Below are 286,248 nucleotides of genomic sequence, written 5' to 3'. Positions count from 1 at the left end.
ATTTCAAAATCAGCTGGCTTGTAGCAGTAGTGGTGGTGGCACTGTCACTGGCAGCCCTGTCCCCCTCCAAGGCATCCCTCACTATTAGGTGCAGCCTGTGTGCTAAAGCTGGCATCATGGACAGCCCTCACCATATTGGCCCTGTTGTCAGTGACCATGAATCCACAGGTGAGTTCAGCCTGCCCAGTGACCCACCCCTGCACCATGCAGTTCATGGCCCCCATGATCTCACTTGCCATGTGGGTCTCATCCAGCACCTTGGCTCACAGTAGAGCCCACCGACAGCCTGACTGATTGCACCAGTGTCCTGTGAGGGAGAGGTGGGCATGATCGCCACCCTGGCTGCTCCAGATGTCCGAGGTGAAGTGCAAGGCTACCTGTGGCCCTGCCTTGTGCAGCTCCTCCCTCAAGTACTCCCTGCATGCCTCATACAGGGAGGGCACCACCATTCTGCTAAAGGTGGTGCATGGAGGCACTTTGTAAGATGGGGCCAGAAGTGCTATGAACTTCCTGAACCCTGGCCGCTCAACTAGGAAGAAGGGGTGGCTATCCAGAGCAAGCATCTCCCCAGTGCTCTGGATGATCTTGGTCACCATGGAAATGTGCTCCCCGTTTTGTCCACCTTTCCAACACTGATCCAGCATGGCTTTGGGGGCCAGGGGGCTTTGGAGGGAGCAGGGGACTTCCCTTTTGGCACTCTTGCACTGGTGCCAGGTTGAGCAGGAAGAAGGGCAAGGGAATGCTGTCTCCTCAGATGCAGCAGCATCGCTGTGGTGGAAAAGTAACTCATATCCTTGCCATGGCTCACGTGCCTTCAGCAGTGTTGGCAGATGGCAAACCTGGGATCATCTGCCAGCTCAAAATGCTCCCACACTACACTACTCCCCTGCTTCTGGGTTAACGGTGAGGATCCTGCCTTATCCCACCCCTCAGCAGGCTGAGGGTCAACAGCAGGAGGAAATGCCTCAGCTGAGCCACTTGGCTCCACAACTTCAGTCTCCTCTGAGGTGCTGCTTTCAAGAGGAGAGCTGGGTCTAGGGGAAATTTGAGGGGTGTGGAGCACAAACTCTGATTCCCCCTCAGTCCCCAGAATTGCTTGAGGCAGCGCACTCAGCATCCCAGTTCCAGCTCCTTCTCTGGCAGTGGGAGGCTCATGCTGATAGAGGACATTGGGGTGGAAGAGGCAGTGATCCCACTGCTGGTGCCTACTTCTGGACTGAGGGCAGGTGGTGCAGGTGCAAGGACATCAGGTGCAGACACTGCGCCCACCGCCTGGCTTCCAGTGGCAGCACTGATGTCACGGCTGCTCGGGAACCCTGTGTTTGGGTGGGGGGATTGGTGGGGGAGACTTGCAGCTCTAGCTCTTCCCCTACCTGCTCTCCCTCCCCTGCTAGAAGACCTGGCACCTGCCTTTCCAGCACACTTAATATTAATCTTTCCTGTGCTGCAAAAGGTCTTTCTGTGTGTGTCACTCCTTTTGTGTTGTATGTTTTATTCCCTCTGTTGCATACGTGTACTGGACTCTTCTTTGATTGTTTGTTTCAGTTAAGAGTTATATAAAAATTGTGTGCTGTCTGTCTTCTTCTCCTATGAATATCTGATTTACCTTCTTTATATTGTGTGTGTATGTGCGTGCGTATGTGTCCAATCTGTGTGCCTCCCTGCACAGTGATGGATCACGCTGGCAGGGAAAACACAGCTTTCTTACTTCAAAGTTTGCAAACCCCCCCCCCCAAAATGCAAATATAAATTGAAAGAAATGAATTGAATAGTACTAAGAGATGCTACACTAATCTAAGCTAAGCTAAATCCTACCCAGTCCTTTCTAACAACAAAAAGGAGCAGGCAAATTCAACTACTGAGTAAAGCAGCCAAGCTGAGATGACTGAGTCTGAGTGTAGCTTTCTCACACAGTTCCTGAGAGGGAACAAGCTTGCAAAAGACACAGCACACCTCCAGACAGCGGCTTTTATGCTGTTTCTGGGTCCCTCCCCCCAGACACTGTCACTGGAAAGGCAGCCAGAGAGAAATCCTTCTCACTGGCCACCTACATGTTAGTCTCCTCTCCACCCCACATTCCCCTGCCCTCTTCTAACTTTCACTTTCAGCATCTGAAGCATCCGAAGCTTTTCCAAACCACTTCAGACAGCTTGAATGAGCCAGTGCTTCTCTCCAGGCATGCTGCTTCAGATGCTGAAGAGTCCAAAGCAGCCCCAGAGCTGAAGTGCAAGCCAAAGCCTCGCACAACCTCAGTGTATAGATCATGTGCTTCAGCGGGTTTTTTGGCACTTTTATCTAATAGCTGATTTAATAGCTGATTCAATCAGCTATTAGATAAAAGTACCAAAAAGCCCCACTGAAGTGCCCTATCTATACAGTTTGACCTGGCGGGGGGGGGTCAAACTCATGCCCTTCCCTAAGTACTGTGTTGGTTTTTTTTCCACATCTGTCAGTGGCCATTCTGCTCTGTTGTGATCTTCCTGAGTCCTTTGCAACAGGAAAATTATTCTAGTATTTTTCCATAGTCAAAACATGAGTGAAAACTAAGAGCTGGCATTTTTTGAGGGGTGCCTTGAGTCTAGGGAGGGGTGCCTTCAATCTAAAAATGTTCAGAACCACTGATCTAAGACAGCCAAGAGGCTCAGGGCTACCTCCCCATCCTACAGCTTGATTTTATACTAACAATAACTGCTTGGAAAAGTACAGTAATATTAACAATACTGGTCAGTCCATGTAGCTGAACCTATGTAAACATACCCTGTGAGAGGCAAGGGGCAGCAGGCTATACTGCTGTAAGCAGGGAAAAGACAAAATAATGCTGTATTTAAGTTTCTAACAGTATTGTTGTAACTCAGCCCATGGACTGTTTGTGAGGAAAGAAGAAGGATGCTGGCTATGGGGAACTGTCCCTGAACTAGCTGCAACCTTGGGTAAGTACTAAGTTCCTACTCCGTGTGCATTTCTCCTCTTTTCCTACTTTTCAGAATAGCCAATTTACACGTTCAGAGAGGCCTCAGCTTTATGGACCAGTGAGTGATTGGAAGCAAGCCCTGGCCACTCCCCGCTGAGATGTGTCGTGCGTTGCACGGTCAGAACCTGAGGCACTGTGAGGAGGTTCGTTTTGCTTTTAAGGGAGGGAGTAAGGTTTTCTCTAGCTACGGGTTACGGAGTCTGTTGACCGCAGACTAGGGTACAAGATTTATGAGTTGCAGTAAAGAAGCTTTTATTTTTGTTTACTTACACGCTGATGATTGAGAGCATAGGCATAGCAGCTTGATTTAAACACTTTCTGTTTCAACTATCTGAGTTACAAAGCAGACTGCTAATTCTCTCTTCGTTGATGGATCGTAAATTGGGTCGATGCGCAGGGGAGGGGTTACGCCGGGAGATTAGGTGGTGGAGAAGCAATATCGCGGTTGGCCGGACCACGGCAGACAGGACTGATTGATTGAGTCCTAAAATGGCTTCTGCCGTCATTTGGGATGGGCGCGGTTTTTAAAGGTTTCACCTTTTCTCTCCCCCCCGTCACTGTTGACGTCAGATAGTATGTTGTTTTTTCGCGCCCCTTTCTAGTAAGGGGGGTGACTGGGTGAGAGACTTTGTGCTTACGGCACTACAGTCGGGTGGAGTACAAGACAAGATGGTCAAGTCTAATGTGAATGAACTGTAATAAAAATGGCACAAGTCTGATTTTTCCAATGTAAATTGTATAGAACTCCAGTGGCACAAATGGAATTACCCCAGCAGGATGAGAAGAGACCCAGGATCCACATAACAGGTTTTGTTCAGGTATTTAGGTACCTAAAGATGCATGTAGGCCCTTTCCAAAGCACCTCAATGCCTAACTCTCGTTTTAAATGAAAGCAAATTAGGTGCCTTGGCACTTTGGAAATCCAAGTGGGTGCTTCTTTGCATCTTTACAAGCTTTAAAAGTCTGTACAGCAGGAGGATGAAAGTTGAATACTTCAGTAACAGCTGTCTCAGTGAACCTCCAGTTACAGCTGAGATGTTCTCAGTCCTATCTCATCTTGATTTCTGGAAATAGCTTGGCCTTTCTAAGAGTCTTTGTTGAGAAATCAACCGCAAAAGATGTATTTTTTAATAACATTAAGATCTTGATGGAGAATAAATCCAACACCGCTGAACATTCCTCTGTATCACCCCTGGCCTCTGCTATCAGCAGTAACTTGAAGAATCTGTTTGATCATATTTCTATCCACATCCGGAGAGCTGCTGACATTTTTTTCTTATTGTCCTGTTCAGCCTGAGCTTTCTTTGAATAACAGTTCATCATTATTTGTTTAATGTCAGGTTCTATGGAAATGGACCATCCATAAACTTGAGCCATGCAAAAGTAATTTTCACTTTAGGTTTCTCCAGCACACAAATAGTCCTGATTCTAGAATTGTTTATAATTTAGTTCTTTGCTGCAACAAATATTTTGGCCACTTTTTCTTTTCCTTCTGCACCATCCGCTTCAAAACCCCAACAGTGTTCAGGGCTGGCTGCCTACTATCATATATATCAGTGGGAGCCAATTCTTCAGTAGGCATACCACAAGGTAAGGTCCGTCCCCTCCCCAAGTGCCATTTCTATCCCCTTCTCCTGCCCAGTCTGTTGATCTGCTCTGAGACTGCCAGTCGCTGGGTGAGAGAGAAAACTTGGCCCAGAGTGGAACTAAGGGAAGCCCCACAGACATACACATACCTAAGGGGTAGCTGACTATCAGCTGGCGAAGAAGCCAGCAGATTGCCTGCCAGGAGCACCAGTGGGGAGACATGCAGCTGTGGAAACTGGAAGGAGGAGAAGAAAAAAAGTGAAGCTGCCAGGCCGCAACACTCCCTGATGGGGGTAAGAGGAGCATAAAAAGCTCCTGGGGGTTTTGTGTTTACTTCTGTTGTAATACCAGTGAATTGCAGAGGGAGTGTAGGTGTGGGGGAGCTTCCAAACAATGGGGCTTTGCTCAGACTCACCGAGCCAGCAAGCCTTGCCATCCCTTAAAGGGACAGGCCCTAATATTGAACTGTGTTTTGGGCTGTAACTATCATATGAGTGTAAATCCTGCCTATAAAGGGATTATATATCATCATGGTGAGCTGCCTCCTGTTTTGTAGATCTCAAACTCAAGAACAAGTCATGGCAGGCAAGTAGGTACTAGAGGCAGTAACACCCCCAGGTGAATTTCAATATGGGGCGTATACAGTCAAGGGCACTTTCCCCAACTCTGCCACATTTGATCTTCCTTCTATTTCTTCCATTGTCTTCATTGGCAATTCCACCCCCCACCTGCCAAAGGCCCTACAAGGGCTTTCTGGGCAGCTCTGAAAGGAGTGTAAAGGCAAAGCTGATGCTGAAGCAGCTTTATACCTAATAGCTACCCCTGATTTAAGGCTGGATAGGGAATGACTTGGTCCTCGGTCAAAGTTAGAACATCCTAAAGGCTGCTATAACTTGCAGTAGCTTGTAATGAACCATGTGAACCATTATGCTTGTGAGGGTCAACAGTATGCAGTGTGGTCTGGCTTGACGCACTCCAAGACCCCTTCTCACTCTTGATATGTCCCCTAATGGGTGAAGGGAAGGACACAGAATGCATGACATTAATTGAACTTTCCTCTACTTTTGGCTGTCTAGTTATGGCAGCTTTACTGTCAGTTCTTTGGTGCTGTTCCTGTGCTGTAGAATAAGATAAGTGAAAGCTAAGCTCTGACTCCTTATTTTTATATCCTCTCACCGTGAGTCATTTCCAGTAGTGTAACTGGTGTGGGGAACCAGGGCAGCAGACCTGTTCGCTGTCTTTGTGGTGGGGCTGCTTTTGCAAGTTTACTTTCTTGTATCACTTCTGCAACATAGGAAGCATGACCAAAAATGAACTCTCTCTAAAAGTCAAGTTTCTGGACAGCTGGGTACATTTGTGAATTCCAATTTTCAAACCTTTCAAAAGAGGGTAAGACAAATATTATAAATAAGACATATTATAAATAATTTTCCTCTTTAGGGAAAAATAAACCAACAAGAAGGCTCTGTTTGGCAGATCTTTAGTGAAAGAATATAAATAAATAAGCTCATAGAGTAAACTTCTTTATCTGAGGAGCTGAGCAGAATGGGCAGTGAAGTTAATCATTTAGAAAAATAAGCTACTCTGTTGTGCTTTGTTTCAATAGCAGGCCAGGAACAGGCTAAAGAAAACAAGCTGGTGTAGCACTTTAACCTTGGATTTTATGCTGCAGGTTCCCACAACCAGAGAGATCCTTTTGATCAGACTGAAGTTACACCAAGTTTTCCAGGAATATGCCTGTCTCTGTTTGTTGTGTGTACTAGCAGCCAAAGTTGGGCTTCATTTCCTTTGGAATTGTTTCTTTGCACAGCACAGCGCCTTTTCTAGCAGAGCAGAAGTAGAGGCTGTGCATTCTTGTCTGCCTTCCTGAAGAGGAGATCTGCTGTGAGATTTTAAACCCGCTATAGAAGTCTATCTTGTCTGCACTGTTATTAAAGTGTGTGGAGCTTTTTCTGATCTCACAGTGATGTAAGTCATAGTTAAATCTATTGATCAGTATAAAGCTAAGAAAAAGGTGCAGAAATGAACCATCCTGATGTGCAGGAAGACTAGCAAGTATGGCAGAAAACCAGCTTGACTTAGCAGGGAAACCTTCAATAAGCTAAAACACACAAAACAAAGCTTACAAGAAATAGAAACTTGGACAAACCAGTAGGGAGGTGTATAAGAGTATTTCTGGGGCATGCAGGGATGAAATCAGGAAGGCCAAAGTGCAACTGGAGTTGCAGCTAGCAAGGGATGTGAAGGGTAACAAGAATGGGTTTTACTAGTATGTCAGCAACAACAGGAAGATCAGGGAAAGTGTGGGTCCCTTAAAGAATGGGGAAGGCAACCTAGTGACAGATGATGAAGAAAAGGCTGAGATATCAATGCCTTTTTTACCTCAGGCTTCACAGGCAAGGTCAGCTCCTGGACTACTGCATCTGGCAATACAGTTTGGGGAGACGGTGAGCAGCTGATAGTGGAGAAAGAACAGGTTAGGAACTATTTAGAAAAGCTGGATGGGTATAAGTCCATGGGGATAGATATGATACACCCAAGGGTGCAGAGGGAGCTGACCAATGTGATTGCAGAGCCACTGGTCATTCTCTTTAAAAACTTGCGGTGATTGGGATAATTGGTAAAGGGCAAATAAAGTGCCCAACTTTAAGAAAGGGAAGATGGAGGATCTGGGGAACTACAGACCAGAAAGCCTCACCTCAGTCCCTGGAAAAATCATGGAGCAGGTCCCTAAGGAATCCATTTCTAAGTATTTGGAAGAGTCGGTGATTAGGAACAGTCAGCATGGATTCACCAAAGGTAAGTCATGCCTGACCAACCTGATTGCCTTCTATGATGAGATGACTGGCTCTGTGGATGTGGGAAGAACAGTGTTTGTGATATACCTTGACTTCAGCACAACTTTTGATACCATCTCCCACAAAGTCCTCGCAAGTAAGCTAAGTAAGTCTGGATTGGATGAATGGCCTGCAAGGTGGATAGAAAACTGGCTGGATGGTCAGGCTCAGGGTAGTAATCAATGGCTCAACGTCTGCTTGGCAGCTGGTATCATGTGCAGTGCCCCAGGGTTGGGTCCTGGGGCTGGTTTTGTTCAATATCTTTATCAACAACCTGGAAGATGGGATGCAGTGCACCTTAAGCAAGTTTGCAGATGACACCAAGCTGGGGAAGTAATGGATATGCTGGAGGATAGGGTTAGCATTCAGAGGGTGCATTTACACGTGCTACTAATGTGATGCAATAAGCTCCAGAGTACTTTGAGCATCTACATGTGTGCCCAGGACCACAGCAATTTTAGTCAGCCCTGGGCTGGCATGGGGTATGGGAGGTCAGCCCCAGGCTTACTGACTTACAGCAGAGTTAATTAGTTTACTGTGCCCTAATACCAGTACACGTGTAAATGGTGATGTTTTACTGCAGAGCTAATTAGTCAACTCCACAGTAAAGCACACATGTAGATTTACCCAGAGTCACCTAGACAAATGGGAGGATTGGACCAAGAGAAATCTCATGAATTTAAACAAGGACAAGTAAGAAGTCCTGCACTTAGGATGGAGCAATCCCATGCATCAGTACAGGTTGGGGACTGATGGACTAAGCAGCAGCTCTGCAGGAAAGGACCTGGGAGTTACAATGGACATTAAGCTGAATAAGAGCCAACAGTGTGCTCTTGTTTCCAAGAAAGCTGACAGCATACTGGACTGCATTAGTAGGAGTGTTGCCAGCAGATGGAGGGAAGCGATTATTCCCTTCTATTCGATCCTGGTAAGGCCACATCTGGAGAACTATGTCCAGTTTTGGCCTCCCCATTCAGAAGGGATGTGGACAAATTGGAGAGAGCCCAGTGGAGGGCACCATAAATGGTTAGGGGGCTGGGCCACATAGCTTCTGAGAAGAGGTAGAGAGAACTGGGCTTACTTAGTCTGAAGAATAGAAGGCTGAGGGGGAATTTAATAACAACCTTGAAGTACTTGAGTGGTGATTTCAAAGAGGATGGAGCTAGCCTGTTCTCAGTGGTGGCAGATGACAGAACAAGAAGCAATGGTCTCAAGTTGCAGCAGGCTAAGTTTAGGTTAGATATTAGGAAAACATTTCTCAGTAGGAGAAAGCATTAGAATAGGTTACCCAGAGAGGTTGTTGAATCTCCATTCTTGGAGGTTTTTAAGACCTGGGTAGACAAAGCCTTGTCTGGGATGATATAGATGGGGATGATCCTGCTCTGAGCAGGGGGTTGGACGAGATGATCTCCTGAGGTCCCTTTCAACCCTAATTTTCTCTATGATTCTATGATAAAGGGCATGTTTCTGATTGCAGCTACTCTAATTTCATTGGCTTCAAGTAAGTTTTAATTTACATTGGCATAACTGAGATCAAAATCTGAGTTCATGAGCCAAATGCAAAACTGGTATGAAGTGTTGTGTACATCACATACCTTGATTTGCACAGGGCAGCGTGGCATAGTGGAATTTATTATAATGGATTAGTTTGGTACATGAGGAATGATGGGTTCCCACCTTCATTTTAATGGCTGACCTTGAGAACATTGTTAATATGTAAATTCCATAGAACTAATCTTTCCTCCCTCTCCAGTTTCATGCAACAGTCTGGAAACCTACAGCCTGAAGGACTGCTTCTGTCACTTGTACATGTGATGCCATTAATATGTCCATGTGATGAAAATGTCACTTTATGTGGCTTAATGAAATCACAGTGTACACGTGCAAGACTTGCGGGGTTTAAGTGACTTTGCATTGTTGCTAACTACAGATGTAGTTTAGTTTGCAACTTTGCAACTTGCAACAATGCAGCTGTTAGGCATCTGGTGAAGGCAGAAGCAGCAAGGGGCCTGATTCTTTTTTTCTGTGAAGTCTACTCACCTCTCCTGCAGCTGGGGGGTGAGCTGCAGGGTGCCCCAGTCCCTTCTCTCTGTCGCAGTAGTGCCCCATGGGGTTGCCCCGGTGGGCTGCTGGCAGGTCAAGTGCTGCCCCAGCTCAAAGGCAGCAACCAGGCAGATCCAAATCTTCCCCAAGCCCGCTGGAGCTTCCAGCACCCAGTGCACAGTCCCTGCTGCTTTCCTGCTCCCTGGCACCACCCAGGAACCAGCTGGCTTGCTCCTGGGCTAGTGTGGAAAGGTGGTAAGAGGTCAGCTGGGTGTCCTGGCAGCTGGTGAAGGCAGCAGGGACAGTGCATGGGGCCCTGGAAGCCTGGGCAGGCTCAGGAAAGATTGGGCTCAGCAGGGCTTCTAGCACCCTGTGCACTGTTCCTGCCAACTTCTCCAGCCACCAGCACACCCAGCTGCCCTCCTGCCACCTCCCTACACTACCCTAGGGGCAAGTTGGCCTGTTTTCAGGTGGTTCTAGGCAGCAAGAAGCTGGCAGGGACAGCACATGACAGTGCTAGAAGCCCTAGCAGGGCCAGGGAAGAGTTGGATCTGGCTGGGCGCTGCCTCCAAGCTGGGACAGTATTCGGTGCACTAGCAGCCTGCATGGGTGGCCCTAAGGGGTGCCACCACTGCACAGGGAAGGACCGTGGCCTCCTGCAGCTCAGGGGCTGCTTGGCCTACCAGCAGCTCACCCGACAGCCATGAGCAGGCTCTGGTTCCAACAAAAAGAAAAAAAAAAGGATTGGGCCCCTTGCTGTAACATGACAGAAAAATTGAAACACTTTAGTCCTCTGGGTTTTATTCTATGCCTCACCCTGTCAATTTAGGGGGCATAGAATAAAACCTTGGGGATTAAACCCCTGTCACGTGTACAAGTGCCCCAGGACAAGACCTTCAGAAATGCAGACAAAGCTTTGTCAGCACAGCGTCTCTGCTGTGAAACAGGAAAGTAGGATGAATTTGTGCCTTGTCTCATGTCCATTTCCATAAATCCTTTGTTCAGTAGAGCTGCTTCTTCTGTTCCTTTGCCACAGATGTTTTCTCTGATGAACAGCTATATATGGAATGCAACTACACCAGAGCAGCCAAGGATGCAATCCCAACTGAATGCAGCTCTACTTGAACCATGATATTCAGTGCCCAAATATCAGTGATTGATATCATACTTCAGGAGAATGTGTTGTTTTGCAGCCTAAATTGACCTGATGCCCTTGAGTTGCCTGTAAACCATGGTCTCACATATTTGTCTCTATTTCACTATGTTAGTATTTCAGGAATAATTTAAAATCAGGAACATCGTGGAGGCTTTTCTTAAGGGAAAACTTCTAACAATAACAGGGACAGAATATGTTCTTGTTGAAGTATCATGACAAAGATGCTTCAATTGAAACATTCCAGCAGTGACTGGAATGAAACAAAGTGACATGGATCTGACAAGAGCATTTGTCCACATAAGAAGAAAAAGAAAAGCACACTTTCTCAGACTCTGACAGCTGGGGACACTTCCATAGTTGAAGTGAAAAGGTTCACTGAAGCCTTTGTGCAACAAAGGCTTCAGTCTGGTGCAAGGTAGCACTGTCTAGAGGCTTCATTTGTATGGGGTGGAGCCCACAATATTTTATTCTTGGGTTCTGTGCCACTGACTTGCTAAATGACCTTCAGCAATCTCTTAGTGTCTCAGTTTAATCTAAATGCAAATTGTCTATAATGGTATTTGCCTTCTTTGCATTGTGAGAAGTAATTAATATTTCTAAGGTACTCTGAGATGTTTACATGAAAGGCACTATGTATAAATATGAATGATTCTAAAACAATATGGCTTGAAAGGTTCATTTAGCTGATAGTCAGTCACAGTTATTGCATTTTAGCACATGTGGCATTCATGAACTTCATACAAAGACTAGCAAAGGAAATATCAAACCAGATGTACAATATGATTCATACTTTGTAAAAAGCTAAAACACTATTATTGACTTCCATTGCCTACTCATTGTGCAAACTTAGTTGAATATTTCTTCCCACTTCCTTTGGACAACTTTTGAAATTTAACATACTCATCACATTTTAAAAATAGCCTGCCTGTGTGATGACTTAGCTTACATTATTATTAAAGGAACTGATATATAACAGTATAATTACTAGCAACTGCAGTATAAGAATTAAATGTCATACCCCTGAACATAGGAAACCACAATGCAGAACCTACTATGGTTCTTCTTTGGTTCCATCTCCAAGTCTGACTACCTACAAACTTCAAGACAATATTTAACTAATGAATATTAAGGTACTGAGTCCAATTTCATGCCTAGTAGAGCTCTATTAACTTCATTGAATTTCTACCATGGATGGCTTTCTCAGTGTAAAAATTCACAGTACATGTTAGTCCTTTAATCTTTTCAAATATCATGGTATAGACCAAACTGCATTGAAATGATTAGAGTGTATGTGTGTGGCTGCATCTACACACATGCTTTATGGTAGAGTAGACTAATTAGCCACAGAGTAAAGCATCACTGTTTACACATGCGATGATATCAGGGCACAGTAAACTAATTTATACCAGCATAATATAGTACTGTCGGGGACAGTATTATCTTATGTTGGGATAATTTACTGTGATTAAACATATGTAGATGCTAAGCATAGACATAAAATGTGCCCAGTCAGTCCAGCCAGCCAGGGGCCAGACTCCACCTGCCACCTAGTCACACAGTTCTGCACTTTCAGCACCCTCATGCCTCAGCCATGCACATTCATCTGCCACCCAGCGCTGACACCTGGAGCCCAGGGATGACCCCCTTATGCCCCTGCTAGCCCAGGCCTACTCTGTTCTGCCTCAAATTGCTGCTGTCCTGTGCACACGTGTAGACACTGTGCCTGGGAATAGTTTACTCGAGCTCAAATGGCTCTAGAGTTCATTGCTTCACATTAGTTGCATGTGTAGATACCTCCTGTTTGTATATAGGATTCCAGTTTTGTTTTTGTTTAATTGTAAATTAAAATGAGTTAATAACAAGTAAAGATAGCAAACACTTAATACTTGCTTTATTGCTGCTTTATTTACTGGTGTATAAAACAAGGTGTTATCAAAGTTATAAGTATTGTTGCTATTTTATTAGAATACCCCAGATCAGGTATCAGAAAAAAATGAAACCAATTTTTGGTTTTAGGTGCTCCAGCTCAGCTAACCCACTCAGGTCCTACTACTTGCTGAAGGGAGATAAAGTCTCTTAAGATGACTGTTGCAGTGGGTTTTTCCAGGAACATACAGAATAGTCCTAGTCCTCAGTAGTGACCAAGCTGCTGAGCAATTCAGAAGCAAGGGTGAGAATGTGGCTTTAAATTATCTTTATGCTCCCCTTTTCCAAGTGTAGAGAGACTGAAGTGACTCTTCTGAGCAACAGGGGAGTATAGACAGATCGTAAATGAAATGCAGAGACAAATTAAGTACATCACTGACTGCTGACTTAAAAGATACAATGCAAATATGACAGAAGTCCTCATTCATTCATCTTGTGCTGGTTCATTAAAGATTTTATTTTTTTACACATGTAAATCCATTAAATTTCCTAACGTTGTAGCAGGAAATAAGTCAGCCAATGATGAAATTGTCTTCACTTCGTGAGAGAGGTTGGGGGTAAGAGTTCAACCAATTCATTTCAAATGACCACTTCTTTATGCAGGACCATTAAAAAGGAGATATTGTTGCCCTGTGGGGTCAGGCCAACTCTCAGGATTTCAATGTTGTGCTGTTAGACAGGACAGTGTGACACAATTTCACATATACTAACACATAAATCAATGAGGTGCATACACACACACACACACTACCAACTCAGGCACATATACATCCAAACCAGCCTAGGCACATGCATACCTATCACCAATTCAAGAACATACACACAAAAAATTAGACAACAATCAGTTATCAATACCCACACACTCCATACACATATCACTAATTCATATATCACACACATGATGACATATATATTCACCAGTTCACACGCATACCACCCACCCACATACACACATACACACAGGTGAGTTCCTAACTTGGATGGTACAGTGTGTGTATGTGTGTACTTGGGATACCTAAGGGAAGGTGAAGGTGGGAGAAGAGAAAGTGCAAGGAGTGAAAGTTGCTAGAACCAGGATTAGAACTGGTAGACTAGAGAGAAGCTGGGCTGAGGAACTGAGGCTTGGGGTTACTTAAGGACAGGTGGCTCCAGGGTTACTCGAGGTCACTGGTGCAAGGGAAAAAACCTGGTAGCAAAGAGGAGACAGCCATGAAAGAAACTGAGGCAGAAACCTGGGAGCTTGAGGATGGAAACTGAGGCAGACAGCTGGGAGTTTGGGGGACAGTTAAGCGGTGCCAAGGAAGAAACAGTCAGAAAACAGACAAAAACCCAACTTGGGTTTATTAAACAGACAACACACTACACAGCCCCATGAAGTTATTGGCACACACACATACAATGGCAGCAGGAGAAAGAGACTCAGAGGAAAGGTTGGAGTCCAGGTAGGGAAGACAAACAGGGTCCAAGTCCTTGGTTGAAGAGGGGGTCCAGGTGATAGCTACCTATCCAGGCCAGAAAGGGGTCTTTGTCCAGCAGGTGTTGTCCAGAGGGGGGTTGCCGGCAGGGCCTCTGGGTGGATAGGTAGTGTGGCATGGTGCTGGTCCAGATGGAGAGGGCTTCCCAAGGAGTCAGTCTTCACTACCCCCTTTTATGGGGCCGACTACCTCTGATCGCCTATGGGGAGGGCCTGTCCAAGCAAGGTCAGTTCTGTTCCAGAGGGTTCCAGGTGTTCATACTGAGCATGTGCAGCCTTGGCACAATGGTGGGTTGCCTCATCTTTTGTTTCTTGAATGCTGAGGGTGGTTCCAATGGCTGGGTTATTGGTCCAGGTATTGGTGTTGATGGTTTGGTCATTCAGAGGGAGCTATTTTTAGATCTACTTCCATTGTCTCTCAAGCACCCTCATTCATCCCCATTCATTCAAGAACCAAGTTACATAGGAGGGGTAGGTATGAGTCATAGGTTACACAACAGGGCATGGAGACAAGATGGAGACTTGACAAACAAAATGGAAACTTGACATGACTTATGCTAACTTACGTATGTAGGCCTAAATCATATAGTACCAGTAAAACAGTAATATAGAACAGTAAAAATCAATATAAACATAATAATTACACAATATAAAGAAGGAGAAAAAACCAAAACAAATACAACATGCTACCAAAATAAAATGCTGAAGCTTATCCTATGTCTTAGCTCACTTATACTTATCTATAGGGAATAAAGAGGGAAAGAAAAAGTCATAAATGGTTTGGAGAAGGGAAGGAAATGCATTTAAAAAAGAAAAAAAAGAAAAACTGGGGTTTTTGCTACAGTATGATATCACTGGAACATGATTCAAAATGTGAGGCATTGCCATGTCACCAACAAGCAGGCCCGGCCATTATCACACACTATATATTGTCCATGTAAATCATAGGCCCCACAAGACTAATAGTTATTGGGAGTTATTCTTTCAGATGACAAAAACAGTGTCTGTATCTTTATCTTTCATTCAGAAACCACACTGAGCTAGCTCTGCACGTGCTATCTCTGGAACTGGAAGCAGTATAGCTGCTGTAGCAGGTAAACACTGCTAATTGTTCAGGTCTTGCATAATGCCAATGCAGCTATGCTGGTTCTGTATCCTGGCTATCTCTGTACAGCACTGTTTTGTGCCACATAGACATGTGATCAATTCTCCAGTCCAGGAGGAGGATTTGGTTCCTGAAAACTAAGGTATGTCTTCTGTGATTAACTGTTCATTTTATTGTGACATTTCTATTTTAAATATGTTCATATTGCTACAGTATTGCAGACCTCAGTTTCCTTAGAGAGTTGCCTCATGTGGGGAAGACAAGATAAATTTCTATAGCATCAGCAGAGACATGGACAGTTTTGTAGACACATCAACAAAGGTGGCATTGCCAGTGCCACCTAGGAGGCTTCAGGAAAGCTGAATGACCTGAGCATGACATTGGACAAGGCTAGGTGAACCAGTTAAGTTCCTGGTTATGGGGGAGAGTCTGAAGACAGGAGCAGAGCAGCTTTGGGGGCTTGGAGTGGGGCAGAATAGAAAGGGGACACCTGTGTAACTCCAGGATGTGGTCTAGATTGGGGACAGAGCTTGCTTAATGCTTTGAATGGGACATAGAGTCTCTGGATGGGTGACACAAACACCTTTATTCAAGAGAATCTATCTGCTTTGCTGCTGGAATTTTGTATTGTGCTTATTCTCTCCAACAAGAGGTAAAATCCATTTTTGATGAGCAGAACTAGGATTTAGTTCCTTGAATCAGGGCCATGGAAAACCAAGGAGGGTGAGGGACCAAAAAGCCAGGGTCTCAGAGTGGGCAAGACCAAGGGTTCTACCCTCTCCTTTAGAAGCCATGCCTAGGCTGGCTGCAAAGGGCACTCTCCGGGTGTTTTTACATGTGCTTAGGGGATGGGGTAGAGGGTGGAGGCACTTTAATTAGACAGGCTCTGTGGTGGGCCAGTAGGGGACGCTCCTGCGTTGAGCCGCCCACCTCCCTGTGCCCGACCACCTCCCAGGCTCCGAATGCCTCCCTAGGGGCGCCTTATGCTTGGCTGACCCCTCTCCCAGAGCACATTCGCTAGTCTGGGGGTAATGTAGCCGCCACCACCCCGAGAAGGGACTGTCTCGGCCCTGTGTCCTCGGGAAAACACAGGCCTAATAGTCCGACGGGTACTTGACCCGGTACAGGCACTTGGGGCACTTCCCCAAGTCAGGGGGAAAAAAGTAAAGTCTCTCTTAGTCCGCAGACCCAAGGGGTCTCTTAGGCATAATTTAGACCCACCCCTCAATAAGTCTCCCACACCAGTCAAAAAGGAGAACTTTATTGATTATGAGGGGTAGGGTAAACTAGGGTACAGAATTGAGCAATATGTTAGAAATCCTAAAGAGCAAACAGTCTGGCTGAGGTAGCCTTTTGATCATGCATCTGAGTTACTGCCAGCTAAATATCTAATCAGATCTCAAGTAGCTTACTCACAAGCATCTTCCAGAGGCTGGTGAAGTTCCCCTCTGTAAGCAGGCGGTTTCTAGCTCGTGAGTTTGGGGGAGAGAGCCAACTTTAGATGATAAAGCTTCTCTGTGTCCCCCGCATGGCTGCTGCTTCACCTCATGGCCGAAGAGAGAGTGCCTCCTAGCCCGTCCTAACTTATTTAGCGCCCGTGACCTCATTCACCTGGTCCAGTGGAGGTCAGCCCCAGTTGTCTGTCAGCCAACCAATTTGAAATACATCACCTGTTACTGGGCAGATTCCAGCTCCCCAGGTACAAACCCCTTACCCAGGTAATTGATGCAAGTCCCATAGGCAGAGGGAGCAGGTTTCCCCCCTCCCTCAGGAATGCAGCCAGCTCAAGTTACCCAAAGAGAGAGGCTGAGGGTGCGGTCCCCTGTGTGCAGGGCCCACCCTAATCAAATGGTTGCAGCCCAGAGATTTTAGTCACAGTGTCACAGGGCAGAGATTTTTGGGGAGAAACCAAGGTGGCTTTCTGCCACAGGCTCCAAGAGCTATTTAATGAAAGCACCTGGAGCATCTCATGTGTCAGTAACCCCACACTTAAAAATGACAGCAGGGGCACTTTATCTAAAGCTTGTCAAATGAGATTTAGTTCAAATAACCCCTGCTGCCATTTTGAAGCATGGGGATGCTGATACGTGACATGTGGAGACTGGCTGGAGTGTGGTAATTTCCATGCTTCACCAGACTCAATTAATCAAGTTTGCCCCAATGTGCTGTAATTAGGCTTGATCACACTAAGCAATAATACAAAAGATAGATGCCCATCTCTGCTTTGTGAGGAGCATAAACCTGGTGGTAGGTGTTAGGTGTGTTCAGAACACACCTACTGGATTGAGCCTTTCAGTGCCTGTTGGTGCTGCTTCACCCTAGTTTGTGAATCCCTGAGCATGTCTAAACATGCAATTAATACTATATGGGTTTACTGTGCAATAGGGCTGTGTGAAGCTTTGGTCCCTGATTTGATTCAGCAGAGATTAGGCCCAATTCAGTGGCCAAATCTCCAAATCCAAATTGAATCAGAGGACCCTTTAATTTCTCCAAATCCAATAGGAACCCTCTGAATTGATTTGGAGAGATTCAGAATGATTCGGAGATTCAGACATAGACACAGCTTTAAATGTTTTTTCTACATATCTCTAGGTAGCAGAGGCTCATGAATGCTGAGTTGCTGTGGGGGATGGAGTGTCCCACAGAAGCAAATGGGGGGCTCCCCAGCACATTTGGCAGCAGACCCAGAAGTGGACCAGAAGCAATTCCAGTCCACTTCCGGGTCTGCCGGAGAGCATGCTGGGGCCTCCCTGCAGCCCCTGGTTCAGCGGCTGGTGCCTTCTGGGTCTGGGGGGCACCTGGGGTCTCCCTGCAGCTGATTGCCGAGTCAGGGAGGCACAGTGGGGGGGGTCCCAGACCGCTCCCCGGCAGACCTGGAAATGGACCGGAAATACTTCTGGTCCACTTCCTGGTTCACCGCTGAGCACGTGCAGGGCCCCTTCCCTCCTGTGGGATACTCCATGTGCCCCATCATTGCAGTGATCACAAGCCATGCCTGCTACCTCAAGGTATGTAGGAAAAACTTTTAAAGCTGTGTCTATGTCCAAATCACTGATTCTCCAAATCAGCATTGAATCTTCAGATTCGGATTCAGCTGAATCAAATCAGGGACAGTGATCCGAATCAACAAATCAAATCCATGTCCCTGATTCAGGTCAAATCCGGCCAACTGGGATGTGGAGTTGGTGGCACCTCTGCCCTTCCCCACAGGGACCTCCCTGGAGAGGTGGTCTGTGTTGGAGCCGAGCACCCTGGTGTCATGGTGGGGCCGAGTACGGATCGAACAGATGGGATTAGCGGTGAGGAGTCAGAGCGGGCAGACAAGCGTGTGGTTTCAAAACAGAATGCTTTTATTGTTTACTTACACCACTGAGATGGTAATGTAGCGTAGGTCAAGTCAATTTGGTTACAGTGATACGATAATATGATAACAGTGAACAAGAAATGATGCCGAGTCAGTAACAGGAACGAAGTCGATGAACCGGAACGAGTCAAAATAACAAGTTGATCAAAAACGTAGAACGAGAAAACAAGGACGGAACGTGGTAAACGAGTAACGAGAAACAGATGGATAATTGAGAACGAGTGGCCGAAACGAGTCAAAGATAACCGGAATGTGAATGAGTAAACGATGATCGGTAACGAATGATCAAGACGAGATAAACGCTTTCTAGGAAGGGGTATGCTGGGATACGACGGTGGTGGGGAGACCAGTGGAACTCTGGGAAGTGAACCAGGGTTCTAAGAGGTGCTCCTGAGGCAGTCTCTGCTGTAGCAGTCTCTGCTCAGGGTGGGTCTGGTCTCCACTGGGGGTGGAGAGTCACTGGCCTTAAATATGTTTTGAGTGGCCAATCAGATAGCTCCCCTTTTGGAAAGTTCTAGTCCATTCTGGTGCATGTCTAGGCATGCACATAGTGTCAATTCAGATTACCTCATTGAACTTTTATGATGGACAAGTGTGGGGTCAAGCATGGGGCATGTGCTGGGCATGCTCACTAGCCCTCTGGGGATTTTCCACTTACTTGTCCATACATGTCTGTGCTTAACATTGTGTTATCCAGCACCTCTTTTAAATTTGGTTCTGACAGTCTGTGGCAGGACCTCCACCCAGCACATGTCCTACACCCTGAGTGTGCCCCTGGCAAGTGTGTCCTGGGTGCACCATAGTGAGCTGTTTGCGCAGACTGAGGGGTGCCCAACCCACTGTATCCTACTGTTGTTGACTGCTATGGTGCCTCAGGTGCACCCGAGAACCTGGTGTGGGACTGTGAGGTCTGCAGTCTCATCCTGGGACCAGTTAGGTCCCTGGGAGATGACACCAGCGTTGGTCCCTTGATGGTGCTTAAGGGCTGTGGCTGAGAGTCTGGGTTTGCCAGGCCTGAGAAGGTGCCTGAAGTGCACAGAGCAGGGGCACAGCATGGGACAAATAGGCAAGCAGTGGGGCTGGGCTGGTGGCCAGCACCAGGGTCTGGGCAGGCTCCTGTGACTGGCCTGGGGTCACTGCTGGGGGAATCAGTGGCCAAAGGCAGGCAGCAGGTGGCACAGGCCCCTGGGGTCACTACAGAGTTTTAAAGACCAGGCTGCAGGAGGCAAAGAGCCACCCCAGTGCCAGGGTTGGAGAAGCTCCAAGCCCTGTGGCCCTGAGGATAACCTGAGGGTGACTTCCCTGATAGTGGGGCTGACGGGTAGCAAATTTGCTCCTGGTTGGTGTCTACATGTTTGCTACTGTCCAATAACTACCTTGAAGTTAATTTGCTACCTGCATTTGAAAATGCAGGTAGTAAATTAACTGTGGAGTAGACAAATTTACAATGCAGTAAGTGCCTGCACGTGTTAAACGGTGATGTTTTACTGCACAGTCAATTAGTTTACTGTGTGGTAAAGCATCTTTTGTAGGTGTGCCCCTGTGTAGTTTAGGTGGGACTTAGGTACCAATCTGTTCAGGCCAGGGAAGTTCTGCACATGTACAGACCTTTTATTATGGGCACTTAGAGCCAAACAAGAAAGTGTTTGCTGAACTGTAGATGCTTTTAGGGCAAGAAAGTAATTAATTAGAAGGACTTGGGGTTTAAGTGCCTAAAATTGGCTTAAGTCTTTTTTAAGGCTCCTACATCTGCTTTTGGATCTGGGCCTACATGTTTGTTGGTGCATGAAGCTCGGATATTCTCTTCAGTCCATTAACTGGGAATTTCCACTTGGCCTAGATATTCCCTTCTCATATGCTCAGACACGATAGGAATAGCTTGGATGACTATCCCTTTTAATGTTCAGTCTGAGAAGGAGCAGTAGAGTGCTGACTAATAGACAGAAAATGAATCATCTTTTTCCTGCCAGTGGGTCTTTTTCATCTCACGTAAAATGGAGTTGTTGGTGAAGCTGCTGTCCACCTGCTCTGCATTGTTGAGTCACAGGTACGTGAAATGAAGTCAGAGGTGTGTATGAGCATTTTGTTTTTCTGTCTGCTATAGATCTGATTAGTGACTTCGTAGCAAACCCCACAGCTTTTTCTTTTTTTTTTTTAACTTAAAAATGCATTCCCTCCCCTCCCCCAGCCATTTCTGACTTTCTCTCTGCCTTCTCTTTCCTTTGTAAATGATTACAAGTAGTACTAAGTAAGCTAAGGTCAAATAGTCCCTTATAGTAACAAGCCCCTTTTATATTGTAAATATTGTTCTATTATGTTTGTATTGATTTTTACTGTTTTATATTGAATTTATATGATTTAGGCCTATATCTGTAAAGTAAGGTCAAGTAACGTCAAGTTCCATTTTGTATGTCAAGCCTCCATCTTGTGTTCTCTGTCCAGGTATAACCTATGTTGTAACTGTGACTCATGACTAACCAGTCTCATGTAAATTGGTTCCTGAATGAATGGGAATAAATGAGGGTGCTTGGGGTACAGTGGTAGCAGGATCTACTGAATGATTAATTCAATGACTGGACCATCAACTCAATGACCAGACCATTGCCTTGTATTGACTCACCCAGGAACCATGGACCTCACCCATGAACAGAACAGAAACCCAGCATTTGAAAGACAATGCTACAGAAACAAGTAACCCCACTGTCCTGGGATGCAAAGATACTTACCGGCAACTCCTGAGCCGGTGAATGGAGGACAGGAGGCAAAACCTGCGTGGCTCATCAGCCGCTTGTTTATTCAGCTGCGGCCGGCCAGTGACGTAAGCGTGGAGTGCCGGCCGGCACAAATAAAAATGGCGGCACGCGCCGCAGGAGAGAGGGAGAAGGGGGAGATGCTGCTCCCAACGCCCTCGCCCCTCGGGCAGGCAGGAGCAGCAGAACACGAGGGGAGAAACACCCCGCACGGGGGTGAGAAGAGGCAGGGACGCCGCGGGAGCAATGTTGCAGGCGCAACTGGTAGGGAGACCTGGGATTGCCCCTGTGTTGCCACAGAGGATTTCCCAGTCGAAGGCAGCCAGAGGAGGAGAGCCTATGGGGAAGCCCAGGGAGAGGTGCCTCCGGAGAACATGCCGCCGCTGGACTGTGAGGTGCCGGGGAATGGGCAAGGATTGAATGCCTAGGCATGAAGCAGATGCGGCTACTGTAAGGTGTGTGTGGGGCAATTAAAGGGGCGGTACGCCCAATTTGTGTTGAGCCTTTTTTTCATGTTTCGTGTTAGGCTTGTCCTATCCCAGAGTTCTAGGGGAGAACAGGGGGCATTAGACCAGCAGTAGGCATAGTCTCGGTTGCAGGGAGGGAAGTTGGCACTCCAATTTTAGTAATAATCCAAAAGCAAGGCGACCAACAGCTTGGCAACACCGTAAGGAGGTGTGAGGCCGGGGTGTAGGGGTGGCGGAGCCCCGAGAGTGGCCGCTGGGGAACCCTGAGCCACGGGCACTCACGAGAACCGACCCCAAACACTGGTAACATCAAGTCGTGGCAGGCGGGAACGGGGTCAAGGAGTCGGGCAGAGAACATCCACTCGGCCAACGGCGGGAACGCCAGCAAGGGACAATACCAATCCCATAGGGAAGAGCAGCCCAAGAACAGCTAGTCACATCCCGGTGGCGACACCCACCATTGTGTCCTATGAAACAATGAGGACTCCTGGATCTGTACATAGGCATCTGAGTATGACTGTCCTTGCCTGGACATGTCCCTCCCAGAGGGAAGACAGGTAGCCCACCCCTGTAAAAGGGGTGGTAGAGTGTGACCTTCTTGGGATGCCCTTTCCATCTGGACCAGCACTATGGCATGCCACCTATCCACCCGGAGGCCCTGCCAGCGACACCCCCTCTGGAGAACACCTTGGCCATCGAGGATCAACTCTCAGCCTTGGATAGGTAGCTATCAACCACCTTCTTCCACCAAGCAAGGGGCCTGAACTCTGTCTCTACATTCCTGAACCTCAAATCCCTCCACTAAGCTTTTCCTCTCCTGCTACCATTGTGTGTGTGTGTGAGTGTGTGTGTGTGGGAACCAATAACTTTGTGGGGCTGTGTAGTATGTTGTCTGTTTAATAAAACTGTTATTTTGGAACCCGGAGTTGGGTTTTTATCTTACTGACCTCCTGGTCCTGCTCCAATCTCTACTCTCTGCCCCTCTGACCTTCTTTCTGTCTGTCTGTCTGTCCCTCTCTCTCTCTCTCTCATCTCGGCTCCCTCTCTGCCACCTCCAAAACCGTGGCTTTTTCCTTTACTTCCACCCCAGCACAGGTGACCCCAAGTAACCCCAGCACCATGAACCCGAGTAACCCCGAGCCCAAGTTATCCCAAATGCTCCCTAGTGTTAACACACACCCATGGAAGTGCATGTTTGTGTATGTGCATGTGTGTATGAATCCACAGAGTGTTTGCAGCTTGTGTGTGTGTATATAAATTTGTATCTCGCCCTCATGTCTAACAGTGCAATATTGAGATCCTGAGTGTTGATCTGCTGCGTTTCAAGTAAACAGCTTCATACAGCATGTTTTTGGGGGTCAGATTTTTGGAAGAAGCTTCCACAAAATGAATTTTTTACTTTGCCAGTAGAGGTTTGGATAATTCCACAGTCTAAAAAGTCCTGCAGAAGGTTTTCCTAAACCTTTAAACCTTAAATTTTAAGATCTATTAATATGCCTTGTGAACATGGAGGCAGGAAGATATGAGTATGGGTAGGATTGAAGGGTTTCTTTTAAAATCCTTATAGGTAGCAGAGACGTTTCACATTCAGCATGACCCTCAGCTGTCTGACCAGAAATGTGGTGAGTGTAGGCTGTTCTTTATGGTTATCTGAGGCTTGTATATATCACTGGGTATGTCTACACATTCATTAATGCACTGTAATTACAGCACATTAAGTTTAGTACCTGTAATTACAGCGTTGTATCTTAATGAGTTGTAGTTGGTGGTACTGCATATTCGTGCCAGCACACATTTTTTTTGGTGACACTAATGCGCAGTAGAATTACTCTACTTTGCATTAACATGGGTTTTGCCTGCTGCACTAATTCATAGTAGAATAAGTCTACTGTGCCTGAAGCATCTTGTGTAGATGTGCCCACTGGTAAGGACAGAGCCTGTGATGGGACTTTGTCATGGAATGGGCTTTGAGGTCTAATCAACGATGCAAGTGCAACCTGTGGTTCATTGCAGGGCTGTGAAAAATTATTAGCTTGGAAAAGGCTATTTGTTAGTTATGCTATATAAGTTTTTCTATGCCAGGGGCACTCAACCTCCAGCCTGTGGACCAAATGCAGCCCACAGAGCTTTGGCATTGAGCCTGAAGGGCTCGCCACAGGTAGAAAAATTTGGCAGCAGGGAACAGTGGCAGCTAATTGCCACCTCTCCCCACAGCCAAATTCCCAAGCCCCATGCAACAAATTGGAGCTAAGCTGTGTCCCCTTCACCCTCATGGCTAGATTCAGGCTGGGCCAGGCCATGCCCACTCCCCCATGTGGGGCTGGATCAGTGGCAGACCATGCTCCCCCTTCCCACACTCTAGGATCAGGACCAGGCTACACCCCCCTCCTCAGCATGACTGGATCAGGACTGGGCTATGCCCCCTTCCCTTTTGCAGGGTCAGGTTGGAGCTGGGCCATGCCCTTTTCCACCATTTGGCTAGATTGGAGCCAGGCTGCCCCCTGCCCCACTCTGCACAGCTGGATGTGCCTGCCCTGGGTGCCAGATCAGGACTACCAAATGGGTCTGGCCAGGGGACTGATGGGGTGCTGTCCATCTGACCTGCTTGGCAAAAAAGTTGGGCAGCATTGCTCTGTCACCAACGCAGAACAGAATGTTGTCCCATGACAAATGTGGTTCTGTCATTTGAAGAATTTAACCAGACAAAAATGATCATTTTGAAAAATAATGGTTCATACACAGGCTGCAGCTTCCCTAACTGTTTGTTCATATATAATATGCATATTTAATAATAATATTAGGTAACATCATCATATCAATTATAGATGCATACTATAGTAATAATAAATAACATCACTAGTATTGTAATGGTAACATATCTAACAATGATTTTAATTGTTTTCCCTTATGCTGCACAGAGTCAGTCTCGCATATAAAAATTGATTGAAGACTACAAATAAGGAAGACCTGAGTTGACACATTGGTCTATAACTTTCATTTTACTTTTATCTTGTCATGCATTTTACATTTAAATTGTTTTACATTTAGAAGATGGTGACTGGTAACTTTATCTCAGCTACTCAGCATGGTGCTTTCCTGCCCCCAAAACACAGATTACAAAAAATTGGATAAGGATGAAGTGTGGAGAGGATTTTTAAGCACTAAATTAGGTGTACAATTTATCAATTTTGCCTCCATCTTTCACCAATGCCCATTTCATTTCCATAGACAGAATGTTTGATGATTCCACTGAGATGGCACAACTTCTGATAGCTTTGAAGAGTTATTATTTTTTAATATGTGTGAGATTTAAAATTGGGTGGTAAGCTAGCAGTTACGAGATGCATGTTAGCTTTAAATCAAAATGCCTCAAGGCTGTCATTTACTTACTTTGAGATATGTGCTGTTGAAATTTGAAAGGTTACATTTGAAATAGATTATCGGGTTATTTAGATAGTAAATACTGTAACACTTTGATGGCATTTTTAGGTTCATAAAATACACTACAAAATTCCTGCACAAATTGGGTATTTCCTACTTTTGATGCAGACTATAAGACTCATTTACCAAGGAAAAAAAACAACTTATCTCTCATTAAAGCTACTGCCAGATACTGAAATGGCACCAGGGTTTCTTGTATTAATGTCACCCAGATTTTTTTTTTCAAGGAGGCCTCAATTTTGCATGAAAAATATTCACTCTCTCAACAGTGGTGATGCCCTGAAGAAGGGCCAAAAATCTAAACTGGCAGAAATAATGTCAGACTTGAAATGAATATCTAAGCATTCTGTGATCTGTACTGTTTATTCAAACAACCTTAGCCTTGGCATTTCTCAAAATTTATTGTCTCTTCTTTCTTGAGTGGGATGTCAGTGATTTACATCCTTTGTCCCCAAAGTTCACTGTCAGAGTTGCAAGTTATGAATGTGGTTTCCCGAATACAATATCCTGTTGTAACATTTAGGAACGGCATTATTCTTAGCATACAAATATATCTATTTTTGTTACACATCAAGCAGAAAGGTATACAACTCTACTGCGAGGTAAGCCATTGAGGAAAAGAGCTTGACATTTAGGAATAGCAATAGCATTTCTTCACATAGCAATTTTTAGGCATATTTCTTAAAGAAACAAATCCAACTATTTCCTCAAAGCAGATGAGTAGTTTTCAATATCCTTAGATAATCTGTTGAGTAGAAACTGTTCTGCTATGGAATCAAACAAAAGCTACAGATTAGTATTTTTAGCTTGACCAAGTGATAGTATTGTTCTTGAATTCAACATGCACAATGCATTGATTCCGCCATACCTGACCTAGCAAAGCACTTATCTTGAGCTTAGCTGGGGCAATGACTTCAGGAGAAGTACTCATCTGCTGAAAGTTAAGTATATACTTAACTGCTTAGCTGGATCAGAGCCTTAGTGCTCAGCTGCTTGAGGGTTTGAAATCCGTCAGTCATACCAGTGGGTATTTTGTAATATATTTTCATTCTCTCAATGGCAGAAATAGTCCCCTTATATTGTTGTAATCTTCATCCCTGAATTGTGAAAACTAGGCAAGATCTACTATGGACTGTTGATAACATGGTTTCAACAATAGAATCCCAGCGTCGGCTATTGTTTCAATGTGCTGGGAGGACACTTTGTTCTTAAGACATAAACTCGGACATCATGCTAATTAATTGGCATTCCTACATCCTTAATGATCTGCAAATGCCTATTTGCAAGATAATCAGCTCAAACCATGTTTAGAGCTCATCCAGAAAAGAAAGCTTGGGAACCAGTGCAAAGACAAGGTATTAGAATATAAGCAAAAGCACCACATCTAAAGCATTTTTTTAAAGCTGGCAAGCAGCCTTTACTGTCACAGGGCTTGGTCTATGACATTTACTCCTCCTTGACAGCTATCCCATTCCTTCTCTTTACACATTAAAACAGAAAAACCTATAGAACTTACGTTTTCCACAGTTGTAAATATGTTCTTTACAGGTTGCCACTAGTGGGTCCCATGTACAATAAGTTCCCTCTCCTTCTCCATCTTCAATTTGAGTTCTTTTCTTTGCTTTGATATATTTGAACATTTAGAGCAGAGGTGCCAAATTCAAATGAGTCAGTGAGCTGGATCCAGAATACAAGGCTTGCTTATGGGCATGAATAATTCATTTCTAGATCTAGCCCACTGGACTTCTCACTGTAGCTCCCAGAGCTACTCCATCAATGCCAGCTATGAAGGAGTTAACAGTGTTACCACTTAGCCCCAGTCACCCCAGCTGTCAGAGTGATAGTCTTAGCACAGACAGCAAATAGTGAACTGCTTACCCAGGTAGTCCATTTCCTATCACTAGCTGTTGCCAGTCTTAATCATCAGTGGTGACTGAAAACACTAAATTCAGAGCTGGCATTCACCCCTAGTGATGGGGTAGAGCAGCAGTGGCATTAACCCCTTCACTGCTGGTTCTGATACAGTGGCTTTGGCAGCTATGTTAACAAGTCCCACAGGCTGGATGACCCTTCCCTCCACCTGTGGGCCATGTGTTTGACACTCCTGATTTAGAGTATTGATTTTTATTCATAGTTAAGTTGATTAGGGTGGCAAGTGAGGTAGCATGTCCCAAAAAAATCCTTGTTTGTATTGTATTCCTTATTGCCCAGCTTGTCTCAGTTCTCTTTCATTCCATGTTTCTACCTTTCAGTTCCTAAATGTTCTTCTTCTAACTATGGCAGGATCTTTTCACAGTTTACGTTCATGATTTTGAATTAGTTCTGTGCCACATTGTTCTGAGTGCCCAACAATGGAACTTTCCAAGTCTTGGGCCAAGCTAAGGAAGTCAGCAAAATGCAAGTCAGCAAAAATACTTAGACATCCTGTAACGGAAAACTCATTTTGTTTGAAACACGTGAATGCATCTGAAATATGAAAGATGGCCTTCAATGCACTTCCTATTTTCATACACAACTCATATTTTATAGAAGTTGTGAAACCTGGTTTACAGCTCTTCCAGTTTTTTCTTCTAGAATCTATGTCCTGAAAACATTGCTGATACTATGTGTCTACATGTGCAATTAATGTGACTGACTAAATTCCAGCACAGTTTGTACCAGAGTAAACTAATCTGAGCACAGCATTTACACATGTGCTGGGTGACAGGCACAAACTGAGCACAGATGGAGCAGTTTTGACTAGGGATGCTCCTGGCCTGCTCTGACCTTCTGCTGCATCCAGGAAGAGCTCCAGCCCCAGCCACCTCACCAGCCCCATGCTTTAAAATGCTGCCCCCTGCTGTGTTTTCTGGCCACATACTTCTCTGGCCCCAAGCAGTCTGCAGCCTGCTGACAGAGGCCTTCAGGTTGCTGTCCCAAGAATCTGTGCCCAGCATGCCATGGACACTCCTTGCCCTTCCCCTGGCAGTGATGACCAGCACCGTGGCCTTCTGCTTGCTGCCATGCCCCACACCTGTGTTGACTGCTGTCTGGGCCTGGTGGACTTAGTCCCCATCTGCTGCACCCTGGCACACAGCCCTGTGCTCAGGCCTATGTCCCATGCTGTGCCTTGCTTCCTGTGCCTTGCCATGGGCTACTAGCCACTGGGCTACCTCCTGGATGCCGGCAGCAATGCCAATGACACCCACATGGACACCATTGCAGCTGGTATCCATGAGCTTATGGTGCTCTGGAACCACCATTTCTGGGCCTCCCCTGTCAGCACCACATTGTCGTGCGTGCCTGGGATAATGACCAGCAGTTGGACTCATTCTGCATGACCCGGACCACATTCTGCTGTGATGACTGCTGGGGAGGTCATCCTTAAGGTCTGTGGCTCCCTCCAGGATGTGCTTGGCAACACTGTTGTCCAGGCCACCGCCCTCCCCCACACCCTCAGAGGTTGTGGGCTTCTAAGCTTTGGCTTCTTCTAGTGCATGGAGGCCCTCAACAGGACATGATTCCCCATCACCTGACTACCCTAGGAGGATCTCCCCTACTTTTTCTAGCTTCCCCATCCCTGTGGATTAAGGAGGGATCAGTGTAAGTGGTCTGGGCCCACCTGGGCAACTTACTATGGTTCCTAGGCACCTGTGTGCGCACAACCCCTGAACTGAGGGTGGATGGCACACATCCCCTCTGTACAGTGCATGTTATCTCTGAAATATTGCAAACCCTCACAAGGAGCCTCTCTTTCCCTGCTCTGCAGAATCAGCTGCTGGATACAGAGGGACCCACCTACCGTTACTGGAGATGAGGCCACAAGGACAGCACCATCCTCTGCAGGTGAGCTCTGCATGTTGGGCCTGGTACCACAAATTCTGCAAGATGGACCAGGTGGACCACAAGAACTGCAGAGTGTACCTCACTCTCCTGCAGAGGCAGGTAGAATCCCAGAAGGAGGCACGTGCCATGGTGTGATGGGCGGTGAAGGCCACCGAGGATGACTGATGCATCTTTGGCATGATGCTGGCCCTGGAGGTGTTTTTTGTCCCACCCAGCCTCCAGGCACCAACTGGCCCCTGGCAGCTGTCTACGGGCCTGCCACAGGCCCCTTGGGGTGTGAGAGGATGTGCAGCACCGCCTGCCATGGCTAGGTTCCCCAAACCCTGCTCCAGTTCCTGGCCCCCCAGCAGCCTGGCTTCCTGCCTCACCCACTGCCCACCACTCTCCCCATCTTCATTCAGCCCTTGAAGTGCATGCAGGAGGCGGTGCTGGCCCTGGCCCTGGCCCTGGCCCTGGCCCTGGCCCCGGCCCTGGCCCCGGCCCTGGCCCCATGGAAAGAGATTCTGGCCAGAGAAGCTAGAAAGCAGTCACAAGAAATGAAGAACAAAATTCATGAATAAGAATAATAGATCAAAACTTAGAGCTTCAACCTTGATAGGTCAATTAGTCCAAACTCCTGCTCTAAGCTTGGCTAGAGGGTATAGGAGCCTGGCCACAGGCACCCCTTATCTTTAGTATTCTGCTCTGTTTTCTGCCGTTGACCTTCTGTCTGAAGAACAGAATGATGGACTTTAAAAAGTATAAAATGGAAAGTGAGAGCCTTCCTCCATTCTGCTTAGGCCCCTGGTAGATATTACATTTATCACACAATTAATATATTACTTGTGTGATAGGGTGTAGCACATCGCATATCCAAACAATATATCATGCCATAAAATAATGAGCCAGCCACAGGGATGTTCCAGATTTTAATTTTAAAGGTTTTATCGTGTGATTTTTGGGATCCAGGGTGACTGAATTAATGCCTACCAAATTTGTCAGATCCTAACTGGATGATTGACTCAATGCCTAACAAGAGCCTTTTTCTGCTGACTTTTACATAGTGCACTGCTCTTTTCTCAAGACCCAGTGGCATAATTAGGGTGGGGCAAATGGGGCAACTGCCTAGGGTGCTGACTTGGCAAAGGGAAGGGTAAAGAAAAGCAGCTGTTGATGGCAGCTGTGCAATTATAGTCATGATCACAGCAGCACCTGGAAGTCCTTGCCATCCCTGTGCCCCTGGCATCTGCTCACATCCCTCCACTGCTGCTATGACTCCTTATATCCATGACTACCACAAAATCAAACTCCTCTAGTTTTCTCTAGAAAATTCCTCCATTGTTGTCCCCTCATCTCCTGTTCTCTCCATCAGGATGTCTGTGTTCTGCATTTTATCACTTCATCCCTTTTTTCCTCCCTGCTCCTCCTGAAATACTTAATCCTTCCATATCACACCTATCAGATGGATGTTGCTAAATGCCAAATTCCCTCACTGGCCTGCCCTGCCCTGCCCTTTCCTCTTCATTCTCATATCTGGCACTCCCTTTTTACTTTCCAGCAATATATCCAGCTAACAATCCAAACTCCTCATGTCTAAAACAAAACAACTTAATTTACTCCCTAGCTCTCCTCTTTTTAGTGTTTCCCTCACCGGTACAGAACACCATATTCTTTGCCCTCAGATCTTCAATAATTTTCTCTCTCATGCCTCTCATCCAGTCTATTGGCAACTTCTGTGGGCTTTTTCCTTAAAGCAAAGGTAGAAATCGTTTACATCTTTCTATCTCCATATCTCTACACTATGGTTAAAACTAAGGCTGATCAGAAAAATGGGGGTGGGGGACAGAACATAACAGTACTGACTCAAGTACCTTCATTCCAGACTGTGAGCAGAACCTGACCCATGTCTTGTTATGCATAGTTTTGATCGATCTGTATTTCATTTCATAGATTTCAAAGGATTTCATAGATTTCATAGACATTAGGGCTGGAAGGGACCTTGGAAGATCATCAAGTCCAGCCCCCTGCCCAAAGGGCAGGAAGTCAGCTGGGGTCATAGGATCCCAGCAAGATAAGCATCCAATTTATTTTGAAGGTGTTCAATGTAGGTGCTTGAACCACCTCTGCTGGCAGACTGTTCCAGACCTTGGGGGCTTGGACAGTAAAGAAATTCTTCCTTATGTCCATCCTGAAAAGGTCTTGCAGTAGTTTATGACCATTTGACCTCATCATCCCTTGGGGCGCTCTGGTGAACAAACGTTCTGCCAGATCCTCGTGGTCACCCCTAATAAACTTATAGGTGGCCATCAGATTACCCCTGAGCCTGCGCTTTTCCAGGCTAAAGAGTCCCATGGCTCTCAGTGTGTCATCGTAAGGTCTGTTTTCCTGACCTTGGATCATGCATTTGGCTCTCCTCTGGACTCTCTCAAGCTTCTCCACATCCTTTTTGAATTGTGGAGCCCAAAACTGGATGCAGTACTCCAGCTGCAGCCTCACCAAGGCCGCGTACAAGGGGAGAATGACGTCCTGGGATTTGCTTGAGAAGCATCTATGGATGCTAGCCAGTGTTTTGGTCACTTTACTAGCTGCAGCATCACATTGCAGGCTGATGTTCATCTTGTGGTCAATGATGACCCCAAAGTCTCTTTCTTCTGTAGTGCTAGCCAGCGTAGCACTGCCAAACCTATAAGGATGCTGCAGGTTTTTCTTCCCAAGGTGGAGAACCTTGTATTTTTTGGTGTTAAACACCACCAGGTTCTTGTCCGCCCATTTGCTGAGCCTGTCCAGATCAGCCTGGATCACCCGCCTTTCATCTGGCGTGGATGCTTTGCCCCAAAGTTTGGTGTCATCGGCAAACTTGGCCAGTCTGTTTCTGACTCCAATGTCCACATCATTAATGAAGATGCTGAACAATATGGGTCCAAGGACAGAGCCTTGAGGGACCCCACTGGTCACAGGACACCATGATGAGTGACTGCCATCAATTACAACCCTCTGGATCCAAACACGGAGCCAATTTCCCAGCCAGCAGATCGTGGTGGACCCAAGGCCACAATTTGCCAGTTTTGCCAAGAGGTGATCATGGGATACCAGATTGAAGGCTTTTTTGAAGTCAAGATATATGACATCAATCTCATGTCCTTTTTCCTGGTTGTAGAAGGAAATGAGATTGGTCAAGTAAGACCTATCTACAACAAACCTGTGCTGGCTATCCCTTAGGATGTTGGCCTCGGCCAGTCCATTAAGGATGGCCTCTTTAATAAATTTTTCTAAGATCTTCCCCAGGATAGAAGTCAGGCTGATGGGCCTATAGTTAGCCGGATCTGCTTTCCTCCCTTTCTTGAAGATAGGCACCACATTGGCCTTCTTCCAGTCTTTGGGAACTACACCAGAGCACCAGGAGTTTTTAAAGATCCATGCCAGAGGCTGGGCTATGACGCTCGCCAGCTTCTTGAGTACCCTGGGGTGTAGATTGTCAGGGCCAGCTGACCTGAAGGTATCCAGCTTCTCAAGATGTTCCTTCACGAGGTCAGCATTTTTGGAGGGCAGGGGATCCTCCCACCCGGACCTCCCTGTCCCGTAGCGGGCATGGGCATCTGATGGGACTGTTGAAAGACTGATGCAAAGTACCCATTTAATAGGTTGGCTTTTTCCTGGGTGTCAGTTGCCCCATCAGGTTCAGCAGGGGTCCAGTGTTGCCCTTGCTTTTCCTCCGGCTCCCCACATATATCTGAAAAAGTACTTTTTGTTGTCCTTGATGCTCAAAGCTAGTTGGAGTTCAGTTGCAGCCTTGGTTTTCCTGGTTTGCTCCCTGCAGGACTGGACCAGTGCAGAATAATCCTCCTTGGAGATTAATCCCATCCTTCATCCTTTGTATGCTTTTCTTTTCAGCCTTAGGAGGCCTGCTTGATCCCTGGAGAGCCAGGGGCGCTGCTGTGCCCTCTTGCTGCCTTGCCTTCAAGATGGAATAGACTTAGGTTGTGCATTGAAGATCGCTCCCTTGAGGACCAACCACTCTTCTTGAACTCCCCTCTCCCTGGGGTCATGGTCCCTGAGGGCCTCACTGACAAGCCTCCTGAGCTTGTCAAAGTCGGCTTTTCTGAAGTCAAGGACTTCTGTGTTGCTGACTGACTTGCCAGCTTTATGGTGGCTGGTGAAGGTGATCAGCTCGTGGTCACTGTCACCCAGCTTCCCATTGATCACTAGGTTGCCGATTAGGTCGTCCCCTGTAGCCAGTACCAGGTCGAGCAGTGCTTTGCCTCTCATTGGCCCATAGACATCTTGAGTCAGGTAGAGGTCATCCACACACAAGAGGAAGCTTTGCAACAGCTCGGATTTTGCTGAGTGATCCTCCCACGAGATGTCCGGGTAATTGAAGTCACCCATGACAACCATGGTCCTGAAGCATGCGGCCTCAGCCAGCTCCCGGGTGAACTCCTGGTCAAGCTCAGGACTTTGGGTGGGAGGTTTGTAGTAGACTCCCACCATTGTGTCCCCTGTGCCATGTTCCCCATGAATTTTAACCCAGAGGGTCTCTAGCTGTCCACCCTGGTCACCAATATCAGCTTGCAGGGACATGTAGCTTTCCTTAACATAGAGAGCTACACCCCTGCCCTTTTATCTACACAATCCCTCCTGTACAGGATATAGCAATCTATACCCGTGGTCCAGTCATGGGTGGAGTCCCACCAGATTTCTGTTATCCCAGTGACATCATAATTCTTTGCATTGAGCAGGAGGATGAGCTCCTCCTGCTTGTTCCCCAAGCTCCTGGCATTTGTGTACAGGCAGGCAAGTGTCCCCTTGGATAAAGGCCTTGGTCTTCTCAGTTACACTGATGTAACTCTATTGACTACAGTGGAATTACTCCTGATTTATACTGTTATAACCGAGAGGAGAACTGAATATAAGATCTTCTTGGCCTTTTATTAGCATACATTGTTCTTTAATAAACTGCTGGAACCTATTACATTGACCCATCCAAATTCTTTAAAAGATGATATATATTTGTTGGCACACCACCACTTTGTGCATAACTTATTATTGCTTATATTGCTTATTATAAGCTTATTATTGCTTATATTGCAGTCAGTAGCATAACTAGGAGTAGGCAAGTGAGGCACCAGCCCCAGGTGATGACTTGGGAGGAGTGCAAGAATCATCCTGACACCTCTGTGGAGTCCATGACCAGGCATCAAAAGCAGTTCCACAGTGTTGTTTTTGCACCTGCAGCTGGGTGCACTGACACTGCTGCTGCTCTAAGACCAATAGCTGGGGCAGGCAGACCTTGCTATGGTGGTGGTGACAACAGCAGTGTCACCAGCAGCAGCTGCAGTAGCAGTAGCTGGGGACTGTTTTTGCGTCCCTGGCACAGGTAAGAGTCCCTGGCATAGGTCTCTCCAACCCTGCACTTGGAACCCACACCCATCCAGTGCTGTCCCTGCCCATCCCCCACAAGCCCCATCCCCTCCCCACTGTCACCTTTCCCTCTCCCCCCACTTCCTCTGCTTTCCACAGGGTTTTATCAGGGTTCAAACTCTGCTTGTTATGCCTCTATTGCAGTAGTACCCAGCTTACTTATCTATACCATGGCTGCACTGTGTCCCAGGACTGGCAGGCATTAGCATGTCCCTCTCCAGAGCCAGGAGTTCACCAGCAAAACTGCCCTGGTCTCATCCCCAGTGCCCACTCTCAAACCTTCATTTTCTAGTGGGCCTGGAAATGGTTGCCAGGATAAGCCTGGAGCAGCCCCACAGTGAACCTTGGAGTCTGGCATATGCCTGAGAGTTTGGAGGGCAGGGCAAGGGCAATGAATGCTCAGGCCATCCAGTGCTGGGACACATTGCTATCATGGTATAGACAAGTCCCATATAGTTTAATTCTTGAAGTAGGAAGGGATCTTAAAGATCATCTAGTCTAGCCTCCTGTGGTGACCCCTCTTCATCCTCTTTTTGGAAACCTCCAGTGAAGGAGTTTCTGTAACTTCCTTAGTTATTCAGCAAGTTTATAGGAAGAGACATGTTCCAGAGGCTCCCAAGAGAATGTTCCAGAGGCTCCCATTTTAAAAAGACAGTAATCACATGAAAGGCAGGAGGGAAAAAGGAAGATAATGTACCATGCAAGCAAACTACTTGCATCTTGTTAGTTTCCTGGGTTGGTTTATTTAACCTAGTTTACAAATTTAGCCAGCTTTGAAAGGTTATTTTATATAGCAGGAGAACAAAAGTCCCTCCCTCCTCCCCCCCGTTACAACTCATGAATGCAGGGCAATCGTTTCAGCAGAATGCATAATCATAAATGTAAACAATTTTGGCAGAGGCAGTCACCTGGTTACTAAAAGTAACACTGGCAAAGACCTCATGGACAAATGAACAAACAGGACCTCACTGTATTCTATAAACCAGTTTATACGCTGGGTGAGAGAGCACAGTATCAGAAGCTAAATTATTCCAGTTCTCTGGGACAGTTCTGCATCAAATTCACAAGTCATTAACAGTGCATTGCTTCAATTCTATAACGAGCACTATTTCCATTTGAAGACATGTGTAATGTAGACAATAGGCCAGCTTCACTGCTGGAGTAAATGGGTTCTACGCCACTGACATCAGTGGAATTGTATGTACTTACAACTGCTATAGATTTGGCCCAGTGTACCCAAATCATCAGAACTAAAAGACAGACAAAAGTGTTCTTTTTCACATAAAGCTCAGCTATTACACTTTGGGGATTTTACAGTAAGTAGGTATCTAAGTAACGTTCTCTTTCAGTTTATCAAAAGAAAATATTAAAAGGAAATGCAGAATCTTTGGAGAAACCAGGCCTTTGTATTGTTAGCATTTGAATAAAAATTCCCAGCAGTTCAATGGCTGGTCTTTCACAGAGATCTTTGTTATGAAGGCATAGGCAATTCTTGAGCAAGGGATATAGATCCAGAGCCTGCTTTTCTGAGGACCAACAACCTACACTTAGATGACAGGGGAATTTCAGAGCTCCTGGTCAGGGCTGGATTAATGCATAGGCAAACTAGGCACATGCCTAGGGCCCTGATTTGTAGGGATGGGCGGGGAGGAGTGAGGTGTCAGGGTGCCCTGATCCTTTCCACCATGGCGGCGGTGCAAATGGCTTCATCTGTCTCCCTTCTCTTCCCTTCTCCCCTTCGCTGGCCTCGTCACAGCAGTAGCTGTTTCCTAGTGGCAGCTCTGCACCCCAGTCGCCACGGGCAGCACTACCAGGGTGGGGAGGAGGGTCTCAACTGGCCCAGAGCCCATGCGTTTGTTTGCATAGGGCCCACTAAAGGGTTAATCTGGCCCTGCTTCTGCTTGGCTGCCTTGTGACTTTCTAGGTTCCTAAGGACATGTCTAAAATGTCCCTGTGTGGGGTGGCCATCACAGAGGACAGTCCAGTTGTCCTCTGACCTCTATTGATATAAAACTGGAGGCCTTGCCCTCCTCTTGAAGAGAAAAATAGAGGACATCAAGGCATCCGTTTTTGTATCAAGAGAGGACAGAGTAGCAAAAGACCATTATGTCCTCTATGATTGCCACCCTATCCCTGTAATGAGCCCAAGAGCCCTGGTAAGCAGCACATCCTGTTTGCTTGGTCCTGTTTAGCATGCATGAAAACCTGGAAATTAGGTAGCGTAGCCTGTTTAGTACAGCCATGAATATGTGGCCAGAGCAGCTTTCAGGCTGTCTGTCAGATGTGCTTCTCACCACACTTGGGGCTCCCAGGTTGGCATGTACTGAGTGGGAGTGAGGAGACAATGTTTGCTCCTTAGTGGTGTTCCTGGGCTTGCCATGGAGGCAGTATAGAAATGATGCCAGAAGTCCTCTAGACATCTTAGTTTTGACTCTTTGGCAGTTATTGCAGCAACCCTAAACTTTCAAGTGGCCCTGGAAACTAGGGTACTGACAACTGAAAATACACTGGTTTGGTCAATGGTATCAATCTCTATATTATACCTATACCAGTAGACAGTAAATAATAAAGGCACTTTTGTATCCAGGTTTACTTTCTTTTGCCAGAAAAGGAAGTTCCACTTCTATTGTTAAGCATCCTTATAATTTCAAAGTAAACATTTTTTAATTCTTTAGTGATACTGTGTGTAGGTTGCTTAGGACCAAACATGGTTTTAAAAACACAGCTGTATTTTTTCCTTTAAAAATACGTATGATATCCTTCATCTACAGGATGTTATATGTAACAGGTTGACCTTGTATGATGTGTCAAGTGTGTTGAGATTTTTGGAAGGACATTATTAGCTAAAGTACTTCAGAACATTTCATCTGCTAATTAGGCACCTCTTTATACCAGAAACCAACAAGGTAAATGGAATCCTTAAAGAAGGACATGTGATTATCAGCTCCAGTGCAAACTTGCATAAGGAAATTAAAGTTCTTAGAAACAGAGATAACTAAGTACTGTACTTTGGGGAGCCACTGTTTAAGTAACAAAGCTGAGTTTTGTAGCAACATTTTGCAGTGATGGTTAGTAGCGCCCTCAAGCTAAGAGGAACTTATGAAGCTGAGTAATTCAACAGATACTAGCAATTAGATTACTTTAGTGTAATTAAAAAGATGCAGGTCTAGGAAGAAATTATTTCTTTTTATACTTAAAGATAGAGGAGCTATCTGGATATGCTGAGCTACCTTAAAGGCATTTTATCAAGGCATGAGATGATTCAGAGAAAGGCAGAATAAACAACTAATGGTTATTAACAGAGATAAAGTAAATATACTTAAGTCAATGGAATTATTTTGGATTTGGTGCTGTGTAAATCAAAGTAAGATTGGCCCTATTTAAATCCTTAACCCAGTTGACTTGACTAATTTGGTCCCTTGTTAATAGAATTGAGATGGATTGAGGGAAGTGTAACTGTGCTATATAAAATATTACACAATTTGGAATGAAGTATCTGAATCTAAACTGATTTACAGAAAAGGAAACTAGTACTTGGTAACATAAGGGAAAATTAACAGAAAAGTATTTATATTTTCTTAGAAGTAAATGTCTGGAACACTGTACCTCCTGGAAATGTGAATTCACACTATTTATTTAGACAGCAAAGATTCCTCCTTGGTTGACGATGAAAAATTCCCAAGAGTAAAACAACTCAGATGCCCAATAAAATGTGGTAGGATTAACCTTGGAGGGGATGGGGGGGAAGTCTAAGGGGCCATTACTTCATGTTAAGGGTATGATATTAAGTCACCTGAGTTTAATTGAAAATTTCCTGAGTTCTAGTTTTGTGAGATTCTGCATATCTCAACCTACCAAAGGTCCTCTTTCACTAGCTGCAAGTATAATGCTGTTGTGTGTACATGACCTGGTGGGAATTCACAGGACTGCTCTTTATTAGTTCTGCAGTTTCCTAGCAGGGAGGACCCAGAAGGTGTTGATGAGTGAGTGCTTTTTTATGCCTATGGGACCTTACTTGTAGGGTTCTTCAGGGTTTCATCTTGTGGCCCTCATCTTCAGTGTTGTATTTGAGGCTCCAAGTGTGATTGTGCAGGGATTTGGAGTGAGGTGCCATCAGTATGCGGATGACAATAAGCCCTATCTTTTTTTTTATTAGACCCAGGCCCTGCAGTCTTTACCTGGGTGCGGTTGGGGAGTGGATGCAGGTGAACCAATTGAAGCTGAATCTAGAAGACAGAGGTGACAGTGGTGAATAGATCTCATGATTTATATTGGGGATTAGGGACACCTGCCTCTTCTTCTTACTCAGTGTCACAGCTTTTGAGGTGCTCTTGAATCCTGTTGTACCTGCACGTTCAGACTGAGGTAGTGATTCAGAGTCTGGTGAAAAGACTGCAAACCTTTCTTTTAGATTTGGATGTTTTTGTTACCTTGAGTCTAGACTACTGCAATGTATTCTGCATAGGAAGGCCCTTGACCACCCAGAAGCTGTAGCTAGTACAGAATTGGGTGGCCTACCTTTTGACAGGGGTTTGGAGGAGTTTAGTCCAGTACTCTAGAGTCTGTACTGGCTTCTAATAGCTTGCCAGGTGCATTTCAAATTGCTAGTTTTAATCTACAAGGCTCTAAATGGTCTGGGTCCCACACACCTAAGGAACTGCCTTCTCTCTTACATTCTGTTATGATCACTAAGGTCAGCTGAGAGTTGACTCACCCCTTGTGGTTTATCAGTTCCTGAGCTGACACCTTTCAGAAGCAGTATGTGGGCAGGCTGTGAGCAGGTGGGGCTAAGTCTGGGGAGTTAGTTCCTTTACATGTTATTTTATTTTAATATTTTATTTGCACCTATAGTTTATTGGCATTTTATTGCAAGCTGGTCTGAGCCTCTTTTTGGGAAGGGTAGCACAGAAACCAATCTCATTAATAATAATAATAATTGTTGTGTTATTTGCCTGAAGTAGTAATGGCTGTATGCACATTATTGTCATTAAACATTAGAAAAGACTCATAGATTACCATTGAGAAGAGTGGGAGAAATAAGTACGGAACAGGATCTAAAGCATAACATTTTTTTTCTTGACATTGTTTTTACTCGTATCATTGGATACTCTTCCGAAATACCCAAGTTCATTTCCCAGCCTGCTTCCCTCCTTAAATCAACCAGTTTTATGGTGGTATAAAGTAAAGGAAAGCCTTGTTCTATGACCCCCCCCCCCCCCCCCCCCCCCCCCCCCCCGCTAAATTGTTACAAATTACCAGATTAATCTGGTTCAGAGATTCACAGTTTGGTTGGTTCTGTGTGTGTGTGTGTGTAATAGCACTGATATCTTCTTGTTGTATGTAAAAGTGATATGAAGACTAGTCCGAACAAAAAAAGGGGGGGGGAGGGAGGTGCATTGTGTTTATAATACAAATGATGGAGATAGCTTTTGTTTGTTCATCTCAACCAAACTGAACTCACGTTTCTGTATATATAGGTTTTTTTCAGTTGTCTTAGCTTGTATAAAAGTTGTGTAAATTAGACAGCAAAGAAGAGCCTCCAGCCATATGCTCGGTCTATCTCTGTAAATTTCAGTAGAACCTAAACTTCCTTTGTGGAACAGCAGTTGACAGCTAACTGGATTATATGTAACCCCATCTGATTTCAGTCCATAATGTCTGGTAAATTTACTGTTGCATTAGGGAACAATGAAGTTGTTTTCAAGGCTTCTTTTGAGAGAGAGCAAACCTTTCAGAAAATGCCTCTGTTGCGTAGTCCTGCAAAGTATGTAAATATTAGTTGTAAGAAAGAAAGGGGTCAAAAGGCAAGTAGGGACATTCTCTTCACTTGAAAATCTACAGAGAAGAGCTCTGACAGATGTTCTGATCTGATATTTGAAAGGATGCTGGATGCCCTATTAGTTTTCATCCACATGGAAGTAAGAAGGCACTTGTGTAAGTTGCACTATGATTCAGGATGTGTTCAGTCTGCCTTCTCATTGAGATTTCAACACCTCAAAAAAGAAAGCTGCAAACTCTTTAATTGCTTTAATTCATACACTCATGATTAAGGGACATGTTGATTTTTGCTTTAGGAAAGCTGAAAAACAATGCATTTCTTTAGGGCTCTGTCTTGCCAGGTGCAGAAGACTCCCCGTCATGCAACAAAGCACTTACGCACGTTGGCTTCTGGGGTACTCCCTCACAAGCTCAAAACATTCTGGTTGATCCCAACCTGATGCAGAAAACTGAAGCCATTAAAAACCACCACTTCTTCGGAAGTTTCCCTTTGGTCTAATGTTTTTTTAAATCTCTGGCGTGAAAACTTGCATCACTTAGATGCTTTTCACTTTCACATAGAATATTCAGGAATCTCATACCCATGGGCATTTAGGATTCAATAGTTATAGCCATTTCACATGCCTGCCACATAACTCATTTCCTATATATCCATCAACATCAGTTGTAAAAAACCTGAGATATCTGAATCTATTATGCCACTTCATACATATTAACACATACTTGAGGAGACATGGGAGTAGAATATGAGTAGGGCTGATGATCCTTAATTTGCCACTCCCATGATTTTCACGGTATAGGACTGTTAAATGGAAATGTTTTTGTCAGGCATTGCATCTCCCAGGAAGGTTATATTATTAACTTTAAAAAGTCTATGTTAGCTGTACGCTGGATAGTGGGGGAAATGAATTACTTTAATCTTCTTTATGCCTGTTTCATGCTGTGAGAGAAGGAATGTGATGGAAGGAAACTGAAATGGTGACAGCCTATATTCTGCCTCATGTGGTATAGGTATGTTTGTACGGAAAGGTCAAGCAGCTCTGCATAATGTTCTGATTTTGAAAAGTCTGGAAGACATCCTGAAACGGACTGAAGCCATGTACCATCCTGAAAGACCCTAAATCCGTGGCCAATAATATGAAAATAGCCCCACTGCAATGTAGTGACCTTAGAATAAAGGACAAGAACCTATCATCATAGCATGTTGCACAGCTGGGAAAGGGGAAATTTTGAAAAGGATCTGTGGATGGGCAAGTTACTTCTGTTATAAGAAGTGCCACAGGATCTTTTATGTCCCATTTTCACCAGCAGGGGCTCATTTTCTAAAGTCTCTTCCAGTCTTTGGGATATATCTCCTCATTCATTTTGATAATTTAGATGCACCATTATCACTTTGCACAAGTCATTTCTTAATGAAGTTGGTGACCACATGCTGAAGTTTCATTGTTATGGAAGCTTTATGCATTGAATACTCACAAAAAACAGTCTCAGAGTCCTGTGCTCTCAGTCACAGTAGAAATAGGATATACTTGAAGAATAAATCTACTGTCCTGAACCCCTGAACACACGCTGGCTGGTATCTTGCCCCTCAAAGCACACGACACCTGTAATTGCCAAGGTGGACCTGGCATTGTACATGATGTGATCACTAATAGAGCAGGTGCAGTTACATAGTAATGTGGCAGTGTTTTAAACAGTCCAGTGAAGAAAAACCTTGCCAATTGCTATAAGAAATGTTTCCCCTAGGAAACCTAAAGCCACAAACCTTAGAATGCACATAGTTTACATCTGCTTACACCCAAACTATGATGTTTTAATGCCAATCCCAAAGAAGACCTGTGCCAAAGAGAAAACAGGCAACGCCACTAGATGTCTCTGTTACACTCACCTACCATTACAGACCATGTCATGGATGAGAAGTTTTAGGACTGAGCGCATGGCATGGCTGGACACGATGAACCTACTTGCACTTGTCTGAAGTTCTTTCTTAACTCTTAAATAAGGTGGATGGTAGAGGGATACAAGTGATATATTCTCTAATTTCTTTAATTTTAAGAACGAGTTTGTTCCCAGATGAAACATGTTCCCCAGCTACAGAAAAGCAGATGATAAGAGCTCTTCTGGACCTTCATGTCTTTCTTCCTGAATAAACAACTCTCTGCTTTATAAAATGTGAAAAAGAAGAGAATGGTAAATGGAATCTGGAATTTAAGTCATTCTTCTTTATTATAATAATAATTATTATTATTTTAAAAGCCCAAACTCTTGTCCCAGCCCCAAAGCGTCAGAGCTCCCTCATAGATGCGAGTGTTATCAGGTGTATGGAAATGTGCAGCCTGTTTAAATACCACACGCGAATGAAGGCAGAAGGTCAGCCTGGTAAATATGCCTCTGCTTCCGGAGGAGAGCCGGCGCTTGTGGCATCCTCTGGGAGGATCCGCACGGTTCATGTCATGGCAAAGGCAAGTCAGCCGCGCGCGGCGAGTGCCCCGGCTTCAGGCGGACCCTGCCGTGCCTTGCACGACACGACGGCAGCGTGGAGCAGGTGGGAGGCCGGGCTCAGCTTTTGTTACGCTGCCTGCCCCTGTCTGTCCCCCGCATTTCGGCTCCAGGCGTGTCCAGCGTGTCACGCAGCTGCGCCGAGCCGGAGCCCGGGAGCGCGGCCCGGGCTGGAGGCGGGGAGGAGGCCGGAGGCTGGGGGGACTCATCAGGGATGCGCCGGCTTGCGGGGGCGGGACGTGGGAGGGACCAGAGGCCGGGGCGCCGCGGCTGTTGCTGCTGCTGCACTTGGGGCCGCAGGCGGAGCTCGGCGTCCCGCTCGCTGGTGCAGGAGGCGGCGCGGCCGGACTGACTGACTGACTGACTGACTGACGGGGCTCCGCGGTCGCGGGCGCCGGCATCTGGAGCGGTGCCCGCGTCTGGCCGGGCACTGCCCCTTCCCCGCCTGCCTCCGGGACACGCCAAGCAGATGTGAGCGGGGCTGGGGGGAATCCACCGCGGCTCCCAGCAACAGGGTCCTCCTCCTCCTCCTCGCACAACCCCCGCGGCTGAAATATGTGGCAGCCGGCAACGGAGAGACTGCAGGTAAGAAGAGGCAGCTGCGGCGGGGGGAGAAGAAACTCGGGTTGTGTTGGCGTCCCTTGGAGGGAGAAGGATCTTGTGATTGTGGCGCTCGTGTCCAAAAGCTGCGGGATGCCTCGCTCGGAACTTGGTGGGGATGGAGCCCGGCCCGGCCCGCTCCCAGCTCCCATCCTCCGGTCCCTGCGCGAGCACTGCGTGCCCCGCGATCCCGGCTCGCCTTCCTGCCGCCGCTCGCTGGGGCGGGCTGGCTGTCTTCAATCCAGATGTTCCTCCCCCCAGCCCCAAAGACAGAACAGATGCTTAGCAAACCATGCAGCTCTTCTATTTCTCCCTTTGAATGATGCTTAGTTGGAAGTAGGTTGTTTACTTTCCTCCTGGGGGTGCAGGTCCCTGTGCCTGCTTCTTCTTTCTTCTGAGGAGAGCCTTTGATGCGGAAGTCAGAACCAGACAGGTATTGGCCCATGCCAGCAGCAGGCAAAAGCTTTCATTGATTCCTCCGTGCAAATACAAAGATGTTTGTTTCATCATGTTTTTGAGTGGCGGGTGCCAAAGTGTTTGTGGTTGAGCAATACCGAAAGTTGGAGAAGGGTGGTGGCGTGCGGAGGAGTCATTGGTGACACGTATCAAGGTCCCCGGGGGTTGGAGTTGTCCTTTCTTCAGGGTTTTGCTCCGTGCTTTTTGCTCTGAAATGTTCTCCAGATGGTCAGCCAGACAGATTGCCAGATGAATTTACAGAATCCCACAGACAAAACTTTTTGGCAGGCTCGAAGCTGTAGTAAGCCTCATAGTAAACTTCGAAGAAATGTTGAACTGGCAAAAATAAAAACAACCTTTAAGGCAGAATGGCTTTGAAGGCACAGGGCAAAAAAGAAAATATACAGAGGGGGAGACACGCAGCACTTGTGTGGTGTGCAGAGTAGTGATCTCACTCAAACACTAGGAATTAGGAAGTAAACATACAGTCCTCATGAAAAGTGGTAGGTAAAGTTCACATACTGAGTTCAGTTTTGCAGTGAGGAATGTAGAGTTTCAGTCTTGTAAAAATGAAGATCCCAAATGGATCACTAAAGCTATTGGCTTCAAGTGAGATGAATTGAGAGTATTATTATTATTTTTGCAAGGAATCACACTTCAGTAAAGAAACTGATGCTGAGCTAATGTGAGTAAAAGTTGTGAACAGTCTCACTGAATATAGTTCTGCATCCCCATGGCACAGACTTGTATAAACTGTTAAGTTTACTTTAACGTCTCACTTTTTATCTCCAAAGGTTTTATGTGCGTGAGCCAGAGGTTGATGTACTGCAGAATCACTCTGAAGGTCCTGTTGTGGTGGTAGCCACAGGTCCTTGATGCGTTTCTCTCTGGCCTAGTGCTTTTGCTTTTTTAAATGTTTTTAATTTTTAAAAATCTATTTAAGTTATTCATGCACAGCATGTTTTACTTAGGAGAGCATGTGGGTTCCAAAGCATGTGACACTTGGCAACTGAACTATTCTGGCTTGCCTTCTGCTTTGTGATATTTCCATATTAGAAAGATCATCTTTCATATCTGTGATTAACAGACTACACAACTGTTGTTTCCAGTGCTTTTTGTTGCATTATGTGATTGGGTTAACAGCATTTTCTTCATTATATCACATATTTTACATAACAAATTAATTGAAGGAAGATCCTGACTGATAGCATTTGAATGGTATCCCGTTAAAAGGTAGTTTATTAAAAGTTTTATAAAATATACCATTAATGGGACAGTGAGCTAATGGATACAAAATTTAGCTACTTTAAATAGAATTCAAAATGAAGAAAATAAAGTTGTTAAAATCCTAAAACACTAGCAAACAGCAAATCTAAACATCAGGTTTCTTTTAGAAGCACTTGGTTCCTTGCTCTTTTTCTTATCTTTCTTATGGTTAAGCAGCTAATGCAATATGCAGGAATCCTACTCTCTTATCACTTCAGAATGCAGAAGTGTCTTCTGATGAAAAGAGAGCTGGAGGGCAGAGTGAGTGGAGGGATGGCATGATATTGAATTGCGTGCTTGAAAACTAGAGCACAGCTAAGTAAAACTAGTTCTAGACTACTTGCTTGGATGTTGTCTTTTTTTCTCTATTAAATACATTTATTAATATTTTCTGTACATAAATATGTATGGAAACCTCAAATATACAGACAGTAGAATGGAACAGAACTGAACATAGTAGTAAGTACATGCAGAGTTTGGTCTCTATTAGATTATGCCAGTCAAAGATTTTTATTGCTTCTACAATTGGAATCAAGAAAATTGCGAGGCTCTATCTGATTTGATATTAAAGCAAGGTCTTCCAGATTTGATCAGCTCTTTATGAGTTCTAATTTATAGCTGCCACTAACAGAAATAATTAATTTGTTTTTAAAAGATGTATCAGGTTGGTAGATCTATCTCGTTTCACAGGCCTCCAAGACTTATAACTGCCTGAACTACAGCTTTCCATCTCTTCCTATCTTGCACAATCTCCTTCCAGCTTGTCACATCTTTGCTTATCTCTTCCTGACCAGTTTTTATCTTATCATCTTATCCTTCCCATGGTCTACCTTGAGGTCTGATACCCACTACCTCAGGTTCCAAAATCTGCCTTGCATGCCTTCCCTTGTCTGTTCTTGTGACATGCCTTGTCCATTTTATTCTTTGTGCTTTTATCTTGTTCAAGACATCAGGTCTTTTGTAAAGGTCTAGGATGAAATTAGTCATGGGACCATATAACTAGGGGTCTAAACTTGCAGCGAGACAAAGCAATTTTTGTGGCTTGGTTGCAGCACAAAGAACCAATTTTTGCGGGCATTTCCTGATGACCCTACCCCTCACCACTGATTGGCTTAGATGCATATACTGTATAATTTAATATTGTATACTTTCTATGGAAAGTAAATTATGTTATATAATTTATCTTTTAAATCTAAATTTAAATATATTATTAATATAAATGTATATACAGTATAAATTGTAATAGCATCATAATTTATTATTATATGTAGTCTGCTACAAAAAGTTTAGAAATGCTAATGAATACTAAACATTTTCACTTCACTGACTGGTGCCTTCACTTAGTCTGTCATTAACAGACGGTAACTCTCAATTACGTGATCTATGGCTGCAGTGGTTGTCGTGTTGTCTTGGTATTGCGGTAAGCATTGGGACATTCTAAAACAACATATTATAGGAAGAATATGATGGGGGTTTTTTAGGTTGATTTCATGGGAAATTGTGGCCAATGTAATATTTCCTGGCGCTCGCAGACAGTATAGTTTTTTAGCATTTTCCATGAAAACCGCAAAATTGCAAATTAAGTAGACTCCTACATATAACTACTTATTGTCTCAGTGGTCAGAGAGTGCTCTGTGTTTGAAACATTTTGAATACAAAGTAAAAAACAGAATCTACCATGAAGAATGTATAACCTTTGGTCTTGATCTGCAAAGACTTATGCATATACTTAATTTTACATACTGTTAGTAATTCCATGAAGGCAGTAGCTCTATTCACAGTGAATACAGGTAAGGACCTTGATATGTGTTTGCAGAATAGGGGCCTAAATTAAGCCAGGCACAACAAACGGGCATAAAAGATAAACAGAGCTGAGAATAGCAGGTGACAGCAACAGTAGTATCATTATGTAGGTTGGTCCTTTGTATGTTTTATAGAATTAGAAGTTGTTTAAAATTGTAAAGCAACAATCAGAAATTTAATTAAAATATTACTTAGCAAAAATGGATAAAGGAATGTTAAGGTCACAGAATCAGGCATTCAAGTGTTAGGAAATGCCTATGTATATGCTACAGGGGGAGGCAACCCCCACAGTCTATACCAGTCTGACCATGGGGTAAAATTCCTTCCTGACGCCAAATATGGCAATTGCTCTGACCCTGATTGGAGGGATAAGACCCTTTAGTTAGGAACTTCTGGGTTTAAATCTCAGAAGGAGCATGCCATTATGTAATTAGAGACTGTACCATAATACACCCAAGGGGACAGAACTCAAGTTATATAGGCAGCAGTATTTTCAAATAGTATTCCCTCTGGTATTTCCTTTCAGAAATTTGACTGCAGCCTAAATAACATTATTTCCATATATATATGTTTTAAAAAGCAAACTGAAAATCATAGTGATTGTGTCTAAATAAGATACTTTACTGCACAGTAGAGCTAAGTACTGTGCAGTAAGTGCCTGCACCTACACGTACAGACAATGTACCTCTGTCCTGGTAGCAGGGAGCTCCTAGTCCCTGCTTCTCAATCATGATTATGGAGCTGGGTGGGGAACAGGCTGGAAAGCCTATTTCTTGCCCAGCTCTGAGATCACAGAGCTGGGCAGGTTACAGGCTCCCAGCCCCTGCCCTGTGATTGAAGAGTGGGGTTTGGGAAGAAGCTTCTCAACCCCTGCCCCATGACTATGGAGTGGGAGCTGTCCCAGTCAGGGGCAGGTGCCAGCCCCATGTCCTGATTGGGCAATTGACACATGGGGCTTGGAAAGAGCTTCGGGGGGGGGCCAGGTCCCAGCCCCCTGTCCCAATTTCCATCAGTGGGGCAGCTAGAAGCGAGCTTCCAGCTGGATAGGGAATCCTACTCTTGTCCTTCATAGTTGGTAAAAGCCAGGGGGGATCTGTTCAATTCCTTACTGGTGAATCCTGCTTGCTGCTAGCTGTCCCATCAGCAGATTGGGGCAGGGGGCTGGGATCTGCTGCTCCCTTGCAGCTATTTCCATGTCCCGTGCCACTGACTGGGGAACTGGAGCCAGGAGCTGGGGTGGAGCCTGTCCCAGCAGCAGGCAGCCCCCCAGGAAGTGGGGAGCAATCTCTCAGCCCCTGCCAGGAGACAGCTGTCTCCTGGCCTCATGCTCCATGCCTGTCCCTGGGCTAGCACATAGGGGGAGCCTAGTGCTCCCCCTGGCTACTGCAGGGGGCACATGCAGTGCCAGAGCAGGTGGGAGCAGACCTGCCAGGAGCAGTTGTTCTTCTCTAGCATCCTTGCATGGGTTAGACCAGGCTTGTTCAACATGCGGCCCGCCAAGCCGTTTTCTGTGGCCCACGGTGCTGTGATGGGAAATGAAAGTAAACACTATTTACTTTTGTTCCCACCCCTTGTCCCTCTCCCAACCCCTCAGCAGCTTCCTAATGGCTGCTGAAGGGCTGGGGAAGGGACAAGGATCCCACACACACTGTGTCAGCTTGACGTTGTTGACGTGGTGTGCGTGGAAAGAGGAGTAGCCATATGCCACTCAGGATAGGATGAGCCTGGCCAGAGCAGCAGGGGCTCAGTTGCATTTTCCCCCTACCTGCGCTGGTCAGTCCCGAGCGGAACACGGCTCTGCCACCGCTTCTGCTGGCTGGTGCTGACCGGGGCAGGACTGTCGCATCCGGAGAAGCATGCAGCAGAAGCTGGCTTTCCACATGCTACTGGGGATGGGAGGAGCCTGGCTGGGTCAGCACTGGCCAGCAGAAGTGGTGGTGCAGCCATGTGCCACTTGGGACTGACCGGCACAGGTAGGGGGAAAATGTAGTTCAGCCCCTGCTGCTCTGGACGGGCTGACTCTGTCCCAAGCGGCACACGGCTCCACCATTGCTCTGCTGGTTGATGCTGACACAGCCAGGCTCCTCCCATCCCTGGTAGCACGTGGGAAGTCAGCTTCAGCTGCAGGCTGCTCCAGATGGGACAGCAGCAGCCAGCAGAAATGGTGGCAGAGCCATGTGCCGCTCAGGACTGGCCAGCGCAGGTAGGGGGAAAGTGCAGCTGAGCCCCTGCTGCTCCGGCTGGGCTTATCCTGAGGTTCATTTCATGTTTGTAAAATGCTCGGAGAGCCCCACAGAGATGCACTGCATAGAAATGCAAAATATATTTTGACTTACTTGGTTGGCACTTTGGGCTGAGATTTTCAAAGCTGAGTCAAAAGGCCAACTTGCCTTAAAATGAACAGGATTTAGAGGGCGCCAAATCTTTTATGACAACTTTGTAACATGCCTATCTACCCCTTTTTGCAAATCGCAGCCATAGTTTGGAAGCTCGGCCAAAGAACATAAGAGCTTCTGAATGTGAGAACATAAAAAGTGCCATGGTTGGTCAGCCCCGTGGTCTATCTAGCTCAGTATCCTGTCCTGAACAGTGGCAGAAGTGGATGCTATAGAGGGAAAGTTTTGAACTGGTCAGACCCATTTCACTGTCACTTCCTGCAACTTCATTGGTGTCAAAGGTCAAGTGAAATCACTTCCTGATGTGATACCACTTCCTGTGAGGTCTTTGAATATGGCTCGCCATATTCACTGAGTGATAAAGTTCATGATCTGGCCCCACATTCAAAAAGGTTGAACACCCCTGTGTTAGATGCCTGCCCAGGGTGGTTTTACTCTAGAGCAATGGTTCTCAAACCATTTTTCTGCAGGGCACTTGAAAATTGCTGGGGGTCTTGGCAGACCACTCAAACTTTTTTTTTTTGTTTTGTTTTACAAATCAAAGCACACAACTCATATTTTAATATCAGTAGTCTTACCTTTCTAATGCAATGGATGTGCCCGCTTTTTTGAGCAAAGTCTGGGAAGTCGGGTGTAATGTTTGTCAGCTTTAGCCTTAGGTTGCCTTTTTTGCAGACCACCTGAATGGAGCTTGCAGACCAGTGGTGGTCTGTGGACTACAGTTTGAGAAACTCTGCTTTAAAGTAATTTACTCTAGAGTAAACCCCACCCAGAGCAAGTGCAAGTGTAGGTATGCCTAGTGATTCCTTGTGGGGGATCAGCCTAGGTTAGACCATGGCATTGATCTCTCTCTCTCAATCTTATAAAATCGTCAGTAGCAGCCATAGGTGGTCATTCTCTCTGTAGACCAGACACTAGATACTTATGGATTTCATAGATGTTTCTTAGTCTCTGGCCGAAATAAAGATCTGGGTGACATGACCTGAGTAGAATGAAGATCTGCTTCTAGTCTGCAATTGCATAAGGGCTGAAGCCTGGCTGACAGGTTTTGGCCCTTTCAGGAAACAAAAGATGAAGATGGGAGCTTGGTGAGTATCAGCAGGATACTGAAGAGCACTTCATATCTGATTGCTACACTTTACCCTTTATAAGCTAATATCTTGTCCTACATGGTTGGTAAAAACACAGTGGGGACCTGTTCAATTCCTTACTGGTGAATATTGTAAATATCACTTTTCCAGAGCTCAGGATTTTAGCATTTAACAAGTTTCTTTTCAGGAATCCATATTGTGACCTTAAAAACATCACTAGATGCCACTGGGTCTCTGACCTAAGTTGTAGTGTGAAAACAGCTCCAGCTTCTTCTGACTTCCATAGACTTCCTTCAACTCTGTCAAACTAGTTTATTAGGTAATACAGTATGGGGTCATTATTGCTACCTAAGGTTGCATTATAGCAGTGACTGCTGAGTTGCCATGTTGGTCATTTTAGAACTGAGAATTTGCTAACTTCCTGTTAGCACCAGGCAGAAATGGGTAGGAATGTCTTACCCTGGGCTTGTACCATTCTTGCTTGAGAGCCCTCAGAGTTGCATTAATTAGTTACCCTTTTTTTCCTTTATATGTTAGTTCCATGTGGTGTAAGTTACAGAGGGTTTTAACCCTAGCTGTACTGTGCATTACTGTACTCTTTTACTACTGCCAGTGGAGGACTGTTAGTACATCATGAAGTAAGAAGTAAAATTGTGGAGAAAATATTCTTATCTTTCGATTTGTACCTTCTTGTAAAGTATTTTTTTGGTGTGGTTCAGTTGGAAACAGAGTAATTGACTTTAGAAGTGCCGGACTACTACAGGTCAAGTCTGTGCTCATTAGCTTTAATGGGAGTTACATGTATGTAACTGAAGTCAGAATGCGTTTTGCTGTTCTAACAAGAGTTGGATGACTGTGCCTTTACTGTATGTGGTATGCACTTTGTATATCCTGTATGGTTATTTAAAGGGATATGGGTTTTAGTTTTGTGGTAGTTCATAGAGGAGTTGCTGTTTATTCCTACATAATCAAGCCTCTCAAATTTCACTGTTTGCTGTGGAATTTTGGCTCTGACTGTTGACATATACAACAGTTACAGTGGACTCCAGTAACAGCATCATTAATAAAGCTAACATACAGTACAAGGAGCTCATGTATAGAGTAAGGCAATGAAAATGCCTGTGATACATTCAGATTACAATAAATGTAACTAATTTATACCTCTGGAACAGATGGCTGTAAGTTCAATTCCAGCAGATGTTCAATTCCACCTGTATGTACGTAGCAGTGACAGGACAGCTTACTGCTGAAAGGTTGACATGCTGTTGGAAAGTGTTACTTTTGCAATAATGTTGCATTAATTTCTGTTTTGGTTTAATAAGCCATGTCCAACATTGTGTTGTATGTGTGACATTTAGCTTCTGTCTTTCTGAATGAGGTCTGTCTTATTCCACTAATGTTGGTTGAAGAATCATTCATTGTCTAATTATATTGCTGCTGCTGGAAGATTCTTTTACTGGAAAAAAATAGTGGATTTTTTAAAATGTAGGACAGAGTTGTGTAAATACCCAGGTTTCAGGAATTGTCTTGCCTCCTATGAAGAGTATGCTTTGAATGTTGACCTGCAGTGTAGAGGAGTGCAGTTATGTTGAAGAGATCATGATTATCCTAACCAGCAGGCTGGGTTAAATGAGGTCCTGTCCAGCCCTACTTTTCAATGATCCTTGTATTCATACCGTGATTAATATAGACATATTACTATTTATTTTTCTTGCAAAAATCATCTGGGGCCATGTACATACTTACAGCTTCTCTTGCTCAAGTGGTTCAAAATCTCCATTTTGGCTGTTGTGTGCTCTCCAGCCAGGGTCTGTAACAGGGGGGTTGAGCTGTACTGTAGCTCTGTTTCCCTTCCCCACCACCACAGGTGTGTGGTGGAGAGCAGGACAGACAGTCAAAGAGTACTCCCCTGTGTGCTCAGCCTCCAGTATCCCAGTTTCAGGGGCTGAGAGCTGTACAAGGGAGTGTTATTTCCAGACTTTGAGGGCTTTGGGGATTGCTAAGGATGGCCCCATGCCAACCCTACCCTACCCTAGGGCTGGAGAGAAAGAGTCTTTGTATGCCTTAGTGCCCAGGAGAGCAGTCATTGGCTGTCTGCCTTATTCTTTCCTTTTCCCCCCCTGGAGTGGAGTGTGGGGTGCCAGAGGATTAGGCAACGCTGTCATGCTCATAGTATGTGCACGTGTAATTGGAAATCATTCCAAAGGAAGCATTTCAAAGATGTTCCTCGGTTTCTGGAGATCATTTGGACATTTCTGAAGTGCATCTTCAGCCGTGAATATCTGTCCACTGGCTGTTTGGAGTGCTTCTGATGTCTAGGGGCTTGGGGTTTCTCACTTTCCACTTTTGCTTTATATATTCACATTTGTTCTTGTTTTATGTATACAGCAGCACCTTAATTCACAGTTGTAGTTTATCATGTATGTTCTTTACAGTAGTTTGGACTTGCACTAGGATTTATGGATAGTTGTAATCAGAGGGCTGAGAAGTTTGGCCCACAGTTCGTAGCAGTAGTATTAATTAAAGTTTGCTCTAAAATGTTTCCTTTTAATTTATTTCCAAATGTACCTCTGGGTCCTGGTGAGGATCAGAAACTCATTGCCATTGTTCCAGGTTTGAATTTTGGGGCTTGTTGGTCATCACAAAGCTTTCTGAAGTAATTTTGAAAACAATTGAGGTCTTAGGCCAGCTTCATTTCTTCGTCTGTGAGATGACTGGTATTTGCTGTGAAATCCAAATTTTCTCGGGAGTGCAATCCCCAACATTGTTTCAAGATAATGAACCCCAGTGGGTACATAGTTTTTTTTTTTTTAGTTCATGCTCTTTATAAGCCTTTTGACTCTCTCTTCTACTTACGTGTCTGAGCGTCACAGTATTTAAGTGCATTTTTTTCCCTATGTGGGAAATGCACTCTATTTAGTATTGTAGCACTGTTTATAAGCAGCTCATGCCAGACAGGCAGAACTTTTTCTGTTATCCTCTTCTGTTTGTCTTAGCTATTAATTTAAATGTAAAGGTCATACAAATAACCTAAAACAATACAGAAACATGAACATGTATTGAGAGGAAACAAAGCAACTGGTTTACAGAGAGCTTCTGTGTCTACATCAGGAGTTGGTTGCACAAAGAAGCCTCACACATTGTCTTACGTAGGAGATTTGGCTGCATTTGGGGCCCCCTACACACAGTACAAGTATTGTGTAATAAATTGGTTAATTGCAGAATTACCTTGAGACCATCTACATGTGCAAAGTACCTGTCACACCATAAAAAGCTCCAACCAGCTATAAAGTTAGACCTTGAAAATGTACTGATTTTATAGCTAGTTGCTGTCAAGCTTTAATTTGCATGTGTAGCAGGGTCTCCTAACACGGGGCTCCCAGCCACAGGGGTGCACCATGCCCAGCGAGGGCTAGGAGCCCTGCAATGAAGGGGACTCTTAGCCGCAGCAGCTGCTGACTTTTTGGGTCTCAGCAGCGTGGGGACCCAGAGTCCCACGGTTGTGGCTACTGGGTGTTGGGACGCAGCTGGGTGTGTGAAACCCTCAGGACTGGGGGTTTGTGGCTGCGAGCTCCCAGTTTGACACCAAACTTTGGGGCAAAGCATCCATGCCAGAAGACAGGTGGATTATCCAGGCTGACCTGGACAGGCTCAGCAAATGGGCGGACGAGAACCTGGAGGTGTTTAACACCAAAAAATGCAAGGTTCTCCACCTTGGGGGAAAAAAACCCTGCAGCATCCTTATAGGCTCGGCAGTGCTATGCTGGCTAGCACTACAGAAGAAAGAGACTTTGGGGTCATCATTGACCACAAGATGAACATGAGCCTGCAGTGTGATGCTGCAGCTGGTAAAGCAACCAAAATGCTGGCTTGCATCCATAGATGCGTCTCAAGCAAATCCCGGGATGTCCTTCATCCCCCTGTACTTGGCCTTGGTGAGGCCGCAGCTTGAGTATTGCATCCAGTTTTGGGCTCCACAATTCAAAAAGGATGTGGAGAAGCTTGAGAGTCCAGAGAAGAGCCATGTGCATGATCAGAGGTCAGGAGAGCAGACCTTACGATGACAGGCTGAGAGCCATGGGGCTCTTTAGCTTGGAAAAGCGCAGGCTCGGGTGATCTGATGGCCACCTAGAAGTTTATCAGGGGTGAACACCAGTATTTGGGGGAACATTTGTTCACCAGAGTGCTCCAAGGGATGATGAGGTCGAACGGTCATAAACTACTACAAGACCGTTTTCAGGCTGGACATAAGGAAGAATTTCTTTACTGTCCGAGCCCCCAAGGTCTGGAACAGCCTGCCATTGGAGGTGATTCAAGCACCTTCAAGAGCAAATTGAATGCTTATCTTGCTGGGATCCTGTGACCCCAGCTGACTTCCTGCCCTTTGGATGGGGGCGCTGGACTCGATCTTCCGAAGTCCCTTCCAGCCCTAATGTCCATGAAATCTATGAAAGCTGCAGAAGCTTGCTTCTGGCCAGAACAGGGGATGCCTAGGATCTGACTTCCCCTGCAATGGCAATAAAGCCCGATGACATCTAATATTCAATCTCACAATCACGCCTCTTTCCATGCACATGTGGCATGACAGGAAACTTGATTGTGTGGATTGCACTTTAGATCCCATGATGCCTTTACCTTGATGTGTAGAGGGGCCCTCAGAATCCTTTTCTGATGGTGCTCTTGTTGGCCACCACTATTGTCTTCCTGGCCTGTCTCAAACCAGTGGAGGGCAGTAAAAGGCATCCTGCCCCCTAAATCAGCATGGAATTATTATTTCTGCTTCCGAAGATCATTCTGTGATGAGTCTTTGTAAGTGTAAATATTCACATTGTTTTTAATAGTACTGTACATTGTTGATTCTCTTAACCTTTAACCCTTGTAATTCTTGCTGAAAACACAACACTCACTTGACTCTTTTGGGCAAGCATTTAATAGTAGATGCTATTAGCTGCTATTTTAACTGTTATTATCTGCACATACAACTGTGTGATCTCAGACTAATCAATTTTATTTCTCCTGCAAAATATACTATTTGTAAATGCATCTGTGAGTATTAGACTTTGCCTGGGGTATGTCTCCCAAACATTAGTGCAATTTAGTAGGCTTTAACGTCAACAGTTTGCAATACTATCAGGCTATTATAACTGTTGATACACAAAGGGAGTGATGGGGGTGTTGCAGCTTGCTTTCTGGGTTTTCTCTGATGTCATATGTAAGGATGTCCATTTTTTGTTTAGTCTTGATTTGCTAATCCAATCTGTAACTTTGACCTTTTATTCTAATAAGTATCAATGATCTTGGGATGCATTGCTAAATAAGTACAGATTATGCACGTCAGATGGAATTCTGTTTCGCTTTGTATACCTCAGTCGCAGTTTTCTAGTGATTTCTGGTTCTTATACAGAGTTTGTTATTCTAGTACCCCAAAACAGTTGATGTGTAAGCAAGTACACAGAGACTGAGTAGCAGACCATGTACAGGGACTTATCTACAGGTTGCAATTCTGTTGCTCTTGTGCTGTGAATGAGAAGTGTGTGCAAATAGACTGAGCACGGCCATTGGCTATGCCTTGGCATGTTTGAGGCTACATATGCACACCCATTCTGGATATACAAGTGCATATAAGATGTGAAAATGTGGCTAGCCAGAAATCCAGGACTAAGCTGTGTTAGACACTTGAACAGGAGAACAACCTCCCCATGTTCTAGCTCCAGTAGCTGAGGGCGCTTGCTTTAGAAGTGGGATACCTCGGTTTTAGATCCTGCAGTTGCCAAGAGAGGATTTGAACCTGCATTCTCTTTCTTAACACAGTGCTTTAATCTGTATTCTACAGGTTAGGCATTATCCAAGCATCTTTCCAGCATTCCTTTATAAGATGGATCCTGGGTAACCAAGAGAAGGGAATAGTTAGGCCAGGAGGAAGAAAATGTGAGGCTCTGCAAGATGCCTGCTGTTCTGGATGGGAGCCCTGCATTCTAGCTTTGACCCTTGCTCCCAGTGGGGGCAGACATTTCTCCACTGCCCAGCTTTCTAGTTATTTTAAAATGCTCTCTTCCACCTTGTCACCTTGAAGATTAACTATATGTGAAAAAGGGTGTGGACACACATAACAATTGACCTATTCCAAAATGTCACTGATTGGGAACTGGTTCACAAACACGTGAAGTGCTATGGCTCTGACACCAGGAGGTGAGAGTAAGCACTAAGCCCAGTGTACCTCACAGGCGCATCCAGGTGAGCGTGGCCGTGTGGCATGTGGCACTGAAGACCTGTCTGCAGTGCTACATGCTGCACACTAAGGCATTCCCCATGCTGCTACCTAGCAGTACGGGGAGTTTTTTTGACTCCGGCAGACCCTGTGGTCAAAAAAACCCACCCAGAAAAAAAGGGGAACTATTTTAAGTCGGTTGTCCTTGAACTGGTTCACCATCGTGTGCAGACATGTCATTTTGTGCCTAGTGTCTGGTAGATCCTACAGGCATCCTGAACTGGCCCGCTTCTCACCCCTTCAAACCCTTGCAAAGCAGTGGGGCTGTTCTGTAATACAGCTAGGACTCTACTGCCCCAAGATCTAACAGAGACCACAGTTGACAGGGGTGGAGAAGCTGAAAACCTGAGTGTGAGTTTCACTTACCTGCTAGGGACCCTGGGCTGGGTCCTAGGCTTATTTGGAGTAGTAGGGGTAGCCAGGTTCTGGTGGGGGGAGGGGAGGGGAGAGGAGGGGGCCTGTTCATGGTGGGGGGAGAGTATTGCACAATGAGCATTGAATAGAATGGAATGGCTCTCAATTCTACACTTAATATGAAGTGAATTAACCCATTAGCTGTTAATTGTTCCTTGCCCTCTGTGCTGCGCTCCTTAAATATTTTCTTGCCATGATAAATCCAGTGTTTATTCAAATATCCGTGTTACTTCAAATAATGCTAATACATTCATTAAAACAGTAACATCTTTCAGTTTTTTTTCATCTCTTGAAAAATATCTAGTCTTATTGGGCATTTATACATATACCTTTTTGTCCCACAACATGCTGGAGATCTGCCACTTCGGAGCAGATTCGATTAGTTGAGTGCTCTGCATGCAAGCTGATGTGAACTGCACTGCGCTGTGTACAATTGTATTAGCGGCAAAATGTGTGCAGAAAATGGCAGCAGTGCACTTTTTGAAGTAAAGCATCTCTGATGCGTTTTAGTTCAAAAGTACAGTGCTGCCATTTTCTCAGTGCTGACGCATATTTTGTGGCTTATACAACTGCAAGTGTCACAGCACCAGGCGCTTGCATGTGTAAACATGCCCATTGTCCCTTGCTTTAGTAAAAAGATCCGACTATGAAGAGGTTTCAGCCCGAATACAAATGGCTATGCAGAAAAAATAACCATAACTTGCACACACTTTCTGGCATTACTTCAGATTTTTTTTAATTAAATGTACTTTCTGATTACAAGGCAAAGGTGTGAAGTGCTGGACATCTAACGAGAGACAATGTAGCTTTCTGAATCCAGAAAAGACTTATTATCAAGCAGTGGTTTGGCATTATTTGGCTTCTGAATTCTTTACAGTGCATCAAAGTTTCTGAATCAGCTATGATACTCTAACCTGATGCCAGCCAGAAACCCTTAAAACAGCTCTGTGAATTGCGAAATGCTTATCTGGCACCACTTAGTTTTAGGCAGTTCTGTTTTTTTCCCGTAAGTTGTTTATGCTCTTCTGAAAATGAATGGCTCTGGAAAAGTGTTAATTTGGGGAAGTCCTCCGTGACTGAAGAAAATCAAAATCAGTGGCTCCCTTGTGGAAAGCCCTCTATAAAATAGTCTTCAGTGGTTCATTTGTAGTATACTGTGAGTTTGTTTATGAAGCTGACAGCGTGTCCGATGACAAAAAATTCAGTGGTTTTCTTAAAGAAAGGCAGTTGAATGACTGATGAAAGCAGAGTCTAAATGGCTTACAATGCGGTCTGTTTGTTTTCTTCTGGTGTCAGATGGCAAACAGTAGTAGCATTAATGGTACCAGCTTTCATTTTTTTGTTGAGAACATTGCTGATTTTCTTGGAATTATGGATTTGGTGTTTCTGATTGACAGGTCTTGAAATGAGAGCTCTCAGTAGTATAGGGTCAGATTATTTTCTCGCTTTGCTGTGGATACACAACACCATTATCATGGGATAATGTTCCCTTGATTTTATTCTCTAATAAATTCATGGTGTTGTAAGGACACAAACAGTTCTCTCCAGCTGGCTGCCTACAGGAGGTGGTTGTTAGAGTTCTTGGCCAGTGGGTGGTGAATGAGCTCATTTGTCAGCAAATGGCTGACTTGGAACAAATGCGACTAAAACAGGGGTTAGCAATCATTTTGGGTGGATGACCGCTTATCAAGTTTTAGTGAGCCTTCAGGGGGCCACAAATGTAGCCCCACCCCCTAGTTGCCATATTGGGAACGGAAGTCCCGCCTTTGCCACCGGAAGTCCCTCCCCTTGCCCCCAGAAGTACTCCTTTTGGGAAGGGGGTTTACCATTTTGGAACCACGAAGAAAACAAATTGTATACTAAAAATCAAGCATTGACAATAATATATTTTAATTTTATTTAAAAAAATATTTTTGTCCTGATCTGTGTGTGTGGTGTCTGTATATATAGAGGCAATTGTAGAATGACTCAAAATGAATTCTAAGTCTTGTATATTGTAGGGGAGTGTAGAAGGGTTGGGGTGTGGAAGGGTGGGTTGAGGGTTTGTCAGGGGTTGTGGGTGGGTGTATATGTGGGGTGTGGGGGTGTGTGCGGATGTGGCTGGCTGGGTATGGGGGCTTTGTGGGGGGAGTGTTTGTGGGGTTGTGTAGGTATGTTTTTTTAGGTAGGTATGGGGTGTGTGGAGGGAGATGGTGGCTGAGGTGTGGGTGGTGGGGTGTGTGTATGTGTGTGTGCATGCAGCAGTGAGCAGGGCTCCTCCTGTGCACAAGTGTGTGTACTGGGGGGAGCATATGGAGTTTGTGGGGTGTGTGATTGTGGTTGTGCGGTTTGCAGGGGATGGTTTGCAGGTATGGTGGGGTGTGCATGGGAGCCCTTCTCCCCCCTGCATACACCTCCCCTGGAGATGGTCAGCACCTGCCCCTGTGCTGCAGCATCCCAGATTCTGTGTGCTCTGTGGTGTGTCCCCATCACTGCCAAGAGCATGCAGCCCCAGCACGCCCCACACCTACTCTGGACTCATCCCTGCTGGAGCATATCAGCGGAAACTGGGCACAGCCATGACCTGGCCTGCCCCACACTGGTTGCCTGTGGTGTGTCCTGCTGTCCCCTAGGCATGCAGCAGGGCTGGGGCAGCTACACAGTTGCACTGCCTTTCTAGACAGCCCAGGTGGCAGGTAGCTCCTTCCAGCTGCTGCCACTGCTGGCCTCAGCCCTATGGTACTGGTACTGCATAGCCCTGATGCTGTGTGCCCGGTGCCTGCTCTGGGCTTACCCACCAGGGCTTAGCAGTGGTGGTACAAGATAGAAGCTGTTGCTCAGTGCAGGTGGAAAGCGGTCCCTTCCCCTCGCCACTGCTGGCAGTTCCCTGGTGCAGTCACCTAGAGCCCACACAGTGCTGCCCTGCATCTCCACTGCTATCACCACCACCTCTGGGCTGTCCCATTGGGCAGTGGTGACAGAGCAGAACAGATGCAGCTCAGCCCCACATGGGCTCTGGGCAGCTGCAGCAGGGAACTGCTGGCAGCAGGACAGGGTGGGGCTGCTTTCCCCCATGCTGAGCAACAGTCTTTATCCTGTGCTGCTGCTAAGCCTGGGTGGGTGAGCCTGGAGCAGGTGTGGGGCATGTGGGCTTGAGACAGTGCAGCATGGGGCCCTGCCAGTACAGTGGGGCTGGGGCCAGTGGCAGCTGGAAGAAGCCACCTCCACCCAGGCTGCCTAGAAAGGCAATCCAGGTACAGAGCCACCCCAGCTGTGCTATGTGCCCAGGGGACTGTGCCTAGGCCAGGGGACTGAGGGATCCCCTGTGGGCTGGACCAAAGACCTGCTGGCCTGTGAGCCATATTTTGCCCAACCCTGGACTAGAAGAAAGGAATAACTGATACACTTGTGTAACTTAAAATTACCCTTTACTTTTTGAGAAGTATCTTCGCTCTGGAGAGGAGTGATATACATGAGTGAAAACATGTATATTGTGTACCTGTCCTGCTTTACTGCAGGGTTGAGTCAAATTACTCAGGAGTAAATGTGTTTGTGTGTCTGGTCCCTTAGACTAATTCAGCCTCGGTGGTTTCATTTGGGATGTATTTCTGTAAGTGTGGTGGTAATTTGGCCAGTGAATATTAAAAGTAAATAACTGAAAATCCTTAGAGCATTGCATTATTTTCATGGCCCTTTAATACTTTATCACAACTGAACTAGTATACACTTACAACAACACCTATGAGCAACAGTGTTATTCTTTCTGGCCATTTTTTTTATACTTCATAAAAAAATAAACGCACTGGAATTTTTTTAAGCTAGAGACTTTAAGTGTAGCTTGTCTTGCTAATGGTATAGATAGACCAAGTTCTGATGTAGCATAGCCTTTAGTGACATTGCTTACAGAGTTACAGAGGCATTAAAATCATTTGTATTTGTAAGAGAATACGATGCAAGGCAAGAGAATATATGAAGTGTAATTTTAGCAGTTGTTTCCAATTTGCAGAAACTACAGGGGAATCAAATCGCTGTTTTTGTAGTTTCAAGAAAGATGAAACATTGAAAAAGATGAGTAACAAATATGACTCTTGAAGCAGAGAAATCTTAATATATTTTTAAACAGAATCATTGTAAATCTGACAATGTTAATTTATTATCTTAATGGGGGCATTTCAATAAAATGATATAATTATAACAATTAACCTTGATGTTTTGAAGTATGGCGATTTTCACTGATTTTAAAACTGCTAAAACTTTGCTCTTCTAAAAAAAGTTCAATGTTGGGTGGGACCAGTTAGTAATTTTAACAACTTTCATTAACAGCCTAGATCTCTTATGTTCATGAGCTTGGCATGATATCATCAATACTTTCGGTGTCCTTGCACTTGACAATTCATTTGGAATTAGGACCTTATGTGTCAGACACATTTCAAAACCTGTCTGAGATAAGAGCTCCTTGTCCAGTGGTATTTGATGAAAATTTCCCAAGATGCTGAGATTGGAAGTCCTTTTTAATGATAGAAAGTTGAGTTCAGACTTGAGACAAACTCTGATCTATTTCCAACACAATCTCAGGGACAGCCCTCTCCTGGGTTGTGAATCTTAAGGGTTGCGCTATGTACTTGAGGCCAATTGTCAAAAGAGCCCAGAGGTAGATTTGAAGTGTTTACTTTACCATGCACAACTGGAGCTGGAGTTTTTGAGAGAACTTGGTACCCAACACAAGCCAATCTGAGCCATTATGAAAACTTGGCTAGTAATTTTGGAGATGAGTTTGTTTAGAATCTGACCCATGTTACAGACTAACCTTTCTGGAGGATTCTCAGTGAATTCACTGGGTTTACGATAAATACCATATTGCCCATCTGTTCTTAAGTCCCTGTTTCTCCTGAAAAAGTCTGGGCTTACCCTACATAAATATCAGGAGGAAATGTATCTGTGCTGTGGATGGCCACGTTTCCTACTGTCAGGATTAGTGTGGTCCTTCAAACTGGTTATGTTGATATAAAGTTGAAAATCATGCAATTTCTGGGAAAACGTAAAAACTACATTTTGGTTAAGCATCCCCTGGATAGTCATTTGCATTGGATCGTCCTAATAAGTATGCTAAGCTTCGTGTCAGATCTTATAATAAGGGGCGGCCTGCTCAAGTTCCCACAATTTCCTTTTAAGTAGGGACAGAAATATCACAGGAACAGCCCTGTCATTGAATGCCAGTACTTCTAGTCTTAGCTCAGACCAGGAAAATGCAGAGGCAAGAAACAACTACAAATAATTAGGAAAAAATATTTCAAGTGTTCTTAAAATGGCTTGGTTCAGATTAAATTTGAGTCTGTTTTGACTGTAACAGAACCATTTGAGCACTATTAGTACTTACCATCTGTTTTCCATTTTGCCAGCATAATATTTTTCCAGAAATTATGCAAAACACTACAGAGATTAATTGAAGCTATGCAATCTGCTGTGTGGCATTAGAATCTAAGACTACCCTGAAAAGCTTCTTTATTGTAAACTTCACAAAAGATGCCACAATCTTTTTTTAACCTTTCTGAAATGTGTCATATTTAGCTTCAAATGAACTGGAAAAAGCCAATACAAAACAAAGGCATTTGATAAAAGATAAATTAGTAAAACTTTGCACTCATAGGTTGCTTTTCAAAGCATTTTATGAGCCTAGTGAATTTATTTTACAGAGATTTTTTTGGTGGGTAGGCAGGGCATTGTTATTCCCATTTTACAGATATGTGAATTGGGGCACTGATCCTGTTGGATTAGAATCTGCATCTCTAAAATCCTGGGCTAGGGACAGACATTACACATAAATGGGGTTAAGTGATCAGAAACTGGTTTAAACCTGTAATAGACCAGATGTTCAGTGCACATAAACCAGTTTGAAAATGACTGAAATGGGTTTGAGATGAACCTAGTGGAATGTAATATCAGACTTAACTGATCTGGGTCAAACCAGTTTACGCAATTTCTGTCCCAGACCTGTTCCTGGTTTAAGTTAAAGCAGAGTCCCCTGGCATGTTCGCTGGGCTGGGCTCGGCTTTCTGTTCCAGAGAGCTGGGCTGGCCCCTCCCCTCCATTCCCTTGCTGGAGTTCCAGCAGAGACTTGCAGGTACAGCATTGTCTGCCTGACTTCCCCCTGCTCCCTCCCCACCCTTGCCCCGCCCATTGCTCACTGCTCAAGCAGGGATCCCTCCCTTCTCTCTCTCACAGCATGGACTGTAGCCAGCATGCAGTATACTAGTTAATGATGAGGGGTGTCTGTGTAAGGCAGACAGGACAGTGTCCACTTACGGCTTTTTGGTGCTAATCAACAGGTAGCTGGTAATGTCCCTCCATTACTTCCTTGGAAAAAGCTGTTTAAGAAGAGCTTGAACTAATGAGAGAGGCTTTGTTTTCTGATGTGGTGATAAGTGCTGGTAATAGAGCTGATAAATGCTCTGTTATCAACGAAGGGGGTGGGAGGAGGGAACCCATCTCTAATCAGAGTGTTCTGACAGGACCTGGCCAAGCCCCCTTCAGCTCAGCACTGTAGAAGGGATGGGAGGGCTGCTTTAGTGCTCACTGGCTTTTAACCTGAGCCACTACAGACATGTGCCTGAATTTCCTCAGTACAGAAGGAATGTCTTTATGGTTACAAACCAGTTTAGCCTAGCCAGGTTAGATTGACCTGCAAAGATTGAATCAATTTAGGCTCGGGCTTTTTGAATGTCTGCCCCTAGTCCTAGACACTAACCATCTCACTATTTTTTCTCCATAATAATATCATATCTTTAAAGATAATAAATATAAGATGCATTTTCATTGAATACAAATTGGCAAATATTATCTTGACTCACAAGATGGTCAGATTGAAACAAAATATCCTAAGATATGGATCTTGTTTTAAAAAAAGAACTAGAAACTTTCTGGTCATCTTACAAGATTTTCAACATTTCCTGACATACCACCAGTGGTTCAACTTAGCATAAAAATTAATGCAAAAAAATACTATGTTTTGTCTCTCTTACATGTATAGATATCACATATTCATCACTATGTTGATCCAGTTTTTTGTCACAGAATTGTCATTGAGTATTACTTGATTACTTTTGTATAAAACCAGAACAAGGCAGAGGTGAATTAGACCCATAAGCATGACGTAGATAAGATATTGTATACTTATATAAGATCAAGTGAAATATTTCTATTTGTAATGATTTCTGTTTACATGATATATTCTGCAAAGTTTGTATTGCTCTCTGTGTCTTCCGTACCAGGATGGGTGTGTAATGTCTGTTCTTTTAATACTACCTGTATTTTCATGGACACGTACTGAGTTGAATCTATAGAGTTGATTAAAGTAATGGAGCAGTCTGATATTTACTGCCTTTGAGAAGAATCTGTAGTCTAATTCTTTACCAGCTTCAGTTTTCACAGCTGTGCTCAATTGTTTGGATTAGAATCAGAAGCAAGGTTATTTTGAAAATTTGACTTGAGTCTACTTTATAGTTTGACTGAAAGGGACTATTGACTCCATTTGTTTGAGAAAATCCTTGACAATAAAGGCAAGCCTCAGTGCACTGCATTAAAATGGAGTACCAGAGTGGTGTGAAATGTTGCTAACCAGTGATGGATAGCTGCTTTTTTTGGTAGAGTGTCAAAAAGTTACCCAGCAGCAATTCCCACAATGATGTACTAACTGATAGATGTTCTCATTTGGGCTTAAGAGCAGGGACACATCCCACAGAGAAAAAAGATGAAGCTTTTTGACTCCCAGCTGAGAGGAAGCCTCTGACTCTCACCTTTCTCAGGTCTTTTGAATGGTTGACTGTACATTTCATGGAGGAGACTTGCTCAAGGCTTCTTCTCTTACAGTGATATGGGACATCTCCTAATGAAACTGTTTGAAGGTTGGGGAGGGCAGAGGATGCTTTTTTCTTTGTCCCTGCTCCATTCTTTAGACTGAAGTTGTTTTTTCTTTCCTTTTCAAACTGTCATGGTGCCCCCTTACACCCTTTTGGCCTTTTAGGGAACAGACATATGATTGCCACAGGCTCCCTTTTGTTAGCACAAATCACTTCTCTGTATACCATTTCCTGTTAGGTAAGTGAAGCTGGAAGTCCAGAATAGGACTCTGTTCTGTAGAGTTAGAGGGTGAACACAGGCCTTGTAGTGAGAGCGTGCACTTCTTCCAAATCTGAATGCTGTATGGGGAATCTTTCAATGAGCTGTGAGCAGATCACTGAAACTGAAAATGGGAGGGGAAAGCTGGGGAAGGAAAGAAGAAAAGGAAAGACAAATTAGGGATGTCATATTTTTGTGCTTATAAAAAGCTACTCAGTTCACAAAGGGCCCGATCCTGCAGAACACCACAGTGGTTCTGTGGGGCTTCAAGGGTACAATCAGATCCTGAAATGGTATAATAAAAAATGCAACATATTTAACATACATGTATCTTCCAGTGCCAGGATTTGGAATTCACCTATTTTATCTGGAAGATGAATGAGAGGGTGCATGGGAGGGTATGTAGGTGACTAGAGCAGAAGGATCTGGAGATCTTTTCATTGTTCTGTGAAACAAGACTAGCATTTATTCCCAGTTCATTTGTTTATATTACACTTTCCATTTTGTTCTCCTGTTTTCTTTTTAAAATGTTCATCTAGCCCCTTAGAAAGTGGATCTGGGCAGCCATTGCTGCATGTTTCTGCAGAACACTGGGTTTGTGATTATTATACCTTACTGCCCTTTGCTAAGAACATTTCCCAGTGAAAGATTGCTTTTAGTAATTTAGTATAAATGTGGCCATTGAAACACATTATTTAAATGTGTGGAAAGCCTCTGATGAATTGCGTTTCTAAAAAAAAAAAAAAGTGGTTTGGATTATGGAGAAAGTAGGTTTTTGCGTGTTTATCGATGGAGCATCAGGTGCAGTGTTCCACAGATGGATATCATTTCCTACAAAATTGGACAGTTATCTTTGATAAATGTATGTTAAACTACCCAGAACGCACACAGATTTGGGAGTGTAGTTTTATCTCAGTGGATGGGAACGTGTCTTTGAATCCTGTTGACTTTTATCTAGCCACAGTGAGATGTCTGTATGCCATTTCTGCTCTTCATCAGGAATGGAGTATGGCTCTATTTTGTGCATGGCCTTGTGTTATTTTGATCTTATTTCATGTTTTATAATTAAAGAACCCTGAAGTTTAGTCCTACTGCCAAAGCACGTGGCATTTCCAAAGGGCACAGTTTTTAATGTTTACTGTTACAATACAGTGGTGAGAGAGAACTGAATATTGGGCATTTTAAAAGGTTAAGAAACAAAGATAGATTGCACTGTTAGTTTTTCAGTGGGAATCTAATTTAGAGTTCTTTATTTTGTGTTTGTATAAACCCTCTGTCCTTGGCCTATAATACCTCCACTGAATAGCTCCAAGTACAGATATTACACTTTTTTCCAGTTTAGGTGGTTGGAAACTGGCCTATACCTGCAATAGGACAGAAGTTCAGAGCACGTAGATTGCTTTAAAAACAGCGGATTCCAGTCTAAGATAAACCTGGATCAATGTAGTATTAGACTTAATTGATCTAGATTAAACTGGTGAATTGAACTTCAGTACTGGGTACACTCCTGAATCAAGGTAGGTCTCTGTCCACTGACATCTCAGTTTCCTGTGTGGCTTTCCCGCAAGCCCTCCCTCACAAGGAACCTCCAGGGTGCAGAAGCATGTCATGCTGACTGCTGATGGGTGAGAGGTGGGGAAAGGGGGACTCGGCTGTGCCTGGTTCCCTGTCATTATGCCTGATCTCGGGAAGCATGGGGGTCTCTGGGTAGGTGTGTGGGAGCCCACCAAGAGACCAACATGCCTCTTGAGAGCAGGTGCAGTGACAGGAAGTTGCATGGGCAAAACATGCTTGTCATGCTGACTGCTAATACAGAGAGAAAGGAGAATCGACTTCCATGTGTTAGATGTGATTGACTGAGCTGAGTTAAAACTAATTGTTTTTTTTTTTTTTTTTCCAGCTGTCCACCTCCTTGATGGCCACTGGGAGAGGGATCAAGGAAAGAGGGAGGCTGTGGGGTATGCATGTGTCTGTGTGTGTGAAAGAGAGGGAGCAAGAGCAGGAGTCAGGGGGATACATAGGGAGAATGTGCAAGGGAGAAAGGAGTTATAAAAAGATTATTTTTCTCTCTTTTGCCCTTCCCCCCCACCCTTTTATTTTTCTTTTGCTTCTCTCCTTGGGTCTTTGTTTCTCACTAAGTCTCCTTGGGCTGTAAAAGGCGCTGGCTGCCAGGAGAAAATGGAACCGGCTGTGTAGCTCTATTGCTTAGACTGTGGTGTTAACACCATGGTTGTAGGTTTGATTCCCAGGTGGACTAGATGATCTTTTCAGGTTCCCTTCCAGCCTTACTTTAGCTATGAAATGTTTCTGACATGCCACTGCTGTCCCCTTGCTGGGCAGCTGCACCACTGTGGGTTCCTTTTTTTTTTAAATTTCTTTTTAATTCTTTTAAATTTTCCCCCACCTGCCTCCACTATGATGATATGTGTGAGCCTACAGCAGCAGATTTGAGTGAGTTGCCGCTTGGAGTATTTTTTTCCCCTTCTCCCCCTGTTTCCCAAGTGTGGACCCAGCTTTGTTGCTCCCTGTCTCCCTCCTTGTTTCCCTGCTGGCCAAGGCAGCACCTCTGTTTTTGAAACAACACTAAAGCGAGTGCGCTCCTTCCCTGTGTCTGCATGGGCAGTGGCTGTGGGCCTGTGTGAATGCACCATGCTCTCATGGCTGATTTCCCTTCCCTCCTGGACCCGCCCTCCCATCAGCAGTCAGTTGATGGGCATTTCCAGGCTGCATGGCTCCCTGTCACTGTGCCCACTCTTGAGAGGTATGGGGGTCTTTTGGTATGCTCTCACATACCCACTGAGAGACCCCCATGCCTCCCATGAGCAGATGCAATGACAGAAAACTGGACTAGAGGTGCTTGTCACTGCCTCGGTAGGCCCAGGGAGGCTGCGGGTCATGCTGAGAGGTGTGCTCATGTGCCTCCACCCTTGTGGCAGTATCATGCCGCGCCCCCCCCCCCGCCTTGGCAAACTTCTGATCTGTTTGCTCCTGACCTAAACTAGAGTGCTTACAGAAACCGGTTTTTGAATGTCTGTACTTAGCTAAAAGGAGCAGCTCTTCTATGAACGCTTTGGTTGGCCAGATCAGTTAGGATCATGAGTTTTATATTTCTTTTGAGTGCTGGCATGGATAGCATACAGAAAATCCTCTTATGGAAGTCATTAGGAGTAAACTGCTCTGCCAAGCTAGCTTCTCTTCCAGAATTAGTCTGAGAAGAACTGATGCACCTTATCTAAGTTCCACTGAGGTAAAATGTAAGTTTTTTGTGCTGCAGTAATTCTCCATCAAAGTGCTGTGACACTGGGGTGGCACCAGAGCCTTTGAAAGGTACACAAAGGGTAAGGCTATAAGAAGATAAGCAGAGACTCAGGACTGTCCCATCCTGGTCAATCTCCCATCCTTGCCAGGCCCCTCTGCAGGGGAGCAAGTACTGTAATATATACATTATTTTCAGAATTGGTTGCCACTCAATTTACAAAAGGTATGAAGAGATACAGAGACCCCCACAGTGTCTTGATTCCAAAACCGTTGAGAACCACTGGCCTAGCGAGTTTGCCGTGTCTTGCATTAGGCCCTAAATGGATGAAACAACTCCCTTACGAAGTTCAAGGCAACAAAATCCTGAAATTTTACAGGCCCTTGAAAATATTCACTAAACTTTCGACTAATTGCTATTTAAATGTTTATTTTCTAAATTACTTGATTGTACTTGACTCTAGCTGACAAATTTTTAGATGCATATGTGGAAACTGATGTTTTAATTGGAGGTAGATGTCATAGATGGCTCTAATCGAAATTGGTTGCATCCAGATGCTTATCTGAAAAGAGATATCTGATCACCACTTTATTCAGGGTTTTTGTCTGATGCCTTTACTATTGTTCCTGGTTGCCTGATCCTATAGTCCTGGATATGTATTGGAAGACTGCAGTGGGATAAACAGGTTATGTGAGACAGGGATGAGAAATCAGGTTGATGTGAGTGGGAGTGTATGTAAAAGACAGAGAAGGAAGTTCCAGTGCAGAATAAAGCTTGGGGTTACAGTATTTTTTGCAAGATGACTACCAGGGAACTTGTATAGGGGTTGAGTCTGGATCTCTTCTCTAGGGAGTAGAAAGGACAAAAAGTTAGGAGCAGGGGAGGTTTGTTAAGATGAGTAAAGATATAGTACTTTGTCTGGAAATTAATAACCTCAGAGTTGTATTTGTAGAAATTTTGCTTTGGAACAACTCAGTTCTAGTTGGCTATGAGAAACAAGTAACTATTTTAAAAGTTCTTCTGACAGGATTTACCAGGATGTCTTATCAAAGACAGTATTTTTATTTTTCCTTATCATCAGAAACAACACTGTTGTCTTGTATTGGAAAAATACCCAATATACAATACTCAGTATTCTGGGGACAATGTCTGTTGCTTGTTTGCTCTGAAGTTTACTACATTTATTCTGAAAGTAACAGGCTGACCTTTAGTTTCTCTGTTATGGTTTGAGGCTTTATTACGTGTATGTGAAGCTTTCCAAGACAAACTAAGTGCAATGCAGTTTGGCATTTACATAGCCAATGTCATATCAAGCTAGGGAGTTTCAGAAGCAATTAATGTTGAATTAAAACTTTATGAACTGAGTTACAGATGTGTTTACATTCACATAGGCTAGGGACAGGCATTCAAAAAGCCTGAGCCTGAATTGATTCAATCTTTGCAGGCTAGTCTAACCTGGCTAGGCTAAATCAATGTGAATTTATAAGCTATTCAAGCATCCATACATCTGTACATATGGATTGCCTACCTTGCCTACCTTTCTTAGAGCAGATGAAATGTTTTGTAATGGGACAGACATCCCAGAAATGGAGGCACATGCGGGCTGTGGCTTAGGCTAGAATCCAGGGGCGCTAGAGCAACCCTCCCTTCCTTCCACAGCATAGAGCGGAGGGGGACATGGGCAAGCATCTTCCGAGGGTCATGGCAAGAGGCTCTGATTAGTCTGCTAGCTAATACATAGACACTACCTCAGCAAGGCAGAGGGGAGCAGAGAATTCCTGCTTAGCAGGGAGTGGTGAGGGGGAGCTGCAGCCAAGGAGAAGAGGGGAGGGGCCATCCCTGCTGTGGAGCTGAGAGCCCTGCCCTGCCCTGCCCAGCCCAGAGAGCATGCTAGGATGCTGTGGGAGTCTGATTTAATTTAAACCAGCAAGTAGTCTGGGACAGATGTTGCATAAACCGGTTTCAGCCAAATCAGTTAAGTCTCATTCTACATTCAACCAGGTTTATCTTCAACTAGTTTCAGCCATTCTCAAACTGCTTTATGTGCACTGAACATCTGTTCTGTTACAGGTTTAAGCCAGTTTCTGATCACTTAAACTGGTCTGTGTCTAATGCCTGTCCCTAGCCACAAGTATAAATTTTGCCCTGTACTTCTGTATGGAACTACTTTTGGGCCAAAATCAGAACTTGGTTATGCTGATGTAAATCTAAGTAGCCTAATTAAAGTCAGTAGAGTTACTCTGGATAAATAATTTAAGAGGAAAAACTGAGACTGCCTTGCATGTATTTGAGGGGGAAAAATTGGTCCCTTGATTTTACAAAAATAAATGGCAATTTGGCATTAAAGTTTTGGCCCAAATCTGGTATAGGGTTATGCCAGTTTAGATCCAGTGTTTCAACATACACAATGGTCTACACTACCATATCTCTTTGTGGGCCTTGGATGTTGGTGAGGGACCCAAGGTAGTCTGTTAATATGGGCCAGAAGTGCACATTTTATATCTGAAATGTCTCCTTTGCAGTATTTTGCAGGAAAATATATTAACATGTAATCTGAAAGGACTAATACTAAATATCTGAGAAATTTAACTAGCTACTTCCCTACATTTGTAATCTCTTGCCCAACAACACAACCTTTACTTTAACAGCTACTGTGAGATAATTACTATGTAGGTTTGGATGACCAGTATGCCAGTGTGGTAACTAGTAGCCCACTGATTACACAGGAGGACCCACTTCAGAAGTGTTTATGGTAGTGCTGATAAGGCTTGTTCCCACATAACCTCCTTTGCTCTGTCAGGGTAATGAGAAGTTATAAATCATTAGTGGAAGGGCCTATTTGGGGGTCATGCCCACCTCTTGGCAGTTGTCAGAAGAAAGAAGACTTGGGGCCTGCTGTAGGAAGGGGCATTAGCATAAAAACTGTTCAGTCTCAGTAACTTGTTTGAAAGATTTGGATCTCCTTACTAGCTAGAGTGGTTTGTTTTTATTTTTTAAATTTCGTTATGTATATCTTGTGACGTGTGCTTAAAGGAAGTTCTGAGCATCCTGATAATAATTACACTTCTGATTACTGCCAAGCGGCATAAGTAGATTAAAGAATAAATAACTCTACCTCACTGGATCAAAACTTCTCTGACTATTTTAAACAAACTATGGCTTTTTGGGGAAGGAAGACATTTCCATGGGGTATATCCAGTTTTGTTTTCTCAGGGTTTTGCCATGTCTTAGTTTTTAGCAACTGATAAGTGAAAAATGTCACCCAAAGCTGCTAAAATGTCAAGTTTCAGCTCTTTTAAAAATGAGATTCTGGCTGTGGAAAACAGAAAACTCCCAAATTTTTTTTTTTTTTTTTTTTGTGAATACCTGAAAGCTTCTGGAGAAAACTGTGGACAAAAATGGACACTTTTAGGTTTTTTATCTACTTTTTTTCTCAGCGACAAAAAAATATTTTGTGACCAGCTCTGTCTCGCAATTTTCAGTGGGTGAAAGGAGATAACATTTTATATCAGTCAACGGACACTAAAAATAAAAATAAAAAATCTCCAACCGTTGCTCCCATATCTATCACACCCATGAAAATACCGTTATCCTTCTCCCCGATATCTTTCCCAGCAGATACATTTTTATTGTTCCTGAAGGATTTCAATCTTAGCTATTTCAGACTGACATAGGGAGCGAATTCCAGAGTATGGAGAGTAACTAACTGTAATGAGGGGAATCCAGATTAGGTAGCGCATTGCCCATGACTGTGGCAGTGTATCGTGTGGATGGAGTACCCTGAGGCTGGCATAGTGTTTCATTCCTTTGAGCTCTAGGAATGAGTTACTCTGAGGCTGGCCCTTTATTGCCTTGTAAGTAAGCAAAAAATTAGAATCGGAGGAAAGCCTTCAAAAAGCAGCAAAAGAGGAGCATATGCTAACAAAACCCTTCTCTTGAACAGTGAAGTATAGATACTTGGTGGTTCTGACTGAGGCTGTGCCTGCTATTAGGTACTTGCAGGCAAATAACATCAGGGTGTTGATCAAAACTGATACTCCCAAGCAGTGCCTATAAAATAAGAGGAAGTAGGCCTGGCAGGATTAAGGTAATACTATATTTTGTGCTTGTAGCACAGCTTAGGTTGATGCAATTTCTTTCTAGATTTTATTGGCTAACTTTCCAGTATATACTGTTACTTTAACTAAAAGCCCTCACCTTTGTAAGCACTTGACTTACAGGCTTTGGCTGTAGTCCCTGGTCTGAAACTTCTTTCCTTGGAATTCACCTGGCATCCCTGATATTTCACTTGATTCTCTCAGCTCTTTTTGTTTTCATTGCTCATTGAATTGTGGAGCTTTAATTCATAGGCATTTTACCTGGGTCTTTCCTTCTGCAGGCCTAACTCAGAGCTTTCTTTCAAGGCATTTTTATTTACATAGTTTCTACACTATATTTCTGGAGCTGCCAGAGCATATTGAGTACTTTCTGGTGTCTTCCAGGCTTCCTTCTGAGTAAGTGATTTTCTTGAAACTTGCCCGTTTCCTCCTTATGTTGGTTCTTGAAACTTATCGGAAGATGGAGGAAACCGACAAACAGCAACATAAGTTCTATGACTACCTTGCCTCTAAAGTACTTGACATCTGCATGGTTGGGGTGGAGGAGGAACTGAAACAACTCTATTCCCTGTAATGTACCATACTGGCAAGGGGGCACCCATATCCTCTAATGATCATAAGAACATCAGAATTGCTATTTATTGGGTCAGACCACAGGTGTAACCCAGGATCCTGCCTCTCGCAGAGGCAGAGAAAGGATACCAAGAGGAAGGGTGAACAGGGCACGTCCAGAAGTTTCCACACCCTGCTTCTCTACCATTGCAGCTTCCAGCATTCAGGGGTTTAGGAGAATCTGACTGAAAGGCCACACCCCTGTCTACCATATCAAATACCTACTGATGGACTTTTTTCCAAGAATTGTTCTAGTCTCTTTTTAAACTGGGTTAAGTTACCAGCCACCAGAACTTTGTGGTAATTAGTTCTGAAAATCAATTACTTGCTGTCTGAAAAATAATTTCCTTTTATTACTGCAAAGCATATCAGTCTTGCTGGAGACTATCTAATCAAGTGGTGGTTCTAGCAACAATTAAGTCTGAAGAAATGCATTTTTGCATTCCTTGTTCCTCTCTACAGGTAAGTACCCCTCTCAGTTAGACACGAAACTGGCCTTTTTTGACTCATTACACTATAATTTTGGTGTTGACCAAAGAGAAATGAATCTGCAGAAAGTATCAGAAAAGGCTTTCCATAAATATTATGTTGTCATTAAAATGAACTTTTTTTTTGTTACAAGTTATTAAAAAACTGAAGCGATATGATTTTATCCTTAATATGAAAGTCAAAAAAACTATTGGAGCAAACAGCGAAACTAAAGGGATAGAATAACATGCACACTTAAGATTTCTAAACATGCAGGAAATGTATAGGATCTGAAAGAAAAACTTTCAATTAGAAAAGAGGAAAACAAACTTTTGGCAGCAAATCATAATATGCTTTTTTTTGTACATAATGTGCCAAGGTGAGTTCATATTGCATAACACTGGCCATTTGGCTCATAGCACAAACCTATTGAAAAAAATAGACTTAAAACACTGCTGTATTTCTCTGACTTATGATAACTGAGTGTCTGCAGTTCATTATCCCCGGCTTATTATTTTGAATACAGTGTTGTTAACTGTAGTATTGTAACTACCTCAGCAGTGCACCTACAATCAACGGGCCTTTAATTAACAGATTCATCTGAAATATCAACTCTATGCTAGTCGAGGACGTGTCATAAACAGCTGTTTTGCCTTCTTTTATAAAGTCGTATCCGGATCGTTGCTTAGGTACTTATTATGATGTACTTAAATTGATTTGCACAATGAACACATGAAAATTTTCATGGAATGTCTGTTGCCTCCATGCACCAGGAAAACTGTACTTTAGCATGAAAGCATAGCAGGATTTTCTCCCAGCATGCTCTTTTTCCTTATAAAAAGTTATAATATATACCATATGTGTAAGGAGAGGAGCAAAATAAAACTTAATAGAGCATCTTGAGTAAAATAAGATGTTAACATCTGCTTTAAGAAGAGTTAAGACCTGTTCTTTGTGGTATAGCATAAAATGATGTACTTACTATATGTGTAGTAAAGTAATGTGTGTTCAAGAGTTTGTAAGAATGTGATCATTGAAACATGTTGGGGTATCTGCACTATACAAACAGGTACTATAGCATGGGCAAAAGTCACATATGCATTTTTTTTTTTCAGACAAGCACTATCAACCTAGAATTCTTGCTGGCAGGTGTCAATAGTATAATTTCATTAAGGATATGAGTATTTTACTTATGGATTCTCCAGGTAAAGCAGCCCCAAATTAGCCTCCAAGGCTAGGGACAGACATTTAGAAAGCCAGAGCCTGAATTGATTCAAAGCATATATGTGCCAGCAGCCTCTCTGTGCTCAGGGCAAGTCCCCTCCCAGAAGAGTGGCAGCCAGGCCAGGCCAGGCTGGTCAGACCCCACTGCAGTGCCTGATGCCAGTGGCCAGCAGCTAAATGAGCCCTTTCCTGCCAGGAAGGGGGCTTGCCCTGAGCACAGAGGTGCCACTGGCACTGCAGCAGGGTCTGATCAGCCTTCCGGCAGAAAGGGGCTTATTCAGCCCTCAGCCTCGACACAGAACTGCAGTGCCAGCGGCTTAATAACCCCCCTCCTGCTGGGAGGGGGCTTGCCCTGAGCACAGACCAAGCAGTGGGGGCTGGGTATGGTTCTCTACTGACTTGCACTCCATGTGGTTATTCATATTTGTGGAATGTGTGTGCAGACGTTTCCAAATCAGAACAGTATCACTTAGTTTGCACATATTTTAATCTGTGTCTTCATGATCACTTTTACCATTCTGATTACTTCAGTCTTTGAATACCCCCAGCCTTTCATGTACATATTTTCACAAGACCCCTGTGACATGAGGGCAGTACTAAGATACAGAGAGAGTAATACCACACAGAAAGTCTGTAGCAGAGCAGGTAATTGAAACAATTTCTCATAAAAGTCAAAGGAGTGCACTTCTTGTGGCTGCACAGTGTTACAAGACAGGAGAGAATCAGGCTTCAGATCTATTTTCTGATTTTGTAGAACTGTCCTACAGTCAGTTGTTAATGTTCACACTGATTAGTCCTATACCAAGGCTTTAGAAGAAGGTCTAAAATGGGGGCTCCTGTCTGAAGGGAAATAACGAGGCTTCCAGGGTATCTTCTGGATTTGGTTATTACTGTGTTTATGGCCCTACCTGAAAAATAAGAAGTTGCTATGATTTGACTTGGCTCTGCAATTGACACAATATGATTTAGAGGTAGTTTTAAGTGTTCCAAGTGGTAATGCATTGTGAATTAAAAAAGTTTGGGAAATATTTAAGTGTAATCCTCCCTTGCATACTTGGAAATCAAAACAGAAAGTGTTTTACTGATAATGATTTTATAAGCTAATGACAAATGACACAAATATGAAGGAAACATTTAAAGTTTGGCCAGATCTGGGTAATATCTTAACCAGTTAGTCTCATACTGTTTCATTTATTCATGTGTTTTTCACTGGGGTCTCATGGATATTTTGGGTTTTACTCAATGTCTGCATTTTTCATGTGATTAAAATGACAACAATACAAGGGCAGAGGATTTAATGAGTGTGTCTTCAATATAAATGAAATGTAATACGAGTTACATCCATACACTATAGAACTTAGTTTTATGGAGCTCCTCTGTCATTTCCCATAAACACTTTGCAATAGATCATTGTTTTAGACAGTTTAGTAAACATGCCAGGAAAAGGCACAGCCCTTACGTGCTCAAAAGTGGCCCTTGATATTTAGGCTAGGGACAGAAATTACACATAAACCATTATAAGTGATTGAAGATTCGTTCAAATCTATAACAAACAGAAGATCAGTGCACATAAACCACTTTCAAAATGGTCAAAGCTGGTTTAAGATAAACCTGCATGGTTGTAGTATCAGACTTAACTGCTTTAGGTTAAATCAGTTTATTGAATTTCTGTCCCAGATGCCCTCCAGATTCAAGTTAACCCACAGTTCTCCAGCATCCCAGGATGCTTTACATCTACTCTGCAAACCCCACCTTCCAGGGTGGGCAGGTTAGTTTTGACCCAACCTGTCTGCTCCAACTGAGCATGCTCTAGTACCCCCTTTGCTTCTGGCCTGGGCCCCTGCAGGCATGTGGATGCATTTCCAGAATCAAAAGTGAATGTCTGTTCACTTGCTTATCAGTTCAATCTATGTAGCTTAAACTAACCTGTGAAAATTGAATTGATTCAGCCTCGGACTTTTTTTATTGTACTTGGCCTTAGATGTTCTACTATGCGAGGGTGTATTTCATCAAGAACTTCATAGAGTAATCTGCTATTTTTCTGAAAGTTAGTGGGTGATTTTACTTTCATGTGGCCAGCAAATGAAAATGAGCAAAGAGGAACTTTGGCTTCATGTCACATGCAAAAGACAGTACTTTGGAACATTGAAGCATTCCTCATTATGCTCTATAGTGGTACTAGTCTTGGCCCTGAGCCTTAGTCCTGGTGTGGGCCCAAAGGCAAGAATGTTACCAGCTGAACCATACATGGGAAAACATTGTGTGCCAACATTAGAGAGAAAATAATGTCCCATCTTAGCAGATTCCGTGACCTGTCACTTAACAGGGAACCTCTTTCCTTGATTTGGAAGGGTAGTTTAACAACGCTTAGGGGAACCAAATAAAAGAATTACTGTGTTGCTAGCTTTTTGGGACATTTCTATCATATTTGCATTGGCAGAAGGCATGATTCTGCCTGCTACTTAGTGCTCTCCATGCTAGCTGATGTAATTTTGACCCACTCCTTGCATTTTTACAGTAATCTGAAATGCTTTACATATTTGGAGATGCAAAGGCTAATTGATATGTGTTGCTTTTATGGATCTTGTGTGTACTTGTAATATGGTGCCATCTGCAGGGTGGTCACAAGCCCCTGGAGGCCCCCCTAATCCCCCTTTTCCTTGCTCACTCTGGGAACAATTTCCCTTTCACTCACTTACCATGTCTTTGGCCCTTCTGGTTCTTAAGGGGAGGCTACCCCAGGGCTTCCCTGGTCTGGTCTTCAAGAAACACCTGGAGGTGTGGAGCTCTTGCCTTGAGGACTAACTGCACAGCTCCATACCTTCCCTATGCTGTGCCCCATGCCCCACAGATTTCAAATCTCCAATTGGGTAGGACCCTTGTCTTGGCAACTCCAGGCCACTCCAGGAGTTTTTCCCTTTTTTGTTGGGGCTTTAGCCTTCCCAGCTTCCGTCCCTCTACTCTGGCTGGTCCTGTAGGCCTGGCTTCTGGGTCCCAGCCCTCTCTCTGCCTTGAACCTGCCCTAGCAGGGCTCAAGACCAGAACCTGCCCCTGGGATACTAATAGGACCTTCACAAACCACCCCTTACAGTCCCAGTCCAAACCACTGGTTTAAACTGCAACATATAAACACTAAGCCCCTGGGCTACAACCTAAGAAAAATAGAGGGTGTGTGCCTGTTTACCAAGTGTCACCTTCTCTGTGGGTCTCTCTCTTTTTGTCTTGGGTTCCAGAGCTGTGTTTTTTTTTTCCAGCCTCCAGGGGCACTCAGGAACCCCACACTTTGCCACTCCCAGGGCTGGACCTCTCCCCTGGCTAGCTCAACCCCAGTGCTTACACAGGTTTCCCTCACTTTTTATGCAGGTTCTGTATGTGCAAATTTTCTCTTCTACAATGACTTTTTAATACCCAAAATTTGTTTTATGGGGGGGGCGTTAAATTCACTCTTATGTGATCAGTGTGATGGAAGCCCAGTCAGCTGCTTTGTGTGGTTCATTGTCAGAGTGACACGCACCAAAATATAGTCTCCTGTGTGGATCTGTGCTCCTTGCTTGCTGTCTGTAACATGATTCTGTAGTTGCCATCCCCATTATGATAGTGCCCTGTGCTTCTGTGTACTGTCTGCTGTTGGTAAGTACTAAAATTGTCTTGTAGAAGTGGGCCTGGGGGTCAGTACAGTCAAGGTCTTGGACTGTATCCCTATTTCTTACATTGTAAAGTAGATTCCCTTTATGTAAATTCAACTTATGCGCCATTTTCTGGGAATACATGTACAGCATAAAGTGAGGGAAACCTGTATAGCTCTGGCCTGAGCTCTCGCCTAGTCATGTGATGCCCCCACTCAGATGACTTGCCTTCAGGACTGTCCTTTAACCTCTGTTCTGCCAGCTGGCTTGGCTCTAAAACTCTACCCTTAAAGAGGTCACCCCGCTTTCTCATAACAGGGCTAGGGTTCACTATTATAGTACTCTCATTTCAAACTTTTAGGGAAGTATATATCCTGGTATTTCACTTCCAATCTCTTTGCCATTGTAGGCTGAGCTACACTCCTATGTTAAATAATTGTTATTAGGTTGTACAGTCCAATACTGCAAAGGTTAGCAAATGCTAGTTTTCTGGTTGTCTGTTTGGCCTTAATTCTGCCTCATGGTGAATGTACCCTGTGTGCTGAATGAGGAAGGAGCCTTCAGGAGAAATAATCTGAAAGCCTGCCTTGTGATATATACATTATGGCTGTGTGAAGCTTTGGTCCCTGATTCAATTAGGTGGAGATTCGGCCTGATTTAGTGGCCGAATCTCTGAATCTGAATTGAATTGGGAGACCCTTTAATCTCTTTGAATTGAATTGGAACCCTCCAAATCAATTCAGAGAGATTTGGAAAGATCTAGACCTAGACACAGCTTTTAAATGTTTTTCTACATACTTCAAGGTAGCAGGCAGCTCGTGAATGCTGAGATACTGGGGCAGCTAGAGCATCCCACAGGAGTGCGGGGGGCTCGGCCATTGAGTGCGCTGGCCCCCTCCCCCACATCCTCCCTGGCTTGGCAATGGTGCCTCTTGGGTTGTGGGGGGGCACTGCGTACTCCCCAGCAAACCCAGAAGTGGGCCAGAAGGACTTGTGGTCCACTACTGGGTCTGCTGCCAAGCATGCTGGGGAGCCCCCCACACTCCTGTGGGATGCTTCATCCACCCCACTATCACAGCATTCATGAGCCATGCCTGGTACCTCGAAGTATGTAGAAAAAACATTTAAACCTGTGTCTATGACCGTATTGCCAATTCTTTGAATCGGCACTGAATCTTCAGATTCAGATTTAGCCAAATTGAATCAGGGACAGTGATCTGAATCAACGAATCAAATTACTATCCCTGATTCAGGCTGAATCCGAATCAACTATGGCCCATTTTGCACACCCCTAATTTACATACAAGAGGGTAAAATTAAGGATGCACATGCAGTCACAGATTTGAGGTGCTTACATATGCAACCTAAAGAATATTTTAATATATGGTATAACTATGAACTTTTCTATTTTATTAAAATGAAACAGTTTTCCTTGCTTATAAACAAGCACAGAGATGAGCTATCAACATTTCAGCACAGACTGTTATAGGGCTAACTGTATCTGCTAGTACTGGGGAAGGGTTGGTAGCTGGTAAATGAAAGACTTGGTTCAAATCCCATTTAAAAGCTTCCTTAAATAAAATGACTTTATTAAATAGACTTTTGAGACAACATGTTATCTTTTGTTACAAAGTTAGAGCAGAACCAAGTAATGGTCAGTTTCCCACTCATGGGACAAGGTGGGTATGTCAGGTCTGTGGCTGTGCTTTTTCCTAAGGGATCCTGCATTATTATGCTTGTACCCTCTATAGTTTGAGTAACAATCTCCTGCTTACCTTTGTTTTCCAGAGCATGCACTCCACCTATAAGAGTTTAAAGGGCCACACAAAAGCAATTACTATTACATGCAAGTCTGCAGTTTAGCTGTACATATCTCTTTGCAAGCAACCAAGCATCATGGGCAGAGCTGACCCAAGCAGGGTGTGGGGCCCAGGGCAAATCAGCCCATGTGGCAGCAGCTTCCTCAGGTCCAGGGCCCCACCTTCACTTCAATCCCATGGGCCCTGAGGAAGCTGCTGCCACCATTGGTGGAGGCGGCATCGGTGGTGAGGGGGGGTAGTGAGCGGCTGGATTCAGAGCCACAGCTCTGCCCATCTCCAGGCTGCTGCTGCTCCACCCCGCTCTGCAGGGCCCCCCAAAATGTGGGGCCCAGGCTGTGTGTATGTACATATGTATATATATATAGGTATCAGTTGAACACAAAGCAGCTTGTGAGGTGGGCAAGTTGGAGCTGCTGCAACCTGTGATGGGAGCTGCAAGTGACTCAGCTCTGCGCTGCCAGTTGCGGCATGGAGCCTGTGGCGGGCCAGTAGGGGGCGCTCCTGCATTGAGCCATGCACCTCACTGCACCCGACCACCTTCCAGGCTCCGAGTGCCTCCCTAGGGGTGCCTCGCATCCGGCTGACCCCCTTCCTGGAGCACACTCACTAGCCTGGGGGTGACGTAAGCTGCCACCACCCCGAGAAGGGACTCTCTCTGCCTTGTGTCCTCAGGGAAACACAGGCCTAATTGTCCTATGGGTACTCGACCCAGTACAGGCACTTGGGGCACTTCCCCAAATCGGGAGCCAAAAAGGGAAGTCTCCCTTAGTCCACAGACCTAAGGGGCCTCTTGGGCATAATTTAGACCCACCCCTCAATAAGTCTCCTACACCAGTCACAGAGGAGAACTTTATTGATTACAGGGGGTAGGGTGAAAATAGGGTACAAGATAGAGCAATATCATAGAAATCCCATACAGCAAAACAGTCTGGCTGAGGTAGCCTTTTGATCACGCATCTGAGTTACAGCCAGCTATATATCTAACCACATCTCGAGTAGCTTACTCACAAGCATCATCCAGAGGCTGTTGGAGATTCCCTCTGGAGACAGGCCGTTCCTAGCTTATGAGCTATGGGGGGAGAGCCAGTTTCAGATGGTAAAGCTCCTCTCTGAGTCCCCTGCATGGCTGCTGCCCCCTCCTCCTGGGCAGTCTTATATAGCCATTGTGACCTCATTCACCTGGTCCAACAGAGGCCAGCACCTGTTGGCTGTTGGCCAACCAATTTGAAATACAATACATCACTAGTTGCTGGGCAGACCCTAGCCCACCAGGTAGATGCCCCTCACCCAGGTAGCTGATACCAGTAATGTGGCAGAGGGAGCAGGTTTCTCCCCTCCCTCAGGAATGTATCCATCTCACGTTACCTAAAGAGAGAGGGTAAAGGTGCATCTCCTCGGATGGGCCCATCCTAATCAAATTGTCACAGAGCAGAGATTTTGGGGAGGAACAAAGGTGGCTTCCTGCCACAGAGCCTGTGCGTTGCAGCCTGGGAGAGCTGGAGTCACCAGCTGTATGCAGGCAGCTCCACCTCATTGCCTGTGCCCCTTCCCTTGCCTGTCCTCCCCCCTTGCCACATTGTTCCCTGTTTCCTACTCCTTCCCCTCCTCTCTGTTCTATGGGATCCCATCGCTTCTTCGCTCCCCTCCTCTGGGTCTTGCTTCTACTTCCACCTTACCTCACCTTTCTGTCAGTTCCCTCCTGCAATTTCCCACTTCAAAGGGGGAAAATCCATTTTTTTTCTCTCTTAAAGGGGGAAATCTGTGATTTTTATCCTTCAAAGGAAGAAAAACTGTTTTTCCATGGGAAATAGAAAACCTGGATCCCTGGTTATTTGTTATTTAGCACATCTTAAAAGGGCTGGTAATAGATTGCTGGAGTAGTTGGAGGAGGGCAGTTTAGCTCTTCCCTGCAATGTGTTTATGTCTATCACCATTCCCATTACAAATGCTGTTACTACCAGTTTTGTGGTGACAGAAGCTCAACCTGAAGAAAGTATTAGTTGTTATATGGATTTGCTACTAATATTTTTCTTGTGGAAAACAGGTAGCAAGTGGAGTGGCAGTTTTTAAGTTTGTCTCAACAAAAGCTAGAAGGAACTTCATGGGCCAAAGAAAATGCATTTTCCTAAACCAAAGGACAACTCCCTGTTGAATATCAGAGATCTATAGAGACCTACAGAATCCCCTGCTGAATATTAGCAATCTATAATCTACAATGGATCTCATACAATAGAGAACAAAGTTTCACTCACAGAATTCTTCACAAATACTATGTTACTGATGGAGACTGTTCCACTCCTCCATTTCTCTATTTAAATTACTAGCCTTAAGTAGACTCTTTGAAGCCTAGATGTTAATATATATGTCTTTTCTAAATGCATCCCCTGTGATCAGATAGATGGCTTCTGACAAACAAAGGAGTTACTTGTAATTCAGAGTAGATAATTTCTCTCTCATACAGTCTACAAACCCTGTATGTTTCAAATCATCTCCAGTGAGCCCAACATTGTTTCTGTCTGTGTGGTTATTATTGTAAAGGCTTATCTATGGTATGTTTAGAACTAGATGCTGTTTCTATGATTAATTCAAGATCCTTATTAGGCATTAATTTAAATAAAATCAGAAAATGTATAGAATGCTCCATTTTTTTAATTGGCAAAAGGGTATGTATGTATATAGGATTTGTGTGGCCCTCACTTCAAAATCTCATTATCATAATTGAAAAATGGCAGCCCTTGACATTAATAAATTATTTAGCTAAAGCAATCCCTTGGGAGAATTGGAACTGACTTTAAAAGCCATCATTCACTGTTAGATGCTAATGACAAGCTATAGCTCCTAGCTCTCAGAAATTAATAGCTTCAGTTTTATGAAATTATTTTCCTAGATGTCGAGCATCTCTGCACATAGTAGCATCTTATGCCAGAATATCTTTGCACAGAAACAGGAAAAAAGTGCTAAAAGTACATTTTCACTAACTTCTAACATTGCTCTTCAGTTTTTTATGGTCTGCAAATACCTGTCTCAATAATCCTTTAAGCATTTCTTAATCAGGGTTTTCTGTTTCCACTGACCAGTAATCTATACTGTTTATCACTAACTGAAGGGAAGAAAAGTAATTTAGACAATGTGTGAGGCTTAGCTGTATGTTAAACCATTGCCATAAATAAGTAATTTCATTAAAGTCTCCTTAGACTCCTGATGCTCCAAGTATGAATCTTAAAAAATCTTCTGGAAGATAAAGAAAATACTACACGAGAAGGATTTTCTATTAAATTACTGTAACGGAACCCATTTCTAAATATTTCCTAACTGAGGAGAAAGGTTGATCCTACTTTTAGTATGCTATCATAATTGATAGCAGTCTGCATTTTTCTAGTACATGCATCTGTCTGTCTGTCTCTGTAAACCATGTGTCTCATCAAATATATTTGATTTTTATTTTCTTTATTTTTCCTCTTTCAATTTTCCCTTTTGTTTATTTTTACAAAAGCAAATCTAGAGCTTCTGTTGAGCATTATAGGTGTTATGGCAGTTTTGCCACTGACTTCAGTAGGAGCAAAATAAGGCCTAGACTTTGGCTTATTTGGGCGCGTCCAGACGAGCACACATGTGCCTCTTGCCCCATCTTAAACCCCTTTGAGGCAGGGCAAGAAGCACATGCAGGAATGAAAAAATGTTTCCTGTGCTGCAAATTTGCTGTGCAGGGAGAAAATTAGACTCCTGGACATCCAGGGGTCAAACAAAAACCCGTGGGGGGAAAAAAAACCCAAAGGCTTAGTCCTCCAGAGATGCTCTGTCTCTGATTGGCCCTCTCCCCACTCCTGAAGCACAGTACCTGCCTGTGTTGGGCAGGCAGCGATGCAAGCTGCAGGGACCTGGACCCAGATTTTGCCAGGTAAGCAGGGGGATGGGGGTCTGGAGGAGTGCGGAAAGAAAGGACTAGGGAGGCTGGAGACAGCAGGGGAATGAGCAGGGGGCTGGAGACACCAGGGGAATGCCTCCAGGGCTCCAGCCCTCTGCTTCTGAGGTGACAGGATGAGGTGACATCTCTTCCCAGCAGCAGTGAACTCCAAGTGCTGCTCCTGTACCAGTACTGCTGCTCTGCCCTCCCCATTGCTGGAGCTGTTTATGCATTAATTTTTTTATGTCACTCTCATATTGGCATGTATAATATTTATCATTTTTATATATCACATGAATCAATTTTTCACCTGAAGTAAATATGGCATTAACTTGCTGTCCTTTTGGAATGTAGAACAAAATGAATCTGAGTCTCCCTCCCCTCCCCTCCCACCCCAGCCTCTTGACAGATGTAGCCATGTAGGCATGAGACTGCGTGACCTACCTTTAGGGTATGCCAGGAATGGCGGTGGGGGAAAGGAGCCCCCCTGCCATGCAGACATGGCCTGGGCCTAGGACCCCCTAAGACCTGACCAGGCAATCTGGGGGAAGGGGAATATGGCATGGGGTCACTGTTCCCCTACTCCTAACCTGGCTGCACAGAGTGGAGATGGAACCTTTTCTTTCTCCGGTTTGTGACAGCCCAGGAGCGAGGCTGGATCAGTGCTTGCCTGTAGGAGAGGAGCAACAGCCGAGGCTAGGAAGCCACCCAGGGTGGGGCCCCTGGATGTCAGGGGAATGCAACCTACCTTGACTTGGGATGGGATGTAGTACAGATGTATGATAAAGCACTCTAATCTAAAACACTTTAGTCTGATATCACCTCCATCCAGGGTTAACTTAGAATGGGATGTTCTATTTTTAAAGCACTGTATGTGCTATGAATGTCTGTTCTGTTACAGCTTTAAAGTGCTTTCAGAGCACTTAATGCACATGAAGTGTAATGTCTGTACCTAATGTTACAGGGTTTACCTAATTTTCAGGGTTTATTTTATTTTGGCCATGTCTACATGAGATGCTGACTGTGGAGTCATTTGGTACTTGTATAAACCTGAATTACTGTGCAGTAACACTGATGAATAGGTGTCGCTTTTTTTGGTGATGCTACCGTGCTATAGCCCAAGACTACTGTGCAGTGGTATCACATCACGGTTACTGCCATGCAACACAGTCTCGGGCTACTGTGCAGTCACCATCTCAGGTAGACATGACCTTTATGTTCTAATGGAGGTGAGGATATCATTTTATGACTTCCATCATCTTGGAAAAGCCAGGGTTTGCAATACTGGATTTTCTAGATTACTAAAAGTCTAGAAGTCAGAGATGGCAATAACTGATAAATAGCTTCACATTTTCTCAGGCCCTCTGTTCGGTCTCCTTGCTAATGCAGGTTGGTTCACTGATAGACTTCTGTTTTTGTCTAGCCTACTTTTAATTGGCCAAGTGATAGGATTTTGATGCTTCCATTGGAAGATTATTTGGAAGATTAGTCTTTCTTTGGAAGGTTATTTCACTGGCTGGTTGTTCTCAGGGTCAGGAAACTTCCTCTAATATGTAGCTTACATTCTTTAATTTCATCCCATGGTTCCTGATTATACCCTTTTTACTAAATTAAATAATTCCTAATCTTTGGCTAAGTGCATATAGTCAAAAATTCTAAGGCTGAATTGATTCAGTCTTCACAGGTTAGTCTAGGATGTATAGACTGCACTGATAAGCAAGTAAACAGAAGTTCACTTTTGATTCTGAAAATGCAGCCACATGCTTGCAGTGGCCCAGGCCATAAGTGAGGGGGGTGTAGACAGCTTGGGGCAGAGGTAGCCTTCCCACCCTGTGAGGTGGGGCTTGAGGGGGAGATGCAAAGTATACTGGGATGCTGTAACTGTGAGTTAACTTGAATCTGGATAGGATCTGGGACAGAAATTCAATAAACCGATTTAATCTAACTCAGTGATGTCTGACACTACATCCAACTATATTTATCGTAAACTGGTTTTGGCTGTTTTGAAAGTGGTTTATATGCACTGCACTTCTGTTGTCTTACAGATTTGAACTGGTTTCTGATCACTTATACCTGTTTGCGTAATTTCTGTCCCTAGCCTCTGTGTGCAAGCTGTAACCTTTTCTCTTATCCTAGCTGTTCCCTAGCCAAGATGTACTACCCTTGTATTTAACTTATTGATCTCGTCTGATAAATACATATGTATTTTTTTGCTCAGAGCTGAAGTCACTTCTCCAGTTTGTCAGTCTGATAATGAGTTATTCTAAAGCCTTTGTCCAACAGCCAAATAAACTGTAAAGCTGTAAACCAACAGTTCCCAACCCTGGGTTGCGACACAAATGAGGGTCACGGGGGCAATGCTGGTGGCGCCGCACAGAAAAGATGAGCTGCGCCATGTGCTGGGAGCTCCCCTGTCCCCCCACACCGCTGCACTCTGCTCCCAGCAGTGGGGTGTGGGGGGAAAAAAAAAAAAGAATTTGGGAATCGCTGCTCTAAACTTTGTTCCTGACATCAGTCCAACTCCAACCAGACCCTGGAAGATTGGCTTATCAGCCAGGTATGATATTGATTCTTTCCTCATGTATGTGCTAGCCATATATACCGGATTACAAACCAGGACTTTTTTTTTTAGTGGAAATCTGCAAACTTTTTACTGACAACCAAAAACTTAAACTACCATGCATTTTTACTGCCATATCCTTTATGTAATGTAAATGGAACCCTTCTGCCAGGCCCTGATGGCAGTAACGAGGGTGGGCTTTAAATTTATACTAACTATAGTGAAATAGTTGGGTTGTCAGTAAAAAGTTTGTACATTATCAATAAAAAAAATACTTTTTTGCATTGGCCAGTTGGCAAGCCTGGTTACATAGTGGTGTACTCAAGAAATAAGAACCATAATGTAGATGACTTGTGCAGGCTGTCAGGCTATAAGGAGAAGGGTGTTTCATATGGTTTGGCCTAGTTGAGGGCAACCTCAAAGTCTATTCTAAATGTCAATGTAGGCATCTGTTCATTAAGTTAAGAATGTGAATCTTTGTAGGCTGAAAGCCAAAGAGAGCAACATTTATTTATTTTGCTGCATATGTAATGTTTGAATGCACATCTTCAGAGTTAAATATCTCCTTCATTTTACTGGGCTGGATTTAAAGTGGCAGCAAATATAGAAAAAATTACATTATTTGATTTATCAATCTGTTGAGCAATTTGGTTCTGTTAAAATGTATTTCCAAGGTGCTAAGAGAATTATTAAAAGTCAATTTCAAGTTTAATTATTTTCCATTGTTTTCTTACTCTCTAACTGCAAACCTAAAAAAGTCTTTTTTGAAACAGGGAAAGGGTTAATAGACTAGGGAGAATAATAGGATTTTACCTATAGGAAGGCTTTACTTTGTATTGTGATCTATATAGAGTGCCCTCAGTGAATCATACAAGTATCCAGTTCCTGTCATTAACTAGTCCATTCCATTCTCTTAACGGGTATAATTTAAGCCATCACAAATATATATAAAAATTGTCCTGGATCATAGCGGCTTTTTACTTGAATACTTTGACATGAAACTGCTAGACACTTGTTAAAAATGTGTGATGTAATCTTTTTTTAGAATTCTGTTTTGGGGAATGAGGAGGAGAAATCTCCCCCACCCCCCTTTTGGTGTGCAAATTACTTCCTTGCAGTATCTGAGAAAGTGAACAATTGTTTTAATGCTGTACTGTGATATATTAGAATCAAAGCAAGAAAAAATCATGTATAGACTATTGGTTTCACTAAGTATAGATAAAATTCGCTACTATATGAACTTGTTATGAGTCTAATTTTTGCATAAGCATTTCATACTTAAAGTTTTCTCACGGAGCATAATTTGCCTTTTATTTGTTGAAGATGGTTTTTGTGAAACAAAACTCCCATTCATAGTGGGTAGAGCAAATGTAGTAAAACATTATCATAGCTGGGATTTGTTGTACACTATGGATTTATGTCAAGAATGTTAATGATTTGTTTATGAATAAGTGAGCCTGTAGTATTGTGAAACAATATCTGGCAGGATTGCTGAATGGGCATTTTGAAAGCAGAGGATTTTTCAACTGAATAAGCTGTAGATGTTTGTATCTCTCAAGCTAATTGTTAAGTAGGTTTATGGGTTTTAAACAGCATCATTTACTCAGTGCATTACCATCTTCTCTAGCACTCATCTGACATACCCATTGAATGCTGATTGATAAAATGCAAAGGGCTTGTTAAATATGATATTTTTTAAAGGACAGGGATTTATTTTTAAAAGTATCTCCTTCCCAAAGGAAATGCTAAGTGTTAAATGGCATTAAAATGAGGCTTGTAAAATCTGTGTAGATCAAAAATGTATTTTTGATATTTTGCTACATCCTGTTGAGGCATCATTTTTATTTAGTAGAAGATCTACTTGTCTTTCCTTCTGAAATTATCATCTAAGGTTAATTGCAAGCATAATCATGAATAAAAATTCCTAATAAACACAATGCGAAACTTGGGAGGATTTGTTGAATCCCTCTTGGCATCTAGATAAATTATTCCAAACTTAATTCTTGGTAGTAAGTTTCACCTCTTGACAACAAGATCATTCGATATGCTGTCTCACAGTTCAACTGATGCAAACTACCTGCACATAGAGTGGCTTGAAAGGACCGTTATCATTATTGCTGTGAATTAAGATCTGGAGTAGCATATAAGAAGTAAAGTGTGAGACCAAATATTGAATGCTGAAGATATATTGAGTAGTTACTTAATTCCCTCAGCCCTGCCCTTCTCATGTTCTGAAAAAGTGGGTCCTACAGAAAAAATAACATGCAGTTATAGCATCAGTCTGTATTCTAATGCCCATGTTCAGAAGGGACAAAGTTAAGGTTACACAAGCACATTAGTTCTTCATTTTAGTTCCTTTTTGCAATCTTTATAATGTCCCTATAGTGCAGTTTATTGGGGAGAAGGGTGGGGTAGTGAGGATATAATCTAGCACAGCAGTTCTTAACCTTTTGCACTTTACATCCCACTTACGTAAGGTCAAAAAATCCTGGTCCCACGAGTCGACAAGTGGGGGTGGGGAGTCCCTCAGTGGCTGATGAAAGCACGCAAAAGTGAAACTGGAAGTCCCACTGTGGCACTTCCAGTTTTGCCACAACACAAGTCCCACCTAGAAGACATTTGTGTCCTACCAGTGGGATGTGTCTCACTGGTTGAGAAACCTTGACGTGGAACTCCCATAAAGTCCAGAGTACCTTATAGTTTCTTTTTTCTTAAAAAGGGAGGGTGGCTCTCATGGTGCGGGGACCCAGGAGCGGCCGTGATTTCTCCTGGCGCCCCTACCATGCCAAGTTGCCCATTTAGCACCCTCGTTCTCTCCTGCCATGACTTTGATGGTTCTATAATATTAATGGGAGGCTGCCTTTACTTGACCCCTTGGACCCAGTGCTCTTACCCTTCTGGTCCCTGCTCTATACCAAATAGATTCTGGTGCCCCAACCCTATGGGCGTCGCGTGGCTCCTTCCACCCCTAATACCATGCTCCAAGCCTCTCAGTTGTTCCGGACATTATCCCGTCTATGCTCTTTCCTTAGTGGCCCTGTCCGAGGCCTCTACTCATATGTTCACCCTCACCGGGCTCCTCATTCCTGTACTTGCCCTCACCGGGCTCCTAATTCTTGTACTTGCCCTCACCGGGCTCTAGCTGTACGCTGGCCCTCACCGAGCTCCTAATTCTTGTACTTGCCCTCACCGGGCTCCTAATTCCTGTACTTGCCCTCACTGGGTGTCTATTCATACGCTTGCCCTCACCAGGCTCCTAATTCCTATACTTGCCCTCACTGGGCATCTTAGTGTGCTCACCTCAGAGCACTCACCCCTATCGGGGCTGTCCCGTGCTCCCCACGCGCTCATCCACACAAGGGGCCTGTCTTGTATTCCCTGTGCTCACGTTGCCCACACTGGGCTTCATCTCCCACGTTTCCCGCGGCCAGGTTGCCCGCACTGGGGCTTTGTCTCCTGCGCTTCCCGCAGCTGGGGCTCAGGTGGCCGTAGCTGTGCCTGGCCCCCTGACCCTCCTCATGGGTCTTACACCCTACTCGGGCTTCTCACAATTGGACTCAGGTGGCCTCAGCCTTACCTGGCCCTTAAGACCCCTTTCATGGGAATGGGGCAGTGCCCCCCTGAACGTTGTACCCTCACTGGGCTTCTCACTTGCACACCCCTCCCTAGGACTCTACTCATGCTCCCATCCACACTGGGGCCTGTCTCGTGCTGCATGACTCTGCCCCAATGTGGCCGGGGTCTGTACAAACCCCAAAACGTGGCACCCTCTCTGGTGCCAGGAACCCCCACTCTACTGGGTAGCTCCCATGAGGCCTCCACCAAACTCTACAGCCTCACCCAGTCCTCCGGTGTTACAATAGCAAACAGAAAACACAAAACCATGAGCCAACCGGCTGCAACACAAAAGAAGCCTCCTGGCTATAACATACATTCCGCGCCACCTGGCTATTCATCCCTGTCAGGGTTCTCTCCACCCTGTACCATCACGTGGACGATCAGGCTGCACTGCAGCAGAGCTCTCACTCCTCAGGCTGCCAGTCTGGGCTGTTTATATACTCTAGGCCCTGCCCCCTCCTGGTCAGCTGACCAACTGCGGTTGCCCCAGCAACCGGCACCTGTATCCCTTCATAGGAGCAGGGCACCAGAGTGCCCCTGCGACAGGCTCACAGAGATGGACACTGCCATGGAAGGGAGTGTCATATGTCTCCACCAGACCAGCAACTATCCCTCTGCTGTTTACCCATATTATTTAATGAATACTAAATGAAAGGTGTGTTTAAGCTATTGAGGGCCAGGAGCAAGAGCCAGAATTCAAAGTTCCCTCCTTTATCTCACTGAGCCACAATTATCTCTAGGCTAGGGACAGATTGGTGGGAGGGGGTTCGCAATGCTGAGAGAGAAAGGAGATAGATACACACAAACCCATACAATGTCTGCAATGGTGGAGGAAGTGGTTTGAAGGAAGTGTCTCAGTTCATATAGAGTCTCATTGTGGGGGTCCTCTTCAGGTGGAGCGGGGTTGTCTGTGGTTAAAAAATCTTTTCAAAGTGAAGATCCATCTGGTGCGGGGGTGGGGGGCAGTTCAGGCAGTCCCCCCTGGGTCCAGTCCAGCAGCGGCTTGTCTAGTGGGGTTGGAGTACTGGTCGTGGCCCATGATGTGTTCCATGTAGATGTCACGGGACCAACGGATGGTGTCAGACACCATGAGGCAGTGCATCTGCTTGGCGTAGTGGCAGGAGACACAGCAGGCATGCAGGACGCTATCATTGCTGGGGTCCCAGGCTCCGAGTGTTCCCACGATGAGCACATCAACTGTCACATTGTAGCCATGGCCCCTCAGTGTCTCCCAGCAGGACATACTTCTCCCTCTTGTGAGCCCAGGCGTCAGTGAAGGCTTGGTGCCAGTTCTTGAAGGGGATGGTGATGTCCACAATCACGACCTTCTTGGCCTCTTCATTGGTGATGACTATGTCGGGTCACATCTGGCTCTCACAGCCCGGGACAATGCAGTTCACGGAGATCTCCCCCGCCGCAGCCAGGATGGCCCTCACCAGGCGGTCCTGGACAACATTGTGGCAGAGCTGCCAGGCTGTGGCATGCAGCTTGCAGCTGCACAGCACGTGGAGGAGGGTCTCTGCTGCATAGCTGCACTGTCAGCACCTCTTGTCCCAGTGGCTGAAGCGCACGGCCCCATTCAGAGGCAGGCAGTTAGACTGGTGCTTCCTCTACCGCGTCCGCCTTGTGAAGCGTGTGAAGCTCCCTCTGGGCATGAAGTGGTTGCTAGCGTCCCACTTTGAGGGGATGTCAAAGACCTTGCCTTGGTCAGGTTTGGCCCTCAGGTCGCCGGGGTACTTGTTTCAGATGGCGTCCTTCAGGAACCTCTCCAGGAAGGTTTTCATGCAGGGTGTCATGGTGATGCAGTCGGCATACAGGGCTGGTTGCAGGGAGACTCCCAGCTTCCGGCACTCCTTGGTCTAGGTCCAGGCACAGCTGATGCGTTTCCGGAGGCATGTGGCATTGTGGGCTTGGCTCCACAGTGAGGCAAAGTCCCCGCTGTCTCAGCTGAACTCACCCTCCAGCAAGCCACCGAGGAAGGTGGCCAAGTCTTGTCCAATCGGCTGCCTTGCGATCCTCTTGTGGATGATCTCCTCAAGGGCACTGGCGGCGATGATACTTACTGTTGCATCCAGGCAGGTCAGGAGGCAGAAGAGGTCTCTCACGGAGGCAATTTCGCAGAGGTTTCCCATGCGGGGAACATTGGCGCCTCCCTGCTGGTAGGGGATGTGCAGGACCTCATTGCTGGCCCTTAGCGGCAGGTGCAGCCACTTCCTTGAGCAGCCACTGGATCTTGGTGTCCGCCTTCTTGAGGGGGGTCTTGGGGACTGCTGAGCCTCTCAGGATGAATGTGATGCGGGGATGAGGAAGGTGTTCATCGCATCTGTCTTCTATCACGGGGCCTGCAGGGACGAGTCCAGCTTGTGGGCATCCTGCACGATCCCGTTGATGGTCTCCTCTGGTGTCTGTTTGGCCTGGTGGCAGGTGGGTGTCCCCAGGTAGCAGTAGGCTTCACCGTCACGCAGGTGCCTCATCGCCTGGCCCTGGATTGTGAGGGTGGAGTCCAGGATGCGTCTCTTCTGCCTGCTGTCGATGTGCAGGGAGGTGCACTTGGTGATGTTGAAGTGCAGGCCCATCCACCTGGCCACCTTGGATGTCATGTCCGGCATCTGCTGCAGCTGGGTGGCATTGGGGGTGAGGTAGACGAGGTCGTCAGCATAGGCCAGGACACTCAACTTCTGACCATACAAGTTGAGCCCTTCCTGTTTTATGTTTAAACCAGACTCCTCCAGCATCCCAGCGTGCTCTCTGGGCTGGGTGGGGCTCTGCTTTCTGCTCCAGAGAGCTGGGCTGGCCCCTACTCTTCGTCCTCTAGCTGGAGCACCTGAGGCAAATTCCTCCCTCCATCCCTTCTTCCCCCACTGGCAAACCCTGTGGACGGCAGCTGGGGTTTGCCAGCCCCAGCTGCATGTCCCTGGCAAGCCTGCAGCCAGGCAGGGAGAAGATTAATTCCACAGCAGGTGGGGGTAGGGAGTGAGAGGCAAGCTAGTCTTCTGTGTGTAGAGCCAAGCCCTGCAGAACCAGACTGAGAGGTGGGAGGTGTTGGCAAAGACCTGGCAATCATCACACATGTGCTGGAGATGTAGTTAAGGAAACGGGAGGGTTGCAGGCAGTTTAATCAAAGAATGCAGAGAGCTACATTTACATTATAAATCAGAACCTGTAAAAATCGGGAATACCTAAACAAAGCCTATCTGAATGTCTGGTTGTAAGGGGACACTCTGCCCTAAGGATTATGCAAGACTTATGCAAAACTTTCTCTTGTCTTCCTGGTTTACATTTGTAGTTAGACTAAGTTGTGTGTGCTGTGTTTTAGTGGGTTATAGCTTAACTTAGGTGAAGATTTTTGGTAGTTCCCTGTTGTATGCTTTGCAAATTGCTGTGTTCAGTACATGCTTGCTTCAGAGAGAGGACTTTTTCCCTATACCCACTTCTCAGTTTGGCAGCAGCTGTCTGCCCCCCAGGTTGGTGGATGGCACCCTGTGTGGCATGCTGGTGCCTGGCCATGCCCCCTCCACTCCAGCAGGGAAGGGTGAGAGCCTTGGAGTGCATCTCTTTTCCCTCTCCCTTGACAGTGGCTGGCAGGCATGCTGTAGTGCCCCCCGGCTTCTGGCTTGAGCCACTGCAGGCATGTGGCCGCATTTCCTGATTGAACAGAGAATGTCTGTCCAGTTATTAATCAGTTCAAGCTGCGCAGCATAGACTAATCTGCAACGATTGAATCAATTCAGGTTCTGGCCTTTGAATGTCTGCCCCTAGCCCTAGCGTCCACTTTTCCCCTAAGCTCTCTATGTCTTTCTTTCTGAGCTTCCCAGCCTGCTAGCTGGAGACTACTCTAAGCAGTGCCTATGATAGGTCTGGTGTTTAGAGCATTTTGCTGGGAAGTGGCAGATGCTGGTTCAGCCCTCTCTAGGTGGAGGGCAGCTTAAAACCTAGGTGTCCAGCTGTTTGGGCAAGTGCCCTGACTGCTAGGACTCGGGCTAAAGTCTGGTAGGAGGTCTATCCTCTTCCACTTCTGTCAGGTACATGGGAACCTGAGTGATTATTCTGCCACAGATGGAATTAGAACCAAAAAAAGTTTCAATGTTTTGTACTTAAAGGGCTACATAAGTGGCACTTAAGCACACAAAGGGAGTTTAGAATTTATCCCTAAAGCTTTTAAATACCACCTGAAAAATGGTGTATACAGATTTACTTGTTTTTTGCTACCTCAAGAAGCCTAACAATGTGAATGCCTATGCAATGGCCAGTTCATTCCAGAAACCTAAGAAGTTTCAGTGCACTGTTCAGGAAACCTCTTATGCAACTCCCTACCATAATGAAATCCTGTTGCAGTCAGAGCTGTATAATTTAAGCTCCTTCCTGTTGACAAAGTATGGCATTTCTTGAAATCGAGTGGTGGAATAAATGAGCAGGGTGCTTGGCTCTGTCAGTGAATAGATCAGGATTTATAAAACGGGTAACATTATGCCTGGAGGTCTTACCTAAAAAAATCACTTAGATTTATTAAATTGTGGTATGGCAGTTTAGCCTGCTTGCTGTGCTACCTTCTGGTGTCTCCACTCTTACTATGGTATTGACAACTGGAATATTTTTAGATGGGAAAGTGTTGAAGTAGGCATAGCTTGGCACACCAACTAGATTTTTTTTTTTTTTTTCAGAAGTCAAGTTGGGAATAGGAGCGAGAGGAATAGGAGCTTGTCTAGAGAAAATTGGATTTCCCTCAGAAATGTGTATGGTGTTCTGTGCCAACAGGGGAGATCCTGAGGTCAGATTGCTGCATACACTGAATTTGACTGGGCTGTTTCCCCAGTCTGCTGGACTGAACGTTCTCCTCTGGATGTTCTACACAGGCAGTACTTATATGGTGCCCAAGGAAAAATCATGTCTGTGGTCAGGACTGCTCCTGCCTGCCTTGCATTCTTCTATCCCGTTAAAAAAAAAAAAGTGTGATAAGATTATGATATCATAGTAACTAAGGCACTGGGTAATGGAGCAGACTTGGTGAGTATGGATAGGTTAAACAAGGCTCACTATCTAATCTGTGACTTAGGATGCCGCTATCAAGGACTTCTGCTATTTCATGGGGTATGATGATCATCATTATTACTTCATACTACCTTGGGCAATAGGGAACAAATCCTCAAGTGGGGTAAACTGTCACAGTTGCATTAACATTACAAACCCTGGGGATCTAACCTTAAAGCCTGTATGTAGTATGTTTTTGGGATAATGGTTATTTATCTTGCACATGACTTTCACTCTCCCTCCAACCTCCACCCTTGACTTTTCAGATCTCTGGTAGTGATGGAGTCATTTAGTAGTCAGAGTGCTATGTTCTTCCATTCATCCTCATATCATAGCAGACACTTGTAGGAAGGTATGAAGGAATCAATTATAAAGTTGATGCCCTGATTTGTTTTACTTGTACTACATATCTGAAATGAGTGTGTACAATGAAGTATTATGAAATATTTGCAGCTGTACAGTGCACTGCATGCCTGAAGCATCTTTTAGCTTAACCTAAAAAGAAAACTGAGATAATTTCATGAATCACTTTCATTATTGCATTGAGGACCTCAGTATTACCAATCTTAACTTTACAAACATGATAAAATTCCTTGTGTTGTAGTGCAAGTATCAAAGCTCTTCTGGTATCTACAGACACTACGGGGAAGGTGGATTATCACCAGTGTTGTTCAGTGTATTGGAGAAATCCTGTCCCTTTTTAATCTTTGTAGTGAAGGTGTTGTTAAATGAACAGTACCCAGACAGAAACATTGTCGTTTCAAAATAGTGCAGATATTGTTCAAGCAAAAATTTAAATAAACTCACATAATTGTTTGCACTATTTTCACTCTTTTTGTATTTTCATTCACTTCAGCCATGGAAACAGATTGCTTTTCCACTTCTTTGTATAACCACATAGGCTTCCTTATTCTCAGGCAACAAGAACATTGCTATTACATTTGGATTTCCATCTCTTCAGGGAAATATTCTATTTGTTTTATTGCATATAGTGCGGTGGGTAAAATACTCTGATAGGCAAAATATGCTGCCAGGCATGAAAGAACAAAATATGAAACGTTTCCATTGACCTTGCTGGCCATTTGATTGCACTCTTGGGGGGACAGGCTTAGCTGACCACAAAGACCATTTTTTGTCATTGGATGGGACTGTCATTGAATGCCGTTCAGTCTGTGCTTGGGGCAAGCCCTCTCTCGGCAAGAGGGGGTTCAGCTGCTGGTCCCGAGCACAGGCCAAGTGATGGCTGTTGCTGGACCAAGCAGACTCTGCTGCAGTGCCAGTGGCCAACAGCTGAATAAGAAATTGGGAAAACAGATGTATATTTATATCTGATCATCATGTAAAAGTATAGATTTTGCTTGTTCAAATATCTGAAAATTTGACCTCAATAAATAAAATAAGCAATTGACAGTTTGTACTGGTCTTTATTGAAGTGTGTTCTCTGAGTACTCTGTTTACAGTTAGCTTTAATCTTACCAATTTTAGACCCACTGACAACTTCACTCCAGACTATCGTAGTGAGTGTGTAATAAAGGCAAGCATTGGTTGAGGCATGGGCCTTGCACATTTTAGCTCTTGCCTGACTGATTGTGCATTTTATAACATAAAAGCTACATTGCTCATGTGGATTGCCATTCTGTGGTCCCTACAAGGACTTCAAGCCCTAAGGGATGGCAGCCTATGGACCATGGTCTGCACCCTACTTCACAAAATCCTGGATCTGTCCATGCCTGGTCTAGATGAATTGGTTCCTCCTTATTTATATGTTTTTAAATCCCTTTTCCTCCTAACAAATAGGATTCTGTTGAAATGTTTGGTACAGTTTCTGTCTCTTTGAAGTTTTATCTACAGAGGAGATGGACAACCTTCCCAGGTGTCTCTTGCAAAGTTCCATTTCTATCTTTTTATTATCAGAGTGGTGTGGACTCATCAAGGAAATGATGGAGATCTGCATCCAGGCTACCTCTGCCATATGTATATGGCATATATAGATATAGATTACATATGCATATAGTCACCAAGGGAATTAATTAGGTTTTCTGCATCTGATTCTGAGATTTTAATACCAGTAAGGAAAAAAAACAAAGTTTTCAAAAGTATCACTGGCATTGAGTATCTGTGTTTGGGTGTCCAGAATGTGAGAATTTGGAAAGTGCTGCCTTTCAAAAAGTGGTGTTCACGTACCCCTGGAATATTAGGCCCAGTTAAACATGCAAAAATTGAAGCATGTGGAATTGATAATTAGTTTTGAAAAATCTTGTCTGGAACCTTTTACAGATCTTAAACCTTTCTACAACACTTTTTAATATGATTTTTTTTTTTTGAGCTCATGTTTTGTACTTAATAGGTAAACCTGAAACTGAGAACACAGTTTGGATTTTGCCTAGTTTCTTCAGTCTCCTGTTCCTATATAGGTTCTAATATAAATTGCGTTGATTCATGATTGAAGTGAGAGGACCTATCGTATGAAGTATTATAATTCAAATGGTAGTTACCACTAACTTGCTGGGCACCAGGATTTTATCCATAGATTCTGATCTGTATTCAATAAAGGTTTATTGTAGAGTAAACCCTGGCAGAGATCCTTGGTGATGAATAATCTAATGGGAAATGAAGTTGCAGCAAAACAGAGCAAATCAGCTACAACTTTATTTATTAAGGATATATAAAGGACCAGTGCAGCTTGACCAGAAGGCAGCATGACAAATAAGGGCCTGTGGCTTGGGCATTATAGGACATATAGTGATTCAGCTCTGGTCCAGTGGAGATCTGCAGAGAGTATGGAAGTGGTAACACTGCTTCTCCTTTGCCTGGCTGAATCCATCTTCCTGTGCAGGAAAACTCACTGATATAGAGGCCTATATTACACATCCTGCATTAGTTTTTATGGGTGCATCTAAATGAGCGCGCACGTGCGTCTTGCAGCATCTCAAACCCGTTTGAGACACTGCAAGATGCGTGTATGGGAACAAAAAAAATGTTCCCTGTGTTGCGTATTTGCAGCACGTGGGCAGCATTAGACCCTGGATGTCCAGGGGTCAAAAAAATCTATGCCACAGAACAACAGGGCAAGGCAACCCAGGAGTTGGTCCTCCAGGAGACATGCTCTGGTTTCTGGCCAGAGCGTCTCTGTGGTGCTTCTACTGGCTCCGGTACTGTCAAAGGTAAGTTAGGGATGTGGGGTGGTGAGGTTTGTGGGTGTGAGGAGTGACGGGGATGTAGGGAGTGAAGGGGGATGTTGGGGGCTATAAGGAGTGGCAGGGGGGTGTTGGGAGTGGAGGGGGTTGTCGGGGGGCTATAAGGAGTGGCAGGGGGGTGTTGGGAGTGGAGGGGGTTGTCAGGGGCTATAAGGAGTGGCAGGGGGTGTTGGGAGTGGAGGGGAGTTTGTTGGGAGCTATGGGGAGTGGTGGAGGGGTGCTGGGGGGTGTCAGGAGTGGAGGGGTTTATCGGGAGCTATGGGGAATGGAGGGGGATGTTGGAGTGTGGGGAGTGGTGGGGGAGATGTCTCAGTGGGTGGGTATGTGGAGAGGCTCGAACAGGGCCTGCCACATGCCTGCCCCTCCCAAACCCAGCCCCTGCAGCGCTGGTGGCATCAGGCAGTGTGGCTGTGGCTCTGCTTCAGGCACAGCAGGCAGTGACATGGTGCTGTGAGACCCAGACTCCATATATGGTGAATGGGCCTGGCCCAGCCTGGCCTGCTAGTGCATGGCCTTGGTTGGGCTGGGCCGGATCCATTCAGCATGCATGGAGCCTGGGTCACGCAGCACCACATTGTCACCTGCTATGTCTGCACCAGAGCCCTGCACAGCCCCACTTACCTGCTGCCTATGGTGCTGCAGCTGCTGGGTGTGGGGGCAGGCATGTGGCAGCCTCAGAGCCATCCCCAGGGGTGTGCAGGGTGGGGGGGTGGCGAGTGGGGGGGATGGGGTGATGAGTGGCTGGGCCATCATGAGTCTCTGGCTCCATGCTCATGGCGGTGTGTGGTGGGACCTGACCCAGCCCAGCCTGGTGCAGCTTGATAGCTTGGCTTTGCACCTGAGCAGAATGCGTGGTTCCTGTGCAAACGCATGCTGGGTGGGATTGGGCTGGTGAGGCATGTTTTCTGTGAAGCTCAGGCATGCTTGGACTTCATGGAAATTGTACCCTGCCAGTTTGATCTGACCCAGTCTGGCCTGAGCTGTGCAGCTAGCGTGTGTTTGTATAGGAGCTGTGCCTCCTGGAGCTCTGCATCCCACTCCAGTGCAAAGCCAGACTGGTGAGCCACATTGGGCCGGGTCCCACCATGTGCCACCTCCGCACAGACACCGTGGGGTAAGCAGTGTTGCCACTGGGGGCAGGACGCGGTGCAGCATGCAGGGATGGCATGCTGAGCCAAGCTGAGTCCTGCCAGCACTGGGGAAGCTTGCGCTGCCAGGCTGGGCTGGTTCCATGGTGGCAGGACCTGGTGTAGCACGCAGGGACCGTGTGTGGTGCTGAGCCGGGTCCTGCTGCCATGGAACTGGCTTGGCCTGGTGGTGCGAGCGGCCCCAGTACCGGCAGGGCCTGGCTTGGCTTAGTGCACTGTCCCTGCATGCTGCGTCAGGTCCTGCTGCCTTGGAATCAGCCCGGCCTGGTTGTGCAAGGTGCCCCAGTACCAGCAGGGCCTGAGTTGGTGTGACACTCAGTCTCTGCAAGTGGCTCTGGCCCCCGGGTGCTGGTCCCCAATGAGTGGCACAGGCAGTACCAGCTCTGAACTGTTCGGTGCCATGTCATGCCTCAAGGGGGCTGGCAGCAGTGGGCTCTGAGCACCCCACTCCCACTGCTGCTGCAGGGGGTAAGTTGTTGTGGGCACTGCACGGGGGGCTGTGGCCCTGCAGGATGGCTGGGACCCTGCAGGGGGAGGGGCATGGGTCCTGCAGGGTGCCTGGGATCCTGTGGGGGAGGGGCTGTGGCCCTCCAGGATGCCTGGGACCCTGTTGGGGGGGGGGGCCCTGTGGCCCTCCAGGGTGGAGCTAGGGCTCTGTAGAGGGGGGCAGTCCATGTGCTATGTTAGGGGGGCTGCACCCTGTGGGGGCCAGGGGACACACCACTCCCAAGCATCCCCCCCACACCCACAGTCCCCCTACAATCGCCCTGGCTCAAATTTGCATCACTTCTATTTGAGCTGCTGCAAGCGAACGTGCTTGCATGTGTAGACATGCCATATGTGTTTGACTTCCACTCTCCTAAGAGCGATAGGTAGCCCCTTTTCAACAACCTTGTGGAATTCTCAATTATGTTGGATTTAAATATTCAAGGTATCTCTTTTGATCAATGAAAAGCAATGCCATAAATTAGCAGCAGAGGCCCAGCAAGTGGTCAGTGATAAAGTCAATTGCTTTTATATACGGAAATTATTAGATGTCTGGGAAACATGACTTAAGGGGAAAGACTGTGACAGAACTGTGATTATTTAGCATGGAAAAGAAAAGACTGAGGTCAGGGTGGAGGATTTGATAACAGTCTTCAAGTATCTGAAGGGTGGCTATATAGAGAGGATAGATTCTCTGCGGCAACGGGGGGTAGGTCAAGCAATAATGGATTTAAATTGCTGCTAGGGAAATTCTGGTCAAATATGTGCGGGGTGTGAGCCAGGTTGTGGCTGTTGCCCCGGTGGGTTCTATCCCCTGATGTTAGTTTGCGAGAGGGAGAAGTCAACTCGTAACGGTTCCAGAACATTTCTTTTTATTTGAGATCTCTTACTTACGCACCACCGATGTGGATGTGGCTGCACAGGCAGTTACACTTGGATCCATTCCAGTTCAGATAAGGGGCAAACTAATGAAAAACAAAACGATGGATCTGAGATTGAGAACGGGAAAACAAAACGATGGACCTGAGAACAAAAAGCAAAACGACAGACAAACGGATATGAGCGAGTGCACAAACGATTGAGGCAGGAGAAGCCGTGGGAGGCTGGCCAGGCCTACCCACTGAGCGGTGGATGCTTTGGCTTCTTCTTGAGAGGTGACTGCTCTGGTTTTCTCTCTCTGGGTGGAAACTCCGCCCTAGCTTTTATAGGCCAGATGACAAGCCCAATTTTCAATCCCCCGATTGGTCACATTTCCGCGCTAAGATGTTCGCGGGGTTTTTCCACAGGGGACGGGGTTTCCCTAGCACATGGCCAGGGCCATGCAGCAAGCCAAATAGGGGCTTTCCAGATTGTGAGGAGAGTGCTTGACGGCATCTGTTGCTAGGCAAAGCTGGCAATTAGGCAGAACTTTCTTACTGTGAGGGTGGTTAAACATTGGAACTGGCTACCCAATGAGGCTGTATAATCTCCATCCTTGGAAGTTTCTAAGAGAATGTTAAACAAAGACATGCCTAGAATGGTTTACTCGGGGGTGACCCTGCCTTCAGAAGTATGCTGGATTTGGTGACCTCGTGAGTTGTTTTCTAGCCTTACTTTCCTCTGATTCTATTAAATGGATTATTTTCATTTTAGGTGCTCCCTACCATGTGGCTGTCTAAAAATTCTGTGGCCTTGCATGAGGAATTCATTTGGCTCATTATATTGACGTCCATAAAAGCCTTTAGGGCATCCTTTTTATATCACCTGTCCTGTATAAGCATGACATCAGCAATTAACAAGTGATAAAAGCCAGATCTACCGAGACACTGGAAATGCATTGTCGAGCCTGAAGTCATAAGAAGTGCTGGTGGGGGTAGCCCTGGAGTGCTATTACACTCAGTTCAGCCAGAATGTTAAATGTTAGGCATATAAATAGCTTTACAGGTGATACTTATGTGCCTTTTGACCTTTGCAACACCTAAGTATTTAGGCAGGGATTTTGAAAACCATGCACATGGACTTAGGAGCCTAAATTCTTCTGAAGTTGCACTTTAGGTAGATAATTACTTTTTTGGATCTAGCTCAAAGTTCTTTCCTCTCTTAAAGGTTATTCTAAATTCCTTATTTGCAACAGGCACCTCACTCATCTAACAGAAATCTTAACTGATGCAGTGAGAGAGAATATGCATAAGTACATTATTGATTAACTGAAAAAAGGAGCAAGAGGAACAGGAATATGACAAAAGTCCTTTTAAAAAAAGATTGTGTTTGGGAATCCATGGCTTCCTGACCAGTATTGTGTTAGATTTTAGTCTTCTACTCATATAGAGAATATAGAGAGAATTTTTTAAAGCATTCTTTGACAGGAAATATTGGAAACCCTCCAACAGTGAACTGAAAGAGCAACAGCCTTGGTTCATGCTGCAGGATGTCATTGTTTTAATACTGAGCCAGCTTTACCAATAACATTCCTACTGGAAACTCATGTTAGGGGGAAAAAAATTCTTGGAAGGCATATGAGAGGCCAGCTCAAAATAAAAATAAATGGTTTGACTTATCTGTGCTTCTGCATGTCCTATTTTGTTTTTTCTCCTCCTTGTCATCTTTTATTCTTTTTTTCCCACTCCCTGTCTTACCTGTTCCTCTTAGCTCACATTTTGGTTCTGATTTGCTTTTGACCAGGAAAAGTTCTTGGACCTGATAAGTTTATAGAACAACCTGATGATTTCTTTAGAAATTCTGACATGTTGGTACTTCTATAATTTTAATTGTATTAAAAAAGACTTACAGACATGCATTTTTTGTTCCTGTATAACAAATGGTAGTGCTCTGGTAATAAGAAGATGTACTCATGATGAAGGCATAACATTTAGGTTACCTTGTTGGTTGGTATACATTGGAGCTGTATGTCTAATTACATTTTGGTTTGTTCAGTGCTGGATATAGTTTCAATGGATGTTTAGGGTTAGGGACAGGCATTCAAAAAGCTGGAGCCTGAATTGATTCAACCTTTGCAGGTTAGTCTAATCTGCTTAGGTTGAACCAGTTTGTAACAGGACAAATATTCTCTGTGGACAGAGGCAATGCAGGCATGTGCCTGCAGTTGCTGAGGATAGGAGCTGGGAGGTGCTAGAGCATGCCCTCACCTTCAGGAAAGCTGTGCTGGGGCAGCATGGCCAGTCCAGGATGAACTGGCTAGAGAGGGGTTTAATTCCTCCCTCTCTATCTCACCAGCAGGGACCCAAGTGGGGTCTATTGGGCACCCCCTTACTGCTGCTGCAGCAGCAGCAGGGCACCATGGTCCCTGAGGCAGAGGCAGGCAGGGAGGAGGGTTAGTCTCCCCTCTACCCTGCTGGCAGCCAGGTCTGCCCACCCTCACCACCGTGCTCCCTGCCTCTTCCCAGGGGTCCTTTCTGGCCGTGTCCTCTCCCTACCCCTGCAGCAGGAGGGGCGCAGGCCCTTGTGCTGCAGCTGTATGTGTCATAATGTTGGTAAACATGAGCCCCTTCCTGGTGGGGGCAGTGCACTGTGGGGCTGGCAGAGCTGTGGCAGGCTGCACATGGCAGCACCGGGGTCCCAAGCAGGCCAGAGCCCTGCAAGCCCCTGCAGTGCTGCCCTGCTCTGCAGAGTGGCCCCTGCTGGGAAGGGGCTCACACTCTGGGAAGCCGTGATGGGGTGCTGCCTGGGCCCAGCCCCTGCTGTTTGGTTTGTGCTCCGGGCAAGCCCCCTCCTGGCAAGAGGGGGTTATTCAGCAGCTGGTCCCGAGCACAGGGCAAGTGACGGCTGTGGCTGAACCAGGCAGACCCTGCTGGAATGTCAGTGGTCAATGGCTGAATAAGCCCTCTCTTGCTGGGAGAGGGCTTGCCCTGAGCACAGAGAGGCCACTGACACCACTCTCTGCTCGGGGCCAGCCCCCTCCTAGCAGGAGGGGGCTTATTCAGCTGCTGGCCCTGAGCACGTGCTGAGCAGTGGCTGAAGCCAGGCTGGGCAGACTCTGCTGCTGTGCCAGTGGCCTCTCTGTGCTCGGGGCAAGCCCCCTTCCAGCAGAAAGGGGCTTATTCAGCTGCTGGCACTGCAGCAGAGTCTGCCACCCTGGCCACAGCTGCCGCTCAGCCTGTGCTTGGGGCCAGAGGCTGAATAAGCCCCTTCTTGCCAAGAGGGAGCTTGCCCTGAGTACAGATAAGCAGCAGGGGCTGGGCTCTGCCCCCACCTGGCAGATGAAGCAGTAAGTGACCGTGGTGGGCAGCAGCTTTTCACAGCTTGCCAGAGTGCAAACCCCTTCCCGGAGCAGCCACTCTGCAGAGTGCGGCAGTGCTGCAGGGGGTTTGCAGGGCTCTGGCCTGCTCGGGACCATGGTGTTGTTGCATGCGGCCCTGCAGTGCAGCACCCCTGCCAAGAAGGGGCTCGCATTCTCCCGCATTATGACAGGGGCTGCTGCCTCCAACAACGGTCCTGCGTCCTCCCAGTGCAGTGGTAGGGAGGAGGCACGGCCAGGCAGGGCCCCTGGTGGGGAGGCAGGGAGTGCAGTGGTGAGAGTGGGCAGACCTGGCTGCCAGTGGGGGTAGAGGGGAGACTAACTCTTCTCCCTGCCTTCCTCTTCCTCAGGGGCCATGGTGACTTGCTGCTGCAGCAGCGAGGTGGGGGGTGCCTAGCAGACCCAGCTTGGGTCCCTGCCAGTGAGATAGAGAGAGGGAAATTAAACCCCTCTGGCCAGAACCCCACCCCTGTCTGTCCCTGCTGTGGATGGGGAGCAGAGGAGCAGGGCCAGTCTGGCTGGGCTAGAGCAGAGAGCCCAGCTCAGAGAGCATGCTGGGATCCTGGGGATCTCTGGTTTAACCTAAACCACCAACGGGTCTGGGACAGACATTGCATAAACCAGTTTGAGCCAAATCAGTTAATTCTGATACTACATCCAACCAGGTTTATCACAAACTGTCTTCAGCCATTTTGAAACTGGTTTATGTGCACTGAATGTCTGTTACAGGTTTAAACCAGTTTCTGATCACTTAAATTGGTTTATGTGTAATTTCCAGTTTCTCCCTAGCCTAGGAGAAATGGGATGCAAGAAATACAGGAAGATTTATTAACATGGAAATAGCATAAATGGTGAGTGAAGTCCAAGTTGGTGTGAAAAACTCTTATCAGAAAGAATTCTCTGGATTGGAGAACTGTTATGAAAAATTAATCAAAAAATGCTGGACTTAGTTTTTAAGAATGCTAAAATCTTTATTTATTTGTTTTACAATTATACATACAACCTATCCATAGCAAGCACCAAATATATCCCTCAATCAATATCACAATATATGTACTACTGGTCAATAAAACAAATCAGCTATAAAATTTTTTATCAGAGTAGAACTTAGCAAGTCAATAAGAGTTTTTCATGTAATTCCTTCTGTTGATGTTCGGAGTTACTTTATACAGGAAGACAATTATTAGAGTTCTCTAAATATGTTTCCCTCCTACCTCGCTGATGATCTTGATAGTGAAACTTTAATTATTTAGTGATTAGTTCCAAACTGTAAATTTGATATCTAAATATCCTTCAAACTTGGGTTTGTTTAGATCTAGGATTTGGGTTTGGCTGATCATTTGAGATAAGTCAGGGATTCAGTCATGAAGTTCCAATGGCTCCAAACTTCCCCAGTTTGGAGGGTGTTTGTATCTTGGTTGTGTTTTGTTTGGGCAGCAGTCCTGCTGATTGGAATCTCATAAACTTGGCAACAGAGCCCAGGAATCCAAGCCAGAGAAAACTCTGAAGTACACAGGGTATGAGAACAAAACGTTTCACATGAATTAAATTGTGATGAAACAGAAATTCTTTAAACTTGTAAAAAAAACAGTGCAATGTGAGCATAAGTCATTATGTGACTCTGGGCATTGGTAGAAAGCATGAGTTATATTTATAAAATTCTGCTAATTAGGCTTATTTAAGACAGGATATGACTTTTTACAACAAGGGGCAAAGTATTTCCTACAACTTGCTGTTGATAGCAAGATGAAACATCTTCATGGTGAGATCCGCTTGAAGTACTTCCCATTTTGGCTCTTCAAGGTGTCAAAGTCAAGTACCTGGGCATAAGAGCATGCCCGAAGAAATGGAGCTGGGTCATGTCTACACGGTAAACTTATCATCCCCAACAGCAGCACCCCTGAGCACTGTGCTTTTCTGGGTAAGAAGCAGTGCAGCTGCATCTGCAATGTGCATCAGGCAGCTAAATAGTAGTGTTGAGTGGCAGTACCCTTTTCCATGCTAATAAATCTGGCTCCCAATATTGCAGCTCCACATTGCTGCAGTTATACTTCTTGGCTGCTTGTATATGCCATGGGGATTTAATTCTGTTCAGTTCTCCCTAAATTCAAACAGTGGTTTTTTAAAAACACTGCTTCAATTTAGGGAGAATTAAACTGAACTAAAACCCTGTGGTGTGTACACATAGGTGGGAGCCTGATCCTTACCTGCTTCTTCAGCGGTAGGGGGGAGAGGGACAACCTGCCAGTGGGCTGAATGGTTGCTGAGCTGTGCAGGGGCCCCGAGGCAGCACCTGCCCACTGACACCTGGCCTGGGTGGTCCTGGGAGGGTGCCACAGCCACGGAGGGAAGCACTGGCCCACCTGCAACTGTGGAGGGAAGCACTGGGCCTTTGCACAACTCAGGCAGACTGGCTCTGGGGGACACACACACACAAAAAAAAAAAAAGGATCAGGGTTACCTCTTTTTTTTTTTTTTTTTTTTCTTCCTTCAGTGGCGCCTGCCTGCACATGCGGCCTCCAGGTCCTACAGCCCCTGAGCTGCGCGGGCCCTGCCAAGCCTCAAGCATATCAGCTTCCAGCACCCCATGCACTGTTGCACTTTGGTTAGGTAGGAAACTAAAACACCTTGGAGGTGTTTTATCTTGCTACATACCAAAGTTATTTAAAGCACAATATGCCGCCGAGCATGCAAACAGCAATGCCATTAAAGCGGCGCAAAAGGGCATGTAAGCCACTTTAATGGCCAATTTTGTGGTGTGTACAAAGACCCCTTCTGATTTAGGAAGCAGCCTATCCTGAGCTGTGCTGTGTACTTAAGGTTGCCACTGCTGGGCACAGTATATTCCTGGCCTAAGGCACTCAGGGTCTTTGTAAAGACAATGGGGAGAGTAGAAGCCCACATGCTGAGTGAGAAGCAGCTAGGGTGGGAAAATAGGAATCACTGAGCACAGGTATAGGCCTGAATTCCTGCCAGACTTTGGAGTTTAAGTAGCTTTATCCACTAAATAACCAGAATACAGAGTCCTCTTTTAGATTAGGTGCCCATCTTAGATTAGAGGCCAGCTGAAAATTTAAAATAAACTGACTTATCTGTGCTTCTGCATGTCCTATTTTGTTCTTTCTCCTCTTTGTCATCTTTTATTTCTTCATTTTTTTCCAATCCCTGTCTTACCTCTTCCTCTTAGCTCCCATCTTTATTCTGATCTGGTACTTTCATAAGTACATGCAGTACTTTATTCTCTTTAGAATGCTTCTTAGAAGAGAGAACACTAACACTACCATTTATTTTTACATCAGGGAATGACAGCATTTTACAGGAGTGAGGGTATTATAAGGGAACTTAACTTCATGCATGGGCTGCTTACTGTTGCCATAGCTTCAGCCACTACTCTCCCCACACAGTGCTGTTGCCATGTGGGCATAGCCTCTCTGCCACTGAAACCCTCACCCCGTCTCTGCCACTGAAATCCCCACCCAGCAGCCCGCTACCATCAAAAAAGTACAGATGCCTCCACAGCTCTGTGGGCTGGATAAAATGGCCTTGTGAGTGTGCCATAGGTTCCTGACCCCTATTTAACATGATAATTTATTGATTAGAGCACTCACTCAGGAAGTGGGAGATAAATATATTAGGCTGTCTGAAGCCTAAGGGGTCAGCCCACATCTCCCCAGCTCCCAGCAGTCTTTCCTACCCACCAGAGACCTAGCAGATCTCCTAAGGCTAAAATGAAAAGCCTACAAAGGATGGAGGATGGGATTCACCTCCAAGGAGAATTATTCTGCACTGGTCCGGTCCTGCAGGGAGCAAACCAGGAAGCCAAGGCTGCAACTGAACTCCAACTAGCTTTGAGCATCAAGGACAATAAAAAGTCCTTTTTCAGATATGTGGGGAGCTGGAGAAAAAGCAAGGGCAACATTGGACCCCTGCTAAACCAGATGGGGCAACTGACGCCCAGGAAAAAGCCAACCTATTAAATGGGTACTTTGCGTCGGTCTTTCATCAATCTCATGGGACGCCCATGCCTGCTACGGGACAGGGAGGTCTGGGTGAGGGAGATCCCCTGCCCTCCATTAATGTTGACCTCGTGGAGGAACATCTTGAGAAGCTGGATACCTTCCAGTCAGCCGGCCCTGACAAGCTACACCCCAGGGTACTCGAGGAGCTGGCGAGCCTCATAGCCCAGCCTCTGGCACAGATCTTTGAAAACTCCTGGTGCTCTGGTGTAGTGCCTGAAGACTGGAAGAAGGCCAATGCGGTGCCTATCTTCAAGAAAGGGAGGAAAGTAGATCCGGGTAACTATAGGCCCATCAGCCTGACTTCTATCCCAGGGAAGATCTTAGAAAAGTTTATTAAAGAGGCCATCCTAACAGATAGCCAGCATGGGTTTGTTGTGGGTAGGTCTTACTTGACCAATCTCATTTCCTTCTACGACGAGGTGACCTATCACCTGGACAAGGGAGAAGAGATTGTCATATATCTTGACTTCAAAAAAGCCTTCAATCTGGTATCCCATGATCACCTCTTGGTGAAACTGGCCAGTTGTGGCCTTGGGTCCATCACGATCTGCTGGCTGGGAAATTGGTTCTGTGGTTGGACCCAGAGAGTAGTAATTGGGAGTCATTCATCATGGTGTCCTGTGACCAGTGGGGTTCCCCAAGGCTCTGTTCTTGAACCCATAATGTTCAACATCTTCATTAATGATGTGGACATTGGAGTCAGGAGCAGACTGGCCAAGTTTGCTGATGACACCAAACTTTGGGGCAACGCATCCACACCAGAAAACAGGCGGGTGATCCAGGCTGACCTGGACAGGCTCAGCAAATGGGCGGACGAAAACATGATGGTGTTTAACACTGAAAAATGCAAGGTTCTCCACCTTGGGAGGAAAAACCTGCAGCACCTTATAGGCTTGGCAGTGCTACGTTGGTTAGCACTACAGAAGAAAGAGACTCGGGGGGTCATCATTGACCACAAGATGAACATGAGAATGCAATGCTGTGGCTACTAAAGTGACCAAAATGCTGGCTTGCATCCATAGATGCTTCTCAAGCAAATCCCAGGACGTCATTCTCCCCTTGTACTCAGCCTGGGACCACAGGTGTATTTCTTGTGTGTCAGATCCATTCTGGAGACTGCCTGTTGGAAAGCTATGATCTAATATAGTCATAAACAGTTCTGGGGGCAAGAACCAGAACTCACTTTTTCCTGTCCCAGTTCAGTGCTTTATTTAGCAGGCTACAGAATCAGATTTTCTCTTTCTTGTTTCCCTTGACTCTTGCTTTCTTTGGTGTCCAAGTTTTCTTGAAAAGTGGCAGAGAATGCTCCTCTCCCATACTACTCTACATCCTGGTGGTTAGAAAATTCTCCTGGAAAGCTGGAGATACTGATTTTGAATCTTCTCTGGCTGAGGAAGGCTTAGAACCCAGTTTTTCAACCTAGTACAGCGTTCTAACCAGGCTACAGTATGAAAGGTGCTTGGCATCCCTGTCATTGGTCTGTTTGAACAAAATTGACCATGGCTGGTGCTTTGTTTTGAATGGTGTTTTGCTATTGATGATGGTTCAGAGCACTTCTACTCATTTGGGCCTGTCAGGGGACTTTGGTAGGAACAGGTTGCCTAGCTGCTCAGACTAGGGTCCTTCTGCCTCCTTCTGGGTACCTTGCTGTCAATTCACATTTAACATGACCAAAATTTAATTTCTTCATCTTTTTCCCCACAAAACAATGTCCACTTCCTCCTTCTTGGGCATTTTTATTTCAGAGAGACCCTCATCTATGTTGTTCAAATCCATAACCTGGGTCTGACCATGCCTTCTTTCTTACTCTGTAAATCGAAGCAAGGCACAAATCCTTCTGCTTCTTCTTTCATAACATTTCCCAGTTATGTTCTTTTTTTCTTTTTCAGGTGGCTGAAGCCCTTGTATTCCATCTTGGAACTTCTTCCTTTCTGACCTACTTAATACCATGCTACTTTATAATGCACATATTAAGATGGGTGTGGGCAAAATACAGCCCTCTGTGGGTTTTATTCAGGCCACTGTAAGTCCCTCAGTCTTGCCTAGTCCAGGTGTGAGGAGTAGGCAACACCAACCTGCCTGCCCTGCACCCATTGCTGGGACCACCAGACAGAGTGGGTGGGTGAGGTCTCCAGGAAGATGGGAAGGGGTAGGGAGTGGTGTCTGGGAATGGGACAAGCAGGCAGGGCCCGGGGTCAGGGCCTGAGACCCAAGGCCTGAGGCAAAGCTGCAATCTGCTTCCCAGAGTGAAGACTGTAGCTCTGCCTCAGCCCTGTGCCGTCACTGCCCTGTGATCCCAGCCCACTCCTGGAAGCCACTTCCCAACTGCCCATGCCCCTATGTCATTTGCATGGCTGAGTGCACCCTGCACACATAGGTCCTGGCCAGTCTTCTGGGAGATGCTGCCCACCCGCTCTGTTTGGTGGCCCCTGCAATGGGTGCAGGGTGGACAGGCCCAGGCCAGGTAGTGTCCAGTGTCTGCTCCCCACCAGCTCCATGCCAGGCTGGGTCAACACCACCTCCTCCCCTTGGCCTGCAACAGTTTATCCAGATTATGACCGTCGGGCTAGAGGAGGGGGAGGGTGAACCCCCTTCGGAATAGCGGCTCACGGTGGAAGGGTGACACTATTCCCCTGGGACGCCGTTGGTCCGGAGCAGATGTAGGGTCATCAGGTTCCCGCCCTGGTTCTCGCCCGCCACGACTTGTTGTAAGGTTCAGTGGGACAGCTCCTGGTTCTCCGTAGCCCGGGGTCCCCGACAGTCACGTTGCGGGGCTCCGCCACCCCCTAACACCCCGGCCTCATGCCCCCTTGGGTCCTCTTGTACTCGAGGCCCCTGCCCTCGGCCGGACTTTCCCAGTGATACTCCTCCCCGGATTCCTCGTCCGAGGCAAGAAACCTAGCCGGCTAGCACCAAGCTTTCGACCTGGGTCCTCCCAGGGGATACTCCCCACCGGGTTCCTGGCCGCTGGTGTCCGGCACCGGTCCAGGCGCTCACGGTGCCTCGTCGGTGCCCTCCTGGGCCCCTGCGCCGACCCCGGACCTGTAAGCTCTGTGAGCAGGTGGGGCACAGTCCCAGTACTCCCCGTCACTGGAGTCCTCGTCCTCCGGGCCAATCCGCCACTCCCCGCTCGGGGTCCTGGGTCTGGCTGCTGCTGCTGTCCTTCCCTCCGCTGGGGCGGGTGGCCACTCCCCGCCAGGGTCCGCGCTCCTGCCTGGTGCGAAGCCGCCTGCCGGCTCCCCTCCTGGAGCCTCTGTCTCTGCGGCAGCGAGTCCCCTCTCCGGACTCCTGCCCCGTCTGTTCCGGCTGGCCATTTTTATTGCCGGCTCCCGGCCGCCGGCACGGGCACCGGCTTCCGGCGCAAACAAGCGGCGGATGTCCCGCTTGGGCTCCGCCACCTCCGGGGGCAAGCTCCGCCCCGTCTCCCTGGGACACAGATTTCTAAAGTAATTTCTCCAGCCAAAATAATTGCCCACTCCTGTGTTAAAATAATCTTCCTTGGCTGCACTGTCACTGTTTCACCTCTCATTTCTGATAGACTCCATTGGTTGTCCCAACTTCATCCTGCCTATCCTTCTGTGACATCCCAGTCCTTAGTGACTCCTGTTGTAATAGCAATATTTAATTATAATAACACACCCAAGAACCCAGAAGTTCTTTTAGTTGTTTATCATGGAGTTATGCTGATTACCATTTAATTTTGATAGGATTTAGAGATATGAAATAGGAATGATTAGCAATTTTTTTAGTGAAATATAATGTCATCTGAAAAAGAGTTAATGAATTCAGTTAGTAGAATATATTTATCTCAATATGCTAAACAAGATACAATTTTAGTAACCTGCTATCTAGCATTAGATAAGTTTCAAAAACATTATCCAGAACATCTTTATTATGTATAGGTAAGTGGGGAAACGGGAGACCTGGAGGAAGAGCAAGTGGGAGGAGGCAACAGGAGATGTGTTCTCATACTTCCTGAGAAATCAGGGCAATTGACTGGGCTGCATCAGTAGGTGTGTTGCCACTGCCAGTAGGTCAAGGGATGTGATTATTCCCCTTTATTCAGCACTGGTGAGGCCACATCTGGAGTAGTGTGTTCAGTTTTAGGCCCCAACTACTGAAAGGATGTGGACAAATTGGAGGGTCCAGTGGAGGGCAACAAAAGTGGTGAGGGGGCTGGGGACAATGTTCCCTCTAAGGAGTAGTGGTCTGTGAGTGCACCGCTTTGGTGCGGTGTGGGACACTTACTGAAGATAAGCTCCTCACTCCTCACCTGGGGCAGGCAGCAAGGCCTGGGGGATTGGGGGCTATGGCTAGGGGTGTGGGGCCTGGGGGCCATGGGGATGGGGGTCTGACACAAGATCCACCAGCTCTGGGATACTGCTCCACTCCCCTGCTTCACCTCGGATAGCGAGGAGGCACATGGCATCAGGGTCGGGGAGTAGAGTACTTTCCTGGAGCCGGTGGAGCCTGCGGAGCAGTTCCTCGGAGCCAGCGGAGCTTCACTTGGGGCAGGCAGCTGCTCTTCCCTGAGGTGAGGCAAGGCAGGGATGGAGACTGGGGCTAGGGGCTGGTGCAGGCTTCACCGGCTCCAGGGAACTGCTCCGTGGGCTCCACCAGCTCTGGGGAAGTGCTCCACTCCCCAGCCCTGATGGTATATGCCTCCTTGCTTCCCGAGGCGAAGTGCGGGGAACGGAGCAGTTCCCTGGAGCTGGTTGGGGCCTGCGCCAGGCTTCTGCCCCCACCTCTGCCTGCACCTCGCCTCGGGGAGGAGCTTATCTTGTGTAAGTATCCCACACCACAGCCCAGCTCCTCTCCCGGCAGGTGTGCCGCCTAAAAAAGTTGGTGCATGGCCAGCCTTTTACTTGTGCGCAGCTGTGCACACGTGCACCATAGAGGGAACCTTGGCTGGGGAACATGACATTAGGAGAGGCTGAGGGAACTGGACTTACTTAGTTTAGAGAAGAGGAGACTGAGAGGGGATCTATAGCAGTCTTCAACTACCTGAAGTGGGGTTCAAAAGAGGATGGAGCTCGACTGTTCTCAGTGGTCACAGATGACAGAACAAGGAGCAATGGTCTCAAGTTACAGCATGGGAAGTTTAGGTTAAATATTAGGAAGAATTTTCTTGAGAGGGTAGTAAAACACTGGAACAGGTTACTTAAAGAGGTGATGGAAGATCCATCCTTGGAGGCTTTCAAGACTTGGCTTAGACAAAGCCTTGGCTGGGATGGTCTAGTTGGGGGTGGTCCTTCTTTGAGCAGGGGGTTGGACTAAATGACTTTTTGGGGTCCCTTCCAACCCTAATATTCTATGATTCTCTGATGTGATCCTAGATTCTACACAATTATATGTATATTATTCAGTTTTGCAGTACAGAGCATATTGTTGATCAAATGATTTTTACCTTCGATAAGTGGTTCCATATTCGTTGAAGAGGATTTTGTTGTATTGTTCCACACCATGTTGTGCAAAGGACCACTAAAGAACAAATACTGTAAGGCAAAGTTTAAGATCCAGCAAATAGTATTTAAAGTGTCATAGTAACATTTGTTCAAACAGGAAGGCAGCTCAGATGTGATATTTGTTTGTACCCAGTTCTATTTGCTTGAATAAAACAAAAAAGGTTGGTAAGAGGTAATGGCTCATGTGTTCCATACCAAAATGTTTGGGGGTTTTTTAGTGGAGGACTTAAAGTGGGTGGTATTTGGTCATAAACTCTGGGCTGAATTTATGCCAGCGTAAGTCATAAATAGCTCTGCTGATTTAATTGGAGTTACACTAGTGTAAGCATAGTGGTAAGGGCACTGAACTTCATAGAGATTTTTTTTCTGGAACAAGATGGGTAGATCTAGGGTTTTCACCATTTCTGAGCATTACAGTTGCCATCACATTGGAGAAAATATATTTTAGCTTCTTATGTTTCTTCTGCATTGTCAGTTGCATACAGTGGTGGGTTCATTCTCCCAAACTGCAGGATAGTGGTACAGTGTGCAGATCAACACTTTTTGCATTTCAGTGGATTTTGCTGATAGAGGAAGTACTGTGTGCATGGTAGTAAGTTTGATTTAAGTGTTGTGTGCTACCTTTTTTTCTATGGAAGGAACTATTGATTCCATGTGCACTTGGTTACTGCTACTTTATGGCTTTAAATTGGAAAAACATTTCTAATCTTGGGTGTCTCATGGGGTTGAGATACACTGATACTGACTTTCTACAAGACAGCACTACCATGGTAAACCCACTTTTGACTCTATCTAATCTAAAACTCTTCTTTATCACAAATTCATTTCATATTAGTCTGCATCTGGAACTATTTGCTGATGCGCACTTGCAGTTTATGCTCCACCAGATTTGACTAAGAGACATATTTAGGAGCCCTTACTCATCATTTAAATTCTCCTGTTTTATCTGTGGCAGGCTAGGGTCTTGTGGTTATGTCAAGACTGACTGTAGTTTTGCTAATAGGTTAGGCAATGGATTTGTATAGAATGGTTTGGAGAGGGATGATACTACCTCAGGCAAGGGGTTGGACAAGATAACCTCTGGAGGTCCCTTCCAAGCCTACTTTTCTATGATTATATGATTTGGCTAAATTTTGATTCTGTTTTGTAGTTTTCTTACCTGGATTTTTATGATGTGGTGACTAATAAAAATCACCTCTCTCTCACTTAAACACAGAGATACTAAGCGTTATATAATGTGAATATTGAAGAATATTATTTACACACTGAAAAAGAGAAAGTGCAGAAGCACTAAATAGTCTTACTATAAATGCTCAAAACATATATTCATTTTTGTACTCGGGACTATTTTCTTTAGGCAAAATCATAAAATAAAAACATAGAATCTTTATTTTTGAGTTTTAACTATAGCATAAACTATGAGCTAGAGTTAATATTTAGTAAATACATACTCCTTAGATTGATAGCAGTTGAACTATACTTCTGTGCCTGCTGTCTTTGCATATTCAGAGGATTCATAGTAGTAGATGTGATGAAAACATGTTACAAAGTTGTGGTCACTATGCAAAATTAATCTGCAGCTAAAAAAAGTTACTTATGTGATGTAGGGGTGGCAAATTTTGTTGCCACTCAGGTGATTGCTGTACAAGACTAAAACTTGGTTTCTCTGGGGTAATAATCATCATGGAGGCCTCTGAGGAAAATTGTATATATTGTACCACTTTTGGCATCCTGCTTAGCTACATGGAAGAAGACATGTTCAACCTTCTTTGTTTAGAAGAGTGATCTCTTCTGAGGGTAGTGAATTGAATGGAAGAAGGGGAACTTCAGGGGTTTCAAGAATGACTTGAATAACCAAAGCCATGATCTGGTATTAAAATAACCTTTTAGGAGTATTATTGGCTTACAAGCATGTAACTAGAATGCTAATTACAACACTAATCCTCCTTGCAGCTTTCTTTGACAATCAGACTGTGGTGAATGCTTAAGCAATTTCAGACTTGCTGATAAGTCCTGTGTGTTATATTGCTTAGAGTCTTTACATTTTTGCAAGCATGGTCTAAAACAATAGCACCATTTACATGGGTACAGTGTGTTTTGTGCACAATTGTAAAAGTTTGCTTTCTAGGTGACTTGATGACAGTATAAGAACTACAAAATTAAACTTAGTGGGTATGGCACAGAAAAAAAATGTGAATAGCATAGTATGTACTGGTCCATAATGTGGTAAATTGTTAGAAGTCATGCTTTTAAAGGATGAAGAGAACTTAAAGGTCTTACTTAAGGGATCTTACAGATTGTGAACTAAGAAGACAGGAAAGTTATTGCTTCAAGGTCGATGCTGAGTTTTTGTTTAAGGTACGTTGGTCAGCATTTACCAGGTTTTCACTGAAGATGCCTGTTTGGAATAGAAACTAAAGCAGAGGTTTAGGAAGGACTTGACCATGCACATAACTTTAAGAAAGTGAGTAATTTAACTGACTACCAGTTGGCTACCAAGAGGTTGAAAGTTCGAGGCCACAGCAGAAGCGCTTATGGGAAGGCCCTGTCAGATTTCAATGAATCTGTGAATTCTGCTAAATACCTTGTCACAAACAGTGCTAAGTTGACTTAAAATAAGTCAACTTGACTAAATTAACTTAAGCTAAGCCACATTGGAGTGTACATATGTACAGCTCCTTGATGTGGTGGCAGCCATCTTGTGAGCTAAGACAACTTAACTAATGCAACTCAAGATAATATACCTCTGAGGTTTAAGTTGACTCTGCTCCACATATGTGCGTAGTGTACACTCTGACAGTGAAGTCAGCTTAACTGTCAGAAAGTTAGTATGTGTGTACACACCCAAGGACACGTAAAGGAAGGAAAAACTACATATGTTTCAGTAGGACTGCTTGCATTTTCAAAATTAACCGTATGTTTAAGTACTTTGCTTAGTCAGAATCTCAATATGTAGCATGGGCTGGCAGATCCTTACTTTTCTGTGGCAGCTATGATATGGCTGTACTAATAGTGCAGATTTCTCTCTACATCAACAATGTCCCTCAGTCTCAAGTAAAAGAACCTCCTTTATTTCTGAGGTGTAGTTCTGAATCCATGCTTATTCTGTTCTGGCCCCCTCTGGCTACTAGTCAGTGGTTTACTGCCAGTTGCCGTTGTAGGTTTTTAAGCATTTGTCCACTGCCAACTGGACTGAAGCCACTCCAAAACTCAGTAAAATAGTGAATAGCTTTCATGTGCTAGACAGTATTCTCTATCCTTTTTAATGTCTTTGTTGATGGCTGTTGAAACAGAAGAGAAACAGATCATTGTCATAGCTTTTTCCCATTTTTGGTTACACCATGCTCTCTCTACCTCACAAGTTGATAGGAATACTCAGTAGGCAATATGAGCTGTCTGGGGTCAGATCCAGTGAACTTAAAAAGTTATCAGTGAACTTAAAAGTCTTTCCACTAATGCCAGCAGGCAGTGGATCAAGAGAGTTGGAAATATTCTCTTTAAGAGTGATGTTATTGTAATGAAATATGTTTAATTAAAGAAAATGATGGGTATAAGAAGGAATCACTTTATTTCAGTTGTTTCTCTCCATATCTTTCTTCTTTCTCTTCCTCAGCCTGCTAAACTCTGAAAACAGCAGTTTTGGCCCAGAGGGATGGAGCAGTTGTGCACTAGGTTAGAATATTAGTTTTAATACAAAAGTCTCCCAGACATGAATCAGTGTGCCAGTAATGTAGTACTACTCCAGGTTAAAAATAAGTTTTATTTTACATTCCCTGTTACCTTTCACCACCCACGTACACATGTAAATGAGCAGAGAGCCTTTCTGCCAGATTTACCTTCTGCCTGACAGGACAGTTGTGTTGTACATGAGGTGGTGGCATAGGAGGGGGTATTATTAAGACTTGTGATAAAATGCTGGCAAAAGAAGGAATGTGGCAAAAAATCCTCTTGCAGAGCTTTGTGATCTTCCCATGTTCCAAGTCTCTGTTACTCTCTTTTTTTTTATGTTTTCTGAAGAAAGAAGAAAACAAGTTTAGCAAATCTGTAGCCTATATTTAACTTCAATTTAAGTGATACAGAGGTGCAATTTAGAAGATTAGCAACTACTTAACTGGACTAACAAGCACTGTGCCATAACTGATGTTTAGCAAACTGAGATCTCTAACTTTGAGAGTATTTTGCATACACTTCATAGATTTCATAGACATTCAGGCTGGAAGGGATCCTGGAGGATCATCGAGTCCAGCCCCTGGCCCCAGGGGCAGGAAGTCAGCAGGGATCATAGGATCCCAGCAAGATAAGCATCCAAATGTGTTTTGAAGGCATTCAAAGTGGGTGCTTGAACCGCCTCGGGTAGCAGTCTGTTCCAACCCTTGGGGGCTGGGACAGTGAAGAAGTTCTTTCTTATCTCCAGCCTGAACCAGTCACAGTGGAGTTTGTGACTGTTCGATCTTGTCATCCCTTGGGGGGCTCTGGTGAACAGTCTTTCCCCGCAGATCCTGGTGAGCACCTCTGATAAACTTATAGGTGGCCACCAGATCGCCCCTGAGCCTGCGCTTTTCCAGGCCGAAGAGCCCCATGGCTCTCAGCCTCTCATCATAAGGTCTCTTTTCCTGATCTCTGATCATGTGCGTAGTTTTCCTCTACACCCTCTCAAGCTTCTCTACATCCTTTTTGAATTGCGGAGCCATAAACTGGACTCCAGCTGCGGTCTCACCAAGGCTGAGCCAGTGGGAAAATGATGTCCTGGGATTTGCCTGAGAAGCATCTATGGATGCAAGCTAGTTTTGCTCGCTTTACTAGCCACAGCATTGCACTGAAGGCTCATGTTCATCTTGTGGTCAACTGTGACCCCCAAGTCCCTTTCATCTGTAGGCAGTAAGTAATGAAAGGCAGTAAGTAAGCACACTATTTCTAAGCCTTTGCAAAAATCCACTGAGGAAACCCTAGATAATTCAAAAGAAAAGATTCTGTAATCAAAATAGGGAAAAAATTAAATAAGGTTGTGAAAAAGAATGTTCCTTGTGAACTTAGAAATAACTATCCACAAACATCTCCGTAATGTGACATGTCAAAGTATACTCTTTAATGTATAATCATATTAAAAAGCTCTTTTGCTGAGATAACATGCTACTGTGTTTGGGGAGTGATGAGATAATGTGTAATGTGAATCAGAGGCAGATTAAAAATAATAGGAGTAGATTTCTTCACTGGAGTGGAAATTTAAATGCTTGCATAAACAACATGGAAAGAGTCAGAGAAGCTGTGAAGTGTTATGACAGGCTATAACTTCATGGGTGGGATAGGAAGGCAAGTATTATTTTCACAGACTGTCCGTGCTTAGGAGAGTGTTTAACATGTTGTGGGTTTAGCATTCTCTATCATAACTATCTTTGGCTCTACACATGTATGATGTAGGGATTAAAGTGTTCCTGGGTGCATCTACCTGCATGCTTAGGGGCAACCAACATGGGTTCATCAGTGGCAGGTCCTGTCAGACCAACCTGGTAGCCTTTTACGATCATATCACCAGATCATTAGATGCAGGGGTAGCAGTGGATATAGTCTTCCTGGACTTCCGGAAGGCTTTTCACACTGTCTCTCACCCTGTTCTCATTAAGAAACAGGGGGGCTGTGGTGTAGACACCCACACAGTCAAATGGGCCGCCAACTGGCTGGAGGGCCGCACCCAGAGGGTGGTAGTGGATGGGTCCTTCTCAACCTGGAAGGACGTGGGCAGTGGGGTTCCACAGGGCTCGGTCCTTGGGCCCGCATTGTTCAACATCTTCATCAGTGATTTGGATGAGGGGGTGAAAAGCACCCTGTTCAAATTTGCTGATGACACTAAGATGTGGGGTGACGTGGGCACACTGGAAGGATGCAACAGGCTACAATCAGACCTAGACAGGTTACAAGGGTGGGCGGATGAGAGTAGGATGGGTTTCAACACAGACAAGTGCAAGGTGATGCACCTGGGGAGGAACAACCAGCACCATACCTACAGGTTAGGGAACTCCCCTCTTGTCAGCACAGAGGTGGAAAAGGGTCTTGGGGCCATCATTGACTCCAAGATGAACATGGGCCGGCAGTGTGGAGAGGCAGTCAGGAAGGCCAACCGCACCTTGGCATGCATCCACAGATGCATCTCGAGCAGGTCCAAAGAGGTGATCCTCCCCCTCTATGCAGCACTGGTCAGGCTGCAGTTGGAGTACTGCGTCCAGTTCTGGACGCCACACTTCAAGAGGGATGTCGACAGCATGGAGAGGGTCCAGAGGAGGGCCACTCGTATGATCAGGGGGCAGCAGGGCAGGCCCTATGAGGAAAGGCTATGGGACCTGAACCTGTTCAGCCTCCAAAAGAGAAGGCTGAGGGGGGATCTTGTGGCCTGTTATAAACTAGTCAGGGGGGATCAGCAGGCACTGGGGGATTCCCTGTTCCCCTGAGCACTACCAGGAGTGACCAGGAATAACGGTCACAAGCTGGCGGAGGGTAGGTTTAGGTTAGATATCAGAAGGCGCTACTTCACGGTCAGGGCGGCTAGGGTCTGGAACCAACTTCCAAGAGAAGTGGTGCAGGCTTCTACCCTGGGGGTGTTTAAGAGGAGGTTAGATGAACACCTTGCTGGGGTCGTTTGACCCCAGTACTCTTTCCTGCCATGGCGGGGGGGCGGACTAGATGATCTACTCAGATCCCTTCTGACCCTAGAAACTATGAAACTACCTATACTATCATCATGCAGTGATAAATTCATGGAGTTTATTGCTCCATGGCGTGTGATTTGGCATGTTGAGCCAGGTCAGAGCAACCCTGTCTGGCAGGGGACACCAGAGGTCAGCCTGCCATCTTAGGGCTCAACATGCTGTGGAGGGACTGGCTGGGGCACGAGGGTGCTCCAGTGCAGGGCTAGCTGGCAGGCAACCCCTGCACTGAAGCACCTTCATGCCCTATCCAGCTAGGTCAGTGTCTACACGTGCACTGCTGTGCATGACAAAACTCCACAACAGGGTAGTACTTGTATTTACTACTGTGGAGTTAATTAGTTTCCTCCAGGCTAATAGGGCCACACATGTAGACAAGAGATGTTTAATACAGAGCTAATTTGTCTATTATGCAGTAAATGTCTCATGTAGATGTGCTCTCCAGTAGTGTATTGTTTTAAGTCCTTTCAGTTAGCTTTTTTGCAATATGTTTTTGTAAATTTATACACAGAGTTTTTGTTGCTGAGGTCTTTTCATGCATTTTGAATGAAAACCCAAATCTATAAAAATCCATATAAAAATTTCATGTTGAGCAAATGTACATGATATTTTGGGTAAGTCTAAATGAATCAAATATTTATATGGCTGTCAGTCTGATAACACAGGAATGAAAATACATGGATTATGTTGCTAGTTCTGATGCAGCCTTTCTGTGTGACCAGGAAAGTCACTCATGCTAGAAAAAGAGAGGTTAAAGGAAGCTATCTAAAAGTGATGACTGCACAATACATTGAGATCTGCTGACAGAATTAAAGTACAGTTTTGCTATTATCAATAAATATTTACAAAATTAGAGATGAAGATTTCCATTCAGAAAGTTAACAATAATAAAATGAGAAGGTTAAGGGTGTGTGAAATTAATGGAGCTGAATTTGGAGATTTTAATGAAGCCATTTTTATTTAGAAATACATATTCTATGTTATTTGCACGGAGCATTATATTTATTCAATTCATAATTTTGGTTTTTTTCCCCAAATGAAGTAGTGATGGCCAACCAATATAAGATTCAGAGTTCATAATCAATTCATAGAAGCATCCAGATAGTCAAGTGTTTGTCATGTTTTTGATTCTGCACAATTAGTTTGGAAGATTCTCCAGAAGAGTTTTTTACTTAATTTTAAAACTATTTAAATTATTTGTTTTAAAATGAGTGCTCTTAATAATTTACCATTTATTGCATTTAATATGGTCACTCTTAGAAGTTTTATTTTCCATAATTTCTTACCTTAATCTTAGGCAAGAATGTTAGGAAAAAACAATAAGGTGGGAAGTGGGAAGTTTCTGTACTACCTCCTCTACTGTTATATCCCCATAATTAAATTTACATGAGAGAACAGAACATGAAAGGGAAACAGAAGCCCAGAGTGGGGGAACATAATAAGAGAAAGGGAAAATTAAAGTTTCTTTGAAAGGCTCATTGCTGATTGAGAAAATGTCTAGTTATAATATCACAGTGATAAGAGATTTTGCCTTTTCCCTTTTCTATCCCAGTATTTTTTTTTCCTTTCCACTTTATCATAGGTAGGATTTATTTTGGTGGGGTTTACTTTCCTTGTATGAATAATCTGTGGAAATATGAAATGTATAACTGGGATCTTAACCAATCTCAGTGGGATCCACAGGTACTTGGCACTGATGAAAATTGAGAGCCTTTTGCAATATTTAAAATATTTACTACTTCACCATCAGGTTTCCAAGGTCCTGAATAGATCGTTAAAGTCACTCAAATGGAAGATGTATTTCTGTTTTTCTGTCAGCAATCAACTTAATTTGATTTTGTTTAATTATTTAGCACTTTCAGACCATGTTGAAGACTAAATTGAATGTCCTAACTCTTCGAAAAGAGCCGCTTCCTACAGTGATCTTCCATGAACCAGAGGCCATTGAGCTGTGCACGACAACTCCATTAATGAAGACCCGGACTCATACTGGATGCAAGGTACTTCAAAAATAAAAAATCCCAGGTTTAAGACAGTTGTTGGTGTTCTACACATGTAAGAGGAAATTAAAAATAAAATGTTGTTTTCTTGGAAACCCCACGATGTAGCACTAATATTGTGGTATTTGTATATATAAAATCTTTTATTTATGTCTTTTTCTTTGATGTGTGAGTTCTGTTCTTCAATAAATAGGTTCTTATAGATGGAGAAATGAAACTCTAAATGAGTTTTATAGTTTTGGTTATCAAAATTGCTTGAATCCTGACTTTCAAAGATTCCTTGTTATATTCAGTATTATAACATCTATATCAGGGTATCATTTGTTCTGGGTTAATTTTAAATATGATTATTCTGCATAAATGCTAACACTGAAATGAGAGATAAGGGTCCCAATCCTGCATACGTATTCGGTAATTTTTATTAACATGACTATAAATCCATCCCATACCTACTCAATGATTCTTACTAACACGAATATAATCCCATTGAAATAGGTTTACAGGATAGTCTTAGGTCAGATGTAAAAAATAAGTTAGAGTTTGAATCAGCAAAGCAACAAAATTAATTTATCCAGCTACATCGTGGTGTATAGCAGAGTGGGGTTCCTTCTGGTAGCCCACCAGAAAACCAGTGGGTTGGGTGTGACAGGTCTGTGGTCCAGGTCTGGCCCATGGGCTGCATGGTTGAGCCCTGTGCTTTGACAGAACCAAATGGTCAGTCACATTTACTGGTAGCTGAGTCAGATGATCAGCAGTAGTGTGCTCTGATGCAACAGTTTACTTGCCTTGGTTCTCACTTGCTATGTAATGACCTTTTCTGATGGACACGCTTACAACAGTAGTAGGTGCACTGCTACATAAAATCAGCTCCACTGGCATGCTGATGTCACCAACACTTCAGTGACAAAATTTTGTGGCAGAAATGTTGCTTTCTTGTAACTCTTTGCTTATAATTGAAGCTGGGAAGAGATTTTCTTTAGTATAAAGTGCTTCAAGTGAGCTGAACACAACATATTAACTTGCAGGTTTTACTGTTCTTTCCTGATGATGTCTCCTATGTCAATGCATAATTAAATTTTAGGGGACATTACCACTCAAAATTATCACCCATACAGACTCTGGCTTCCCTAGCAATGCTTTCTGAAAGCAAATTTACCTCTGCTTGGGAATGTGATTGTGGAGTTTCAGTGATTCAGTTTTTGACTTATCCTGTGTTTCTTCAGTGTGTCTCTAGTACCTGCAGATGTGTTGCAGAACAATTTTTGAATCTATAAACAAACAGAATCCCAGTTCTATATTTACTGTATTTGAATCCAAGATAAGGCTTTCCCCTCCCACCCCAGTAATTCAACATGGAGAAAAAGGAACCTTGTCTTGGTTTGGAGTGAGTCTGGGGAAGGTGGGTGCTGAGGCTGTGGCTGCAACTCTGGCTCTGGCTCTGGCCCTAGCCCTGCCTGGGAGAAGACTGTGGTGTGGGCTGGGGGAATGCAAGGGAGATTTTGCAGTGCAGGGTGGGGAGCATGGGGGAGACCACATGGTGTGGCACATGGAGAGTTCAGAGAAGATGGCACAGTGGTAGGGGAGCTGCTGAAACTGTGGCTCCAGTCCTGGGCTGGGGCTACCCTTACATCTGCTGCCCGGCCAGTGCCAGAGGCACTGCGTGTTCCAAGCCCTGGGTCAGAGTTGCCAAACAGTAGAGGGGAGGGGGAATATAGCTAAGGTGGGGCAGGCACCAGGTTGGGGGCAAGTGGCAGGAGGGAGCAGGCACTGGGCAGGCAATTAACTAGGGGGCAGGCTGCATGGGGAGCAAGTGGTCAGGGTGGCAGGCAGCAGGGGCATTTATACACACGCTGCAGGAGGGGGGTGGTGCTTTAATTAGAGTGGCTCTGAGAGCTCTCAGGAAGGGGGGTGCTATCTCTAAAGAAGAGTATACCTCCTCTGCTCGGGCCTGTAGGGGGGCTGTCAGGAAAGCTAAAGCAGACATAGAGCTAGGACTAGCGTCCAAGATCAAAGATAATAAAAAGTCCTTTTTCAAATACAGAGAGGATGAAGAAAGCACCGGGAAATGTGGGGCCCCTGCAAGATTCTCTGGGCAATCTGATGGTTGCGCAAGAGGAGAAAGCAGACCTCTTTAACCAATTCTTCACCTCGGTTTTCTTGGGCAGGGACTGGGACTTCCCCACCGTGATGCAAGACAGATTCGAGGGGAACACCTCCAGACCTCAGGTTGGGGAGGACCAGATTAGAGAGCTTCTGGAGGGGCTAGACGTGTTCAAATCAGTGGGTCCAGATGCTCTCCACCCCAGGGTGTTTAGGGAGCTAGCAGGGGTTATTGCAGGGCCCTTGACATGGCTTTACGAGCACTCGCAGTGTTCAGGCCAGGTGCCAGATGATTGGAAGATAGCCAATGTGGTCCCCATCTTTAAAAAAGGGGGGAGGGAGGACCTGGGTAACTATAGGTCCGTCACTCTTACCTCAATCTTAGGGAAACTCTTTGAGAAGATCATCAAGGAGCACATCTGTGATGGGCCAGCTTCAGGGATGATGCTCAAGGGCAACCAGCATGGTTTCATTAGGGGCAGGTCATGTCAGACCAACCTGATTGCCTTTTATGATCAAGTCACAAAAGCCTTGGATGCAGGTGTTGCCATGGATGTAATCTTTCTGGACTTCAGCAAGGCCTTTGACACTGTCTCCCACCCCATCCTCATTAAAAAATTGGGCAACTGTGGCATTGATGCCTACACAGTCAGATGGATTGCAGATTGGCTGAAGGGTCATACTCAGAGGGTGGTGGTGGATGGGTCATATTCGACCTGGGGAGAAGTGGGCAGCGGAGTTCCCCAGGGCTTGGTCCTTGGGCCCACGCTGTTCAATTTCTTTATCAGCAATTTGGATGACGGCGTGAAAAGCAACCTGTTTAAATTTGCTGATGATACCAAAATTTGGGGTGAGGTGAGCACGCTAATAGGAAGGGAAAGACTACAGCAAGACCTGGATAGGTTACAGGGGTGGGCTAACAAAACAGGATGCGTTTCAATACTGACAAGTGCAGGGTGCTCCACTTGGGCAGTAGTAACCAGCAGCACACTTATAAGATGGGAAACTCCCTTCTTGAGAGCACGGAGGCAGAAAGGGATCTTGGAGTCATTATTGACTCCAAGATGAACATGGGCCGACAATGCGAGGTCACGGTTGGCAGGGCTAACCGGACATTGCCATGCATCCACAGGTGCATCTCAAGTAGGGCCAAGGAGGTGATCCTCCCCCTCTATGCAATACTGGTCAGGCCTCAGCTGGAGTACTGTGTCCAGTTCTGTGCGCCCCACTTCAGGGGGGATGTGGACAACATTGAGAGGGTCCAGAGGAGGGCCCACCCGCATGATCTGGGGGCAACAGGGCAGACCCTACAATGAGAGACTGAGGGACCTGAACCTGTTCAGCCTTTACAAGAGAAGGCTGAGGGGGCGACCTGGTGATCACCTATAAACTCACTAGGGGGACAAGAAGGGCTTGGGAGAAACATTGTTTCCCCTGGTGTCCCTTGGCATGGCAAGGAATAACGGCCACAAGTTGTTGGAGAGTAGGTTTAGATTAGACATCTGTAAGAACTACTTCACAGTCAGGGCAGGTAGGGTCTGGAACCAACTTCCAAGGGAAGTGATGCTGGCTCCTACCCTGGGGGTCTTTAAGAGGAGGCTTGATGCCTACCTGGCTAGAGTCATTTGAGCCCAGTTTTCTCCTGCCCAGGCAGGGCCTTGGACTTGAAGATCTACAAGGTCCCTTCTGACCCTAATTCTATGATTCTATGAAAAGTTTTGTCTGTAGATTTTATTCTCCAGTATATTATTAACTTCTGCAGATTTTCATATTTCTTGTTCTCAGTCCCAACAACCCATGGAGGCATTGTAAATTGAGCCTGCTAAATGAGTCTTGTGTAGTCTGCTGCTGCTTTTTCTGGCATTGTTACTATAATGAAAAGGGAGAGAGGTTAAATGTGTTGTCTGTAACTTGTGAAGTAGTGTCATAAGTTTTAACATTTTTATTAAACTGCAAGGCTTTTTTAAATAAGGACTGAAGAATTAATGACTGGAGATGGTAGTAGTTTCACTCAAATGTAGCTATCCTGCCCTAAGAGAAATGTTATTCTTCCTGTTTCCATCAACTTGGATGACATGTTCCTTTATACTTGGATGGATGTGGCAGGCCTTAATGAGAGGGACAGAAGGCTAATGAAGCATATTATTAATCTAAGTTAGATTACCAACATTCAGTCCTTTTTTTAGGAATAAGCTCTTGTAAATAGTATAATACATTTCTATAATACAGCATATGCAGGTGTTATAAGCTGTCTGCATTTTTCATTTGTTTCAACTGGGAAGATAATTAAATTCAAGCACATCTCCGTTGGAGGTATGCTAGTCATATTTTTTCAATGACCTCTTATTTCAAGTGATTTTGTAGCTGGGATGGTCCAGAAAAGATGCAGGAGACGAGCCTTTCAGACTTTTTTTTTCCAAATGGAATGGATGGCAATTGACAGTAGTGAGATGTTAAAGTCAAATCTCACTCCCATTGATAATTAACACATTATTAAGAATTACAGTAACAAACCATACTTGTTACTCTAGGTTGGTGCAAAAATCCCTGCATGTGAGAGAGGAAAAGGATCAAGTCCTGAGTTAGTTTCCTAGATGTCCATATGGTTCTTACTCTGTTTGCCTAGGCCTTACCATAATGGGGTCCTGGTCTAGAGGAGTTCCCAGGCACTACTGCAGCACAGTGTACCTGCGTATGGTACAGTTTCATGTCATATTGAAGACGGTAGGTTGGATCCTGATCATTATATCTTTGTCAAACCAATTACCTTTACTGGCAACACCTGAGGCTAGCATGAAAGGGGACAGAGTTTGTCTGGCTGAAAAATCTATAATTAACTTCTAAACACTAATATTGCCTCCTGACAGAAAAATAATGATCTTATTACATTCCAGAAATTCCACTGGCATACATGCAAAATTGGTTAAACAAAATATTAAAGTAAAAATGTACTCTTTTGGGCCTGAATGTGATCTCTTTTGTACTAGCATTGATGAGGAACAATTACTTTGAACCAGATGCAGTTATATCTGTATTAAATATGGCATGAATTAGAAGATAGTCAGGAACAGAGAAACATTTTAGAGCATTAGCTAATTCCTAAGCATTGTTACTATTGACAGTGTACCTTAATAGCCTCTATTCCAGTGCACCAGTATCTTGCTTGGATATTGTTTTTGTCTGTCTAGGCATTTTGTGGTCTTGTGCATTTTGATTGAAAATTCTTTGGGGCAGAGCTGTTTCATTTATAAAATTTTCTCCACCTGGTCTGATTTTCGCTCAGAACTCCCATGCAACACCAAATGAAAAATAAGTGATTTATATATTAGGGCTGCATGAAGCTTCGGGTGGTTATTTGGTTTAGAGGAGATTCAGCTTGGTTCAGTGGCAGAATCTCCGAACCCAAATAGAATCGGGGGACCAATTCAAAGGTCTGAATCGATTCAAAGCTCTCCAAATATTTGGAAAAGATTTGGAGAGCTTTGATTCGGTCAATCCCTGGTGGCTGCAGCAGGGAGCTGCAGCTGACTCTGAGCTGGTAGGTATTAAGGTGGGAAAGGAGGGCTGGGGGAGGGGTGAGGGGACCCACCTGATCCCTCAGCCCCCCATGGGTGCCCCCTCTGGCTCCCTAGCTCAGTACTTTAAAGAAAAGCCCCAGGGCTCACTGAGTGCTGCCGGGCAGGGGGACGATCCCCACACCCCGCACTGCCCCACACTGCATGGAAGGCTCTGCCATGAGCCCCCCCAACTCCCTGCGGTCCCCTACCCCCCCTCACAGGTGCCCCACCTGGGCCAGCTCTGGCCCTTTAAGAAAAAAAAAAGAAAAGCTCTGGGACTTGCTGCTCCTGCAGTGGCCTCTGGGCCTTTGGGGGCTCATGCAGAGCCCCCCATGTGGCATGGAACAGTGGGGGACAGTGGGGGTTCCCCCCCCTCCAACAGGAGCGGTGAGCCCGGGGCTTTTCTTGGGGTTTTTTTTTTTTTTTTTCTTAAAGGGCCGGAGCTGGCCTGGGTGGGGGACCTGTGGGTGGGGCTGGGGGAATGAGGAGGTGTTTGGGGGGCAGTGGGTGCAGTGGAGATTTGCCCCCTGCCCAGCAGCACCCGCTGAACACTGGGGGGGGGGTTTCCCCCAAAGAGCTGGAAGCTGGGGCAGGCAGGGCAGCCATTGTCAGGCTGGGAGAGTGCACAGGGTATGGGCCTGGTCTGAATGATTTGGAGATATGGCAACAGCCAAATCTCTGAATCGGATTTGGCCGAATCGATTCGGGACAGTGATTCGAATCACCAAAGCGAATTGCTGTCACCCAAATTGGCTGAATCTGAATTCGAAGCAAATACTAGCCACTCTGCACAGGCCTATCATATATCATATTTACTCAAATCCAAGTTCAGACTTTTTCCCCACTCACTTAACATGGGGCACGGGGGAAAGCCTCATCTGGGGTTTGAGAGCTGGGGCTAGAGCTGTTGCCACTGCCACTGATACCTTGCTGGGGCCAGTGTGGCTCAAGGTGGCTTGTGCAGTGGGGGAGGGAATGCTAATTGGGAAGCTTGAGGGTGACTGTGTGGTGCTGGGGGCGGGGCACATGGGGGAGAACACATGGTGCAAGGGAGAATGCAGGAGAGACCGCACAGCAGCAGGGGAGCTGCTGCACCTCTAGTTCCAACTTCTGCTACCAGCACTACTGCTACCTGGCCAGTACTGGAGCCAGAGCCATGAACTGGAGGATGGCAGGGAGGCAGGTGAGGGAGATAAGGTGTTAGGGTCTGACTGCCCCCTTCCCCCACTGGCCACTGCTTTTCCTGCTGCTGCTTTACTGCTGCTGCAATGGGGGGATGAATTTAAGACAACCCTCCAATAATTAAGTCCTAACATGGATAATTATAACAAACTTATAATTTTCATAGTTGGTAGGGTCAGAAGGTGCCTGAGCAGATCATCAAGTCTGACCCCCTGCCATGGACAGGAAAGAATGCTGGAGTCAAACAACCCCAGCTAGGTGATTTGTCTAGCCTCCTTTTGAAGACCCCCAGGGTAGGAGTGAGCACTACTTACCTTGGAAGTTGGTTCCAGATCCTAGCCACTCTGACTGTGAAGCAGTGCCTTCTGATGTCTAGCCTGAACCTACCCTCAGTCAACTTGTGGCTGTTATTCCTAGTTACACTTGGTAGTGCTCGGGGGAACAGGGGCTCTCCTGTTCCCAGCTGGTCCCCCCTGGTAAGTTTATAGATGGCCACCAGATCCCCTCTCAGCCTTCTCTTGTGGAGGCTGAACAGGTTCAGGTCCCGTAGCCTCTCCTTGCATGGTCAGGGGGCAGGAAGGCAGGCCCTACAAATGTTCCTCCTCTGGACCCTCTCAATGCTGTCCACATCACTCCTTAAGTGTGGTGCCCAGAACTGGACACAGTACTCCAACTGTGGCCTGACTAGTGTCACATAGAGGGGGAGGATCACCTCCTTGAACCTGCTCGTGGTGCATCTGTGGATGCATGACAAGGTGTGGTTAGCCTTAGTGACCGTGTCCTCACATTGGCGGCTCATGTTCATCTTGGAATCAGTAGTGACTCCAAGATCCTTTTCTGCCTCTGTGCTGACAAGAAGGGAATTCCAGATACCTGTAGGCATGCTGCTGGTTCTTCCTCCCCAGGTGATTGAATCCCATCCTATTCTCATCTGTCTACCCCTGTAACCTGTCCAGATTGAGTTGTAGCCTGTCTCTCCCTTCTGGCGTGCCCACTTCTCCCCACTTCTTAGTGTCATATGCGAATTTGAACAAGGTGTTTTTCACCCCCTTGTCCAAGTCACTGATGAAGATTTTAAACAGTGTGGGCCCAAGGACCAAGCCTGGGGGGCCCCACTGCCCACGTCCCTCCAGGTCAAAAATGACCTGTCCACCACCACTCTCTGGGTGCCACCCTCCAGCCAATTTGTGACCCATCTGACTGTAGGAATCAAAGCTACAGTTGCCTAATTTTTTAATAAGAACGGGGTGAGAGACAGTGTCAAAAGCCTTCCTTGGGGAGAAACAACTGGCACCATACCTACAAGTTGGGGAACCCCCCTCTTGTCAGCACAAGGGTGGAAAAGGATCTTGGAGTCATCATTGACTCCAAGATGAACATGGGCCAGCAGTGTGGAGAGGCAGTCAGGAAGGCCAACCGCACCTTGGCATGCATCCACAGATGCATCTTGAGCAGGTCCAAAGAGGTGATCCTCCCCCTCTATGTGGCACTGGTCAGGCCGCAGTTAGAGAACTGCGTCCAGTTCTGGGCGCCGCACTTCAAGAGGGATGTGGACAGCATGGAGAGGGTCCAGAGGAGGGCCGCTCGCATGATCAGGGGACAGCAGGGCAGGTCCTATGAGGAAAGGCTACGGGACCTGAACCTGTTCAGCCTCCAAAAGAGAAGGCTGAGGGGGAATCTAGTGGCCTGTTACAAACTAGTCAGGGGGGATCAGCAGGCACTGGGGGAGTCCCTGTTCCCCCGAGCACTGCCAGGAGTGACCAGGAATAACGGTCACAAGCTGGCAGAGGGTAGGTTTAGGCTAGATATCAGGAGGCGCTACTTCACGGTCAGGGCGGCTAGGATCTGGAACCAGCTTCCAAGAGAATTGGTGCTGGCTCCTACCCTGGGGATTTTTAAGAGGAGGTTAGATGAACACCTTGCTGGGGTCATTTGACCCTAGTACTCTTTCCTGCCATGGCAGGGAGTCAGACTAGATGATCTACTTCAGATCCCTTCTGACCCTAGAAACTATGAAACTAAAGTCCAGAAAAATTATGTCCAACGCGACACCAGCATCCAAGAATTTTGTGACTCAGTTGTAGAAGGCAACCAGGTTGGTCTGACAGGACCTGCCTCTAATGAACCCATGTTGGTTCCCACTAAGCATAATCACCCCTGCTGGTCTCTTGCAGATGTGTTCCTGGACAATTTTCTCAAAGAGCTTCCCCAGGACCGAGTTAAGACTAACAGGCCTATAGTTACCTGGGTCCTCCTTCCTCCCTTTTTTTAAATTGGGGACCACATTGGCCCTTTTCCAGTCCTCTGGCACCTGACCAGAGCACCACGAATGCTCATAAAGCCAAGCCAGGGGTCCTGCAATGACCTCTGCCAATTCCCTCAGCACCCTGGGATGGAGATCATCTGGACCTGCTGACTTGAACATGTCCAGCCCCCCCAGAAGTTCCCTAACTAGGTCCTTACTGACCCTCGGCCTGGCAGTGCCTCTGAGTCTGCCTGGAACCCAGGTGTGGGGGATGTCCTGGTCTCTGCTTAGAAAAATGGAGGCAAAGAATTTGTTAAAGAGGTCAGCTTTATCATCTGGTGCAACCACCACATTACCAAGCGTGTCCTGCAGGGGCCCCATGTTACCTGGTGCTTCATTTTTACTCCCTATGTATTTAAAAAAGGACTCCTTGTTATCTTTGATCCTGGTCGCTAGTCCTAGTTCTGTCTCTAACCTTAGCCTTTGTAACAGCCCCCCTACAGTCCCGAGCAATAGAGGTATAATCCTCCTTGGTGATGACCTCTCCTTTCCATCGGGTGTACGCCTCCTTTTTCGTTTTCAGATTTTCCTGAATGCCTTTGGTGAGCCATGGTGGCTTTTGAGCACTCTTGCCCTCTTTGACTGGCATTGGGACTGTCACTCTTTGGGCTCAGAGGATTGACCATTCGTCTTGGACTTCCAACTCCCCTACCCTCTAGGACCTCGGTGCCTCCCCAACTAATCTTTTTAACTCCTTGAAATAGGCCCTTCTAAAGTCAAAGGCTGGTGCCTTGCTGCAAGCCCTTTGACACCCTGCTCTAGACGGCAAATTCCAGTAGGCGATGATTGCTATCGCCCAGTTGGTCGAGAACCTGCAGTCCCCTCACCCAGGTCATTGACTGTGGCCAGGACCAGGTCCAGCAAGACATTTCTTTATATAGAATCTAATTATTGGGGGAGGCATCTTAAATTTAAAGTTGTCTTGGATTTGCGTAAATACACGTTTGGTTTTTTTATAATACAAACAAACGAAGCTAATGCTCTTCTGGATAAGAGCTGACAGGTCAGGTGTCTAAGAGATGCTTTTACAACACAAGAACCTGAACAAACTATTTATTTTTCTTCATGTTGCTGCCCAAATCCAAGACTTCCACAACATTCAGGCAAAGAAAAGAGGCAGACAGCTATCCTCACTGTATGCTTGCTGTTGTCAGGCTGTATTTTTATTCTACTGAAATGAAAACAATCTAGACACTGAATAAATACAATGTAATATAATCAGCTTTTTCTTTCACTTGAATGCCAAGGGAAAGATCCTAGTCCTTGTTGTCCTATTTGTACATCTCTATTAGAGCAAAAGAAAAAGTACATAAGAAACCAGCATTTGTGTGTGGCGGGAATCCCTGGGACATAAACTGGCATAATGGGAAATGGAAGCTGGTAGTTTCTTGACTGGTGTAGTGGCTTCCAGTGGCATATAAACTGACATTATGGCCCCAGGGCACCAATTACAAGCCAGTTTAATTTAGTAGCCCTAGTGATCTGGTCAACTGAGAGTCTCTAGGTCCTAGTTTAGATTTCAGTTGCTTATCAAATTGCTTGGGTATTTGTGCTCTAATGTTAGAAATCTTGCCTACAACCTTCTAGTCTTGTATCTAGATATAAGATTCTGGGTTCACCATTTCTGTAACAATCCACAATGTGAACTAAGAGCATCTGGCAATATATTATTCATTCATATCAGTAGACAATAATGTACTAGTACATCACAGAGCATGTATTTGCTTTTTGACATCTCTGGTACTTGAAATCATGTTGCTTTATTTAAATATCCTCAGATAATTTAACTACTTAGTCAACCTTTAAATATTTATTGCTATTTTGGCTACTTCGGCAACAATTGGTTAGTTGCTGAACATACTCTTAAAACCATCTCAGTTAATCTTAGACTTAATAAAAATGTTCTCTTTGCAGCTGTAGTGAGGTCAAGAGTAGCACTCCTAAGTACAGCTGCATCCAGCCATAACTATAAATTCTGCTAGCTAGCTCTTTGATGGTCTCTGTTAAAACTTCCTGAAACCCTAACTTGATGGTGGCCATTATCTTTTAATAAAAAACCAATTAAACAACAGAAACAAACAAAAGCAGTCCACTCATAAACACAACTGTAACAACAGTCCAGTCTTTGTTATTTCACCACCTACATATGTTTATGGGAACCACAGTTCCTCTTTTTTTTTTTTTTTTCTGACTTCGCTCTGAGCTCAAAGGCTAAGTAAATACATTCAAAAAGCCTGAGATGTATTCACACTCACTCTTGTAGGGTTTTTTGGGAGCAAAAAGAACTAACATTCAGCCTTTGGGTGGAGGGGGCCATGGAGGTGGCCTCCACTGGCTGAGGCCAACAGGCTGGGGACACTCTCATACACCTCCCAGAAGACTACCAGATAATTCAGAGCCCAGCTGAGCAGCTGGCCAACCCTGATTGGCCAGCACAACCCCTTGTCCCAGTCCTGCCCCCTGCTGGCTGTCAGCTTCAGTGTAGGGGAAGCCAGGGAACAGAGCAGTTCACTGTGTGAGCCCCACTGGCAATGCTGACTTGGGTTTGGGAAGTTTGGGGCTGGGACCATGTAGCTGTTTGCTGCACTGGGAACTGGAGATGGGGGGTGGGGGGAGTGAAACCCCTGGCCATGCCGGCCATGCCAGCTTGCTGACCCAGGTCTGTGTGGCAGGGGTCTCTGCTTTGCCCTTCCCCTGGTTCCTGGCTTGGCAGATAGCCACAGCTTAGAGCTGAATAGCTCCTGCCTACAGCTGTCAGCTGGGCCAGGCGGAGGGGCTACAGGAACAGAGCCCTCTGCTGCACAGGCCCAGTCCTAAATCAGTACAGTTTGGGGGTCTCATGTGGCAGAGGGGCTGGGAGGGGGGCCTTCTCTGCCCCCTCCCGCACCTGTGCAGGTGGGAAACAGAAGCTTTTCTGGCTCCTGTTTGTGACAGCCTGGGGGTGGGGCTTGTCCAGAACAGATGAAGACCAGCTGAAGCTAGCACGCTGCCCTTTAAAGGGTGCCTGGGATACTGGAGGACAACAGACTAAGGTGATTCACTATGGGATCTGGTATAGAAATTCAATATGCTGCTCTAACGTAAACTGTTTAAGTCTAATACTGCATCCATCCAGGTCTAGCTTAGGCTGGATTTCACTATTTTTAAACCGGTCAGTGTTGAGTTCCTGTTCTGTTATGGGTTTAGACCAGTTTCCAATCACTTATACCCGTTTATGTGTAATGTCTGTAAGTAGCCTTGCTATTGCATTGAAGCTGTACACATTTTACATTATCTGTTGGCGGTGTTACCCTAAATTGCTGGGATCTCGTTTCATCTGCTCCTGATTAAATTAGATAAAATGAAAACTGGGAATGTTTTATGGCGTGGATTTTAAGAGCCTCAGTGTCTTAGAAGATTATATTCCTCAGTAACAGAGGTGGCATAACGGGACTTTGTTTTGGGCTGTGTTTTCCAAAACAGGAAAAGAAACTTACTGCAATGTTAATTTGCACTATTACCTAATACTTGATTTACCCTTTTTCATCTTCAATTCATATAATTCTAGAGATTTTTGTTTTTTAGCCTAAGAGGTAAATGCCAAAGATGCTAAAGAATTATGCTAAGACATTACTTTTACATAATACTTTTTCTCTGATCAGAAAGCTATTGAATTATTATAGGCCAAATCCTGATCCAGTTGTTGAAAGCAACAGGAGTTGCATGTGCTCACTACCTCTGAGTTTCTCCATTTATGGGATCTAGTCTTATATCATGGCAGTCAATGGAAATGTTGCTGTTGACCTCAATGGGATTGATGTAGGATACACCACTTAAATGTAAATAAATATATCTGTAGTGGAGAAAAGCAGCTAGGCGCACAACCATTGAATAGTGCACTCTGAATAAAATTTGGCATTGTGCCATCCCTGAATTTCAGAACTGATTTTTGTTGCATATGATATATTCACAGTATGCATGGAAATCCTTTATACATCAGTGGAAGATTAGTGTTTTGGCTGAGTATAAAATAGCTAATCGAAATATGAAGTGTGAACAAAAATACAGAATTTTATTCATTTGAAAGAGTCTTCATAAGAATAATAATAAGATGTCAGGAAATGAACTAGTAACCAGAGCATCATTTTGGCATCATTTTCTTTGCCTCCAAGAAAATATGTGCAGAAGGTAGAATGTTTTTATGCCCAGTAAAAGATTGCTTGTTTTGTCAAATATGTAACGCTACTTCTTTTTGTTAGTATTTGCACTGGTGACATTTTGAAAATGGGCAATCAAAAACAGGACATCCTAGGTCTTGCAGGAGTCTAACTCATGTTTAGCAGCAAATAGTTAACTAAGTCCCACATATAACTGACTGTCTCTTGCCTATATACAGTAATCTTTGTTCAAATTCTGAGTACACATTTATTAATTAAAGGAGCACTGCATTTATGCTTTTCCTTTTGGATTTGTTCTAAGGCAAGTATTTGTAATATGATGTCAAGGAGTGCAGTAGAAATAATATTTTCTTCCAGTTGCTCCCATGAGTCAAAGCCCTAATGGTAATGAGGTTTGGATAGTCTCTAGGAGCTTCCCCATACACAAAGGCCTGTTAGATGTGCCTCTCTTGTGCTGCCCTGAGTGAAGGTATTGCTCCTGCTCAGTTGTGCTCCAGAGGAAGCAGGTAAAGGTCAAGCCTATGGCTTTTTTACACTCATACCCCCACGTTCTAGTAAAACTTGATGAAAATATTTTAAGGGGAGCAGCAGTGGGTATGTACCTGAGAATGCAGAAATATTACCTTCTGTTACTCCTTACCCTTTATTTTGGGCTCTGCCTAAGAAGTAGAAGTTAGCTCCTTGTGAAGAAAGTCTACCCAGCAGGCACTGGGGAGCTCTCTTCCATCAAGATCCACAACTAAGGTTCCTAAGGTGCCCCAGCACCAATATACTGTATATTCTCACATATTTATGTGCAGAATAAAATATGCACCTTGTTTTTGGAATGGCAGAGTAAATGGGGGGTGGAGTGGGGAGATTTTTTTCAGAGATATGACTGCATAGGATGGGGGCAAAGCTAAAAAGTCAGCAAGTCTGTGAAACAGGAAAAGAGAGACCAAGAATAGTTAGCAGGCAGCAGTATTGCCAGAAGAAAGCCCAGTCCTGCCCCTCCCCAGCCATTTCCCTGCCTTTCTGTCCCTCACTGCTCCAGCACCATGTGGCTCCTGGCTGCATCGCTTGACTGTAGGAGCACAGGGTCTGTGCTGGTATTGTGTGTGTGTCTTTATAAGGTATGTCCCACATGCACACCCCACCATACACAAGTACCCACACCCCCCCTTGCACTTGCATACATGCATACCCACACGCCCAAGCCACCCTCCCCCACACACATGCTCCCACAAACCCCATATCCACGCACGCTCCACATATCCACACCCCCCATTTTCTCGCACCCTGCCCCCACACCTATCTACCCCCCACACCCTCCTCTGCACTCCCTCCTCCACACACCCAGAGTCCTGCACAAACCTATACTTACCCCTCCACAATTTACAAGAGTAAGACTTCATTTTAAGCTATCATATACAATCACTTCTAGGTACATTTATGCAAACATGTATAAACTAGGACAAAAATTTTTCAAATTAATTAATCAAATCAACTAATGTTTTAGATGTTCACTTTTTAGAATATAATTTGGTATTTTTCTGGTTCCAAGGTGGCACAACCCGTTGCTGAAAGGTGTGCTTCTGGGGCAAGGGGAGGGACTTCTGGTGGCAAAGGTCAGGAGTTAGGGGGCGTGATTTCTGGTCACAAGATGGTGACTAGGGGGTGGGGCACCTGCCAAGGGGTGGAGCTACCCATGCAGGCCTTGACAGCTTGCCAAAACTTGGTAAACAGCCCTCTGCCCAAAATAATTGGCTGCTCCTGTTCTATAGTCTTCAGTTAAGGACATGCATGTGTAATAAACAGCATCCATATATAAACTCTATAGTATGCTGTGCCTAGATAGCATATGATGGATGAAATAAAGCATAAACTGTAAGTGTCAAAGACTCAAGGATTGTATTTGTTTAACTCTATATGTAAATGAAAACCGTTACTTATGATAAGTACAGACAGTCAAAAAGCCCGAGGCTGAATTGATTCAGTATTTGCAGGTTAGTCTAAGCTGCATAGATTGAACGGATAAGCAAATGAACAGATATTCACTTTTGATTTCAGAAATGCAGCCACATGCCTGCAATTGCCCTGGCCAGAAGCCAGGCAATGATAGAGCATGTGTCCCTGCTTGGCTGGAGCACAACTTGGGCTGGGGGGGTGGGGTGAGGGGATCCTGGGATGCTGCAGGACTGTGAATAAACTGGAACCTGGAGGGGATCTGGGATAAGTTCCATAAATCAATTTAACCTAAATCAGTGATGCCTGATACTACATCCATCCATGCTTATCTTAAACCAGATTTTGAAACTGAACTTCTGTTGTGTTACAGATTTCAATCAGTTTCTGATCACTTATACTGGTTTATGTGTAATTTCTGTGCCTAGCCTTAAAGCAATGAAAGAGAGCTGCAAACCAGGTGTGACTGTTTACCTTTTCATATGGAATTATGAAAAGCAATCTTTGTACCTGCTATTCAGCTTAGGTGGTACCTGTTTTTTCCCCAGACCTGAAGAAAGTCACTTTGTGTCTGAAAGTTTGTCCAACATCTCTCCCAACTATACAGTTGGTCCAATAAAAGATATCCCCCAAAATCCTTAATATTTGTTAATGGAAATCTTTCAAGGATTACAAATATCTCAATAGCAATTCAGTAATTGGTGTTTCATTAGCAGTTATTGTTATTCAGCATGTTTCATTAATATTTTACTAGTTACTACAGTTAAATACTTTGCCTCTGGAAGCAAAAATACATTTTATTTCAGTTTATGAGAAAACCATCAGTTCCCAATGCTTTTGTAGAACTTTATTAAAAATATTGATATCTTTCAAAGTGGTAATATAGAATAAATTGTGTAGCACAATTCTCACTTAACGACTTAAAATATTGTTAAGGTCCATTCAGAGAGGAAATATTTAAACATTGTTCGCACGGTTTGGAGGTTTGTGAAAAAAGAGAATGATGAAAAAATGCAAATAGAACTATAATTAAAAACAACAGATGAAAAATTAGTCACATGTATCTGTATTTCTCTAGAGAAGAATGTGAAGTGTTAACATCAGTTAGTGTCTGGTGGTAGATCTGATCGCAAAAGAAATAGAATATCCTACTGAAGGCGACATACCTGTGTACTGAGAACATTATTAAACATTAGGTCTTGGACATTATTAAACATTAGGTTTTCTTAGGCATGGAAACTGACATACCATAAAAATAGTGTATCCATACCTATCAATCACATTTATAGAGACACCATATGTCACAGTTATAGGGACAGACATTATTTTCATGATGAAGCCTGAGGAATTCTGTGAATTTTGCAAGGGCTTAGCCATTCTCAGACTTAGCTCACATTAATAAACATGTACTGGACTGTTAGCAGTGAAACTGAAATTTAGCAGTGAAGAAAAATTATAAAATAGAACATGCATTAAAGATTTTAAGAAAAATATGATTTTGCTTGGCATTGTTTAAGAATGGTTTAGGATTGTATAAATAAGATATCAGAATGTGTAGTCACAGAGCAGTCGAGTTCAAGTAGCACTATGGCAGGATCCTCGTACATAAGATAGCAACACCTCTGAAGCCCTAGATATGCAGATTTGTAACAATATTTGTTTCATTTTGAGGTGCTGTAGACAGGGCTTTACTTATCATTATTATGCATGCAAGGCCTTTTGTCCTTACAAGTTAACCAGTTCAGTAATAATGAAGGTTCAGATATATTGTACTTAATAGATTTTGACACTACACATTAAAACAAAATTGAAATTTATTACAGCAATTACACTGAACAGATGCTGCAGTCACTGTCAATCGTTTTGTTATAGAGCGTCCTTGAGAAATGTTTCCATCTTTGTGAGACTGGTTCAGTTTGAGGACAGAACCACTAGAAACTTCTTTGATGTAATTTGTGTGAGTGATATTCAGGCTAGGTCACCATGGTTACTGAAGAGTGCTGGGTAACTGGATGGCTCTTCATGATAATTAGTGCAGACACTGCATCTATGCTTTGTATTGGCTCTTAAAGAATGAAGCATCCTTCATTTCTAAGACTTGGAGTCATTCTTTAACTCAGGTCCAGTAGAATATAGTTCTGTCACTCTTATTCCCCACATACCATTACAAATCATGCCTCTATACAGCAGCACAAAATCGAATGTGACAGATGTTAGGTAGGTCTTTTTTGGCAATGCTTCTTCATAAACAAACAGATGAATTGCTATTGATCTGTGGGGGTATTTAATGTTGCCATTTTTCAGAAAAGACCAATATCAAGTTTGATTTATTTAAAAAGGACTGCATTTAGATTTACAGGCATGCATGCGTGCACGTGTGCATGTGTGCGCGCGCGCGTGCACACACACACACACACACAGAGTATCTCACTGTGTGGAGTTATGTTAAATCCAAGTAGTTTGATACTGAAAGAGGATGTCTGTTCTGTATTGAGCTAACAGAGACCTTTTCGGTAATTGTAATTTTCTATGTTCATAGAATCATAGAAGTAGGGTCGGAAGGGACCTTGTAGATCTTCAAGTCTGACCCCCCGCCTGGGCAGGAGAAAAAACTGGGCTCAAATGATCCCAGCCAGGTAGGCATCAAGCCTCCTCTTAAAGGCCCCCAGGGTAGGAGCCAGGATCACTTCCCTTGGAAGTTGGTTCCAGATCTTAGCAGCCCTAACTGTGAAGTAGTTCTCGCGGATGTCTAATCTAAACCTCCTCTCCAACAACTTGTGGCCGTTATTCCTTGTTATGCCAGGGGGTGCTAGGGGAAACGAGATCTCTCCCAAACCCTTCTGGTCCCCCCTCATGAGTTTATAGATGGTCATCAGGTCTCCCCTCAGCCTTCTCTTGTGAAGGCTGAACAGGTTCAGGTCCTGCAGTCTCTCATTGTAGGGTCTGCCCTGTTGTCCCTGGATCATGCAGGTGGCCCTCCTCTGGACCCTCTCAATTAGTACTGCTTCTACTTTTTGTATGTGCAAAACTCACATTGAAGCTAGTGAGATTTTTGTGTATACAAGGATGTCGGAATTTAAACACGATTACACACCTTTATGGTAAGACACCGTAGAGTTTATTTACAATCTTTGAAAAAAGTAGGAATATGTATTACTATACTTTGATATCAAAACTGTGTTCTTAGGCAAAGAAAACAGTGTCTGGCACATGTCCAATTCTGCTGGTCCCAAAATATTTTTTTCCCGTTTTTGTAGAATACATTTCAATACATTCTACAAAACTGAGGGCTCTAAATATGTTTGGATTAGGAGGGGAGGCCAATGGTTCCTACTCCTGAGAATAGATGTCTGTCTTGAATTCCTGATGCCAAAATATTTTATCTTATGAAGGAAAAAAAAACCCCTATTTTTTTGTTGGGTATTTAATAAGAGATGTTGTATAGTAATGGACATCCTCAGGGCACACTTGTAGCAGATTTTAAGGCTTGTGGGAGGATCGTCATATGTTATCTGTTGTTGAAAAACTATATTTGTTATTCTTAGTGTTCTGTTGCAAACACTGTGCTGCTGGGTCATAATGTTTCATTGTGTTTCTTCTTTTCAGGCATTTTTGGTATTCTAGGAATAGCAGCAGCAATGTAAGCCGAAAAATTGTTATAGTCATAAACTGGATGCATCTCCTTGCCTTAGGTTTACTAACCCACTTGATTAAATCAATAAATAATCTTTTAGTTAGGAAATTCTTATATACCAGTGCATTCAGGAATATCTGGTATTAACTTTTAGTCAGTTCAGTTCCTGACCCTCTAAATCAGTGGTTCACAACCTTGTTAGATTCAAGGAAGCCTTTGTTAGACTCAAGGCACCCCTCAGAAGTGCCACCTCTTAGACGTCACTGGTTCCTTGACTACAGAAAAATAATAGAGTAGTCATTCTATTGCAAAGAACTCAAGACCACAAGAAGTTAGAAATGTTTTTGATGCATTTCTATTTGAAACCCTGAATCACTGAATCATGTGTAGAAGTTTGCACACCTAATCTTGTGTGGCAACCTTCAGCACCCTTGAGAGGATCTCATAGTACCCCAAGATGCTGTGGCACCCTGGCTAAGAATTACTGCCCTAAACACTAGCACACTATGAAGAATCCTGTTGGAGTAGAGGCGACCAGTTTTCATTCCATTTTAAATTCAAGCACAGTTATGTTAGGAAAAATGTTAAGAAAATCAGTTTGAATGATTATCTTCCTATTAAATCCTTCAGATTTAGTGGGATCCTCAGATGGTATAAACTGCTAGGGGCTATTGATTTTGATTGTTCTGTTCTGATTTACACCAGCTGAGACTCTGGCCTTGTGTTCTGTAATGTTTTCAGGATCTGAACCTTAGGATGTATATTTGATACCTTCTTTGTTACTAGAATATAATGTATTGTGAGGAAATTGAGGTAATCAATATGAAGACAGGTTACATTCATTATCTTCTCAGTTGTATCCCCACCCACAGTGCTTTCATTTGAAGTTCCTTTTGTATTTTACATGATCTTCTACTGACAGGAGGCATCTACACTTGCCCCTGTGGCACCATTTTTACAGCACTGTTATTTAGTACTTTCTTTAGCAAAGTAGGAAGTACTAAATTAAGTACTTTAGGAAGTACTAAATAATGGCGCAGTAACATCTGCTACTGTGCTGTGCTGGTGGTGCATGGTTATTTTTAGCTGCTACGTTGCTATAGTGACGTCCTATAGCAAGGGAGCATGTTGCTATGGCAATGTAGCTGTGGCGTCACAGTTTGTACCTGCTAGTGATGCATTGCCTTAGCATCTCATGTAGATATACCCACTGGCTCCCAATATTTAGAGGACAAGTTATCAGACCTACATCTGTTTAGTTCATTTCAGTATTTAGTATTGTTTCCATATAAATTTGTGTCAAGGAAAAGGAAACAGTTTTCAGCAGGATGAGGGACAAAGTGAAGTTAGGAGGAAAAGTCAGTACAAGTTTCCCTAGCTTTACGCTGTACACGTGTTCCTGGAAAACAGTGTGTAACTTGAATTCGCCACTTTACAATGTAACAAATAGGGATACGTTCCAAGCCCTCAACCGTACTGACCCCCAGACCCATTTCTACTGCTTTTACAAGACAATTTTGGTATTCACCAACAGAAGACAATACACACAAGCACAGGGCACTGTTATAACGGGGATGGGCAACTACAGAAACATGTGTCGCAGACAATGAATGAGGAGCACAGATCCACACAGGGAATTATATTTTGGTGTGTGTCACTCCCACAATGCACCTCAGAAAGCAGCTGACTGTAGGCTTCCAACACACCAGTCACATAAGAGTGAGTTTACCTTACATATTACGAATTTTTTGTATAAAAAGGGTCATTGCATAAGAGTGATTTCACACATACAGAATCTGCATGAAGTGAGGGAAACCTGTACCCTGTAAATGTCTGCCACTTTACACAATTCAGGTTGGCATGTTGGTTGTAAAGGTTGTATTACTGCTGTGGTAGTTTTATTGAATTATGTGCTGCTGAAAAGTTGTGAATGAAAAGTTATGCATCAGTGTTTCCCAGTCAGTGGGTGCGTCTATGTGAGACACTGCATTGCCGTAGCAATACGCTATGTTGATATGGCATTGGTGGGCACAAACCATGGTGCCACATCTACTTTGCCATAGCAATATGCTCCCTTGCTATAGCATGTCACTATGGCGATGTAGCAGTTCAAAATAGCCATGCGCTGCTGGCACGGCATGGTAACAGTTGTTACTGCACCATCATTTAGTACTCCTACACTTAGGGGCACGTGTAGATGTGCCCAGTAAGGGGCTTAGTTCTGTTTTGCTTGCCTTTTGCAAAAACTGTTTCTGAGTGAAAAATTGGGGAGGAAACCAAGCGCTGTGTGGTCAGACATTACTTTTAAAACTGTCTCAAAGACCAAAGGAGGACATATTTAAAAATAGACAAAGCTGAACACCTGGTTGGGGAGGTGATGAGGAGAATACAAATTGAAATGAGGTTAGATAATATTTGTGTGCTATGATTATTTTAAGGAAATTGAGTGTCTGTCTGGTTAGATTGGAACATGATACCAAGAAGACTGGTTTGTCGTGATGTATTAAAGTTGCACATTTGAACAAAGGGGCTAAGAATAAATCATACCTGTTAACTTCTGACACATCCTTACAAAGCATACTGTATACTTTACCTTTTTCTAGTTATTGTCAACTGTTCAGCATGTATGTTCTCTGAGTTGGTTTCTCAGTTAGTGAAAAGTGTACCTTATTTTACTTGAGTAATGACAAAGGTTACACCAGCTACGAATTTGTCCCTCTCCTTGAAATAAATCATTACATAGATATCCTGAGCAGTGAAGGAGAGCTATTAATTAAATCAAAGCACTAGAGTACAGCAGATGTGAACAAATGCTGTATTTGCCATGTGCTGTTAGACTGAAGTGTTTGAAAATATTAAATAGTACTTGCAATACTGTTTAATATATTAAAGAACCTGACAGTGACTTGAAGAGAGGAGTTTTCATCCCTGGAGCTTTGCTTTGCATCCTATTTGAAATTCTTAATATAGAAAAACCAGAACAAAACTGGATGACTAATTTAATCCCAAGTGGGGATACATCATTTAATGAACTTTGGCACAATTTACAGTCCTTACTTAGGAAATGCCTAGGAGTGGGCTAACATAGTGACTTAAATTACCAGCAATTTCTTGATGAGCTGTTCTTCTGAAAGAACATGCTTATTTTTGTTTAGACTTTGTTAACACTACTAATCTTTTATGTGCTGCAGTTAGGATGTACATCAATAGAAACATTTGTCCAAAAATAGCTAGCATGTGGCTTTATGCATTACCTCCTGCTGTTGAGTGGGTGAGTGTCATGGTGGGTGAGTGTCATGGGGAAGCAACTTTGAAGGGTTGTAATATATAAGACCTGCAGGCCAACCACAGTACAAATGGAGCTATGAGAGAAGTTGCAAGTTTCAAGTGTATTTCAAATAATAAATAGTCATTTTGGATACGGGCCTCTGCAGTGAAGTTCCTTTAAGGTGTTTCACCATGTGAGTTCAAAAAATAAAAAGGTAGGGTAGAAAACATATGCACCTAGTGTCACAGGAAATTCTATTTGTCCCTAGCACAAAGGGAATATTACTGAAGAGTTCAATAAAATGTGACATCATTCCCAATGGAGTAACAATCTGAGGACAGGGTTTTGAAATATATACCAGAAAACAGCTGTTTTTTATTACTTTACCAGGATACACTACACATCTTCTCCAGTTAACCCTACCTAAGGAATTCCAGCCCAAAATGGAGGTTCATTCTGTAAAAATATGTTCTTAACCAATAGCCACACACACATGCACACGCACATATTTGCTCACTCACTTACTTCCTCTCCTAAGCCACAAAACTTCCTGGATATATTTTTCATTATCAATATCTAATGCTGATGTATTGTGACATGGAATTTTCCTATGCATATCTTTTTGTGGAACAAATCTGTTTTTCTTACACTGCTTTAGCAATTACTAAGTAAAAGTTGGCAATGAAAACCCAAAGTGGAATTTATATGGTGTGGTCTTGTATCATAGCTGTATTTTGTCAAATTTTCAGGCTCTTTGTATAATAAATTAATGAATCTGGGCAAAATCTTGTTCACAAATTGAAGGAACAAGGTTTGAAATGTGAGTTTTATAGGCCTCTTTACAGTGTCTGCAGCACAGTCTGCTATTTCCATTCACTCCCATGTGATTTTGTCACAAGCTTGAGTTCTTTTGTTGTATAGACTTTTCTAGTCCATGCCTCCCAGAGGTATATTTGGGGTTGTAATGCACTGTACTAAATATGAGGAGGTTATATTTTTTACAATTGCTGCCCAGTTTTGGCCCATGGTGCTGGCTACCTTGAGAGATTTTCAGTCATGTAAGGTGTTCAAGATTTGGCCCCATTTGACATTACTGCTTACAGCCAGAATGTTCTTGAGTGTGCTGGCTAGGGATGGAGTGTGGCCAATGGTTAGGCCACTGGTGAGGAATCTGGAAGATCCACCACATCCAGTTCCTCTGACAGACTTCCTGTGCAACCATTGGTCAACTCAAGATACCATGCAGAGACAACCTGGCCAGTCGCTCCTGTTCAATATGTGTCAAAGCCTGGAAATTGGGCAGTGTAGAGTTAGAGTGGCCCTGAGCCTGTAAGTATAACTTGTCTCAGGAGCTCTGTCTCATAGGTGAGCTTCTTGACTTACACTCAGGGCTGCTCTAACAGTGCTTAAGCATTTAACTCCCATAATATGACTAAGGAGCTAGGCTGTTTGGCATCTTCTGAAAATCACACAATATGTCTTTGAGTGTCAATGAAATAAGGATAATAGCACTTCCTTCCTTCTCAGAGGTGTTGTGAAGAGAAATGAATTGAAAGGTGGGAGGTGTTCAGGGGTTTTGGTGAGGGGTCAGATAGGATGTTAGCTAGATAGGTGGGTAGGTATGAGGACCCTTTTGAGCTCTGTTTCTGTTGTGTACAGTTCAAAAGGACCAGAGATGGTCAGAAACAGTCTATATCTTGTATTTGCAGGAATATAGTGCCTGCTGCTTCCCTGTGGCCACAGGGCTGCAGAACAACCTGATAAAAAGTTGGGTTATGCCCTAACAAACCACAGTGTCATGGAACGCTATATATAGGCGTCAGGTAGAAGGTCAGTGGTATGTGTAAACGCTTACAAAATGGGAATCCTAATTAGGGAATCCTCAGAATAGAAATAATAATTGGGCATAGCATTTTAGCATTAATACTATTTCCTAGAGATCTGTCAGAAGGAAGCTTTGTATATTCTACTAGTTAAGGGGGATGGTCATAAAGTGCCGTGTAATTTAAATTTTGTTTTTGTAACTTGCATCACCGCTGTTTGTATGGCACCGTTGTTTTGTGTTCAAAACTAAATAAACACTCCATAAATCATAACTATATAACAATATTTTTCCAGTGTTCAGTATTGCCAAAAGTGACTGGTAATTTGCCAAAAGTACTGGTAATTAAAAAAGACAATACTGAAAAATTAATAGGAAGGCTTTGTACTGTTTATGCCCTATTTTGGGGTTGGATTTTTGTTTCTGTTCTAGGGGAAAAAAAGGACAGAGTTCATATTTTGCCAGTTGAGTAAATCCTACTTATGCATCTTAGATTAACATTCATGGGATTGATTTGTTGCATTTTGTCCAGTATTTAGTAGGTATAGAAAACAGAAAATTAATAGTGATTCTTGGCCTAGAAATATTTTTCCTTTCTGTCTTCTATAAAGCCAGTACTCATAGAATTTGCATAGTTAATTTAATATTTTAATGTAATTTAAAAACAAACAGTACAAACAATACTTATCTTTGAGAATTACTAGATTGCTACTTCTGCTGCTTAATGACATAAGAATTTAGGAATTACTATACTGGAGCAGATATCCTATGGTTCATATCGTTTAACTTGTCTGTGGCAGTGCCTATTATGAGCTGATTGAGGAAAAGATGCAAGGGAACCCATACTAGACCTACATGGAACAATCCATCCCCATGAAGAGAGTCACTAAGTCCATGCCTATACCACCTCCCTGTTGAGTCTGGGGCTTCTGTTAGGAAGCAAACTTTGCCTGATCATACCTACACCAAGCCCAAAGCAGGTAGGTAGAGTAGGCAGCCCAGAGGGGTCCTGAGAGTGCATATCAACCAGGGAGAGATTTTGAAGAGTTTAGAGGACCCCTGTGAATGCTCCACTCTTTTTAATTGCTGGACTTAAGCATGGGTGTTGTGAAAGTAAGTATCTTGGTGGTAGTCTAATACATACTGATTTTGGAACCCAGAGAAGATATTTGCAATTCCTTTCAAACTCTTCTGTTAGCATTATCTAATTAACTGTTGTTTGAATATAGGACAAAAGGACAATCCCTCTGCACAATAAATAATATTCAGCTACCATCTAGCATTGTGTGCATGCACAAGGAAAGAGGAAGAGATTAGGATAAATAGGAGGAAACAGTTCCAAAGATCAAATAGGGTCCAATTTATTAGTACAAAATATGGCAGATTTCTGCAGTAGTCAGCTAGTTACAGCACAAGCACAGCTGCTGCTCACGGAGGCCATTACAGGGACATTTGAATGGCCCATCAACACTGATGATTTGCTGTAGTGTCCCCATCTGTTCACAGACACATACCTTACACATTTAGTATTTATAGGTTTTTTTCCCCATGCTTAATCATATTCAGAGATCTTATTCTGTTCCATCCCTTGTCCTTGGAGGAACCGGCAGAATTAAATTTATTAGTGAAACTTGGTCATCTGGGATTGCAGGGGTTCATTTTTTTTATTGCTTTGATTTGTAGGAATTCATAATTTCAAAAACTCCATTTTACCTGGATTTTGTCCATGACAGTGACCCATATGATAGACTGAGGTTAAGGCTGGGAGCATGGGACTCTCAAACTGTGATCCCAGGTCTACCATTGGCTTGTTGGTTGATTTTGCACAAACACTTATTCTTTGTCTTTTTCCATGTAGCCTTTTGAAAATGAAGCAGCATTGCAGTAAAATGCTGTGGTGTTAGTTTCTTGAAAAGGAAGAATCCAAAATTAGGCCTGATTTTTTTTTTTTTCTTTCTTTTTTTTTGCACAACCTAACACAGGAAGTGGTGATGGCAAACTCACTTTATCCCACTCTTCTTCTCCTGTCCTCTTAGGTAGAACTCTAAATAATTGATTTTGGTTTTTTGGCTAGCCTGATCTGGCCCTGGTTGGCTATGCTGACTCTAAGACTGCTTTACACTACTCATCAAGCTCAAATAAGCCCCAACATGTGGAAAAAACTATGTCCATACTTGTAATTTATACTCATTCTTTCCAAATCCCAACTATCCACTCCCAAACTTGCCATAACTATTATATAGTCATTCTTGTGAGCAAAAGAGAGATGTTTGTAACTGACATTTCCAGTTTTTACTCTCTTGTCTGTCCATAGGTGCCAGTTGTCACTTTTATGTTTAGATTTTAAGTCATTTGAGATGGAGATCTTTTACAGCTCTGGGTTTGTTCAGCACCCAGCATAATTGGGCTTTTTCTATATGATAAGTTTTATTGAAATAATTAAATGAATACATTTTAAAGCACATGATTTAATCCATATTTAATTCTTGTGCAGATGCACTGTCACAGGCCATAACACACACATACAGAATTCCAGTGTCCTTAATCCAGTTTATATTAATTCACTTTCAAAGAAAAAGAAAACCAAGCTAAACTCTGATCCGAATAATAAGGATAACTGAATTCTAATAAGAGTCTAAACAGGGGTTTAATGTGGTTTAATTAATCTACTCAAAATAATTTAGATAAATTTTCCTGATAAGTTTTGTATAGACAAATCCCAAAGAAAATTAATCGGAATTAATTGTAAAATGAATGACTCATATCATTTTAATACATGGTGTTGATGCTGTCATTTAGAATTAATTTGGTTTAGCTGAGTTCTCCTCAAAGGAAGTTAAAATAAATTGAGTGAAGGGCACTTTAATTCTGAATGAGAGTGTTGGGGTAGGGTTTTAGTGCAGGTTAGCTCATTCACTTGAATCTATAACATTAGCTAATTTAGGTTAATTTTCCTGAGTGTCCCTGTATTAGACAGCTCCTCAAGGCTCCAGGTACTATAATAGTGTAAATTATAATGCCCACTACATTTCTCCTCCAAAATGACAAAACCAAAAAAAATGGATGTGTGCATGGTGGGTGCAAAAGAGTAGGATTGGGCTTGTGTGACCACATCCCCCTTTGGCTGTGCCATGCATATGCAGTGAGCTCTCTGAGCTCACTGCCTTGTAATCTTAGCTCCTAGGGGTTGAACACTGCCACCACTTGCCCCCCGCCCTCCTCCACTTGCCTGTGCATCTGCAGCCTTCTGGATACATCCCCAGATGTTTGTGTGGGGCTTTAGTAGAAGAAAGAATAGGAATAGCCTTTTCTTTATTCCTTGGAACTGCTCCATTGCCTCCCTCAAAGAAAGCTTCCTGTTTCATCTCAGGCCTGAGATTAGAAATCAATTGCTCATGGCAATTCTTAATATTCTCACTGTGAGGTTCTGTGAGAGAACTTCAATGCACTTCTGTCACCACAAAAATAATATTTATTCTTTATGGAAGCTCTAATTTCATCTTGTAATTCCTGTGCTGTTATAAACCAGTGGTGAAAAAGCCAAATACTTTAGCCATTGTACTTTGTAACACAACCTTTTCTGATGCAAAAACATTTTTAGACTGTTAGACTTCTGCTTTAATCATCTCTAAGTTTGCCTGTGTGCTCTCACTTGATAATTGAACATCTGGTTGTGTTGGTGTTAGATTTAGGGAGGCAAGATCAAATTTTACCATGGCAAGGGGTATAAACAGCAAAACAACGTTAGGTGATAATCTGAACACTTCTCAGCCATTATATAGCATAGCACAAGGTGGGGAGAGACATGTTGTGTTGGTCCACTAAATAGTAGACCATTGCCTTGTAACAAATCTTATAGTGCTAGAGTATTCAGCTTCTACCTTTGTAAAAGAGCCCTTATTTGAGGTCAGAGATAAAAGGCAGTCAGTTATGAAGCTTTGGACTATAGGCATAAATTTGATTTTTTTTCCTGTTAGAATATTTTTTATCTTAATTTCCCCTTGCACTTGCCTCTGTATAGGATCATGACAGGTTATAGGGCTGCATAATGTTCCCAATGTTGTGGGAGATTTTTGCATACCAGCCCTCTGCAAATTCGACTACATAGAAAGCCGTAAATGTCATTCAGGAAGATTTAAATGAATGCTGTTAAAGTTCTAGACATATTCCAGAGTTTTAGTTTCTTCAGAACTATCTGAGCTTTACCTTATGTGCAACTTGAACACTGAACTGAGTAGGAATCCTGTTAATTATTTTAAAAATATTTTTGTATGACATGTTGGCTTGCAAGAAGAAAATCATAAGCATCTGTTAAGCAGATGAAATTACAATTCTTTCAGCTCATAACAGCAAACGTGGAACAGGTGGAGCAATTCCAAGTCTTGAGCAATATATTGGAGCCGCCCTCAGTGATGTAAGCATGGTGTGATGCACAATATCTGCAGCTGAGGAGGGCCTGACAGTGGTTTCCAGCACACACAGAAAATCAAGAGGGGCACACTTACCTTTAGTAATTAGTTTTTTGTTTTGCCATAGGGTTGTAACAAGGTATCTCTAATTGGTTACATGAGTTAAGGGAAAGCACAACCTCCCTCTCCATTTTCAGTACCTATGTAATGTAAGGGTCAAGCTGTATCCCAGGCTTGTCCAATATATGGCCCGCAGGCCTTCATGTGGCCCACCAAGCCATTTTCTGAGGCCCACAGTGCTGCAACAGGAAATGAAAGTAAACACTCTTTACTTTCGTTCCCACCCCTTGTCCCTCCCCCAGCCCCTCAGCAGCTTCCTAATGACTGCTGAAGGGCTGGGGAAGGGACAAGGTTCCCAAATGCACCACGTCAGCTTGATGTTGCAAATGCGGTGCAGCTCCTCCCCTTCCCCCTCATTTCACTGTGTTTCTTCCTTGCCCCACCCCTCCCTTCCTCATTTGCATGCCAGCTCCTCCCCTCTCCCATGTTGCAGGGTTTCCACTCCTAGCCCCTCCCCTCCCTTCCTCATTTGCATGACAGCCCTGCCCTGCGCCAGTCCCCTCTGGCTGTGTGGGCTGGTGCAGGGGGCACGGATGCTGGCCCGGAGGGATGCTGTGGCGAGACCTGCAGGAGATGCTGCTGCCGCTGCTGCTGTGGCCGTTGGGGCAGGAAGCTGGCACCACTCCCGCTTCCCCGTGATGTAAAAATCGCGGTTCGTTTCTCGGGAGGTGAAAAAAAACTCTTAGTCACAGACACACTCTCTATTAGCAACACAAAAGGTATATATTTGCAAATAGGGTCAGAGAGAGAGACAAAAGATCAAACACTCTGCTGCCCCCGAGGGAAACTGCCCAGCTGGCTTTATCCCCTCTCTCCTGACCACGTGTGCAGAAGGAGGAACTGTTACAACTCATTTCCGATTCATACAAACATGTATGTGAATACGTCAAATCATACGTCGCATGGGTATTATAATTAACTACTTAAGTATGCGGGGCGGATAGGCTTATATGTATTAGCTTATTGCGCAGGGTTAGAAAGTATCTGAGGTTACAAGAGTTTAAATTTTCCTTGCTTCAAGGCTAGAATTGCAATTTACTCTTATCTGCATGAGAAAAGCTGAGGAGTATATGCTTTACTGTAACAAAGAGATAGTAACTTTGCAAAACAAAGAGAGAGTGATACCTTAATACAAAGAGCTCTCAGTAGCTCTCCCAGTTCTCTCACCAGGGAGGGCTGACAGCTGCGCTGTTTTAACAAGACTTATTGATAATACATTTTTAATAATATTTCTAACAATATCCCCCCTCAAGATGCTTTCTGATCTTTACTTCATTTGGGCATATCAAGATAATTACGAGAAATTTTTCTGAGGACCATGACTTTTGCTACAGTCTGTGCTTTCAAAGGAACTGCTGCGACCTGCATTCCTTCTACTGTGGTGGTTATCAATCTAGTGAGACAAGGAATAAGGCAAGGGATAAAAATCAAACCAGTCAGAGCACACAAAAGCACAAATCCTACTTTTTTCCACCAGGGTCCTCCAAATAATTGAAACCACCAGTCTTTACTCCATGTGGGTTCCCACGTTTGTATTGGTACATGGGCTATTTTCCTAATCTCTTTGGCAATCTCTAAGACCGCTTTTCCGTTGTCGTCTATTTGGAGGCAACAATTAGAAAGGTTGAACTTTCCACAGACTCCGCCATCCTCTGCGAGTAAATAGTCTAGAGCCATTCAATTTTGGTATGTGGCTTCCCTCATCTGGGAACTTTGTCAAGCCAGCAACTCGAGAGCAGTGGCAGTCTGGTTAGTAATTGCTTCCAAGACGGCCTGCAACCGGATGATTCTATTTAGCATATAAATTGGTGTCCGGTAACCCCAACTTCCATCATTAGCCCATGTAGCTGGTCCATAATACTCAATAATCCTCTGAGGAGGCCGCTCATCCTCCTTCCACTTTTGGGAGCCACCCTGTGTCAAACTTACATCAATACTTCTCTTGGCCCTTTTCCAATCATCATACAAAGAGACTCCCAGCTTATTTCCGACCTCAGATGGTAACAAAAAGAAAGATGGTACAATTACTCCAACATAGCAGGTTCCTGTCCACCCTCGTGGTAGTACCGTATAGGCTCTCCTTCCACAAATCCAATAATGTCCTTTCAGGGCCCTGTTTTCCCCTCCCAAGGCTAGGGGGTCATGGCTGTGGAAAAGAAGGGGATAGTATTTGTTGCCCGTCTGCCCTAAAGGGTCAGTGTAATAGTTACTCCGTTTAAACTGACATTTCCATACGCCATCTTTATCCCTATACTCGCACTTGGTTATTTCATTTGTGTCATTTAAGGCACTCCAATATGTATTAAACTTTGCCACCGTGCCATTCGGGTGTACCCATTTCCAACTATAGACATAGGTAAATCGTTCACCTTGGGCCTTTTCATATGCCTGACATCTGGTAGGGTTAGGATCGAAAGGTACTATTCTTGTCTTTTTGGTCTGTTGCATCTGCGGGGAGATTGGGATGCTAACAGCAGAATTCCATTGATCAGCATACTTGGTGCATATTTGGGCCCATTTCAATGTCCATGTACACTGACTATGTCCCAAACTTCTCCCCGTACCATTACTGCTAATACAGTACTCTCCTAATGCCACTTGGGAAAGATCCCAGCTGCGGTTTTCATCCCATTCTTGACCAGTACTCTTAACATCCGCCTTGTCACTGACCAACCATTTTGGGGCCAAAGGAAAAGCCCTCCAAGGCCACTGTTCTCTGGCCTCTTGGAGCCCCCCACAGGCCCAGCAATTGGTAAGATTAAAAGTACCTGCAATTCTTTCCATCATATCAACATACAAATTTGTCCCTGGGGGAGCAATTTGGGAAAGCGAGGGTGTGAGCCAGCGGTTAAGGCTGCTCAATTCTGCTCCTTTCATTATACAGATAACAACAAGGCACATTAAGATTCCCACCATATTTTCCCTTTTACTTTCTTGTCTAATTTTCTGAGCTCTGATTTAAGCCGTCTCAGGCGCACTTGGAGATCACCAGTAGGTTCACAGCTCCACTTGCTGGCTTCTTGTTCCGAAGACGACTCAGCTTCCGGAGTGAGTTCGTCTCGGGAGTTGATGTCCTCTAATGCTCGTGGATATCGCTTCACACGGGTGTGGTGTATCCAACGATCATGGCCAGTAATCTTTACAGCGGTGTGGGTTGTTAGAAGTACCTGGAAAGGGCCACTCCACCTTTCAGTCAAAGGCTCCTTTTTCCACCGCTGCACCAAGACCCAGTCTCCCGGGGAGAAGTCATGTACCGGTGCATCTAAAGGCAGACGCTGAAAGGAGGCTGCATACCTGTGAAGAGAAAACAAGACAGACTGCAAGGCAATAACATACATATGAAGCTCACTATTACCTAATTCAAAAGTTACATTTTCTCGCATCCCAGGGGGTAAGACTCGAGGCGGCTTGCCAAACATAATTTCATATGGGGTCAATTTGAGGCCCCGTCGGGGAGTGTTTCGAATGCAAGTAAGAGCTAGCGGCAATGCTTGAGGCCACTTAAGGCGTGTTTCAATACAGATTTTGGTGAGCAAAGTCTTTAAAGTCCTATTCATGCGTTCCACTTGTCCTGAACTCTGTGGTCTCCATGGTGTGTGTAGTTTCCAAGTAACCTTGAGAGCTTGTGCGACTTCTTGAACCACTTTTCCCACAAAGTGTTGTCCTTGATCCGACTCGATGGACTCAGGCAGGGAATACCGGGGAATGATCTCCTGTAACAAATACTTCACTACTGTAGCTGCAGTGGCAGTCCTGGTGGGCCAGGCCTCGACCCAACCAGAGAGCTGGTCTACCATGACAAGTAAAAACCCGTGATGTCCGGACCGTGGGAGCTCGGCAAAATCAATCTGCCATTCCTGTCCAGGATACGCTGCCCAGGGTCTACCTCCCATTGGCACAGGGGGTTTCCTTCGAGGGTTTACTTTCTGGCATGTGATGCACTTGGTAGCAATGCGCTGAGCTTCTACATATAGCCCTGGGGCTACTGCTTGGCGGATCACTAGATCACCCATGGCCAAACCTCCCATATGGGTTCTTGCATGGAGCTGTTGCAGCACCTCCCGAAGCAATGGCCTGGGTATCATGACTTTCCCTCCTGGTACTATCCACCACCCCTGGGAATTCTTTTCTGCACAAGCTTTCTGTGCAAATTTATCTTCTTCAGGGGAATACTGTGGGACTAAATCCTGAACGTATGGCCATATGGCATGGGACATGGCCTGCTTGGATACCTCTTCTGCTTCTCCCCCAATAAATGCAGCTTCCTTTGCTGCTGCATCAGCCTTTGCATTTCCAAGCTTATGCTTTTTCTCAGCAGCCTTCCCATGGGCCCGCACATGAATGACTGCTACCTCTTTAGGCTGGTGGAGTGCCTCTAGTAGTTTGATAATCTGGGGGCCATTAGCAATCTTATTCCCAAAGGCAGTAATGAAACCCCTTTCTTTCCACAATAGTCCGTGCGCATGGACTGTAGAAAAAGCATAGCGAGAGTCAGTGTATATATTAACCCGCTGGTCTGTCCCCAGCTGTAATGCCCGGGTGAGCGCAGTGAGTTCCGCGGCCTGTGCCGACCATGAGCTTGGCAATGACTCCCTCCATACTACCTTATCCAAGGTTACCACTGCACATCCTGTTCGTCTTTTCCCATCGATGACAGAGCTGGAGCCGTCCACAAAGTATTCAACATCTGGGTCTTCAATTGGGTCCTCAGCAAGATCAGGTCGCACCTGCGTGGTCTGATTCAGGACCTCAAGGCAGTCATGCGTCGGTTGCCCTGGCTCCGGCAGCAAGGTTGCAGGGTTTAAGGCTGTAGTATGTCTGAAAGTAAGTCCTGGATTAGAGAGCAAAAATATCTCATACCGTGATTGTCTGGAGGGGTTAAGAAATTTCCCTCCCTCAGTCCCTAGGATCTGGGGAACTCCATGAGGAGTGAGTATTTCCATATCCGCACCCATGACTATCTTCTGGGCCTCTTCAACAACCACTGCTGTGACTGCCACAGCCCGAAGACAGGCTGGCCACCCGAGTGCAACTGGATCTAGAACCTTTGAATAATATCCCACGGGTCTCCAGGTCGGGCCCGATGGCTGTGTCAGCACCCCTGATGCAACCCCTCGATTCTCATGAACATACAGTCGATATGGCTTTTTACTGTTTGGGATGGCTAAGGCAGGGGGGTGGGTTAATGCTGCCTTCAGCAGATCAAAAGCATGCTGCATTTCTTTATTCCATTTCCATTGAGTGAGACTTTCCTTAGTCAGGGATTCGTACAGTGGTCTAGCCTTCCCACCGTAATCTGGTATCCATAGTCGACAGAACCCAGTTAGCCCTAGGAATGCCCGCAGCTCCTTGGGTGACTTAGGTGGGGTTAGACCTTGAATCGCCTGTATGCGATCTGCACTCAGGGCTCTGACTCCTTTTGAGAGCTTATATCCCAAAAATGTGACTTCAGGCTGACATATTTGGGCTTTCTCTCTAGAGACTTTATATCCTTTTTTCCCCAGAGTGTTTAGGAGTGACCTGGTGGCTTCCTCGCAGAGCTGCAAGTTTGGGCTTGCAACTAGCAGGTCATCCACATACTGGAGGAGAGTCACTGCGGGGTGTGATCCCTTCCATTCCCCCAAGTCCTTCTGAAGGGCAAGTCCGAAAATATGGGGGGCTGCTATAAATCCTTGTGGAAGAACTGTCCACATGAGTTGGGCTTTATGGAAAGTATCTGGATCCTCCCATTCAAAAGCAAACAATTTTTGACTCTCTCGGTGAAGGGGAATAGAGAAGAAAGCATCTTTCAAATCTAGCACTGAAAATATTTTAGCTTCCCCCGGTACTTGTGTCAAGATCGTGTGAGGGTTCGGGACTACAGGATGATCTGAAAGGACCTTCTTATTTACAGCTCGTAGGTCTTGGACCAGTCTGTATGAGACCCCATCTGCCTTCGGCACTCCAAGGATGGGGGTGTTATAGGGTGAGGACCCTTCCACTAGCCATCCGTACCTCTTGTATTTCTCTATTAACGGCTTGAGTCCAGCTCTGGCCGCTCGGCTGAGTGGGTACTGCTTTACCCGAACGGGCCCCTCCCCATCCTTGAGTACAATCCTTACCGGGGAGACGAACTTAGCTCGCGCAGGGGTTCCATCAGCCCATACCGAGGGGTCTACTCCAATCATGTGATCTTCTGGACTTACTGCAGGGCATCGGTCCTCCAGGAGAGCCATCTGATAGTTCGAGCTCTGCTTGACAGGTAGCTGGACCACCATCTGATCGTCTCTGAAAAAGATCTCAGCTTGCAATTTTGTGAGTAAGTCCCGCCCAAGGAGTGCAACCGGGCAACTTGGAGAATACACAAAGGAGTGCTCGAGCAAATGGTCCCCCACCTTGGTGAGGAGTGGTTTACAAACAGGGAGTCGGGTTTGCATTCCCTCAATCCCTTCCACAAGTACATGCTGTTCACTAGTTCCTGCACAGGGGGGTTTTTCTGGAATCATTGAAAATGTAGCCCCAGTATCCACCAAGGCTTCAAAGTTTTTGCCACGAACCCTAATGGTTACCATGGGATCTTCTCGGGCTCCAACCCGAAGGGTAGTGGTCTTAGATCCCCATCCCCTTCATTCTGTGTCCTCACCCTTTTCTTCTGCCCGCATGAGGTGACCTCTCGGTTCCCCCTCTCTCTTCTCCTTCAACTTCGGGCATTCCCTCTTCCAGTGTCCTTTCTCTTTGCAATAAGCACAAACATCTGCTCCCACTCTTTCTCCCTTCCTCTTCTGTATCCCAGCCTTTCCAGGGTTCCCTCCAGTTATAGCAGCCGCTAGTGCTGCCATCTGTCGCTGAGCCTTTTTATCCTCCTTGCGCTCCTGCACTTGCTCACGATTCCCATACACCTTATATGCAATTTCCACCAGCTCTGAAATCGGTTTCCCAGCACCTCCCTCAGTTTTCTGTAACTTCTTACGGATATCAGCAGCAGATTGACCAATAAACATAAGATTTACCATACTCTGGTTATCTGGGGCTTCTGGATCCAGATCCGAAAACCTGCGAAACGCCTCATACAGCCTCCCAAGGAAAGCTGAGGGATCCTCCTCTCTTCCCTGTCTCACCTCATACAATTTAGACAGATTGGTAACCCGAGGCACTGCCTTTCCCATTGCTTCCACTATAATTCCCAGATACCGTGCACTCAGCTCTCTGCCCTCTGCAGTATGATTATCCCATCTTGGCTCCTCTACAGGGCAGGTATCACACAGAGTACGACTAGCAGCACCTTCTGACTCAACTCTAGCTGCCGCAATACGTTCCGCTGTCCCCAACACTAATCTCCTCTCCTCCGGGTTTAGGAGGGTCTGGAGCATCATCTGGACATCAGCCCAAGTGGGTCGATGAGTCTGCCCAATAGATCGGAACAGGTCCCTCATCTTTTCAGGGTCTTCACGAAAAGAGTGGCTCTGATTCTTCCACTTAAATAAATCTGAAGTACTAAATGGGGTGTAGACAAAAGTTGCATTGCCCCCCTCTCCGATTACCTCTCGCATCGGGCAGTTCAGCACCGGCTGTGACTCTACAGGCTTGCGCAAATAATAACCCTTATTCCCCGATTCAGATGGGGCACTTGGCTGAAGCTCACGCTCTAAATCATTAGGCATGCTTTGGTACGTCGGTGGTGGTCTCCCTAAGGGAGGGGGCGGTGGTGCAGAAGGACTGGGTCCCGAGGAGGCGTCTGACTCATCTTTGCTACCTGACAGGGCAACCGGAGCGCGGGTCCGGTAGTCAGCAAATTCAGAATCCCCCCCCTCATTAGACTCAGGGAGTACAGGCGGTCCTTCTCGAGTCTTAACAACCATCACATGAGACTTTGCTAAGTAATTCTTAATCCAAGGTGGCTGATTTTGAACCACCCACAACCAACAATCAATATAAGGAAACTGATTCCAATACCCATTCTGCATAACAATTTCATGGATAGCTATCACTTCTTTTAGCACAAAGGATCCTTTCGGGGTCCAGTGGACCCCAAATGTTGGCCACTCGAGTTGACAAAACTTAATTAAATCACCTTTTTTCATTTTTATTCCATAATCGGCCGGCTTTGCAAATTTATTAAAATGACGTAATAAGACTTTTAGAGGGGTATCAATATTGTTTTCTACACGAGAGCGACTCGTACCCATTTGCCCACAAGAGAGCGCCCAAGGCACACCAAATACCAAAAAGATCTCAACAACAGATGATTTACAATGAGAGCTGAGCCTAGAATTTCTCAGCAAACTTACACATCTTTTGTTTTAGATCCGTACACCAGATTGGGCAAAGGGAATTCGTATACTCACTCAGATACCCCAGAGATCTCGATCCAAATCCCAAAGTGTGTCTGCCTCTCCAGAAACTCAGAATTTACATGGGATACTTCCTTTAACTTCCCGGATATTCTGACTTACACCTCAAATTCCAGGGGCGAGTCCAAAGTCGGCTCGGTGCGCACTTCCCCTGGTACCGGAGGCGCTCCGTCGCTGAATTCCGGGGTAGTCCTCGAGAAGCCCCACGTTGGGCGCCAATTATTGATGTAAAAATCGCGGTTCGTTTCTCGGGAGGCGAAAAAAAACTCTCAGTCACAGACACACTCTCTATTAGCAACACAAAAGGTATATATTTGCAAATAGGGTCAGAGAGAGAGACAAAAGATCAAACACTCTGCTGCCCCCGAGGGAAACTGCCCAGCTGGCTTTATCCCCTCTCTCCTGACCACGTGTGCAGAAGGAGGAACTTTTACAACTCATTTCCGATTCATACAAACATGTATGTGAATACGTCAAATCATACGTCGCATATGTATTATAATTAACTACTTAAGTATGCGGGGCGGATAGGCTTATATGTATTAGCTTATTGCGCAGGGTTAGAAAGTATCTGAGGTTACAAGAGTTTAAATTTTCCTTGCTTCAAGGCTAGAATTGCAATTTACTCTTATCTGCATGAGAAAAGCTGAGGAGTATATGCTTTACTGTAACAAAGAGATAGTAACTTTGCAAAACAAAGAGAGAGTGATACCTTAATACAAAGAGCTCTCAGTAGCTCTCCCAGTTCTCTCACCAGGGAGGGCTGACAGCTGCGCTGTTTTAACAAGACTTATTGATAATACATTTTTAATAATATTTCTAACACCCGCATCCCCCCATGCCTGTAGACATTACACTGGGGGTGGTGGGTCACAGGCCCTGGGGAGGGAGGGACCCCTGCTGCTTGGGCTCGGGCTGCCCTGGGGGAGAGGGAGCAGGGGGTATAGAGTCCCCACATATCCCCCTGGCTGCTGAGCCCAGGCGCCCAAGTGTGGGAGCACCCTCGAGGCTGCCCAGGTGGCAGGGAGGACACTGGGTGATAAAAATTTCATGATCCAGCCCCGCATTCAAAAACGGACACCTCTGCTCTATCCAGTAGGGCTATGCAAAGCTTCGGTCACTGATTCAATTCAGCTTGATTTGACAGCTGAATCTCTGGATCCAAATCAAATCGGGAGACCCTTTAATCTCTCTGAATTGAATCAGAACCTTATGAATCAAGTTGGAGAGTTTCAATGATTCAGACATAGACACAGCTTTATATGTTCTTTCTACATAGCTTAAGCTGCCAGGTGGCTTGTGAATGCTGAGATATTGGGGCAGATGGAGCATCCTGCAGGAGTGTTGGGGGGTACCCAGCATGCTCCATGGTGGATCTGGAAGTGGACCAGAAGTGCTTCTGGTCTACTTCCGAGTCCCCCTTCACCCCCTGGCTTGGTGACTGGTGCCTCCTGGGTCTGGGGTGGAAACTGGGGTCCCACCACTGAGCCCCCTGGTGCAGGGTGCGGGGGGGTCCACCACTGAGCAAGCAGGCCCCTCCCCTCTACGATTCTATGGGATGCTCTATCCACCCCACCATCTCATTGTTCATGAGCTGTGCCTGGTATCTTGAGGTATGTAGAAAAAACATTCAAAGCTGTGTCTATGGCCGAATTGCTGATTCTCTGAATCAGCATCAGATCTTCAGATTCTGATTCAGCCGAATCAAATCAGGACAGTGATCTGAATCAATGAGTCAAATCGAATTGAATCACTGACCCCTGCATCAGGCCGAATCTGAATCCGAATCAAATACAGCCTGCTTCACACACCTACTATCCAGTCCTAGTAGACTGTTGTTAAGACTCCCCCTCAATATTCCAGTTTCTTTTTTTAAAAGAAAAGTGTGTTCTGAGAGTTTGGACATAGATCTAGAGCTGAACATGCCTGTAGGACTCATTTTCCATTTCTAAAAATACTATAGTGTTAGCATTGTTTGCTTGCACTGGTGGTATCAAATGAGTTTGAAGCATTTCCCTGGGTCAGGGAGCTTGGTGCAGCATTAAGAGAAATCAAATGGGCTGTATTTAGAGCAAAACCTGGAACTGGAAATAACAAGTATGCCACCTAGGCCCACTGAAGAAAATACATGAGGGAAGGAGCTAGTGTTTTTGCCTGGGATGAATGGCTAGCTGGCAGCAATTAGGACTTTATACGCATGCACTTTTGTAGAAATAATTTTTACAGAGCAGATATCAAAGTCTTTTACTGTCAGTTAATTAGGCCTCAAAATAATCCTCTGCAGTATTATACCATTTTACACATTGGCAAATTAGAGATCAGGAGGTTAAGTGATTAATCCCTAGTTGTACAAAGAATTGGTGATAGCCCAAGATGGAAACCAGTTGTCTGACTTGTAGCTGCCTTTGCCAACACCTCAATAGCACTATCTAAATTAAAAAAAAACAAATACAAAAATAAAAAAGAAGCTCGCAATAGAATGATGGCAGTAGTCGTAGTGCACTGGTTTAACAGCTTTAACAAAACAATGCACTTGTGACAGTAGGGGAGGGGGGAGGGGATGATGGAAGAGCTCAGGTCTGTGCGCTCCACAAAGGACAACTAAAAAGGATTAATACATTTTAAAATGAATTGATTTTTCCAGTTGACGAGTATTGCTGATGCAGTTGGATAATGGAAAGCATGACTGAAAAAGATTTTCCAGTGCATGACTACTCCATATCTAAAAGGCAGCTCTGCCTGCCATTCACAACAAGAAATTAAAACAATATTTTCTTCTAAAAACAATGCAAAGATGCTTTTTCAGATGCAATGCCTCTGGTGGAACAGGCATGAAATTAAAATTAGTTGGCCAAATCCTGAGTTTTAATGGCAAAACTTCACTGCTTTTGGTGGTGTTGTGTTTACTTAGGGATGCATTTGATTCATAATTTTATTGGTTTCTGTGTAGTCATAAAAAGCTGAGAACCTCTGATTAAAATAAATGAATGTGTGGTTCACTTTATGATGCCATGCAGGGGATAAGAGTTGGATACTGTGCTTTGTACCTTGCTTTCAGAGCTCAGCTGGATTTGCATGCTATGAAGAGGTCTGAGGCACATCCTGTTCTTTGTAATGATCACATATGGCATTTCAGTGTAGGAAGACTTCTTGCTTGAAGTTTAGAGTTTAAATTTATTCCCCAAAACACAATATGAAAAAATGCTAGTTTAACATCCTTTTTTTTTTTTTTTTTTTTTTTTTTTTTTTTTTTTTAATTATTGTAACACTGTTTAGATGGCCAGGCAACAAATATAACATTAATACATATTTTTCTGGTTTTTCATACTCATCTTTTAGCAAGGCAGCGGTCATGTGTACATGAGAGCTATTGCTACTCATTGTTACTGCACTATTATTAAATATTATTAACTGTTATTAAATATTTAAGAACCTTTTGCTACTGCACAGTAGCCTCAGAAAAACCCACGTGGGGAAGTTACCGCCCAGTAATGCTGGTTACTGTGCACTCATTTAGTACTTGGTTATGCAACTACTAAATAACTACACAGTAACAACTATGCAGTTCACTGCTTGAGTACATGCGACCAGTATGTGACAAATTTTCCTGCTGTCATACTACGCTATGGCACTATAATACAAATTACATCTCTTTATTTCCCAAAGACAAGTGCTGCTTTTTGAAGTATCTATAAACAAAGCGAACTTTTATGAATGAGCTCCTAACTGGAGATCTGAATGGGCCAACCACCAGTTTTGGTAAACTTGCAGCCTTGTTCAGACCTTAGCATTTTTCTCCAATTTATTATTCCAAAGTAGATGGCAACCATTACATTTAGTATGTGAATGAATCTTCTAGGTAGTATTGGCCAATATTATCATAATGATCTATGCCCAATTCATGATTTCTGCAGATCATAAGTGCCCTTGCAGATGTGTGCTTATAGTTGACTCTTCTGTTTGAACACCCAAATACAAGATTTTGTACATGCAGTGGGGCCTGCTGATTTTGTTGCACAAAATTTGTGTGCCACTTTGGAAGTGTGGCCCTATGTATTTTTTAACTGTCTTTTAGAGGAACAATCCCTGAACTACAGCCACAGGCAACCCTCCACCCCTGCAATTAGCACTAAAAACTTAATTCTTAATTTTAGGATTTTTCACAAGGATATACAACCTTTAATTATAACAAAAATACGTCAGAGATTAACATTAAGAAGCTATATAGATATTTTAAGAGAGTGATTATGGGAGTGTGTCAATACACTCTAGGTTAGGTGGCATTACTTTATCTAGTTTATGGCAGGCATGATGAGAAAATTAGAAGGGCATTTGATTTTAACCAAGTTTCTGTGAAAATTGATTTATCTGGATTATATTACTGTGGCAGGAGCACTATAATTTAGCCATTCAGTCTTTGAATCATTTACTGTGCATACTAAGGAGGCCAAAAATTCACACCATGGAAATCAGATTTCATTTCATTTGTGACCTCATTGTTGCTTCATGTCCAATATCTTAGACTTGAGCACAAAGATACATTTTGGCTTTTTTATTGCAGACGCACACATTTATGCACAGCATGAGATGTTTAGTAGGTATCCTTACTGGGCTTTGAAGAAATGAAGTTTATAGAAAAAGCTATGAGAGATTTGACTTAATCAGTGTATAATACATAACAGACCAAGATAAAAAACCCAAAACACTTTATTTAAGTTATATCTATGAGATTTGAAGGCATGAGAATGATCCTTTGTAATTAATTCTTGCAAGATTTGAGTCTTCCAAAAAAAAAAAAAAAGGAAAGAAAAACAAAAACGGGTACCTGGCTTTGATTTGAAGCAAACAAACCCTGTGTTACTGTGGTGTATTACAAGAGATACCTTGGCCAGGTGTGGCATTTTCACACTATTACACTATTCATTAACAATTTCTGGAATGGATTACCTGCAAATAGAAAGCATTATCTTCTCTTGTGGAAACTCAGGGAAATGCTTCTAAGTAGGAATGACTACCATTTTATTTGCAAAATGTCTTGCGGGAGGGAAGTATTGTTTATTGCTTTTCTTTGCTCAGCCATGCTCTTGGCATTGGATTGAGATTGATTATCCTTATAGGATGAGAAAAGGCAGACTTTGTCCTGTAGTTATCTTCAGTGCTGAAACAGTAGAGATAAAGAGCAGTCTCTCTCAGACTGGAGTGCATAATTTGTAGGGGTATGTGTCTGGTTTCTAGAGGGCATGCAGGATATAGGAATGGGAAATAGGGAAAAAGGAAAGGGAAAATATAAAGGGAAAAATGAAGAAAGCATTCTTTAAGGTGGCTGAGAGAGGTCATTATGTGGTTATAAGGTCATAAAATATTACTTTATTATCCATACCAGGGATTACACAACAGTATAACAGATTTAAGAAAGGCTATGCAACCCCATATTATTTCTGAATCACTGAAGTAGATGCATTAGACCCAGCAGGTTTTGGTGGGTTAGGAGCATCAGTGAATCAGATTCTGTTATGATACTTTGGGCATCTATTCAGCCCATCAGTTCCTGTGCACCACCAATTCCTGGAATTTAGGTTTTCACTCCAGGTTCAGATTCTGATCCTCCTGGAGCTCATGACAAACATGCCATAGTAGAACTAGGATTTGGCTATTTAGGGTTATTGTAGATAATGACTCCTGTAGTTTCCATTCCTTTCTTAAGTCCTCAAATATTTCCCTGGGTTAAAAGATACTAGGAGAAATACAAATTAGAAGTCACTTACAGAGGCATTAACAATCAAGCATGCAAAAGCAGAGAAATACAGTCATAAAATATACAGTGAAGGTTAAGCATTTTTTGGGTGTGTGTGGTCTAAGAAGTTTCTCCTTGTTTTTTGGAGAGGACTCTTAAATAACTGCCAATGCTTTGTTTTTTTTGTTCTTGATTTTTCCCGGATTGAGTTTTTTATATGTGGCTTTAAACAAGCTACAACATTTAGAGCCTAATTTTGAAACTGTGCGCAGCCAGTGTGCACTTAATTTGTTGGTATTTGCATATGCAAGCAGGTCAGACATAATTGGTCATTAGCTTGCAGAAATGTCCAGTTTTGACAGATGTAAATTAGGTGTGCAATTATTTGCTTATGTTTTCAAAGGAAGGCTCTTTGTGTTGCCTCAAAAGAATAGGAGGTCTGATACATTTCTGTCCTATGTATAACAATGAAAACACTAATTTATTTTTGAAAATCTGTCTTTGATTCCTTTATCGTTATCACAATAGCAATTAGGTAGGATTTTTTTGTTGTTTCTTTGTGTGTGTGTGGGGGGGGGCGGGTCTTCTGTGCCTTTATTGGTTTTACCAAAAAAAAGTAAAAATAGACATTTTCTTAAAGATCCTTTTAAAAAACATTTTTAATGAAATGCGTGGAGGAGTTCTATCATTTTTATTGTGCAGCTAGTCTGAGTGGGTGGAAAAAATCCTGCCCTAAATGATTTAAATATTGATATAAAGATGAAAAAACAATTTACAGCTAATTCCTCTAATGCACATCAACAAAAATAGCCTTGCTCATATGGTCTGCCCTATTGCAGTCAAGAGCAATGGGAGGACTGAGGGACAAGTTAAATAAACAATTGCAAGGTTGGTCTCAACCTTTTCAAGGCTTTCTGTGGAGTATACTTATAAGAATCACAGATAATGCACTTCTGTTTGTATTTTGCCTTTGTTATCCTCTTTATCCTCTTTATTGAAATGCAGATTTTATATGTTGCTCTTACTGAACATATATGGAGTTTTTATGGTAGATCCAAAACACTGACCCATCATTTTCCCATTATTTAGCTTTTAATAGTAGCTTAAGACTTGAAAAAGGGGGCAGACAGTATACTTGGCCAGTTATGCAATGTTGCACAAGAGTTGGGCTTGGGGTAGGAGTAGGATTTGTGCCTGATTTTAGCTTGTGATCATCTTACAGAACCTCTTGTCTGAACCAGAACTGAAAAGGATGCTGGATAACACAGAGTTAAAAAGAAACATGTATAGGCATGCAAGTGGAAAAACCCCAAAAGGCTAGTACGCATGCCCAAACATGCCCCATGCTTGGCCATTACGTAATTTGAAGTGAGGTAATTTAAATTGACAAAACGCACATGCCCAGACATGTACTAGAACTTTCCAAAAAGGGAACTGTCTGATTGGCCATGGGGGAATATTTAAGCCAGCGAGTTTCCGCCCACAGTGGAGACCGCCTCAGGAGAATCACAGAATCCTGGTTCGCATGAGTCCAGAGTTCCACTGGTGATTGTCGCCCCACCACCGTCGTGTCCCGGCGTACCCCATCCTCATACACGCTCGTCTTCGTTTCGGTTCTGTTACCTCGCTCGTTTGCCACTGTCGCGTCCCGGTGTACCCACCCTCACACATGTTTTGACTAACTCGTTTACCTCTGTCTTGGCTAACTCGTTCATCTCCATCTCCGTTGTCGCTACCAATCACCTTCGCTCATCGTTATCGTTGTAACCAAGTCTGACCTGACCTACGCTACACTACATCACGTGGTGTAAGTAAAAAGAAAATAAAAGTATTTCTTTGGCAACCATATGAGTATCGACCGCCTGACTCCTCGCTACTAGGCCCCACCTGTCCGATCGTGTCAGCCTAGACCGTGACAAGGCGGTTGGTCACCACACCTCTCATCCATAAAGTATGAGAGTTGATCTCCTCATATCTTTTCGTTCAAGCTTAAATGGCTATAAATATAATTCCTGCTAATTAAATGATCTAATCATGTAATCCAAATAGAAAGTGCATTTGGTTAAAACAGGAACGCTATCTGCCTAAAGTAGTAAAACAAGGCCAAATAAAATGAAAATTGTTTTCCTACTGTGACCTTTGCAGAGGCTCACAAATCATATCTGCTCACAAAGACTGATTATTGAGGTGTTCCCCTGTACATAGATTTCATAGACATTAGGGCTGGACGAGACCTCGGAAGATCATCGAATCCAGCCTCCCGCCCAACAGGCAGGAAGTCAGCTGGGTTCATAAGATCCCAGCAAGGTAAGCATCCAATTTGCTCTTGAAAGTGTTCAATGTAGGTGCTTGAACCACCTGCGATGGCAGGCTGTTCCAGACCGTGGGGGCTCAGACAGTAAAGAAATTCTTCCTTATGTCCAGCCTGAAACGATCTTGCAGGAGTTTGTGACCGTTTGACCTCGTCATCCCTTGGGGCGCTCTGGTGAACAAATGTTCCCCCAGATCCTGGTGGTCACCCCTGACAAACTTATAGGTGGCTGTACCTGCCTGGTTTTGAACATCCGGTCATGCGTTATGCATCCCCGGATGTTCGGGGTTGTCCGCCCGTCCGTCCCTGTGATCCTGATGAGTTGATGTCATTGATCTGAATTGTCTCTCCCCAATCTCGCCTGCGACAACTTGGATCCAATCCCAGTGGTGGGTTTGACTATCGGCACTTCTCGTGCAGGAGATCGCAGGACGACAGTCTTCTGCGAGGCTCCACCTCCCCTCCACCTCACCCTTACACCCCACCTTGCTGAATGTTGATGGTCTTTGGCCACATCCCTCTGATAGTTGGGGCTTGGCACTCTTTTCTTTAGTATGCTGTAGGAGTCCGGCTAAAGGCTCCCCCCTTCTCCCCCTTCCTCCTAACAACTGACTGCCCTTGCCTGGGTTGAACTCTACTGGGCTCTATACCTCACAACCCCTCCAAAAGTGGGTAACAAAAAAAGGAAAACACAAAGTATATCACTGGCAGAGAAACATCAGTGACAAAGGGGTGACCTTTGCCCCCTTATGCCTATTCCTGCAGCCTGCCCTATTGCCACTGCCTGCAGCCTCTAAGGCCCTTGACTTGCCTAGACTCGATCTGGGGTCAGCCTGCTGTATTCTTGGCGGATCTCCTCAGCGCATCTCCCCCATGGCTCCTGGAGAGGCAACTCTGTATGGTTATTGCCTGTCTTCTGTTGCCCTTCCTGCATCTGGTGCCCTTCAGCCTCTGCTAGGGGTACCTCCTTGGGGCTGTCTGAGCCCACTCCGATCCCACCTGATCTGGCGATCTGGGTTCTGCCACCTCTTCTGATCCTTTGTGGGCACCTCCAGGTCTTAATGCTCTCCAGCCCTCTTCTGTGTCCGCATCTCGGCTCTGCCTTCTCGCCTCCTGCCTCGTTGCCAGCAGCGACTTCCTCCTGCAAGGGCTCGCTCTTTCCACCAGGGCGGCAGGTTGCAAACCCCCGTGCTCTTCCACTCCAAGGGGACTCCGAGAGTGCTTCCCCCTCCGGCGCCCCTGCTGGTCTCCCTCCACTCTCCTCGCACGTGGCTCCTTTTGTCTCCCCCGACTGGTTCCTGCAGCTGCTGCCATCAGCTGGCCGCAACTTTATAAAAACGTGGCAAACGAGCTGCTCGGGTCCCACCACGACTTCCAGTTTCGTCGCAGTTCTAGCTAAAGGTAAGAACCTTTCTGTTTGCTTCTCTTTTCTTTCTCTTCTTTCTCCGACCCATTCCTGCTCCCCGGGTTCCCCCTGGGCTCCCCGGGGTTTTCCCCTTGGTTGCTCCCTGCAACAGTGGCCATCAGATCACCCCTGAGCCTGCGCTTTTCCAGGCTAAAGAGCCCCATGGCTCTCAGCCTGTTGTCTTAAGGTCTGTTTTCCTGACCTCTGATCATGCACGTGGCTCTTCTCTGGACTCTCTCAAGCTTCTCCACATCCTTTTTGAATTGTGGAGCCCAAAACTGGATGCAGTACTCCAGCTGCGGCCTCACCAAGGCCAAGTACAAGGGGAGAATGACGTCCTGGGATTTGCCTGAGAAGCATCTATGGATGCAAGCCAGCGTTTTAGTCGCTTTAGTAGCTGCAGCATCGCATTGCAGGCTGATGTTCATCTTGTGGTCAGTAATGACCCCCAAGTCTCTTTCTTCCGTAGTGCTAGCCAGTCATGCTGAGCCTATGAGGATGCTGCAGGTTTTTCTTCCCAAGGTGGAGAACCTTGCATTTTTTGGTGTTAAACACCATCAGGTTCTCATCTGCCTATTTGCTGAGCCTGTCTAGGTCAGCCTGGATCGCCTGCCTGTCTTCTGGTGTGGATGCTTTGCCCCAAAGTTTGGTGTCTTTGGCAAACTTGGCCAGTCTGCTTCTGACTCCTGGGATACTGACGGTCTAAGAGATTAGTTGAATCCAGAGGGTATCTGGGACAGAAGTTCAGTAATCCAGTTTTACCTAACTCAGTAAATTCTGATACTGCATTCATCTAGGTTTACTCTAAAAGCATTTTAGGTACACTGAACTTCTGTTGTGTTACAGATTTGAAACCAGTTTCCAATCACTTACACTGGTTTATGTGTAATTTCTGTCCTTAAACCTCCTGCTAGAGCAAACAGCCCAGGACAGGCAGGGGTCCTGCTGAATGATGGTGTGTGTACAATGGATAAGATACTCTGGGGTTCTAGATAATATGAACTTGTTCCAAAATTTAACAAGTATGTAAAATGAAAAATACCTTTCCAGGTAGGTGTCTTTCAGTTGGGCATTTTATCTTAAGAAACATGTTATTTATTATTCAAATAACTGGACCAGAAACTACTTTAGTCTGGGTTACTCTCTGCTTGTCTCTTTCATTTTATAGACAATTCAATAGATTTGTACAATACTGACTGCAATATGGAATTAATAAGGCAATGCTATCTTTAATTAGGAATACTACAGAGGAATGGTGCACTAAAATCTAAGACCCAGATCCACAGAGGTATTCGGGTATCTGTCAGCTCTTTAGTACCTTCCGGCCCACTGTTTTCTTAAAAGCCCTGTATTGAGTTTTTACAAATGGGGTTTCCCTATTTATTCATTTTTTTCATATGGAATATAGCAACTGAATGAAATACAAGCTATAGACATCCTATAAACAACCTGTAAACAATGGCATTGAGGGATAAGGCTAGAGTGACAGTTTTAAATTTGATATCCATTGCAAGGCATCATCAGTAGCCTGGTGCCAGTCTTCAATGCAACCATTAAAATGATAAATACAATACTCCTCCAGGATGTATGCTATAATTTGGATTTTGCCACATGCACACTTGGGTTCTTTAAAAAAAAATCCATTCATGTAGTGGGTAGTTGCATCTACTTTGTCCAGTACGAAAGCTGTTGTCCAGCAAAACAAAGCCAGGAGGTTTAGATGTGGGGCCTGTGATAAGAAATGCATTAAAGATGTTAATTGTGTTCCATTGCTAGATCCATTTTTCCTTGATGTCAACATTTCCCAATATAGAAAGCATATCCTTGGTGAGGCCAGCCATACCGAAGGACAGCAGAAGAAAGAATATAACCCAAAGTCATTTGGTTGTCATTTAGAGCAGCCTCATGACTCAACAGTGAACTGTGACCATGATGCCCACGAGTGAGTTAGGGCTACAGTGTTGCTTTTAACCTACAGGCAAAGGGGATGACTTAGTGGTCAAAAAGACAACAGCACAGTATGTGTCATATGAAAACCAGACTATCACATTCTGTTTAGCTGGCTAGCCTGATTTCTTATGGAGAGAGAGAGAGAACAAACATGTCAACAATTAGAACTACTGAGAGAGACCCTGTGCAGTAGTGACTGGGAGCTGAAGCCACAAAGAATGTTTTTAAGCGTTCTGTTCATTCTTGGTATTTCTGTCATCTGTATGGAATTATTGCCTCTTTTAATTTTGAAACTTGGTACATTTTATTTCAAGACGACTTTACAAGTCTTTCTATCTGATATTCATTTCAACAGTATTCTAACATTACACAACAGTCATATGATCCACTTCATGTTTTATGAGACAGACATGACACATGAAAATTAAAAACAGGTTCCTTGTCTGGACGCTGCACAGTAACTGCAGGGAAGAAAGAATGAGAGTGCGAGCCTAGGGATTAGAGTGGAGGAAAAGTGGGCAGGAAAAAACAGGATGAGACAAACAGTACCATCACTCATTTTGAAAGATCTATCTAAATAACTGCTCAGATTCACTGCATCCTGCTCAGAGTGCAACGTGCCTTTGCCAGTCTGAAGAATCATTCATTAGTATATATTCACGCTAGTGTACAGTTGTATTATGCTGCTATAGTCCATCATGGTCATTGCAAATAATGATAACTATGCCTAGAGCCCCAATATTTTTTTAGTAAGTTTGCAATTTTAATACATAAACATCTTTGTTTGAACTACAAAAGATTCTGGGTGGATGTAGAATTCAAGTGAATCGTGGTTATAACCACAACATAAGACACAAGATTTATTGATCACTTTAAAACCCATGGTTCATCCTTTGCTGAAAGTACTGGGCTCTATCTTATACTCGGCCATTAGCCCACTGAAGGTCTTGGTAATAAATAATGGTGGGATATGGCTTCTTCTATGTTAAATATAGAGGATTCATTTTTTTTCATATATCTAAACTTTAATCTGAGCGGTTATTTGGAAAGACCCATCCAAGTGAGCAATTGTACTATTTGTAAACCTGCTAAGGCAGGCTCTTAAGGAGAGATGTTGAGCCATTCACTAGCTACACTCAAAATATGTCTCCACCAGTAGTGCTTCTGAAGGGAGTAAAGGGGGTCCTGAGGAGAGCCCAGAGGGATGGCAGCATGAACTACTTACCTTCACCGCAGGGAGGAGCCACTGTGGTGAGAAGGACCAGTCCCAAAGGTTTAGGAACACATGCTCCTTCCATATTAGAGAAAGGGGTGTTGGTCTTGACCTTTCAAGCCTTTGAGAAGGGCGGAAAAGAGGAGCAGCAGTGAATGAGAGAGACCAGAACACCAGAAGTGGCTGGAGCTGCCAGTCTCTTAAAGACAACAGGAGAGAATGGACTGAGCTCCAGGAGAAAAATCAGCTGGGGAAACCCTAGTTATGGAACAGAGAGAGCCTGCTAGGGAACAGCCTGATAGAGAGGAGTGGATACAACAGTGGCTGAAGGCAGCAAAGAGACTGTAAAAGGGAGAAGCAGCCATGAGTCTCAAAGGGGCCCTGCCCTTTCAGGCCATTTGCCTTTTTTTTCCCCACCCTTTTCTCTTGGTTTACGTTTTTGTTTTGGGTTTTTTTTTACCTTTGTCTCCTCTTTCTCTCCTGCTTAAAAAAAAAAAAGAGAGAGAGAGAGGGAAGATAGCTGCTCTGTCCTAATGTGGGACTGTTAAAATGAGCCCCAAGGGAGGCATCTGTCCCAACCAGGGAACTGGGCCATGAACTGCAGGGACTTGAAGCTGGGAAACTGGGGATTCATGGGATGGCACAAATGATATGGCCGTGAACAGTCTGATTGATATATCAGTGACTGAAGTGATTCTGGCTTCTTTAGATTCTGGACTTGTGATGTTTCTTTTTATGGAAAGAACTTCTGGTTGAAGTCTACCAGCCTGAGCAGTGAGGGGAATTTGATATGAGTTTCTTTTCTGTTAAGACCCAGAACAAATAGACTTAAATTGATTAAGAGGTGTATTTGGTAGCCGTGCTGGTCTGAGATAAAAAGACATACAAAAAACTAGAACTCTTGGTTCCAAAATGATATCCGTCCCCAATGGGCCTTCGTAGATCCCTCCTAGTAATCTGGCACCCTGTTTTGGTGACTACCCTCTTCACTGAGCACGGGTGTTACTAGGTTTGATTGTATACCTGCTTCGCCAACCCCGCTTCTCGCCTGCCACAACTTTGCTGTTATCCCAGTGGGGCGGGGCTAGTTCACAGGTCCCTCGGTGTCCTGGGTTGGCCTCGTTGGTTACATACGGGGCTCCTGCCACCCCTATACCCCAGCCTCATGCCACCTGTGGTCTCCACTTCCCTGCACCTGCTCTGTGATGGGCCGTCAGACTCCTTCCCCGCCGGTATAGATGTCCCAGCCCTATAGCACTGTATAATTCCCACCACTGATACGTCACCCTACACCATCAGCTGCGTACTTCCTCAAAGTGATCCTTCTATAAGGCCTACCTCCCTGACCTACCACTAGCGCCCCTATGGTCTGGCCCCTGGAGTAAACATCTCCTGGATGAATATATATTATATTATATTATATATTATATTATATTATCTATATAGTGCTGTCCCCGTATCCTTCAATCGCTGCCTTCTATTCTAGGCGGTGATCCCGCCCCGATCTTTCTCTCCCGCCGGCCAAGCCTTCAGCCTCACGCCCCTCTTTGGAGCTTCCTGCACCCTCCGCCACGGCACTTACTTCCTGCAGCTCGGGATCTTCCTGGGTGGTCTTGATCCTCCGCTGCTCACCCGATCTGGTGCTGCAGGCTTTATCTGCCTGTGATCCCGGCATTCCGCCTCTTCTCCTGGCTACCGGACTCTCCAGCACTTCAGCTCGGCAGGTCTTGTCCTGCTGGGCTATCGTCGGGGATGGCTTTGCCAGCTGTTTGTTCCCCTCTCCATCTGTTGCCTCCGGAGTGGCGGCCGCCGTTTTTAAATCTCCTGGCCGGCGGCTGACGTCACCATCAGCTGCTAGCCGCAGCTGTACATAGACGCGGCTAACGAGCCGCGTGGGCTCTCCCTCCACCGCGGCGTCTGCTCTCCCGGTAAGTCTTCCCGGCCCCTTCAGGTCCCGGGACAATATCTTTTACTAAACTAGCTGGGAAATCACAAAGGACAATTTTCTTGAGATTTCCCAGTTGGTCTAATAAAAAGGTATCATTTTGGAACCAAGAGTTCTAGTTTTTTGCATGTCTTAAATTAAGACATTCCTGAGTTGAAGGCTGATTGTGCAGTCATTATTTTTTACTTTATTTATACAAATATATATGGAGTGCTATGCAACATCCAAAGCAACTAACTATTTATTGACTCTACTGAAGACAGGACATGGTGAGGGTAGGGTGTAAGTGGAGGAGAAGCCTGATGAAGAATTGGCCCGGGTGGACAAGGAGGGTTATTGGTCGGCCTTCACTCACCTGCCCATAAACTGCAATTAACATCAAGGTGTGGAAGCCAAAATGTCATTCCAGGCCTGGTGATCATTGGATATGCTCAACCTTCTCACAGCTCATCCCAGAAAGGTCTTGGGGGATCACGGCCATATAATATCTCCACTCAACAATACTCTACCTTTTTGGCTGATGGATCAGGTGGGCAGTGCCCAATCCCTCCATGGGCCAGATCCAGTAGGGCCCCATCTGGCTGTGCAGAGGAGAAAATAGGGCAGCCTGGCCCTAAGTCAGCCACACAGTGGAAAGGGGCTTGGGCCAGCCCCAACTTGGCTCTATGTGGGGAAAAGCCCATGGCCCAGCCTTGATCTTCCTCTTCAGGGGAGGAGGGTATGGCCCAGCCCATAGGAGGAAGGGGGCATGACTCAGCTTCAACCTTGCTGTGTGGAGGGAAGGGGTCACGGCCCAGCACTGAAGGTGGAGGGGTTGGGGGAGCATGGCTTGACCCCAAACCAGCCATGCAGGGGAAGGGGGCATAGCCCAGCCCTATGGAGAAAAGGGCTTGCAACCTGACAGTCGAGGGAAGGGAGCATGACCTAGCTCCGATCTGACCATGTTGGGAGGAAAGTTGTGGCCCAACTCTGACCTGCCTTGTGGGGCTTGGGATTTTGGCAGCAAGGGGGCATGGCAGTACTGCCACTACTCCCCCACTGCCAGATTTTCCAGCCAATGGTAGACCCCAGGCTGGATTCCAAGGCTCCTTGGTCTGTATCTGGTCCCATGGGCTGGAGGTTGGGCACCCCTGATCTATACTGTCTGTATATAGCATATGTTGTAATCAAATGTATCATGGAGCAAACCAGGAAAGCAAAGGCTGCAACTGAACTCCAACTAGCTTTGAGTATTAAGGACAATAAAAAGTCCTTTTTCAGATATGTGGGGAGCCAGAGGAAAAGCATGGGCAACATTGGACCCCTGCTGAACCAGATGGGGCAACTGACAACTGATGCCCAGGAAAAAGCCAACCTTTTAAATGGGTACTTTGCCTCGGTCTTTCATCAGTCCCATGGCACGCCCATGCCTACCATGGGACAGGGCAGTCTGGGTGAGGGAGATCCCCTGCCCTCCATTAATGCTGACCTGGTGAAGGAACACCTTGAGAAGCTGGATACCTTCAAGTCAGCCAGCCCTGACAATCTACACCCCAGGGTACTCAAGGAGCTGGTGAGCATCACAGCCCAGCCTCTGGCACGGATCTTTGAAAACTCCTGGTGCTCTGGTGTAGTGCCTGAAGACTGGAAGAAGGCCAATGTGGTGCCTATCTTCAAGAAGGGAGGAAAGTGGATCTGGCTAACTATAGGCCCATCAGCCTGACTTCTACCCATCCCAGGGAAGATCTTAGAAAAGTTTATTAAAGAGGCCATCCTTAATGGACTGGCCGATGCCAACATCCTGAGGGATAGCCAGCACGGGTTTGTTGTGGGTAGGTCTTGCTTGACCAATCTCATTTCCTTCCAGGACCAGGTGACCTATCACCTGGACAAGGGAGAAGAGATTGATGTCATATATCTTGACTTCAAAAAAGCCTTCAATCTGGTATCCCATGATCACCTCTTGGCGAAACTGGCCAATTGTGGCCTTGGGTCCACCACAATCTGCTGGCTGGGAAATTGGCTCTGTGGTTGGACTCAGAGGGTAGTAATTGATGGAAGTCAATTGTCATGGTGTCCTGTGACCAGTGGGGTCCCCCAAGGCTCTGTCCTTGGACCGTTCAACAATGTTCAACATCTTCATTAATGATGTTAATCTGTTCACTTGCTTATCAGTTCAATTTACACATCTTAGACTCTACTCTAAGACTTGGAGTAACCTTCAAAGATTGAATCGATTCAGCCTCAGACTTTTTTCACTTTCTGTACTTAGCTTCGGAGAGCGAGTCAGTTGAAGTTGATTGGGGGTGGGAGGCAGGCCACAAAGCAGTTACTGTTAAGAGTAGTGAGTTACAAGACCTTATTATAAAAAAAAAAAAAAAAAAAAAAGCACACTGCTCTGTCTAGAATTGGAGGTATACAACAAGAGGAGAAAAATGATGATGGAAAAATAATGCTTGTGAGAATAAAAATTAAAAAGCAAGACTCTGAAATGAATTTATTATTCCAGGATAATTTTGTGCTACTTCATCTTGAAGTTTTTTTAATCAGAGACCAAGAATTCATTACAAATATTTTTGTATGCAAACTCCTATGTTCATTTCAATAATGTTAAGGAGGTGATATTTTAAAATGACAGTGAACCTGGCAGTTCCTCTTGGGGACATTTCTCTTTTTTGCCCTATTATTGATATTTTATTTGTAGCTTGCTGTTAATGAACATAGCAATAAGAGATGGTCTTTGAGGACATTCTGAGTGATGCTTGTTACATGTTGTTCCTGTGGGATTACTGTTTCCCATTCTCAAAACAGGCAGTCTACAGATTTCTCCAGTGGTGCTAGTACTTTTAGACCTGCAATGTGTTGATATAATAATTACCTTTTTGTTTCCTTTAGCTAAAGTTTCTAGACCAAATTTAGCTTTTGCTCATGCTGGTACACAAGAGCAGAATTTGCCTGTTTATCTTTGCCCAGGAAGTGTCTGCCCTCTCAAGTGCTCTGTCTTTTCCTTACCGCACTTTTGTTTCATTAAAGTATCATCTAGAATTTTGCTTAAACATCACTGTGCTTTGTACCATCTTTTGCATTTCATTATTTTTCAAGTTACAGATGAGACAAAGTTCAAATTAAAAAACAAAACAAAAACAACCCAGCATCTTGGTCTGTGATATTTCAGGATTGGGTCAAGGGAGAAAACACTAGAAACATTTTAGAAAACATGCCCAATCTTGTGAGAATTCAGTGCAAAAAAGAATGCAACCAATTGCCATAGCTGTTTGACTTAGGACATAGCACCCAACAAGTGCAGGAAATGACAACAGAACAGGGGGGTGCAATATGGCCACCAGGTGCCAGCAGAAGGCTGGCAGCTTGAAGTCCTAAGGGTTCCACAGGAATCCTATTAATTGAGTGAATCAGTGTACTTCTGATTGTGCTTCCTTGGGAAGAACCACTTAGCCAGTCATGGGCCACTGATAGAACTGCTGGGGCAAAAGGGATGTCCTTCTACCAGGAGAGACAGAGTAAGTCAGATCCTAGTATTTTGGAGGATAATCCTATTATCTTTTTTATGTAATGTTGAAAAAATCCTGCAGTCTTAAGCCACATCACATTTAGCTTTGCAGGATAGTGTCATATGGGATATCCTTAGTGGAATAGAAAATGACGATTTAATTTGCTTGAAAGAGTTTCTTCTCAAATAGTAGGTAGTATCCAGGGACATCATTTGGAAACAATACGTATTTTGCTTGAATAGAAATTCTTATTCTTTGACATTAAATTTTGTTTTTCAGAAGGGCAGTAATAGACATTGTAGCCTGCAGGTATCTCTTGGGACTGGAAGGCAGACAAAAAGGTCACAGTCATTGGGGTTTTAAAGGACATCCCTGTTGCCTTTCCTCTCTCCTAAGGTTGGGTTAGGAAAAAAATTGAATAAAATGTGCAGGTTTCCAGTTGATCAGGTATTTAGTTTGTCAGCAGCTGCACAAATCTCACTCATTTTCTCCTTTACCTTCTGAGTTGAGATAAATTTAGCCCTTTCTCATTCTGAATCTTTGTGAGATGTTGTGGGGCTTTCTTTGTTTGTTTTGGGTTTTTGTTTTGCTTAGTTTCGTTTTTCACCTGGGACAATTTGGACAAAGCAAAATATTTTGCTCTGGCTTCTTGTACTGTTATTTGTGATTCTCACATTAATTGAGGTCTCTAAGTCCTCAGGCATCTTGTAAGGCAGTTGTGCAGAGACTCAGTGTAGGATTTTATACTTGGGGCAGAGTTTTCTCTGTCCAATTGATGTAAATCTGGAATAATTCTAGTGAAATAATTGAATTAGAATCTTACCCAAAATCACCTAGGTATTTTTAGATACTGAATTTTCCTTTTTTTTTTTTTTTTGTAATTGTTTTGTATTATGCGGCATTATATTTAAGCTTTGTTGAAAATAGGCCAGCTTTGTTTCCACAGGATTTCTTATTTTTAGTAAAAAATGTAACCAAGTATTTTTACAGTTGAATCTAGTTTAAACATGGTGTATTGCCTATGTTCTCTTTTTCTCTATATTGTACTGGCACTTCCTGAATAGGAAGAGCATGTCCTGCATTACATGAGAGAGGGAGTACTGAATGTGTTTTAGTGTGTTTTGGAGTCAAAGAACAGAAAAAAACTTTCCATTGTTCTGCTTTCCCATTCTCCCACTGTACTTGGCATTGGTGAGGCCACAGCTTGAGTACTGCATCCAGTTCTCCACAAGAGTGGGGTACCACTCTTCAAGAAGGATGTGGAGAAGCTTGAGGGAGTCCAGAGAAGAGCCACTCGTATGATTCGAGGCCTGAGGAGCAATCCATACAAGGAAAGGCTGACAGATATGGGACTGTTCAGCCTGGAAAAGAGAAGACTTTTGGGGGGTTTTGGTGGCAGCTTAAAAATATATTGAGGAGAGCATCAGGGGCTAGGTGAACAACTATTCTCCAAAGTACCCCAAGGGAAAACCAGAAGCAATGGTCGTAAACTCCTAGAAGTAGGTTTCAGACTGGATATAAGGAGAAACTTCTTCATGGTTTGTGTGACCAGACTCTGGCATAGTCTCTCATAGGGTGTGGTGCAGACACCTACCATGGAGATCTTCAAAAGAAGACTGGCCACACACTTTGCTCAGGTTATTTGACCCCAGCAGTCTTTCCTGCCCAGAGCAGACGGGCTGGACCTGGAGATTTCAGGAAGTTCCTTCCAGCTCCCCCTAAACTTCTGTGAATCTGTGATTTGTGATAAAACATTTGTAAGCTAATTGCACATGATGAAATACACGGTTCTGGAGTAGCAGTTTCTCCCACAGAAAGAATGGGATTTACTACTCTGTAGTGTAAATGACTGTAATAATGACCTTTACTTCAGATAGAACCAATGCTCTGTTTAGAATGCAAGACTAGATGCATCTCTGAGTTCATGCAAAATTGCAGTCTCTCCCTGTTTGGGGGCTCTCTTGCCAATCCTGAGTTATTTGCATTCCTTTTTCTTTATTCCTGCTGCTAGGGCTTTGGACAGTACTATCAGCCTGATACTGTCTTTGGTTTGCAGTTGGCATCACTACAACTGATCACAACCAGACCTAGAGTGGACCCACTCTTTCATGTGTTTTTAGTAAGGCTGGAAAAATAGATGCATAAATACTCAGTGACTTGGCTATAAATGCATATTATTTAAGGAACTGTCAGGAACCATATATAAAAGTAATTAACATTTAACAAAAATATAAAAGGTCACCTGACAAAGATTAAGTTAAATGCATGACTCAAACAGGAGACATTGCTCGCATCTACATGAGAAGCTTTACAGCACAGTAGCATAATTTACTGCACAGTAAGTGTGCATATCTACATGTGTGCACACTTACTGTGCAGTAAATGATGCTACTCATGAGGTAAATTTGCTACCTGAAAATGCAAGTAGCAAATTTACTTGCAAGTAGTTACTGCACAGTAATGCATGTGTAGATGCCAACTGGGAGCAGATTTGGTCCCAGTCAGCCCTGGCTCCAGGGCTAGCCCCGGGGCTCCATAGCTGGGAACCTCTCCTGCCCCAGGGCTGGGCCAGCTCTATAGCAGCCCCAGCCTCAGGCCCTTAAAAGCCTGCAGGCACATGCAAGGAACCAGAGGCCACTCCAGACCTCTGTGTCCTCCTGGGCAGGTCACAGACTAGCCGCACCAGCCAGCCTGCACCCTGGCACTACTGTTTGATACCTCAGTGTCATGTGCCTACCAGGATCTGAGCCATTCAGTCCTGCAGGCTGCTTCAGGTTCCTGCCAAGCTTGCCAGCCCTCAGGCCCAGCTGTAGGCAGCTCCTGGCTGCCAGGGTCAGCTCCAGCTGCTGGCAGCCCACCCCCAGGAGCCTGCTGGTCCGGTGGGTTGTTGCCTTGCCACACAGCTCCCAGTCCCACTCCAGACCCCTGTGCTGGGCACTGTAGACAGCTGCCCAGGCCAAGCAGCATAGGGACAGCTGTGTGGAGAGCCGGCGCAGGAGTCCCGATGGCCTCGTCATCTGCCATGCTGGTCGGTGACCATCATTTTGGGGTCCCAACTAGTCTCAGGAGGAGACTAGTGACCCTGTGGCACTATGGAGTGATGTGGAGGTGCTGTGCTGGTTTACACCGTGTGGATGTCCATGTGCATGAGGGGCTGTCAAGCCGGATGCGGGAGTGTGGGCATGACTGGTTGGCATGGAAGTGCTGCATAAAGTTCAGGGTCTTGCAGGCACAGTGGGTCACCATCACTGACCACAGTTGTTAGTTGGGAAGTGCCTATAAGTCCACGCCCTTTATGCGGCAACTGACAGAGATCCTCAAGCCCCAGGACCATGGCCGCAGCTGTGCCATGTGCAGCAGCATGGGCAGCCTGCCCAAGCCCCAACCATGGGCCTGGGTCAGTGTCTGAGCTCCCCAACTGCAGCCTCCACCAGCAGCTTGGGGAGACCAGGTCAGTGCCTGTCTCGACAGCTCCACAGCCTCAGCCTCAGCCATGGGGCACAGCCAGCCATGTCACTGATGGCTGCCAGCAGTGCCAGCTCCTCCCTGGGTGCAGTCTCTGCTTGGGTACCCACACACCATGTTTTGCTGCCCAGAGGATACCGCCCAAAGCTGCATGCCTTTGTTGCTAGCAAGAACTGAGTGGAACTACTGGCCATGCCAGCCTTGGCCATGCGGTAAGCCCTGCACTGGGTGGATTGCCCTCTCTGCCCTGGCCCTGGGCCCTGCTCCCTCATACCCAGATGCACTCCCCTTGCCTGTGGGTTCCCTCCCTACAGAATGCAAGGAGGTGAGAGATTTTACTGAGCGAAAAGTCGGTGAGTACAAAACTTTACTGAGAAGCCTGTGCTTCTGCAGCTAGTTGGGCATGAGCCTCTCACATGCTGAGGGATGTGTCATTGCTGGCAGCAGTGTCTTCCTCAGCTAAATGGGGCAGAGACCTGTAGTGCAGGCACAGATAGCTCTCTGGGCAGCAGCAGAGGTAGTGGGGCAACCTGGAATTGCCCATTGTACAGTCAAAACTCAGGGCCCCATGCCAGTTGTACAGGTGCACCCAGGGCACCATGACAATCAGCAGCAGGATGTAGTGGGTCAGGCACCCCTCAGTCCACACAAAAAGCTCCTTGTGCAGCACCCAGGACAATCACAGCAGGGGCACACTCTGGGCTCAGTGCTGGTGCAGTGAGGGGCTCGCCCTGAGGCGCCTCCCTGGATAGGCCCCCTGTAAAGAGGGTGGTGGCACAGGTAGCTCCTTATCCCAGTCATCTGGGAGTCGCACACCCCAAGGCCAGATGCTGTGGGCTTGGCAGCAGCACAAGAGACATTCTGGCCTGTGGAAAAGGGGATGGGGGGACAGCAGAGTCAGGAGCCATGGCAGCAGGGGCTGCCAGGAGCCTGGCCTGGCTTGGCCTGGGAATGGGGTGGGGGAGGCAGGGTGTTCATGCCTAGCACCTAGCAGCCCACCTGCCCCAGGGCAGTGAGAGGGGATGGGGGTTTGTCCAGTGGCTACCTGTGTCCAGACCTGCCCAGCTGGCTTAGCATGGCCCCTGGGCACCTATGTATGCTCAACTCCCAATGTGAGGCCAGGCAGCATGCAACACCTGGTATAGAGCATCTCATTTCAGAAATATTGCAAACTCTCTCAAACAGCCCATGCCCTGGGTCTTCTACCACCAGCTTTCCCCCACCCCCAGGCCCAAGCCCCCTGCATGCCCCAGCTCCACATGGAGCCACAGCTGCCTGCAGTGGGGCCAGGACCACATGCTGGCCCCACTGGCCCTGGACACAGGCTGGTGGAGAGGGAGCTGCCAGTACCAGGAGACCACCAGCTGCCATCTCCCCTGTGCAGGACCCCCATGCCAGACTTGCTATGGTGTGCATATTCTCAGGGAACAGCTGGAGACTGCAGTGCTGACTGTCTGTCCCTGGGCTGTGCCCCCAGGCGCCCCCACCCCATGGTCCCCCAGTCCAGGACAGCACACAAATCACATTGTAAATAGTTTGCACAAGGAAGAGGCTCTTTTGTTATTGGTGGGTGAGGTGGATGGTGGAGGAGCTCTGTTGTTGGCAAGGGAGAGTGGGGGAAGACGTTCTACTTGTTGAGAAGGGACGGAGGAGGAGGACTCTGTTGCAGGGGGAGGGAGGTGTCTGTTTGAGGTGAGGGGAATAAAAACTTGATCTTCTGAGAGATGCCTGCAGCAAGTGTGGTGGTAGGGGTGGGCAGGAGGGGTGGGAGTTGCTGGGTGGCTGTTCAGGTGGGCTACAGCGGGGATTGCAGGAGGAAGTGGTTGGCCAGTGCCTCTCGCATCTGGTGCCCTGGTCCCCGGTGGTGGGTGTGTGGCTCACCCAGGGCCTTGGCGGGGAGGGATGGGGAGGGGGGGGTTGGCCACTACTGTCACTGTCATTGCTACCACAGGTGGTGCTCCCACTGCCAAGCGTCTTCAGCCCGCTGCAACACCTTTGCCTGGGCCTCATGAAAAAGCTCCCCCAGGCCTCATAGATGTTATGCGGCATACAGGCTGTGACAATGACTGAGGGGAGGTTGTCCTTGGTGAACATGAGGTGAGTTGTGTGGGTGTTCCAGTAGCCCCTGAGGCAGCTGAAGGCACACTCCACCAGGGTGCAGGTCCAACCCAGGCACAGGGCAAAATGGTTTGGTTTGGTGGGAGCCGCTCTGGCTGGTGTAGGGCTGCATGTGCCAGGACAGGAGCAGGTAGGTGAGATCCCTGATGAGGAGGGACAGGATCACCATGGTACCCAGCTGCAGGACCAGTAGCCCAGTGTTGTTGCCTACAAAGGACCAACTCTTAAGATCATCATAAATTCTAGTTTATTGGATGGGATGTGAAGTTACCAGTAAAATCATAAATGCAAACTTTGAGCTATGAGAGGTACTGGTCTCCTTAGTGTGCACACTCATACATGCATCACTCATTTAAACCCATGTAGTATAGTGTATAGTAGCTGCTGTAGTGATTGTGTGAGCACTAGTGTCAGTATATCTACCTATCCAAGGCCCTGAAGTCTGCTGTCATTGGTCAGCTTCCTTCAAGGCGATGCCTTTTCCAGAAGGGGATCACCTGCTTGTCCTTCTATCTTGGTAGGTCAGGTGCCCCTGCGGGTCACGCTTTACTGCCTTTTATCCTTTTCCGGCAGACTTGTGTGATCCCCCAGTATCATTTTGGGTGCTCATTCGGGAGGTTGCTGTCCTACGTGGGTCTTGACTAGTGACTGACAGCTGTTAGTCATGGGGGTCTCATCTGCCGTCTGCTGGTACATGCAGTTTTGGGAGTCAGTTTGTGATTTTGATTAATTATCTATGGTATGGTTAAGGCTTGCAAGAATAATCAATAGGGCGGGTGCTCAGTCCCAGGAATTGGTTCCTTAGCTTGATTAGCCTAAAATGGCTTGTAGAGTAGAGTTTTGTTATGGTAAATTCCTTTGGCTAGGCTATTGTCATCTAATTACCTACTGATCATCATACATACTCACATTTGCTCAAGCGACCAGCCCAGTATAGCAGATTTTATCACTTTACAATTACAATTTCAATGCAGTTTTTAACAATGGTCCAGGGTGTGACTTCATTCTACATGGAGTACATTCCTTAAAGGTTTAAAAGTATAAAATATAAAATAAAAAATGCTATGGTAAAGATGAGATGGATGAAATATAAAAATGCACTGTGAAAAATACATAAAAATGCAACGTGAGGTAGTGAAGATCAAAGGCTACTGGGGACAGTAAGTGAGTTAGATTAGCACCAGGTTACTGTCATTTTTTCAATGCACCTTGGCTTTTCTTGTCTCTTACAGGCTTTGCTTTGAAATGGATATTTTAGTTCTTTTGTTTTCTTTAGTGACACTGAGCTTAATTGATATGTAGATGTAATTTCTAGGTTTCTCCTACAGAAAGCCACTTCAGCTTTCTGGCTTGCTCTTAGCCTTGACACACCCATGCAATGAGTGTGCTAGGTCTCTGCCAATACTCAGAAGGAAAAAGAAATGCACAAACTAGGGGGTGCTGGCAAGAAGGGGTTTCTTGTTACAGTGTGAAGTGGCTGCTCTGCACCTGGGCTGGCAGGGTGGAATAGTGAAACACGTCGGCATCATGGGCACTGCCTGTTCAACTGGCATTCATGTTTGTGAAGTTGCTGTGGTGGTCAATAATGGCCTGGAGCACAACTGAGTGAAAGCCCTTTTTCAGACCTCATTAATAAGTGAGCTTGATGCTTAGACTATTTCAAATCATCCCTAACTGACCCAACTGTGGAGACACTTGAAACGACTATTTTTAAAACTGGGAATATCTAACATCCTATTAGCTTTATTAAAACGGAAACAAAATTTAAAAAAATGAAATTTGCTTTTGAATTCTTGATGGTAGCTACTCCTGTTTTTTATTTACCTTATTCCTGTAATGCGAACAGGTTAGTCTTTTCACTTTTGATAATAAGAGGGATTCACTTTCTGATTTTCATGCATGAGAAGAATATTGCAATATTTGTGCTGTAAGCACTATAGGAGAAAATGCATCTATCAAGAATAGATAGAGAAATATTTCTATCTATTCTTAGGTCTGTCATCTATACAAAACTTTTTTTTTTTCATGAAAATATTTCCACAGAGCAGTGTATTAGGTACTGAAGGATCTACTTCAGCAAGGCTGTAGTGCACTCTGTGCACAGAGCCACTGCAGGATTGGGTTGTGATAATCTCGAGGACAAACCAGTGAACTCCTTCATGATCAAGTGTTGTAACTATATGTTTCATTAACTTCTTTGCAATGTGGCAGTTCTACCTGGGAGTTAACAGTGACTTTTATTTGGATCCCCAAAACTACTCGCACAAACAAAGTGAAATTTTTTCCTTTGGTTGGGAGTTTTTGGGCTCCCTCCATTTGCCCTAAACTTAGTTAAAACCGCTAGTTCAAATTTTTTTTATATCAAAGCTATGCAGATTCCAAAGTTTCATACAGTTTTGTGCTGTGAATGTAAACTGGCAAAGCTTTCACACTGAGCCCACAGGCTGCTTGTATACATGATGGGGGTTTAGTTCTCCCTAAATTGAGAAATGGTGGGTTTTTAATTGGTGGGTTTTTGTGTCAATTAAAAACCCACCATTGCAATTTAGGGCCTTCCATCAAATCAGTTAAGGCCCCCCATCAGCTCACCCACCTTCCTTGTTCCCCTCACTGTCATGGGTAGGCTCCACAAAAAAACAAAACAAAAACCAAACAGTGAGGGGCTCAATCCCTTTTCCTCCCCCCGCAAGCCTGTCTGCTTCTCCCATGGCTGGGAGGCAAGGTACTAGAGGGCCATGTGCTGTGGGTTGGGACAGCCCTTCCCTCCACAGCAGCAGCTTGCCCCCCCAGGACCACCTGAATGGGCTGCTAGTGGGTGGGTGCTGCCCAGGGGGCTCTGCCATTGCAGAGGGAAGGACCAGCCTCCCTTCCCACACAGCTCAGGGTCTGCCAGCAGCTTGCCCTCCAACCACAGGAGAGGTGGGAAGGCTCTGGGGGGGGAAAAAAAAAGCATCAGGCCCCTCACTGCTTTCCCCCGTCCCCTAGACCCTGCCCACAGTTCCCATGGCCAGAGGAAGAGCTGCTAGTGGGCTGAGTGGTTCCTGAGCTGCGGGGGCCCCCAGTCCTTCCCTCCATGGTGGCAGCACCCCCCTGGGACCACCTGTATGGGCTGCTAACAGGTGGCTGCTGCCCAGGGGGCTCTGCCACCATAGAAGAACAGACTGCGCCCCACAGCTCAGGGCCTGCCAGAAGCTCATCCCTTGGTCATGGGAAATGCAGGAAGGCTCTGGGAGGAAGAAAAAAAAAAGGTGAGGCTCCTCACCACTTCTTTTTTTTTTTTCTTTTTCTCAGTGGAGCCTGGCCATACAAGCAGCCACCAGGTCACACAGCACCTGAGCTACATGGGACCTGGTACTTCCCTCCGCAGTGGTGGCGCCCCTGGGAACTGGGCAGGGTGCTAGTGAGTGGGTGCCACCTGGTGGGCTGCAGCTGCCATGGAAGGAAGGTCTGGGGTCCCCAGCAGCTCAGGGTCTGCTTGGCCCACCGGCAGCTCACCCCCCAGCCATGGGAGAGGCAGATGGACTCCAGTATCCTGTGCGCTGTCCCTGCCACCTGGGAATGGGCTGGCTTGTCCCTGGGGCAGTGAAGCAAGGCAGCAGGAGGGTGGCTGGGTGTGCTGGCAGTGGCAGAAGGTGGCATACATGGTGCACAGAGTGCTGGAAGCTCGCCAGACCCAAACTTCCACAAGCATGTTTGGGCTTCCAGCATCCTGTGCACTGTTGCAGTTTGTTACATAGCAAAGGAAAATGCATCGGATGTGTTTTACCTTGCTACATAACAAGGTCATTTAAAGCGGAATGCGCCACCACACATGTACAGCATAACGAAATTAAAGCAAAATACGCTGCCGCAGGTGTAAACAGTGATGCCATTAAAGTGGTACAGAAGGGCAGTTAAGCCACTTCAAAGGCCAATTTTGTCACGTGTACAAGTGCTCATAGTCACCAACCTGAAAGAACTCTGATGGGTAGAACCCCAAACAGGGTGATTTCTATGTTTCTGAAAGGCCCTTCATATGGGTTATAAAGAATTCTGGAAATTGGAATGGAAATAGTCATTACACTAGAAGCTGTTGGGGTCCAGTAAGCATTTATGATCAAAGACAGTACATGAATTTCCATTAGTAATTTAACTGAGCTATGTTAACACTAAAACAGTATAGCCAACTGGGAGTCAAAGGGAGTCCTACAAATGGTGAATGGAATTCTTGATATCGCCTCATTTCCCTCATTTTAAAAACAGTCTAGTTTATCTCTGGATTTTCTTCTCATTCGCAAAATGGAATCAATTACCCTTTCTGTCAGTATAAATCCAGTTCTGGTTGAAGGGTGTTTGAAGGATTGGTGAGACATTCTGATAATCACAAGCATAAATTGGTTTCCTACTTATGAGGGAAATCCCTTAATTACTAATCACTGGAATCCTGGCGTGATAAGAACAAAAAGTCAAAGGAATGAACAGCGCTGGCTGGTTGCAGGTGATGAGCAGATTTTGGATATTAGATGGAGGAGCTGGAGCTATTTTTAATCCTCTTCATTTCTACCTCTGTGCAATTAACTCTCCAGATGGGGAATCCTAATAGAAAGTGGGAAAGTGGCTATAAACCAGCCCAGCCATTTTTGAAAGTCTAATCATTTCCTGAGGATAGTAGAATATATTTTTAATATTCTGGATATATAACACTGCATAATAAGCACATCAGAATGAAATATGAAGGATGACATACCAGTGTTCTCATTACGCAGGTGCAGTTCAGCGGGCCTATGGAATGTGAATACTACAACTGAAATCAGAGGCATTAACATGGGAAGAATGTGCCCAGGGCTGTCCTCTCTCATCCTTTGCTTGTCCTTCCCCATATCTTCTGGCTTCAGTGTGCAGGAGCAGCAGCAAGTAGCAGATGCAGGCAGTCTGTGTCCTGGAGTGCAAGGGTGTTGCTTATAGCCATGTTGGTCTAAAGATGTAGGAAAACAAGGTTCTTTGAGTAAATGTAATATTTTTATTAGCCCAACTAAATAGTTGGCAAAATTGTTCTTTGCCAGCTTTTGGGCACAAACATGCTTCTTCAGGCATAGGGAGAAAGAGTGATTGTCTGGTAAGAAGTGTGCCCCCACAGGTAACTGGGTATTTTTGTCTTTGATAGATTTTTGGTGTGCTTTCATTCTGGTGTGTGTGCTGTCTGGGGTTGAATAGAAGCCAATACAGCCAGTCCTCAGACTTACGATGCAGTTGGTTCCTGAAATGCATCTGAAGTCAAAACGTTGCAACTCAGAACCAAATTTCCTACAGGACAAATGTTTTAAATGGGGGATTGGCTCCCTTACAATGCTTGACACAGCTGTGTCCAGCTGATAAGTCCATTATGGTTGGGGGAAGGAGAAAGGAAGGGGCATGAGGGGGCAGATCAATCCCCCCACAGCGAGGAAGGGTTTGGAGCTGGGGCTGGGACATGGGCTGGGGCAAGCGCTGTTCAGCCAGGTTTGGGGGATAGAGAGGAGGGGTGTAGCTCCCACCACTGCACGCCGTGGGTCTGGAAGCTACTCATCCGGCGCTCACCTGGCGGCTCTCGCTGCTGCTCACACTGTCAATCCGGGAGGGCATGGGGGTGGAGGAGGGCTTGTGCCCCTGTATCTGCATGGAGTGGGCGGAGCTGAGGCTGCAGGGGGCTGTGTTCTGGGCAGGTAGCGGAAGGCTCTGGGAGCAGGGACTATGTTCCTCCCACTACTCAGTGCGGGGTGGGTGCTGGATGGAGCCACTACATTGCTTATGGACCAGTGATGCACAGTGGTGGGAGCTGCTCCGGCCTCCCTGCACTTCCCAGATGAGTTGTGGCTTCTCCCATACCCCCCCTCACCCAGGTAGGCGAGAGCAGGGCATGAGGGGGGGAGTGTGCCTCTCGCTCAGGGCAGGTGGGACTGGGGATGCACCAGGCTGCACTCTGGTTGGACAGCAGGGGCTATGGGGGAGCTACAGCAAATTTTAAGATGTCCGCAGCCCCCACATAGCCTCATCTATGCCACCTGCCCCGTCCCGATCTGGCATGGCTTTCTGGACTGGCGGCAGGAGCAGCAGCAGGATCTGCTGGGCAAGCTCTGGACAAGCAGCTCCCAGACCCGCAGTGCAGAGCTGTGGGAGCCACCACATCCCTCCCCACCCCCTGCCCCCCCGACTGATTTTTGTTATGGAAATCAATCAGAGATTGCAGGTTTTTGGTTTAAATGATGAAGATGTCATCTATATATCTTAGGTATAGCATGGGTTCGATGGTACAGTTCTTGAGGAATTCTTCCAGTTGGGCCATAAAAAGATTGGCATATTGTAGGGTCATTTTGGTGCCCATAGCTGTGCCCATGGTCTAAAGGAAATGTTGGTTATTGAAACTGAAGCTATTGTGTGTATGTGTGCAAGGATGCATTCTGGGATATGTCATTTTTTAGAGCAGTAGTGTAGTTCTTTGCTGCTGGGGGGAAAATTTCATGCCGTGGGGTTTTTTTTGCTGCCAAAACCCATGTTGGGAGGAGACAAAAAAACTAACCATTTATTTTGCCAGTAAAAAGTAGTCATTTCTTCTCCCAGCAGCAATTAACTCCACTGCTGTTCTATAATACAACAATTTCCAGAATGCCTTGCACTCCCTAACAGGCAGTATCTGCACTGGTTGCTTCTTGCACCTGGAAAGTATAGGCAGAGCAAGGGATGGAAGGGTAAGGCTCTCCTCCCCTATCCTTCTGGCACCCTGCCCATTAGGCCCCAGGCACATGAACTGCTTACCTACCTCACATTATGCTACTGACGGAGTTCCATGGCAAAATGCATTCTAGTCCCTAGCCCAAGGGATGTCAAAGAGATTAGGCAATATTTTTTTCCTCTCTGAAAGATGAAGAGATTGTGACTATTTCCGAATTCTGAGAGCAAGATAAACTTCTTCTATCACATTTTGCAGAGGCCATCTCAAATCAAGTTGTTACAAACAGTTTATGCAGTTTGTATTTAGGAATGGAATGAAGAAGCTACCTCTTCCTGCCTTGAGTTGCTACTTTATCCCATTTCTGTAGGTTTTCCATTATGTTGTTCTTCCCTACACTGCATAACAGAGGCAAACATAAAGCACTTGGTCAGACTCTGTATTGAAAAGAATTGTTAGTGTTCTTTAAATATCATGAAGGTTTTATCGTCTTACCAGAGTATTATGAGCTCCTCTCAAACATTCACGCTAACTGAAGGCACCAACTGTAGAAATGCTCTATTAGGTATCTAATAATATATTGTTTTCTCATTCTTAACCATTAATTACTCTCCTAGAAAATCCAGAAGGGTCTCTGGTTGCCAGTTATTTACCATATTTACTCAAATACAAGATGAAAGTTTTCTCCTGGCTGGAATAGGGGGAAAAAGCTCTTTATCTTATAATTGCATATAATTAAATCTCACTAAATACAGTGTCTATTATTAAACTGCTGCCAAAAGCAGCATGTGCTTAGCAATGGAAACAAAGTTGATTAAATAGGGCCAGCACTGAATATGAAAATAAAATACATGGTCCACATTGGGCAAACATGGAACCTACCACAAGAATAGGTTAGTGTAGCCCATCTGAATAAGATGGTATGGGTAGTGGGTAGTGCCCATTAAGTGCAGTCCCCCTGACTGCCTACTTTTTTTGTCAACAGTCGCTGAGTTCACCCAGATCTCTCTGTCAGCCCCTCTTGCAGCTTGGCACGTATAGTTTGGCCCTGCCTTCCATATGGGTAAGCTGGACTAGCTTGCCCTGTGCCATATTTGCATATACATTTTTGGAGCATCCCAGGACTTTGACAGGAAAACTCCATTCCAGTCTTTGTAGGGGGGTATCTGGAGTACATATACGTATTGAACAGTGCTGAGCTGTGGGGTCACTGCATTTTGAAATGTTGTTGACTCTGGTGAGGCCCAGCCCAATGAACTATGTGGTAAATCACAAGCATTTGGCTTTGAACTAATATCGGGCATTGTAGGCATGTTTACATGTTCATTAATGCACCGTAATTGGCGCTACTGCACAGTAGCACCAGCACATGCCTTTTTTCTTTACACTAATGTGCAGTAGACTCATTTTGCCTATTAGCACAGTTTTCACCTACTGTGCTAATGCTCAATAGAATTAATCTACTGCGCATTTAGCATCTTGTATAGACACATACTACATATAACTAGGTGCCAAAGTGTTGCTCAAAAATGTTTATAGAGTACTTGTGCTATAGTGTTTATAGAGTACCTGTGCTAATACTTGCAGCGGTTTAAAAAAAAAATAATATGCATCAATTCTGGATGAACTTAGTGTATGGGTATATCCTATGCAAATTGCTGTAGTCATGTTTAATTTCAAGATTGTTTTCAGATTTACTTCTCACTCGTATGTGCTCAAGTAGAGCAGGGTCTGCCAGTAAGAACAGAGGAAATGGGCTCGGAGGAGAGGAAGTTGGGGGGAAGCGGAAAGAAAAGGGATACCTGATGCACCAGATTTATTTTTCCTGTTGTACAAGTGGGAAGGGGACAAATTCAAGGCAAACCTTCAGTAATTAGAATCTATACCTGGAACATTACAAGAAATTTATAAATTTTCTTTGTATAGAATCTAATTATTGAATGGCTTATAATCAGGGTCATCTTCTATTTCAGTAAATATGATAAGCACGCTGTTTTAACTGATTTAAGTAGAATCCATCTCATATTCCCCATTCTATATATTGTATAAAATATCCTCCCTTCCTTCCTTCTAGCTTATTAAACATGTAGACTTGAAGATGCAGATTTAGATCTTTGCATTTCCATGTAGTAATTAACATTTTGGGTTTGAGTTTTGTTGTGGTGAAAATAGAGAATCGCAAAATAGACACATGTATTACCAAGAGTCAAAGGTATAAAGCAGTTGACATTAATCACTATGGTATGAAGCTGCCCTAAGCAAAATATTTAGTTTCACATGTGAACTTGAAGATTTAAGTTTTTTATTAGCTTTGTCCAGTAATTATGGTTTGGCTCAGATTTAACCAGGATGAATCAGTGAATTTTTAACTGAGAAACAGGAAAGGGGACAGCTTATGGCAATTACACATTTGGTTTAACAACTTATCACACGTGAATTTGGTTAATAGCTAAGAACCCTTATGTCATGACAAACATCTGGTTTTCAGTTTTTCCACCTTGTAGGTTTTGAATTTATCTCACAAAGAGATATAGCTTTCTGGAGGGATGGGGTCTACATGTACATTTATTTTGGCTTACAAACCCAATCCTTGCTGTGGTAGCACAGCCCTGGCCCCTTTCCTGCCGTCTGCCCTGAGGCACACATGCCAAGCAGAATGCCTCTACTTGCCATGTTCTGGCACCGTGCTGGGGTTTGCCTACCCCGGTCTATATCTTCAATGTTGTCTGCGCTAATAGAGAAGAAGGCTTCCTTATTGAACTTGTAGAAGGAAATAAAAAATGGGAACAGTGATGTCTGAAAGACCTGACCTCATTTCACAATACAAATCCAGGTCATTTTGAGTAAAATACAGATATCATTGTTGAGTATGTATGGGGTTTGTACTATAGTGATCAGGTGCCAACATAAGAGCCTAGATCACTGATTCTCAATCTTCTTAGACTCAGCGCACTCCTTGTTACTCAAGTCACTATTCAAAAAAATAGCGGCTCTTAGCTTTTACTTAACGGTGGGGGTCTACTACAGACCTCCCAACCAGGGAGAAGAGCTTGACCAGGAATTCTTAGGTCAGCTCACAGAGGTAGTGAAGGCTAAAGATGTGGTAGTCATGGAGGACCTGAACTTCCTGGACATCTGCTGGGAGGAGCAGTCAGCCAGGTCTGACCGCTCACGTAGGTTCTTAGACAAAGTGCAGGACCTCCATCTAACCCAGGAGATGCACAGCCCCACCAGGGGGGACGCCTTGTTGTACCTAGTGCTGGCCACGGGAGATGACCTGGTGAGGGGGCTGCGGGTGCTCGACTACCTGGGTGACAGCGATCATCACCTGCTGGAATTTACCATCCAGCGCAAGGTGGCAAAGACCTGCAGTAAGGCAGCAGCCCTAGATTTCAGGAGGGCAAACTTCAACGAGCTAAGGAGGATAGTTGGGGATGCGCTGAGGTCCCAGAGGGGAAGGGAGCCAGATGTCCAAGGAGAGTGGTCGTTCCTTAAGGAGGCGATCCTCCAAGCCCAAAGGAAGGTAATCCCAACAAGGATCAAGGGGAGCAGGAGAGCACGCAAGCCTCCATGGCTCACCAAAAGCATCTGAGAATGTCTCCTTGCTAAAAAGGAGGCGTATACCCAATGGAAAGAAGGGGTCATCACCAGGGATGACTATTCTGCAGTCGCTCGGGGATGTAGGGGGGCAGTTAGGAAGGTCAAGGCAGAGATGGAATTAGGACTAGCTTCTCAGATTAAGGACAATAAGAAGCCCTTTTTTAAATACATAGGGGGCAAAAAGAAGGTCCTGAGTAACATGGGGCCCTTGCAGGATGCGTTGGGAAATTTGGTTGTCACACCAAACGACAAAGCTAATATGTTTAATGATTTCTTTGCCTCTGTCTTCCTAAGTAGGGAGCAGAACAGCCATCTCCCTGCTGGGCCCCCCTCGGGTCCCGGGGGAAGCACACCTGGGCCAAAGGTTAGCGAGGAACTAGTTGAGGAGCTTCTGGAGGGGCTGGACGTATTCAAGTCAGCTGGCCCGGACAATCTCCACCCTAGAATTCTAAAGGAACTGGCCGAGATCATTGCAGGACCCCAGCACAGTTTTATGAGCACTCGTGGTGCTCTGGTGTGGTGCTGGAGGACTGGAAGAGGGCCAACGTGGTTCCCATCTTCAAAAAAGGGAGGAAGGAGGACCCAGGAAACTATAGGCCAGTTAGTCTTACCTCGATCCTAGGCAAGCTGTTTGAGAAAATTATGCTGGCACACATCTATGAGGGGCCAGCAGGGGACTGCATGCTTGGGGGCAGCCAACACGGGTTCATCAGTGGCAGGTCCTGTCAGACCAACCTGGTGGCCTTCTATGATCAGATTACCAGATCATAGATGCAGGGGTAGCAGTGGACATAGTCTTCCTGGACTTCTGGAAGGCTTTTGACAATGTCTCTCACCCCGTTCTCATTGAGAAACTGGGGGACTGTGGTGTCAACGCCCACACAGTCAATTGGGTCACCAACTGGCTGGAGGGCCGCACCCAGAGGGTGGTAGTGGATGGGTCCTTCTCAGCCTGGAAGGATGTGGGCAGTGGGGTTCCCCAGGGCTCGGTCCTCGGGCCCGCACTGTTCAACATCTTCATCAGTGACTTGTACAAGGGGGTAAAAAGCACCCTGTTCAAATTTGCTGATGACAGCAAGATGTGGGGGGATGTGGGCACACTAGAAGGAAGCATCAGGCTACAATCAGACCTAGACAGGTTACAGGGGTGGGCGGATGTGAATAGGATGGGATTCAACACAGACAAGTGCTAATTGATGCACCTGGGGAGGAACAACTGGCAGCATACCTACAGGTTGGGGAACTCCCCTCTTGTCAGCACAGAGGCGGAAAAGGATCTTGGAGTCATAATTGACTCCAAGATGAACATGGGCCGGCAGTGTGGGGAGGCAGTCAGGAAGGCCAACCGTACCTTGTCATGCATCCACAGATGCATCTCGAGCAGGTCCAAGGAGGTGATCCTTCCCCTCTATGCACCACTGGTCAGGCCACAGCTGGAGTACTGCGTCCGGTTCTGGGCGCCGCGCTTCAAGAGGGATGTGGACAGCATGGAGAGGGTCCAGAGGAGGGCCACTCGCATGAGGAGGCAGGCCTTATGAGGAGAGGCTATGGGACCTGAATCTGTTCAGCCTCCAAAAGGGAAGGCTGAGGGGGGATCTAGTGGCATGTTATAAACTAGTCAGGGGGGATCAGCAGGCATTGGGGGAGTCCCTGTTCCCCCGAGCACTGCCAGGAGTGACCAGGAATAATGGTCACAAGCTGGCAGAGGGTAGGTTCAGGCTAGATATCAGGAAGCGCTACTTCACGGTCAGGGCAGCTAGGATCTGGAACCAACTTCCAAGAGAAGTGGTGCAGGCTTCTACCCTGGGGGGTTTTAAGAGGAGGTTGGATGAACATCTTGCTGGGGTCGTTTGACCCCAGTATTATTTCCTGCCATGGCAGGGGATCGGACTAGATGATCTACTCAGGTCCCTTCCAATGCTAGAAACTATGAAACTACTGTGAAGTAAGTTACTGAACAGTAAGCGGGAATAGACCAGCGTTTACACGCGCAGGCACTAAGGTGCATTAATGCTGTGTATAGACTGACTTGGGACTAATAAAGTCCCAAGTCAGTCCAGACACACAGTGTTGTTGTGCAGTAAGGCGTCTACATGTACATTACTGCACAGTAACTAATCAGATGTAAATTTGATACCTGCATGATGTAGGTATCAAATTTTTACTCAAGTCAGAGTAAGTTGCCATTTTTACTGTGCAGTACAGGCATGCATATGTAGATGCACACCCATACTACACAGTAATTTTGATAACTGCTCAGTAAATTTGCATGTATAGATGCACCCACTGTGTACAGGCAATCTAGCTGATATGTTTGGAGCAGCCACAGCAATAAACACTCATTATTGCAAGTCAGTCCACAGAATGTAAATATTTAAAGGGTCCTGCTGGTGGCTTAGTAGTTTCAAAAGCTTTCTGTTTATGATCATTCACACAAGTATGTTTCTTGTAATACCACTGGGCATGCGGTAGGTTCCTGCATTCAAAAGCATAGCTCAAATAATATGAAAAGTGTAAAGAGCTGGTGAATTGCTACTCTTTGGGCCCTCTCCCAGCATCTTGCATGTTTGTAAATAGAATTCTGCACTACTGTGGGGCTGTCTCCTTTTACTAGCTCAGTCTAGCAAGATGTCACTTCCTTCTTCAAGTACAAAATGCTCACAGCATGCCTATACAATCTGTACCACCTGAAATGTACTATTTATGAGACACGCATTGCTCCTTACTTTATATACATAACTTTCTGCCTCTTAGCAAGTCATCTTTTATTTCATTTTTCAAGTGCTGAATTATATCAAAGTACACCTTTCCTCTAGGGCCTTTTCTCTATGGTCAGTGCACAATTTCACATGCACTATGGACTTATTGGATCATTTTTTATAGAAGGACATATGATGTAATTTAAATATGTTTTCTTTAAAAGTCTATAGAGATGGGGTGCATCCAGCTGTTCAGATGTGTTCAGTTTGTGGCACTGCAAGCTACATGCAGCAAATGTTACAGTGTGCCCTGTGCTGCAAATTTGCAGCATCAGGCCAAAATTTGCTAGTGGGATTTCCTGGTAGGAAAAAACAAACAAAAAAAAATGGATAAAAAAGCAGTGCAAAGCGTGTGAAAATAGCATGGGCTGGGACAAACACGGAGACAGGGGGAGCACTGCCTGCTTCCCATCTCCATCTCCGTGTGCTGTGGATCCCCTTCGCTGAGGCACATTGTACCCCAGCCAGCCACGGAGTGTGTTTCCATGTCTCTCACACAGAGCTCCATGGCTGGCTGGAGCACAACATACTTCAGCTCGGGACTCTGCAGTGCATAAAGATGGGGGAGCAGGCAGCCCTGGGCTGCCTTCTCTCCCATCTCCATGTGCTGTTACCTGGCTGGCCTGGGTGCAGGGTGCCTCAGTGCAGGGGTTGCCTGCCAGCTAGCTCCACACTGAGGCATCTTGTGCCCCAGCCAGCCTCCACTCTCCAGTTCCTGCAGCAGATGGAGCCCGGCTGGGAGCCGGGAGGAGCTGGGCATGGCCTGCAACAAAAGGTATGTTCAGGAGTGTGCACTGCAGTACAAAGTAGTGGCATAAATTTGTACCACAGGAAGCACATGCCCCTGCTCATCTGGATGTGCCCATAGTGTCTTTAGAAGTGTTCATAGTTTCGTAGTTTCTAGGGTCAGAAGGGACCTGAGCAGATCATCAAGTCTGACCCCCTGCCATGGCCGGAAAGAGTACGGGGGTCAAACGACCCCAGAAAGTTGTTCATCTAGCTTTGTCTTAAAGACCCCCCAGGGTAGGAGCCAGCACCACTTCGCTTGGAAGTTGGTTCCAGATCCTAGCTGCCCTGACCGTGAAGTAGCGCCTCCTGATATCTAGCCTAAATCTACCCTCTGCCAGCTTGTGACCGTTATTCCGGGTCACTCCTGGCAGTGCTCGGGGGAACAGGGACTCCCCCAATGCCTGCTGATCCCCCCTGACTAGTTTGCAACAGGCCACTAGATTCCCCCACAGCCTTCTCTTTTGGAGGCTGAACAGGTTCAGGTCCCATAGCCTCTCCTCATAGGGCCTGCCCTACTGCCCCCGTTCATGCGAGTGGCCCTCCTCTGGACCCTCTCCATGTTGTCCACATCCCTCTTGCGGTGCCTAGTACTGGACACAGTACTCCAGCTGCAGCCTGACCAGTGGTGCATAGAGGGGGAGGATCACCTTCTTGGACCTGCTTGAGATGCATCTTTGGATGCATGACAAGGTTGGCCTTCCTGACCAGGTTTCCACACTGTCAGCCCATGTTCATCTTGGCATCAGTGATGACTGCAAGAACCTTTTCTGCCTCTGTACTGACGAGAAGGGAGTTCCCCATCCTGTAGGTATAGTGCTGGTTCTTCCTCCCCAGATGCATCACTTTGCATTTGTCAGTGTTGAATCCCATCCTATTCTCATCCACCCACCCCTGTAACCTGCCTAGGTCTGATTGCAGCCTATTCCTCCCTTCTAGTGTGCCCACGTCCCCCCCACATCTTAGTGTCCTCAGCAAATTTGAACAGGGTGCTATTTATCCCCTCATCCAAGTCACTAATGAAGATGTTGAACAGTGCAGGCCTGAGGACCTAGCCCTGTGGAACCCCACTGCCCACATCCCTCCAGATCGAATATGACCCATCCACCACCACTCTTTGGGTGCAGCTCTCCAGCCAGTTGGCGACCCAATTGACTGTGTGGGCATTGACACCACAGTCCCACAGTTTCTTAATGAGAACAGGGTGAGAGGCAGTGTTGAAGTCTTCCTGGATGTTTGGAAGGCCTATATCCACCGCTACCGCTCCATGTAAGGATTTGGTGACCTGGTTGTAGAAGGCCACCAGGTTGGTCTGACAGGACCTGCCTCTAATGAACCCATGTTGGTTGCCCCTAAGCATAATCTCCCCTGCTGGCCCCTCATGGTCATGTGCCAGAACAATTCTCTCAAAAAGTGTGCCCAGGATTGAGGTAAGACTAACTGGCCTATAGTTTCCCGAGTCCTCTTTCCTCCCCTTTTTGAAGATGGGAACTACATTGTCCCTCTTCCAGTCCTCTGGCACCACGCCAGAGCACCACCAATGCTCGTAAAGCCATGTGAGGGGTCCCGCAATGACCTCAGCCAGTTCCCTCACTACTCGAGGGTGGATATCATCTGGAGCAGCTGATTTGAATACATTCAGTCCCTCCAGAAGTTCCCTAACTAGTTCCTCACTAAACCTTGGCCTAGGTGTGCTTCCCCTGGGGTCTAAGGGTGGCTCAGAAGCGGGGAGGCTGTTTCGGTCCCTGCTTAGGAAAATGGAGGCAAAGAAATCATTAAATATGTTAGCTTTGTCATCTGGTGTGATGACCAAATTTCCTAGCTTGTCCTGCAGGGGCCCCATGTTACCTGGAACCTTCTTTTTGCCCCCTGTGTATTTAAAAAAGGACTTCTTGTTGTCCTTGATCTGAGTAGCTAGTCTCAGTTCCATCTCCACCTTGGCCTTTCTGACTGCTCCCCTGCATCCCTGAACAATTGCAGAATAATCCTCCCTTCCTTTGGGTGTGTGCCTCCCTTTTAGCTAGGAGACACTCCTGGATGCTTTTGGTGAGCCATGGGGGCTTTTGCACCCTCCTGCGCCCTTTGATCCATGTTGGGATTACCTCCCTTTGGGCTTGGAGGATTGTCTCCTTAAGGAGCCACCACTCTTCTTGGACACCTGGCTCCCCTCCCATCTGGGACCTCAGTGCTTCCCCAACTATTCTCCTTAGCTCACTGAAGTCCGGCCTCCTGAAATCTAGGGCTGCTGCCTTGCTGCAGGCCTTTGCCACCTTGCGCTGGATGGTGAATTCCATCAGGCGATCATTGCTGTCGTCTAGGTGGTCGAGCACCCACAACCCCCTCACCAGGTCCTCTCCCATGGCCAGCACCAGGTCCAACAAGGCGTCTCCCCTGGTGGGGCTGTGTACCTCCTGGGTTAGATGCAGGTCCTGCATTTGGGCTAGGAACCTACGTGAGCGGTCAGACCTGGCTGACTGCTCTTCCTAACAGATGTCTGGAAAGTTCAGGTCACCCATGATGACCACGCCCTTTGAGCTAACTACCTCTGTGAGCTGACTTAAGAATTCCTGGTCTAGCTCTTCCCCTTGGTTGGGTGGTCTGTAGTAGACCCCCACCGTTAAATCTCTTTCCCCTGGACTGCCTTGTATTCTAACCCAGAGCACTTCAGAGTGCCCCTCCTCTGATTCTTTGCTAATTGACGAGGATGTGTATTCTTCTTAATGTAGAGTGCCACGCCCCCACCTTTCCTCCCTGTTCTGTCCCTCCTGTACAGCCTATAGCCCTTGATATTCACTGCCCAGTCATGTGTTGGGTCCCACCATGTTTCAGTGAGCCCCACTATGTCTGGGTTGGTGTCAGCTAGCAGGAGGGTAAGTTCCTCTTGCTTGTTTCCCATACTATGAGCATTTGTGTAGAGGCATTTGAAGCCTCCTGTGGATGTATGCACTGGCCCCCTACTTCCAGCGTTACCCTGTTGCTTATCTGCATATATGTTCCACTCATCGGTCTAGGCTGGGCTGCACTTGTGGGTGTTGCTTGGTTTGGCAGTCCAAGGCTTCCTCCTCCCTCATCTTCATCTTCCCCCAACGAACCTAGTTTAAAGCCCACTGGAGGAGATCCACCAACCTAGAAGAGAACATACACTTACCTTTAGGGGAAAGGTGGAGCCCATCCCATCTGAGCATGTCTCTTGTCGTGATGTGTGGGTCATTGTCGAGGAAGCCAAAGCCCACCTTGAGACACCATTCCTGAAGCCACCAGTTGGTCTCTGCAATGCACATCGCATGCCGTGTTCTTTGAAAATGTCAGGTTTTGGCATCTTTCTCTGTGTTTAGCTGGTATTTGGCGGGGGGGAGGGGTCTGCTTTTTGAGTAGATGAGGTGGAAGGGACCGTATAGAATTGGGCACAATGTTCCTTTCGTGGTGCTCTTAAACTTGTAGTAGAAATTGCAATACAGCCAGACAGGAAGATAACTGCAGAATAATACAGTGATGCAGGACACTTTATATTCCATAAAACAACTTTACATAGGATTCCAACTGGTTTCACTGAAGGGCTATCTAGAGAACATTGATTGATTTCCTAGGAGCTATGTGAAATCAGAAATTTCATTCAACAAGCCGAAGTCGTCAGTACATCATTAAGAAAACAATATTTTGTTTTATCCTGGATTTTTGGGAGAAAAAGTGTCAGTTGGTACCTTAGCTTCTGAGAACCTCTAGCATCTCCCAGGCATCTGAGGACTTCTAGCATCTCCCACTGCTGCCTCACAGCTAGTTTCCTGTTTTTTCTGGAATAATGCCCACTTACAGTTCATGGCAGGATGAAATTATAGTTAAGTGTTTTAGGTTCCTTGTAGAATAAGTTAATGTTTTGTTGAATTAGACATTTCCTGCATTGGGTTGTAGTTTACAGTTGCTATGGTCTGTTATCCTGAAAGTCCAGTGGTAATACAGCTGGATCTTTTTCCTCATTTAGATTGTTATGGGAGAATCATGGGGAAAGGCATGCAAATTCAGTTAATTTGGTCTGATTAGGATTTATTCAGACAATAACATTTAACATAGTGGACTCTGGTTATATTTGTCAAATGCTGTCATCAGCCAAGTTGTTCTCTTGAGAAAACAAGTGGTAGGACAATCATTTTCTAGGTCAGAATATCATGGGGCTGGGAGTCTGGCCAGCAATTTGAAGAGCTCATAATAACAAGTTATAATGGATGTTTGACTTTGTGGTGGAAATCAGACTATAGTTTCACAAATAAAGATTCCTTATCCAAGATATAGTCAACCACTATCTGTATTGCTCCAGGGGAAGGGGAGTTGTGTTAGTCCCTGAGATGAATACAGTTGTTAGATAGTTCCCATCTTTTTGAAGTTTTACTTGAGAATTTTTTTTTTAGTTCTACAGAATGGCAAAGATTTGGATGTTTCCAGATCTTTTTTTTCCTCTCCTTTTTCTTTTCCATTGCCTAGGTACCACTTTCAACTCTCAACATTCTTCCATCCTATTCCTGTTCTGTCTTCCCCTAGCACTGTCTTTTTGGAAATCATGATAATATTGCTTTTATATAGATTTCATTTCATAGATTTTATAGACTTTTGGGTTGGAAGGGACCCTGGAGGATCAACAAGTCCAGCCCCTTGCCCCAGGGGCAGGAAATCAGCAGGGATCATAGGATCCCAGCAAGGTAAGCATCCAAATGTGTCTTGAAGGCATTCCAAGTGGGTGCTTGAACCGCCTCTGGCAGCAATCTATTCCAAAACTTGGGGGCTCGGACAGTGAAGAAGTTCTTCCCTATGTTCAGCCTGAATCAGTCACAGCAGAGTTTGTGACCATTCGATCTTTTCATCCCTTGGGGCACTCTGGTGAACAAATGTTCCCTCAGATCCTGATGAGCAACCCTGATAAATTTATACGTGGCCACCAGATCACCCTTGAGCCTGTACTTTTCCAGGTTGAGGAGTCCCATGGCTCTCAGCCTCTCATCATAAGGTCTGTTTTCCTGACCTCTGATCATGCGCGTGACTCTTCTCTCAAGCTTCTCCACATCCTTTTTGAATTGTGGAGCCTAAAACTGGATGCAGTACTCCAGCTGCGGCCTCACCAAGGCTGACTACAATGGGAGAATGATGTCCCGGGATTTGCTTGAGAAGCACCTATGGATGCAAGCCACTGTTTTGCTCGCTTTACTAGCCGCAGCATCACACTGAAGGCTCATGTTCATCTTGTCAACCATGACCCCACCAAGTCCCTTTCATCTGTAGTGCTAACCAGCATAGCACTACCGAGCCTAGAAGCATGCTGCAGATTTTTCCTCCCAAGGTGGAGTACCTTGCATTTTTCAGTGTTGAACACCATCAAGTTCTCATCTGCCCATTTGCTGAGCCTGTCCAGATCTGCCTGGATCACCCTCTTGTCCTCAGGTGTGGATGCTTTACCTCAGAGTTTGGTGTCTTCAGCAAACTTGGCCAGTCTGCTTCTGACACCAATGTCCACATCATTGATGAAGATGTTAAATAGTATAGGCCCTAGGACAGAGCCTTGAAGGACCCCACTAGTCACAGTGCAACAAGACGATTGACTCCTGTAGACCACCACCTTCTGGATCCTACCGCAAAGCCAGTCCCCCAGCCAGCAGATTGTGGTGAGGTCAAGGCCACAGTTAGCCAGTTTAGCCAAGAGGTGATCGTGGGATACCAGATCGAAGGCTTTTTTAAAGTCAAGATATACAATGTTGATCTCTTCCGCCTTGTCCAGGTGATAAGTCACCTGGTCATAAAAGGAAATGAGATTGGTCAAGCAAGACCGCAACAACCCCATGCTGGGTATCCCTCAGGATATTGCCTTCAGCTAGTCTGTTAAGGATGGCCTCTTTGATAATCTTTTCCAAGACCTTCCCCAGGATAGAGGTCAAGCTGATGGGCCTGTGGTTTGCCGGATCTACTTTCCTCCCTTTCTTGAAGATAGGCACGACATTGGTCCTCTTCCAATCATCGGGGACTTCACCAGAGTGCCAAGAGTTTTCAAAGATTCGTGCCAGGGGCTGAGCTATGATGTTCGCCAGCTCCCTGAGTACCCTTGGGTGTAACCCATCAGGGCCGGCTGACCTTGAAGGTATCCAGCTTGCTGAGGTTTTCCTTCATAAGGTCAGCATAGATGGAGGGCAAGGACTCTCCCTCACCTGGGCCTCCCTGACCCATAGTGGGCAGGGCTGTCCCATGGGACTGGTGAAAAACTGACACAAAGTACCCATTTAATAAGTTTGCTGGGTGCTCCTTAAATATATAGCTCCTTAAATAAAGAAAATAATTAGCTAGAAGAGAAGTTCTGGTGCATCTTGGTGTCCAGGAGCAGCTGATTCTGAGGGGAGGTTAAGAAGCATCTTACCAACAGCCTAATTACACCACTGACAGCCAGAAAGTCTTAATGTATCTTAACCACAACAACAACAAAAAAAGAAAAACACACAAACAGAAACCTGTAATTAATTTTCATGTGATGGCAGCATCATCCTGAGATACTTGTATTTGTACCTTGGTCTTGGTTTCCAACTCCATCCCTACTTGAAATAGCCAGGCTGGCTTACTTGAAGGAACTATTTGAGTAAATTGAAAATATATAAATAAAAATCCTGGATCATGTAACATTGGGCTAACCCACTGGTGTGTGTATGTATATTACAGGTCTCCCTTTATGCTTGTTATACACAGGATAGACTTCTTATAGCCCCTAGCTACGGAATATTTGCTCTTTACTTCAAGTGCAAATATAATGTGCTTTTAGGTCTGGAGGTTCTCTGATTCAATTTGCTGTATAACATCCAGTAATTGAAGGCCTGTGCCCAGATCTTATATTTTACAACTAAACAACTGTAAAGTAATTATTTTCATGGCATCTAAATGAATGCCACATGCCTAATACAGACCCGGAGGCCACATCCAGATGAGTGCAGCTGTGCAGTATATGGCACCGCAGACCCATCTATGGAGCCACATACCGTACATTCAGGCATTTTCTGCACTGCTGTCTTGCACCGCTACCCACAAGGTGTCCCCCTGCTAGTTGCCCCCAGGGAACCAAATGTCTGCACTCATCTGGATGCAACTTGAGAGGCTAGTTTTATGGGTCATTTGGCTCTTTCCCCCATCTACTGCTTTCAGTGGGAGTGCTTATATTTGGACACACATGCTAGAAACAGAAGTTACACATAAACCCGTTTAAGTGATTGGAAGTTATCTGTTCATCATTAAGAAAACAATTGTTTTTTTCTGGATTTTTGGGAAAACAAAGTGTCAGTTGGTCCTTAGCTTCTGAGGACCCCTAGCATCTCCCAGGCAGTAAGCTACTGCCTCACAGCTAGTTTTCTGTTTTTTCTGGAATAATGCCCACTTACAGTTCATGGCAGGATGAAATAATAGTTAAGTGTTATAGGTTGCTTACATAACAAGTTAATGTTCTGTTGAATAAGACATTTATTTCCTGCATTGGGTTGTAGTTTACAGTTGCTATTGTCTGTTATCCTGAAAGTCCAGTGGTAATACAGCTGGATTGTTTTCCTCACTTAGATTGTTATGGAAGGATCATAAGGAAGCGCATGCAAATTCAGTTAATTTGGTCTGATTGGGGTTTATTCAAGCAATAATATTTACTATAGTGGACTTTGGTTATATTTATCAAATGCTGTCATCAGCCAAGTTGCTGTCTTGAGAAAACAAGTGGTAGGACAGCTGTCATCTAGGTTTAGAAGAGCTGGGGGTCTGGCCAGCAATTTGCAGAGCTCATAATACACATACCCCAGTTTAAGTGATCAGAAACCATAAAAGAACACAAGTTCAGTGTACATAAACCACTTTCAAAATGACCGAACCCAGTTTAAGAACAACCTGGATGGATGTAGTTTCAGACTTAACTGATTTAGGTCAAATCAGTTTGTGGACCTTCTGTCCCAGATCCCCTCCATATTAAAGTTCACTCAGTCCCCTGGCATCCTACTGCAGTGGAGCATGGCTAGCTCTACCCCCCAGCTGTCACAGCTGAGGTAGTAAAGCCTCCACTTCCTGCCTGTGCCTACTCTAGCCCAGATATTCACAACACAAGTTGGGGGAAAGCCTCTGCCACAGGGGCTTTTCACCCTTCCTGCAGCCCCATGAGCCAGGCTGGCATCGTCTCAGCCCTGTCCCTTCCCTAGCCCCCACCTGTGAGAGGTGGGGAGTGGGGGAAGTTGTGGGACTGAGGTGATCCCAGCTCAGCTTGCTGGGCTGAAGTGGGGGGCCAAAACCCCCCTAGTGGGGACTTCTCCTCCATGCCACACTGGCCCTGGGGACTGTTTCCAGGCCAGCAGAGGGGGATGCATTTTCCCTCTGCTTCAGAGGCATTTCCAGCCTAGTTCTCTGGGCTGTGGGATGGGGTATGGGGGGTAGGGTTACCATGGCAGGTGCTTTCCCACCCCTGCATTGTGCAGATCCTTGCTGGGGGGACAGTACTTGGGTGGGGGGTGGTGCATTACTCCCCCACCTCTCAGCCAGGTGTGGGTTCAGCAGCCTTAGGCAGTCTCACAATTAGGAGTGCTGCGCGTGAGCACCCCCAGACTCCTGGCATGGTCCACTGCAGGCTTCTGCTCGTCTTGGCCATTTGAACATCAGTTCAGTTCGTTATTGGTTCAATCTGTGAAACTTAGAAAAGCCTGAAAAAATTGAATTGAGTCCGCCTCAGGCTTTTTGAACCTCTGTACTTAGCCCAAGTGGCAGCTCGAGGCCAGAAATCTAACAAGGGAAGAAGAGCCTGCGTCTGTCATCATAATATTTTGGGATGTTACAGACAATTACCATTGCATGGATGGTCAGGGTCTAATCAAACTGGTTTAATTCTAATGTTAAAAAATACACTTTTTAATACACACTTTGACATTTTACTATCCTAGTACAATAAATATCAAGTTGATTAGTTGTCAAGCTGCAGAAAAATTACCCTGCTGCCATTCCATCATTTCTAATTTGGAAAAAAACAATGAACAATAATAATAATAATAAAAAAAAAGGGGGTTGTTAAATGTGGGATTTATGAGTGAAAATACTGATGGAAAAAATAGTCTTGGAGCATGCTGGAACATGTCTTTCCCAAACAGTGCTGCACAACCACTGCTTGAATGCCTTTGTTTGGGGCAGATATGACCTAGCCATTTTCTGCAAGAACACCAATCCACAGGAGGAATAATAGTTCTTTAATCAAGATCTAGTCTCTTTCAAGACTCCTTTTGACAAAGACCTGTGTGATATCTATTGTATCAAAGCTCTATCAGCCTGCCTAAAATGTGGTCCTTAATGAAACCAAATAAAGTGCTACATTTGATTTACCTGCCAGACTCTGCCCCTTGGAGTGTACAAGTCTAATATATGGAAGGGGGCTGGAAGGAATCTCATGAGATCATTGGGTCTAGCCCCCTGTCCTCTGGGCAGGGAAGACTTCTGGGCTCAAATAACCCCAGCAACATAGGCGATACAGGGGGACACGTGCCACCCCCTCCCCCCTGCCAAGACTGGCCGCTGGTGGGTTCTTTGGGCAGTTGCTGCCGCCCCCTGCCCTTTGCTGATGTGGCTGCGAGCAGTCCCTGCTCATCGCTTGCCCCACTACCAACACTGCTGCCTGCAGGTAGTCGCCACGCCCCCTCATCCTCTGGGGGCACGTGCTGTTCATGCCCAGCAAGGTGTATGTCCAGTCTCCTTTTGAAGATCTCTCGAGTAGGCACGTGCACCATCCCTGCTGGGAGTCTATTCCAGGGTCTGGTTACACATACCGTGAAGATGTTTTTCTTTATTTCCAGTCTGAAACCTACTTCTAAGAGCTTATGACCACTGCTCCTGGTTTTTTCCTGGGGCACTTTGGTAAATAGTTGTTCACCTAGCCCCTGATATATTTGTAAGCTGGCACCAAATCCTCCCAAAGTCTTCTCTTTTTCAGGCTAAATAGTCCCATATCTGTCAGCCTTTCCTTGTATGTCTTGCTCTTTAGGCCTCTAATTGTACAAGTGGCTCTTCTCTGGACTCCCTCAAGCTTCTCTACATCCTTCTTGAAGTGTGGCACCCAGCACTGGATGCAGTACCCCAGCTCCGGCCTCACCAATGCCAAATAGAGGAGGAGAATAACTTAGTTTTACTTGAGATGCGTTGGTTGATACATGCCAGTGTATTATTTGCTCTGCTAACAGTAGCATCAGACTGGTGGCTCATATTCATTTTACGGTCGATTATGATCCCCAGGTCCCTTTCAGACATGGTGCTAGCTAGTGTAGCACCAACGAGCCTGTAAGTTTTGTTGTAGATTTTTTTCTCCCTGGATGGAGCACTTTACACTTCCCAGTATTGAACAGCATTTGGTTCTGGTTCACCCATTTAACTAATCTGTCAAACTAGACAGCATCAATCAAGTTTGTTTTTGTGAAATTAATGGATGACTTACACATATTTCTTTTATATGCAACTTTGAAGACATTTGTTGGAAAGGAACTTTTGCAATATTTATGCACACATGCATTGGATAAAGCTCGTGTCATAGGGTACCTGTGCAGCTAAGAGTTATTGTTCCTGTGGAGCTTATCCATCACAACTTCCATTGTAAAATCAAATGACTATTTTGGGAAAAGTTGGAGAAGTTTTTCACCTCCATTGCAGCCTGTTTTCTAGCTATATCATGACCTCATATAATGCTATATCATGGTCCAAGCTATCATTAAATAGACTTAAACCAGATTTAGACCAGTTTAGGGCAGGGACCTAACCCTGTTCTAACCAGTCTTGTACAGCATCAACTTCCTGTAATAAGAGGTGAGGTCAGATCTAGGCTGAGTTCTAGAATTTTAAAATATTCCATTATAGCTTGGAAAGTGCAAATGCCAGTAAGATTTTCTGCTGGCTTGCTGTTTCTTTGGTCATGTTACTTTTTCTAGGATAAAAAACTGTATTCTGCAGCCCTTCACAATACTGTATATGTGTAATTCTAGCTCACATGAGTAATTTCATTGACTATTCAAGAAAACAGTAGGATATGAGAGCATGGCTACATATTCCTTTGCAAAAAATGTTTTCAGGCCATCTGATTTTAATTTTAGGTACAAATAAGAAGGCCAATATTTTCAGCAGTTGAAAATACAGTGTATTGCTTAACTGAGATCAAATTAAATTCCTATTCTGCTAAGATGAATTCTTAATGTTTGATTAATGGCATTGTACTGGGAGGGACCTGAGAGAGGGGCTACAGAGAATTTTGGAGTGGATGCAGCACCCCCACACCGTAGCTCCATTCCCAGCACTGCCACCCCAGGCCATGAGTGGAGCATGGCCCAGCCTCCACTGGGATGAGCCCAGCGCTGCCCTGGCCCCAGCCCACAGTGGCAGCCCACCCTTGCCTCATGTGCAGATCTGGGGGCACATGCCCCCCATTCCCTCCCAGGGTGTGTGCAATGGTGGGAGCCACCCCAGCTCCTCATGTCCCCTGGACTTCATACTGCACTCCACTCTGGCTGTGCAGCCCCAGCCCCATTCCCTCCCTCACTGCTGGGGCCTCAATCTATCTCCCCATGCTTCTTCCCTCACAACAGACTTACCAGCTGGACCCAGCCATTCTTCACACTGCTGGGCTGCAGTCCTGGCTGGCTGTGTGTTACACTGTGGCTGCTTGCATGCACAGGGCATTTATTGGCCACATTATCAGCCAAATTGCCTATTGCCAATACTATCAATTTTCCTTATATTGGTGCTGATTCGATTATTGGACTGATGTATTGGGGTACCTCTACAAATAATATTAGGAAATTTATGATCAAATTCTCTCCTCTGTTCAATTCTTCAGCACCTTGGGCTAGAATCATAGAAAGTTAGGATTGGAAGGAACCTCAGGATGTCATCTAGTCCAATCCCCTTCTCAAAACAGGACCATCCCCAACTAGATCATCTCAGCCAAAGCTTTGTCTAACTGGGTCTTGAAAATCTCCAAAGATGAAGCTTCCACAACCATTCAGGGTAACCTGTTCCAGTGTTTTACTACACTCCTAGTGAGAAAATTCTTTCAAGTATTTAACCTAAACTTTCCTTGCTGCAACTTGAGACCACTGCTTCTTGTACTGTCATCTGCCACCACTGTGAACAGTCTAGCTCTATCCTCTTTTGAACCCTGCTTCAGGTAATTGAAAGCTGCTGTTCCTCTCTGTAGTGGGGAGCCCAGGACTGAACACAGTACTCCAAATGTGGGCTCATCAGTGCTGAATAGAGGGGAATAATCACTTCCCTTGACCTACTGGCAACAAACCTACCAATACAGCCCAGTATGCCGTTAGTCTTCTTGGCAACAAGGGCACACTCTTGGCTTATATTCAGCTTATTCTCCACTGTACCCCATTTCTTCAGAGTTCCTGCCTAGCCAGCCAGCTCACAGGTAGTACTGGTACATGGGATTGTTCTGTCCTAAGTGAAGAACTTTGCACTTGTTGTTGTTAAACCTCATGGAATTCCTTTTGGGCCAGTTTTCCAATTTGTCTAGGTCACTCTGAATCCTAGCCCTACATTCCAGCATACCTACTATCTACCCCCCCCCCAACCTGCTTGGTGTCATCTGAAGAATTGCTGAGTGTGTATTGTATGCCATCTTTCAGGTCATTGATGAAAACCTGGAACAAAACCAGCCCCAGGACCATGCCCTGGGACACTCCACTTGATACCTGCTGCCAAGTAGACATCGAGCCATTTATTACTACTCTCTGAGCCAGATGCTTCAGCCAGTTTTCTATCTACCTTACAGTCCATTCATCCAGCCCATACTTCCTTAACTTGCTTGGGAAAATGTTGTGGGAGACCATATCAAAAGTCTTGCTAAAATCAAAGTATACCACATCCACTGGTCTCCCCACATCCACAGAGGCAGTCACCTAATCATACAAGGCAATCCAGTTGGTTAGGAATGGCTGGCACTTGGTGAATCCATGCTGACTGCTCCTAATCACCTTCTTCTCCTCCAAGTACTTAGAAATAGATTCCTTGAGGATCTGCTCCATGATTTTTCCAGGGACTGAGGTGAGGCTGACTCATCTGTAGTTCCCTGGATCCTCCTATTTCACTTCCTTAAATGTGGACACTATGTGTGCTCTTCTCCAGGACCTCTCCTGATTGGCAGGAGTTTTCAAAGATGGCACCCAGTGGCTCTTCAATCTCATCATCCAACTCCCTCAATACCCTCAGGTGCATCCCATCTAGCCCTGTGAACTTGTATATGTCCAGCTTTTCTAAATAGTCCCTAACCTTGCTACCAACGTAGTTATAGAAACCCTTCTTGTAACCCTTCACATCCCTTGCTAGCTGCAACTCCAGTTGTGCTTTGGCTTTCCTGACCTCATCCTTGCATACCCAAGCAACACTCTTATATTCTTTTGTATTTATTTTACTCCTCCCTATTTATTTGTCCAGGTTTCCACTTCTTATAAGCTTTATTTTTGTGATATAGTTTACAGAGGAACTCCCTGCTAAGCCCAGCTGGTCTTCTGTCATACTTGCTAGTCGTATTCTGCCTTGGGATGGTTTGTTCCTGCACTCTCGGTAAGGCTTCTTTAAAGTATAGCTAAGTGTCCTGAACTCTTTCCTCCCTCAGACTGGCTTCCCAGAGGATCCTGCCCAGGAGTTCCCTGAGTGAGTCAAATTCTGCTTTTCTGAAGACCAGGGTCCTTACTCTTCTGCTCTCCATCCTTACTTTTCTCAGGATCCTGAACTCAATCATCTCATAGTCCCTGCTCCCCAAGTTGCCATCCAGGTCACCGTTGCCCAAGTTGCTGTCCAGTTTCAAAGGAGGAACTACGGTGACCAACGATGGCATTTAAACAACTAAATTCAACATGTAGGCATCATACAGTTCAAATTCATTAAGCAGAGAAGTGAACTTTACCCTGATTTCCTACATCTCCAGTGACTGCTGTCAACACTAGGCTATTGGCTAAAAGGACATTCAGTCATATTTTGAAAAGTCCTTGGTTACCAAAAGAAATTACTTTAACTCTGAGTGAGGATTGTGGATTTTTCATTGGCATTGCCTACCTTCTGACTCAAGCAGCTCACCTCTCAGTGTCTGTAAACCCCATTCTTGGACATCTGACTTTCCTCATGATTTGTGTGGTGACTCCAGGACATATGTTTGATGTTGTGAATTTCATTAAGCAGCAACTCTTGAGACCAACTCTTGAGATACACAGCTAGCTACAAAAGACTTTCTAAGTCTGGGAGACTGCTACATTAGCATGGCTATACTGTTTCCACTTAAATGATGGGTTTAAAGTTAGCTTGAGAATCTCTACATTGTGCACTATAGGTATATGCATAGTGTTAACCTGCACTGCACATAGCCCAGCCTCTTAAATGAGTAGCAGTTTGCTGTTCATTCTGTTTAACTTGATGAAAAACTTTGTAGTACACTTAATAACTGATAATCTATAGAAAATAGTCTAAATCCTCGAATCCACATAAACACCTTTATTAGTATTAGAAATCTGGTGAAACCTATATTATAGAGACTTTATTTCTATGGAATTTATATAACAGTGATAGGTTTTTTTAAAACTAAAAGGTCCTAATTGGCCAGATGCAGCTTTATATAAACATACAAGCTATGTGCAGACAAGTGGGCATGTGTCTGTTGTGGTATCTCAAAGCAGTTTGAGACACCACAGGAGGCATGCTAGGAATGAAAAAATGTTCCATTGTGGACTCTGTTTGATATCGCAAAATCCGGGTGTAAAAAAAAAAAAAAAAAACATGCCAGAAAAAGTGGTGCAGCATGTGCTCCTGGAGCATGCCCTGAGGCAACCAGAGGCTGAGTCTTCCAAAGACAAACACTAACACCCATCCAGAGCATCTCTATGCCTGCTGTGTGCGCCTGCTGCTCCAGGATGCTGCCTCAGTGTACTGGAAGAAATAAAAGCAAGGCATGGCTGACAGCAGTTGCCTGAGTAAGCAGAAACATGGGGGTAGGGTGACTGTGGGGGTAGGTCAGTTGTGGGGGTATGTGGATGTGGGGTTTGTGGGTGAGTTTGTGGGTAAGGGGGTTGTGGGGGTGGGGGTTGTGGGTGGATTTTGGGGAGGACTATGGGTGTGAGGGGACTATGTAAGAGGGGTGGGTACCCTCCCAGGGTGGATCCTGGGAGGGGACCCACACACAGTAGAGCAGTCTTAATGAGCCATTAAGGTGCCCATCACCCACTGCTGGCAGATCCCCACAGTGACACGGGGTGCCACCTGAAACCTGGGGCACAAGGAACTGTCCCGGTGCACTGACACATGTTTAGGGCAGAACTGGGATGGCTCCTTTCAGAATCTGGGGCTCCTAGTACTTCAGGCAGAAGCCATGCACCATTGTGCCAGGCCAAGTGGTTTCTGGGACCAGATGCCCCCCTCCCCCAACCCCTAGGCTGGGGCTGCATGTCTCAGGATTGGTGTGGGCATGGGGTAGGGCTGCAGCATGGCAGTTTCCCCTGCAGCTGCCATTCCTGCCAGCAGGTCCCATTCTGTCTGGTGGCTGGGCATGCAGGGTGTGAAATTTGTGGGGGAGATGTGGGGTTTGGGGGGGTAGAAGGAGTTTGGGGAGGTTGTGGGTGAGTGTGGGGGTGGTATAGGGTTTGTGGGTATGAGTGGGAGTTTGTGGGGGTGGTTTGTAGGGGTGAGGTTTGTGGGGGGTTGTGGGGGGGACTGTGTAGGGGTGGGGAAGCTATGTGGGAGGGGTGGGTTCCCTGCTTGCCCCCTGCACAGTGCACATCCTCCCCACAGCAGCAGCAGCATGGAGGCAGGACCCAGCCTGGCCCAAGGGCATGCAGCTCTGGCATCACCTATGGCTCCCAGAGCTGCACAGCATGAGCATCTGGTTCCTGCATGAGGGCATGTGCCAGCAAGTCTGGGCCGGAGCCATGTGCAGTCGCCAGGGGGGTCTCTGCCAGCAGGTGTCACCAGCACCCTGACGGTGGCTACTGCTGTTACTGCAGAGGGACTGTGTGCCATGAGGGGGTGTGGGTGGGGAACCCATGGGGGACTCACCCCTCCCACACAGTCCCCCTCCCACCTCCACACATACAGTTCCCCCACTCCCACAGTCTCCTCCCCCTCTCCCCCCACATGTCTCTGCTACCTGGGATAGAGCCTGGGTTGATCCACTGCTGCAGCCTTGCTGTGCTCCTATTTAGCCCAGCATGCTGAGGCAGTGTGCTGGGGCATCAGGGGCATGGGGCAGCCATAGATGCACTCTAGCCAGGTGCCAGACCATTCCTCTGGAAGACTCAACCTCTGGTTCCTTGAGGGCACATTCCAGGAGTGCGCCCTGCTTCACCTTTTTTCAGGGTGTTTTTTTTTTGTACCAGGATTTCCCAGGATGGCAATTAGAATCCATGCTGCAAATATGCAGCACAGGGAACATTTTTTTCTTTCCCAGCCTGCCCCTTATGGTGTCTCAAACTGCTTTGAGATGCCACAATAGGCACATCCTTGCTTACCTGGATTCAGCCATAAGGGCTGGTTTTCACTGTAACAGTTAGCTCAAGTTAGTGTGCTCAAAATGCTCCATGTGAACTAACCTGGTTGGCCTGAGAACTGGCAAACTGAAATCATGCCCTAGTCAGATGAATGGAATCAGTAAGCAGCACAGAGTGGCTGTGTTAACCAAGTGATTGCACTGACAGTTGATGAGTTGAACTAACCAGAATTGTAACAAACAGCTGCATCCATTCTGTGTTACTCACTCCAGTATTAGCAGCACTCAAGCTTCAACTTGTATTCCACAATGGGCCAAGTGGCTTTAGTTTTATAATAATCATTTAATTGAAGAGAGAGATTTTTTTCTGTGGATGGGAATTGGGTAAATGTCAGCCTTTGAGTTTTATTTTGGGTTAAGCCCACACTGAAGGCAAGCCCTAAATCAGATATATTTCTAAGGCTGGTGGATAACCTAACTTCTTACTGTACAGCAAGCTCTTGTCTTCTTTTTTCCTCCCTCCTCAGCCTTTTAGGTTTGGATGGTCAACTGTTGCCTTGTACAATAACTGTTCTGACCTTAACTCAGTAATCTGACTCATCCAAGTAAAAAAGTTTGGTCTCTATGTGACCAACAATTTTTCTAATAATATTTGATCACGCTAAAGGACTTCATAAGCCAGCAAAATAGGCTTTTGACCCTGTTGCTGTTTTAGTTCTGGTATAATACAGCTGTTACAGCTGTGTCTCAACTATGTTAATGACAAGCAAAAGTATTTATCTTGGCTCATGCTGTTCATTCACCATATGGCAGTACAGCATCATTTCATCTATTATGTGAAAGGGATATTGAAGTAGTCTCATGTTTCCTCTTATGGAATTGATGTACTACTGAACTATGCATAAACTAGGAGTGTCAGACATGAAGTTGTATGTACTAATCCAATTTTCCAAGTTAAAAATGCAAAGTTTTAAGCCTTTTATTTTTGCCAGGTTTCCATAAACTTCCCAGATTTGTTTTTTAGTTCTTGAAAGTCATTATAAGTTGATTGTACAGCTGTAGAAGAGGAAGAAAGAGAGTAGATCAGAAAGATTTAGTCATCAAAAACAGTGGGATTACTTCAAATAATTGACATCACTGTGCAGTAGACTGAGTGAGGTGATGCTTTTCTGTTTGCCTTTTATATCGTGTCACAGTTTCCTCTACTTTCTACTCTAGTAGGCACTGGTGACCTAGCACAGAATGGCTTAAAATCCCCACAAGCTTGCTTTTGGGAACTGGCTAGAATAACTCACTTTAGGATGGGATACTGCATTAAAAACATGTCATACATTTTGGTCTGACAACATGATGTTCATGCCACAGAACTGGAGCCAGGTCTTTGAGATTGTTATATCTCAAGTTGTTTTATTGGCTAGTTCATCTTGTTTATAAAAGATTAACAAAACCATATTAAAATCCATCTGTTTCCACAGACCTGGCTTTTTATTGCCCTTAGAGAAGCACGTTAGTTATGCTATTGCTTAGGAGAGGATGAACCATTGTTGCTATAAAACTGGTATGTAGCAGGAGTTCCCCCACAGTCTTTTAATTGGGTCCAAGGCCTTGCTCACTCTCAAGGTTTTGCCCTTGACTGGGTTTTCCCTGTTGCCCTTGCAGCACCTCCTCCAGGTCCAGGATGTCAGAATATGCATTTTTCTCTGCTGGTGTTGCATCTCCTGGAATTGGGTAGCTGGGGGATGAAGACTCTGAAGAGCATTGAGATTCAGATCTCTCGTTAGTATGCGGAATTAATTTGCTTGCATGATTTCTGCAAGACTGGAGAGTGGAATCCAAAAGTCATTTTGCTATGCTCTCATTCTAGTGGTTATTGCCTTGCAGAAAGATGTAGTTAGCTGTGTTAGTCTGAAGTCAGTTAGAAGGTCTTAGAGACTAACTCATTCAGAAATGCATAAGCTTTTGTAGACAACAGCCTACTTTTCAGAAGCTATGAAAGTAAGCTGTTGCCTGTGAAAGCTTATATATTTCTGGATGAGTTGGTCTATAAGGTGCCACCCCATCCTGCCTTCTGTCTTGCTGTATGCAATTAGACAGTATACCAAAATTCTCTTTTTTCCAGTTTGTCAGTAACATAAGGAATAAACATTTACCAAAAAGAACAGGAGAATATCTACTGTTTTAATCGGTCAGGAATTTATTGGATCATCAAATTGGGAGGTGGCTCATTACCTGTGCATGTTCAGAATGTAACATCATCTTTCAGGTCGGATTACCATTTTAGCATAAAATCATCTGATGAGAAGTACATATGAAGCAGAAGGAACTGATAGATCTTGTCTTGCCTTACAGGTTACTTACTGGTGAGGTAGACCAATGATTATTGTAGCTAGTTAAAAGACTTCTTCAATCATTTTGTACGCAGTTATTTATGGAGGGGCTCATGTTTGCATTTTTTTAGCTTTCAATTTTATTTCCAGGTTACAGTTAATTATTATACTACCTAAATAAACATACTTTTCCACTTTTGGAGGAGGATTCCCAGTTGATTGTTTTACTCTGTTTTTAAAGATTGTCTGTTTTCCCTGTTTTCATTCTAAATAAAAAGTTGCCTGAAGTTGGAACTTAGGTTCTTGGCATCAGGAAAAACTGCAAACAAGCAGAAACCTGTTTTAGTCATTGCATCTTTGATTTAATTAGCCACAATTTAGGATATTAGCTATTACAACCAGCATGTTCTGTAAAACGCTTCCCCAATATTTGCTGTAAAGTTTGAAAAGCATTGTCTTCCTTGCCTAAAGCACGCAAGGAAAAGGCTATTTTTTTCTTAGCCTCTCTAGAGCAGCTTGCTGTGCATCAAAGAAAAGCAACTGAAATATTGGTTTCTTGATCACTTGCCAGAAAGTTGTAGTGAAACTCCACAACACAATCTAAAAATAGCAGTGTAACTTTTAAAAGCTAAGGTTCCAGTAGTTAAATGACTTTGTCTTCTCCTAAAGATAACTTTCTCAACCCTGTTAATGTTGGTGATGTATCTATAATACCCAAGTGCAGGAAAAGAAGACAGTAATAGGTTTTAGGTTCGTTTGTCTTGATGGTGTTTTTGTTGTCAACCTGGGCCAACTCCAGATTAGGAGGTTACTATTTGTCATACTGGACTTGATTAGTTTTCATGATGGTTTGTTTTTAGGGTTCACATGTCCACTATACGATACATTCATACCCTTTAGCAATTCCATTGCACCACTCTATGTAATTTGTTTTTTTCCAATTTTTTTATTCTCCCTAGTAATTCATTTTGCAAGCATCTGTATAATCCATCCATTAACTATTGTTTATTCTTTTAGGACTATATTCTCTCAGTTTTAGTTGTTTAAGGTACTATAAGACAAGAACACTGCAGGCTTTTAGTCCATGAGTGGAGCATCTAGTTCATTATCACTCAGATTTTTTTTCCATCATTCTTTAAGCCATCTGAAAAAGGTGCTCTCTGGTGAGAAAGCAGAGTGGCTTGAACAGTTAAGAATACCTCACAATTGTTAAAGGCTTCAGATATTCTGCTTGGTAATGCTCTGTGTGCATACTTTAGGACGTAAAATCAGTTATAAAAAAAGCAGAATATCACTGGTTGACACTAGGCTGCCCTTGTGACATCACAAAATGAAACAGGTTGATCCTGGGTAATCCTTGAATAGAAGATATCCATGGGGAAAAAACAGTATCTGTAAGAAGCAGAAATGCCAGCCGTGTTGGGTCCAAATTAAATTGGGGGTTGGGTTCAATACTAAAAAAGGCTTAGATTTATGTTTGAATTCAGTCATTCTGAAGTTATGAGGTGTTCTAGAATTAGCATCATAATAAGCAGCAGCAGCCTAAACTGTATACCTCTTTTCCTCCAGTTGAGAACCAAAACCATAGGTGCGCGTTTGGATCCAGAGCTTTGAATCCAGTCTGCCTTGCTACAAGTCTCACCACTTAACACTCACCCCCGTCCAATAACATTATACGTTCCTGCTGTTTACATCCAACTCTAACCAGGAAGGTGGTGGCAATTCAATAGGCAGTGCTCTTATCTGCGAGTTGTAACACCATCCCAGCATCATGTTAAGAGGACATTGTTTCATTCCTAATCCATTCTCTCTAGAAACAATATAGAATTTTAGAAAAATAAGGGTAGAAGGAACCTCAGGAGGTTATTTAGTCCAGTCCCCAGCTCAAGACAGGAGTATCTCGTCCCAGCCAAGTGTTTGTCTAACTTGTCTTAAAAACTGTCAAGGATGGAGATTCTTTAGCCTCTCTAGGTAACCTGTTATTACACTTAACTGTGATCATAGTGAAAAGTTCTTCATAATATTCAACCTAAATTTCCTGCTTTGCAATTTTTAAGGCTGTGGTTCACTGTTGTGTCCTCTGAAGTCACAGAGAACAGTCATCACCATCCTCTCTATAACCACCCTTAAGGTATTTTTCCAGACTAAATAAACCTAGTTTTTCACCCTTTCTTCAAACTTTTCTCAGAAGTAATGTTTCTGAGGCACCTAATTTTTTGGTCCTCTTCACTAGACCCTTTCCAGTTTGTCTATTGCTTTCTTATAAGCTCAGGCTGGACACAGTATCCCAAGGAAGGCCTTACCAGTATCAAATACAGTGGAAGAATCATTTCCTTTGACATGCAGGCCACACTTCTGTTAATGCAACTTTGTATGCTCTTGTCTTTTTTTTTTTTTTTAACAAGAACCAACTTGTTCAGCTTGCACTGTCAGTCCCAGGTCCTTTTCTGCAGTAAATGTAAGCTGGAGCATTTATAGTCATTTAAAAATCCCATGACACTTTCTGCAAGGGTTGGATTGTTGGGTATGATGGTGTATCCAAATTATATTGTGCAATCATAAATGTACCTTGCAGTTTCACATGGATGTGTTGTTTATCACATAGTATTCTACTTGTTCCGGATTACTCTGGGATATTTAAGCAGCTATTGCTTATATTTTAATGATAAAATATAGTTTGCAAAATGTTACATCTTAGATCAGGGCTGTCAAAGATCTGGCCTGCAGCGATGTTTGATATACTCTGTGGGGCTTCTGGTGGGACTGGGAATTCAGGAGTAGTAGGTAAGCAAAGGTGGGACCCATTGCTGAATTCCCAGGTATGGAACCTAGTTGGGGGCATGTGTTGGTGGGGAGATGTTCACTAGTTATAGTATTAATTTTGCTAATTACTCCCTAGATTAAAAGACAGGAAAGCATTGTATTTGCCTTAACTGCTTGTTTTTTTAATATTTCTTTTGTACTTTTGTATGAGGAAAGATGCCCTCAAGGTGAATATTGTCACAACTTATGTTCAGAAATATTTTACATCATGAATGACAAACCCTTAATGAATCTTGACCAGAGTGATTGGCCTAGTTTGTTGCAGTAATATGTTTCTGATGAGCATGGTTTTTAATGTAGGGACACTATTGTTTCTGAGCTTTTTTTCTTTGAAAAAGTAAAAGAAGACACAATACTTCAGTTAAGAATTTTATTGCTGTTTGGACTTGTTTGATAAAACTGATTATTTTTTTCAGTGAGGTTTTCAAAGAAGCAGGACGCTTTTTTGGTAAATATAATACATGTGTATACATATTTATCCAATCAGGTTCGACATTTTGCATTGAGCTTTTATGTTGTTTGTGGCTTTGCTTGCTAATTAAGGATTCTTCTGCCTGGTTTCTGTCCATTAAACATGCACAAACTTGTTTCAGTCAGGAGAGAGCAGAGCAAAAGGCAGAAACGTTGGACACAAAAGATGAGGGGAGGAAAAGAAACTCTTGATGTGTTTATTTTTTTTCCATTGTAGGTCTATATTTCTTTCTAAGCTTAAAAGGAGCACAAAAGGTTTTGAGGTTGGCACAAGTATTTTCTGTCCGCTGTTTTATCTGCTATAAGCAGTTTAAAACTGAACATACATCATTTTCTATTTAAAATAATCTAACTAAAAGCATAGTAATTTTGGTTGGACAACAGATTATTTTGATGGTCTTTCTGAGAACTGTATTGCTTTAACTAGATGTACAACATTCTGTCTTAATAAACATGAGCCAAAGTCCAAGTAGTTAGTTAAAATTTAATCTGGATATAAGTCCTTGTTTTTCAGGGCTTAGACCACTCACTAAGAACCATACTTTCATGCATTTCTTTGTATGCTTAAGCATCAAAATCAGCGTTTGGATTTTCTAAAGACCCCAGAACACATTGGGGCTGGACTTCTTTGAAAGAATATCTATAAAGGCCACACAGTGCTACATGCTGAACACTTAAAAATGTGGCCATTATTTAGGCACCTAATTGAGAATGGAGCTGCTTTAAAATGTGCCCCTAAATAACTAGGTCAGGAAGAATCTGCCTTCACGGACAGTTTATTCTATACATGCTTAACACTTTTTTTCTCATGTCAATGGTATTTTGGCTGTTGGCTTAAATTAGCATAGGATCAGACCCTTATCATCTGATTTATTGCATCTTGCACCTAGCAAGTGTTGGAAACAGTATTAAGCACTAGCTAGACCATTAGTCTGATTTTTAGTAATCAATTCCTTTGCTTTTAAAGCTCATTGCTTACTATTTTTAAAATTCAAGAAAAGTATTTGAAAATGATAAATGATTCAGAGGAATTAATCCCTTTATTAAACAGTGCTGAATGGTTTTTGCCCATTATATAAAAAATAGAGCTGTCAATCACCGTTAACATGCACAATTAAGGTGTTAATTGACTCTTGTGTTAATTTTTTTGTGTGTTAATCATACATGTGGTTTTGGAGCCGGCACCTGGGCTGTGCTCTGCTGCCATCACTGCTGCCCTCAGGCTGCCTAGCAGGGCAGTGGTGGCAGTGCAGAGGACTATAGGGCAGCCTGGGTGTGGGCTCCCAACTGCAGCAGCAGGAAGGGAGCAGTGGCACTTGCACGCACGCACGCACATGCAAGCTGCTGCAGCATGCACACAGCCAGGAACACAGTCCAGTGGCATGCACAGCAGTTCCTAGTAGGTAAGTCCATGGAGGGGAAGAGGTGGAGGGAGAGGGAAGGGGCATGAGGGCAAGTCGATATCGCCATGGTGAGGGAGGGAGTGGGGCAGGGGCTGCAGTGAATGGGGCCCAAGGACTGGGGTGGGGAGTGAGATGGAGACATGATTGGCTTGTCCAGGACCCCAGGGGAGAGGGTGGCTCCCTGCCATTGCATACACCTCCAAGGTAAGCATGGGGGGCATGTGTCTCCTAGATCTGCATGTGGGGTGGAGGCAGGCTTCCTGCTGCAGGCTGGGGTTCTTTGCCCTGCTGCCTTTGCCCTGGAAGCCACATGCTGGCCATGCGTCACCTGCCTGTCTAGTGGTGGGAGGCACAATATGGCATTGTGCAGCTTCCAGTGCAAAGGCAGGATGGTGTAGAGCCCCAGCGCACAGCGGATAGCTCACCTCTACCCTGCACCCAGATCTGGGGGGACATGCCACCCATGCCTTCCCTGGGAGTGCATGCAGCAGTGATGGGCCACTCCCGTTTGGCCCCTGGATGACCTGCCTGCTGCTTCATCCCACAACCCACCCTGGCCCTGGGGCCACAGTCATCCCTGCCCCACTCCCTTCCTTACTGTGGGGGCCTTGATATGCCGCCCCTCCCTTCCCTCTCCCTCCCCAGACTTACCTGCTGGGCGCTGCTTTGCATGTCACAGGGCTAAGTTCCTATGGGGTTACCGTATTTCCAGTTTTAAAAAAAAGAAGGCATCTGTGGGGAGGATAATATGATTGTATGGTGGGTAGTGATATACCCATTCCCTGCCCCTCACTCCTAATCCACAACCCCCTCCCAGTCCTACTGCTGCTTCTCACTCCTGACCCATAGTACCCTGCAACCGTGCATCCTGCTAGAATGTTTGGGGCTCCAAACTCCACACACACACACACACACACACCCACACACACACACACACACCCCTTCACAAATTCCCCTGCCCACATACCACCCCCAACCATACAGAGTTCCTTCTATAATTTTGCATAATTTTGAGATTTTCTGTACATAATTTTGAGTTTTTAGCTATGTGATTAAAATTGTGATTAATTGTGACTAATGTTTTTAATTGTGCAGCTAATCGTGATCAAATCTTGTATTGTTTGACAGCCCTAAAAACATACTGTAAGCCTTCAGACTTCCTTGATTCTTTATCAAACACAAATAGCTGTCATAAAATATGAGGTTGCTTAAGCACCTTTATGTTGAGACCTCATTTAGGTTATGATACTTAGAAATGATCACCATTTTTATTGGAAGGATATATATTGCCTGGAAGGATATATATTGCACCTTACACAGTCTACAGCGTTCTCTACTTTTAAGGGCAAACCTTATATCAGAGTGACTTCAGAGATCTTAGGACTATTTTATTCAGGTCAGATCCTGCAGTCCCTAGACACATTAAGCTTCCATAGAAGGCACTTTGGCAGTGCTTAAATTATTAGACATAAGAATGTATGCCTTAGACTTCTTCTACCTAAGGCATGATCCTGTGGTCACATTTGATGGCAATTTGGGAAAAAGAAAGCACAAATAGAAAGAAGTAGGGTTTCATTGTTTTTTATTCATTTTTTTTAAATGCAACCTATTTATATGATCTTTTCCCAAGGTGATGGATGGGTGTGATATAGGAGTTGAATGCAACAAACTTGATTTTATGAAGATAATATTAATCCCAACTTTCTGATTTGTCATTGTATCCTTACATCTATTTCTCACTTTACATGCAGATGTGTAGATCCACCTTAAATGTAAAATATGACTTTATAGTCAAAATAAGTCTTGGTTGCCTACCAGTTGCAGAATCAGGAACATAGTAATACAATGAATTGTAGAAAAAGGTTTTTAAAGAAATATCATAAATTTAAATGCCATGTAGGCATCTTTATGGAAAGATCAGGTATATCAAGAAAGAAGTGAATGCTCGATTTGTTTCCATTAACATTTTTTCCTTCATATGGACAGTCTTCTACTTGCTTAAAAGATCCCATTGATCATGTGCAGACCTATGTGTTTTTCAATTTGGTCAGCAAACACAGAGTTCGTGGTGAGACCAGCGGAAACTATGAAAATGAGTTTTCCATCTTATGCAATGGCAGTGACCTCCACGATACCAGAGAGATGAACTTTCATGGGTATGAAAGGCAGTATAGAGGCTTGCTGCAGATTTATACAGAATGGTGATCAAATCTGAACAGCAGTGTCCTGGCTTACACTGTGGGAATGTTATGATAGATGACCTCGGCTACATAGGGTTGCAGCTGTGTTAGTTATAGTTGTCCCTAGAGGAGATGAAAGTTAACTTTTCTTTTTGCCTTCTTTGCTGTTTTCTTATAACCTGCCACCTTAGAACAGTGCTTATTCCTGCTTTGAAAGCTAAAGGTTTATTCTTCCCTTTTATGCTTACTGAGATTAGCTACATAAAGATTTTCAAATTTAACTTACTACTTTAGATGGTTCCAGATGGTGATACATAGCAGATTAAATCAGACATTGCCTTCAAAAAGAACTATATGTCAGTAGAATAAGTTGAAGCCAACATGACTTTGAGAGATGTGTAGGTGATGTTAAAAAAGGCTAAAGAAGGAGGTGGGGCAGGGAAGGAAAGAAAGTAGCTTCTAACTAAGTAATATTTAGTGGAGGGAATATCATTTTTCAGATAGGATTTGAAGTAGAATTGAAGTCCAAATATGATTTTGAGAATTTTTATTCATACTATTAAAAGTAATGCAATCCATAAATGTATTATGTTTTTAAATAATTGTACTTGAATTTCTCTGGCATTCTTACACATATACTCTGGGATTTACCAGTTACATGCTTTAAATCACAGGTACAGTACATATTTTAGCAAATATTTTCTCTGCTCATTTTGATTCACTTATGAATGATTCACATGGTCCAAGTTGGCACATATTTGCCTTTCAGAATAGAAAAGTGCCACCAACTAGATGATTCTATATATATAAAGGGCTTAGTCCATCTGTCTGTCTGTCCATAACACTTTTGGAGAACTCTGATTGGTTGTCTTGGCAGACAATCACAGTGCTTACTAAAACAACCAGAGGGCTCTGCACAGACAGATGACAGGGACGGAGGGGACGGAGCTGGGGCTGTTCCTTGGAGGCAGCAGCAGTGGCAACAGTGTGAGGTGCTCATGGAGGGGAACGGTGGGGATGGAGTGGGATGAGCAAGGGGGTGAGGCCTTGCCCCCTGCTCTATCCCCTCCGTCCTTGCCATTATGGCGGCACTCCATCATCTCGGGAGGGTGGTACAGGGCTGGATGTGGAGCGGGGGGGGGGGTGCTGGCACGTGGCCAGATTGCGGAGTGGCAGCAGCATGGGGCAGTGGGTGATGGTGGCCATGTGCAAGTTTCCCCCCACCCCCTGCTCCAGGGAGGCAGCAGCACGGAGTGGTAAGTGGCAATGCTCCCCACCCAGTCATTGTTGACAGGCAATTCGCTAGTATATCAATACTTCACTTATATTCTGAGTTAAAGATTTGTTTGGGCCCGTCTACACTTTCTGGTAAAGGTGCAATGGGATCTAATACATGTTCCCCACAGTTGTACCTCCTGCCATGCCACACATGCATGGCAAAAGGCATTATTGTGGGATTGTGTATTAGATGCCCTCAACCCTTATGGCTGGTGCAGGAGGAGTCTGATCCCAGGCTCCCCCGTACCAGCAAGAATCAGGGTCCCGTGACTGGGAGCTCCCTTGGTTGAAAAGCTCCCAGCTGCAGAACCATAGTACGAACCCCTAGACAGGGGAGTTGCAGCTGCCATGATCCCCCAACACAAAGGGGTTTCATGCACCTCTGAGACGGCCATCCCCACAGCTGCTGGGTCCCAGCATCCACAGCTGTGGGATTCTGGGTCCCCGTGCTGCCAAGATCCAGAGTTGGCAGCTGCTGTGGCTGAGAGTTCCCTCAGTTGCAGGATTCCCAGCCCCGGCTGGGTATGGTGCACCCCTGCAGTCTCAGGGGAGACCCTGTTACACATGGAAATTAAAGTTCCATGGTGACTATAAAGTTAGTACACATTCACTTTATAGTCAGTTAATGCTATTTATGGCACGATAAGTAATTTGCACGTGTAGCTGGTCTCAAGGTAATTGTGCAGTTAACCAGTTCCATGTTTCTTACAGAGCTTTAGATTCTAGGAATACCACCAGAAAATTTGTAGTTAATCATATTAATTTGCTCAAGCCTTGAATATGCAGTTTTACAGACTACTGTAACACCTTGCTTCCCCTTCAGCACTTATGTCTGTGCACAGAGGAACTTAAAATTGCTCACCAAATTCAGCTTTGTGAAAGTAAACATGCATCTTGCATGCTAGGTAGAAATAATTTTTACCTTTTCCAGCATTCCAAAAATACCAGATCGATTTTGTGTTTCTTGGGGGAGGTTGAAGGGCAGCGGAGGGAGGGGGACCAGGGAGGGGGAGGAGGGAATAGAGATGCAGGCATGGGCAGAGGGCTTAGAGCAAGAAGTGATTTGGGCAAATGGAAGGGCAGGACAGATCACCGCTGTTTATTCTACATCATAATCTTTGCCTCCTTTCATGCTTACATAAGTTAATGTCTGTACTATTCAAGCATATTTAAGAGACTCAGTTGGGCCATGAGTTGGGGCCCAGTTGCCTAATCTAATCGCTAAATAACTAACCACACTTCTGTCTTACTTTTTTATGCACAGATCCAGGCATAGTTTCAGGGTCAGAAGGGACCTAAGCAGATCATCTAGTCCGACCCCCTACCTTGGCAGGAAAAAGTACTGGGGTCAAATGACCCCAGCAAGGTGTTTGCCTAGCCTTGTCTTAAAGACCCCCGAGGTAGGAGCCAGCACCCCTTCTCTTGGAAGTTTGTTCCAGATCTTAGCCTCTCTGACTGTGAAGTAGTGCCTCCTGATGTCTAGTTTGAATCTACCCTCTGCCAGCTTGTAACCATTATTTCTTGTCACTGCTGGTAGTGCTTGGGGGAACAGGGACTCCTCTAGTACCTGCTGGTCCCCTCTGACTAGTTTATAACATGCCACTAGATTCCCCCCTCAGCCTTCTCTTGTAAAGGCTGAGCAGGTTCAGGTCCCTCAGCCTCTTCTCAGAGGGCCTGCCCTGCTGCCCCTGATCATGCGAGTGGCCCTCCTCTGGACCCTCTCCAAGTTGTCCACCTCCCTCTTGAAGTGCGGCGCCCAGAACTGGATGCAATACTCCAGCCGTGGCCTGACCAGTGTCGCATAGAGGGGGAGTATCACCTCCTTGGACCTGCCTGAGATTCATCTATGGATGCATGACAAAGTATGGTTGGCCTTCTTGACTGCATCCCCACACTGCTGGCCCATGTTCATCTTGGCATCAATGATGACTCCAGGATCTTTTTCTGCCTCTGCACTAATGAGAAGGGAGTTCCCCAGCCTGTAGGTATGAAGTCCATGTCCCTTCTTGTCCCACATGCCTAAACTTGTGGCCATATCAATAGGTGATATAAGTTTTATGGCAGGAGAATGCAGGCAGCCTGGAGCACTCTTCAGGCTGCCCTGGGTAGGTGCTCCCTTGAGCTCAATCCTGCACTCCCCAAGAAATTCCCATTTCCAGGAAATGGAGGATTGGGCTCCTAAAGCCCTGTCTGCTAGCAGGGAACTTCCCTGTTTGTAGTTGTCCAGCAGATCTGGTCCCTGAAGCCCCAAGTGGCAAAGGTCTGACCCTGTGGGGCAACAGGGAATTCTGTGTCACCCAGTAAGGTGGATGGATCATCTATGCTGGCACACATCCCAGCAAAGCTGATCCTGCTCCGAGATTGAATTTGGTTATAGCCTAAGAACTAACATTTTTTTCAGCAGGCTGATCACCAAGGCCAGGTACAGACATTTCACTTTTACTGAGATAAGTAATTGGAAACTGGACTAAACCCGTAACAGAACAGAAGTTTAGCACACATAGATTGGTCCCAGATAGGTAGCCTGCATACCCCCTCCCCCACCAAAGGGCAAATGTGTGTTCTGTTTGCAATCAAATTAAACTACGCTGCTTATGGAAAACCACATAACTTAGACTGATTCTGCCTCAGGCTTTTTAAATGTCTGTACCTAGCCTACATCACTAAGAGCAGGTTTCTTTAGACAGAATTATGTCTTCCTGAATTATTGGAAATATCAGTCAAACTGAGGATGGTGTATTACAGAGCTGACTTTGCATAGTATGAAAGAGTACATCAAAGCATCTGATGTTTACATAATGCTAAGTGCCACTTTAGGTTCCCTTTGAGATTTGAGCCAATCAGAAAGTGTGAAAAGGATTAGGTATACAGGAGTAGATTCAGCAGTGGCATGGATGTACCCCTCTTTCAGATGACCACACGGGTGGAGTAGTAGGTGGGAACTTCTTTAAGTCCCTACAGCAAGTTAGAATCCCGCTTCCTGGGTTCAGGGGTCAGGGGAGAGGAGCTCTAGAGCCACTCCTGCCTGCTCCAGCTGGACTCTTTGCAGACTCTGCTGCATGTGGAGCTAGGCTTGGCTACAGACAATGGCAACAGCAGGTAGGTCCCTCCTCCCTGACCAGTATCCCCAAGTGTTTCCTGCCAACTGGGACATGTTGTTATGCATGAAGAGGAAAGGATGGGAGAGGAAAAATTGTTACCTAGCTGAGGGACTTAAACAGGTCTGGGCTTCTGCTTCTGTGGTGTGGTCTGCCTGCTGGGGGTGGGGTTCATGGGAGAATGGGAGCAGAGGGTGTAGCCACCCTTGCAATGCTGGCTGCTTCTCCTGAACCCCCTTAGAAAATCCATTTTATCTACATATCTAATGGCTAGTTTACTGATAAATCAAGCCATATATCTATATAGCTTGAGTTTTCTCACAATTGAAAATGTCTGGTTTACTGGTAAAAGGTTTGCCAACACTAAAAGCATGGGAAATGGTGTTCTTAGTGGGCTAATGCACTATGATGTTTAAAATGAATTTAATTCAATATGTCATCATCATACTACAATCTCATATAGTACAGGCCATGAATTTTTGTTTCATCTCCTAATATGCTCTGTTATTGTTCAGTGAAAGCTCTGCAACTAAATTATAATATTTGGATTGTAAGCTTTTTTGGGATGGGGGCACATCTACATGAGACACTGACTGTGCAGTAGCTAAAAGATAGTAAGTCACAACACGGACAGTGCTATATGCTACTGTGCAGTATTATTAGGCTTCTGTACAGTAGTATCAATTTAAAAGACACTTGCTGGCACTAGTGTGCAGTAACTCCAGTTACTGCACATTTATTTAGTACTTGCTAATACAAGTAATGAATGCACAATGATGAATGTGCAGTAGCGTCTTGTGTAGATGTGTCCAGGGACCTGGTATTCTTGCGATGTGTGATACCCAACATAGTTTTGGTGATTTGCCTAAGATCCAGCAAGCTTATAAAAAAATACCATGCTAATAAATTAGGCATATTCATTGAAGGAATCTCTGAACAATAAAAGCTGTGTTTAATAAGTTTTTCTTTTAATAATGTATTTCATGGTTTTTATGACAAAATACATAATCTCTCCTTTTTTTATATACTGCTGCAATGAAAATGTCTCAAAATCTATTACCCATTGTAGTCACTGTACTTCTCATTCTGTGCACTGGGAGAAGACTGAATATACTTTTCCTGGAGATACTATAAATTGTGACAGCTAGAGAAATCTCTAAGGCTTTTGCTAATTCATGGAACCCATTTCATATATAGTGATAGATGAAGGAGATGTAAAACTGATGATTGAGTGCCTAGGAGGTTTCACAGATGGGGTACAGTTGCTTTTATCTGGTTAGTTATATTTTTTGCGGTCTCTGTTTCATTTTAGAGTACATATTTCATTTTGAATGTGTAGTGGGATAGTAAAAGGACTATGTGTTGCCATTTCTGAATTACTTTAATGCCTTGTAATTGGTGTCATAGTTTGTCTGAATTCGTTGGCTGGGGTCTCATGACATACAGAAAAAAGACCTGAGATGACCTTGTTCTTGTCCCCTACCACCATTATTACTGGAGAAAAGGCCCAATCCTGCTTCCATTGAAGTCTAAAAGAATTTTGCCATAAAATTTAGCATGATTATATTTGATTCCTTTTCCTGTAACTTTTGACTCAGATATTTCCAAGTTGCATTATCTAGTTTGTGCAGTGAGCTGTTTCTTCTTGGCAATTACTTTTCTTGAAAGCTTCCCCACAAGGGGAAAAAGAATTTTAGCAATATTGTGAAGTTTTCTCTTCTCTCCTGAGTGCGGATTCACACAGGTAGTACAGAGATAAGAATTCTTCATTTATTTTTTCACCTGACAGGCTTCTCTGTAGAAGACTAAAGTGAAAATATTAGGACATGACAGTGTGAATGTAGAGCTAATGGAAGACGCTTCCTATATATCTGGCAAAAATAACATTTTAGTTCAAAGCTATGGCCATTAATAAGGTCATGAAAAATTGAAGGTCTGCCTGTTTTCATGCCAGCAGTTCAGTGCCTTTAAGGTATCTGAGAATAATAGAGGTTCCTGGCTAAGTGTTGGATATGGTCAGGCTGCCTGGAGGATGCTTCAAATATTAGTAGTCAGTGACAAAATAAAGATGTTTTTCCCTCCTTCCTCAGAAGAGCCTCACAGAACAGCAGGGAATGAATCTCTGTGGATCTGCAGAAATGCATCAAGACTAAGTAAGAGGTTTACATATACAAGGGTAATTATACAAAGATGTGAACAGAGAAAACTAACTACAGAGATATTTGAAATAAGGTATTGTAAAGAGTAAAAGCCAAATATTTATCAGGAAATAAAGTCCCCATCTATTTGTGTGACAGGGTTTCCAATGATCCTGCTGAGGTTGTATGTGATCTCTGTGTTTGCCATTTCAATTATGCCTCCCACTAAAAACATCTTCCCATCTATGTTAGACTTAATTTGATATAACAAGTCTTAAGTTATACAGCAGAAACCTTCCACTGAAATTGAGAGCCTTTGCCAGTTTCACTTGATTTCACTTCATTCTCTCCAACAAGCCAAACCAGGGATATAATACCACATCCAACAGAAATTAAACATGAAAGAATATCCTCCTATTTTGAACAGGAATCTGTAAAGAACAACAGAAATAAAACATTGAGCTAAACTCTAGAGCCAGGGCTAGCTCTTGATGTGAATGTGTTTTGATGTAATCTTTTTTGCTTGTTACAGAGAATTTTCAACTCTAATGTGAAGATACTGCTTTGTCTAACCCAGAGCAGTAGTTTTATATCCAAAGTAGCTTATAAAAAGACTCTTTGAGCTACAGTCTGATATACTGCAGTTCTCTGGATTTGTGCTTCCAGAGGAGAGCTTTACTTGTTTATTTATTTATCCCACACTGGCTACTTGTGGTATGGAGCTCAAGAAATGCTTTTATATGTGCTATTCCTATCTGTCACAGTCTACAAATTGAGATGTCAATAGTAAATCTTTCCCTTTATAGAATATGTACTAAATATTAAACTAGCCAAATGCCAACTTTTCTACTTATTTTCTCCTTACTGGATGCATCTACACATGACTTAATGCTCTGTGGTTATGGTGCATTAAGTTTAGTATGTGTAATAACAGGGACGGTCTTAATGCACAGTAGACTATTTCTGTGCATTAGTGCATTAGCACAGTTTTTTCCATGATGCACTAATGCGCGGTAGAATTAATTTATTGCAAATTTAACGTCTCATGTAGACTTGCTCACTGTATGTTTTTAAGATCTAGATTTCTGCAGAAGTTGTTTAGCAATGCCAAGTAGTTGGGTCACAGACCAGGAAAGGAGAAAACTCATAAGGCATATATTGTGTTCTACATGGATGTCCTTAATTTTTGAGGGAATTCACTGCACAATCTCAGACTGCCCCTGGAAAAGGCTCTGACTCCTGTACAGTTGACCTTTCCTTTGTGATAGATAGTTCCATTGTACTAGAGAAGCCGAGTTGTCAAACTTTTTAATCCTGGTGATCTAGTTATCTTGAAGATAAGGACCAAGAATGAGCGGATTTCATAGACATTTGGGCTGTAAGGGACCGCAGAGGATCATCGAGTCCAGCCCCCTGCACCAGGGGCAGGAAGTCAGCAGGGGATCATAGGACCCCTGCAAGATAAGCATCCAAATGTGTCTTGAAGGTGTTCAAAGTGGGTACTTGAACCGCCTCCGGTGGCAGTCTATTCCAAAACTTGGAGGCTCAGACAGCGAAGAAGTTCTTCCCTATGTCCGGCCTGAATCAGTTGCAGCGGAGTTTGTGACTGTTCGATCTTGTCATCCCTTGGGGCACTCTGGTGAACAGACGTTCCCCCAGATCCTGATGAGCAACCCTGATAAATTTATACATGGCCACCAGATCACCCCTCAGTCTGTGCTTCTCCAGGCTGAAGAGCCCCATGGATATCAGCCTCTCATCATAAGGTCTGTTTTTCTGACCTCTGATCATGTGCGTAGCTCTCCTCTGCACCCTCTCAAGCTTCTTCACATCCTTTTTTAAATGTGGAGCCCAAAACTGGATGCCTTCAGCTAGTCTTTTAAGGATGGCCTCCTTGATAATCTTTTCCAAGACCTTCCCCAGAATAGAGGTCAAGCTGATGGGCCTGTAGTTTGCCAGATCTACTTTCTTCCCTTTCTTGAAGTTAGGCATGACATTGGCCCTCTTCCAATCATGGGGGACTTCACCAGAGCACCAAGAGCTCTCAAAGATCCATGCCAGGGGCTGAGCTATGATGCTTGCCAGCTCCCTGAGTACCCTTGCATGTAACCCATCAGGGCCGGCTGACTTGAAAGTATCCAGCCTGTCAAGGTGTTTCTTCACGTGGTCAGCTTTGATGGAGGGCAAGGACTCTCCCTCACCTGGGCCTCCCTGACCCATAGTGGGCAGGGCCATCCCATGGGACCAGTGAAAAACTGACACAAAGTACCCATTTAGCAAGTTTGCTTTTTCCTGGACATCAGTTGTCAGTTGCCCCATCTGGTTTAGCAGGGATCCAATGTTGCCCTTGCTTTTCCTCAGGCTCCTCACATATCTGAAAAAGGACTTTTTATTTTCCATATTTACCTTCAAACCCCTGGATAACTTGGAGATTAATCAGGAATTCTGAATTGATATCTTTGGATTGGCCTTCTGTATTGGAATAAATTTCAGGGCTCACTAGACAAAAAAAAAAATTAAGTTTTTACGAAGTCAGGCCACCTGCATTTTTCTGCATATTAAGACAGTGTAGCTCTTTCAAAAAGAGAAACTGGCAAAATAAGCTCCCAAGCAGAAGTTGCACAGCTGTTAACAAGAGGGGAGCACTCAGGAAAAGCAGATTCTTTCCTCCTTTGTCTCACAACTCCCTATTGTAACTGGCCAGCCCCATGTTCTGGTATGAGCAGTCCATAAAAGTATCTGTAAGCTTAAAATTTGAGGAACTCTCCTCTTTGAAGCTGATAAAGGGCAGATAAGGAATGATCCAAGGCTTAGCTGCCTCTTTTCTTATAAAATGCCATTGACCTACCTTTCTTGAATGGGCAAAAACTGGTGGTAGCTGAGGGGTCTCACTAGTATTGCAATTTCTAGGGTTCATTGAAACATCGATTTTGAAAATGGCCTGTAAATTTTAATTGGGATTACCTGATTTAATGACACATCTGTTTAAAATTCCCCCTTTTTAAAAGATGTAGAGAGGTATAAAATGTCAAAAAAGCTACTTTATGGCCTTGGGCCCTTCAGCATGTTAAAGCAGGGGTGGGCAATTATTTGGACCCATGGGCCATATAGGCAGTTCTGGGGAGCTGTCATGGGCCAACCAGCACTCCCCCACCCCTCATTCCCCCTGCAATATCCTGGAGTTTAGTGCTCTGCAGCTCCTCACTGCCACTGCCACCAGTGCCTAGCAGCAACTGAGTGCTCAGCCCCAGCCCTACCCCCAGCCCACCTTGCTCTGGACTTGCCTCAGCCAGAGCAGACCAGCTCCGGACCAGCCAGAACCTGTGTGCACAGGTCGGGGAACATGGGGGGAGAGAAAGCAGCTGCTTCTTCCTTGCCACTGCTGGGCCCTTCTTGCTGCAGCTGCCTAGAGCCTGCATTTGGACTGCCCAGTGGCTCCTTTCCACTGCTACCGTTGCCCCACCGGGCAGCCCAGAGATGGCGGTGATGGTGATAGAGAGGAGCTGCAGGGAAGCCTGGGCACTGGTTCCAGGCAGCTGCAGCAAGAAAGGCCTGGCAACACCAAGAGGGAGGAAACCACTTTCCCCCCATGCTTAGCAGCAGCTTCTGCTCCAATGTTGCCACACTATTGGTGTTGCTCACCATGGGTGGTGGTCCAGAGCAGGCATGGGGTGGGCCAGGTTCAGGGTCCCCACCAGTCCTAGGCGGCTGAGGCCAGCAATAGCAGCAGACTGGAGGAGCTGCTGCTCCCTGAGCTGCCTAGAAATTCAGTTCAGCTGCGGATCTGCTCCAGCCCTACTGCACATCCAAGGGGAGCAGGTTGTGCCGTGGGCCAGATAGCGCCTGGGTCAGGCGGGACTGAGGAACCCACCTCTGGCTGGACAGAGTCCGTCCACAGGTCATATATTGCCCACCCTTGTGTTAAAGTTTATAATTGAAACACAACATCTGTTTAAAATGTTTGAGTTTGAGAAACTGGACTCAAACTCACCTTCTCTCTTCTCACAGAAGTGTTTTTCAGGTAACGTATTCCAACGTTTTCTGCTTCCACTGGAGCTTACAAGTTTGTGAGAAAAGCTGTTTACACAGTATTTCAAATATTCCCCTTTGGATGTCAGCCAGGACCCGACAACAGATGTTACAAATACTGAAAAATAACATGGAACTTAACAATTAATCAAAACTTTTGGATCTTTCAGAGAAGATTCTGTTGGAGTATGGAGTAATCTCTGTGGTGAGACACCCATTTTATCATGTTATGTCTCACCTTCAGTGACGCTTTTGTGCATGGCTTTTTGGGAGTCCCGAAAAACACAGGGATTGGGGCATTACGACTACTTGAGGAACAGACCTAAAGATGAAGCCAGGAGAGATGTGAGGAGAAGAGTAGATAGTGGTGGAACAATTATTGTCATGAAGGAATGCAGAAAGTCTAAGCAGTGAAATATATTTCTAGTTTTGCTTGCTTCTTATTGGATGAAAAAACTGGATTTCATTTTTTTTTGAGACTTGCAATGTATAGACAGAGAAAATGGTGTAGAGGGTATGGGACCAATCTTTGTCTAAATGAAGAATTTGCTGGGAAACTTGCCATAAATTTCAGTGGCAGATGACTGGCTTTTTCTAGAGTTAAGTTTTAGATTCTTTGAAATGAGTAAATTAGATGCTAAATGTGCCTTTTTTCTCAGTTAACTTGGAGAGCAGATATCAGAATCAATGGTTATTTTCCATTAAGCATGTTGCCAGGTGAGTCAGTTCTTGCTCTGTATTTTTTCTCCAAAATAAAACAGTTCTCAACATATTTGTGTAAGCCACATTACTGCATTTACTGAGTGTTTCTTTGTGCCAGTGAGTCTTTTGGTTCCCACAAAGAATCCTCATAGAATCCTCATATTTGTGTTAGCAAAGCTTTGGCTCAGTTGAATACAGTGTGGGGAAAGAAACAGTGACAGGCTGGAGGGAAATTGTACAGGCTTTTTTTTTTTTTTTTAACTGAGTTGGTTTGTTGGGTCAGAAGAAAATGTTGCTTGAAGGCAGTTCACAGTATTTGGTTAGTAACCCAGAGGAATGTCTGAGATATTTTTGTTTTTCCTATGGAGCCAAAAATCCCTTCTCTTTCCAACCCTAAAGCTCGGTGCTAGCCTGAGGATGACCCATTCTACCTAAAGATGAGTAGAGAAGAGCTGTGACTTGGACTGATATAATTTGCTTTATGACTGGTTATGGAACCCATGCTGGCTTGGAATATGCTCTATCCCTTTGTGCCAAGAACTGCGTTTGCAAATTTAAGACATTTTAATTGACGCTATAGCCAAGTTTGCTTTATCGAAATGGGAATTGTGCCATGCTTACTGCTTAAATGACCAAATGGAAGACCTGTGTAGCTAATTCCTGAGTACTGTTGTGAAGAAAAATGTCAGTGCTAGAGCACTAACATGCGCAACTGTCAGCTGAAATCTAAATCTGCCAAGCTGAAGGGTCTTGCAGAATGTTATATGCTTCTGAGTGTTTTTGTTGCCCCAAAACTCCCAACCAGTTTCTCTCTCCCATTCCTGGTTTTCCCAAATGTTTTTCAAGGAAGATTGTGCCTCTTCCTCAAATCCTGCTAAACTAAAAGTGTTTGTCCATTCTCACAGCCGGGGTGTAGCTATTCTACAAATGTCATGAAAGATAATATGTGGAGATTACTGCAAAGTGTGAAGGTCTTTGAATGAAATGCACTGCATAAACATGAGATCATTAAGGTGGTGGTGGTGATTATGTTATTGATAATAATGAGTAAAGCCCTGTTTATTTGCCTGTGGACTGAAGTAGGAATCAACACCTTGTCTTTCCAACTTTATGATCACTCAGGAACCTGAAATCTAGGTCCATCTGGAATTCTCTCAGTCAGTCCATGTGTGTATAACAGCCAAGCCATGCAATAGCATCATCAGTAGCCAAGTGCAGTTCCTGTAGTCCACCACTGAACTTAGTCAACAGGCAGTCATCGACAATATGCGACATGGTGTTAGTTTTGCCACAGCTACAGTCTGGATTGTTGTGAAGTCCCCAGTGGTGGAGGTTGGCTGCACACAGACCTTGCCCTGTTCAGAACCTATTCAGCGAGGCCCACTGATGGCATGGCAAGTTGAAGCCAGGTGGGGAGTCTGTAGGATCTGTGATAAGGAGCTTGTTTGGTGGCAATGTCAACCTCCATTCCTCACAACAGAGGGTCTCTGCCATGTGGTCCTGGTGCAGCAGTTTGTCTACCATCAAGACACCCACTGTAGTCCATGCAGCAGGTGGATTTAAGGGATCATCATACAGGGGCAGGCTTTGACTGGCATAGATCTTCTCCATTAGTTTGCTATTTGCAACTTCCCATCAGATATGAGGGGGAACAGTGTTGTTCAGGACTGAGAGCCATGGTAGAGGAGTCGGTCAAAGAGTTCCCAAGATGATGCACATTGTTGAATGTAGCTGCACATCAACGAGTTTGATGTGTGATGACCAGTTCCAGACTGGTGCGCAGTATTCTGACACAGAATACGAGGTGGCAAGAGCTGACAGTTTTAGGGTTGAGGCTTTTGTGCCCCACAATGTATTTAAGGGGTTTGTTGCATGTTTTAACTTTCATTGCTGTCTATTTAAAGTGTTTGTGGTACCTCAGTAAAATTGTGAACCCTTTAAATAAAGGGTGTCTATTTTTACCTTGCCCTATCACAGTGCACACATGTGTATGCATACACATGCGTACGTGCACACACATGCACGCACGCACACATGCACTAAAGTCCAGACTTAACCCCTACCCCCTTTTTATTCTGCCAAGAAACAGCTATTTTCATGTTGATTACTTTGTAACTTTGATTCTTCAAATAATTCTGTAAGATTTAATTGGCAAAGTAACAATTTGAGGGGACCAGGTAGAAAGTTGCTGTGCTTCCTGGGGTGAATTTGGAAGCTCGTTCAAGTCCTGAATAAAAGGACTTCCTGCTGTTTTCTTGTAAAAGGGTTGCAAGCAACCAAGTCCATGCCCTCAAACAGGAAACAGGAAGGAGTCCATGGCTCCTTTGATACATCTCTATGCACTAACAAACTGAAAGAGAATACATTGTCCTTTTTATGTCTCCTATGAATGCGTGACAGAGATGTAGAGGGACAAAAGTGAGGGTAAAAGTGAGTCCTGGACAGCTTTCCCTTCCCTTGCTCTTTTGGTCCCATGTTTGCTTTTCTTTAATAGAAGCTGACATACAGCCCACATACCTGGGTTGCCGAGCTACACAGCATGTCCTACATGATATTCAAAAGCCTAAGGTGGAATCAATCTAAGTGATGTAGTTTTCTGTAAGTGGCATAGTTTCTATCAGTAACAGAACATACGTATGTTCATTGGTGGGGGAGAGAAGCTGGGGGTGGGGGAAGAAAATGTTAGATTGGGTTTTGCCATTTTTAAACTAGTCTGTGCGCTGAACTTCTGTTTGGTTATGAATGTAGACTGGTTTTGTGTGCCAAACTTCTTTTCTGTTATGAGTATAGATTGGTTTCTGATCACGTATACCAGTGAAAGTGTAATGTCTGTACCTGGCCTATCTCAGCATGTTTATTTCAGCTTGCCTTCATTGGTGCAGGGCACCAATGGGGCTGCTTAGTTCTACTCTCAGTGCAGAGTTGAGTTTCACCCACACAGAGAAAACACTCCCAATCAGCCACTTAAAGCAAGCTGGACGATTCATAGATTTTCAACCCTTAGTAATTAGAAGTAGTACCTAGAATTAAAGCCTTTTTTGGCTGATATGTATTGTTTGATCCAGAGAAATGGGGATTTAGAAATATATCTCTTTTTGACTGTTTGTTTAAAAAAAAAAAAGGTTCAGACTAATGGAGCTCAATTGATTTCTTGATTATGGCAAGTCAGAACATAATGAACAGTCTTGACATAAATTATGTGTCACTTATAACTGGGTCTGTTTCAGAGCTGGCAATTCAGGAAACAACATCCATGTACTTGCCTATGACACACTGCTCCAAAAGTAGCATTTCCAGCAAATAAACTAACAAGGTATTTCCTACATCATCAAATTTCTCCAGAAGTTTCCAAATAATTGCCAAAATCACACAAGCCAGATTCTGCCAGTTCCTGGTCTAGTTTTTGAACAAACCATTCCAGAAACTTATCAAGCCTAAGGAGGTCCTGTCCTAACTCAGGCCCTGGTGTTTGCCAGGCTCTGCGAACATGCTTACTGGTCAACAACACAATCATTCATTTTGGTGTGCTTTCAGCTCCAAGTATCATGGGGCTGTGGTAGTTTGGTACCAAATCATCATAATTGAAAGTAAGAAGGGAGTTTGTGCTAAGTTGTAAGCCAGGAACAAAGATATGAATACATGAATGTTAGCTATAAATACATTATTTTATATATATATTATTGGTTAACATTAGAAATTATCAGCATAAGGAATGTGTAGCTTAAAAGATGCATACCACAGATGTATCACTATGAAAACTATTAAGCAGACTATTAAAACAGCAGGGGAGAGATCCTTAGCTGCTGGAAATCAATATAGTTTTGTTAGCAGTTATGAATTAAAATGATGTATAACAAGTGATCATAGAGCATCTTAAAATGATATAAATTTTGCACAGAAAAAAATAAAGATGATGACAGGAGAAAACATAAGTCGGACACACAATGTCATAGCGTAGAACTGTAGAAGCAAACCTGTTACATCTGTAGCACAGGCACAGCTTTCTACTTCATTTTTTGCTGGTAAGTTGTTCTGAAAGTTAAGATGCTGAAGAATCCCTCTCGTTAAAAATGAGATAACACTATTACTTCTAATATGATCATGTTATTTTTCCCATGCCTTTTTTTCCTTAGTAAATTAATTCAACATTTCTAGGTGATACTCTTCTGATTTTCCTCTGACACACATACAGGGAGCACCTACACATGCTATTAATGCAATACAATAAACTCTGGCACAGTTAGCAGTATTTACATGTGTGCCTGGGATCATAGCACATTGACACAGGGTGGTGTAGCCCCAGCTGTCAGGGAGTCTGGAGAGTCAGCCTGCCCACCCAGAGCTGCTCTGCCCTGGTCACAGTCTATATATGCATTGCAGCAGAGAAAATAACTCCACTGTAGAATAATTCTGTTGGGTAGTACTATCCTGTGGTGGAGTTAATTAGTTTACTCCAGCCTAATACTGATGGACTTTTAGATGGTGACACTTTTCTGCAGAACTAATTAGTCCACTCTGCAGTAAAGTGTCCAAGCAGATGCCCCCATAGTATATTATTAATAAGAAGCAATGGTAGATGTTGTGAAATGCTATTGAATGAAGGCTTTTTACACGGTAATATTTTTCATAATATCACAACTGTGTCATTACTGTACCCTGGCTCTTTGAGATTGCTTAAGTTAATATAGAAGAAATTTGGAGTAACTCAGTAGAAGTCAACATAGCTGCACAAATGTAAATCAAATGTAGCAAAGGCTGGTAATAGAAACAATGAGCCTACGAGAACATAAAATTGTAATATAAATAAGAGACAAAGTGCCATTCTGTTTTAGCTTACTGTTAAACATATGTATCTGCTGTTTTGGTTAAAAAAAGCAGAGATCCACTTCCAGATAAAATCTGCTTTCTTCAGGAAGATTTAATTGTAGTTTAATTTAGCTTGAATGCTTCAAGAATTGTTTGGTAGCTGTGTTGGTCTGAGACAAAAGACATCCCAAAAACACAGAACTCTTGGTTCCAAAATGATACCTTTGATTAGACCAACTGGAAAACAGCAAGAAAATTGTCCTTTTCTGAAAAGCTTGCAGAAAAGGACAATTTTCTTGCCATTTTCCAGTTGGTCAAATAACAGGTATCATTTTGTAACCAAGAGTTCTAGTTTTTTGTACGTCAAGAATTGTTGTTCATTCCAAATAAGCTGCCTTGTCATTCTGGGCTGAAAGAACATCTGCATAAATCTTGAGGGGAAAAAAATGCTTCATGCTGGCTGAAGAGCAGCTGTAGCTGAAGCATTGGGTCTACACCAAGTTTTAATGGAATATGATATTATAACTGGATTCTGAATTTTTCTGCAGCCATCTTGCACTCAAAAATCTGCTATGAAGAGTAGATTAAAAAATGTAACATTTTATTTTTGTCAAACTGGTCTTTGATGTCTACCAACCCAAACTTGTCCCTAAACTGATGTAGTTACTCACTGGTAAGGAAGTGTTGTGCTGAGATGGAAATAAATCAACAGGGTCAAATGATCAGTCTTTGAAAATATGCTGAGGTAGAAGTGGTAATTTTTAGAGGCTACTGACACTTTTCATTACTTTTTCTTTGAAAAAAATAGCCTTTAGCAAACATTATTTTTTACTGAATGTTTCATTTTTTTCAATTTTTTTCCATCAGCAAAAAGTGTCTGATTCTTGAAATGAAGAACCATCTTTTTATGAGATTTTTGTTGTGTTTTGGTGTATTATATTTTCTGGATATACATTTTTGTCCTAATCACATGATAAGTTCTAAAATTGTGAACACTTCAGGTTTTTATTAGTACTACTGTCATCACAAAGTATATTATAAAGCAAGAGGAAACCTTAAGTGTTAGGAACAAAATAGTTTTTTCTGCACTGAAAATGGGATAATTTGTTTTGACTCCTATAGAATCATAGAAAACTAGGGTTGGAATGGACTTCAGGAGGTCATCTAGTCTATTCCCCAGCTAAAACAAAGCAGGACCATCCCCAACTATATTATCTCAGATAAAGCTTTTTGGGTCTTCAAAACCTCCAAGGATGGAGATTCTACAGCTTCTCTGGGTAGTCTGTCCCAGTGCTTTACTACCCTTCTCATGAGAGTTTTTCCTAATATCTAACCCAAACTTTCCTCGCTGCAACTTGAGACAATTGCTCCTTGTTCTGTCATCTGCTACACTGAGAACAGTCTAACTCCATCCTCTTTGAAACCACCCTGCAGGTAGTTCAAGACCACTGTTAAATCCTCAGTCTTGGCTTCTCCAGACTAAATAAACCCAGTTCCTTCAGCCTGTCCTCATAAATCATGTTCCCCAGCACCCTCACCATTTTCACGGACTCTCTCCAGTTTGTCTACATCCCTTCTGTAGGGGGGAGCCCAAAACAGGACACACACAAATGTGGCCTCACCAGTGGTGAATAGAGGGGAAGAATCACTTCCCTTGATCTGCTGGCAACATTCCTATTAATGTAGCCCAATATGCCATTGGTCTTCTTGGCAAAAAAGGACATAGTGTGGGGACATCTTCAGCTTAGTGTCCACTGTAACCCCCAGTCTTCTTCTGCAGAGCTACTGCATAGCCAGTCAGTCCCCAGCCTGTACTGGTGCATGGGATTTGGCACCTCATGAGATTTGTTTTAGTCCAGTCCTCCAATGTGTCTGAATCCTAGCTCTACTTCCTCGCCTATCTACTACTCCACCCAGGCTGGTATCAAGTGCAGACTTGCCGAGCGTGTGCTTCATCCCATCTTTCAGGTCACATTGAACAAGACAGGCCCCAGGGCTGACCCCTGGGGTACTCCACTTTTGACTGTTCCTAATCACCTTCTTTTTGTCCAAGTACTTAGAAGTGGATTTCTTGAGGACCCGCTCCATGATTTTTCCAGGGTCTGAGGTGGGGCTGACTGGTCTGTAGTTACCCCAATCCTCCTTCTTCCCATTCTTTAAGATGGACACTATATTTGCCCTTTTCCAGTCATCCAGTTCCTCTCTCAATAACCATGAGTTTTCAAAGGTAATGGCCAGTGGCTCTGCAGTCACATTGGACAATTCTCTCAGCACCCTTGGATGCATTGCACCTGGCTCCATGAACTAGAACACATCCAAATTTTCTAAACAGTCCCTAACCCATTTCTAAATAGTCCCTTACCTGTTCTTTTGCCACTTTTGGCTGCTCATCTCCCCAAACTGTGCTGCCTCTGAAGACTGAGGTAAAAATGGCATTGAGTACTTCATCCTTTTCCACATCATCAATCAGTAGATTGCCTCCCCCATTCCTCCAGTTCATCCACTTGCCTCAGGGATTTGGTCTCCATGCCCCAGCAAACCTAGTTTAAAGCCCTCCTTCCCAGGTTAGCAAGCCTGTCCATGAAGATGCTCTTTTCCTTTCTTTATCAGGTGGATCCTGTCTCTTCCTAGCAATCGTTCTTCTTGGAACAACATCCTATGGTCAAAAAAGCCAAAGCCCTCCTGGCAACACCATCTGCACAGTTATGATCTGCAGGATGCATCCACTCCTGCCCAGTCCCTTCCCCTTGACTGAAAGGATTGAGGAGAAAAATGACCTTGAACCACTGTCCCCTACACCCTGGCACTCAAAGCCCTGTAGTTACTTTTGATCTGCTCAGGGTCTGCCCTGGCAGTATCATTGATGCCCACATAAATGAGCAGCAGGGGAAAGTAGTTAGAGGGCCAGATATGTCTTGGTAATCCTGCAACATCTCGGATATGGGCTCTGGGCAATCAGCAGGTCTCTTGAGACAACAGTTCAGGCCAGCAGATGGATGCCTCTGTCCCCTACAGAAAGGAGTCTCCAACCACCACCACTACCCATCACTTCCTGTTAGTGGCAAAGGCCTTCACACCTTGGGGAGGCCTGACCTTGCCTCTTCCATCAATGGAACATGCTCCTCTTCCTCCTCTGTTGTTAGGGCTCCATATCTTTTCTTCAGGCAAACTGCTAATGGTGGAGATGAAGACTTCTCTTTGCTGCCAGGGGTCACAACCTTCCAGCTTCCTCCTTCCTGGGAGTCCACATCCTCTTACTTCTCTAGCACTGCCTCTGGCAGTCCTTCCTCCTCAGTCCTAAAGATCTCCTCCAGCACCAAATTGATCAAGTCCTCATGGTGGAGGATGCCTTGGAGCCTTGCAACTTCCTCCTGTAGCTCTCGTGCCTGCTTTCTGAGGGACACCACCAGGAGGCACCACTCGCATTGCAGGAACTCCCCCACCTGGCCATCACTGGAAGGAACCTGTAAGGTTGCTAGGGAGACTGCCTGGAAACTCTCGCTCACCTTCCTTCACTGTAGAGTTGGTGAGAAGAAACAGGTCATCAGAGAAAAGGGAGGCTTTCAGGACCAGGGAGCAAACAGGCCAGATTACAGGGGAAGTTTGCTAGGGAAGGTCTGCTTGGAAAGAGGGTCAGGAAAAGAGAGGTAGCAGATTAAGAGAAATGGCTGGAGAGTGTTACAAGGCCAGAGCTGCTGCCGCTGCCGCTGCCGCTGCCGCTGCCACTGCCACTGCCACTATCACTGCCAGCACTTCTTTTGCTTGGACCTGTGAGGTGGTTGTCTACGCAAAACTGCTCACCATCAAGGCTTCCACCAAGGACTGCAGATTGCATCCTTGCTCTGGACTATAGTTAAACAAAGGGCTTAAGTATTGGTCTAACTGCAGAAGTTTAGCTAATTACTGTAGGTTAGTTGCTCTTAATAAAGAAAGAACTTACTTTAAAGGCTCACCTTCAAATAGTGGTGTGCCAAACTGACTTGTGAACTGACTTGCAAACTGCTTAGCTGGACAAAATATGGCAGTGAAGTAAAAAATAGAGTAAGCATATATTACAGCAGTATCACTATTATAAAGTGACTGTGCCCCCCAAGGTATACTTAATGCCTTGAAGAGAAATCACTTTTGTCTTCATTACTAGCAGTGACAGTATCTTCAGTCTTCACACACCAGGGAGCCCAGTGGGCAGGAGAAATTATGCACTGGGGCTGCTTGATAAGAGTGAGCTGGAAGAAATTTCACTTCCCTATATATCACTGAAAAATGTCAGACCTAAGCTGGAATGTACACAGAGGAACAAAATCTGTTACTTGCTAATTTGACTGTAATGGGTGGTGTGAAAAGAGAAGGAGTGGTTAAGGAGCCTTGCTGTAGCTCCAGAAGCATTAATTTAAGCCTTGTGCTCTGGATTCAGGGGAGTCTGAAGATGGCCCCCAACTGTCCAGTTGTAAATAGGTGCATGGTCAGTCAGGCTGGAGAGTCAAAGTTGGCTGGATGTGACATTAGTTACATTCTTCCCCCTCCTTTGTGTATCATTAGTTGTAGAATCTGGTGTGACTTAGTTATTCTAACCCAATGGGCTGTTAAGGCTTGGGTAAGGCCCAAATGACTGAAAAATTGGAGACATCACTGACAGTCTTGGCTGGATCTAAATTGTTTGATTGATAACTGAGAAGCAAGGAAGTTGATTCTGACCCAAAAGATATTTTATGTTTATATGCAAAGGCTATATTTCAGCCATTTCTTCAGTTTAGAAGAAGCCAGCTTAATTTATGCCAGCAGTAAATGGACACTTCCCTTTTCTTCCACTCTTGATTTATTTGCATAATCCTATATTTGTGCTTGCAGTGCTAGATGAATACTTTGTATCAGAGTTCTTGCCTGCTATAATCTGTAGGGCAAAAGTGAAGGGCAGGATCCAATCCGCTAGACTTTTCTAAGGCAAAATAATTACCCATATTTGAAAAGCAGTTATCTGTTCCTTTTAAAGCAGAAATAATGATAAAGCAAACACATATGAAAAGATGATTTAAGGTTTCAAAGTCAAGTGCTTAAAACTAAGAAAATGCCAGAATTAGGGTTGGGGTTTTTTTTGCAATATCTTTTATTGGGACAACTGTGTAGTGGGAGAGAAGTTAGATGAGCTTTTGGGCACAAACTGCCCTTCATCAGGTCTACTCTAGAATTAACATTGCCAGCACTGAGGGCACAGGGTGGGGTTCATCTAATCTCAGTCACCTGGCTCCACAGCAACCCTGGCAGCTACTAGGTCCATTTGTTGGGAAAATTCTTCCCAGCAGTATCAGCCCCTGGCTGTAGCATGCTCTGATACTGTGTGTGGATTGTGCATTGCACAGTACAGTGATATGTAGGACTTTTGAAAGGATGGAGCATGCTCAGTGTAGATGGACTATTCAGGGAATTTAGCTGCCAAGGTCTAACAACTCTAGTGAGCATGTGCAAATGAGACTTGCAGAAGCTTATCACTGGTCCACATTTGGATGAATTTTCATAGACATTGCAAAAACCACATCTGTGAGACGAGACAGATTCCCCTGCTAAATTTCCAGCCCTTGCTGCAAGGTAGGGGTGGCCAAACTCTGGCATGGGAAACCTCTGTTTGTGGTATGCAGCCAATTGGAGAAGGACAGACAGGGCAGGGAGCACAGGGCAGGAAGCAAAAGGCAAAGCAGTAGGTTGGGCAGAGGAAGGGAATTGGGATGGCACTCAGGGAAGGTTCAGGGATAATTTGTGGCATGCCTGCTAGAGAGGTTGGTATGAGGGTGTCTGATCTCCTTATCAAAAGTTGTTCTAAAATATTTTGTGAGAAACAAAAAAAAAAAAAAAAAAGTATTTTCCTTTATCTTGTTCTTAGAAATGGCCAAATCATTTTAGCTCAATCTTTGAAAGGAAAGTCAACCTTAGACAGATGCCTGGTGTGGAAATTTCAGCCCATGCTGTTTAACTTTGATGGTTGATGGTAAAAGCAATGGAAGACAGTCTAATGATGGAAGTTATTGGACAACCTCAGCTATAGGTGTTACTACTTGTGCTTTCAGTAATGAGAACAACACTAATTAATAGGCTTTGATATCCTTTACTTCAGTAATACTCAACCTTTTCTGTACCAAGACCTATTTGTAAACATCTCTGGCCAGTCCCAACTTAGTGCCCCTCACTCTCAACCCATTGCCCCCAGGCCCCAGCCTTCCAGTGTGTGGGGCATGGGGTCTGTGCAATGGGGGTGGGGGGTGGTAAGCAGCTCCTTGCAGGCTGGAATTCTGCCAGCCTGCAAAGGAAAACCCACAGCTTCTCATGTTTTTCTCCTTTAAAGGAGAATCCATTTTTGAAGTTTGTTAATCCATTTTTAAAGTTTGTTCACAATCCTTTCATATAGTCTTGCTGTGGCAGGCCAGTAGGGGGTGCTCCTGCATTGAGCCACCCACCTCACTGTGCCCGACCACCTTCCAGGCTCTGAGTGCCTCCCTGGGAGCATCTCGCATCCGGTCAACCCCCTTCCTAGAGCACACCTGCAAGCCTGGGGGTAATGCTGGCACAGTCAGGGTCTGGACTGATCCTGGCCCTGAGCCCCATGGAAAACACAGACCTAGTAGTTCCTAAGGGTACTGGACCTGATACAAGAACTTGGGGTGCTTCCCTCAATCTGAAGCACAAATAGAGATCTCCCTTAGTCAGCGGAACCATGGGGACCCCAAGGCATAATCTAGGGCCTCTCCCAATAATCCTTGTATGCTAGGTACAAAGGAGAACTTTATTGGTTACAAGGAGTAGGTTTGGAATAGGGTACAGGGTAGAGCAATATCAGAGATATACCTTAGAGCAAACCATGGCATGGTAGCCTTTGATCACGCATCTGAGTTACTGCAAGCTATATATCTAGTTAGAGCTCAGGTAGATTACTCATGAGTATCATCCAGAGGCAAGTGGAAATTCCCTCTAGAGGCAGGCAGTTCACTGATCATGAGTTTCAAGAGAGAGAGCAAGTTTCAGATCATCCAGCTTCTCTGTGAGTTTTCATCATGGCTACTGCCCCTCCTCCTGGGCAGTCCTTAACTTACCGTATTTTTCGGACCATAAGACGCACTTTTTTCCCCCCAAAAGTGGGGGGAAAACGAGGGTGCGTCTTATGGTCCGAAGGTGTGTGTCCCGGGGAGACAGGGCGGAGCTTGCCCGCGGAGGCGGCGGAGCCCGAGCGGGACACCCGCCGCTTGTTTATGCCATGTCCCGGGGAGACGGGGCGGAGCTTGCCCGCGGAGGCGGCGGAGCCCGAGCGGGATATCTGCCGCTTGTTTACACCAGAAGCCGGCGCCCGTGCCGGTGGCCGGGAGCCAGCAATAAAAATGGCCAGCCACCGGCACACATAGTCTCTCCTGCCATAAAAACTGGGTGCGTCTTATGGTCAGGTGCGTCTTATGGTCCGAAAAATACGGTATATAGCCCTTATGACCTCATTTACCTGGTCCAATGCAGACCAGCACCTGTTGGCTGCCAGCCAACCAATTTGAAATGCATCACTAGTTGCTGGGTAGACTGGCAGGATCTCTAGCACCCCCCCCCCCCCCCCCCCGGACAGGTTGGCTTTGCTTAGAACAGTAGGGAGCTTAAGCCCCCCACCCAGGTTTGTGGTGCCAGTCACCTAGGCAGAGGGAGCAGGTTTCCCTGCTCCCTCAGGAATGTATCCAGCTCAGATTACAACTCATGGTTACATGAAGAGATGGGGCAGAAGAGTCTGCCCTTTGCAGTGACCATGGTAACCAAATTGTCAGGTAGCAGAGTTTTGGGGAGAGACCGAGATGGCATTGAGCTGAGAAACGCTGCTTTATTTAGATGACTGTTTGCTCTGATAAATCAATTGTTTCTGCTTCTTTGTTTATATATCAGTGCTTAATAAGATGCCATCTTGGTGCCATATACTGAATACAAATGACAAAAATCATATCTTCATGTTTGACTTCATAGCTAAATAGAATGATGAGAGGGAAAGAGAGGGAAATTTTTACTAAATACTAACTGGGCAGGTGATCCAGAAGAAGATTCAGTTTTGGAGCACAAAGTTTTGCTTTGTTTTGTTTTTAATCAAATCCGTTATAATTGCTTAAATGTGTTGGCATTTGGTTGCATCAAAGGGAAGTGAGTTTAATGGAGAGATGCCAATGAAGATCATGTGACCACCTTTTATACTGGGACTAGGAGCAGAATCAAATGGCAGAGCAAGAAGGAAAACGAGAAGTAGCACACCCAGATGATAAGGTAAAGAGTTTCTCATCCTTTTGCTATCTGTAAAGGTATCATCATCATCATCATCCCTCAAACATCACCCTCTAGTTAGAGCTGTATGAGAGATGTTGATGTGGGCTCATAAAGGAAGCACAGTTTCTTTGATATCCAGTCCTGGGAAAACCCAACAAACATTAATGAGGAGTCGAGTTATGTTATGGTTATATAGTAGTGAAAACACCTGGTAGAATAGGCTTATGCTATCATTTTTTAATCGGCTGCCTTGGGTATGCATATATATGCATGTGTGCTTATACAGAGGTTCAGCAGCACTGTCTAGAGGTAGACTATATTTTGGGGCACTAAGTGGGGATCTTGTTGGTCTTACATCCCCATTTTTTGGTCCAGCATACACACCCCCGTCTCAGATTTTCAGGATAATCTTGTGTGTACACATATACCAGCAAAGGATCGTGCTTGTGGTGGGTAGTTAGCATACCATATGTATTCTGTGTACGCTACATCCCAAAATGGATGTAATACAGCCACCTTTAGCATGGTGCTGAGCAAATACCAATAAATTCACTCTCTGTGCTTACTAGTGCATGCCCAGGACCATATATTGTATCTGTTTTTTGGGGGGGGAGGGGTAGCACAAATGAAAGAGGTGGTGTGCTTTCTCGATGCACCCTGATGCAATCTTTTGACAGAGTAGACATGCTGTTACTGTTAGTTTGTGAAGTACCTAACACAATGGGTCTTAATCTTGAATGGGACCTCTGGGTGCTTCTGCCATGCAAATCCGTATATAAAGGAAGCATTGGGGATTATCAACATCAGGACTTGGCTTAGGAACAAACAAAAATCCTGAGGTCTGTTTTCAAAGGAAGCTTTTTTCTTTTGAAATGATTCCAAGTGTTTGAGCCAGATAGAACAATGTAAATCAAAAAGAGAGCATTCTTTGTATTTTGGTTTCATTTAAATTTCACATTTTTATTAATTGAAATTACAGATCTAGTGGCTGCTTTTGTGATTCAGCATCTTCATGGCTAGGAGTCCAGATGCGTGAACGTACCAAAAATGTTGGTCCCCTTTGCCTTTTAGCACCAAGGCTGTAGGAATGTGACAATCAGGCCTTATTGCATAATCCCAAAAGGGAAGATGGATCATCACTCAGTATCTGCTAAGAAGCTTTCTAGAGGAAGTGGAATCTGCTTTTGTCTCCCTTGGATGTTATGGCTCCAGTTAAACAGAGGAAAAGTGGTACAGCCTATTACAGATGTTAGTTCTTTATCCTCCTCCCCCTTTGTCTCTCTTCCACTACATATGAGGAGAGATGGAAGTGCGTTGTATTAGAAACCCAATAACACAGTATACAGTTTAAATTCTCTGAGTGTGAGGAACTCTGTCCCATAGAAAATGACTCAAATATTTAAAATTTCCCTATTAAATTTTAGGTAGTTTTAAAGCAAATAGAATGTACTTCAATATTTAAATATACAGAAATTTGGAGTTGTCCATACACACCCATACCTCCCACACATTATTTATTTTTCCAATAGTGTGAGTCTAATAATGATGGGTGGATGATATCACCTGTTTGTACCTCATTGTGAAGTAAACAAAACAATACAAAAATTATCAGTAGCTATATTGAAAGTGATGTTTGATAACTATTCAAGATTTTGATCTTTAAAGAAAGAATAAAGGAAAAAGTTGATCTGTTGAAAATGATCCAGTTGTTTGATATAAATCAGAAACCTGGGAACAGTGGGGCACATTAAATCCCTTGGCAGTTTTAATTTCTTCAATCAGTGTTTTCATTATGTTGTAGGTAACTGTCTCACTAACTAGGCATGTGTGTGAAGAGACTTTTCACATCAAAATAAACTTTTTCTTGAACTCTTTTTCCTTGAGTACAATACTAGATATGCAGCTGTTTTTCCTGACTGTCACACACACATCTTCCTTTTGTTTTACTCTTATTTGACTCAGCAAACACTTAGATGTGCAAAATGCAAGAAAAATGTCTTGCTCCCCATTATTGCAAAGTATTTGTTCAAGAGTAAAATTTTATTTAGGATTTTATTATTTTAGTTAGAATAATATAGGGCTAGCTTAATTGCTAGATTGCTTGCATCCTGTAAAGACATGACAGGTCAATGAGTCCAGAGTGTGTGGTTTTGTAGAACTCTGTTCCTGTTTTTGATTGGTGCTTAGTAGTATTTCAAGCTCCCATTGGACTTGCAGAACTTTGTAGAAGGCATTTGGACCTCCTACCTGAATTACCCTATCTTTCTGAAGGCCATTATGATATAATACATCCCTGGTACCATACCAGGCAGGCTGAAGGATTTATTTTGAAGTTTGCTGTCTTACAGTTGAGCTGGGACATTTTGGCAGTTGTGAATGGGGCTTGCTATTTTGTGGAAAGAAGATCCTCTCCTGTTTGCCTTATTTGTTTAGTTTTGTCATTTTAATAGCGTTAAGGCTCCCCGAAGTGTGTGTGTGTAAGTAGGTATTATTATTTAAACAAGGTAATTAAGACAACTAATTAATTATTAAATGGTAGGCTAACAGAGATTTTAATGAAATTTATTAAATAATTAAATGCTGGATATCAATTTATTATATTGAAATGAGTACTTGCCAAAAGGCTTGTTTGTCTTGAGGCCTGTGCATAGGATTGCAAACCAGTGATGAAGTGCAGGATCTAGTCTGTTAGTGTGTGGGAGGTAAGTTTCTATTACAAACCATTGCCATAGGGCATCTGAACTTGTACAGCATAATAATTATGTCTCTTGACAACTCAGACCTGTTTTTTTCATTTTGCTCTAAAGAAAAGTCCACATTTTTCATTGTCACCTGTGGATGTGCAAAGGCATCTTGCCTGTCAGAGTATCTAAGCATCAGAAGCAATATGAGTAAACTATACTGAAACTACTTTACTGTTGTCACCTCTGAAACCACCCCTAACTGAATTGTACATTAAGAATTTTCTGTATAAGAAAATAACCCATTGTTTGAATTTATAATGAACTGAGAATGAACAATGTGAAGTCAATTAAAGAAAACTATTACAGAATAGAAGGCAAATCCTCCCCATTTTGTCTAATCGCTGGGGTAGTAATAGAAGTGACAATTTATACAAGAGTTGCCATAACATTCTCTTGCAAGGATATTAAAGCTATCGGGCATAATACAAATTATAAAAACATAATTCTCTACAAAATGGAAGTAAATTTAAGAATGCTATCAAAATACTGAGATAGAGAAATAAATTATTTTTAAAAAGATATTTCTATGAACTTCTACAATCCACAAACTTGATGCTGAGCTTCTTTGCATCAAATAACTGTATTTCTAATTAAGAAAAGGCACAGGGCATCTTTGGCCAGATATTGGCATTGATTTAAATCAGTTACAAAGATTATGACAGAAAAGCAAGTTCCTTAAAGATGTTTTTACTTAAGGCTTAGTGTTCACACTCACATAACAGCACTGAAGCCACATCTGCATTTCAAGTCAGGCGGGATTTCGGTTGCAGTGTCTTGCCAGTGAGAGAAGAATTAAAAAGAAATTCCCAGGTTGCTGGAGAAAGGATGGAAAGGGTATAGACAATTTTTTTAGTGTGCTCAGGAAGTTGTATGAGTCACATCTTCCAAATCCTTTGGAATAATGGAACGTGCAAACTAAACTATTATAAGTGTCATAAAGAAATATATTTCTACCTCTGGAAAGAATATGATAAGAAAGGTCCTTTATAACATAAGTTTAGCAGAGTGGTACTGAGTTGACTTTTCCATTACCTATTTTTATATAAAATACAGCAAATTAACTCTGTGTTACAATAGCTCAGTAATACTGTACACACAATGAATAGACTGAGACTGATCCTGCTGCCCTTGAAATCATTGTGGGATTTGGTACTTACTTCAGTGAGCATAGGAAGGGGCTCTGACATTGTCATATCAAACAAATGATTTACACTGTAAAGTGGCATTTACCTCTAGCAATGGACTGATGAAAGAAGACGGGGGAAAGGAGGACCATTCTACAATTAGTACACTCCTGCTGGGGAAAGTCCTTTCCGAACACAGGTTTGTGCCCTAAAGCACAAATATTGATAACTTTTCTATTATTCCTGTTAATATTCTTTCTTGTAATGTTCATACAAAGTCACACAATGTTTTAAATGTCCCCATTAAGTTTAATGCGTACATAGTGTGAAAAACAGACATATTTTTTATTAGTTTTCCATTGATAGAACCCCATTAATTTTAGTGGAGTTAATCCTCATTTTCACTAATGGATGGAACATCAGATCCAATATCTAATGGTCTTTTTCAATCTTGTTAAGCTGCATTCCTCAGTAATATACTGTGATAGTGCATTACACAGATTGAATATATTGTGTGGGTGGGGAAAGTATTTCCTTTTATCCACTTGCATCTGTTCCTGTATAAATGAGTTGCTCTTAAAATGTGATGTTTGAGTTCATGAAAATGAGAGGGAAAACTCTAAAGGAAAACTAATTTGCTATAGTAGAAAAACAAAAGAAAACAGTACTGGAAGATTATGTATTGCATTCTGTATATAAAGAAAATGTAACGGTGTAATGTATTTCTGGGAAAGACAGTAGTGCTTATTGTTGTTTGCAGAAACTTTTTCCTTTTGAGTAGAAATCATCCTATGTTTGGCTAATTCTACCTCTAGAAAGGACAGGCTATGAAAAAGATTATTTTTCTTGAGAAGTTTAAGGAAATATTATTCAGCTCTGGAAAAATCTAAATATGAAGGGAAACATTTTCTCCTTGTGTTCTGAATGAAATGTTTGCAATCCAGAATGACTGAAGCTGGAAAACATTTACATGCAAGGATGAGGATTGCAGCATATCAGAAAATTTAAACTTGCAAAATTTGTGCTACAATGTTATCTTTGTTACATGGAGCATATAATAAGGTTGAAATGTCTGTATATGGTTATGTTTTTGTTCTAAAGCCGTGTCTGCTTTTCATTTTACAGTCACTGGAAGCTCTGCCAGAGTTCTAGTGCATGCTGCACTTTTAGCTCTAACCTCATCAGACAGCCACCTCCAAACCCAAAAACCTAGAGGGTCAGTCATCCATAGTTTGGGTGGAATGGGAATGATGCCTTCCTAGGATACTAGGCTTTCCTTTGTACCCTAGACGCTGTATGTGATCTGGAGGGAATGTTCTTTTGATCTTCAGCCAGAGAACTTAAAAAAGGGAAAAACAGTTGTGCAATAATATTTCTGCTCTGCAGTGATTTGCTTGTTCAATTTATTTTTGAACATTTTAAGTGGGGTGCCTGTTTTAGAGGTTGAGTCTCCAGTAAGAATTAAATGATAGTAGCAGGCAAGAGATAGCTTAACACAAACACGTGACATGAGTTTTGCTTTCAAGACTTTGAGGTGCAATTTCCCAGAAATCCCTGCACCTATCACCTTGAAACTTGGGACACATCATGCTCTCACCAGAGGCTACTGTCTCTGATAGTTTCATCCAAATCAGCCAAAAGACAACAAAGTTACAGATATTTCATTGATTTCCCCATGATACTCTATGGCCAAGTCTCCAAATCGGCTCCAAATCTTCCAAAGTGATTCGGCCGAATCAAATCAGAAAAATAATTCGGATCTCCATATTGAATCCCTGGTATCTGAATTGGCCGAATCCAAATCAAATAGTTCCCTATTTGCACAGGCCTAATAAGCAGTATGGTTAGCGGTTTGTTAGTAGCTGAGCTCACAAATTGGTAGCTGAGGCCAGAGGGTCAGGTTCTGAGCCAGGGCTGAAACACTAGACAGAACATGGTCAGGTAATGGCTCAGGTACCTGTTAGAACTGAGTTCCAATAGTCTGAGATCTGAAGCAGAGGTGGAGATTAAAGTCCAAACAGGGTCAGTAATGGGTGGTCAGTTCTAGATTCAGACAGGGAGATGACAAACCAGTCCAAAGACAACAGGGCTGTCTCCACATGAGCAAGCATGTGTCTGTTGTGGTGCCTCATAGCTGTTTGAGATGCTGCAGGTGATATATCACAAACCAAAAAATTTTCCTACATTGTATATTTGCAGCATGGACTCTTAAGTTTAAAGCCAGGAAATCCCAGTATCAAAAGAAAACACAATTGAAAAAAGAGGTGCAGGGTGCACTCCTGGAGCATGCCAGGAAACAACTGGAGGCTGGGTCCTCCAAGAAGGCAGTTTACCTTTAAAGGGGAAACTGTAGCTTTCTCTGTTTGCAAATACCTCTCTGTAGGCCAGCAGAGTTCTAGGCTGCAAGAGCTACTTGCAAAAGGGTGGAAACTAAGTCAGGGGCAGCCATGGAGTCTGCCTGGCTCAATGGCATGATTATGGGAAACTGTATAGGTGTAGACATATAGGTGTAGGGTACTGTGTGGGGAGGGGTGGGCCCCTGAGTGGGCTCCCTGCCATGGCACATTGCCACTGGCAGCAGCAGCCAGCAGTGGGCCCTTGGGGCACTCATGGCCCGCTGCCAGCAGAGCCCCTTGGCAGTGCATGGCACCTCTTGAGTCCCAGAGGCTACATATGGCACATCACCAGGGGACTTTGCCTGCAGCAGGCCATAATCATCCTGAGGGTCTGTTACTGGCTGCTGCTGTCAGTGATGGGGTCTGTGCCCTATGTGTGTGTGTGGGGGGTGGACATGTGGTGCCTCCTGACAAACACCACCCCCACCCAAACCCCCAACCTCCATGAACCCCAGCTCCACAAATCATGCCCACAAACCCCCCACACACACCCCCAAAACTCTCCCAGAAACCCCACACCACTTCCCACATCCCCCCAACATCTCACATCCTGTGTGCCCAGCCACCAGACAGGATAGGACCACTGCAGGGGCAGCTTCCATACTGTAGCCCTGTCCTGTGCCCACACCAGTGCTGGGACATGTGGCCCTGGCCTGGTGGGGGCGCTCCTTGGAACAACTTGGGAGGTGGCAGTGGGGGTGGGTGATGGGTGGCGGGGATTGAGGTGGCAGCAGGGTCTATGGGTGTCAATGGGCCAGGGGTGTGTGTGTGAGAGAGAGAGAGATGGAGGTGGGGAGTGCTCTGGGTAGAAGCAGCCATCAGAGCTGAGCTTGGAGCCCCATCCTTCCCCCCTAGAGCAGCCTGGGCATGGGGAGGCCAGCCTGGAAATGAAGGGGCTGCCCCAGCCCAGTCTGTGAGTCCTAGTCAAGTGCTTCCCAGGAATGGCATAGGGAGTTCTGGCACCTGGGTACATTTGCAGCGAGCAGAACAGCAAGGGTTGACATTTCTGAGCCACAAAGTAGCAGGTGGGACAGCTGCAGCTGGACCCATGTCCTAGTGCTGAGAGGGAGCTGCTGCCAGAAGGGAGCAACTGGGGTGGGGGCAGGCAGGGGCTGCAAGTCAGGAGTGAAGGACACTGGCAGGGCTGTCGGTTGGGAGCGAGGGGCAAGGGCATGGGCAGGAGCTGGGTACAGGCATATCAGTGCTGCTCAGTGCTACAAAGCAGCTGCAGGTCCGACGCAGCTGTTCCCACATCCAGGTGAGAAAAGGGGCCAGGGGGAACTCTGATTTTTTGTACATTGATTTTTGAACATGGATTTAGGGTATTTTAATGAGAAAAAAAATCAAAATTCTATCAGAGAATTTCACATTTTTAAGCAGGTAACACCAGAATCCCTGCTAGTGAGGCAAGTGGTGGGACTTGGGCAGAGGAGCCTGCCCAGAACTGGCAGTGGGGACCCAGCTAGAGGGCAGATGAGGTGGCTGAGAACCTGGCCATTTGGGGCTTAGTGAACATGCTTCAACAGTTGAAAGCTGGGCACTGCAATGAGCACAACATCCAGGCGACAGCTGCCTAGATGGCAGAGTGGAGGCACCAGAAGCCATGGCAGCAGTGCCGCATGAAGGCCAAGGCGTTGAGGCAGCAATTTACTGCAGTCTATGATGTGAACTGGGACTTAAGGGCGGCGTGCGCCACTATGCCCCACTATGAGGAGCTGGCTTGCATCCTGGGGTCCCCTCCCCCCCAGTACTACTTTGCCAGTGGGGGAGGAGCAGAGACAGCCAGCCCAGAGACCCAGCCAGAGTCCCTAGAGGCAGGGCTGTCCTCCGGGTTTGCTGGCTCATCACCATCCAGTCATGTCAACAGTGACAGCAGTGAGTGGAAGACACCATAGGCCATAGCCAGTGCCACTGCCATGCCTAAAGGTCGTTCCAAGCAAGATGTCCCCCTGCCTCCTGTAGGACAGCAGTAGGAGCAGGGAGGAGCCTAAAGAGAGGCTTGGGGTGCCACCCAGGTCAGTGGAGGGCACACCCTGGCAGCCTTGACACCACGTTTCACTACCACTAGAGGCCTGGTCCAGCTCCACCTGTTCCCTGAATAGTATTTGAGTGGTAGAGGGTGTTGTGTGGGTTACTATGGGCATGATGCACTGCTGGTGTTCAGGAAATTTTGGGAAGCAAAGGGGAATAAAATTGCTCTTATTTTCAACATGGCCACACTACTTATGCTGTTGCAGTCCTGACAGTGGGCAGGGTTGGAGGCCCCTGGGCAAGTGGCCTGGCACCGGTGGTGAGAGATCCAGTGCCCTACTCGGAGAGGGGGGCCAGCAGGTGGGTGCTGATGGTGTCCTGCACTCTGGCTCCCATGTGCCACTGCTGGAAGGGGTGGTCCTCACCTGTGACATTCTGCCTGCATGGGCAGCTCTACAGCAGCTGCTGCTAGATGCGCTGTGATACACAGCAAGCATCTTCCATCCACTGGGGCTCAAAGACCTCTCCCCAGGACTTGTACACATTATGCAGGACATATGCTGTGGGGATGGTTGCACTGCAGTGCTGCCTTGAGGCAGGTGGCAAGACTCCATCAGCACCCCTTCAGCCAGCCAAATACCCTTTTGATGGTGCTTTGGCAGTGGGCACGGGCCTCATAGTAGCTCTGCTGCCAAGCATCCAGAGGTCCTAGGAAAGGGCATATCAGCCAGGGGAGAAACAGGTATGTAGTATTTACCATGATCAGTGGTGGGATGGTGACATCCCCGATGATCACGTCTTGGATCCCTGGAAAGAAGGTCCATGCCTCCATCAGTCCTGGAAGTGGTGAGTGCTGCAGAATGAGGGCATCATGGGCAGCCCTAGCCCACCCAGTGTAAACGTGGGCTAAGTGGCTGCAATCATCTATGACCACTTCAAGACCCCTGAGTGGGCATCATGCAGTTGAGGATGGGGAGGTGGGTCTCATCAAGTGCCCCAACACAGTTGAGGAACTCAAGGACCACAGACCTGACCACCACCTTCCCGGGATCAGCCAGGATATCCTGGATAGCTCCACAAACCTCCAGAGTAGCTTGGCCAGTGGTGGACTTCTATACCCCAAGGTGTGGACCATGTATCAGAGGCTGGCAGGCCAGCTTCAAGATGGCTATCTATGGCCACACACTTCTCTGGGGTGAGGGCTGAGCGCATCATGATATCTTTACACTTGATGTTAGGGGCCACCTGGGCCACCAGGCGCATAAATGCACCCTTCAGCATCCTGAAGGTCTGCAACCAGTATCTACCATCCCAGGTGAGGAGGACTATGTGCTTCCACCAATGTACACTAGTAGCCCAGGCCCAGGTGTGGCAGTGGATGCAGGGGACAATAATAGGATCTTCATTGTCATTCTCTTCCTTGCTTGGGTTGGGCTGGCAGCAGCAGGGGCTGGTGGGATGGGTGTGGTCCTCCCCAGGGCCAGCTGGTACTCACAGCCCTGAGTTAGGCAGCAGACTCTGACCCCAGACCAGGCTGTCTGGATGCAGTGGGGCTGCTGTGCAGCCACAGTTCACTGGCAGATGGCCCAGAGGTGCAGGCAGTTTTGGTGCAGTTTTGGTGCAGTCTCTGTAGCACAGCCCAGGTGGCTGTATGGGCCACATCCAGGTTTGGCAGATGTGTAGGCATAGGGCCACAAGTTCAAGGGGATGGATGCTGTCGCAGGTTGCAGCAGGTCACAGCCAGGCAACAGTCTCTGCTGCCAGACTGCTGCAGCAGGTGGAGGGTTCAGGGACCACTGTAGGTTAGGGTTGCTGCAGCAGTCCAGCTGACACGGGGGCTGGTGTCCCAGATACCAACAGAAGCTCCTGAGTGTAAGTAGCCCTGAGCTGCTTACTAGGGCAGCTTTTTATACTGTTGGAACCAGCATGGGTACTGGTCCCAGCCTCCAGCTCCCCTTGGCTGCAGATCTGGGAGTGCATGTTCATCCATGTGTGGTGAGGCGCAAATCTCTGGCACGAATTTGTGCCTGTTATTTGAGCTGCTGCAGCCACACATGACTGTGTGTGTGGACGTGGCCCAGAAGCCTTGATGTCCAGACACTAGGCCTGTAGAAATCGGCAGTAATCTGATCTGGCTTTGGATCTGGCTGCTTTGGATGCCCTCAATCTGATCTGGAGCTCTGGACTGAGTTTCCGCCATGGTCTGGCTGAAGCGGCTCTGAAGCTTTGGAGCCGCCTTGGAGATCTGGCCATAGGGTATAATGGGGAATCGGTGGCTCCCATGTGCCACTGATAGCTATAACTTTGTTGTTTCTTCTCCAATTTAAATGAAACTTGCAGGGATGGTAGCTTTTGCTGAACCCTGTCAAGTTTCAAGCTGAGAGCATGGACCCTGCCAAGTTTCAAGATCAGTGTAGGGGTTTGGGGGGAACTGTACCTGAAATTCTTGAAAGCCAAACTCATGTCACGGCTGTGTGTGAGACCACTGGGGGTCAAAACTGCAGGGGTGGTAGCTCTTACTGAGTTCACAAAGCCTGCCAAGTTTCAAGAAGATCGGTGCAGGAGTTTGGGGGGAACTGCACCTCAAGCTGCAAACAAGCAAAACTTGTGCCATGGGTGACACTGCTGTGTTCAAGCGCAGCGGGGTGACAGCTGCAGGGATGGTGGCCCCTGCTGTGACGCCTACCAGCTATCAAGGAGATCAGTGCAGGGGGGTCCTGGGGCCCTGCTTCCCTAGCTGCTGACAAGAAAAACTCCTGCCAAGACTGTGTCTGTCTTGGGGCAGTTGATTGTATTGATTCTTTCCTCTCCTTAGCCGAGTTTTGTAGGTGCTAATTGATGCTCGTTAAGTCATTATGTAGTAGCTGGGTCCTGTGTATTGAGCTGATCCCTGAGTCCCTGGTCCCTGGGTGAATCATGTTCAATTGATTGGTAACTGGTAACACAGTAGCTTGGCAGCCAGGCCTGCAACGGTGTCTCCCCTCCCCACCCCAAGGCAGACACAGTCAGTCCCACAGCACCCATGGCACCAGTTTTGCTTGTCTGCAGCTTGAGAGGCAGTTCCCCCCAAACCCCTGTGCCGATCTTCTTGAAACTTGTCAGGCTTTGTGGCCTCAGTAACAGTTACCAGCCTTGCAGTTTTGACCCCTCTGTGGTGTAACACATAGGCATGACGGGAGTTTTGCTTTCAAGAATTTGGTGTGCTGTTTCCCCCAAACCCCTGCACCAATCTTCTTGAACCTTGACAGGATTCATCCTCTCTATAGAGTCTACTACCTCTGAAAATTTCATCAAAATTGGACAAAAAACAACAAAGTTAGAGATATTTTATTGTTTCCCCATTATACCCTATTGCCGGATCTCCAAGGCAGCTCCGAAGCTCTCCGGAAGCTCTGAAATGCTTCGGGAAGCCGGATGAGGCGACATTTCAACCCAGATGTGCCGCTTCGGACCCCAAAGCGTCTGAAGCTTCTCCGGATCCAAAGCTCTGTCTAAAGCCTCGCACAGCCCTACCAGACAGCTTCCCCGGGAAACAGGAAGCCTTAGACAGGTGAGAAGATCCAATTAGGGCTGGGAGCCCTGAGTCCATCAGGACCCAGCAGTAGAAGGCCTTTCATTTGTGCGGCCCCTTTCCTTACCGCTCCACCTTCTAGTATGAGCTGTGGCCTGGTGGAGGGCTGAGCTGATGCTTGGTTCTGAGCCTGGCAGAGGGCTGAGCTGGTAGGGACTGGGTCCTGATAGCAGGAAGGACAAGGGAAATCTAAACATTTTGTCCCCTGAGCATAATCAATCCAATTTGGTCTCAAACCTGTGACAGACATCTCCAATCAAATTCCTCCTTGTCTATAGCTATACTGCATGTCACTTAGCACTTCCCTACACCAAGATGTTAGTGCTCTGTGTGCTAGTTATTTCATACTGACTGCCCAAAGAGAGACGCTTACCGCAGAATAAGTGGGATGTTGATTACTCCACTTTGAACCTTACTTTGCACCTGTGCACTACAGGGAATTGATGCAGAGTGACTAGTGCACTGCAGATTCATGTAGTTTCCTTCCATGGATGATCTCCCTGTCATATTCCATGACTACTAATTTAGGTTCAGTGCCCCCATCCAAGAAAATGGTGTTTATTCCACCAGTGATCACATTCCTTTACTGTAACAAGCCCTGTTAGTGTCCTTTAAACAGCAAAATACTGGCAGGGAAAGACAGAAAAAAATGTGGTAGTATTCCACTTATGACCAATAATTCAAAGCAGCAGCTTGGCTGTGATAAAGTGTATAAGGAAGAGGTTTACTTTCCTTTCATCCTGAGCTTTAAATGTTTGATCCAAACCTGTATGAAGCCAATGGAAAGATTCCCATTGACTGTATTGGGCTTTTGGTCATGCCTAAAATGGACAACTGCTTTAGAGTGTGCTAGTCTTTTGTAAACTGATTTAAGAATATCAAATGGGCCAGAATGGAGCTATATGGACTCATTTGTGACCATGCCCATTTATTTTACTGTTTCCAGAGAAATATGATTCCATAGTATGTTATGATAAAACTGCTGCTTGTTCTTTCTGTGCTGTTTATATGTGTACAGCTGGTATTAAGAGGTTTCTCCTTTTAAGTATTCTATAGTATTTGCAGAAACTTCATCTCTTCTCACATATTAAAACAAAATCACCTCTCTAAAGCAAACGAATGGTAAGCCTCACAGTTTGAGCTGTTGAAGTGTTCCTAAAACATTAAGCTTTATAAGATTTAAAATTATTCCCAATGTAAATCATGAATATTTATAGGCAAAGAATGAGACTTCTCATTTTGAAATTTCAGTGCTATGAAATTATTTTTTTGGCAGGCACAATTAAACCACAGTGGACATCCAATAATATTTTGTAAGCTTATTCTTCAATTATGGCCTAATTTAAGTCTCTGGGTGATTTTAACAAAATCTACAAAGCTTGCAGCAAAACCCAAAATTATTTTTTTGCAATTTGTTTTTTACTTTGTACAAAGTATAAATGCAATAGTCTACGTGACTATATTCTTTTAATGCATTTGACTGTGTGGAATTTTTGGTTTTTACTTTCATTTTAAAAAATGTGGATACAAAAAAGCCATGATATAATGTTAATTTTATGGAAATTAAATTTTATGCTGCCCATGCTTACTTGTGAATAACTCAAGTAGTGGTAACTGTCAGAAGCAGGCTATTGGGATATTGGTTTGGCCTCCTAAAATTGTATGTGCATTTTATATAAAATATTTGGAAATACTATGAAAAAGTAATTTTTAATACTCCCTCTTAACTGCAACTTGTTGACAACTGTGACAGTAATGAAAATCTCTATAAATTATATTTATGTGGTGCTGACCATTCTAAAAATCTAACTTGTCCCTGTTAAAATACATCTCCATTCAAAATACAATCAAGAAAATGTTTCTTTGTGATCTACACAGATTTAGGAGCATGTTGTGCTTGATACAGTTCATTTAGAATTTTGATATGGGTGACACAATGATTTTGGCATGCAAAATATAGTAATTATAGTCAAGACTCATTTCTCTACACAGATTGAATTACAGAAATCTCATTTTGGGATATGTACTAAACTAGACACAAAAGCAAAGCAAACTAGATTAAACTAAGCTAGGTTTATTACTGTTTTCAATGGCATATTTGCTGTAAAATTAAAGTAAAAAATGCCTTAGCCCATTAGCTAGTATGAAAAGATAGACTTTTGCACAGTTGCTAGGTAATTCTGGATTAATACAAAAGCAGAAGCAGTGGAGGAGGTAGAAGCAGTATAAGTCTGGAAAATACATTAAAATGTTTTTGATATTCTCTGTTGTGGCTATGCTCTTCTGACCCCCTCTGACCATGCATTATTGTATCCCATGTATGGCTCTTTGTAACTTAAAAATAAAATGAAGGCAATGTAAATAAAGTAATGCAAAATAGCATATTCTATTGTAAAAAAAAAAGTAGGGGTAAACCCCAACTCCATGGTTCAGCTCTCTGTCCTATAAGGCATGATCCTGATTCCATTGACCTCTGTAAGGACTGCTAGCATGAAGAATTGTAGCCTTGGGCATTAAGGGTGAGGTTTTCAGAGGCATTTGAGGGTATTTTAAATCCATTGAAACTCACTGAGAGTTCAGCACCTAAATCAAAAATCCCAGCTTAAATGAGGGGCAAATATACCACTAGTAGTCAGAAAACTCCATCTGTTTGCAAGGTGTAGAAAATACCATTATTGCAAGTAAAGAGCTCAGTTCATGGAATGGCAAAAAAATCAAATATCACCTATGTTTTTGCTTTTTTTGGCAGGTTACATATTTGGGTAAGATGTCCACAACAGGGATGCCATTTTTGTCAGGCTGCACAGAGAAACCCGTCATTGAATTATGGAAGCAGCACACACTAGCCAGGGAAGATATTTACCCAGCCAATGCCCTTCTGGAAATTCGCCCCTTCCAAGTCTGGCTTCATCATCTGGACCTCAAAGGTGAGGCCACAGTCCACATGGATACCTTTCAGGTGGCACGTATAGCCTACTGCACTGCCGACCACAACGTCAGCCCCAACATCTTTGCTTGGGTTTATAGGGAGATCAATGATGACTTGTCCTACCAGATGGATTGCCATGCTGTAGAGTGTGAGAGCAAACTAGAGGCTAAGAAGCTAGCTCATGCCATGATGGAAGCCTTTAAGAAGACTTTTCACAGCATGAAGAGTGATGGCCGAATTCACAGGAATAGTTCATCTGAGGAAGTGTCTCATGAATTTGAATCTGATGATGGCTGACTGAACTGGCTATTGGTTCAGCAAAGGCAGAAGCGGCTTAGGGAGTAGGATTTGATAGATAAATAAGCAACAATTGAAATTGGGAAAGAAAAGACTGCTAAACACGTGGCTGACCAGCTTTTAAAATCAAAAGAGGAATTCAGTATTGAAAGATATTCATTATTAAAGTAATTATGTTACATTGAAATCTGCTGCTGTTGTAAATGTGAGAAAAAGCTTCTCCCCCCCATACTTCATCTCTTTAACCCATTCCCCAATACCAACACTATAGGGCCTGTTATAGTTCAGGTATATACTTTGAGATTGATTCATTCCAGTCTGGCTTATAAAACTCATCAAGCAGTTATAATAGTTGATCCTATGGGATTCATAGCTAGGATCTGATATTGATGCACAACAGCAAGTAGAACAGGAAAGCTCTAGGCTCCCAAAGAATTAATCCCTTTTCCCTGTCATATCGCAAAATCCTTTGACCATATATAAGCTAAAACAACCATTCATAACCTTTTAAGACTAACGGCCTGGCATTCTGCAGTTAATTCACATTTCACAATTTTTTAAAAAATGCTTATATTTACACATTATAACATATGCTATTTGTATTTTACTTATTTTACCTATTTTCTTAATGTGCCTGCAGCCAGTCATCTCATGTTTAGCACCATTAGATCCAGTTTCAGACTCTATACTGCAGGATACCAAAAAAGGGAAAAATCCATGATGGCCAGTAATACAGTGAACCATCACTATTATCTGTTCATTTTCAAACTCTGATTTATTCCATAAGATGTTGGGCCATTGATGAGAGTTGAGTGACATGTTTTTAAGACTCTTGGTCTTTTACCCATTGAACTGTGATTTAGGATCAACCTCAGGTCTAAAGTGGTACGAAAATGATAGTGTAAACTCCACAGCAGTCAACATCACCAATTTATTACCTATAATTTGACATAGCTGGTACTGCCTATTCACAAAATCTGGGGCTGTGTTATCATAAAGATCAAAGTGTCTTTGATAGTTGAAAGAGACTGGTCATTTTGAGTCAGGTTTGAAATGACTGTTGTGGCTGGGGATCTCACATGAAGAATCCCTGCACCCTTCCTGCTCCACAGACAAAAAAATCATAACTTGCATAAATGCAAGTATTTAATAAAACTCAGATAAGAGGCGAAACTTGTTTCACTAAATGTTTTTAAGGCCAAGAGCAGATTAATAGTTTGCAGGTAACGCTGCTCCTTTATACAATTTTGTTGTTAATCATGGTAATGTTAGGGGCACTAGGGCACCTTACAGAAGCCTTAAAACAAAGCTAATCAAAGCAGATAGGTATATGTTTGTGTTTTGTGTGTATACGTATATTGTGTGTGTGAGTGTATGTGTGCCTGTGTGTATGTCCAGTGCAAAAGCATGTAGATTAAGCATGGAGACATATTGAGGAGGACCCAGACCTCTTGAAATATGCTTGTTGCTTACAACATATGTAAACTATTCTCCAGCATAAATGCATTCATACTTTAATAAAAATATGTTTGAGTTAAAGCCTGAGAGTTTTATGCTCTGTTTCCAATGTACACTCCATGTTTTTGTTTGAAGTACTATGTTTGCTTGTTAATATATGTTTTAAAAAATGCCACCTAAATAATTTAAATGTATCATAGATGTTAATTTATTTAAATGTAATACTTTGCACCCATTTCTTTTCAGGATAGTGGGATGTTTATTGCTTCCTGTCAAATATTTTAGTAGAATCATTACCATCTATGACCAGTTTCTTTTTACTTTTATTTTAATGTTTAAACTTCTTGCTTGGCCACAGGTGACAGAGTTTTCTTCAGAAAATGAGTTTAGTTTAAGAGCCTAAGTACAGACAGTCAAAAAGCTCAAGGCTGAATTGATTCAATCTTTGCAGGTTAGTTTTAGCTGCATAGATTGAATCAATGAGTAAGTGAACAAACATTCACTTTTGATTCCAAAAATGCAGCCACATGCCTGCAGTAGCTTGCCTCCTTGCTCTACTGCAGCAGACAGCTTGAATCTAGAGGGGATCTGGGCAGAAGTTCAACAAACTAATTTAAGCTAAATCAGCTAAGTCTGATTCTACATCCATCCAGGTTTATCTTAAACTGGTTTTGGCCATTTTAAAATTGGTTTATGTGCACAGATCTTCAGTTGTGTTACATATTTAAACTGGTTTCCAATCACTTATACCAGTTTATGTGCAATTTCTGTCCCTAGCCTAATTGAACAGAAAATGTATTCCGCATTTTGGAGATAAACTATAGGATGGCTCAGGTCTGGGATGGTGTCAAAAAAGCAAGTTTTCAGAATAATTTATCGTTGATTTTTTCAATCCCAGTTGCAAAGAGAGGATCAGGGGCACAGAACCTTGATTCAGAAGGGCCAAAATATGGTCCCCAAAGATGAAATTTCCTTTCCCTGTGAGGCTGGTAAGAAGCTGGATGCCTATGTAGCCTGTATCTTTGTTGTAAACATGTCTGTTCTACAGGTACCTCTTGTATTGATGAAAGACCAACATTCCCTTAGCCTTGAGGCAAATTCTGTTATCTTCCACAGAGTGGTCACATTTTAGGGATTCTTTACTATTTTGGAAATTTTCCAGCCAAAATCACTGCCAGTCAGCTTCTTAAGTTCATTGTCTTATCCCCTTTGCAGCAAAACAAGTGCCTCTCTGCAGATTTTCCTCTTGATTGCACAGCTGTTGTCTACATATCGTATACCTTTTTTGCACCTAGACAGATTCAAATGGCAAGCATAGTTAGAGAGGCGTTTATTAAAACCTGTCTTGATTAAGCAGCAACTTTCCCTGTGTTATGCCTTAAAGCCAGATTTTTACTAAATGGAGGCCTGATGTAAGTAAGAATGGTGGATGTTTACATTTTGCATCATTACTCATAATATATCAGAAGATGGTTGCCAATTTTACAGAATTAAGTTACAAATTATAGCTGATATAATTAAATCTGGGTATGCTCAGGATGTTCAGAACAAGAGGACCTTGCTGTGAGCTCTGCATTGTACCCTAATTAACAGCACAAGTTTTAAATTTTCTGACATTCATTTGTTTTTGGGAACGTTTAACATCAATTGTTGTATTTAATAGTCTGCAGTTGTCCCAAAGGAGTTCTTAGGGCTATACCATGTCAATAAAACTTTCATATGCAGATGAGGGTAATATATACTGTTTACTATTTATTTATCAATTTTGTGTATATTGCAGAGATGTTTATTGTGGCTATTTATCTTCTGTTTTGAATAACAGTTATTTTTAAAATAGCTAAAACCAAAGGCCTGGTCCCCATGGCTGATAACAACCTTTCAACAAACAACAGAATAGGCTAGAATTGCTTATCATTAGTTTTATTTGCACCATTTCTTCTGACCAGAATTTCTTTCTCCCAAACACCAAAGTTTCCTAGGATTAGATTATCCCAAGACTACGTTTCTAACCTGCTGAAAACAGTTCTGACTTAATTAAAGCAATGCCTGCAGTGCCCTGATCCCCAATAACCAGATAGAAGATCAGGGGCTTGTTCAAATAGTTTTACTCCTTATTGCCCCTTAACATACTACACTAATGTCTCAAAGCTTACCCCTACCCCATCTAAGAATCTTTGACAACTTCCCATGAAAGAGGTGATGCATGTCTTTCGAATTAAATTAGGTAGTTGCAATTGTCAGAACATCCATCTCTAAGTGTGTCTGCCAGCAAACTCTCCATACCAAAATGTCTTGTCCGAGAGTTATGTTATGTAAAGAACATTGATGGCTGCGAACTTTTCACCTGTGAAATAGAGGATGATTTTAGCACTTTGAATACACAACCACAGTCCTGCATTCAATTACAGGAACGTAGAAAAACAGGCCATTCCTTTGCTTAATATAGAATGGGCTCCCACCCTCTCACAACTCTCGCCCCGCACACTTCATTCCAAGAAGTGACCAACTTCAGGCATTTGTTGAAAATCCTGTTAATCTGCATTGTCAGGGATCTGAATACCTTTGAAATTCTTCAGACAAATTTTCATTGGTTAGGCACCTAACCAGCTTTTGAAAATCTCACCATGACTGCATCCACACGAGCGTGGATGTTAGTTTCCAGGCGACAGCTAGCAGCAGGACACCTTGTGCTGCTGCTAGTTGTCCCCAGGGAACACCTGTGCCATGTGCCTTCTGGCACATGGCAGATTACCCCAGGTGGGGCAGGGGAGGCTGAGGCCAGCACTGGGCTTACCCCAGCAGCCTTACGTGGGGTCCTGGGGACCTTCTAGAGCTGCAGTGGCAGGGATCCTGCTGCTCAGAGCCTGGCCGTCAGCTGGAGCATGGCTCCAGCTGGCCATACTCTAGTTTTGAGCAATGCACCCTGACCATGCATGTGCTGTTTTGTTTTTTGTTTGTTTTTTTGTTTTGTTTTGCTTTTTGCACAGGTTTTAGGGGGCTGGAAATCCAGAGATCAGCCCTGCCCCCCCGGCCCCCCATGCTGCTCCCTTGCAGCACGGAGAACATCTAAATGCGTGGTATGTGGTGTTGTAGACAGGTCTGTGATGCCACATACCACATGGCTGTGCTCATCTGGACATGGCTTATATGCTTATTGGCATCTTAAAAGGCCAGAATGCCTTTGAAAATCTGTAGTGTAAGAGTAATATTTTAGCCATGATGGTCCAGAAATTATGCAAGAGAGTATTTTTGAAATTTCTTTGGGTAATATCTTATTACTGGAACAACTGTGTAATTGGGATGAAGTTAGACAAGAGACCTGAGGAAGAAGGTCTTGCATTCTAAAGCTTGTCTAACTTTATCCCAACTGCATAGTTGGTGCAATAAAAGATATCACCCTAATAAATCCTTGCCTTTCTTTGAAAATCTGGTCATGTGCTTGCCTCAATCAGAGTTTATTAGACCATGTTACTTTTTGCTTGTCATTATACATGTTCAGGTATATATATGGGAGAGAGGGGAGCAGGGGGGATTTTTTTTTGAGGCATGAATTGATGCCTGTTTACACCACATGAGGTTCTAGAGAATGCAGCATTGCCATTTGAATCTTTGAACTCCTATCATTACTTTTAAATCTTAGCTCTTGGAGGCAGATGAATACATGAGAATTTAACTTTTACTAAAAAAAATTAAGGTAATTGGCTTCATGGTTCTGGAGGAAAAGTTGAAAACATAGAAACTGAAATACCCCAAAACAAATAAAAAGGATTCTAGATTTATTTTGATAATCTGTTTAAAGGGGCCTTATAATCATGGGGGGGAGGAGTCATGACACAAGATTTTTTAACATTAGCAATACTGTTTGAATATGGTGGTGATACAGTAATGCTATGTGAGTTTGAAGAGAGTCTATTCAAACAGAGTTTTGCAAGCCCTGCTTAGAAACCAAAGCAACTGAGGATACATAGGATTGAACTGTGGTGATAGATAGGTAATGTGGCTAATGGACAGAACGCTGTTCTGCAAAGCAGGAAACCTGGAGTCAACTCTTGTCTCTGGAGTTGGTATGCTCATTTGATATACTTAAGAGTCACTTCTCTCCCCTTGCTCAATTTTCCTCATCTGTAAAATACAGATGAGAGTAACTTCTTTTAGCAAATGCCTTGAAACTACTGTTGAAAATTTTACATAAGTTTTAGTTATAATAATGTTGATGATTAGGCAAAATAGGTTGGGCTTTTATTTTTTAATGTCCTATTAAAGGAATTTAAATCTGCAAAGGTATCTTTATGCCTATCATGTTATGAAGATCTTACATATATAAGTAATGTGCCGATAACTCTCTGACATTCATTATGGTTGGTTAATTTAGAATTTTTTTCTGCATTGCATCTCTCCCATCTTTCAGAAATATTATTCAGTAATCTGTTTCTCAGCAGTTTTTCAGAATGTTTAAATATAGGGCACCAAGTAGTTTTTGCATTACTGAAGCAAAGCAAATGGTCCCACCTGGCTGAAAGAAAATGATTTGGTCCATTAATGCCAATGTTGAGAAAAGTCAGGTACAGTCATGCATGAAACATCATAATTAGGTTCCTCTTTAACTGGTTTGATTCTTCAACAATCAAGAACATATATCAGATATTATTTCCTCTAAAATATATTGTATATATTTTGATATCTGAATAATCTCTGATATGTTCTTGATGCAGTCATTGTGAGATTGTGAGATATATATACACATTTTAAATAAGGGCCCTGGTACACATTCAAATTAAATCTGAATAGAAACCAGCTATAAAGATGTTACACATTTTCAAGCCCTACCTTTGCAGTTGATTGGCTTTTTTTATAGCTGGATGGTAATTTTTATCATGTGATAATTACTTCACATGTATAGCTGGTTTAAATTTATTGAACAATTAACCACTTAATTGTGTGATAATTACTTTGCACTTGTGGCTGGTCTTACTTTGCACATGTGGCCAGTCTAAATTTACTGCATGATTAACCAGTTAATTGCCTAATATATGTAATGTGTAGCAGGGGCCTAAAAATGATGCAGTGTTGGAACCCAGCAGTTTGTATTGTAACTAAAACTGGTGGCAGTGCAGAATAGCTTTAAAAACCAAACCAAAACGAAAAATTAATATTTAATCCATAGATCTTCTGTCAGTTCTACCAATAAAAAGTGACTTCTCTGTTTTTAATAGTAAAAAAAAATGACCTCCTCCCTACAACCTCCCCCCCAACAAAACACCAAAAAACATCATAATTATGATCTTCAGATCAATGAATCTTATGATCTTCAGATCAATGAGTACCCCTCCCATCTTCAACTCGGTGCCCTCTGTCTGCTGCTGGTGCTCAGGAATATTTTGCTGCTACATCAGAAAAGATGGCGTCCTAAAATTATCTGTAATTCACAGATAAAAAACTTTAGATGAATTATAGGGATTTAAACGAGAGTGGCATTTATATTGTTAATCGCTCGCCTTTGTCATTATTAAGAACAGTCGTTAGCCATACTTTTTTTCATCAATGCTTTTTATAACAGCAAGGAAAAAAACTAATCAGTCATGGTTTTCTGTAGAATCTGAAGGCTGAGAAAGCTTATCTAATGCGGGAAAACGGTCTTATACCTTGAATACTAAATGTTGTCCATGGCTCTTAGTTGGTTCCTGTACATCAAGGGTATCAAACTTTGAAGTGGCTGGAGGCTGCTTAATGCCCTGTGGGGCACACCAATGGGGGTCTCACACCCATGGCCACCCAGGGTGAAACAGGGGCCATACACTATGTGGACATACCCCTCCCCACTGCACTCCTACTGCACTGCACTCCTACGGCCCCTGCCCTGATGCACTCCCATCCCTCTCAGTATTGCATTGCATGCCCGCATCCCCTTTCCCCATTGCCCAGGATACTTCTCCCCCAGGTGCTTGGGCATCTCTACACCACACTGCACTGCATTACCCTTCTCCCTAGAGGAGGAAGGGTGAACTGGGAGAGTCTGGCCGAGTCTACATGAGACAATGATTGGACACTGCACAGTAGCCTGACTCTACTGTGCAGTAGCATCACATGGCAGAAACTATGTCATGATGCTACCGCACAGTAGTCTCAGGCTACTGTTCACAAAAACACCATTTGTTGGCACTACTGTGTAGTAATGCAGGTTACTGTCCAGTCACTTAGTACTGGGCAGTATTTAGTAGTATTTAGTCAGGTAGAGAGCGGTTGCCAACTGGGAGCCCAGGGTAACCCCTCATGGGCTGTATGGAGCTTGTAGTCTACCAGCTGGGCTGTCCTAATGTAGATTAACAGCAATTGAGGTAGAAGAAAAAACATTGTGAAACAACCTCTTTCAGTGCATAACATGAAAAAAAGCCATTGTGAATTTCTAATGGATTGTATTTAACATTCTTAATTGACACAAGTAAAAGGTTTGAGACTGAGATGCTTTGGAGTAAACAAAACAATCCATATCAGTTTCTCAGATTATTTTAGTCACCACATTCTTCTAAAATCTGGGGTTCCAATACTGGATTAGTTCCATCGCAGGCTATCTAAAATATACGGTTCAGCACACAGCCTTCTCTTTGAAATGATCACCTCTTGAAATACATGCTTAGTAGTTTCATACACATTTTTGGGGCTGTGAAATTTACATATATGGTGCACAGATGCATTCAGATACAGAGACTAACACTATATAGAATGTCTTTATATAAAAACAAAATCTTATGCATTGAAAATTGAATGCACTCATAACAAGTACACATGAAAGTTCATTTTTTTCCCTCAAAGTAAAACCAAAAAAAAAATCTATGAAATCCTGCTTACAAATAGCCTTCAGATTTTCTTGTACCAAAATATTATAGGTTTTCTACAAGCTTTCAGATTCCCTCTTGTTTCTTTTAGTTGCTTTGTCACAGTTGAAATAAGGCTACATTGTGTACCCTAAATCCATACTTGCACTGCACACAGATGTTCAGGGAAGCTAGAGGGAGGTTAGATTGTGTTAAAAATAGACACCTGTTCTAACTTAGTTTACCCATGTGCAGGCCTTACATTTAGATCCCCGGTTAGGTTCATCTAGGTGCAAATAATACAGAAGTTTAGGAAGGTTAGATTCATCTAAAAATAGCCAGCCCAATCAAAGTTAACTGTGGGCATGTCTACATGTGGCCCCCATGATGTAGTTGTTACTGCACTGTCATTTAGTACTTCCTTTAAGTACTAAAGTACTTTTAGAAGTACTAAATGACAGCGCAGTAACCGCACTGTAGTGTGGTTGCTCATCGCTACAGCAAGATAGCATTGGCATCATGGTTTATGCCCGTCAATGCTACGTTTTGTGTAGATGCGGCATGTACCTGGGAGGCAGTCTAACTTAAATTAGGTCTGGTGAAACCAATCTAATTGAACTTCTGTGCTGTTCTCAGGGCACCCCTGGGGCTGAGAGCCCAGCCACTGTCCTCAGCCTTGGTGCTATGCTTTTCCTACCTCTGTCCAGCACTGGATTATTTTTAGCTCTCCAACCCCTTGACACCCCCCCACCCCGATGAATTACATCCTCATCTGTGGATGAGCTAGCTACCCCCCCTCCCAAGCCTGCAAACCCCCCCATCCCACAAACCACTCTAGTGCCAGGATCCAACGGAAATAAGTTGCAGTGGGAGGAAGGGTAGGCAGGATGTGGGGGTCAGTTGGCCAGAGAGGGGTTGTTCATCTTGGGGTGGAGGGTGTCAGGGGGCTAAAAATAGACCCTCACTGGAGGAGGGGGAGAGAGTGGCCCCATCCCATCAGCACCCCCCCATGGAACTGCCAGCCCCCTGATCTGCCTGCCTCTCCCTCCACCCTGATTTCCTTCAAGTAGGCTCCTGGGACTGGTGAACGCCAGTAAAACTGACCATGGGAGAGGTTGGCAGGATTGGGGGTAGTTTGGTGGCAATGTGGGGGGCAGTATTAGGGATCCTGGGAGGCTTTGACAGGATCAGAGAGCCTCTCCAATCCCACCTGCCTCCCTGATCCCACCAAATCCTCCTGGACCCCACCAATCTCCACCCCCACAAGGACCTTACTTATACCCCAATCCCTCCAACCCTCCCCATGGAAGTTGCTTGTCCCCCACGTCCCCAGGCTCCATGGACCCTGCTTGGCCCTGATCCTACCAAGCCCCTGTGGATGCTGCTTACCTTCCCAGTCTTGCTAAACCATCCCAGATACCACCCCTGCATTTTGCTTGTCACCCCAATGCCCCCCCACAGGCCCTGCTTGCCCCCCTGATCTTGCCAAACCCTCCTGGATCCCCCCAATCAGCCCCTTGGACCCTGCTTGCCACCCCAAGCCCTCCTATGGACCCTTCTTGCCCCCCCCATCATGCCATTATAAACTTGATCTAACCTCCCTGAATGTCTATACATAGCAGATTATCCATAACTTATGTTCCCTGCTGTGCACAGAAGAGGGTTCAGTTGTCATTTGATGCTTTAGACTTTTCAGGGGCCTCTCTGTAAAGCCTGAAGTCCATACTAGTGTAGACAGAGTGCCAGGACTAGGAAAACGCATGTTGTCCCTGTTCTAGTCCCATGTAGGTTTCCAGGGTAATTTAACACAAAACTAGGCTGTGCTCTGTTTGGCACAGGTTCTCCTGTCCCATGCTTCTGAGGTAAACTGCAGCCAAGGAGAATCCTTTACATGTCTACTACATTAATGGCATCAGTTTCCTGCTCATCTCTTCTATTTTGTGAGACTAATGTTTTAAGGGCAAATTTTGCTCTCATATGTGTATGTGCAACTCTACTGATCTCATCTATCCTAGTCTTATTTTTTTCAAAAGATTTGGGTTAAACAGGGACATTCTGTTTGGTTTGTATGGAGGACTTCCCTGAAAAACTCAAATCACAAAGTCAATTAATTATTTCAGATGTGCTGATGCTAGATAACTAAACTGTAGAGACCCAGTTGAGAAGATGAGGAATTCCCTGTTCTAGGAACCTTGCTACTGTACTGCATTGTGATTTATAGTATTGTTCTATGCAAATGACTTCTGCTTTAGAATTAACTAATTAACTTTGTAATTAACTTTGATCTGGATTTTTCAAGTAGAGGTAAAAAAAAATTTGTTTGGAAATAAGTATGCTTAGAGCCATTTGTATGTTTAGATATTTTGTACCATATGTCTCTGGCAGTGCATTCTTTAAAAGCAATTGTGAAATATTTGGAAAGCAGTTACATTAAACACATGCTGACCATGTGCTATAAATAGGATCAAAGCTTGATATATCATAAAGTAGTAAAATTGCACAAAGAGGTTGAAGGAAATTGTTAAAGGCTCAAAAGAAAAGTAAAACTCCACAGGGTAATAGAGAGAAAACAGAAGTTAATTGGTTTGAATTAGGTACTTTACTCTCCAAGCATAACCTGGATGCTTGGATCTCTGGGCATTAGGTTGTTCATTCCCCAAACCGACTTCTTTACTGAAGTCAGAGAGCTGATGCTGATGGCTCCCTGTGACCCATTTCACTGAGATCTGTGCAATCAAATGATAAAGGAGATTTTGTTGAAATGAACAACTCTTGTCCTGCTCATCACTGTGTTTGCTTCCACTGGATGAACTGAACAGGCAAAGACTTAGTGATGAAAATAGTTTTGATGACAGCCCTAGTTTAGAATATTCCCTCAATAAATAGTGACTTATTACATTCTTATGCAGTTTCCTATGCCTCCATTTTCTTTTGAAAAAAAAACAAGTCTCCTCAAGAGTTGATCTGTCCAACCTTTTGGCATTTCTTAGTATATGGGATCAAAGTCATGAATTAGAGTCTTTCTTAATCTATAATAGTTCTACTCCTATGAAACTTTATTAATTTCAATAGAGTTTACATGCTTGCTTTAAACCAGTGAAAGGAAAAGTGGTATCAGACACCAGATCTCTGCAAGTTATAGCCATTCTGATACAAATCCTTCTTTTGAAAAAATAGAAGTGAGGAAATAAAAATTCCAGGCACTGATTACTGTTGCCTAGATAGATTATATCATATCATACAACTGAGGAACCCATTAAAATGTGTGGAATAGCAGCCACTTTCTAGAAAATCCTAGCAATGCACTGGTTATATGAAAATAGTTGTATTGGAACAGTATAGCAGAAATACACAAAGCCTAAGTCCAAAACCGTGGATTTGGTCCAAGAAATAATTGGACCAATGTACATCTTTCAGTGGTGTTCAGTAAGTTCTTTGATGCCTTCATTGGAGGAGCAGATGCAAAAAGGGACATTATACAGGTGTGTTCAGCATGAGAAAAATCTTCCTTTGTAAGTACAGCTACCTATATGGTGAGGCATGAAAATCTTCCATCATATCGCATAATACCATGATTGCTTTCCCATAAGCCTGGATCTTATCTAGGGAAGGCTTTACATTCTGGATATTGTGAACCCCACGCAGCATCCCCTCAGGGAATAAAGCACATTACTATACAGAATGCAGTGACTTTTTACTCCTATGATAGAAGCATAGACTGGAAGGAATCCAAGGAAGGTCATATAGTCAGACCCCTTGCTCAAAGCAGGGTCACCTTTATCTAATCTATCCTAGACAAGTGCTTGTCTAATTTGTTCTCAAAGTTTGTGATCAACTTGCAAGTACATCTACCAGGCACAATGCTGAAAACATTTTAAAAAATCCCTAGCTTGTCAGAGGTAAAGTAGGGGAACAATGGCATGGACAATGTCTTACTGCTACAAAGACAGAAAGTTGTTAATGTGCTCAAGAGATCCAAAGAAGGAGGCCACGTCCCCCAGTACAGAGGAAGATAGCATTCCCCCTGTCACCCCACACACAAACCAGAGCAATCTGATCATGGGGTAAAATTCTTTTCTGATCCCAAATGTGATCTGATCTTGAGCAGAGGACCGAGCCCTATATCTAGGAACGTCTGGGGTTTTTAACCCTAACAGGAACTTAGGCACAAATCCCCAGCCTTGGCTGAAGCAAAAACAGCCAATACATTGGAAAAAACGCAGCAGGAAGGAGAAAAATTCCTTCCTAGCTCCATGTGGCAACCAACAAACCCAAGAAGCTTGGGGTAACTGAACAACTTCCACACCACACCACAGTCTGGGGACTGCATATATAACTCCACATACCACACACCCTGACTGAAGTATCAGAACTCCCCTTTCTAGAATCTTATTCCCTCTGTACCCTTTTCACAGCATCTTTAATCTTCTTTCTTATCCAAACCAGGTGTGCAGTTCTGCTTCATTCTCTTGCTGCTGAGTATGGGCCTCTTCAATTCCAGCAGCTCCTTGCTGCAGAACTCTTCTACTGGTCTCTGAGCAATGTGTATATGAGGATTCCCTTGGGTTTTACTATCATTTGCTACTATAGAGAAATGTGCTTTTAGTTACATTAGCCATTACATCCTCACTGATATTCCTGTACTTTTTGCTACCATCAAGAAGAAATAACATGTTTGTTTTCTTGTGTAATTAATATAAAATGTATAATTTTTTTGTCAACAATTTAGGGTCCTTTCCCCCCCCAGGACCTTCTGATGTGCATAGCTTTCTGCTCTAAAGACTGTGACGTGATGAAGTTGGCTTTCCAGGTAATTGCAGCATTATTTAATCTTGGCTAAGAGTCTTAAGCCTATGAAACATTTTAAAGAAGTTATTGCTTTCTCTTTGATGAACTCTCTTTTAGAGATGTTTATAGACATAAATGTTAAACTAAACGCAATTAAAATTTTAAATGTGGTTGTAAAGAATCCATGAAGTGCCAAAATGTATTTGGTGCTTAACTTTTGGACTGCAAAACCTAGCTTTCTGCATGTGTATAGAAGTAGCCAAAGTTTAAATAGCTAGGTATCTAATTCCTGCCTAAGCTTCCCCAGGATCCAGATATGAGGAAGAGTAGCACTTAACCCTCTGCCAAGAGGGAGCTAAACTTGTTGGTATGCCCTGATTATGCCTACTGAATTTTGTCCACCATAAATCCACATTTTATAGGATAGTTGGCATTATAAAATAATTCTGGAATAGTCTGCATTCATCCAGAAAGTGAGAGACCTGGGTTCTAAACTCTCCTCCACCTGAAAAGATTGAAATCCACATCTTCCACTTCCCATTAGACTGCCCTAACCACCAGGCTGTAGAATAGACTTGATGGCCACATCTGGACAAGTGCAGCCATGTGGTGTCATGGCCACATCCGTGGTGCCACAAACTGCACATTCAGGTGTTCTTCATGCTGCAAGGTAGCAGAACGGGGGGAAGGGGTGTTGACCCCAGGAACTCATGGGGTCAAAAAACTCATACACAAAAAAATGTGAAGTAGTGCATGCAGGGACAGTGTGTGCCACCCAAAACCACAACTGGCCAGCTGGAGCAATGCTCCGGCTGCCAGCCAGGCTCCAAGTGCTACCACTGCTGCAGCCCCAGGAGGCCCCCAGGACCCCAGGTAAGGCTGCTGGGGCAAGTCCAGTGTTGGCCCCAGCCTCCCCTACCCCACCCAGGGTAACCTACCATGTGCCAGAGGGTGCGTGGCACAGACATTTCCAGGGGACAACTAGCAGTAGCACAAGGTGTGCTGCTGCTTCTTGTTCCCAGGGAAACGAATGTCCACACTTTTGTAGATGCAGCTGGTAAGGTTATTCTCTAACCCCCACCTGTTGAAGCTGTGCCACTGTGTAGTCAAGCAGGGAAGAGTCATAGTACAGAAGGGAAGCAAGCAAAAGGGAACAAGCTGCTATAACCTAGCGGTTAGATCACTCATCCTGAGAAGTAGAAGTCCTGGGTTCCAGTCTCTGCTTCAAGGAGTAGGTATCTCCGCAGCTGTCTTACAGGAGGAGGGAGTTAGGGACATTGACTTCAAGATGAAAGATGTGGGTTTAAATCTCCTCAGGTGAAGGAGTGTTTCAAATCTAGGCCTCCCACTTTATGGGTGAGTAATATAGCAAGTTTGTTATTATATAAATGATGGGTGGCATCACAAGCAACATCTTCAAAAATGTGCACTGCTCACTTGGGAACATATCGTCCAGCAAAGGTAGATGGGGGTAACTAATACGTCAACCCTTATTTAGGCAGGAGAGAGGCAGGAGTTTAGATACATCCCCATTCTCAGCATTTCCTATTGTCCAAAAGGGGTGTGTGAAGCAGGCTCTGTTTGATTAGGATTCAGCCTGAATCAGGGACAGTGATTCGAATCATTGATTCAGATTACTGTCCTGATTCGATTCAGCCAAATCTAAATCTGAAGATTTGATGCTGATTGAGAGAATCAGCGATTTGGCCATAGACAGAGCTTTAAATGTTTTTTCTACATATCTTGAGGTACCAGGCATGACCTCATGAATGCTGTGATGGTGGGGCAGATGGAGCATCCAACAGCAGCATGGGGGCCTCTGCATGCTTGACAGTGAACCTGGAAGGAGACACCAGTAACTGAGCCAGGGGAGCACAAGGGGACCCCCCCAGTACGCTCCCTGGCGGACCTGGAAGTGGACCAGAAGTGCTTCTAGTCCACTTCTGGGTCTGCTGCCAAACACACTGGGGACCCCCACACACACTCTTGTGGGATGTTCCATCCGCCACCAAATTGGGCCGAATCTCCATCGAATCAAATCAGTGACCAAAGCTTTGCACAGCCCTATTGGTCAACTGTTGTCAACTCCCTGCTAAGTGTGGGGCTTTGCTTTTTTTTAATTGCCTTTACAAAGCCCCTAACTCTCTATGTAGATGTGTAATTACTTTTGCTTGAACTAGGCACTTATAATTAGGTGCCTAGTTTATAAACATTGTGATGTCTACATTGAAAAGGAGCATCTCTGGATCCTACACACAATTGATTTGTGGTCCTTTCTGTCAAAATTAGTTCAAATAGATTCCAGTGGTCTTAATCTTGAGCACTCCCATACCTATTGCTGCTTGGTTTGATCTCCTCATTAATGGATTCCAGATTCTCCTGAGCTTCAAATAACAAAAGATATTTCTGAACCCTGGAGAATAATAAAATGCTAAGAGTAACTTCAAAGGAAAATCTAGAAAAAAAGTGTTTGAATGCAAGCTGGTGAACTTCTGGGTATTTTTATAACCATAAAAGACATCAGGCCTCTCCAAGTGTAGACATAGGTGAAAATTGAAACTATGACACATCATGGCAATATATCTTGACTAGTATTTTAGGGCTGCCAGTTATCTAGGATATTTTAAATTAGGAATCCTAAGAGTTTTGTGGCTTGACTCCTCCCTTTGTCATAATGATTAAATTGCATTGACTTCAATGACGTTACTCCTGGCCCTTATTTTTGTCTTCATTTTATGATTGTTTTTGATAGTCATAGAAGTTTGGGATACCTCACCCATGGCTAAATCTGTAATCATCCCTAAGAAGTGTTGTCTAAGTATCCCCGTGAAGTTCTTCCAGTGCATAACAGTTTTAATATGCAGCGGCCCTGCATTCCAGTCCTGAGTCTGCCTTAAGGAAAGATTGTCAGTTGCAATGAATTTTAGTAAGTTGGGGTTATAAGTCCTTTAAAGCCTGAGCTAGAGAGGTGTAATAGTGCATGTTTTTACCTATGCAAAGTCCAGTTTAATGCTACATCAGCCATAATGGTAACTGTCATGACTGCATCAGCTCCTAGAAATTGAGGAGGATGGATGGCCTTAAGGAAAGCCTTAATGTTACAGGAAGTCTTGGTGATTTAGCAGGTATATTCTTCACTCTGAATTATTATTGAATTCCTGCCTTCTGTTGATGGAAATGTTAATGTTGGCTACTCAATAGTGATTAAAAAGACCATGGATACCTTGAGCACATCTACATGTGCCCCTTATAGTGCAGTTGTTACCATGCCATCATTTACTACTTTCTTTAGGAAGTAGTAAATGATGATGCATTGTTATTTTTAGCAGTTACATCACCATAGTGACATGCTATAGCAAGGTAGCTTGTTGCTATGGCAATGTAGTATCAGCATTGTGGTTTCTGCCTGTGGATACTATGTCGACATAAGGATGCACTACATCACCATAGCACATCGCTATGGCAATGTAGCATCACGTATACCCATGCCCCTTGTCTAACAATAAGAGTAGTAGGCTTTTTCTTTATCATATTTGCATTCTGTCACTGTAGTTCAGTTAAGTATCTTCCTTCCCATCTTGCAATGCTGCACTATTGTATGCAGGTTGACAATGTTTAATGTGTTCCCATACCATGGTTGCATTTAAGAGGAGAGTAAAGCAATGCTGACTTGAGCTAAGCTCTTGTGAACAGCTGTGAAGTGGTGAACTGACTCATTGCCTGTCCTATTCTCTGGAAATCTTGATTTACACCTGCATAATGTTAAAGAGAACTAGCTAACTCCAATTTGTTTGTATTTTGCATGAAACATAGGATAAAACATGGCAGTGAGTCTCAACTAACACATTAGAAATGGTGTGAACTCTTTGAGAATGTGCATAGGCATTTCTTTGGGTTTGATTGCCAAGTTATAGTGAAATATGAGGTTCATTATTATCTGCTGGAGCACTGGGGACTCTGTTTTGCCCTCACATTTTTCATGACCTTGTGTTAGCAGCATAACCAGGATGTGAGATAATCTGTATTCTTTAGACAAGCAGCTGAATGCATCTTACTGAGGAAAAAAATAAGTCAAACCAATGAAGCTAATTAGGTGAAAGAGAAAATTAACTCTAATCTGTCATTCAGAGGGGCTTAGAGAGCAGAATGTCAGCAATGTTCACCTCACTGCAAATCAAAATGGACTAAGCCACCAGCTTTAAAAAGTAATAAAAATTAATAAGAAAATAGCTATCTAGCTGTAAGTGCAGCAAAGAAGGTTACCAGGGTTACATAAGTAAGGGATATTCAGCAGGTCAGTGTAAAGAGCTCTATACTTTTGGTTCCCTTTAATGCAGCCACTCCATAGTAGTGGTTTTTCTTTCATTTTATTAAATTAAACAATCTATACATTGCAACGAAAGGCCAACCTGCCCTCCCACAACCTTGCAAAACAGATTTTCCTTTCTCTGAGAAAAGATACTGCCATTATATTGTTGTCATAGTCCTTTGGATTGTAACTGAATCCATTGAATAGTCTGAAATTTGTTGGCCACAGATAAGAGGTTTTAATGATGCAGTAAATATAGACGGGGCTACAAGGCCACTTGATATAGCTATAGTCTATTTTCTTTCTTACTGCACTTCTCAGGGGAGAGATGTCTGCATCTTTTTAAACAGCACTAAAGGAGAAATTCTGTATACACTTGTTGACCTCATTAAAGTTACTGAGGGGAGTTAAACCTTTTTTTAAGAAGCATGTTAACCATGCTAACAATCTAATCTTCTGATCTACCTGAATTTGTGACTATGAGAAATTATCATAGTGAACAACATGTGTATCAAAGCCTGATTTGGGCAGGGTGATATTGTCATGCAGGTGGTACAACTCCTGTTGAAAGCATACCTGATTCTTTAACACTTTCAGCTGAGAAACAGGCTTCTGACTGAGAGCTGTATGCACACAGTCCTTCACGGGAGGTACACAGCCTCTTCCACTAACGGGCTTAAGAGTACAAAAGATACTGAGTGCCTCCAAAAAGATGCTGCTAACTTGGAGCAGATGTTACCCTGTATCTTACAGGATTGGAGTCTAAGTAGTTAAGATGTGTTTCTTCTCCAGTAAAGATAGCTTTAGGATTACATAATAATCTTTGACAGATTTTGCTTTACTTCTGGCCTTTGAAACCACCACTATAGAAAACGTAGAGATGATCGTTATGGCATTTGTTTAATTTGTAATTAACAAACCCCTAAACTATCCATATGAAGCAATACCTTTGAAAATCCAGCATATGTGTTCATTTTCATTATCACTGATTTAACAGTTCAAATAGGTACTAAAATCTACTTGGCTGTGGATTTAAAATCTCATAAATGAAAGCTCACAGTTGCCCAATAACTTTGTCCTTTCTGTATTCCCTGACACATTTATATTACTTTTCTTTCTATCTAACACATTTCTGTGTAGGAGGCTTCAGGGATACTTATGTGAAAAATCTTTTTGAAGCTACAGTTACAGACAGGAGGTTGTGTTCAAAATGATCGCAGTTAATGGCTCAGAAATTGGCCACATGGGTTCAAAGTAATGTGGAACACAATGTACTTGCTGCATTCCACAACTTACCAGGGCTGAAATTCACCCAGTACAGAAGGTCTACACAAGGCCCTACACAGTATTTACACTCTTTATTAAGAGCTTAAGCAGTGCAGATGTCTTTGTGTAGACCAGCTTGATGGGGTGAATTTCTATCCAGCCCTCTTAAAGTAGCCCTCATTGACATTTGTAGTTTTCTGCCTAGAAAGAAGAACTACAGATTTTCAGGTCTCACTGTGAAACAAGAAGGGGTAAGTGTTGGCTTTATAAATGCCCACCACACTAAGCAGCCTTTTCTCAGGCACTTCTCATAAAACAGGACTTAATATGCTGCTAAGTTTTCAGCCTTACACAGGGTGACTGTACAGGATGGAAAGCCTATGTACAAACCCTGTCTCTTATTGTAGTTTTAGAGTGTGTAAAACATATTTTATGGTGCTGGCCTAAGGCTAAACATTGCTTCTCAATTATGAAGAAGTTAAATTATACAGGAAATTTCAACAGAATATTCAAGTTTCCTTGCCTTGGCAGTCACTTGGTGATGTAGACACTGCTAGAGTTGATCTGAACAGCTGCCCACATAGACTTCTGAGCAGCTGCCCGATGAACTCCATACAGGGTCTGCCTAGGCAGAGCTCATTGCACAAGACATTGCTCATTGTCTCAAGATTGCCAATACTGGAGCAGCTGCCAGTTGGTTTATGAATCATGGATTATGCCCATTTTACAGCAGCTTAGTGAAAATGGTGTGTACAAGGAGAACAAAAAGGAAATAAGTTTAGAAAGAAAAAAGTGAGAGATTGCTAACAAAGAAAGCCATGGATTAGCAGGCTTACACTGTGGCTAAGTACAGATGTTCAAAAAGCCAGAGGTGAAAGTGTTCTATGTATTGTGCTTTACTCAGTGTGCCCTAGATTACTCCAGTAAAGATAGCTTTAGGATTATGTACTAATCTTTGACAGATTTTGCTTTACTTCTAGCCTTTGAAACCACCACTGTAGAAAGCTTAGAGATGATCATTATGGCATTTGTTTCATTTGTAATTGAAAAACCCCTAAGACATAGAAGTGGCCAGCACTGGCTGAGGCGAGCAAGCTGGGAGCACTCCTGCATACCTCTCAGGAGACTGCTGGAATGGCCCCTCTCTCCAGTTTGTCAGCAACAGCTGGAGGAGGGAGAGAGGGGGGAATGGAGCACCCCACCATGTGACTACCCCCCAGCTTTCTGGCTTGGGTCTTGGGAGGATGGGGGCAACCACTTCCACACCCACCCAAGCCTCTTGACAACTGCAGCCAAGAGCTGCAACATGGGGCTGCCTGGCCTGACTTTTCACCATGCTGGAAACTTGGGGCAGGTCCATGGGGGAATGGAGCCCCAGAAGGGCTTCATTTCCTCTTCCCACCTGCCCAGCCACTCGGGAAGGAGATGAAGCTTTTTCTTACTCCTCTCTGTCACAACCTGGGGGTGGCACTGGGTCGGTGCTCAGCCAGAGCAGATGAACACTGACCAAGCAGGTGAGCACTGGCCGAGGCTAGCATGCTGCCCTGTGAAGGGCCCCTGGGATGCCGGGGGGCTGTGGCCTAACTTGAGCCATGAGGGGATCTGCTGTCGATATTCATAGATTTCATAGATTTCATAGACATTAGGGCTGGAAGGGACCTCGGGAGATCATCGAGTCCAGCCCCCTGCCCAAAGGGCAGATAGAGTACTCTAATCTAAAGTGCTTTAGTCTGATCTACATCCATTCAGCTCTATCAGAGTGGGATTTGCCACTTTTAAAGTGTTCTATGTGCAGTGAATGTCTGGCCAGTTACAGGTGTAGAGGGCTTTCTGAGTGCTTATTGTGCAATAAATGTAATGTCTATACCCAGCCTGGAGGACCAAATGATACCAGTGCTGGATTCTGATGTGTCAGGAGCATTTTATATGCCTGTTATGTTGTGTATATAGATAAATATATGTCTCCTGTGACAAACGGTATGTCTTCCCCATTAAAACTGTGAGGAGAAAATATAAAATAAAGCATGAGTCTGCAGGCTCATGACAAACCAGAGGTTACTTGATTCTGGAGACCTTTCTTTACATTTGCCTAGATTCTCAGTCATCAAAGTCTTGATTTACAAAAACATTTTTTTTACTAATTATCTGTTACTGCATGTATTCATGTGTGAAAATAGCCTCTTCCAGTTGACAACATGGTGGACAGTTGGACAGAGGAGATATTGATCTACATCGTCCCCCAAAGCCAATTTTTAAATAAAAATCTTTAAAAACTATTTAGATAACTTGTTTTATAAATCATTTTAGTTTTTGTACATCACTGAAGTTTTTGGCTCTGAGTAAGGCCAAGCATAAGAAATTGAACAGACAATAAGAATAAAAAGACTGGTTTAGTGCTATTTCTGGTCTGAGTTCCATCAGGACTACTTCTCCATGATTTCTAGATATTCTGCTCAACAATTTCAACAGATTCTGATATTCATTTGAGCAGGGATGTTCAAATCTGTGAAAAAGATTTGACTGTCCACTTTCTGTTAAATTAGAATTAAACAGCCAAGCCTCAACCTTGAGAGTTTTAGAGGATAACTTAAATGGAGTGAATTCCAGATTTTTGAGAAATCTTCCACATGTGGGCAAAGAAACACCCCGATTTCCAACTGACTTTTTCTCTGACTCTTAGCATCAAATTGTAGTTCACCCCGGGGGACCCAGCCAGGGATTGTGTAAGGAAGATTAAATAGAAGCAGATGGATGGACAGACTGCCTGCTTGGAAGCCCAGTGCCTTTGCAGTGTTTCCATAGTTCTGCCTTTTCACCGTTTAAGTATTGCTATTCAGCTTTTTCATCTGCAAAATGGTGACACTAGTAGCTACCTGCAGCTCAGGCATATGGGGGGAATATCATTAAACTGTATTTATAAAGAAGTGCTAAATAAATACACGGGTTTATAAAGGCCACTTGCTCAGTGGCAGAGGTGAGAAAAGAATACAGCCAAATGGGTTTGCCAACTTCAGCTAAATCTGCTAAATAAGTACACTTTTTACTCAAAAGCAGCTTTCTCTTCTCTTCTCTTCTCTTCTCTTCTCTTCTCTTCTCATGCTCCATTGTCCCCAAAAATCCATTTCAAAAACTCAAAAGAGGAAAAGCATGATTTTGGGTATGTGAAATCAGAGCAGGTAAACTAGAAGACATGTTCATATTAATTTTTGCAAAAAAATGTCAATCATTTGTGATGTTCTGAGGCCAAATTCAGAAGAACATTTATTTGAGAAGAATAAAATCTACAGTCATTTCCCAGCTCATAAACCTGCCAAAGCATGTTCTGTCACTGTGTTCCTTGACTTCCACTGGGGGGTAAGCAAAACTTAGAGACTTCCAGTTAGTATTGCTGCTAAGTGTATAGTATCTGTTCACTTCCCAGCTGCTCCAGCAAGACTCCCTCATTACGACTGGTGATGCCCATTAATTATGGTTCTGACCACATATGTGTAAAAGGATGCAACTATTTTGTATGACTGAAATCATGTTGTCTATATCAGGTTGCATATTATTGTAGTACTGGGATTGTTGCTAATAGTTGGCATCAGATAGCCATACCCTCTATATTTGCAGTTAATGGTATTGTAGTACAGGAGGATTGTCTCAGTTCTTTCTAGGAATCTAGCAAATGACTTGGAAGTGCAATTCAGTATTGTTCAGAGACAAAGCAAAAGCATCCCGCCAAAACATGTTTTTACTGAATCAGTGCCATAGTATCACTTGTAATGGACATGTTTTATGACTTTAATGTCTTGTGTGCTTTCTATGGAGGAGGACAGATCATAAAAATAAACATCGTGGGCAGTTTATTACAATAATTAAATTCTTGAAACTTGTGCATTCTGAGATTTTGTCACTTGGCATATCTTTCCTGCATGCTTTCCCTCAGGGATAGCAACATGGTGGGGAAAGAAGATTGGGACTATTGTGATAATGATCAAAGCTAATTTGATCTAACTGTAGTTTGGCAGGCAAAATTCCATATGCTACCACATCAGTAAAAGGTTCAGGAACATATTTCAAGTGTAAAAGTACAATCTAGGAGCCAAATTTTGATCTTAGTCATACTGGTAGAAATCTTATAGCTCCAAATCATTGATGTTATCCTGGAGCAGAATTTGGCCCTAGGATTGTATTAACTGTGCTTCTCACAGATCAAAAAAAGTGAAATGATGGAACTTGAGTCATACAATGCCTTTAGAATACTAAAGAGAATAACTTGAACTACATTTCTGGACTTCTCTATACCAGGTTTTGGCTACAATGCAACACAGCTAAGAGAAACAGTTTAGAGAAGGGAACTGATATTTCACATATTGCATTTCCCATTTCTTTTGACTTCTTTCAGTTCATGCAAGGATCATATTTAAAATGAAAACAAATACTTTTTTTGATTATGCAGGTTATATCCATCAATATCCATCTATATGCTTCTCCTTGAAAACATGAGGTTAACTCGTGATGATATGCAATCACTCTAGCATCTTGCTGACTCTTTAATAGACAAAAACTATGTAAAAATACACTCTAATATTAATGGGATGTACCTACAATCAAATCATTCACTCAGCACCCAGCCACAGCATTTGGATGACCAAGAGAGGGCTCTATGAAGAGTTAGGAGAACTTTTTTTTTAAACCAGAAACATTTTAATTGGTGGCTATTCGTGGGACAGCTCTTATTTGGCTTCACTGTATTTGAGCAGGTCCCAGAAGATGATGATGTCCTCTGGGGAGTTTTCCTGTGGAGCTCTCCAGGATTTCATTTTGTCACCCCCTTCTCTTCAATATGTCTATGACATTTCTGGGAAAGACTGTGTGAAGACTTGGAGTGGGCCACAATTGGTACTCTGGTAACTAGGGGTGTGCGAAGTGGGCCGTATTCCATTTAGATTCATATTTGGCCAGATTCAATTCACTGATTTGGATCACTATCCTAATATGATTTGGCCAAATCTGAATCTGAAGATTTGATTCTAATTCAGAGAATCAGCGATTCGGTCACAGACACAGCTTTATATGTTTTTTCTATGTATCTTGAGGTACTACGCGTGGCTCATGAATCCTGAGATGGTAAGGTGGATGGAGTGTCCCACGGAAGTTGCTGAGTGCATAGAAGACCTTCCCCTGCATCTCTCTGGCTCAGTGCTTGGCCCCTGGGGGACCCTGGGTGCCCCCTTCCTGACCCAGGAGGCACCAGTCATCAAGTCCACTGTTGAGCATGTGGGGGGCCCCCATGTTCCCATGGGGTGTTCCATCTGCCCCATCATATCAATGTTCACAAGCTGCGTGTGGTACCTCAATGTAGTAGAAAAAACATATAAAGCTGTGTCTATGGCCGAATCATCAAATCTCTCTGAATCAATTTGGAGGCTTCCAATTCAATTTAGAGAGACTAATGGGTCTCCTTTTTCAATTTGGATTCAGGGATTTGGCTACTGAATCGGGCTGAATCTCCAAATCAAATCAGCAACTGAAACTTCACACAGCCCTACTGGTAACACCCAGCTGGTAACACCCAGCTTTATCTCTGTCACCATTAGTATGCTGGTAACACCCAGGCCCCACAGTCTCGGTGCTTTCCAAGTGTCCAAGTGTCCGACTGCAGTTGGGGATAGGATGTGGGTAAACCAAATGATGCTGAATCAGACAAGATTGTGGCACATCTCATGATCTGGGGGATAGGGGAACTTATCATTGATGAGGTTCAGCCTGCAGTTGTCATTTAATTTTACAGCCTTGGGATGTTCCTGGATCCTTTGCTGCAT

At 44.4% G+C, this 286,248-nt stretch overlaps 1 protein-coding gene across 1 annotated transcript; it reads left to right on the top strand.

Moving 5' to 3' along the window:
- Positions 1-42,858: 42,858 nt before the first annotated feature.
- On the top strand, positions 42,859-263,347 carry PID1 (phosphotyrosine interaction domain containing 1). The gene is made up of 3 exons (XM_090054435.1): positions 42,859-43,205; positions 122,322-122,468; positions 261,332-263,347. Exons 1-3 carry the CDS (start codon positions 43,176-43,178, stop codon positions 261,806-261,808), a joined length of 654 nt encoding a protein of 217 aa, XP_089910561.1. The 5' UTR covers positions 42,859-43,175; the 3' UTR covers positions 261,809-263,347.
- Positions 263,348-286,248: the final 22,901 nt, after the last annotated feature.

The sequence above is a fragment of the Crocodylus siamensis genome, chromosome 6 (assembly GCF_052110815.1).
Source record: "Crocodylus siamensis isolate JL-2025a chromosome 6, ASM5211081v1, whole genome shotgun sequence".
Taxonomy (NCBI): Eukaryota; Metazoa; Chordata; order Crocodylia; family Crocodylidae; genus Crocodylus; species Crocodylus siamensis.
The sequence above is the reverse complement of the archived record's forward strand: the minus strand, read 5'-3'. Positions and strand labels throughout refer to the sequence as shown.

What these genes read in the sequence shown, in the direction of transcription:
- PID1 (XM_090054435.1), top strand. Translation starts at nt 43,176, where the DNA reads ATGTGGCAGCCGGCAACGGAGAGACTGCAG. An exon ending in CGGCAACGGAGAGACTGCAG is followed by an intron (nt 43,206 to 122,321) that starts GTAAGAAGAGGC and finishes TTAATTATTTAG; the next exon opens with CACTTTCAGACCATGTTGAA. An exon ending in GGACTCATACTGGATGCAAG is followed by an intron (nt 122,469 to 261,331) that starts GTACTTCAAAAA and finishes TTTTTTTGGCAG; the next exon opens with GTTACATATTTGGGTAAGAT.